The 215,043-nt window shown below is 32.8% G+C and overlaps 11 protein-coding genes and 1 long non-coding RNA gene across 14 annotated transcripts in view; 5 read left to right on the forward strand and 7 right to left on the reverse strand.

Moving 5' to 3' along the window:
* Window positions 1-14,942, reverse strand: part of LOC144848293 (uncharacterized) — a 23,834-nt gene extending 8,892 nt beyond the window's left edge. The window contains exons 1-2 of the mRNA XM_078705008.1: window positions 14,279-14,942; window positions 4,063-4,110 (exon numbers count right to left, since the gene is read on the reverse strand). Of these exons, the coding sequence (XP_078561134.1) occupies window positions 4,063-4,110; window positions 14,279-14,942 (712 nt within the window). The remainder of the gene's footprint in view (window positions 1-4,062; window positions 4,111-14,278) is intronic.
* Window positions 14,943-18,673: 3,731 nt separating this feature from the next.
* On the reverse strand, window positions 18,674-23,939 carry LOC144848785 (uncharacterized). Its single transcript, XM_078705718.1, has 2 exons — window positions 23,419-23,939; window positions 18,674-19,662 (listed from the first exon to the last, which is right to left on the reverse strand). The coding sequence occupies exons 1-2, from the start codon at window positions 23,860-23,862 to the stop codon at window positions 18,838-18,840; spliced, it is 1,269 nt and encodes a 422-aa protein (XP_078561844.1). The 5' UTR covers window positions 23,863-23,939; the 3' UTR covers window positions 18,674-18,837.
* A 3,162-nt stretch (window positions 23,940-27,101) lies between these two features.
* Window positions 27,102-29,719, reverse strand: LOC144848294 (uncharacterized). Its single transcript, XM_078705010.1, has 2 exons — window positions 27,486-29,719; window positions 27,102-27,407 (listed from the first exon to the last, which is right to left on the reverse strand). Exon 1 carries the CDS (start codon window positions 29,717-29,719, stop codon window positions 27,674-27,676), a length of 2,046 nt encoding a protein of 681 aa, XP_078561136.1. The 3' UTR covers window positions 27,102-27,407; window positions 27,486-27,673.
* A 27,743-nt stretch (window positions 29,720-57,462) lies between these two features.
* On the forward strand, window positions 57,463-62,001 carry LOC144848295 (snake venom 5'-nucleotidase-like). Its single transcript, XM_078705011.1, has 8 exons — window positions 57,463-57,798; window positions 58,447-58,660; window positions 59,139-59,324; window positions 59,598-59,804; window positions 60,020-60,265; window positions 60,907-61,062; window positions 61,452-61,655; window positions 61,778-62,001. Exons 1-8 carry the CDS (start codon window positions 57,463-57,465, stop codon window positions 61,972-61,974), a joined length of 1,746 nt encoding a protein of 581 aa, XP_078561137.1. The 3' UTR covers window positions 61,975-62,001.
* A 1,122-nt stretch (window positions 62,002-63,123) lies between these two features.
* LOC144847813 (uncharacterized) lies at window positions 63,124-69,909 on the reverse strand. 2 transcript variants are annotated; one of them, XR_013613795.1, is made up of 8 exons: window positions 69,723-69,909; window positions 69,408-69,419; window positions 68,780-68,820; window positions 67,647-67,730; window positions 67,135-67,207; window positions 66,517-66,535; window positions 64,006-65,705; window positions 63,124-63,684 (listed from the first exon to the last, which is right to left on the reverse strand). XR_013613795.1 is itself a non-coding variant. In XM_078704338.1 (7 exons), exons 1-7 carry the CDS (start codon window positions 69,841-69,843, stop codon window positions 65,396-65,398), a joined length of 660 nt encoding a protein of 219 aa, XP_078560464.1. In that variant the 5' UTR covers window positions 69,844-69,909; the 3' UTR covers window positions 63,994-65,395. The 2 variants fall into 2 exon arrangements, 1 of the variants encoding a protein (XP_078560464.1); XM_078704338.1 differs by lacking the exon at window positions 63,124-63,684 and having other exon boundaries at window positions 63,994-65,705.
* Window positions 69,910-70,007: 98 nt separating this feature from the next.
* On the forward strand, window positions 70,008-179,318 carry LOC144848741 (bridge-like lipid transfer protein family member 3B). 2 transcript variants are annotated; one of them, XR_013613910.1, is made up of 21 exons: window positions 70,008-70,181; window positions 70,901-71,063; window positions 75,639-75,677; window positions 76,784-76,872; window positions 77,440-77,548; window positions 77,857-78,063; window positions 78,265-78,459; window positions 78,822-78,999; window positions 82,793-82,879; window positions 86,130-86,720; window positions 87,345-87,451; window positions 87,867-87,947; window positions 88,629-90,489; window positions 90,621-90,749; window positions 91,078-91,163; window positions 91,549-91,699; window positions 92,318-92,469; window positions 93,376-93,504; window positions 94,071-94,179; window positions 94,654-95,504; window positions 179,105-179,318. XR_013613910.1 is itself a non-coding variant. In XM_078705607.1 (20 exons), the coding sequence occupies exons 1-20, from the start codon at window positions 70,138-70,140 to the stop codon at window positions 94,935-94,937; spliced, it is 4,791 nt and encodes a 1,596-aa protein (XP_078561733.1). In that variant the 5' UTR covers window positions 70,008-70,137; the 3' UTR covers window positions 94,938-99,157. The 2 variants fall into 2 exon arrangements, 1 of the variants encoding a protein (XP_078561733.1); XM_078705607.1 differs by lacking the exon at window positions 179,105-179,318 and having other exon boundaries at window positions 94,654-99,157.
* On the forward strand, window positions 103,848-114,173 carry LOC144847689 (solute carrier organic anion transporter family member 2A1-like). The gene is made up of 11 exons (XM_078704175.1): window positions 103,848-104,065; window positions 106,760-106,991; window positions 107,264-107,428; window positions 107,624-107,899; window positions 108,137-108,301; window positions 109,584-109,785; window positions 110,248-110,380; window positions 110,754-110,911; window positions 111,115-111,179; window positions 111,456-113,103; window positions 113,251-114,173. The coding sequence occupies exons 1-10, from the start codon at window positions 103,862-103,864 to the stop codon at window positions 113,006-113,008; spliced, it is 3,153 nt and encodes a 1,050-aa protein (XP_078560301.1). The 5' UTR covers window positions 103,848-103,861; the 3' UTR covers window positions 113,009-113,103; window positions 113,251-114,173.
* On the reverse strand, window positions 135,477-137,139 carry LOC144848296 (uncharacterized). The gene has a single exon (XM_078705012.1). The coding sequence runs from the start codon at window positions 136,938-136,940 to the stop codon at window positions 135,477-135,479; it is 1,464 nt and encodes a 487-aa protein (XP_078561138.1). The 5' UTR covers window positions 136,941-137,139.
* Window positions 158,813-168,151, forward strand: LOC144848793 (G-protein coupled receptor GRL101-like). Its single transcript, XM_078705725.1, has 9 exons — window positions 158,813-158,839; window positions 160,522-160,599; window positions 160,812-160,883; window positions 163,656-163,727; window positions 164,621-164,692; window positions 165,092-165,163; window positions 165,438-165,512; window positions 166,172-166,243; window positions 166,561-168,151. Exon 9 carries the CDS (start codon window positions 166,676-166,678, stop codon window positions 167,579-167,581), a length of 906 nt encoding a protein of 301 aa, XP_078561851.1. The 5' UTR covers window positions 158,813-158,839; window positions 160,522-160,599; window positions 160,812-160,883; window positions 163,656-163,727; window positions 164,621-164,692; window positions 165,092-165,163; window positions 165,438-165,512; window positions 166,172-166,243; window positions 166,561-166,675; the 3' UTR covers window positions 167,582-168,151.
* LOC144848822 (thialysine N-epsilon-acetyltransferase-like) lies at window positions 168,719-170,058 on the reverse strand. Its single transcript, XM_078705758.1, has 3 exons — window positions 169,464-170,058; window positions 169,134-169,174; window positions 168,719-169,034 (listed from the first exon to the last, which is right to left on the reverse strand). Exons 1-3 carry the CDS (start codon window positions 169,495-169,497, stop codon window positions 168,864-168,866), a joined length of 246 nt encoding a protein of 81 aa, XP_078561884.1. The 5' UTR covers window positions 169,498-170,058; the 3' UTR covers window positions 168,719-168,863.
* Window positions 179,319-188,415: 9,097 nt separating the features above from the next.
* Window positions 188,416-207,796, forward strand: LOC144848297 (G-protein coupled receptor GRL101-like). The gene is made up of 13 exons (XM_078705013.1): window positions 188,416-188,435; window positions 188,697-188,768; window positions 191,158-191,229; window positions 192,227-192,298; window positions 193,112-193,183; window positions 194,185-194,256; window positions 196,225-196,296; window positions 196,520-196,591; window positions 204,355-204,426; window positions 204,854-204,925; window positions 205,378-205,452; window positions 206,061-206,132; window positions 206,651-207,796. Exons 1-13 carry the CDS (start codon window positions 188,416-188,418, stop codon window positions 207,672-207,674), a joined length of 1,839 nt encoding a protein of 612 aa, XP_078561139.1. The 3' UTR covers window positions 207,675-207,796.
* Window positions 207,797-208,805: 1,009 nt separating this feature from the next.
* LOC144848834 (uncharacterized) lies at window positions 208,806-214,224 on the reverse strand. Its single transcript, XR_013613938.1, has 3 exons — window positions 214,087-214,224; window positions 209,493-209,672; window positions 208,806-209,315 (listed from the first exon to the last, which is right to left on the reverse strand). It is a non-coding gene; the product is annotated as an uncharacterized LOC144848834 (long non-coding RNA).
* Window positions 214,225-215,043: the final 819 nt, after the last annotated feature.

Genomic DNA, 215,043 nt, shown 5'->3' on the forward strand with positions numbered 1-215,043 from the left:
TACTAAATAACTTCGTATACGGTTAGATCCTGTATTCGTAGTCAAACATTTAACGTTGGCACTTGTGTCTTTATTTTGTTGTTATATAAGTTGGAATGATCTACTTCAGCACTAGTGATATACTTGATTTCTGCAGAAATGAAATACCAGGAAATAGCGCCACTGAATATTCAACATTAATGATGTAATACTTTAAAAATACTTTCCTAATACATTGTCAGTTTTTTCCTCCAGAGGGCGTGATATACGTTTATCAGTCGAAGACGTATGGTGAGTGAGAGTTTAATTGTAAATGCTGAGTAGTTCGTAACTGTGATTGGTTAAAACACTCTACATAACTATATCTTTCCTTTCGTATAACATTTTAAATAAAGATGTTTTTTGATTTGGTTTTTACTATTCTTACATTTCGAGATACTTTAGTTGTTGTACTCTTTTTAAGGTGGGGGGGGGGGGGGTAATGTAGAGGAAAAACTTGGTTTACGGTTATTCTGCACTGATAGGGAATGTGATAAAATAGGCCTCAATGGATATTTTTACTGTAACATATAGTGTATTCTTTTACAGTTTTGTGTACTCAACAATTTGTGTAGATAAATATTGACCGATTAGTTTTTTTTTTCTTTTTAAAAGTTTTATCCATTTGATTTTCTGATTTCCATGCTGACTTTCTAAATTGGTTTTCGTCGGTTTCTTCAAGTTAAATCGATATAAATGTCTCATGACATCGTATAAAGGAGGCCACCTAAGTTTATAAAGAAATCTGTAAAATAAATACATGACCGGACCGTAACATTTGGAACAGTGGCATTAATGTGTTAAAATCGTACTAATAAGCAAAACTTTATTTCTTCCATCTTTGTTGTTACTCTTTTTTGAAATAATTTAGTTGTAAACCTATAGCTTCTTAAATATTAACAGTACTTTCTAATATTCATTAGTTAGAAACCTCTAATGCACAGAAGCATGTATCTCTTTCAGATAAATGATTTAAAAACAAGAAAAACAAAAACTTCCATTTAAAACATTGACACACCTGATGTGTTCGTGACAACTATTCGGTGATGTTTTCTTAAATTATTACCAGTAAGTTTCAGTTTCAACATTTTTGTTTGTGAAACAATTCATTTGATAATGTACAAAGTGAGTGTATCAAATAAACGTTTATTTTAGTTCTATGCTATGAGTACTCTACCTAAATAGAATGTTGTGGCACTATGTTTAGGACCAAAAACTAAAATTGGTACATTACCGAAAGCCGAAGACATCCCTTTAATTCCAACTTTAATTCATAGCTTAGACATTTCCAAAAAATGAACCAGAATATGGTTAAGCCTCGTGATTGGCTGATGACCCGAATTTGCAAACTAATTAACTACCTGATTCTCAGTGATGTGTCTCTACATACGACATGATGTATAATAGGAACATTCTGAATTAAACAGCATCTCATGTGTACCACCACAGTGGTGTCTATATTGTAGGTTATGGTCTATGATATAGTAGGAGATACATGTGATTCACATGTGATGCTGTATTACGGAATATTCAATTGAAGTAAACATTTGTAATTTTAGATCCCAATGTTTAGGTTATATTCACACGAAGTTCAAAACTGCGCTGTTCTGTTGAATAATGGAAATCTTGTAAAGGGTTGAACAGCTCCGTCTTCCGTGTGAACGAAGCAATATACTGATCATTGAACCGAAAGGCAAGTCAAAACTAAAGTAAAATAAATTAATTGTTTCACTTTTAATGTTTTTCCTTCATGTTGAAGGTTGTTTTTATAATCAATTATATTTGAATATGTAAGTTTAAATGGATGTTAAGTAAAGATTCTGCAAAATGTGCATCAACATTTGACTTTTTCATAGATTTTGATAATATTATAATTTATATAAATTAAATCGCGGTATAATATGAAGAATCATCATGGAAACCCTAATTTGACAGTCGATGTTATCATTTTGTGAATTTTTATTTTTGTTGTTTATTGTATGCAAAAATAGGATCTGTTGCAGATATTTTAATTCTTACTAATCATTGTTAATAAATCCTACCTTATCTTATAATTGTCATATCATATTATATATTTCGCCAAACAAAAACATGGAAAGAACAAAATGTAAAGCAATGTTATTTTTGAAATGTCTTCACAATGAAACACGTACACATATTAGAAAGAAAAATATAAAAATATGCATTCAGAAGTTTCTCTAATGTTCATCTCTATAATTTTTTTAATTCAATTTATTTCCAACAAAAAATTGATTACTGTATATTATTTCTGCCATGGATTAAGGATGTTTCTGCTAAGCCTAAACTTATTTAAGATAAAGATACTCATATTGATTATGAGCCACCCGTGATGGGAACAGGTAGTCTGCAAATGGTTAACAACAATGATTTCACTTTAAAATGGAGTTTATATGGAGTTTTAATGGAGTTTTCTATCCAGTTATTGGTCAAAGTGAATTATAATTTTTGACATTAAAATGGCATATTAAACCGATCTCTAAGTTTGCTCAAAATAAAGAGAGGGTGTCATGATCAACGTTTCGACCTTGTCTGGACTATGATCCATAAAAGATCAAAACCTTTAATCAACTTCTCTCTCATTTTTAAAGTAAATGCTATACTATATTATTAAAGTTATTATAGTAAACAGTGCATCTATTTATGTCTCTTATGATGTAGAATTTATTGATGCAGTTTTCAATGTTTTGTTTTTGTTGTATAAAGACTCTGTAGACTTACGTTTTGTTCTGTTTTGCTTCTTTTATTTCTTAACACACTTCACTACTTTTGTGCGTACCGATGCATTTTCATACACGTCGTTTACTTCAACTGTACTCGCATGTACCTTGCTGACGTCATCCTCGCGGTTATCTGAAATGGTTATTCCACCTCTTCTTGATCTCTGTAATAATTTAACACTTTCGGACTTGGTCTTTGAGTTGTCAGAAGTCGAGATACCTTTGGGACGATGTAATTTACTGTTTTCGTACTCAGCCTCATTATCATTTGTTCTAGTATTTATGGAAATATAAGTTTGTGACATTGAAGCATCATTGTACTCGCCAGCTGTAGGCCTAGTATTTTCTGTTTTTAGTGAATCTTTACTGTTATCGTCATCAGCGCTGTCATCAACAAGTTCAATGTATTCTGCAGAGCTTTTTTTTTCTGTGGCGACTATGCCTGATGTTTCCACATAATCATACTCATTTTCCCTGTCTGTTTCATCGTTTTGATCGTCTGCTGATGTTACATCTTCATATTCATTTTCTGTGCTGTGGATGTCTGCTGATACCACATAATCATAGTTATTTTTAATGTATGATTTTGTTGTCATCTCGGCACTGTGGGTGTCTGTTGTTGCCGCATAGTCATACTCGTTTTTTCTTTCTCTTTCAACTGTCATTTCTTCTGATGCAACATAATCATATTTATCTTTTTCTGTTAATTGGTCATGTGTCGGCACGTCAGGATCTTCGTAAACAATCTCCAAGTTTCCATGTGTGTCTGACATTGCAGGTTCATCATATACAGCCAAATCTGTTATTAACGTTTCGTGCAGAGGGCCATCTATGCGCGTTTTAATAATAATTTCTTGATCAGTGTTACTATACATTGGTTCTTTCAATTGTACATTTTTAGGTTTTGTTTTTTTGCCATCCTGCTGTTTCTTACGCCTTTTATGCAAAATGCAAATTACAATTGCTGTTACCAAAATCCCAATAACTGTTGCAACTACGCCAATGACAATAATCAATGTTTGAGGCTCGTTGTCTGTGACATTGTTTGCTGATAGTAGGTCTGTAACAGTAGACCTACCTTGTGTTGTGCGTGAACGTGCAGTTGTACTTTGCGTATTTTCTGCAACATTTATTCTATAACTCGCTGTACTGCTGTCACGACCATCACGACTAATAGTACAAGTAACTATTTTGCCATTGTATCCGCTTGATACACTTTTCACAGTAAGCACACTAGCTTTTGCAAATCTGTTTTCTACTGGTTTGCCATTCCACGTCCATTTATACCTATAATAATCAGGATTACCTTTCCCTGAACAGGTAAGATTAAAGCTATCACCAACCTGAAGTGGACCTAGTGGTGATTGTTCAATCTCTGTATATATAGTTAATACTAGCGGCGTAATTTCACAAGTTCCTATCACTTGAATTTGAGATACCAGTGTGGCTTTACAAGAAAATACAGCGCCATCGTCGTCGGCAGTCAAAGCTCTTGATTCTAAAACGTGTTTGTCTTGTGTATCTGATGTTACTATATTTCCGTCAATATAATCAGGAACAACAAGCAATGATGATGAGCCATTATAAACACTGCGACTTGGTAGTTTCTAGTTGAGCATCAGGAACAACAAGCAATGATGATGAGCCATTATAAACACTGTGACTTGGTAGTTTCTAGTTGAGTATCAGGCACAGCAAGCAATGATGATGAGCCATTATAAACACTGCGGCTTGGTAGTTTCTAGTTCAGCTTCCAATATTACTTTAGTTCAGTTTAAATCAATTTCCAAACTAGACATTTATGATGAAACAAAAACGTACACAAATAGACGTAGGTCAATTCTGATGATTAAACAATAATGTTTATAATATAAGCCTTATTGTTAGTCGATACTCGCGTTGTTATGAAATCGTACTCAGTTTAAACACTCACTCGATCTGATTCCTGTACTGTATCTAGTCACTGTATTGATACATCAAACCTGGTCATATGCTATATACAGAAATAACTGCGCACTCACTATTGCAAATCGTCTTTCATTTGGTGACGATCCTACTGGTTTGTCATTCCACGTCCATGTATAATTCCCTAAGCAGATAAGGTTAAAGCTAAAATTTGATATTTCAGACAATCTTCAGAACTATAATGTTTCTAATGAATCAAAATTACAGCAACCCATGGTAGTAAATATTATGAAATTTGTTTTTGTTTTAATGGATATCAACAAATTCCTTCATGGTCGTTGTTGAGATGCGTATGACGTATAACATTACGATATAAATTCGTTGGACTGTTATTTGTTAGGCCTATAATACACATTGCATTAAAATAGCTTTGTATATACAGTAAAAGCAATATTGAACGATGCGGTTACGTCACATGTCAAAAGTTGATTTGTAATGATAAATGTAAGGTACTGGTAAAAGTAACAGTTACGGGAGATATTTACTTCATAATCTGCACAGTTGCGTAATCAAGTCCGTAGTCCTGTGGTTCGGGGGTTGGAAACGTACCGCTTTTAAACTCTATATCTGCGTACGTTAGGCCTTCTACGTTTTTCTTAGTAGGGTCTTCACGGGTAATCTCTGGTGTTCTTGCAGTCTGTTTGTTGGGCTTAGCATACAGATCATCAATACTTTCTGTACTGCGAGACTTGTTCGGTTTCGCATACATTGCATCTATACTTTCTCTGCTTTTTGTTTTTCTTGGCTTAGCATCACTCGCTTCATCAGTATTCGCTGTATCGATATTTTCAAGACTTATAGCGTTCCGTGGCGTGTCATACCTAGCATTGTGACCAGTTACTAACCTATCAGGTTCGGCATACATAGTCTCCAACTGAGTATTTGAATTTGAAATTGTAGGCTCATCATATACTGTAAAATCTGTTGTCAACTTTTCACTCCGAGGGCCATTTTGTACGCGTGATTTTTCAGAACTGTTAATATTTTGATCAGTGTCGTACATTGGTTCTTTCAATGGTACATTTTCAGGTTTTGTCTTTTTGCTATCCTGTTTCTTACGCCTTTTATGTAAAATGTAAATTACAATTGCTTTTATCAAGATCACAATAACTGTTGCAACTACGCCAATGACAATAATCAATGTTTGTGGCTCATCTGTGACATTGTTTGCTGATAGTAGGTCTGTTACAGTAGACCTACCTTGTGGTGTGCGTGAACGTGCAGTTGTACTTTGCGTATTTTCTGCAACATTTATTGTATGACTCGCTGTACTGCTGTCACGACCATCACGACTAATAGTACAAGTAACTATTTTGCCAGTGTCACTGCTTGATACACTATTCACAGTAAGCACACTCTCTATTGCAAATCGCCTTCCATTTGGTGACGATCCTACAGATTTGCCATTCCACGTCCATTCATATTCATAATAATCAGGATTACCTTTCCCTGAGCAGGTAAGATTAAAGCTATCTCCAACCTGAAATGTACCTGGCGATGATTGTTTAATGTCTGCATCTATGTTCAATACTAGAGGAGTAGTTTCACAAGTTCCTATCACTTGATTGTTTGATCTGATGGTGGCTTTACAAGTAAACACAGCTCCATCGTCTTCAGCAGTCAAAGCTCTTGATTTTAAAACGTGTTTGTCTTGTGTGTCTGATATTACTATATTTCCGTTTTTATACCATCGTAAATCAATACGATTTGATGGATAAGAACATGTCATCGTTGTTCCTATTTTACCATTATCATATTCTGGATTGCACCTTATTTCTCCTATCACTACCGAAGCCTGATTAGAATTACTGTTTTCAATTATTCCTCTGATATCACACCTGTAGTTTCCCGCGTCTTCAGAATCAACATTGAAAATAAAAAGATTCGAAGATGTTGCGTTATTTATTAAATTGTATTTTGAATTTGACATTTTAATTGATTCAGACAGACCACCATCCTGAGGGAATAATACCCATTCAAAGTTATGCAGTTCATACAATTCTGGTTTCCAAACACACGATAGCGTTGCTGTTTGTCCTTCTGCAACGAGAACCGATTGTGGATCTTCTGTGAACAAATAGGTTTGTCCAAAACAGCAGTGAAATATACTATACAATATAATCAGGCACAGCAAGAAATGATGATGAGCCATTATAAACACTGCGACTTGGTAGTTTCTAGTTCAGCTTCCAATACTACTTTAGTCCAATTTAAATCAATTTCCCAACTAGAGATTTTGTGATGAAACAAAAACATACACAAATAGACGTAGGTAAATTCTGATGATTAAACAATAATAATGTTTATAATGTAAGCCTTATTGTTAGTCGATACTCGCGTTGTTATGAAATCGTACTCAGTTTAAGCACTCACTCGATCTTATTCCTGTACTGTATCTAGTCACTGTACTGATACATCAAACCTGGTCACATGCTATATACAGAAATAACTGCGCATCCGCTCTAAAGTTGTGTAAACATATAATATTCCATTATTGTACATGAGGTAAAACTCCTGTTGTATACCGCCCCCTAGAGTGAATATTTTGACTAAAACGCTGAGGAGGTATTTATGTGTTTTAAATGTAGGCATATTGTTGTAATCTACTTTTACACAATGTTGTAAACGATTTTTATAGAACAAAATCCACATTCTATTGTCGCATGTTCGTTTATATTTTTTCACTTTGTATTTCTTGTTCTATATGAATAGATAAGGATAAGCCTATATAGTTGTTGAATAATTGTCCGCGATTTTTTTTTTTAAATTGTAAAATAAAAAAAGAGGGCTCCCAAATCTCCTTCCTCTAGAGGTCGTAGTTATTATATATTAAATTATTATAATAACCCCGAATTTGTCTTCACTTAGCACACTATAACCAAAATATTAGATTTGAAAAACAAATGTTAAATTTCTTAGATACACCATTTTTTCCCCAATATTTGGAATTTTTTTTATATGAATCATTAAGATGTGTCTTTTAATTTAGCCAATCTATGTTTAGTTAGTCTTTTATTTGTTTTTTCTTTCTGTTAATTAGATTATTATTCATGTTATATGTTTTATAAATTCGTTCTTATTGTTTTATTTTTAGTCTATTTGCATTTAGATATTGTTGTCCATATTAAATCTATGTGGGGTTACTGATCAATAACACTCAGTTCCTAATAAATGATGTCAACAACTACTAAAGTTGGCCTAGACACCAGGCCTAGGTTCAGAACGCTTCTGATCTTCAAATGCCTGCTAATTTTCGGTAGATTCGCAATTCCCGTGCATAGAGTGTAATTACTATAGATAGTTATCATTCATTTCTATATGAAAAAAAACTTCCTAATGAGAAATGTAAAGTATAATCAAGAGAGCCTAACTGCATAACAACTGGTCTGTTACTCTAGTGTAGATACCTTTTAAACAAGTTCCATTTAGGAATAGTTATTTTGGAAATGTTCTAAATGTATCAAGAACTATATACAGTGCAATGTTTACAAGGATGTCTTAATGAAACGTTTCCCTGTTGTGTTTGGACTTATTTCGTAAAAGAAAATGCATTTTGTGTTTGAAAGAACCAAGCTATGACCTTTGAAATTTATATTTCTCGCTTTGCATAAATTCTCAAACTCTTCCTAGTCACTATTCTGTTACAACTTATTCTCGTTCACGTTGATCTCAACTGCTGCCCTTTCCATTCATTTGTTCCTTAATCAACAAACAAGTACAATAGCATTTGAAAAATGTTTAATGTGATTGTTCTCTTATAATAATAATAATAATCAATTAAAACAATAATAATTACATATGAAATATATTTTTGTTATCCATTATGATATAAGATGATATATTTACATTACGGTGCGTTACCATTTTTAACGTATTCCTTCACACATTTGTGATATCTGATAATATTTATTTATTTATTCTGGTAAGAAAAACATAAGTCTGAACTAGTCTAAACTTATTGTAATAAAAAATGCCTTAAAGCAAAAATATAAATAGAAATATTTATATAAATGATACGAAATATATTAAATACATATTCACAAAATTACTAATTTGCAACGTGTAAATATTGATCAATACGTTCTTGCTTAAGGTTTAATATTTAACTTATATTTATATAGAAATCTAATGACGTATACAATCGTAGTTTTATATAGAAACATCATGGAAAAACCATTTTGACGATCACGTGTACTGGCATATATTGATATTTTATTGTTGTTGGTTATTTCATGCCAAATAAGGATGTGTTATCGATGAACTTTATTCTGTTTTTCTTTCCTCGTTTCTGTACTTTTTCAATTCTTGCTAATCATCTGTTAATACTTCCTACCCTTCCCTTTTCTGGTTAATGTTCATCTCAGTTGACTTCTAATTATAATTTATTTTAATTTACTTCCTTAAACATATTTAAAATATTTTAAACTGCTATAATAATTCCACATAATCATACTCATTTTCACTGTCTGTTTTAACTGCCACTTCAGTTATATTGGTAACGTTTGATTCTTTCAGTGGTATACTTTCATGTACATGTCAAAGGTTGATTCGTAATGATAAATGTAAGGTTCTGGTAAAAGTAACAGTTACGGGAGATATTTACTTTTTAGTCTGTACAGTTGCGTAATCAAGTCCGTAGTCCTGTGGTTTAGGGGCTGGGAACGTACCACCTCTTGTAAACTCTATTTCTGCGTACGTTAAGCCTTCTACGTTTTTCTTAGTAGGGTCTTCACGCGTAATCTCTTGCGTTCTTGTAGTTGGTTTGTTGGGCTTAGAATATATATCATCAATACTTTCTTTACTGCGGGAATTGATCGGTTTTGCATACATTGCATCAATACTTTCTCTGCTTTTTGTTTGTCTTGCATCACTCGTATTCGCTGAATCTATATTATCAAGGCTTGCGTTCCGTGGCGTGACATTGTGACCAGTTACTAACCTATCAGGTTCTGCGTACATAGTATCCAACTGATCATTTGAACTTGAAATCGTAGGCTTATAATGTACTGTAAAATCTGTTGTCAACTTTTCACTCCGAGGGTCATTTTGTACGCGCATTTTTTCAGAGCTGTTAATATTTTGGTCAATGTTGTCGTACATTGGTTCTTTCAATAGTACACCTACGGGTTTTTTCTTTTTTTCATAACTGTGCCTTTTATGTAAAAAGTAAATTATGATCGCTGTTGTGAAAATCAAAAGAATTGTTGCCACTACGACAGTGACAATGATTAGTGTTTGTGACTCATCGTCCGGGACACTGGTTACTGATAGTTGATCTTGCGTTGTGTGTAAACGTGTAGTTGTACTGGGCATACTCACGTGTATTGTATAGCTCGCTGTACTGCTGTTGCGACCACTACGACTAATAGTACAAGTAACTATTTTGCCATTGGCATTGATGGATACATTCTTCACAGTAAGCAAATTACCTTTCGCAATTTTTTTTTTACCTGTGGGCGATCCTACTGGGTTGCCATTCCACGTCCATTCATACTTATAATAATCGGGGTTACCTTTCCCCAAGCAGGTAAGATTAAAGCTATCACGAACCTGAAGTATACCTGGTGGTGATTGTTCAATCTCTGCATCTATTATCAATACTAGCGGAGTAGTCTCACAAGTTCCAATCAGATGAGATGCGGTGATGGCTTTACAAATAAATACAGTTCCATCGTCGCCAACTGTCAAAGCCCTTGATTCTAAAAAATGTTTATTCTGTTCTTCTGTTTTAATTAAATATTTGTCTTTATACCAATATAAATCAATATCATTTGCAGTATAAGAAAAAGGATAAGAACAGTTCATCTTTGTTCCTATCTCACCATTATCATATTCTGGATTGCACGTTATTTCTACTAACACTACAGAAGCCTCGTTAGAAACAATGTCTGTATCGCCGTGTCTGATATCACACCTGTAATTTCCTACATCATTAGAAGTTACATTGAAAATGGAAAGATGTGAAAATGTTGCATTATTTGTTAGATTGTATTTTGGATTTGACCTCTCAATATATTTACCAACATCACTATCCTGAGGGAATAATGCCCATCCAAAGTCATGGTTTTCATCCAATTCTGGTCTCCATGCACAGGATAATCTTGCTGGTTTTCCATTTGCAATGAGAACCGATTTTGGATTTTCTGTGAAATTATATATTTGAGCAAAACTGTCGTAAAATATACTATGAAATATAACCAGGCACTTGTAAAACGTCAATGTACAATGTTGATGACGAGCCATTGTAAACTGTGTAGATTCTTGCAACGGTTGAGTTCCGAATGTTGTTTTAGATCGGTTTAAATTAATTTCCAAAATAGAGATTGTACGAAACAAAAAAGAACTTTATCATGTAAGACGTCGTAATTGTTGGTCGATGTTGATGATACGGGTTGTTTATGATAGAAATCGTACTCCGGTTTGAACACTCACTCGATCTGATTTCTGTTGTACTGTACTGAAACATCAAACCTGGTAACATGCTATATACAGAAATAACTACACATCCGCTCTAAAGGTTATGTAAACATCTTATTCCATTATTGTATATGTAAAAAAGCTGAAACTACTGTGCTATAAATGTATACCGCCCCCTTCAGTGAAAGTTGGACTAAAACGTAAGCTGTTGTGATCTACTTGTACACAATGTTGTAAGGTATTTTTTTAGAAAAATATCCAATTACTATCGTCGCATTTTCGTTTATACTTTTTCACATTTTTATTTCGGTTCTATATGAATAGATCAGCAGAGGCCTAATTATTTAATACATGTCCACGACCATATTTTATTTTTAATTTTTTTATTGAGGAAAGTTTTTAAATAAACATTTTAGAATTGTCAAATTGAAGGGCTTCAAACGCCCGTTTGCTTTCTCAAGAGGGCGTGCTTCAAACTCTCGTTTGCTTCCTCAAGAGGGCGTGCTTCAAACTCTGTATTTGCTTCCTCAAGAGGGCGTGCTTCAAACTCTGTATTTGCTTCCTCAAGAGGGCGTGCGTATTATTTATTTATTAAGTATTGGTCTTCACTTATCAAAATAAAAACAATACAAACAAAACATAACATAATTTAAAAAATATAAATAATAAAGCGTATATAGGGTGAATTAACTAAACACAATACTATACTGACATGATAATAGCAAGTTCCAATTCTAATATTCTTCACCGTAAAATGTGTGCAATGTTTTGGATTGCAAGTTTTTTCAGGACCAAACTAGTAGTGGCACCACAAAGTATATACCTGGTTCTATGTTTTGAAATGCTTTTTTTTACTATTGAAACAATTGGAAATGAATATGAGCAAAAGCAACAAAATAATCTATCTAAATGAGATCTCATGTTGCAAGCGAAGACTGTTATTTTGAGAGCTTAATTTAAGTTATGTAAATATAAAGCTGAAAACAAAAATAAATAAACAATAACCATTATTGTTTAATTTTCAATGTTTTACGTTTCATTTTGAAAGTCGTTTTATATTCAAATGTAAATTCATACAAACAACAAATAGGTACAACAACATTTGGAAAAAATCATTTTATTAAGTTAAATTTGTTTGCTCTCTTATAATAATTAATAATTACATAACCCAAAACCAATTACATATTCAATGAATGAACGTATAGAATGAAAGTAGAATATAATAGTCTTAAAGCAAAAATATAAAATAGAAATATGTATTATAGTACTTACACATTCAACAAAATTACTAATTTGCAACCAATTTTCTTTTAGTTCTTAATGTTTAATATCTATATTATATTTATATAAAATCTAATAACGTATAAAATCGTGGTTTTAATATAGAAATTTCGAGGAAAAAACATTTTGACGATCACGTATACTTGCATATGTTGATATTTTATTGTTGCTTATTTCATGACAAATTATGACGATGTTGCCGATGAACTTTATTCTGTTTTTTTTTTATTTTTGCTAATCATTTGATAATACTTCCTACCTTTCCCTTTTCTGGTTAATGTTCATCTCAGAGTTGATTATTTCTAATATAATATTTTTGTGATTTACTTCCTTAAACAACAAACAAGTATATATTTTTTAAACTGCTCTAATAATTTCGAAAATTTCAACGTAATATTTAGCATACTTATCTATTGCTCATATCATTGAAATATGGTCCATACTCGACTCTTGCGATACTTTAAGAATAAGTTATACCCCTGTATGTGTTGGGTTTAGTAGTTTGCAAATTTTGAAAGATAACGATTTCATCTAATAAAAGCCTTAATACATCAAACATTTACAAAACAAGTCTCTATGATAAAATGTGTTTGTGCAGTTCCCATTGTTTGCTTGAAGAATATGTAGGTTGGTTCTGTTTTGCTTCTTTTATTTCTTAGCACACTTCACAGCTTTTGTGCGTACCGATGCATTTTCGTACACCTCGTTTGTATCAGGTACTTCAACTGTACTCGCATGCACCAGGGTGACGTCATCCTCGCGATTACCTGAAATGGTTTTTCCATCTCTTCTTAATCTCGATGATAATTTAACATTTTCGTACTTGGTCTTTGAGTTATCAGAAGTCGAGATACCTTTGAGACGATGTAATTTACTGTTTTCGTACTCAGCCTCTTTATCATTGGTTCTAGTATTTATGGAAATATAAGTTTGTGACATTGAAGCATCATTGTACTCGCCAGCTGTAGGCCTATTATTTTCTGTTTTTAGTGAATCTCTTCTGGGATCGTCGTCAGCGTTGTCATCGACAACCTGAATGTATTCTGCAGAGCCGTTATTCTCTGTGGCCCCTATATCTGGTGTCTTCACATAATCATACTCATATTCACTGTCTGTTTCAGATGTCATTCCATCGTTGTGAATGTCTACTAATGCCGAATCATGGCATTCATTGTTGCTGTTTACTGTAATGTCAGTGCTTTGATTGTCTGCTGATGCCACGCAATCATAATCAACGTTGTCTTGTAAATGGTCACGTGCTGCCAGTGTACGTTTATCACATGATATTGTGGTTAAATTGTCTTCTGCGTTTGACTCTTTTGAAATCCCAGTCAAAACTGTCACCAAGTTTTCATGAACGTCAGAATCTGTAGTCTTTTGTTCAATGTCATTCATTGATTTTAATTGCATGCTTATTCGTTTAATCTTTTTGCGCCTTTTTCTTAACAAGTAAATTATATTTCCTGTCGTTGAAATCAGAAACGCTATTGAAACGGCTCCAATGACAATCTTTAGTTTTGTAGTTTCTGATAGTTGATATATACTTGACTTTTGTGTATGCGTACCTGGTGTCGTGTGTGAATGTGTCGTTGTAGACGTCACATTTACGAAAACTGTATTAATTGTATAGGTCGTTGTACTGCTGTTGCGACCATCACGACTAATAGTACAAGTAGCGTTTATGCCATTCACATTGTTTGTTGCACCCAAAACAGTAAGCACGTGGCCTATTGAAAACATATTTTTACATTTCGACGATCCTACTGGTCTGTCATTCCACGTCCATGCATACCTATAATAATCAGGATTACCTTTCCCTGTGCAGGTAAGATTAAAGCTATCTCCAACCTGAAGTGTACCTGGTGGTGATTGTTCGATCTCTGCATCTATAGTCAATACTAGCGGAGTAGTTTCACAAGTTCCTATGACTTGATTTGAGAAGAAAGCTTTACAAGTAAACACAGCTCCATCGTCTTCAGCAGTCAAATCCATTGATTTTAAAACGTGTTTGTCTTGTGTGTCTGATATTACTATATTTCCGTCTTTATACCATCGTAAATCAATATCATTTGAAGGATAAGAAGAAGTATAAGAACATTTCAGCTTTGTTCCTATTTCACCTTTATCATATTCTGGATTGCACGTTATTTCTTCTAGCACTACAGAAGCCTGTTTAGAAAGACTATATTCATTTATTCTGCTGATATCACACCTGTATATTCCCGCGTCATCAGAATCAACATTGGAAATGGAAAGATTCGAAGATGTCGCGTCATTTGTTAGATTGTATTTTGAATTTGACGTTATAATCGATTTATAATCACCATCCTGAGGGAATAATGACCATAGAAAGTTATACTGTTCATCCAGTTCTGGTGTCCATGCACAGGATAGCCTTACTGTGTTTCCTTTAGCAATAAGAACCGATTTCGGGTCTTCTGTGAAAATATAAGTTCCAGCAAAACAGTCGTAGAATATACTATAAAATACAATCAGGCACAGCAAGCAATGATGATGAGCCATTATAAACACTGAGACTTGGTAGTTTCTAGTTCAGCTTCCAATACTACTTTAGTCCAATTTAAATCAATTTCCAAAATAGAGATTTTGTGATGAAACAAAAACGTACACAAATAAACGTAGGTAAATTCTGATGATCAAACAATAATGTTTATAATGTAAACCTTATTGTTAGTTGATACTCGCCTTGTTATGAAATCGTACTCAGTTTAGACACTCACAGGATATCTGATTCCTGTACTGTATCTAGTCACTGTATCGATACATCAAACCTGGTCACATGCTATATACAAAAATAACTGCGCATCCGCTCTAAAGTTTTGTAAACATATCTTATTCCATTATTGTAAAATAGGTAAAACTACTGTAGTATAACTGTATACCGCCCCCTAGAGTGATGATTTTGAGTAAAACGCAACGCTGAAGTATCCCTGTGTTGTAATGTATTGTGGAGATCTACTTCTACATAATGTTGAAAACGATTTTTGTTATTGTCGCATCTTCGTTTATACCTTTTCACATTTGTATTTCTGGTTCTGTATGAATAAAGAGAAGCCTATTATAGTTATTGAATAAATGTTCGCGATTATTTCATTTAGAAAAGTTTTTAAATAAACATTGTAAAATTAAAATAGAGGGCTCCCAACCCTTCTTTGCTTCCTCTAGAGGTCGTAATTATTATATAATAATGACCACTACTTGAATTGAAATGAATTGGTCTTTACTTAGCACACTATATAACTAAAATATTATATTTGAAAAATACATTTTAATTTGATTTTTTTTAAATACATATGATTTTTCCCATTAAAATATTTCGGGGCTTTTTATGTTAATCATTACGGATGTCTTTTCATTTATTTTTCATCCATATGTTTAGTTTTGTTTTCATCATTATGTTTTATAAATTCGTTCTTAAGGTTTTAATTTTAGTCTATTTGCATTAAGATATTGTTGTCCACGAGTTATAAAACTTCTTATATAATGCATATTACTGTATATGTGGGGTTATTGATCAATAAATAAGAAAAATAATTAATTTATTATTCGTTCCTTTACTCTATATATCTTTTAAACAAAGTCCATTTTAAGAGAGTTATTTTGCCAATTTTCTAAATGTAGGCCTACAGTGTAAAAAGTATTAAGAACTTTCTTTTATCGTAATAATAAAACCCATATTGTGTTCCTTAGTTCCCAAAATCGTTATCATTTTTTGTCATTATTATTACTCTCAGTTACTTTAATAAATAAATATTTTAATTTGTCAAAAAACATTTGAAAAAATCCACTTTATTAAATTTGTTTCCTCTCCCATAATAACAATCAGTTACATAATCTAAACAAACAATTATATATTAAATGAAATCTTTTTTGTTATTCATTATGGAATAAGGTAGGCCTACTATAATTACATTACCGTAAAATAAAATGTACGCCTAACTTGTTCCGTTTCCCGGAGTTTAAGTTTTTGTTAAATAATGGATACATTCTATAAAGAATTGAACGGAGCTGTCTTCCGTGTGAATGCAGCATTAATCTGAGCATTGAACCGAAAGGCAAGTCAAATCTAGAGTTAAAATAAATTAATGGTTTCACTTTTAATGTTTTTCCTTCATTAACTTTATTAAGTTAAAGTTGTTCTCTATCTTTTAATAAAAATTAAGTGTAAGATAGCTTTCTTTCCAACGTGTGTAATATCTGATTATATTTATTTATTAAATGCATATTCACAAAATTACAAACTTGTAACGTGTAAATAACTGAATGATCTCTCTAATTTATTTCAATTTACTTTCTTAAACAACAGACCAATTAATTACTGTACATTTCAACGTATAATTATTATTGATTTTGTTTGTATCTGAAAATATGTCAGACTCATCCACGGGATAGGAACAGTATTTTGGAAATAGTGAAAGATAAAGATTTCACTTAACAAAAGCCTTAATAGATCATACCTGGAAAACTGAAATGGCAGATATTTATATTTTTAAATAGGTGTTTAATGTAATGTATTGTTTGGTGCAGTTTTCATTGTTGTTTTTGATCTTACGTTTGGTTCTGTTTTGCTTCTTCTATTTCCTTGCAGACTTCAGTGGTTTTCTGCGTACAGATGCGTTTTCGTATACGTCGAAGTCCAGATACCTTTAAGACGATGTAATTTACTGTTTTCGTACTCAGCCTCTTTATCATTTTTCTAGTATTTATTGAAATTAGTTTAGTGGTATTGAAGCATCATTGTACTCAGCCACAGTAGGCCTATTAGTTTCTGTTTTAGTAGGGCAGTCATGGAATCAGCATCAGTGTTGTCATCGACAACCTCAATGTATTCTACAGAGCCGTTATTCTCTGTGGCCCCTATATCTGATGTCTCCACATAATCATACTCATTTTCACTGTCTGTTTCAGTGGTCATTTTATCGTTTTGATTGTCTGCTGATTTTACACAGTCATATTCATTTTTTTTGTTACAACTTTCTTTCTTATTCTCGTTCACGTTGATCTCAACTGATGCCCTTTCCATTCATTTGTTCCTTAATCAACAAACAAGTACAATAACATTTGGGAAAAAATTAACTTTAAATTAAGTTTAATTTGTCTGCTCTCTTATAATAATCAATTACAGAAACAATTAATTACATATTCAATTACATATATATTTACATGAGCGTACTGTAAGTAGTACACTCAAGCTGAGAGAATAAAATAATATGTTTAATGTATTTCTTCACACATTTGTGATATCTGATACTATTTATTTATTTATTCTGTAAAAAAGAAAGACAAAGAAGTCTGAACTAGTCTAAAATTATTGTAGTAAAAAATGGTAGCTTTAAAGCAAAAATATAAAATTATATAAAAAAAAAATTTATATAAATGATACGAAATATATTAAATATATATTCACAAAATTACTAATTTGCCACGTGTAAATATCGATCAATAATAAGTTGTTGCTTACAGTTTAATATTTAAATTATATTTATATAGAAATTTAATGATGTATAAAATCGTAGTTTTATATAGAAACATGGAAAATCCATTTGGACAATCACGTGTACTTGCATATATTGATATTGTATTGTTGCTTATTTCATGCCAAATAATGATATGTTATCAATGCACTTTATTCTGTTTTTCTTTCCTCGTTTCTGTACGATTTTAATTCTTGCTAATTTATTAGTCGCGTGCAACGGGAATTTACAGCTCACTATGTCGGTCGGTTGCTCGGTCGGTAAACACTAACTTGAGCACGTGACTGCAGCCATGTATATGGCATTGTTTTCTAATACTTCCTTCCTTCCCTTTCCTGGTTAATGTTAATCTCAGAGTTGATTATTTCTAATATAATAATTTTTGATTTACTTCCTTAAACAAAATTACAATATTTTAATACTCTGCTATAATAATTCAACGTATATATTTAGCCTACTTTTCTATTTCTCTTACCATGGAAGTATCATGGCCCATACTAGTCTTACAATACTTTTAGGTCACACCCTTGTACGTGTTAGGGACAGTAGTTTGCAAAAAGTTAACAATTTCACTAATAAAAACCTTAAAACTAAATAGATCATACCTACCATAAACCTCTAATTTAGGGATTAAACATTCTTAAACAAGTCTCTATGATAATATGCGTTAGTGCAGTTTTCATTGTTTTTGTATCTGTACGTTTGGTACACTTCGCTGATTTTGTGCGTACCGATGCATTTTCGTACATTTTTTTTTTTTTACTCGCATGCACCTCGGTGACGTCATCTTCGCGATTATCTAAAATGTTGATTCTAACTCTTCTTAATCTCGATGATAATTTAACATTTTCGTACACTTTTGTATCATTATTAGCTCATGCACAACTAGGTGACGTCATCGTAGTTATCTCGTCTCATCTTCTCTAACGCGTAGATGTTTTAATATTTTCGTAATTACTTGTCACCTTGTCAGAAGTTGCTATGCCTTTGATACGCAATTTACCATTTTCGTACATGGCCTCTTTGCTGAAAATATCCGTTGGTTGTAAGGAAACATCATCGTTCTCGACTGGGGTCATATTTTGTTCTGGTTTTTGTGGGCCCTCATGTGAACTGTCTTCTACTTCAATGTATTCAGCACTAATGTTCTCTACGATGCGTGTACACGGATATATGGCATAATCATACGTGTGTGTGCCAGTGCCTGTCGTGGTGATCTGTGTGTCTGAAGACGCAACATAATCGTAATTGTGTTGAATATTATTCGATGGTCGATTTAAAGGAATTATGTTGTCCCTAGATACGTTTCTTTTTTGCAAATACGTGTATATTATTAATATTACAGAAACTACGAGTAAAATTGCAAGTACACTAATAACAACCATTAGTGTTGGGGGCTCGTCAGCCGAAGAGATATTAGTTTCTGATAGTTGGTTTGTAACGACTCGTTTCGTACGTCTACCTGGTGTTGTTTGCAATTGTGTAGTTGTAGGCCTACTCGAAAAATTCTCTAGCACGTTTATTGTATAGCTCACTGTGCTAGTGCCACGACCACTACGACTAATGGTACAAGTAACTATTTTGTCATTGTCACTGCCTAATACATCCTTCACAATAAGCACACTCTCTATTGCAAATCGTCTTTCATTTGGTGACGATCCTACTGGTTTGTCATTCCACGTCCATTCATAATTATAATAATCAGGATTACCTTTCCCTGAGCAGGTAAGGGTAAAGCTATCACCAACCTGAAGTGTACCTGGCGGTGATTGTTCAATCTCTGCATTTATGTTCAATACTAGAGGAGTAGTTTCACAAGTTCCTATTTCAAAATTGTCATGTGTAGCGAGTCTGGCTGTACAAGTAAATACAGCTCCATCGTCTTCACTAGTCAAAGTCCTTGATTCTTTGATATTATTTTGCTGTGCTGCTGAAGTTATTTCATTCCCGTCTTTATACCATAGTAAATCAATAGAATATGCAGTAAAAGATGAAGTATAAGAACATGTCATCGTTGTTCCTATGTCACCATTATCATATTCTGGACTGCACGTTAACTCTCCTATCACTACATAAGTAAATTCAGAAAAACTGTATACAACATCACCTTTGGAGATAAGACACCGGTAGTGTCCTACATCATTAGGATCAACATTCAAAATGGAAAGATTTGAAAATGTTGTACTTTTTCTGAAAATGTATTTTGACGTTGAACGTTCAATTATTTGACCCATTCTTGTACTAAAAGGATAGTATCTCCATGCAACATGATGGGTTTCATTCAGTTTAGGTGTCCATTCACACGATATCTTTGCTGTTTGTCCTTCTGCAACAAGAACCGATTGTGGATGTTCTGTAAAAGTATAGGATTGTGCACAACAGCAGTGAAATATACTATACAATATAACCAGGTACTTGTACAACAGCAATGTACAACATTGATGATGAGCCATTATAAACACTGCGACGGTTAAGTTCCGGGATCGATTCACTTACTTATCAAATTCAAGATTATACGAATAAAAAATATCCAGAATCGGAAACCAAATTTAACGATACTGTATTCCTTTATACTGTATAATTGCTGTACATGTTGGTACAAGTAATACTCTGTAACACTCAATCGTTCTGATTACTGTGTACTGCTAAAGTGATATTAGCATCAACTACGTAACCTGTATAAAGTTATTTTAACATATTCCATTCTATATAGGTAAAACTAGTAATGCATACCGCCCCCTATAGAGTAACTTGGAACTAGAACGGTGGATCATTCCTGTTTCTTTTAAGTTGCTATCTACTGCCACACACGACAGGAATACCTGATAAATGCTGACAAGAATAAGAATTACACAATTCTGAACATTAACACTGCATTGTCAAATACAGTAATTTCAACATACTATTGATTTAAAAATATGTACTCATGATATTTTTCTTTTTATGAGAAGATACACTTACTGATTAAGTGCCGTCTTCTCTTGATTTTCTAAACTAAGGAACAAGATTTAGCTGCAGAACTAGACCTCTAGGTGTAATGACAGTAAATGTGTAACCATCTTTGTTTTGTAAGCATTGAACACTTAGTTTGACTAGATTAACGTAAGGCTACAATTAGATGGAAACATATACATAGATTTATGTTTACTTTGTTTCTGAATTTATAAATAGTTTACCACTCCATCTATAATACCAGGCATATATTCAGTACATCGTTTGCATAAAATTCTGATCACGATAACGTTGATGTTTGTCTTTTCGCAACGATAACCGATATCGGTTGTTTTTAACAAGTGTATAATAATTAATTGTAATCAAGCATAATTTTTGTAAAACAACATAGTCCAATGTTGAGGGTGAACTATTAAACTTTGTAGACAATGTAAGTTTGTATACATTATATCATTTAGGGTAATTGTATTATAATTCGTTTCCAATATGTTGATATATAATTTACTGGCATTATTTTATTCGTTCATTGTACACTTAGAAACATCATGAAAGTGAAAACAAAGCACGATACCGGACAACTTGATAAATCAATTCATTTTAAAATAGTTTCGTAAAACTTCCTGCCTTCCTAATTCCTGTGTTATTCTTAGTCATATTGCTCGTTAATAATCTAGTGTTATTGTTTCCTTAAATAATAAGGAGAGGCAAACCACGGTTCAACGTTTCAATCTTTATTTGATCATCGATTCCTGATAATGATCAAATAGATATCAACGTTGAAGCATGGCTTTCCCCTCGTTACATGGAGTCATTTTATACTATGTTATTTAACCATAATCTGTTCATCTATATTGCTTCCTTAAATAATATATAATTTTTGTACTACTATTGCGTACATTTTCCCCTAATGGTTCCTACTAGAGACGCAACACAAGGACGTAAAGCAACGTAAGCGATTTGATCAATCATAAGCAATGTATTATTCGAACTGTCGCTTGTCATTGGTCAACTCGCTTTAGTTGCGTCTATACAAGCTTACAATGTTTTGCTATAACGGCCTACAGTTTAATCTTTTTTTAAATGCATATAACTGTACACTTATTTATTTAGATTTATATTAGACCATGGTGGTGGTAGTAGTTTATATACAATAAATGTTATAATATTATATAACAATTTATTTAAAAGCATATCCTTTTAAAAACTTAGATCCATGGTGCAGTCCATTATAATGAGAATTACAATTTACTTGTTTATCTTCGCAGATATGTCTTGTTATATGTTAACTATCTATCACTATCCCCACCTCTGTGGGGATAGTGGTTTCTATACAATGATTGATTGATTTGATTAAGTTTCATACTGTATGCTTCTAACGTTTGCTTTAGATATAAATCAGACAATTTTCGTACAGGATTGACTCGTTCATCAGCAGACAACGCCATGTACGTACCAATGTGACGTCATCGTAGTTCCACTACATGCGTAGAAAATCGATAGTTGCGTACCTTATTTTGTTATGTCTCTCTGATACCTTTAACACGCAGCATACCGTTTTCGTATTTGTACTCTTGGTTATTAGTATCTGTTTGTTCCAATGCAGCATCATCGTAATCAGCCGCTGTATTACTTTCTGGTTTTGGTGCGCCATCTTGGAAACCATCGTCTAATTCAAGGTACTCGGGAGTGGATTCCTCCGTTTTGCGTGTGAACGGGTGTATGACATAATCATACTTAGTGTCACTGGCGGTCGTGGTCACGTGTGCGCTCGATGATGTAATGTATTCGTAAACGTGCTCAAGATTATTTGACAGTCGATCTGATGGAGTTGTGTTTTTCTTTTTTCTTTTTTGCATATAAACACACAGACTTATTATTATTATCAAAGAAACGACGAGTAAAATTGCAACTACGATAATTACAACCGTTAGGATTTCTGTAATAGAACGCGTTACAGTAACGGGTGTTGTGTGTAAACGTGTATTCATTAGGTCTATTGTTGCGGAAACGTTTTCCGAGACTTTATGTGTTGTAAGTTGATGTGTAATTGGTTTTTGCGTACGTGTACCTGGTGTCGACTCTAAACGTGTAGTCATTACTGTTGTTGAAATGTCATCCCGAACATTAGGTGTTGTGAGTCTGACCGTAATTGGTTTTTGCGTACGTGTATCTAGTGTCGACTGTAAACGTGTAGTCATTACTGTTGTTGAAATGTCATCCGGGACATCAGGTGTTGATAGTCCGATCGTAACTGGTTTTTGTGTACGTTTATGCCTCTCTGGTGTCGACGGTAAACGTGTAGTTGTACTCGACATATGATCCAAAATATTTATTGTATAGCTCGCTATACTGCTGTAACCACTACTACTAATAGTACAAGTAACCATCTTGCCATTGTCACTGCCTGATGCACTATTCACAATAACCACACTGCCAATTGCAAATCGACTATCGGTCATAGATTCTACTGGGTTGTTATTCCAAGTCCATTCGTAATTATAATTTTCAGGATTACCTTTCCCTGAGCAGGTAAGGTTAAAGCTATCACCAACCTGAAGTGGACCTGGTGGTGATTGTTCAATCTCTGCATCTATTGGAAATACTAGTGGAGTAGTTTCACAAGTTCCTGTCGCTTGACTTTGAAATCCGATGGTGGCCTTACAAGTAAATACACCTCCCTCGTCTTCGGCAGTCAGAGCCGTTGATTCTAAATCATTGTTTTGTTGTTGTCCCGAAGTTATTTGTTTTCCGTTGTTATACCATAGTAAATTAATAATATATGAATTATCAGAAGAGGTGAATGAGCATATCAGCGTTGTTCCTATATCAACAATATTCTCTGGATTGCATGTCAATTCTCCTAATACTAGAGAAGCAAATGTAGAAGATGAGACACTGTTGTATGAATCACATTCAAAGATCTCACAAATGTAGTTGCCTACGTCACCAGAGCCAACATTAGAAATGGAAAGACTTGAAGAAGTTGCTTCGTTCATTAATGCGTATTTTGTATCTGAAATTTCAATTCGTTTAGGACTATTAACACGATCGTATGTCCATGTTACGAGATGGTTGTTATTCAATGATGGTGTCCATTCACACGATATCGTTGTAGTTTGTCCGTCTGCAACGAGAACCGATTGTGGATGTTCTGTAAAATTATAGTACTGTGCAGAACAGCAGTGAAATATATGAAATATAATCAGAAACTTGAAAAACAGCAATGTCCAATATTGAGAATGAGCCATTCTTGTGAAAGCTCCAAATATTGCGTCTGATCGGTTTAAATTAACTTCCTTATCAAAATTCAGATTTTATAGGACTATTGTAGATTCCAATCATTTATGGTAATGACTACAATGTAAGAATAGTTGATGTTTTAACGAATTCCTTTGATAGACATTATTACTAAAACCTGACACAATATGATTCATTTGTACCAAATAATATCCAATCATACAGAAATAATTGAAATAATAAGTGTTATTATTATATTGCGTGGTATGTTATCCAGTAATAATACAATGATGCCCCATATAGTGTTTATTTACTTCATTACCTCCGGATTAGGAATTTAGAAATATTTTAGCAAAACAATCGAAATGAAAATACTTTGGTTTACCATGACACTGTTGTATACTTCACACGCACAGCTCTCATCAGAAGAAAGACTAACTGAAATAAATTGTTATTATCTCATTTTTATTTTATTCCGATTGGTTTAGTAAAAATTCATTTACTGCTATCAAAACAATGGTAATCATACAATTACATTTTATAATACTGATTGAACATAGATAGAAATACTGTAACAATATACATTACGACCTAGCCTGGGAAGTGTACATAATAATATGTTTACCCTCCAAGTGAAAACCAGACATAGAGAACACTTTAGAAGCAAGCCTTTATGTTCCGATGTTTCCATTTCCGATCTCTGTTTGATCCAAACCAGCATTAAGCTCTGTCTATACTATCAAACTAGTTTGACAAAAGAAGTGTGATGTGCTCAAATATGGTAGTGATATGACATAATATATGATTTTGTATCCGTTTTTGTCGACAGGACCACAATGCAAAACAAGTATATTTCTACTTGATTGTGTATAATCCTGTATAAATATGTTGTTAAATAAGTAAATAAATAAAAATAAATAATGTCCATATTATATGGGCACATCACATTTTGTTGTCACATAAAGTTTGATAGTGTAGACACAGAGCTTTATATGCTCTTGTTTCCTTATTATTATTATTATTATTATTATTATTATTATTATTATTATTATTATTATTATTATTTCCGTACAATGTTCTTTGTATTTTTGAAAAATCAAACTTTTTTGTTTTGAATAGTTTTTTGCTATGAATAGGCCTAGAGGAACAGAAGTGTCCGTGCGACCATTTAGTGTCATAGAAAACGAATTAAGTAAAATATGTCGCCCTTTAACTTCCATTGCCGTTGCTTCCTCGAAGGCGTTAGTTTTAGTCTTTAAATTAGAGTTTACTATCACTATGGAGAACGAGAATTTGGTTTGGGTTTAACTGTTACCTGCAGCAGTACCGGTACAATATTGATGAACCACGAAGGAAAATCTAGAGCAAAAACAACATATTTTGACCTTTTGCGTTACTTTGTGTGTTTTTATCTTTGGAATTTAAATCGAAAGCGTTATAAATTATAGTTTTACTTCAGTATCGAGAAAGAGAAGTTGGTTTGGTTTTAACTTGTTACCATTGCAGGAGGCCTACCGGTATATTACCGCAGTGCAATCTTATAAATATTCAAGGTAAAATATTGATGAACCACAAGCTAAGAAAAACCTAAAGCAAAAACAAGTATAATAATAAGTATTTTAATTAATATACAATTGGTTATTATTATTTTTGTAAATAGAGGATTTAACAAAACAAAAAGTGTTAACAAGTAAATACTTTGTATTAATGGTATGATACTAAAGGTTAAAATCATGATATCAATGAGGAAAAACAGAAAATAATGAAAAAAGGTAGAAAATGTTTAGGAATTATGTAATGAAACATTGAATGAATAAAGGTGGCGGTGAACCACCAAAGATTTAAAAAAATCTTTGAAATTTAAATTGTATATGGATTTAAAATAAAATGAGAAAAGTGGGTCATTTTTTTTAAAACACTAAAGCTCTGTCTGCGCTATTAAACTTTATGTGACAAAAAAATGCGATGTGCCCATATGGACATGATATACCACTACCATTTTTGGGAATATCACTACCATATTTGGGCACATCACACCTTTTTTGTCAAACTAGTTTGATAGTGTAGACAGAGCTTAAGATTTGAACGAAATACCACAGGAAAGTAACCATCAATCAATCAATAACAATCAACTTTTTCAATTATTTCATTTTTCTTGTTGGTTTGATCATGTAGGAATTACTGTCATATTGAATTACTTTTTTCCGAAAGTCCGTGTGGACTTGTTGAACACTCGGGGAGAATTGTACAAAGTACCATCGACAGAAAGGGAATTAATGTAACCACCGATCTAACCTCGTACATTCATATTAGTGTTTATATAACTCATAACTCTTACTAATTGTTTCCTGTACTTCCTTGATCTCGTCAGTGTTGTTTCAATCTCCTCATTTCCAAAATAATTAGTCCAGTTTGCTTCCTCATACAAGAACAAAAAATAACTCACACATTTGGCTTTCATTTGAAAACCCAATTACAATCAATATCAAATACATAATCAATAACTTTAATTTCATAATCAATAATATTAAGCTATCTAATCAATATAAATCAATTATGATAATGGTAATAAAAATGAAAATCTATTTTGGTGTGGTTTGCTCTTGAAAAAAAAAACAATAACAATCACTATCAAATACATAATCAATATCTTCTAATATTAGGCTATCTAATCAATATAAATCAATTATAATAATAATAATTATAATAATAATAATAATAATAATAATAATAATAATGATGATAATGATGATGATGATGACGACGACGACGACGACGACGACGACGACGACGACGACGACAATAATAATAATAATAATAATAATAATAATAACAATAATAATAACAATAATAATAATAATAATAATAATAATAATAATAATAACTGAAAGTCTATGTTTGCTAGTATTCATTAAAATACAACGGTTACATCAGTTTCTTTAAAATAGAAATATTAAGTAACTTATTTATGACAAGGTTAATTACAAAACACATAGATTATTATAATTTAACTACCAAAATAAATAAGCAGCCGAATTCAACTATAATACGTTTATTATGAAGTAAACGGATTTAAAGCTATGATATCTAAGAGTTATTGGACTTTACATCTAATATTTACAATTACCAACAATTGTTCTTTTATTTAAAAGCGTGTGTATATATAATGGCTATGCATCCTATTTATGTATAGAATAGTATTGTAGGCCTACTTTATATCAATTATATGAACAACTGTATACAAAGTTACAGAAACAACTCACAGCAATCCGCGTTAACGTAGATAATGCAGGGAGTTGTACAACTCCCTGGATAATGTGATAGTCTGTTAATTTAAATCTATATCCTTCATGGAGGTCGCTGGCGATGTATGTCATATTACCTTCTGTGTTAATCTTGGGCCTACATACACATTGCATAAAACTGTCATAAACGATGTGACCAAACGATTACGTAACATATCGAAAGTTGAATAATATTGATTTCTACAACATGTGATAAACGTATTAAACATTGTTACAGCGTAAACGGTAAGTACTGTACACGTAAGGATTACGTAACAATATTACGTTACTTTTTAATCTGTACAGTTGCATAATCAAGCCCGTAGTCCTGTGGTCCAGGGGCTGGGAACGTTCCACCTTTTGTAAACTCTATATCTGCGTACGTTAAGCCTTCTACGTTTTTCTTAGTAGGATCTTCGTGCGTTATTTCTGATATTCTTGTCGTTGGTTTGTTAGGCTTAGAATACAGATCTTCAAGACTTTCTTTAACATGTTGGGCCTTAGTCGGTCTGCTTGCAGTCGGTTTATTAGGCCTAGTATACAGATCTTCAATATTCTCTTTGCTGTGGGCCTCGATCGGCGTTTTCGCATTCCGTTTGTTAGGCTTAGAATACAGATCTTCAAGACTTTCTTCAGCGTTGTGGGCCTTGGTTGGTCTGCTTGCAATCGGTTTATTAGGCCTAGTATACAAATCTTCAATATTCTCTTTACTGTGGGCCTCGATCGGCGTTTTCGCATTCCGTTTGTTAGGCTTAGAATACAGATCTTCAATAATTTCTTTACTGCGGGCCTTGATCGGTTTTACTTGTATTGCATGTGTACTTTCGGCGCTTGTCGCTTTTCTCGGCTTAGCATCACTTGATTCATTAGGTTTCATTGACTTACCTAAATAATCATCAGTTTTATCAATGTTTACTGCATTCTGTGGCGTGTCATATTTAACATGGCAACCATTTGCTGACAGGTCAGGTTCTGCGTACATTGTTTCCAAATGTTCACACAGAAGGTGATTATCTATTTCAGAACTGTTAATATTTTGATCAGTGTTACCGTACACTGGTTTTTCCAATGGTACACTTTCGGGTTTTGTCTCTTCTTTTTCGTACTGTTTCTTCTGCCTTTTCTTTAAAAAGTAAATTATAAATGCTGTTATCAAACTCACAAGAGCTATCGCAACTACGCCAATGATGACAATGATTACTATTGTAGAATCATTATCCTGGATATTAGTTTCTGATAGGTCAGTAATTGACTTGTACGTACGTGTACCTAGTGTCGAGTATAAATGTGTAGTCATTACTGGTGAAACGTCATGCGCGACATTAGTTTCTGATAGTCTGACCGTAATTGAGTTGCGCGTACGCGTACCAGATGTCGACTGCAAACGTGTACTCATTTGTTCTATAACGTTTACTGTATATGTTGCTATACTTGTGTTACGCCCACTACGACTAATAGTACAGGTAACTGTGTTGCCATTGTATCTGCTTGATACACTCGTCACAGTAACCACATTGCCAATTGCAAATCGCCTTCCATTTGGTGACGATCCTACTGGTTCGCCATTCCACGTCCATTCATAATTATCATAATTACCTTTCCCTAAGCAGGTAAGGTTGAAGCTATCTCCAACCTGAAGTGTACCTGGTGGTGATTGTACAATCTCTGCATCTATACTTAATATAATAGGAGTAGTTTCACAAGTTCCTATCACTTGATTTTGAGATCTAATTCTTGCTTTACAAGTAAATACAGCTCCATCGTCTTCAACAGTCAAAGCTCTTGATTTTATAACTTTATTTTGTTTTACTTTTGATGTAATTTGTTTCCTGTTTTTATACCATAGTAAATCAATATCACGTGAATAATAAGAAGTAAAATAAGAACATGTCAGCGTTGTTCCAATCTCACCATTACCATTCTCTGGATCGCACACTATTTCTCCTAGAACTACAGAAGCAAATTCAGAAAGACTAAATGGACCACCACCTTCCGAGATATCACACCTGTAGTTTCCTACATCATTGTAATCAACATTAAAAATAGAAAGATATGCAGATGTTGCTTTATTTGTTAAATTGTACTTTAAAGTTGACCTATCGATTGCTTGCGACCCACCAACATGAGGGTATGCTGACCAGAAAACGACATGGTTTTCATTCAATGCTTGTCTCCATTCACACGATAACGTTGCTGTGTTTCCTTGTCCAACAAGCACAGATTTTGGTTGTTTTGTAAAAGTATAGGATTGTGCACAACAACAGTGACATATACTATACAATATAACTAGGCACTTGAAAAACAGCAATGTACAATGTTGATGATGAGCCATTATAATTTGTAGTCGATTTAAGATATCATAAGACACAATGTTCGATAGATGTTCCTATGCGTTGGTATAATAGGAATAGTACAGTACTGACTAAGGCACCTCGATTGACGTCCGAATATTGGAACTTCCTTACCAAATTGAGATTTACGCAAATATTCCTATAAATTATATTCCTTATTCCGACGATTCAGCGATACCAGTAATCATTTTTTAGAAATTAAATAATGTTTGCTTGTTCACACGTATGCTACAAATGGTACTCAATTTATAAACACTTCAATCAAACATTATATCCAGTATTAAATAACTTCGTATACTTTTAGATCCAGTATTTGTAGTCAAACATTAAACGTTTGCACTTGTGTCTTTATTTTGTTATTATATAAGTTGAAATGATCTACTTCAGCACTAGTGGTACACTTGATTACTGTAGAAATAAAATACCAGGAAATAGCGCCACTGAATATTCAATATTAATGATGTAATACTTTAAAAATACCTTCCTAATACATTGCCATTTTTTCCTCCAGAGGGCGTGATATACGTCTATCAGTCGGAGGCGTATGGTGAGTGAGAGTTTTAGTTGTAAATGCTGAGTAGTTCGTGACTGTGATTGGTTTAAACACTCTACATAACTTTATCTTTCCTGTCGTAGCAAACGTCTTGTTAACGGTTAAATTAAGATGTTTTTGATACCGTTTTTACTAGTCTTACATTCTGTCATAATACTTTGTTGTTTGTCCCCTTTTCTTTCGGGTGGATAGAAACTTGTTTTACAATAATTCTACGCACTGGTAATGAATGTGATAAAATAGACCCGAATGGATATGTTTACTATACTGTCAGTACATCTATTGTATCCTTTTTGTACTCAACTTCACAATTTGTGTGGATAAATATTCAACAATTATTATTTGTTTTTCTTTTATTTAGATTTGTGTCCATTTTCTGATTGTCAAACTGAAATTCTGAATTGGTTTTTGTCGGTTTTCTTCAAGTTAAATTGATAAGACTATGTCTCATGACACATTAAAAAATGATATATAAGCCTACTGTGATATTGGAGTTATTATAATTATGGTTAACTTGACGAAACATTATGAATGTCATAGCGCATGCGCACATGTTTAAGATAACGCAACACCTTCAAAATACCTATAACAATAATCATCGTCGAAAATAATATAAAAATCAATAAAGCAGTAGCATTTCTATTGACTCATTGAACTCGCTCAAGTTTAGGGAGTGTTCGTTGAAACCCGGATTGTATAAAACTGAACACGTGACTGGACCGGCACTTAATCATGAACCAATCACATGCCCTGTTTGGCCTAATCCTTTCGTAACAATTTTTTCCTTATTACCTCCGCCAAGGAGGTTATGTTTTCACCCCTGTATGTTTGTGTGTGAGTTTGTGTGTGTGTGTGTGTGTTTGTGTGTGTGTCTGTGAACAGCCTGGAGGCCACAGTTTTTATCCGATTCTCACCAAATTTGGCAACAATGATCTATGCCCCAAAAGCTCGGACGAGTTCGAATTTGAGGGGAAAAGGTCATAGGTCAAGGTCACAACTAACAAAAAACTATTTTACTGCCTAGAGACCACAGTTTTTATCCGATTCTCACCAAACTTAGCCACAATGATCAATGACACATCATATAATTGTGGTTAAATTTTGAAGGGTCAGGGTCAAAGATCAAGGTCCACAAAAAACTATAAAAAAAAAACTAAAAAGAAAAAAACCTCAGTGGGACTTGAACCAGCGATCTCAACTGTGAGAGGCTGGATACATAACCATTACGCCACACTGTCATCCACAACTTTTTAGTGTGCAGTTAACATATTTACACTTAGAACTAATAAAAAAAAATGTAAAATGTACTGTCGGAGTACCCTCTAGTTGTTTTTTGTGTTGCTCTTTCAAATTAAATTTAGATCCTGAAGAAATCTCACTTTTCCCTCATTTAGATTCACAATTGCTTCCTATAAACTATATACTATAGTATATCTGCGGAACGTTGTTTAGAGACAAATATTAAAAAGAAAGCTTCCAATCTAGTTTTGAAAAATGATTTTATTTTTAGATTAGATAATTATATAATAACAATAATATAAACAACATTTATTCTTCTAACGTAAATAATTTTAATATAAACCAGACCCTCATGAGGCAGCAAATATTATTATTTTTAAGTGCAAATGTAACAGAATAACAGCAAATTTTACTTATTTACAGTGTTTTCTCTACATTCATTATTAAATGATTGAAGAAAACCATACACTTTCCTTTTTATACAAACATTCAGTGTGTTTTTATATCTTAGTGTTCCAAGTGTTCTTGTTTCATTTAGATAACAGAGTTTACTGGTTTAATCCTACTAATCCATTTAGCTAACAGAGTTTACTGGTTTAATAGTACTAATTCATTTAGATGACACAGTTTACTGGTTTAATAGTACTAATCCATTTAGCTAACAGAGTTTACTGGTTTAATAGTACTAATTCATTTAGATGACACAGTTTACTGGTTTAATAGTACTAATTCATTTAGATGACACAGTTTACTGGTTTAATAGTACTAATTCATTTAGATGACACAGTTTACTGGTTTAATAGTACTAATTCATTTAGATGACACAGTTTACTGGTTTAATAGTACTAATTCATTTAGATGACACAGTTTACTGGTTTAATAGTACTAATTCATTTAGATGACACAGTTTACTGGTTTAATAGTACTAATTCATTTAGATGACACAGTTTACTGGTTTAATAGTACTAATTCATTTAGATGACACAGTTTACTGGTTTAATAGTACTAATTCATTTAGATGACACAGTTTACTGGTTTAATAGTACTAATTCATTTAGATGACACAGTTTACTGGTTTAATAGTACTAATTCATTTAGATGACACAGTTTACTGGTTTATTCGTACTAATCCATTTAGCTAACAGAGTTTACTGGTTTAATCGTACTAATCCATTTAGCTAACAGAGTTTACTGGTTTAATCGTAGTAATCTATTTAGCTATCAGAGTTCACTGGTTTAATCGTACTAATTCATTTAGATGACACAGTTTACTGGTTTATTCGTACTAATCCATTTAGCTAACAGAGTTTACTGGTTTAATCGTACTAATCCATTTAGCTAACAGAGTTTACTGGTTTAATCGTAGTAATCTATTTAGCTATCAGAGTTCACTGGTTTAATCGTACTAATTCATTTAGATAACAGAGTTTACTGGTTTAATCGTACTAATCAATTTAGCTAACAGAGTTTACTGGTTTAATCGTACTAATCCATTTAGCTAACAGAGTTTACTGGTTTAATCGTACTAATCCATTTAGCTAACAGAGTTTACTGATTTAATCGTAGTAATCTATTTAGCTAACAGAGTTCACTGGTTTAATCGTACTAATTCATTTAGATAACAGAGTTTACTGGTTTAATCGTACTAATCAACTTAGCTAACAGAGTTTACTGGTTTAATCGTAGTAATCCATTTAGTTAACAGAGTTCACTGGTTTAATTGTATTAATCCATTTAGATAACAGATGTTAATGGTTTAATCGTACTAATCCATTTAGGTAACAGAGTTTACTGGTTTAATCGTACTAATCCATTTAGATAACAGAGTTTACTGGTTTAATCGTACTAATCCATTTAGATAACAGAGTTTACTGGTTTAATCGTACTAATCCATTTTAGTACACGTTTCCGTCGTCAGTATGCGCTTTTGTGGTCCTTAATATGACGTCATTTATCCTCACTGATGGCCAGCGCGTAAATAATGTAATATTTTCGTACTTGGTTTTCACATTGTCAGACGTTGTCACGCTTGTAGCGTTTAACACGTAGTTTATTATTATCTGTTGGTTGCAATGCAACGTTATCGTACTTAGCCGCAATATTACTTTCTGGTTTTGGTGGGCCATCTTGGAAAAAGTTGACTACCTCAATATATTTAGCAGTGACGCTTTTCTCATTTCGTGTGCATGAATATACGGCATAATCGTATTTATTATCTATGTCATTGACTGCCGTGGTCACGTGTGTGTCTGATGACGTAATGTAATCGTAATTGTGCCCAATGTTAGTCGACGTTCGTTTTGAAGGAATTGTGTTGTCCCTAGCTAAGTTCCTCTTTTGTAAATGCATGTATATTATTAATATTAAAGAAACTACGAGTGATATTGCAAGTACACTAATGACAACCATTAGTGTTGGGGGCTCGCCAATCGATATATTAGTTGCTGAAAGTTGGTCTGTAACGAGTCGTTGCGTACGTGTCGACTGCAAACGTGCAATGTGTAAGCGTGTAGTTGGTAGCAGTTTGTCTGTAACGACTTGTTGCCTTGGTGTTGTTTGCAAATGTGTAGTTGTAGGCCTACTCCAAATGTTCTCTAGCACGTTTATTGTATATCTCGCTGTACTGCTGTTGCGACCACTACGCCTAATAGTACAAGTTGCGTCTTTGCCCTTAGCACTGATTGGTACACTCATCACAGTAAGCACATTAACTATTGCAAATCGACTTTTACTTGGCGACGATCCTACAAGCTTGTCATTCCACGTCCATTCATATTCATAATAATCAGGATTACCTTTCGCTGAGCATGTAAGATTAAAGCTATCACCAACCTGAAGTGTACCTGGCGGTGATTGTTCAATCTGGGCATCTATAGACTGCGGAGTAGTTTCACAAGTTCCTATCTCTTGATTGTCTGATCCAATGGTGGCTTTACAAGTAAATACAGCTCCATAGTCTTCAGCAGTCAAAGCTCTTGATTCTATAACATTATTTTGTTTTATTTCTGATGTAATTTGTTTCATGTCTTTATACCATAGTAAATCAATATCACGTGAATAATAAGAAGGAAAATAAGAACATGTCAGCGTTGTTCCAATCTCACCATTGCCATTCTCTGGATTGCACGTTATCTCTCCTACCGCTACAGAAGCAGTTTCAGACCGACTAAATAAACCACCTTCCGAGGAGATATCACACCTGTAACCTCCTGCATCACCAGAATCAACATTGAGAATGGAAAGATATGAAAACGTTGCTCCATTTCTTAAATTGTATTTTGAATTCGAACTTGCAATTGCTTCAGACTTACCACGATTGGGAAATACTGCCCATGCAAAGTTATGGTTTACATTTATCAGTGCTGGTGTCCATTCACACGACAACGTTGCTGTTTGTCCTTCAGCAATGAGAACCGATTGTGGATGTTTTGTAAAAGTATAGGATTGTGCAGAACAGCAGTGATAAATACTAAACAATATAATCAAGCACTTGTAAAACAACAATGTACAATATTGATGTTGAGCCATTGTAAGCTTTGTATCCAATGTAGCTAATTATCAAAATTTCTAATGCTGATGTTGCGTTATTATATGCCTAGAATACTGTAGTACTGACTCGGGCACTTTGACTGACTTCCAAACATTGCTTTAAGTTAACTTCCTTAACAAAATGTAGATTGTACGCATATATTTATAAATACTTCAATCAAAAATTCTCTCCAGTACTAAATAACTTCGTGTACGGTCATATCCTGTATTAGTAATCAAACATTTAACGTTGACACTACAAGTATCTTTATTTTGTTGTTATATAAGTTGGAATGATCTACTTCAGCACTAGTGGTACACTTGATTAACTGCAGAAATAAAATACCAGGAAACAGTTTCACTGAATATTCAACATTAATGTTGTAATAGGCCTACTGTAAAAATACTTTCATAATACATTTCCATTTTTTCCTTCAGAGGGCATGAAGTACGTCTATCAATTGGAACCGTTATTGTCATTGAAAGTTTAAGTTGTAAATGCTGAGTTGTTCGTGACTGTGATTGGTTGAAACATAACTTTCTCTTTCCTGTCGTGTTAACGGTTAAAGTAAGATGTTTTTTATACCGTTTTTACTAGTCTTACATTTTGTCTTAATACTTTGGTTTTCGTCCTCTTTTCTTTTGGGCGTGAAGAAACTTGTTTTACAATAATTCTGCGCACTGATATTGAATGTGATAAACATCAAGTAATATTTCACTATACTGTATTAACATCTATTGTATTCTTTTCGTACTCAACTTAACGATTTGTGTGGATAAATATTCAACGATTATTATTTGTTTTTCTTTTCTTTTTTAGCTTTTTATCATGCCATTTGTTTTTCTGATTTCCTTGCTGAATTTCTATAATGGTTTTCGTCGGTTTCTTTAAGTTAAATCGATATAAGACTTTCTATGTCTCATGAAACATTCGATGTAATGTGATATTACGTATAGACTTATGATTAACGTAATGAAACATAATATTATAAATATTTCAGCGCATGCGCACAAAACATGTTCAAATATCATCGTCGAAAGCAACTCGGTAGTAAAGTTTAACCAAAGTCAACATCCTTTCTAATGACTGATTGAACTCACTCGATTTTTTCTTTGGGGTGTGCTCGTCGGAACCCGGATTGTATAAAACATTCTTTGAAAGTGAATGTAAAACTGAACACGTGACCGGACCGGCACTTGATCATGAACCAATCATAGTACTGTACCTGCTTTGAAACCTTGAGATAATCTTTTAGTAAATCTCTTTTCCTTCCTTATTGTTTTGTGTTGCTCGTTTAAATATAATTTAGATCAGAAAAGAATCTCACTCTTCCTTGATTTTGATTCGGTACTTTCTTGAATATATTTTCTACGTTTAACATTAGTTAGAGACCAATATTAAAAATAAACTTTGGTCTCTGGTTTGGGGAAAAAATATTTCTATATTTAATTAATTAAATCGTTTTAAGTTTTTAATAGTCTGCTGTGGCGTTAACGTTGTCATGCTTGTAGCGTTTAAGACGTAGTTTATTATTTTCGTACGTTGGCTCTTCGCTGCAAATATCTGTTGGTTGCAATGCAACGTTATCGTACTCAGCCGCGATATTACTTTCTGGTTTTGGTGGGTCATCTTGAGAAAAATTGACTACCTCAATATATTCAGCAGTGACGCTTTTCTTATTTCGTGTGCATGGATATACGGCATAATCGTATTTATTATCTATGTCATTGACTGCCGTGGTCACGTGTGTGTCTGATGACGTAATGTAATCATAATTGTGTCCAATGTTAGTCGTCGGTCGTTTTGAAGGAATTGTGTTGTCCCTAGCTAGGTTCCTCTTTTGTAAATACATGTATATTATTAATATTACAGAAACTACGAGTGATATTGCAAGTACACTAATAACAACCATTAGTGTTGGGGGCTCGTCAACCGATATATTAGTTGCTGAAAGTTGGTCTGTAATAAGTTGCTGCGTACGTCTAGCTGGTGTTGTTTGCAATTGTGTGGTTGTAGGCCTACTCGAAATATTTTCTAAAACATTTATTGTATAGCTCGCTGTACTGCTGTTACGACCCTTACGACTAATAGTACAAGTAACTATTTTACCATTGGTATTGCTTGATACACTCGTCACAGTAACCACATTGCCTATTGCAAATCGTTTTTCACTTGCCCACGATGTTACCGGTTTGTTATTCCACGTCCATTCATACCTATAATACTCAGGATTACCTTTCCCTGAACAGGTAAGATTAATGCTATCTCCAACCTGAAGTGGACCTTGCGGTGATTGTTCAATCTCAGCATCTATGGGAACTACTATCGGAGTAGTTTCACAAGTTCCTACCAGTTGATGTTGGGTTCCAGTGGTGGCGTTACAGGTGAACACAGCTCCATCGCCTTCAGACATCAAAACCCTAGATTCTAAAATATTATTTTGTTGTACATCTGATATAATTTGTATTCCGCTCTTGTACCATAGTAAATCAATATCATTTGAAGGAAAAGAATAATAATAAGAACATGTCAACGTTGTCCGCATATCATCACCATTATCATTTTCTGAACTGCACGTAATTTCTCCTACAGAAGCAAGTTCAGAACTTCTGTATGTATGACCGTCATAGATATCACACCTGTAATTTCCTACATCATTGTAATCAACATTGAAAATAGAAAGATGTGAAAATGTTGCTCCATTTGTTAAATTATATTTTGTATTTGAACTTCTAATTGCGTCATACCCGACTCTGCCAATATAGTATGCCCATATTAAGACATGGTTTTCATTCAATGCTGGTGTCCATTCACACGACAACGTTGCTGTTTGTCCTTCTTCGACGAGAACCGGTTGTGGATGTTCAGTGAAACTATAGGATCGCGATGGTGCACAACAGCAGTAAAATCTACTATAAAGTATAATCAGGCACTTGTAAAACCGCAACGTCCACTGTTGATGATACGCCATTATAAACTTGATAGTTTCTTGATATGGTTGCTATTACTTTCCAAATACTAAGTATAATGCTTTAAAGTGTTGTGATAGAAATGGTTCTTGTTTAAACAAATTCCTGTGCACTGTGTCCATTCCTGGTAAAAATAAGACATTAGGGAAATGCATGCGTATCCGATATGTAACATATCATATTCCATTATTGCTGTAGGGGAATAATATCGCTAAAACTGTATAACGGCTGTATATACATTTTCTATAGGTAAGGTTATACTAAAACGTATTGCAATTTCTGTTTTTATTTGTGACAGGTTTCCGATTATTGCATAAAATATTTTTTTAAAGAGTATCATGATTGTATAGAAGTTTAAGATAGGACTATTGCTATTGATTTAGAAAATCGGTATTTTTATCTTTCTTTTATTTTGAATAGATTTTATTATTGACTACAATGCCCGCGAATAACCAAACAAGAAAAACAAAATCCTTTTTAATTTGTTAAAATTTCCAAATTCTTGTTTCTGCCTCTAGAGGGCGTGGTTGATTTGAATTAGACAAGTAAAATAATAGAGTATTTAAACCACCAACCCATTCCCTTTTCTATACGTGCATCATTAGGGCCTGTTCAGACTACGGAGGTATGCCTTCGTATTGTACGCGGGGTACAACTCTATAGGTCTGAACCGGGAAAAGATTAGTGGAAGCCACCTCTTAAGTAGGCGCGTCAGTGATGATCGTGCGCACCAATGTGACGTCATCGTGCTTTAGTTATCCTCACTAGCTTTGACTCCACATTTGTTAGTACGTATAGGCTAGATGAAATATTATACAAATGAATGTTTGCAATGGTACAACAAATGCCATGAGGTGAAAGATGAAAGGTTATTTTTTTGAGAGACAAAGCCGAGTAAAAACAGGATCCTAATTCTGGACCAATTTTAATGTTTTGAATTCTTTTGATTAATCTTAGAATTTCATCAAAATCATGCGCAAGTTTCGCTGCATTGTTCTGGCGTTGCACAACTTCGGATGTACTGTACGTTTATATACTGACAAACTTACAAGATTACTGTAACATGAAATTAAACAGAAATTATCGTATCGTATCCGGTCGCAAGTTCTCAAAATACAGTATTGTCATTTCAATACTGTAATGTAAATATCTGTTTTTATGTAACTTGCTATGATAGACTTTAGCAAAGAATAGGATAAAAAGATACTGAACGTTAGGACTGCATACATTACTAAAATACTTTGATGAAAGTATTTTAGTAAGCTCTACATTGTCTTCCAATCTCAATGTCCATGGTTCACTCCTAGTGCCAGGGCCTACTCATGATTCGTTCAACTCTACTCTCTAAGCCTCAAATTAGACTTAGTTTATAAGCATGATTTTATACTTTATCCAGGGAAGAGAAATTAATAATAATTTCACTATTCCCTGGTTGATCCATCCTGTAATTAGCGTCTTTCTTGATGTTGTCGTCTATTTCGTACCGTAAATATTTATGTTCTTCAATGATTTTAGTTATTGATTAAATGTCTGCGGTAATCAAAAGGAAATATGGCGAAAGTGAACTGAATTTGCTGACGTCACTGGCCTTATCCTTGAAGAAAACTCCCTCTCTTTCTAGAGGAGAATTCTAAGAAGAATTCTAATAAAGAATATACATTATGCCTTTAAATAATTATATTTAATATTTACAATATTTCATTACGGCTTTCACTTGTTATAGATTTGTTATCTTGCATCGGAGATGTTTTCTATATTAAACGTTTAATAATTTCAATTAAGAAAAATTAATTATACAACAACAGATTATAAAGTGATTTCGACTTTGCTGTAATGGAAAATATTAATATTATAACAAATCACAATTTACAATTTGTACTAGTAAAACAGGGGTACGACTTGTTATTATCGACAAACAAGCAAGTATGTAGTGAATAAAATATGAAGCCATCTTAGTTCATCTCGTATCGTTTTACTTTATCGAACTCTACCTCCGTGTAACGAGCACGTCTCTATCTATGACCTGAAATAATTACACTTATTTAAGTATATGTGTATATACATTAGTATTATCATAAAACGATTAATGATATAAAAAGCTAAAAAATAATTGTTAAAAATATTAATCCCAGTATGGTTATATACAATTACATCAGCAAATTATGCACATAAGCCTACTATTTCAAAAGACAAAATTATCTGAGTTTTAATAATGTTGAGTTTTTTTTTCTTTTCTTGTTCCCTGTAAGACTTCAATAACTGTATTCTGCTTAATGTTATTGGATCTATTTATCCTTTTACGCACGAATACAATAATATTGTTGATATTGTAACCATTACAATCAGTATTCTTGTATATCATACGCAAACTTTTCACTTTTAATGAGGTAGATTCAGTCTTCATTGTGTAGCTTGCTTGAGTTTGCTTTTTACTGCAAATAGGCTCTGAAATGTTGCTTGTAAAGGTCGTGCTATAACTGTTTTTGCGGACCACAACGACTAGTAGAGGCAAACGGTAATTTTCCATTGATATGTATCCTTTAAATTACCTATTGCAAATTGATCTGTTACACTTGCCAAAGAGTTGTTATCCAATTCCTATTCAAAATAGTAATCGTGATTAAGTTTCCCTGAGCTTGGTGGGGGTTAAAGCCTGAGTTCTATGTTTAAAGATATCTGCAACCTGACGTTTACCTGGCGCGCTGTGATTGTTCAATATCTGCATTTGTGAGTCGACATAAACGAAGTAGTTTGACAAGTTCCTACAACTTCATGATGGTATAATCGAAGCCTGGCTTTACAAGTAAACACAGCTCTATTGTCTTCAACAGTCAACGGTCTTGATTCTAAAATATTATTTGATTGTATTTTTGAATTAATCCTTTGTCCGTCTTTATACCACTCTAAATATATGTCATTTGAAAAAGAAGATGAAGAACATTTCAGCGTTGTTCCCATTTCACTATCATCACTGCAAGTTAGTTCTCCTCCTACATAAGCCTCTCGAGAAACACTGTATGAATCACCTTGCCCTTCCCAGATATCACACCTGTATGTTCCTATATCATCAGAATCAACATTGAACATGGAAAGATATGAGCAGGTTGATTTACTAGTTAGATTGTATTTTAATGTTGATCTTTCAATTCTTTTAGGCCTACCATGAGCAGGGAATACTGACCAGAAAACGGCATGTTTTCATCCAATGCTGGTGTCCATTCACATGACAGCGTTGTTGTTTCTCCTTTCGCAACGGAAACCGATTTTGGATGTTTTGTAAAAATATAGGATTTTGCAAAACAACAGTAGTACGTTATGCTGTACAATATAACAAGGCGCTTATAAAACAGTAATGTCCAATATTTATGATGAGCCATTATTTATTTCGATGGTTGATTAACTTTCCAAATCGTAGTAAAGCTGTAGTAGATTCTTGTGATAGAGATGTTTCTTGGTTTAAACAATCACTTGATCCGATTAATGTGCACTCTATGCAGGCTTGATTACAATCTATATGTACGTATCCACTAAAACACGCGTCGTTTATATTCTGCATTTATTGTGTAGCTAAAATTGGTAAAATTGTATACCGCCTCCTAGAGAAAAATGTAAGCGCTATGTCATTATATTTATTTTGTAAGTTGCTGTGACAAAGAAAAACCTCGATTACTGCAGAAAAGATTGAAAATAGTTGTTTTAAATGATCACCATCGCTGTATAGGGAAATATTGTAAAATACTTCACGGAGTACTTATTGATTTAGAAAGTCACTTTTGTGTAATTACGAATATTATTATTAAGGTTCCTATCTGAATAGCTAATTATTGATTGAAATGTTCGCAATCATCAAACAGGAAAGCTATTATTTCAAAATGTTTACAACATTATTTTAAATATGTTTAAACTTCCATTTCTTGTTTGCCATCCACATGTTTTTAGTCGGTCAGTTGGTCGTTCGGTCGGTCGGTTGGTCGGTAAACACTAACTTGAGCACGCGACTGACAAAGTTTTTTCATATGTAAAGAATCAAACAATAACATATTGCGTAGAAAAGCAGACACGTTTACTGTTTATTTATTCAGTAGAAAATAATTTCATTCATTGTCATTTGCATATGAAATATAAATATAAATTATGTTTGCTCTGAGATATATAAAAACATTAAGTTTAAGATTAACATTATTAGCAATAATTTGCCAATTTGTCTTATTTAAGCAACAAACAACAGCGCATGAAGTCCATATTTTCGATAAACTTTTTATTTATGTTTTTAGTGTAGGGAATCAAGATAATGAATACAATTGTAGATTTACTGTATCATAATATGAAGTTACTGTATCAAACATAATTGCAGTTCTATTGCCTTTTTAAGTATGATTTTTCTGACAAATATCCAGTTGTCTCACGTGTAAAATGAATCGGAGAAAAATATGATGATAAAAGCTATATTGCAAAGGGATTATCGTAAATCTTCTAATTGTAACCCTGGGTTATTATTCTTTAATTGTTTTTTAGGGTGGGTTACTATTAGAAGTGGGTTACTATTAGAGTAGTGAGTTACTATTAGGCCCACTAATCTTAAATTAGGCACCTGAAAATATTAACTCACCCCCAACTTTTCCGGTCAGCAACTCAAAGCAAAATAATAAAACAGTACGAATAACCAAATTTGGTTGGTCTCTAGCTTTATTTTATAAACTCAAAAACACTCAATCCTCCCCCACTCCCGAGATCAACAAGCATTATCTCCTTATTTTCAAAATACGGCTGCATCATAAGTTTTTGTGACTCTAATAGTAACCCCCATGGGTTACTATTAGAAGGGAGGGATTACTATTAGAGTTTGGGTTACTATTAGGCCTAGAAGATTTTCGGTAACTGAAAAAGTATAGTCAGTTTTTGGATAGTTTAAATCTTGAGCTTATGTAAAACTTTTTCCAAAAAGCATGTCATTATAAAGCTTGGATCCCACTAACTAATTTGTTTATTTCTTCTCCTAATTGTTTCTTAATGTACAGTATTGTATTTGGTTTTACATTCGAGTGAGTTAAATAAAATAGTGGTATTTACAATAGTAAAATAAACAAGAAACAAACCCGAGATACGTCACACATGTCAATAAAATAAACTTAAATAACTTGATAAATATTGCGCTGTAGTGATTACAGCATACACAGTTTACATGTTTTTACTAAACTTAATTATTCTAAAGTTTAAAACCAGACACGGAAGTGGTTCATATACAATGATTGAAAAAAGATAGCCACACTAACGTAGATAAACTGTTGATATATAAACCAGACCCCTTAAATATTAATTTTGATATTCTATTGTTATTCTTTATTCTCGCAATCAACAGTGCAGAGCACCAATGGTAGGTTGATATTAAAATATAAACTTAAAACACAAATGCAAAATTTATATAATAATATCATTCAAAATACATTTAAAATGCTACATCTAAATAATTATTTGATAAACGATAGGAATTATACAACAACGACGAAAGTCTACAGAAAACACCATTTTTACAAACATTAACACGAGAAAATTTAACATAAAGAAGGGGTTTACAAGGATTACGCACAGGGACATTGAAGTAAAACAGTAAAACATCGGTTGTTTTTAAATATTATTGTACAAATTGTTTTGTTCATTTAGGTAGTATAGAGTTTACTGGTTGAGTATAGAGTATACTTGTTGAGTAGAGTTTACTGGGTGAGTAGAGTTTACTGGTTGAGTAGAGTTCACTGGTTTAGTAGAATTTACTTATAGGTTTAGCTTCTGATTCATTTTCCTTCATGAATCATCAGTAGACATCCAGTGGGTCCCATGCACACCAAGATGAAGTCATCGTAGTTATTTAGACTGACTTCGACTCCACTTTTCTGATCATACGGATAATATAATAATTATTCATTTTCGCATTCCTGTGACCTTTATCCCGCACGCAATTTACCGTTTTCGTGCTTGGCTTTTTTGCTGGAAATGTTTGTTTGTGGTAATGCAACATCCGTTATATTACTTTCTGGTTTTGTTTGCCCATGTTACGAACAATCGACCATTTCAATAATATTCAAGCAGTGACGTGCTTAGTGGTGGGGAGGTGCGGATATATGGTATAATCATACTCATGTGTGTTATTGTCTGATTGTGTAATATACTCGTAATTGTTTCCAATATTGTTCAGTGGTCGATTTGATGAAATTGCGTTGTCCCTAGATACGTTTCTTTTTTTAAAACACATGTATATTGTTATCATTACAGAAACGGCGATTAAAGTTATTAATAAACTGATCACAATCATTAGTGTTGTATTCTCGCCTTCCAAGATATTACTAGATTTTAAAATGATTATTGTATGACTCGCTGTACTGCTGTTGCGACCACTACGATTAATAGTACAAGTAACTTGTTTGTTATTGGCATTAATAATGGATATGTTATTTACGGTAAGTACATTTGTAAATATTTTAGTTGTTGAAGATGCTACTGCGTTGTCATTCCACGTCCATTCATACCTATAATAATCAGGAATACCTTTCCCTGAGCACGTAAGATTAAAGCTATCACCAACCTGAAGTGGACCTGGTGGTGATTGTTCAATCTTTGCATCTATAGGAACTACTAGCGGAGTAGTCTCACAAGTTCCTACCACTTGATGTTGTATGACAGCTTTACAAGTAAATACAGCTCCATCGTCTTGGACAGTCAGAGCTCTTGATTCTAAAACCTTGTGGTGTGCTTTTGATAAAATGAAATTTCCGTCTTTATACCAACGTAAATCAATATTTTCATCTGAAAAATAAGAACATTTCAGCCTTTTTCCTATTTCACCATTATCGCTGCATGTTATTTCTCCTAGCATTACAGAAGCAAGTTCAGAAAGAATGTATGAAACACCTTCCTTGATATCACACCTGTATCTTGCTAAGTCATCATAATCAACATTAAAAATGGAAAGATATGATGAGGTTGTTTTACTTGTTACATTGTATTTTGATTTTGAACTATCAATTAGATGAGACGTACCAACACGAGGAAATGCTGACCATACAATATTATGTTTTTCATTCAATGCTGGTGTCCATTCACACGACAACGTTGCTGTTTGTCCCTCTGCAACGAGAACCGATTGTGGATCTTCTGTAAACGTATAGGATTGTGCACAACAACAGTGATATATACTATAAGATATAATCAGCAATAGCCAATTTTGAAGATGAGCCATTGTAGATTCTTGCGACGGTTCAGTTCCAAACAAATATATCTTTAGATCAGTTTAAATTATTTTTTCTATCAAGAATGTACGAAACAAAAAAAATTGTACAAAATAACGACAATCAGCTAAATTCATTTGTACTTTACAACATCGCTGGCTTGTTACAATAGGATGGCGTATACCACCGTACCGACAATGAACACCGAGTACAAATCGTCCTCCGTATTTATGCAGTTTATACATTACGTCATTCTATTAGTTAATCAGCCACATCGGAATGTAGCTAGTCCCACCACAGTTATATTAGGTCATCGATACAAAATAATCTTATTTAATGTTTCCGTCGGATTTTCCATATTTCATCAATAGTTCATTCACCTTTCTATCAGTTGTGATGTGGTTTCCCGAAAGATCGTAAAATCAAAACAGTACTGGGTATGACCAACTAGCGTTCTTGTCACCAACTAGTCATCCATTCATAGAAGTACTGATGTAGTAGCCTATCTTTACGGTGACCATATAATGTGACCCGAGACATGACTAACTACGACTTTTAGTTGATAGAAGATTGAAAAAAAATGTGTTAAGAAGAGTTGTACTGTATGTGGATGTTTAATGAAATTATGTCAAAATGTTTACACACTAGGCATATATATAGTAATGTTTCGCCTAAAATCTATAATTTCAAACTACGATACTTAGTATTGTATATTCAGGAATAGCCGCTCCATAGTCTCTTTGCTTTTCTTCCTTATATCTTATTCTTATTAACTCAAAATTATTTATACTAACAAACATTACTTCTATGAATGGATGACTAGTTGGTGACAAGAACGCTAGTTAGTCATACCCAGTACCGCTTGATTACGATCTTTCGGGAAACCATCTCACGAAGTTCCGTTTTGATTTTACGATCATTCGGGAAACCACATACCGACATATTTGGGCACATTACACTGTTTTTGTCAAACTAGTTTGATCATGGAGGAAATATATAATATATATATATTTCCTCCAGGGTTTGATAGTGTAGAAAGAGCTTTAGAAACAAAGATACTGAACGTTAGGACTGCATACATTACTAATATACGAAAGTATTTTCAATTAAATTCAGTTTATTCAAAAAGCCTAAAAAAATGGAGAGAACACATTGAAATACAAAGCAAATACAAGATACAAAACGGAAACAATTCAATACTAAGAGCGCCCTCAGGGAAAGTTTAAGATAATAATTAATTATGGTCGATTATGTGTGTTTCTCATGTTAAATACTATTTCGTACCGTATATATATTTATTTAATACAATTCTTGAATAAGTTTTATTATTGTCTAAAATAATATCTACGATAACCAAACAGAAAATAATGGTCATAGCCTTGCTGACGACACTGTATCTTTTCCATTTTGGAGAAACTGTAACTCAGCTACAGTAAATGGAGTATTATACGTAATGGATTGAAATAATTATTAAATTTACAATATTTCATTGCATATTACGGCGTTCACTAATTTTAGATTTCTTATCTTGCATTGAAGATGTTTTCTATATTAAACGTTTAATAATTTCAATTAAGAAAAATTAAGATTATAAACAGATTATAAAGTAATTTCAACTTTGCTGTAATTGAAGATATTAATATTGTATGCATAATAATTGACAAATTGTACTAGTAAAATACCGTACATACATTGTACATCTCGTATCGTTTATTTTATCGAACTATCTACCTCCGTGTTTAAGTACGTCTCTATTTATGAGATAAAATAATTACACTTATTTCATTATATTTATGTGTATATACATTAGTATTAACTTAATACGATTAATGATACGAATTGATGATTTAACAGAAAATAATGTTAATGAAGTATATTAGTACGTGTAAACGGATGTAATGGTAGATGTTCGTAATAATGATTTAAAAAGGCCATATACATGGGTGCAGTCGCGTGCTCAAGTTAGTGTTTACCGACCGACATAGTGAGCTGTAGAATCGCATTGCACGCGACTAAAAAGGAATATTATTTTAAAATTATGTTAAAAACAACTTAATAACCTTATGATATAATAGTATGTAAGTTTACAGATGTAAAATATGAGTTTAATAACATCTATAAAATAATTTTAAGAAAAGATTAATCCCAGTATGGTTATATATACAATTTCACCGGCAATCTATAAAGACCTTGATTAAACAAATTTTTTTTTTGTAGTAAATATTCTTTTAAACATGAACAATAAATGCTATAGAGAGTGTCAAGTTCAGTTGTTAACGTTGTAATTATACCTTTGCTCGTAACTTTGTACACGATATCGTGTGTGTAATGAATTGAAAACTCCGGTCTATTCGACAATGAACTATTAGGTTTAATCCTGAACTTAACATTACGTAACATTGTTCAATTTCTGCATTGGTGAATCGACAATAACGGAGTAGTTTTACAAGTTCCTACAAGTTTATATTGGAATCGATCTATGGCATAACAAGTAAATACAGCTCTGTTGTCTTCAGCAGTCAACGGTCTTGATTCTAAAGTAGTATTATTTGGATGTATTTTTGAATTAATCCGTTGTTCGCCTTTATACCACATTAAATATATGTCATTTGAAGAAGAAGCAGAAGAACATTTCAGTGTTGTTCCTATTTCACTATTATTAAAATCACTGCATGTTATTTCTTGCCATACATAAGCCTCTCGAGAAAGACTGTAAGAGTCACCTTCCACGATATCACATCTGTAACTTCCTAAATCATCAGAATCAACATTAAAAATGGAAAGATATGATGAGGTTGCTTTACTTGTTAGATTGTATTTTAATGTTGAACTATCAATGTTATGATAAGTACCACCAATAAGGAATGCTGACCATTCAACATTATGCGTTCCATTCAATGCTGGTGACCATTCACACGACAGCGTCGCTGTTTGTCCCTTCTCAACGGTAACAGATTGCGGATCTTCTGTAAACGTATAGGATTGTGCACAACAGCAATGAAATATGCTATACAATATAACTAGGCACTTAAAAAACAGCAATTTCCAATGTTGGTGACGAGTCATTATACACTTTGTTGTTTTCTTGTGATGTTGATTACTTTCCAAATCGGCTTTAATTGTTGTGATAGAACTGGTTCTTGGTTTAAACACTCACTCGATCTGATAAATGTGCACTGTAGGCCTATCCAGCTCCAGGCCTAATAATATGCTAGACATATACGTATCCGCTGAAACACATAATTAATTTAGGCTGCATTATATCCAGGGTAGATAAAATCGGTACAATTGTATACCGCCTCCTAGAGACAAAATTCTGTCTTGTCTGTTTGTTTGTGTTTGTTGCTCATTCATCAAACATAATATTACAAATACATACCATGGAGTCTTATTTTACAACTCCCTGTACATACAAATGACAGGATAAGAGCAAGAGAATAATATTATAAGCTCTAGAGGTGTTTACATAGGGGTCCTCGACATAAAAAAAACATGAAACGAAAATCTTAATGAAAAGCAAATCGTAATTATATCATAAGTTAAATTCAGAAGATGATTTTTAGGTGTATATTTGAATTGATTATTGTTTCCAATGTTCTTAAACTATTATGTAACTGTCGGTGATAAGGTACCATCATTTTCATCGGCCGTTGTTATATTTTGTTCTGTTTTTTTCGGGACCTCATAGGAATTATCGATCATTTCAATATATTCATCAGTGACGTTTTCCGGGGTGCTTGTGCACGGGTATATTGCATAATCATATTTAACCGCGTCATTTCCGGTCGTAGTGTTAAGGCGTGTGTCTGATGACGTAATATAATCGTAACAGTGTCCAATGTTATTCGACGGTCGTTTTGAATGATTTGTGTTGTTCCTAGTTACGTCTCTTTTTTGCAAACACGTGTACATTATTATTAATACAGAAACAATGAGTAAAATTGTAAGTACACCAATCACAACCATTAGTGTTACTGTTCGAGGCTCGTCATTCGAGATGTTAAAGTTACGTGTTCCTGGTGTCGTTTGCAATTGTGTAGTTGTAGGATTAGGCCTACTTGAAATTATCTCTTTATTTTTAACGTTTATTGTATAACTCGCCGTACTGCTGTTAGTGTTACGACCACTACGACTAATAGTACAAGTAACTATTTTGCCATTGGCATTGCTTGATACATTCTTCACAATAAACACGTTACCTATTGCAAATCGCCTTTCATTTGGTGACGATCCTACAGGTTTGCCATTCCACATCCATTCATATTCATAATAATCAGGATTACCTTTTCCTGAACAGGTAAGGTTAAAGCTATCACCAACATGAAGTGGACCTGGCGGTGATTGTTCAATCTCTGCATCTATAGTCAATATTATCGGAGGAGTTTCACAAGTTCCTATCACTTTGTTTTCGAGTATAGCTTTACAAGTGAACACAGCTCCATCGTCTTTGGTATCCAAAGTCCTTGATTGTAAAACATTAGTTCGTTGTGGTTTTGATTCAATTACACTTTTGCCTCTATACCACTGTAAATCTATATTATTAGGCGTAGGATATGAAAGATAAGAACATATCAGTACTGTTCCAGTATCACTATTATCATTCTCTATACGGCACTTTATATTACCTACAAAAGCATAATTAGAATAAAGGTCTGTATCACCAACAACTCCATTGATCTTACATCTGAACGTTCCTACTTCAAAAGAATCAACATTCAAAATGGAAATAGATGAAGATGTTGAATTTTCACTTATTTGTATTGTCGCATTCCGTCGGGTCTTGATGCCCCATGTATTTTTGTGGTTGTCCTTTAATTCAGGTGTCCATTCACAAGATAGCGTTGCTGTTTTTCCTTCTGCAACGAGAACCGGTTGAGGATGTTTTGTAAAATACATACTGTATTTATATATTTTTATCAAATTTTGTAAAATACTACTTTTCAGCCTTTTGGCTGCCGTTGTATTTTGATGTTTTTTTTTTTTTTTTTTTTTTTTTTTTTTATGAATAAAATATACCTAAATATATAAAAGTATAGGATTGTGCAGAACAGCAATGAAATACACTATACAATATAACCAGACACTTGTACAACAGCAATGTCCAATGTTGATGATAAGCCATTATATAAGTTCTGAATAATTGCTTCAGATTAAAAATAAAAACAATTTCCTACAAAATAGTTTAGAAATTCTGACGAAACAACGATTTCGATCTGATTCATGTAGACCTAACTGTATCTAATGATAACATCAAACCAATACGTCATGTATATTATACATAAATAACTGCGTATCTTAAATTTAATGTAACATTCCATTATTTTATACCGTAAAAGGTAAAACCGGGGAAATATCTACCGCGGTAGTACAATAGCATCGTACGTAATAGGCCACGCCTTTTTTAATGTGGTTTTCGTGGTAGGCATTTTTCTTGGTAACAATCTACCACTTGAATAACGTTCACAGCGGATGCGTGTGCTCTGATAAATCACATACATTCGTCATTATATATTTCGTTCACCCGATTTGTTAATGATTTCCTTCTCACTGAATTGGAAATATTCGTCGGTTATACAGTACACTAATTTGCTCTCTGTCGAATTAGTTAATGTTGGATCTTTGACAAAGTTTATAAATTTAACAATCAATTAAATTTAGAATTTCCTCATTCCTGGTAATCATTGTTCATACTTCCAACCCTTCCTTATTTTCGTTAATGGTAAATTTAATTGATTTTAAAAATAACTTAAGTCAATTGATTGAAAACCTGTATCGTATTTTTTTTTGGAATTGTACATTTGCAATTCATATGACGCGTTTTTCTTCTATATGACGCGTTTTTTCTTCTATATGACACGTTTTTTCTTCTAGATGGCGTACTTTTGTTCTAGTACGGTACGCGTATTTGTAATTAATTGATTGTACATTGAAAGCACAAAATCAATTAATAGAATGTTTTTGTTTATTGCATTTTTCTAGGCCTCTTTTGTCGTTCTTTTATGCAAAGACCTATTTACAAGAACATTGTGAATCGTGTTATTTCTCCGATGTCCTAGATTTAAAATAGCCCTGTGCCTCCTCGGTTGGTGTTCGCTTAATTTCGCACCAAGCTGAAATTCTAATTTATAGCTAGCTCTGTAGTCTATATAATCTTGTCATCTTTCTTCCTTCTTCAACCAATAAACAAAAAATACAAAACTGCAGTATTTTGAAAAACCCTTACAAGATTAACTTAAAATATGATCAATGCCAATTAATACATAATCAATAACAACCAATTGAATAATGATTAAGAATTTATCTTTGGGTTGCTGTTTTTATCAACATCGACGGAGGTTTGAGGCTCACTCGCTCCATGGTTCTAGTGGTAGAACGAGTCTTCTCGGATAAGGACTATAAACTGTAGTTCCAGTGTACACATCTAGCTCATATGCACTTGAATAAAGAACCTATAGTAAGTACATCTTTCGAGACGACTGGATGGGGGAGGGGGGGGGGGGGTGGGGATTCACCCCGGTTCACCCCGGTGTACTAGTACATCACATCCACTGATCATAACTGGGCCCTCTGAGAGACCAGTATAAATACAATATTTCAATTCAATTTCAATTCAATTATAATACTGTACTATGTATTCATTCACTATAAATAAATTATAAACCTACTCAAATTGTGAAAAGGAATGTAATAATAATTATTTAGGACCATATTAAAAAACAGAAATTTTGTGATCTTTTCTTTTCTGAATTATGTTATCCTGCCTAAATATGTTTTAATAAATAAATACATTATTATAGAATATAGTATAGAATCGATTTTAGAACGTCATTATTTAAGTACTATTTTGATAATCAAAATGTACCTCATATTTTGTTTTTGTAGTAGTGAGCGATTTTTCTTTCCTTGTTCCTGGTACGACTTTAATATCTTTAAGTATTTCCTATTATTCATATGCCACTACCACTACTTATTCTCGTTAAGGTTAATAGTACGTAGTAGTAATAATCTATTTCAATTTTCTTCCTTAAACAACAAACAATTATAGTTGTTACATCATCATGTATGTAATGATACGAAGACAATATATAATATTTAAGTTATTTATTTTATTTATAGGTAAATGTTCAATCTTTCAACGTAACAAAAAAAACATAATAAGTATAAAAAGGGAGTAGTGGAAAAGCAAAAGTAATAAACTGTTGTGATGTGCTTGACCAGCCCCTGTCAACTTGGACAATACAATAAAACCGAGATTATAAAAAAATATATAGAAAACATACATAGAAAAATATGCTATAATAAAATGTTAATAAAAGTGTTCTAAAAATATAATTACTATCTGAACATTCTGATTGTATAAAAGTTAAAAAGTTAAAAATTCTGATTGTAAAAAGTTACAAATTCAGAGTAGGTACAATCTAAAAAATCATGTACATTTGCATAACTTAAGGTTTATAAAATAGGAAAAGTTAAACTTTTTTATGAACTTATTATTCCTGTAACTTGATAAGATTTAAACAAGATTTACTTGGAGACAATGGTTCATAATAATAATAATAATAATAATAATATTTATTTGAAACAACACTTTTTTAACAGTGGCACACATGCGTAGATGGTGCGTCCATACCAATTACAAAATTCAATACAAAAACAATGAAAAATAAAAACTGAAACGAAAATAAAACATATTTGAGATAATGACATAAAATCTGACTCGACGCTATTACAAAACTTATTTACAAACTAAAACTACACTAATACAACTACTAATTTTGCAACAGCAATGGAAAAGAAAACACTTTTTTTTAAAATAAAACAGTTCAAAGTTGTAATACAATTGCATTTCTTAATTTCCAAGCACGGCTTGTATTTTTATGGAATAACGTGCTTCCTAGGACATATTGAACCTTAATAGATAGGTCACCCGAAATAAAATTTACCCAAGTATCTACACAATTTATTGCAATAAGTTTACGTTGCAGTGTTTGTAAATCTTCCATTCTAATACAATGTAACTTATTACAAATAAACAGGAAATGTTTAACATATGAAGTAGATACTAAAGACAATGTCCTAATTCTAAGTCACAAAAAGCGTAAAAGATGTAGAGTTAAACAACACTGTATGTGTACTGTAAGCTATGCTAAAGCCCTGTCTACACTATCAGACTGTGACAAAAAATGTATTTATTTTTTTTTTTTTATTTATAAACATATTTCTACTGGATGACAATATCAACGTTGTCCCACAAAGGGGACATTGTTGTTAAAAATGTTATATACCCATGGACATGATGATGTCATATCACTAACCATATTTGGGTATATCACTAACCATATTTGGGCAAATCACACTTCTTTTTTGTTTACACTAGGTTAAACAGATATTAAGATAAGATTTAATATTTAATCATTATTCCTCTAAAATTATGTGAAAGATTTAAAAAAGATCCCCAAGGGGACAGTGGTGTTTGTGTAGACTTGTTTATATATTATAACATCTTAACTCACAGTAGCCATAGTAGACATTTGTTAACATATGCAGTCATTTACAGTAGAGGATCTTTGCTTCTTAGTTCAAAGTAAACTTTACTGTTTTTTGCCTACTAGTACATTTTCGTACACGTTGGTATCGGGTAGTTCAATTCTGCCTGCGACATCTTCTGCACGGTTAACTGTGATGGTCATTTCATCCCTCACGCATGGAAAACGTTTGATATTTTCATATTTGACAATCTTGTTATCAGAAGCTGCCATTCTCATGATGTATTGTGCATTGACGTTCACATTGGTGCCTATTAATGATGTTTCGACATAGTCATATTCATTATCGCTGTCTGATGTAGATAGTTCACCGTGATGAATATCTGCTGATTCCACATTATACCCATCAGTGTATTCTATTCGGTCTTGTCTTGACAGTGCGTGTTCATCCCCCATAGTCTTCGAAGTATCCTGTGCTTTTGAATTTGACGTTCCGGGCTTAACATAAGCATTTACATCTGTGTTCAAGCTTTCTTTTATAGGCCTACTGTTTGTCGTGCTTCGTTCAATGTCATACTCTTGTTTTACTGGTAAGCTCACGATGTTTCTCTTGTCCTTGTGTTGATTTCTATTTCTCATTTTGCATACGAATATAATGACAGTTGTCAACAGCACAAGAGCTGATATTGTAACTACGCCAATTACAATCAGCACTCTTGTAAACTTGTCTAGCGTAACCTGTTCACTCTGATCTCTGATGTTAATAAGATCGGTTTAGTCGTCATGGTGTGTCCTGTGTTTGAATTTGGTTTTGATATATGTTTTGAAATGGTAATTGTATAGTTCACTACACTGCTGTTGCGACCACTACGACTAATAGTACAAGTAACTTGTTTGTTATTAGCATTCCTGTATACACCTTTTACTACCAGCACATTACCAATTGCAAATCGTTCTTTTTTATTTGTTTTTACCGGTTTGTCATTCCAGGTCCATTCATATTCATAATAATCAGGATTACCTTTCCCTGAGCAGGTAAGATTAAAGCTATCACCAACCTGAAGTGGACCTGGTGGTGATTGTTCAATTTCTGCATCTATAGTCAGTATTAGAGGAGTAGTTTCACAAGTTCCTATCACTTGATGTTTGATGAAAGCTTTACAAGTAAATACAGCTCCATCGTCTTCGGTAGTCAAAGATCTTGATTCAATTAAATTTCCCTCTTTGTACCATACTAAATCGATATCACGTGAATAATAAGAAGGAAGATAAGAACATGTCAGCGTTGTTCCAATCTCACCATTATCATTTTCCGGATAGCACGTAATTTCTCCTAGAAACACAGAAGCAAGTTCAGAAGAACTGTGTAAATCTTCATCGAAGATATCACACCTGTAGTTTCCTACATCATTGTAACCAACATTGAAAATGGAAAGATGTGAAGATGTCGCTTTAGTTGTTACATTGTACTTTAAAGTTGACCCTTTGGGCCCACCAGAGAGAGGGAATGCTGACCAGGAAACGGCATGTTTTTCATTTAATGCTGGTGTCCATTCACACGACAACGTTGCTGTTTGTCCTTCCGCAATGAGAACCGATTGTGGATGTTTTGTAAAAGTATAGTATTGTGCAGAACAGCAGTAGAAAATACTATACAATATAACCAGGCCAAGCAGGCGAGGTTTAGCCATTATCTGCAGCTTCTTGCGATGGTTGAGTTCCAACTGTAGATCAGTTTAATTTTGTTTCCTTATTAAAATCAACATTTTACGTAACAAGCACGAGCATTGTACGTCGGATATATTGATTGGGCATCGTTAGTTCCAAGTAGACGTCACTCGATCACTTGATCTTATTCAAGCGTGTACTTATTCACACTTATTGTAACTATATATCCTGTCTGAAGTCATTGAAACAGGGAAAATCATCATTGAATTTTGTAATATTATATTTCCTCAGAAACTGGCTGAGATTTACCCAATTAAATATACCATTTTCTTGTTTTATTGTTTTATTTGACCACTTTATTCTTTGCCTTGTAGTAGGGAATACACAAGAAAAAAGGAACTTATATCCACCATCAGGCCATGGATTAAAGAATAGAAGGATATGCATCGACGTGAGATCAAGGGTTCCTTGACTCTCGCCGACAGACCGCGGACCGCCCACAATGTTACAGTTGAATTAACCGCATGTTAACAACGAAACGGTCGCGTGCCTAATGTATTGTTTACTGCACATGTGCAACGACATTTAACCTTGTTGGCTACGCTTATTTCGCGCGTTCTTTGGTGGCATGATGTTTTAGCGCTAGCAACAATGGTGACGAACACTTTATACGACGACGAATTTAGTTATAACCTTTCTGATACCAAATAAAAACAATACTATAGGCCCTATATATATATATATATATATATATATATTGGCTTAGAATTGTAGATGCTATAATTGTAATTAGTATAGGTTTCTGCCGCGATTGATCTACGCTAATGTTTTTATGACATTAAAGTAGCATTTTATGACCTGTAGTAGCCCTACATCTGAGACAATAACTATTTGTTGTCTCAGCCTACATGTAAAATTACAAAATCAGCAAGGATACTACGCCTAGGCCTTCTAGGCTTACTAGTAAACCATATGATTTGCCGACATTGATACTGCCTAGCTAGGTAGGCCTAGGCTAGTAGATACAACGTGTAATCATGATCTATATACTTACCGTTGTCTTACTTCTTGTGTGAATATTAATAGGTACTTCATTTGTTCGTGATTAAGTTTGCCCTGCGTGTACTTTTCAAAACGACCGCTAGGTAACGTTTCGCAACTATACATAGCCAGCCAATCCCGGATCAAGGATCGCTGTTTTCATTCAATTAGGTCCGGTGATTGGATGTGATGTGGATGACATAACCACTAGCCAATCACCAGGCACTATAATTTAAATATAATCACATCGATAATTAAGGAGGTTCATGAAGAAACCACTGCTTAGCCATATATTAAAAACACGATTGTTGTATGTGTGAACACCGGCCACGCTAACAACATACATGGTCAAATGCATAATTTAATATTCTATAGATTAACGCAATTTTTAATGACAGAAGATGGCAGGCAAATAATGATAATTCAAATATAAAAATTGCATATTTTATTAATATTACCAACTACTTAAAATTACCAGTCGTAAGAAAGTGAACTTTTCGTAGTCCGATTGTGATGAAACTAAAACAGAATTGTTCAGCAATATATTTTTGTTGTCAATTAATCATGGAGGCAGACGTGTCAATAGAACATTCAGACTGCGCATACGATTTCTACATGGTTACGTTTTGGTCTCAAAAAATGTAACAGTTGGTTCGCAGCGTTCTACAGAGGGCCGCGGTTAGAGACACGGAGTTCAATGAGCGTGTTTGTTTGATTGGCAGCAGTGCTTTAGTATAGGCAAGCGCGTTGTAAAATCGTTTGATGTCACCGTCGATGCATATCCTTCTATTCTTTAATCCATGATCAGGCAAAGTAAATCAACCAATTTATCTATAGAAAACAATATGATAACACCGTCTCACTTGAGTTAGGCCTGTGTAAACATTGTAATCTGGTAGGGTACAGAATGTACTGTCATTAATAGTGTATTATCTTGAATAAAGTGAGAAATTAGTTCTGCTAACTTGAAATACGTTTGGTTGACTTCTGGACTGATCCTTTCCAAAACTTTAGTCAACATGGATATACCACAATATTGTGTTATTATTTTACTTTTTACCTGTAATTTGTTAGCTACTGCTGTTAATATCACGTTCCTGCATACGAACGACGTTCACACAAGAATTGAACAAGCAAGTTTGACTGGTTCAACGTGTACTTCTGAAATGGCAGCAGACGATATGTGTTTCGGCGGCATTGCTCGGCGCGCCACTGTGGTTTCCAAGATACGTGAGAAGGAAACTAACGTGCTACTGCTAGACGCCGGAGACGAGTTTCAAGGAACTATGTGGTATTACGTATATAGAGGATTGGCTACGTCACATTTCATGAACATGTTACAGTACGACGCCATGGTATGTGTAATGTTTCATAAGGCAGGGAAACTAAAGCATTTTTTTTAAATTACGAAATTGTTTAACCATATTAGGCGTCTCATCATCTTGGTAAGGTAGAACCAATGGGTTAATCTGTTTGCGCGTGTTTCATTTGTATGCCTTTCTTTCGTGTCGTACTGTGTATCCGGGCTGTCCCGAGTGCAGCACTGTTTTGAGTAAACATATAAACGCTACTGTATACAATATAGCTATCAAAGAAGTAGACCTGTTTATAGCCTTTAGTTGTTTAGTCTATTTAAACACTAAATATAAACATTATAGTCTTCGCAATCCAGCCTTTGTGTGTCCTACCATCCCCCTTATCCTAAACAATGTCACATTTTGAATGTCACAGGACGGTGCCTAATTCTGTTTTTTGCAAACTGGAACTGTCTAAATGTATTGTTAAACCTAGTTAGTAGGTAATTGTTAGTTAGTTAGTTGTTAATCTGGTTATGCCGATAACTTATCGTTAAACCTGTTGTTATTCGTTTCGTAGAGTTTGGGTAATCATGAGTTTGATGATGGTAACAACGGTTTGTTACCCTTCCTAGTTAGTACGATAACTGTTGTTAATCTGGTTATGCCGATAATTTATCATTTAACCTGTTGTTATTCATTTCGTAGAGTTTGGGTAATCATGAGTTTGATGATGGTATCAGCGGATTGTTACCATTCCTTGAAAACGTCACATTCCCTATTCTCAGTTCGAACATAAACGCCGATGACGAAGTCAAATTTCAACAGAAGATCAGCAAAAGTGTTATTCTGTTTGTGGAAGGCACTAAAGTGGGGATAATTGGATACACCTTGTCTACCACACCCGACTTCAGTAAAACAGGTAATATATTGGTTATGTGTACATATTGTATTGCTATGAGTAATTTGCATAATGTATTGTTCCAAAACGCTTCATTTTTAAAGGCTTCGAAGGCTCGCCATAGACTTTATACTGAAGAAATTCTTGTAGGCCTACATTATTTTGGCGGGAAAATAGTCTGCCTATAAATAGAACTGCATTACTTATCATGATGAAAGGTTATGATAATAATACATACTATAATATTTGTTTTTAAACGAACTTTAGAAACAAAAATACTTTAATGATTATATTTTCTGTTTGTTCATAAATCTTTAATTTGTTCGAGCAGAATGTTCGAGATAGATTGAACAAAGTTTTTTTTTTGTATTTTGCAAACTTAAAAAGTAAACATTCTTTATTTGTAGGCCTATTGCCAAACATAACCTTGCAGAAAATGAAACAAATATTAGAAACTCTAATAATAATATACTATCTCTTTAATAACTACAATTTTAAGGAAAACTAACCTTTGAGGATGAAGTTGACGCAGTTCAAAGTGAAGTTAATCGTCTGCTGGCCAGTAACGTGACCATAATAGTGGCAGTAGGGCACTCGGGAATTGAAGTAGATCTGGATATAGCTAATCGAGTTATAGGACTTGATGTCGTCATCGGTGGACACACCAATACGTTTCTCTACACAGGTTAGTAAACGACCAGGTCTGATACGGGGCGCCATACGCAGCAAAATATCATGCTTAAATACATGTGTAAATTTTAAATAGACGTCTAATTTCTTCAAACATACAGTATAATTGATTGTTATTTTATTCAATTCAAATGTTACACTTGTATTTTAGTATAGCATCTTTGCTGCGTATGGCGCCTCATATCATAATATCAAGATGAGCTTTGAAGTAACCATTCCTATCAAACCCATACACGGGATCTTCTGGTTGTCAGTCATTCTTTTACAGGTTCACCACCACCATCTTCCGAAACACCATTTGATGTCTATCCAATAACCGTGCGCCCTGATTACGATACCACCAGGACGGTTCTAGTCGTCTCTGCGTACGCTTACGGAAAATATCTTGGTCGACTGGATGTGACGTTTTCAGAAGAAGGCGACGTAAAAGCGTACACGGGCAATCCTATTTTACTAGATCACACTGTTGAACCTGGTAAGTTCTTAAACGTTTTGTGAAGCAGAAGTTGTTGTTTTATTTTTAGCTATTAGTATTAAAAATGAAAGAATATCAATTGCACGTTCAGTATACAATATATCATGAAAATTAATAAACTCCACATGAATGAAGGTCGTACCAAATTTGACTCATTTTGTGGCGTAGAAACATTAGGAAGGTACTTGTTTACATTGACGCATGTTTCATCACAGATCCCACAATTGCGTCAGAAGTCAGTATCTGGGCGAAGAAGGTAACTGAATTCAACGAAGACGTCATTGGTCAAAGTTTTGTAACGCTTGAAGCGGACGCATGTAAAGTAAGAGAATGCAGTTATGGAAACTTAATAACAGACGCTATGGTAGCAGATTTCTTAAAAACTCCCAACCAAGAAACATGGAGTAACGCTAGCATAGCAATGACGACTGCTGGAAGTATTCAGAGCTCAATTAAACCTGGTTAGTATTACACTTATCATTAAAACCGGCCAGAACGATAATAATCGTTAAACCTGGTTAGTATGATAACTGGTACTAAACCTGGTTAGTATTACACTTATCATTAAAACCGGCTAGAACGATAATACTCGTTAAACCTGGTTAGTATGATAACTAGTATTAAACCTGGTTACGGCGATAACTATCATCAAACCTGGTTAGTAGTACAATTACTTTTCCATGAATGAAACTGTTAGATAACTACAGTATCCTTAAAACTGGTTAGAAAGGTAAGAATCGTTAAATCTGGTTAGTACTGTTAATTGTGATTAAACCTGGTTACGGCATTAACAATAATTAAACCCGGTTACCATTACAATTACTATTCTATGAATCAAACTGTTCGTTAACTACAGTATCCTTAAAACGGGTTAGAAAGGTAAGAATTGTTAAACCTGGTTATAGTAGTGCGATTCTGATTAAAACCTGTTACAATAGTACGATAACAATTTTTAAATCTGCATAGTAAGATGTCTGTCATTATTATTAAACTTGGTTAGTAACAACTGTTACTAAAACTGGTTAGCACGATATCGCTAGAGTAGGCTATACCATCAGATTGATGTTGATCGTTTCTTGTACTTCAATTTCGCATTCATCAGGTCAAGTCACAGTTGCAAATATACGTTCAACGTTCCCATACGGCAATACCATTGATGTTATAGAGTTAAAAGGAAAGCATCTACTGCAGACGTTGGAACATTCTGTTATGGAACATAATAACCAGACAGGGAGTGGTGACTTTCTACAAGTTTCAGGTACAGTTCCTAAAAATGACTCTGACGTCATCCGTACTGTAGTTACGTTACGTTAAATATCACGTCGAGAAGGCTTGAAGGAAGTGTGAGGATAAGAACATCCAGTAGCAACACTTTTTTTTTAAACCAATTCCTGAGTCACAATATTGATGGTCACTCGGTAATGTTAACTGACCATTGACAGTCACCTAGATGACAGACAGTTGACTGTCAATAGTCAGTTAAGATTTACCTAGAAACAGCTGCAGAATCTGGTTGTTCTTCGTAATATTTTATTTCCTTTTTTTAAATATTCTCATTTAGTAAAGTACAGCATAGAAAATACTTCCCAAAAATGTGTTACTTTACACAAGCTCACATATTTATTATTTTGACTATTTCTATAAAAGGTATACGTGTAGCGTATGACGTCACTAAAAGTCCCGGTGAGCGCATTACTGACGTGCAAGTGCGCTGTTCACGGTGTACAGAACCAGCTTATGTTCAGTTGGATACAGAAGGGGTGTACAGTATAGTTACAAACAGTTACATAGCAGGTGGCGGTGGTGGTGGTTATGACGTCATTAAAGAAAATAAGCTGAGCCAAACAAAAGGTTTGAATAATTCTTTGTTTTGAAGACGGAAGAGAATATAGATCACATTGATAGTCAAAGAAATCAAAGTTACGTGTGTGATGTGGTTACCACCATTGTATACATTTATTTTTACATTTAAGGTCGACTTGATATGGACATCATGATCGATTATATTGGCAATAAATCACCGATTACGACTGGACTAGAGTCTAGGATAACTATTACGTATGAGAGAACCAGCTCACCACATGAATGCAACAGTGCTATGACGTCATCATGCATTACTACCTGGACAGTGCTCATCTGTGTAGGCCTGTACAGTTTCCTTTTATTATAAGGAGATGTGGATTCATTGGACACTAGAGATAAGTTATAACGGGTTGACAATATCCACCACACGGTCTTCCAATTAACCACACTTAACTTGTGATGGGTTTAGGCCTATGTTTCTCTGCACTGTGAAACATAACTACTATTATTTTCGTCGTTATTATTTTCCTTTCTATTTATGTTTCTGTTTTCTTGATTAATATAACTACGTAGGGAATTACTGATGGAGCTCTAATATTATAACATTCCACTGATACGAAACGCAATGACGTAAGCAGTTTAACGTTGATGTTTGCAGCACTGTTGTACCGTCGGTTTCCACTTGTGATTACGCAATACAGCGCTTCGCTGCGTTAAGTTGCGTTGCGTTTTAGTGGGAACCACGCTTTACCAACCAATTACGACGCAATGTATCATCCATCGCTTCGGGATTAGTTGATTTACTTGGTTCCAATTAGGACGCGCAACGCAAGTAATTTGACAAATCACAAGTGATGGATTATTCGAACTGTCGCTTGTCATTGATCAACTTGCTTGCGTTGCGCTTTAGATCATTACGTTGCGCTTAGGTCATTGCGTTGCGCTTAGGTCATTGTGTTGCGTACCAGTAGGAACAAAACTTAACAATGTGTAATGTGATTAACACAATAATTCATTAAATAATTAACTTACCATCGTATTGTTTTGTGTCTTTATATTTGGTGCACATTTAAGCTTGGTTCCCAGTAGTGACGCAACGTAACGCAACCGACGCAACGTAACAAAATGCCCTTCCAATAATTGTGTTTACCCCCGCCTGCATGAAATCAAACCTGCGATTTTTGCAGCACTGTTGCGTCGTCAGTTCCCACTTGTGATTACGCAATACATCACTTTGCTTCAATACGTCACTGCGTTGCGTTCTAGTGGGAACCGCGCTTAACACGTAATAGTCGAGTGCATCCCTGAACAAATAGAGCCGTTGTCTAATGACATGCGCACAAGTATGTTGTACACACACCTTTAAATACATTGTCAAATGGTTGCGCTTACATTTTTGGGTTGCGTCGTAGTGGGAACCATGCATAAGGGACACTTGTAGTTATCTTCTGAAAACAGGTGATCCCTCTTAATAGGGTTCTATAACACAAGAATAAAAAACTACTAAATATTTTGACCAAGTTTGACTTGACTTTTATTTTGTTGAAAACGATACAATCTGTGTATTATTACCATTAAATATACAATGTTTATATAGATTTGTTTTAAAGTCTAACATCGACTAAAAGCTATTAACACTTGGTGGGCGTATATTGCGTAATGCGATAAATATTAAGATGCGCATTGTTTTGTAAAGCTGTCTGGGTCAACATAATAATAATAATAATTGCACTCAAAATTGAAATTGTTTATTGATGTGTCGCACTCATTCTTTCCACTTCACGCAACTTAAAATTGATGTTATTTTTTTAGTTTAAAGTAGACACCCAGCAGTTTTCAAACGTTTGCTAGTATGACAAACTTCGGTAAACTGTAGAAAACATGTTTGAAGATTTCTACACTAGCAAACTTTAGTTTCAAAACTCAGCAAACTTCTCCGAGTTGGCAAACTTTTGTTTGTCAAGAAATGTTTTCCAAAGTTTGTTAATGTAGACCAGTTGAAATATTTAGGAAAACTACAGAAAACAAGTTTGCAGAAGTCTATACTACCAAACTTTAGTTTGAAAACTCGAGCAAACTTCTCCGAATTGGCAAGCTTTTGTTTGCAAACTTCTCCGAGTTTGTCAATAAAAGTTTTCCAAAGTTTGATAGTAGCCAGTTGAAAATTTCGGCAAACTGTAGAAAACAAGTTTGCAGAAGTCTATACTACCAAACTTTAGTTTGAAAACTCAAGCAAACTTCTCCGAATTGGCAAGCTTTTGTTTGCAAACTTCTCCGAGTTTGTCAATAAAAGTTTTCCAAAGTTTGATAGTAGCCAGTTGAAAATTTCGGCAAACTGTAGAAAACAAGTTTGCAGAAGTCTATACTACCAAACTTTAGTTTGAAAATTCAAGCAAACTTCTCCGAATTGGCAAACTTTTGTTTGCAAACTCCAAATTTGTCAAGAAATGTTTTCCAAACTTCGGCAAAGTCAAAGAAAACAAGTTTGCACAAGTCTACTCTAGCAAACTTGAAGCCTACTCTAGCAAACTTGAAGCCTAGTCTGCATTTTTGTTTGGTAATGTACAAACAGTATACAATTAAAAATGCTGTGCCTATTGTTAATAATCAACAACTAAGTAATGAACGTTTGTCTTAATCACTGCTATCGGCTATAGTCTGGAGTAAAGTAAGTTGTTTATGTACTAACTAAAATACTTTAAATTAGCAAAACTTATATCCATCAATCACCTATTTGGTATTATACAATTGTTATAATACAGTACATTAAATAATACTTTCGTTTATACAGAGTAATGCACAATTCCCCAAACAGCTGAAGAAATTGAAACAAGAACATTCATAGATTGTTGATGCACTACTGTACTCTAAATATGATAATGGCATATTCTGTTTTATCCAGGTAAGTAGGCAATAGAAATTATGTAACATAATACTGATAGTATAAACTATACCATAACTTACAAAATGGAGGCATTGGAATATTATGTTTTTGATTACAATTTAGGAATGTATACAACACTAGATCATGAGGACTCATTAGGGGATAGAGGGCATGACACATTTTATCCAAGTAAGTTGGCACTACTGCATTTTTACCATACTATTATGGCCACCTCTAGGTTGATGCAAAATGATATATGTATACAAATGTAAAATAAAGTAGGTTTTTTTTATTATTATTATTTTAGTGGAATGGTACAATTAAATTTAAATACTGTTATCATATTTACATAATAATAATTTAAGCTTAAGATTATCTTTAGCTGGTTAATAATATACATATATACTTGTGATGCTATTCGGTAATCTGCATAATTGCTGTTAAGCTATGAATAAACATAAGTAAATAATATGAACTTTGACCTCACCTGATAAAGTTGTACCATTAGAGGCAAACGTATACAGAGGCCTAATCAAAATACCAAAAATAAAAATATCAATCCTCACAATGGACAGGACTTAATTCTTAATGAAATGTATTTATCACTATATCTATATTTAGGCTAGATAACCTTTGACCTCATACAACAAACACTACAACTTGGGGTATTGATATTTCTCATGTCATTCATTGTAATGTATAAACTAACTAAAACTTTATCAAACTATGTACAGTATACATTACATAGATTAAATCCTTAAAATTCTAATTAAAAATTATGTTTTTAAAATCTATAAAACTACAACAAAAACACAATGCTTTTAGCTATTGATATGAAAATGCAAAACAAAACTCATAATAATTTGATCGAACACAGATTTTAATAATTTGTAAAAATACGACTCTATTCACTGTCACTTTGACTGTCGTTACTGTACCTTCTTTTACTGTCGCGTTGCGAGCTGCTGCTTTGACTTCCGCTCCGGCTTTCGTTACGTGACCGGCTGGTAGAATGAGAACGACTACGACTTTTTCTTCGGCTAGATACAGGGCTTCTACTTCTGGATTTACTCAGACTATGTTTATGTCTACGCTCTCTGTGATCTACGTTTCTACGGCGGCTGCGACTACGGCTACGATGTCGACGACGTTCGTAACTTCTGCTCCGGCTTCTGTAGGATCTTCTTCTGTTTCGTTCATAACCATAACCATCTCTGTGAATTTTGTTGATGATTATTGAGAAATTGGCAGTTTTAAACAATTTGAGTTCAAATACAAGCTTCCGAAAACTGAAATTTGTCAGACTGGCTATATAATATTAATTTTAATTGAATTTTCATGAAAGAATTTTAAGACCTTTCAACTACTACTGTACAATGTTAATAATATTAAACAATATAATTTGTAAAATAATGAATATAATAATAATATATATAATTATTAATTATTATTAAATTTATGGGCATAGAAGAAATTTTAAACCGGCTGGTGAAAATTTATTTATTTATATATCTCTAATTATACACTTAAGGTGAAATTCTCTTAAACACTGTGTAGTAATGTCAATGTGTCTTTTCACTGAACCTAACCCTTTGTCTGTCCTCCTTTAAGCTCTGTCTACACTATCAAACTTTATGGATACTATATATATATATGGGAATATCACTACCATACTAGTTTGATAGTGTAGACAGAGCTTAAGGGAGGACAGACAAAGGGTTAGATTCAGTGAAAAGACACATTGACATTACTACACAGTGTTTAAGAGAATTTCACCTTAAGTGTATAATTAGAGATATATAAATAAATAAATTTTCACCAGCCGGTTTAAAATTTCTTCTATGCCCATAAATTTAATAATAATTAATAATTATATATATTATTATTATATTCATTATTTTACAAATTATATTGTTACTACTACTGTTACTACAGTGTTAAAGGGAATTTCACCTTAAGATACAGCAGATACAGTAGGTATATCATAATTTGCATAAAATTTGCATAAAAAACACAAATTCTTACCTTGACCTATCACGTTGATCTGAAAAATAATCATTCTTTTGTTATTCCAAAATCATAAAAACAGTTTTATGGAAATTACAATTGCTTATGATAAATGTCATCAGTTGTATGTATTCTGTATATAATGCGGATTTAACTATTAAATTATATTATTATTTTATTACTGTTAATAATAATATATTTTCAGTGCAAATATGGATGAGTAATATATATAATAATAATAATATTTATTCGGTCATCAATGTAAAAATAACCATGAATGAGAATAGGCTAAAGCCCAAACAGATTCTGCACTCACTCCATACAATACAAACAGTTAAGATAAAACCATATACAAGAAAAATACAAATAAACTATACATAACATGAAATATAGTGTTTTGTTAGAGCAGCCTTAAATATTGAAATTGTTTGTGAATCTTTTATGTCATTTGGTATTTGCTCCCATAGTCTAGGAAAGGAAACAAATACAGAATTATGATAAGTATTGCCTTTCAAATATGTAAAGATATATAATTGAAACTTTTGTATTTATATTTAAGGCATCCTGTAATTGGCGATATCGCTGTTGGATGCATGTGAAATAAAATAAATATCATAAAATAAATATCATAATTACCACGGGATCTTGGGTCACGGCAGTCTCTGGCAAAATGACCGAAACGACCGCATTTGTAGCACTCATCGTCTGCCTATAGTGTACAAGACAAAGACGCATTTAGTTTAAGCTCTGTCTACACTATCAAACTTTATGTGACCAAATATAGATGTGATGATGTCATACCACTACCACATTTGGGCATATCACCACCATATCTGAGCACATCACAATCTTTTTGTCAATGGACCCCATTAGAAATAAATTGACATGTCGATTTTATGGGTCGTCCTTGCATCCATTCACTTTGGTTTTATTCAATTTTAATATTCCGATTGTTTGTATTTTTTCTTTGTTATGTAAATTTATTGTTGAATGGATGCTAAATGAATAAATGAAATGAAACTAGTTAGATAGTGTACGATATAGAGCTTAAGGTTTAAAAAGTGTGAATTTAATACTTCTCAAACAATGCCAGAACATTTTAAAATTGCGAAAATATTTAATTTAACTATAAAAACACATCAACTAACATAACCACGCTTCGGTCCATATGCAAATTCAACCACAATTCGTTGTCCTCCAATTTCACGGCCATTTTCATGTCTCAGAGCATCCTTAAAAAGAAAATATACATGTTTGTTATATTTAATAATTAAATTCAACTTACAATTTAATTAGTTATTAGTTTAATTGTAATGGAAAATGTGGAAGCATCATCATTTTGACAATCTTGAACAGTTGTATCTATCGATTCTTGTTTTATTTTAAAATACCTCCACAAAAAAAGATTACCAAATTGTTATAGAAAATTAATTAAATGAAAGTATAGTTTGTTTTGGATGCATTATTTTTATAAACCTCCCTGTGCACATCCTGCGGCCGTCATATACATTATGGTATAATTTCAATTCTGTCTAGGTAGAAGAAGAAACTGCACGTCATTTCATTGCAGTAGGTTATTCTGTCGTTGAGGGCGGTAGTGAAAGGGGCGAACGCACTTCACTGCACGTCATTTTGGTTGTAAGGGTTTCATTGCAGTAGCCTACGATATGCGGTGTGTCGTTGAGGGCGGTAGATAAAGGGACTCAATACTTCGATTTCTTTGGGAAAACATATTCTCTCTCTTTCACGTCTTTTGTTCTTTCTGCACAAATTAAAACCATTTATAAATTAAAAATATGTTATTAAAGCTACTAGTGTACTTACTAAACTGATTCACAAAATGGCTAATAATATATTTAATTGAATTTTGACTACTAATACAGTTCTGAGACGTATTACTTACATAAGAATAGGTCCACTTTTTACAACACCACACCACATCAATTACACTGTGAGCCAAACAGTGTACAAATGTTTTGTTAAGCTTTCTCTACACTATCAAACCAGTTTGACAAAAAAAAATGTGATGTGCCCAAATATGGTATTGATATGCTCAAATATGGTAGTGATGCTCAAATATGGTAGTGATATGACATCATCATGTCCATATATGGGCACATCACATTTTTTTGTAAGTTTGATAGTGTAGACAGAGCTTTAGAGGGTAATGACAAGAAATATTTTTCATTTACAATTACCTTTTCAACTGAGTTATGCTTTTAGATTAATGAAACATTCATTGTGATATTCTTTATATTATAATAAAAAGCAGCCTACTAACCTCGGCATCACGGCGGTCCTCGTAATCAATAAATGCATACGCTGTTTAAAAGATAAAATTTTTATACATTAAAAATCATAAATTTGATAATAACTTATTTTGAGATACAGTACTAAGATATTTTACTCCAAGGTACAGAAAAATTACCCAATTGATCCTTGATGTCCTGGGCTTCCCAATGTATGGGGAATCCTGCAGGATCCCAATTTACAGGGTTTTCCAATGTATGGGGGATTCCAAATTTCCTGGGTTTCCAAACGTGTGGGGAATCCTGCAAGATCCCAGTGTACAGAGTTTTCAAATGTATGGGGGATTCCCAATTTTCTGGATTTCCAATTGTATGGGGAATCCTGCAGGATTTCAATGCACAGGGTTTTCCAGTGTATGGGGAATTCCAAAATGTCTAGGTTTCCCAAGGTATGGGAATTCCCAATGTACAAGATGTCTTAATTCCCAATATAAATAATGGAGATTTCATGAGGTACACAGTATTGGGTTTCCTAATGTATGGGGAATTCCCAAATGGAAATAATTTAACAATAACTTTCAGCCCAGGCCTAGATTCTTTAAACTCAGGTTGGGAAGTAATTAGAGAATCAAATACAAATAATGAATAAAAAATACTTACCCATGGCAGTGCCTTGTCCCAAGAATACATAAAACAAAACAAAAATTGCAAAAAATGTGTAAATTTAATAATGAATATGATTATGATTTTCATAATCAAATTTTCCTAATTTATTTCACATACACAAGAACACTATATTATCATGCACAGTGTATATTATTGGCCCATAAATAGGCTTGCTAGCATAAACTTTAGTAACTAACAATGCACTAGACTAAAAAAGAGGCAGCAGCTAGCTAGCTAGGGGAACTACTAACTGTATTACATAATAATAAATATCATAACCGAATGCCTGGAAAACAGTCGGACTCTTACCGTATTTAATATCACAACGCATCATTCTTCCATAAGATCCAAAAACCTCTTCGACATCCCTGTATCTTGTAGATTTACCCAAACGACCTACAAAGAGTTGAGCTGGTCCATCCCTGGACATTTTGATATAATTTTTAAGGGTAAATAAAAACCTTTCCTGTTATGAAAACAATATTTTTACTACTCAGTCAGTCAGTTGTTGTCAATGAAAATTCCGCCCTCATTAGTTTAAGAGAAACTTAGACTCAAAGTAAACGTCAATTTAGTAGAAATCAGTACACCAAAACAATGTCACTCCTCTGTGGTTGTTAGAAGAGATTGGATTGAAAAGATGTATTTTAAACAGATTTATAAACATTCTAATGTGTATATAAACTTAAAAATCAATTGATAAAGAAGCCGGTACCAACACAAGATGACAGCCATAATCAAGGGACAGATAATAAAGCATTTATCGAAGTAAGTTCATTCATCACACTCGTGAATCCAGGCCCAGCCAGGAGGAGGTGGACGACAATCAGGATAGTACAGTGCTTGTTGTTGTGCACAGCTTGCAGCAGTCATTTCATAGTCTAGGGGCTAGGCCATGTAGCTACTCAAGACAGACCATGATACATACTGTACTACAGTATACAGTCTGCCTACATATCTAGGCCTATGTGTGTCTACTTTAGCCTATTCATTTTCAGACAACCAACATAGACTATCACCCCTAATTAATAAAAATCAAAAAGTGTAATTTATTAATATTTAATAATAAATAAAAATAATAATATTGTTGAGACAAAGTTGTGAACAACCCTTTGCCACCGGCCCTACCACCCAAAACACCTTCTCGCATGCAAGCAACAAGAGCCTAAAAATTGGTCCACATCCTTGATACGTAAAAAAAAGAAAGTTTTCTGAAATCCATAGAGTACAACTGTCTTCATTGAACTTTTTTGTGGACAGACTAACATAATAATAATATTAATAATAATAGAGTTTGTTTCAGCTTAGTGATGACTGCATGTTTACTTACGAGGCAAATTCAAAGTGTTTTCAAGTTACAGCGCCCCATCTGTGGATGCGGTTGGTTTACAGTATCCAGGTCCCAGCAAAACTACTGTAAACAGGTGCGTTTTCTTGAAACTGTACAATTCCTGAAGTTGTTTTCAAATGTCTTTTTTTCATAACAGGTTTGCCAAAAACTTATCAGGGGATCGTATACGCTTAAGCACCCTGAAAGGCGAAGGCAACTTAACTAACTTGGAGCTAGATGAAGAAGCCCTTATGGACTTGCTTGAGCTCCCCTCATGGATGGTGCTAACTAAGGCCTTCTGCAATAAAGTTTCTGTCAAAGTAGGTTCACAGTATTTTTTAAATTGTTTGTTAATTTTCCAAAAACGGTTTGTTATTACTGTAAATTGTGAGCGTATTTCATAGAATCGCTTAATCCAAACCCCATCCTTCTGTTCCTTAAAATTAAAATAAATTTATGTATGGGTATGTATTTAATTTAAACTTGTATCAAGATGAAAGAATAGTGCATTTGGTTGAAATTAAGCGAGAAGCTAGCGTTGATACCAGGATAATATTTGTTTTGTTTATATATTTAGGCAAATTGCTAAGGATTTCCATAAGCGAATTCATTCACTATCCTTCTTAAAAGGTGGCAATCCTGTTCACAAGACAAACATATACACAAAATGCTCTACATAAACAAAGTCTTATTACAAGTCTTTGGGAGTACATTTGTAATTTGTCATTAGAAAAATCCTGCCATGACTGGACTTGAACCCAGGACCCTTGTATTTGTAGCCAGGCATCATAACCACCAAACCACAATTCCAGTTCGTATCCTATTAGCATGGTTGACTGTGCGCCTCACTTCTCTTGTCTGCCACTGCACTAGATGCTAGACCCACATTCACACTGTAATTCAGAACAGTGTGGTTTTTCCCATAATCAGTTAGTCTACACATAAATGGTGTAACTTCTTACTTATTATCAGGTTTTCAATTGCGTTTATTCACTGATAATATTATGACAAACTTTGTTTACACATAATTTGTGTACCTACTCATCCGTACTAATATCTGATATGCTCTGACCTCTTTCTTTCATTATTTGTTATTTATTAACAAACTGCTTTTCAGAGTGCACTTGTACACAGAGGAACTGAAAACTATTCACTTTTAATTTAAGGGTACAAGTTCCCTATGTGTTAATAATTTGGTTAATTTTCTAACCTTTGACCTGCCTGTTCAATTTTGTACCCAGTGATGCAATTAATCATGACAATGTAGTATAATTGTATGAATACTGTAATTAACAAATAGGAATTTTTTGACAAGTCTGATTTATCTGGTGTGAGATGCTTTTTCAACCAAACCTTAAGTTCTCATGCCACACACCTAAAACGCTTAATTCACCAATCTCAATTTTATTAAACCAATACATTGTACTACAATCACCGATCCTAAGCCCAAACAAGCAAAGCGACATAAAAATCAACTCGGGAAGTATATAATGAATTAGGGTTTTTGCCTAGAGATCCAGTTGACCCCCACTATGGGGATAGAGGAAGGGGGTTTATGGCAGAAATGGGGGTGGGGGACAGGGTCACAATTGGTAAATCTAAAGGTAGCAGCAACCTCAAACTTAACATACAGTTATACAGTAGGCCTACTAACTGTAGTACTGAACATTTTTTTTAGATTTGCCTGTTCTAGGTAAGATTGAACAAAAACTACAGTGTAGTTGCTATTGTATTCACTTGATTGCCTCTATTCGGGATCACAGAAAAAATGGGGTTTGCTCAAACGCTACAAGCCCCTGGCTTCAGACTTGGATCCTGATTTCCATGTTAAACCGCTATGCCTGTAAGTGTAAGTAACATGGACAATCCCCAGTTGCTACGTATGCTTTATGGATCAGAGAAGAGAGACAGACAAAGAACATAAAAAGAAATATTTGTTTTGTTAACAGTAACTGTACTAACACTGAAAGGGACTTTAAAGCTAACATTATTGTTAATGGGAAAATGTTTAGGCTATAATTAACAAGGGAATTCTTTATTAATCATTTAGTATGCTTGGCTGTAAATGTCACATACTCACTGGCCATTATTAATAATACTATTCTTCATGACAGCCATAAAAGTTACATTAAGTTTATGATTTCAAATAATAATTGTAATGTTTAATGTCAATTTCGCTGTAGAATTTAATTCTAAAAACAAGAATGAAGAAAGTGACTTTATAGGTATTTAAAGTTAAACAAAATAATTAAATTCTTTCTGTGCATCATGAAGTATGTTTTACAGAAGCACTGCTTTATTGTTTTATACGGTGATACTTGGATTCAATATTGAATTATAGATTATTACGTGTGTGCGTTTGGTTTGCTTTTAAAGCATTATTAAATTTATTTTCATCTACTGTATAGAGTTATAATTTCTACAGTAGTTTTATATCTGATTTTTCCTGCAATTTTTTTTTTGGTCAAATATTTATCATAACATTTGAGATTCTAAAAAAATGACTTATCAGTAGATCAAAAGGACAAGTTTTAAATAGTGTTCTATCTCTTTTCATTTTAAGTTTATTTTATGTTATTTGAAGTTATTTTAAATGGATTATTATTATTGGAATATTTTACATTGCTGTTGAGTTAACATAACATGCTCAGTTGATACTAAAACCACTGCATCCCTTTAACTACTTGATGTTCTTAAGATGCATCTGTAATAGTAATCTCATCCTTCAGAGAGGTCATTTAGTTGTTGGTTTAATTTGTGTAATTCCTCTTGTGTTGTGCGAGGAAAATATTTTCTTATTTGCATCAGGATGTTTTTAAACAGTAAAACATTTTAACAATGATGATGTTTATCATACTGTAGAACCCCTCCTATTCAGAAGACACCTCTATTCAGAGGACACCCCTATTAGGAGAAATATTTGTTTTAACATTACAATACACCCACTCCTATTCAGACGACACCCTAATTAAAGTAAAGAGATGTGGGTTTCCTAATCCCTCTTATTTATTTTATAATTATGTTTTTACTGCAGAAATACTGTGAAAATACCTTTGTTTAAGAAACTAATTAATAGGACAATGTTCTTTAAAACAAGACTGGTTTAATGATAATTAAATACTTTTTCTTTATCCATCCTGTGTCACATGACACCCCCCCCCCCCCCTTATTCCATTTCTTTTACACTATATTGACTTTATAGTAATTCCATCAAAATTCACAGCCTAACATTAAAAACCCTTATCACTTGCTAGGTTGGACTGGCAATATGTGATTTCCTTTGAATAGGTTTAACACGTTTCGTCAGGCTCGGATCAATAGAAACCTAGGCACGAAATCAATGAAGCATATTATTTCAATCCATTTCTTTACCGCTTGTTAATAGTTTAGTCATTATCATCACCAATAATTTTAATCTCAACTTATCTGTGTAATTATTATGCCGCCACCAGGCTAATTCATATGAATGCCAAGTGAGTGGGTGTTTAAATTTCATTTGCTTTGTTTTATATTTGACTGCATAATATATGAATCGTCATTAAATTTATATGAATGAATTTTAACATATCAGTAGACAATAGCAGCATTGAATAATATGACATTTGTTTATAATTTCATTTCTATGGCACTTTAAAAACAAACGCATCACAATGACAAGAAAATTAAAACAAAATTTAAAAACAAGGCCTGTCATGAACACATCACTGACATCATCAGACAATCACTTGCTCATTTCACCATTTTACAGTGTGCTGTAGTTTTTTCCATTCAAGAACAATCATTTTGCAATTGTGCACCAGACAGAGTATTTTTAACAATCTTTTAGAAAAGGTCAATTTACACAGACGAGCAGTAACAGTAATAAAAATATATAATCTATGTTATTCCTTATGACCATTTACACACAACGCGGAGCGGATGGGTGGTTTTCGTTCAGGATAGATACAGATTCTACGTGGGACAAGCTCTGCGGTTTTTCGCTTACCGTTACCGCTCGTCTGTGTGAATTGGCCTTAACACAGTTAATTGTGCTATTTGGCAACACTGATCAATTTTCATTTTCATTGATGAGAAGTATCCAGGGCCTTAGCCAGCATTAAGCAGACGAGGTACTCGCCTCGTCTTAAATTTTCACCACCCACCCCAATTCCTCGGCACAGATCGTCATATTTTTATATTAATAATTATATTTAAAGCATCTTTGCCTCGTCTGTTTTTAACCTCTCGCTATGTCCTTCAGTAATTAAGCATCTATTCAGACTGATGTGAAGTTTTAACTGTATCTCTACAGTGAATAGATATTTCAACTTAAATAAGCGGCATGCATTTTACAGCATGCATATTCTACACCGTGCATTACTTACACAGATGCTAAAATGAACTACAGTACTGTATTTGGCTTGATGCAGTATAAGTTTATTGAACTGTCACCAGTACCAGCATTTAGAAAGCAATACTTACTTTTTTAAGTCATACATGAAAGTAGAATATACACATAGCGTTTCTAAATTCATTCGTTTTAAATATGAAAATTATAGTATATTTTAATACACTGTTAATAATAATAATATCCTGGATTTATATAGCTCCTAATGTTGTGAAACCTCTAAGCGCTGAACATTATTACCCCAGTCATTTTTTCAAACACATATGGAAATATACTCCCATAATGCAGCTAGTATAATCAGCGCAAAGTTGTGTCTTGATCTAAAACCGGGTACCCATTTATACACCTGGGTGGAAAGAGGCAAACGTAAGTAAAGTATCTTGCCTAAGGATACAAGCAATGTGGCAGAGTTGGATTCGAACTGCGATCTCATGATTAGTAGTCCAACGTCCAACACACTGCGCCACACACCCTTTATTTACCTTGAATTTTTTTTTTTCATTTACAGATTCCATGGACAAAATTAAAAACTCACCCAATATGTATAGTAAGTACTACTTGTTCCTTTTTTAAAGAATATCAAAACATGTCTGATAAAAATGTTTTATTCATTTTATAGCTGTTTTTATTTATCATGTGTTGCCTGTATGATGATAATGTACTTAAATCGACGTAGAACTTCAAAAACATTCATAATTTTCTACCATTTCTATAACATCTCTTAAAATATTGGTTTTGTGAGATTCCTATTATGATTTTGAAATTTATTATTGATTAAAAACATTAAGAAATCCATCAAATTATATTTTTAGGTGGGATTTGGCTTTTAATTATTATGAAATGAGAGGAGGCTGGTGATTTTGAAGCCTTGTCTCTTCTTTTTAATGTGTATTGATTATCTGTGACGAAATTCTAACAATCGCTTAATTATTATTCATTGCTGTTAATATTCTTAATTAATATTTATGTATTGATGATTGTAGATTATTCAAACTTAATTTATTACTGAGTCATAAAAGAAAAATTGGCATTGGATTTAGATCAAATAAATTATGGAAAATAAACTAGGAAAAATAGACTATAGTTTACTAATAGTACTTGTAACTCCTATTAAGGGGGTAAGGCACCTTTGCAACCAAACAGAATGTCTTGCTAATACATGTAATATTTTCCCTCATTCGTGTCATAGGAAAGTGTCCATTTAATGGGGTGTCCCCTGAATAGAGGTGTCCAAAAAAGCGGTTTTACTGTACTGTCTATTAATTACAGGGAAATTCCAATGACATGGTCACTTTCTAGATATTTTCCTAAACGAATTGTAAAATCAAAATGGTACTGGGTTTTTTCAATATTCCTGCTCTTAACTAGTCATCCATTCATAGGAGTACAGTTCTGAATTAGTTAATTAAAAGACACTGTACTGTACAATCATATAAATTACTTATTGTATAGTCCCCCTGAAAAAATAATTGTTTTGTTGAATTTAACCATTTATTTTGTCATTTTGTAACTGAAAACATTTTTTATGACTTTTTTTATACGGAAGTGATTATAAATATACTACAAAATTCAAAATCTGATTTTATTATTCTTCATTTTTCATGTTTTTTTTCTTTGATAATTGATTAACTGTAATTAACTGTATTGTTACAGTATTTAGATCAAGTAGAAGTGGAGTTGCGGACATGTGAGGAACCAAGGACGTCCACGCCAACTACACCTGATGCCAAGCAAACACCTGCGTAAGAATTAATTTATTCAATTTGGTCTTTAATATTATCAAATTTTCATAAATTCTGAATTTAAAAAATTAGATATTATTATTATTATCATTGTATATTATAAAAGAAAAATAGGCATTTAAAAACTAATAAATGAATATTAAAAAATAAATAAAAATTATAGTATTACTACTACTTGTCTGATCTTAAAGTTAAGATTTTAAAAGATTTAAGTATTGTTTATTTTTATTTGATACAATTATTAGTACTGGTAGTTATTTTGTTCTGGTGAAACCAGACTTAAAGCTCTATAGGCCTACTGAGCTTATTTGATCTTTTCCAGTTTTTGCAAACATTCAATTTATGTTGAGTGAGTAAGAAAGATGAATTAGTGCGAAACTTGCAAGAAATTACTTTCTGGACGGCCCTAAGAAAAACGATGATAATGATTGCGATATTCTTTGCTCTTATAGTGTGACCGCAAATATTTGTTTAAGATCAGATTTTAAATACGTGTCCTTCCCTGTCACGTGCAATTAAAATTTGTTGATACCTTTATTATGCTTTAAAATTTCTTTATTACTCCAGAGCGACGAGTAAATATGGATTCGTAGAAAAGACAGTAGATGGCGTTTTCGTGTCAATCAATGCAATCAACGGCCAGTTTGTATCAAATACATTCAAAGCTGATATACAGGTAAAAGAGTTTCAACTTTATACAAAGTACAGTATTCTTTGTATGTAAGAACTTGCATTCTTTTACTTTCTGTCTCTGTCCAATTTTATTTACTTTCATTATTTGTTTTGAAACTATACTATGTGAAACTGAAATTTACTATATTAGTATTAATTAACAACATTGTTAATTATCTTTTTCTTTTTATAGATCTGACAGTTTGTTTTGAAATTAAAATCTATAGTAGTAGTAATAATATTAAACACTGTTTTACAATAGTTTTGAAACTAAATTCTGATAATAACCAGGTTGTTACAATCTTTTTATAGATTTCCCGGTTTGTCGTTCAAAGTGTTTCTCCCTCAACTTGGCAGCCTACCGATTTAAGAATGACGCGGATTAAAGATCAGACGCGCGGGGAAACATTACTGTTTAAAATGGTTGAGTGGTCGACAATTCGTTTAACAATTGATGCGTTAGATCATGAAGGAGGTAGACCTAACACACCAATTAGAATTATCACCAATCAGGGACAGGTAAGATAGCCTGGTAACTAATTTTGCCAGAATTAGTATTATGTTTTTATTGGGTTGAAAAATGAAAAACTTTATCTTGTTTAAAAGTTTGGATGGCAAATAAACTATAGTACAGTTTGCAGTATACCATGTGAAGTGAAATTAAGTCCCTCATCTTAGGTTGAAGTTTTTTTAAAAATTAATTTCTTTTTAACTTTTCAGATTCATATAACGATGAAAAAAAAGTTAAGCGACTGTGATATTTTGGCTTCCAAATTAAGTGTGCTGTTGGACGATATTCTATGGGTGCTGACCGATTCACAGATCAAAGCTGTCATTATGCATTTCAGAAGTCTGAACCCAGTCATTCAAAAATCAACACAACAGAGCAAAGCAATGGCAAACCAGAAACAACAGGTTTTAATAATTCACATATTTGCATAATTTAAATAAATATAATTTACATAATTTAAATAAATATAATTTACATGCATAATTTTAAAAAAATGTAGTATTAGTAAAGTAATTTTTTTTTCTTTTGATCCAAAAAATGAATAAGGAAAAAAAAGGTACTTCTACAGTTTGCAAACACTCTTTGTTGAAATTAAATACAGGTCTGACATCACCATGTGGGTGAGGGCGCTGTGTTTTGCTGCGTTGTTAATGATCTTGTGTTTTTTCTGTAGCATTGTTATAAGGTGTTAGATCCATGAGCATAGACAATTATGCTTAAGTCTTTAATGTCGATCTTGATGTTACTTCTTTCTTTTCCTTGATAGACCACATCAGTTGTAAAGCAAGAAGTTGATGCAAAGCGCCCTCACAACATCAAGAATGCAAAAGAACTTGCCCAGTTACAGTACTTTGAACAATATGATCTTCACGAAACTTCTTACCACTTCTGTACCCAAAGAATCGATCTTCATTTATGTGACGAGATGAACAGGCCGGAAAAAGGTGAGCCAATGATAACCGTAATTGAAATTTTAAATTTAGAAGCACAGAAAGTAAATCTAGCATTCAGAAATCATAGAGAATACTTTGAAAAATATAGAGGGCGCTATTCAATATTGTGTAGTTTTCGTGACGTCAATATATACATTTTTTTTTGGAAAATCAATAAGCATGGTTTGTTAGTATAGTTGAAAAAGAAAGTTTAATACGATAACTTTTGAATTATAGAAAACATTGTGCAAACAAACAAGCAAAATAAAGCTCTGTCCACACTATCAAACTTTATGTGACCAAAAATATGTGATGTGCCCATATATGGACATGATGATGTCATAAATGACTACCATATTTGGGCATATCACTACTATTATTTGGGCACATCACCTTTTTTTTCAAACTAGTTTGATAGTGTAGACAGAGCTTAAGAAACGTACAAAACCTGCAGTTATTATCCACCTACTGTAATTTGTTTTTTTAGCAACTTAAAATAGTTTAGATTGTAATTAACATTTTCACTTCTTTTGTAATGCCACAAATCAGAGACTGTCTTTAAAGTGTGGGGAATAAGAAACAGTGGTTTGTATTTTGTATAAATTTGCATAAATTAGCATTAATTAGCATAGTGTAATGTTACGGTCCAGCATGAATGTCTAACTTGCATTTTATCCTAATTCTCACTACTAATTTGTCGTCAGAACATCTATTGTTGATACCATTAATTGTAAACAGATAAAGTGCCATCAGTTTATTCTACTAACCAATCATACTAAAGTTTGAGATGACATCACTGCAGGGTGTCCAATCTAACATGCCAACACTTCAAACCTTTTTGCTGTTATATGTAATGATTATCACCCCCTCTGCTTGTGTTTCAACCGTTTGGTTTGGAACACTTGATAATGTTGCACTCTTTAGATGAGACATTTAGCTGTTGGTTCTACAGTACATGCAACATGACTCTGTTGTACACAAGAAAAAATGATAACATATATATTACAATACATAAAACAAACACAGAAGATTTTCTTGCAGTTTTAAACCAATTCCCAGACTCCATTTTATTGACACACCTATTGAAGTCTCTTTCAAATATTCTCCATTCTTAAACTGCTTGATAACTATTTTTGTTTATGTACTTCTTGTAGCTAATAGAAGATCTCTATCTCTTTTTTTCTTTCAACTAGCTGTTGTATTTATAGGGATTATATCGGAATCATTGTATTACATAAAGTAATATTAACAATGTGTCTACTCTTATTTTTACTGCTTGGTTTTGTATATGCTTACATCTACTATTTTTGGTTTGTTTTTTATTTATATTTCTTTGCAGGAAAGGTTTTCAGTTATAACATTTCTTTCTAACTATTTGGCCGATATTTTTTAATTTTGTATATTTTTACAAACTTATATAACACTGTAAGGTTTGGGTCATAAATCTCCTTTAAAAACAAGTACTGTACAGTAATTATGCATTTGTACTGTATGCCGACAAGTCTTGCATGTAGACATGCAATAGAATGAATTTTCACTTATTCTATACAATACAGACTCGAATGTTGAGAACGATATTTAGGGCCACTCCCAAACAGGCTAAATCATAAACCACTTATGTGGTAAAAATATTCCCGATATTTATTGCCCAATCTTAGACTGGTTTAACTTGCATTGTCATCATCAATTTCATTTACGTTTCTGTAAATTGAATATTTTAGTTTTGACTGTTTAGTTTATCTATTGTATGTACTGTAATTAATAAATTATGTTGTTGTTGATATAGTAATCAAATACTACTTTACATACAGTACCTAGCTAGCAATCAAATTGATTGGCCAATTAAATTCTTGATTCATTTATCATTTAACTAATTCTTTCCTTAATTGATTCATTCATTCTATTATTGAATAAAATGATTAATTAAATAATCAAGCTAATAATTAATTACGTAGATCAATCAATAATTTTTTGTTTTTAATTTATCAATATAGGAACTAGTACAGTTGACCTACTCCAGGGGGACTCCCAATTTATTAAGGAGACAATGTATTGTATTGGTCCTGACGTTGTCCCCTTAATAGAGGCTCTACTACTACTAAAGCTTTGTTAAACTTTATGTGATGTACAGTACCCATATATGGATGTATGATGATGTCATATCACTACCATATGTGGGCATATCACTACCATATGTGGGCATATCACTACCATATGTGGGCATATCACTACCATATGTGGGCATATCACTATGTGGGCATATCATCACTACCATATTTGAGTACATCACACTTTTTTTGTCAAATATTTTGATAGTGTAGACATAGCTTTACTATAATTAAACTTCTGCGTATGATTCTACATTTAATTTTTTTTTTTTTATCTGTTTGATTTATTTATACCGTGTGGAATCAAGATCCCAATGAAGGTATTGGTATACAGTAGTTGAATGTTTTAGTACGTCCCTCCCTTTGATTGGTTCCCACAAGGACGCAGTAAACGGACATACACGCAACGCAAGTAAATTGACCAATCACATGCCAGAGTTCAGATAATCCATCACGAATTGTCAAATTACTTGCATTGTGTGTTGCGTCTTTGCGTGTTTTTTTTTCCTTGTGAGAACTAAGTATGTTCTGTATATAAGTTGTTGCTATGTATATACTGTACAATAACCTAGCTTTATTAATCAATAAAAACGTATGTTTTCCAATATTTATTCAATTATTATCAATCAATAAAATATATATATGCATATAATTATTATAATTAACTTTGTATACTGATACTATATATATCTAACATATTATATAAAAAATAACTTGTTTTTCTTATATTTGATTTTATATTCTTATAAAAATTAATATCTTTATCTTTATTGTTTTCTTTATCTATATAAACTTTTTTATTTATATAATTTTATTGGTTTATTAACCAATTTTATGTTTGTTTTAAGGTATAGTTTTTTTACTATGATGACAACATTACATTTTTCAACATTTTTTTCTGTAGAAACACAAATATATGGAAATGTTTTATTATTAAAAATATTTTAATATAAGTCTACATATACTATATAAAACTATATTAGTATTACCAGTAGACCACCCTAACATAGGTTATACCCCCTTCCAGCCAACATCTGTCACGCATTTTTTCTGTAGCATGATAAAATATTAACAGATGTTTATTAATACTTTGCATGTATGCATGTGTAAGAGTTACTCTTGGTGGATATATAATAAATTAACAATTGATTTTACAAATTTTTTTTGCCGTTTAATTTTTAACTTAACTTTTATTTATTATTTTGATAGAAAATTAATTTTTTTATTTTTTACTAAGTTTTTTGTTAAGTAATATGCATTGTTTTTTGTTTTGTATTACTATTATACTATCATTTTGGCCATTAATCCAATTAAAATGACTTCCTTCTTGATGATATGGGCAAGTAATTTACAACTACTAGCCCAGCCATCTATTTGGCATAAAACCTTACAAGACATGATACAATTGTTATATAACTGGTGGTTATGTCATCAGAAAAATATGAAAAAACTCTGTAAAGCTCTGTCTACACTACCAAACTTTGTGACAAAAAAATGTGATGTGCCCATATATGGACATAATGATGTCATCTCACTACCATATTTGGGCATAATTGCTACCTTATTTCGGCATCACACTTTTTGTCAAACTAGTTTGATAGTGTGGACAGAGCTTAAGAGCAATATTATGTTGTGTTCCTTTCACACAGAATGTTTCCAATCCATGCTGAATGTGTTCAATTTCTTATCGTTCTTAGAATCATTCAAGCGGCGTGTTGATGGTGGAGCTATGCAGCTAACTCTACATAAGCTTTTTGTTGACTACTATCCATTCCATACAGCTAGTGAGTAGAGTATATACTGTTTATTTTAGAAAAAACTTTAAAATACTTTAAATGGTACAGTCCTCAGAATTGTAGTCTATTTTGAAAGATGAATACCATACTTATATCTATAATGGTAAAGCCCATAATCATCTTTTAACATTGTTAAATTTCTATGTTGTGATTATTACTGGGATATTCCTACTTTCTTATTTGGACAATAGTGAGCTTTCGAAGTGGCGACGCGGGGAGGGGAGACGCGGAAGTCAGTCAACCATGAATACCGTTGCATGGCTTTCGCGTCACGAATTATAAGCTGTTTCGATTTATGAGAACGCGGTCTGTGTAATCGCATTTCCCTACTAGGGCCTTATAGGTCTAGGCCTAATTTCACACAGAAGTTCTTAAATATCTTTCTAAATAAAATACAATCAGTACAGATTGTATCTGTACTCTTATATAGACATGGTATTGTTCGAACTCGATTGGATAACGACTCTTTAACATTCTCGGCGTGGTACGGCGGAACAGCACTAGTCCTCAGTTGTACGCACGCGCAACAGAGATCAAATTGATACGCCCTCATCTTTCAGTATTTTTATTCACGAGGCGGGATCTCCGAAGAGATACTTTATATATATAAACACAAGAGGCAAAGAACATTAATTCTAAACCGCCCGGTGATATACTGAAATTTAATTAATTAATTTGAAACGATAAAGATGAGGAAATCTGTGAGAATGAGAAAAAGTCGCCCCAACCGAGACTCAAACTCGGACCGCCTGCTTGATATGCAGATGTCCTAACCATTAGACCACTGGGGCTTTCATGGTATTGTTCGAACTCGATTGGATAACGACTCTTTAACATTCTCGGCGTGGTACGGCGGAACAGCACTAGTCCTCAGTTGTACGCACGCGCAACAGAGATCAAATTGATACGCCCTCATCTTTCAGTATTTTTATTCACGAGGCGGGATCTCCGAAGAGATACTTTATATATATAAACACAAGAGGCAAAGAACATTAATTCTAAACCGCCCGGTGATATACTGAAATTTAATTAATTAATTTGAAACGATAAAGATGAGGAAATCTGTGAGAATGAGAAAAAGTCGCCCCAACCGAGACTCGAACTCGGACCGCCTGCTTGATATGCAGATGTCCTAACCATTAGACCACTGGGGCTTTCATGGTATTGTTCGAACTCGATTGGATAACGACTCTTTAACATTCTCGGCGTGGTACGGCGGAACAGCACTAGTCCTCAGTTGTACGCACGCGCAACAGAGATCAAATTGATACGCCCTCATCTTTCAGTATTTTTATTCACGAGGCGGGATCTCCGAAGAGATACTTTATATATATAAACACAAGAGGCAAAGAACATTAATTCTAAACCGCCCGGTGATATACTGAAATTTAATTAATTTGAAACGATAAAGATGAGGAAATCTGTGAGAATGAGAAAAAGTCGCCCCAACCGAGACTCGAACTCGGACCGCCTGCTTGATATGCAGATGTCCTAACCATTAGACCACTGGGGCTTTCATGGTATTGTTCGAACTCGATTGGATAACGACTCTTTAACATTCTCGGCGTGGTACGGCGGAACAGCACTAGTCCTCAGTTGTACGCACGCGCAACAGAGATCAAATTGATACGCCCTCATCTTTCAGTATTTTTATTCACGAGGCGGGATCTCCGAAGAGATACTTTATATATATAAACACAAGAGGCAAAGAACATTAATTCTAAACCGCCCGGTGATATACTGAAATTTAATTAATTAATTTGAAACGATAAAGATGAGGAAATCTGTGAGAATGAGAAAAAGTCGCCCCAACCAAGACTCGAACTCGGACCGCCTGCTTGATATGCAGATGTCCTAACCATTAGACCACTGGGGCTTTCATGGTATTGTTCGAACTTGATTGGATAACGACTCTTTAACATTCTCGGCGTGGTACGGCGGAACAGCACTAGTCCTCAGTTGTACGCACGCGCAACAGAGATCAAATTGATACGCCCTCATCTTTCAGTATTTTTATTCACGAGGCGGGATCTCCGAAGAGATACTTTATATATATAAACACAAGAGGCAAAGAACATTAATTCTAAACCGCCCGGTGATATACTGAAATTTAATTAATTAATTTGAAACGATAAAGATGAGGAAATCTGTGAGAATGAGAAAAAGTCGCCCCAACCGAGACTCGAACTCGGACCGCCTGCTTGATATGCAGATGTCCTAACCATTAGACCACTGGGGCTTTCATGGTATTGTTCGAACTCGATTGGATAACGACTCTTTAACATTCTCGGCGTGGTACGGCGGAACAGCACTAGTCCTCAGTTGTACGCACGCGTAACAGAGATCAAATTGATACGCCCTCATCTTTCAGTATTTTTATTCACGAGGCGGGATCTCCGAAGAGATACTTTATATATATAAACACAAGAGGCAAAGAACATTAATTCTAAACCGCCCGGTGATATACTGAAATTTAATTAATTAATTTGAAACGATAAAGATGAGGAAATCTGTGAGAATGAGAAAAAGTCGCCCCAACCGAGACTCGAACTCGGACCGCCTGCTTGATATGCAGATGTCCTAACCATTAGACCACTGGGGCTTTCATGGTATTGTTCGAACTCGATTGGATAACGACTCTTTAACATTCTCGGCGTGGTACGGCGGAACAGCACTAGTCCTCAGTGGTACGCACGCGCAACAGAGATCAAATTGATACGCCCTCATCTTTCAGTATTTTTATTCACGAGGCGGGATCTCCGAAGAGATACTTTATATATATAAACACAAGAGGCAAAGAACATTAATTCTAAACCGCCCGGTGATATACTGAAATTTAATTAATTAATTTGAAACGATAAAGATGAGGAAATCTGTGAGAATTATATAGATATATAAACTGTAAAAACACTCATAGAAGGTCCATAACAAATCGCGTCTTCCAGGCAACACCAAATCAGCCGAATCCCGTCTCACCATGAGCAGGCCGAACAAATTGCGCAGTAGGATTTCACGGTCTGTTGCATCTCGATAATCGCCGCGTCATGTGTTTCGAAAGCTGCCTATTATCTTTTAGATAATTAAACTTTGACCCTTGGTTTGTGTTATATAATTAGTTAGTTCTTCATTAGACTTCATAAATAATAACCCCCATGATAGAGTTCACTAACCACCCCAAACCCTTTCCTTCCATGGAAACGTTCCTGCATTGTTACAAATTTCTGATTTTTTTTTAAAGGTGCAAGTCGAGAGCATTGGGAACGATACGATGAAGCAATGAAGGCAGCTGATAAATGGGTTCAAGCAATTCTTGGACATTTCAAACGGCAATATACACACGCTAGGCAACATATAGCCAAAGCTCAGGAACAGGCAAAAGCCGCTGCTAGAAAAACTGAACAGAGAGAAACTGCTAATACCAACATTGAACAAAATGGACCTGATAGCAGAAATGGAACAACACTATTGAATGAGAGTGTGAGAGCAAACACAACAACAGACACTAAAAACACAAACATTCAGGTTAAATTTGATAACACTAGGAAGTCAAGTATTAGTTTATCCGATGAGGTTAAAGGTCAACCGAAGCCACCACCAGTACCGCGAACTTCTCCTGCAACAAAGTCCATTAAACTGTTGGCGCATTGTGCTATTATACGCATCAGTGACTTTGAAATTTATAATTTATCGACCTCCGATAGGGCGTCGAAAGGATCGCAATCTCGACTTTTCTCATCCGACAAAAAAGCTTTATTCCTCCCACCGGAAATGTCGTCTGTACATATTGAGTATACTTCCTATTATTTTCCTGATGGATTAGATTTTCCAGGTATGTTTTTGTTTTTCAAAAAAAAAGAAAATTAAACTTGCAGAGTACGAACTATGCAACAGCAAACTTATGCAAACAATTTCAATTTCATGGTAAAAGTCATAAGATCTGTCTACACTATCAAACTAGTTTGACAAAAAAAGTGTGATGTGCCCAAATATGGTAGTGATATGCCTAAATAGTGATATGACATCACTATATCCATATATGGGCAAATCACATTTTTTTCATATAAAGTTTGATAGTTTAGACAGAGCTTTACGCATTGTTTAAGAATATACTTTGATACGTTCAATACTCTGCAACTCGGGTATAGTCTGCTTGACTTCAAACTGATGTATCTGATAGGCTGATGTAGTGCAGTGGTCCCTCACTTCAGTGAAATGCTCTTTGAACTGTAACTACATTGGTTTGTTTTTCCACATCAATGTTCAGATGACAGTTGAGTCCCTCTGTTAAATTCTTTTCTATTTCATCAAAACTTACATACAGTACATAGTATTCTTCTTATTTAAGTAGGCTTTGTGGGCTCATACTGAAGTTCCATAATAATCAATAGGTTGATTGTGAAACTTACGACGATATGAAAATGACCTGTTTTTAAAACTTGTGTTGCTCTTTCAGTTCCAGCACCGAATGTCTTTGTACAACTGAACCCCTTTCAGTTCACTCTGGATTACACCACCATCTTGTGGATCAATCAATTTGTCTTCAACATTAAGCAGTCACTGGTAAATATATACTAAACTAAAAAACAATACTGAATATTTAAAGATATTTGTATTTGTTATTAAATGATAAGAATAAAAGAAATGTCCCTGTCGTCTAGGTAAGTAGAGATCCATTGCCACCTGGGCATAACTCACTTTTACTCCCTTTCTTCTGATTGTATTCACTATATTTGTGTTGGAATCTCTTTCATTAGATTCAAGGACGTAATGTAACACAAAGTGATTTGACCAATCTCAAGCTATGGATTATTCAAGCATTTGATTGGTCAACTCACTTGCATTGCGTCTACGTCATTGCGTTACGTCCTGGTGTGAACCAAGTTTAGTTTGATTTAATTTTATTGTCATTATTAATTATTTTGCCATTTCTCAGTTAATTAAGATTTCATTATGAGAATGTTTGTGTTATTTTTAGCCTGAAGACTTGCAGGCTGATCCTAGTCCAACAATTGGTATGGATCATATTGACATTAGAGTTGATGCTTTGATGCCCAAGGTATGCTAACCTTTTTTAATGTAAATACATAGTTTGTTATATATTATATGCACATATGCAAAAGCACAACAGTGGTTATGATAATATTGGTGATGACATTAATAATTATTGTACACAGAGATCTTTGTTTTGAAATGGATCCTCTTATGTTAACACCACCTAGAACCAACCTAAAATCCGTGCCTAATGGCTTCTTTTCCCAGGCACCAGAGACTTGGAACCAACTTCCTCGTTCCATCCGTTACACTCCATCCCCTTTTCAATTCAAATCTCTCCTGAAAACTCACCTATTTCAATAGTTATTCTTTTCATGTTGCGCTGTGAGACTGTGGTAAAGAGCACTTTATAAATGTTCGATATTATTTATTATTATTGTAAGATGTAAGTGATAATTATAATATTGATGATAATGATGATATTAATAATTATTGTAAGATGAAATAGATAATGATGAACTTGATATTGTTAGTTAGTAATAATGATATTTATTAGCATCCATTTATTAGAATCAAAGACAAAGGGGTTTGGGTTAGGATAAAGGGAAAGAGTTTGCGTAATGGAAGTAAAAGCGGCGTGAATGCGAATTTTGACAACAAAAATTATCCCTATGAATTAGTTATAGTAAGTAAGCTTTAAAATACCATTATTTTTTATGTTTATTTCTTTGTCTAATATATTTAGATAATTATTCCTACCACATCAACGGTTCCAGAACATCCAGACCGACCGGAATCACTGTTGATACAATTATCTCAACTAACGGCGTCAAATTGTCGGATCGGTACCAACTCCACTCGCTCAGAACTGTCCACTAAGCTGCAACAACTGTACAAGTCAAGACTGTTCACAAACAACCTCTACTTTCCAAACCATGTTGGCGACTTCACAAGTCTACCGCAGCTGCTCTGGGATCATGCTTTTCAGCCGAATTTCTTTCTTCCCGGAACACATAATGAAAATGAAAATCAACAAGAAAAATCCGAAAGAACTGAATCTGATTCCACTTTGGAATCAAAGCAGGAATCAGACGAGAAAAAAGTGAATCCAGACTTGAAGCATATGAAGTTATCTACTTACACATTTAGAGAAGATTCTAGAAAAGATGTCTGGTGTGTGAAGATTGACCAGATATGGGCAGACTTTGTCAAGCCTGTAGAGTTCAAAGACAGACAAATTCCCTTTATAGATGCCGTTCCATTGACAATTTGGGTCAGTTTTCCTATGCAATTGAATGACGATAAAAAAGAAACATCTGAATCTCAAGAAACACCACAGAAATCAAGAAATATGACGTTTTCACCAGATGAAAAGAAATGCCAGATGGAGATTGATCAGTTAAGAACCAGCTTGTTAGAGAACGGCTCTGAACAAGCTTCTAACGGAGTTGGTTTACCAGAAAGGAAACAAGATCAGAATACTATCTTGAATAACAAAACCGATGTCAAAGATGTCGACCAGATGGAGTTGAGTAAACCTAAGCATGGAGATATGCATCTGGTTGTACACACTAGCGAGGTTGTCCGTCTTGTAATCCAACACTATCAAGTTTTGTTTCTACTCCGTCTTCAAACATCTGTGCAGAGACTTCTTCAAGAAATGGAAGAGGATCAATTAATGCTTAGTGCCCAGAAGGAAATACCATCATCGAGCAAAATAGTCGCCTTTCGTTGTCCAGATATCGAAGCCACATTACTCATGGCTCCAGCTCCGTCTGAAGATACTCCAAGTGAGGATATATCTGTTGGTAATAGTGCTGGAGGATTAGAAGATAAAGACTTAACAGGTTTAGTTAGTGGAGAGAGTGTAGAAGATGTAAATGCTGCCAAGCCAGTTATTAGTCCGACTGGATCGTGCCCTGGGGAGGCATCGGTTTCTAGCAGTTTACCAAGTAGTCCCAGTATAGACACTTTATCAGATTCAATCCCCGTAAACATCACTACGACATCACAAAACCTTTTCATAGAAGAAAAGAAAAATGGAGAAGTTCTAAGTGTAAAAACCTTGACAACAAAACAAACGATTGATATTCCAACAGAGTTTCGAGAAAGAGCGGCGACTCAACCGTCTACAAGAAATTATTCTCAAATCCTTCCAAAAGTTTCCACTGACAGCCCAGAAGTCATAATTGATTCCACTAATCAGCAACATTTAAATACCAAACCGACACACAGTAGAACTTTGTCAAATACCGACATATCAAATAGAGATTTTCCAGATGGGCGTGTCTTGTACACAAGTTCTTCAAATCGTTCGACAAGTCCTATCATGATAAACTCTAGTTTAAACGTCTCCTACATGATGACTAATCAGCCGCCTCGAAGTGCTTCACACTCGGACCTGGCTAAGATATCTGCATCCAGCCTTTCTGCATCATTTACCCAGAAGCAGCAGATGTTGATGGGGTCTGCGCTCTCTCTTGATGAAGTCTCTTCCTTAGGAGGGTTTGAGACTGAAACTCTCTCAATCCAGAGCGACTCGAGCGATAGCAGTTTCACTTTCGTCAATCGGCAAAATTTAGAAATGGATTCAGAAAGTGGACTAGGTAATTATATTTTTAATTATTTTAATTTGCAGCTAAAAGTAATACTATTTTTTCTTTTGTATCGATAATAAATTTATTTGGCCATCCGGGAAAGATAAAATTACACTGTTTGTAAATTTGTTCAATGATAGGTAGTGAACTATCCCAATCTTTACCAGTATTAAATGGTCGGTCACCTGACATAAGTAGCCAATCACCTGACATCATTGAGCAATCAACTGCTGTAGTCGAACAGTCACATGATGAAAAACTAGAAAATGGTAAGTGGGCAAAAAAATAGCAGATTTTGGTTTAAAAAGTTTTGTCTGATATCACCATACGTGCCAAACATCAGCTTTTAAATCCAATGGTCGTGACGTCATCTACAGCAAAGAAATAGGTTGAGGGAGTACATGAACACATTTTATTCTTTAAAAAGGTGAAAAAAGGTTAAAAAGGTACAACATTATACACTTGCAATTTTTGCTTTAAAAAAGTGTTTTTAAATAAACTACAACAAAATTATAGGAGGGGAAGGAATAGGTCTGTATGTCATCTTGGAATATAGAGAAACTGCACTTACAATTGTTATTGTTATTACCATCACAGAATCTGCAGATGGCGCTGAGCAGTCTAAACCGGCACAACTTACTACGGAGGAAATGTATAGCAACAGCAAGCATAAACTAAATACGGTAAGTTTATTTTATTTGGGTCGGTAGGGGTTGTGTGGGGGGGGGTGGTGGCAGTGGGTCAGGATCAATTCGTTTAATTTTATCAATTTCGTTTGATATCTTAATGAAGAGAATTGAATTGAACAAGAAGTTCATTTAAAAGCCGTCTCCTTTGAACATACAGTATGCACTTTAATAATATGTTAAATTACCTAATTTGTTTACAGGTGTCTGTTTTAAAAGTAAGTTTAGATGGTGTGAATGTTGCTGTAGACTTGGACAACAATAATAATGTTAATTACCTAATTTGTTTACAGGTGTCTGTTTTAAAAGTAAGTTTAAATGGTGTAATGTTGCTATAGACTTTGACAACAATAATAATGTTAATTACCTAATTTGTTTACAGGTGTCTGTTTTAAAAGTAAGTTTAAATGGTGTGAATGTTGCCGTGGACTTGGACAACAACGACATGGCTGCTAGGATTGAGGTTGGCGCATTTGAACGTGAAGAGCAAGGCAACATGAACTACGAACAGTATATGTCTAAAAGACAAACAGGTAAATTGATTGCAATTGGTAGATTAGTGGTAAAGACGCTCTGCTACCAGTCCAGGGTTCTTGGTTCAAATCCACTCCCAAATACTTTGTTTATGTAGAGCATCATCTTTTGTGTGCATGTTTGTCTTGTAAACAGGATTGCCAACTTTGAAAAGGATTGTGAATGAATGCTCATGGTTATACTTGGCAATTTGGCCTAATATAAATAAAGGAACACAAAACAAATGTGTCTGTAATCTTAAAAGGCTTTTAAGTTGAAGTGATGTTTATGAAATCAAATTTATTACAATTTAATAATATCAAAGTATCAAAAATATACCCTTTCTAAGTAAAGCCCTGTCTACACTATCGAACTTTATGTGACAAAATTATGTGATGTGCCCATATATGGACATGATGATGTCATATCACAACTATATTTGGTAATATCACTACCATATTTGGGCACATCACATCACTTTTTTGTCAAACTATTTTGATAGTAGAAAACGAGCTTAAAGAAAACTAATTTTAAAAATTCTGGGCCTATTCCCAATTTAATTTTGCTAATGCTATTTAAAGGAAATAAAAATTTGTTTCACACAAACTAACTTTTGTTTTTATAATTTTATTTTACAGAGTTGAGTAGAAAAACGAGTGATGCAAGTGAACGAGAAATGTTACTACAAGCTACATTACAATCTCCAGTAGCTAAGATCAGGTTTATTAGCGGGCCAGGAGCTGAGAAATTCTGTGAGACTGCTGCAGACAGAGGGTATGCAGTATTACAGGTAAGGAGAAAATGGGTTATCTAATGCAGTTACTGCTGTAACTAACCTAACATAATACAGGTAGTACATATGTGACTCTGTAATGAGAATGTGTCTATGATACTGGACAAATTTATGCCATATGTGGAGATACAGTACTGAGAATCGATTTAAGCTAAATTTCTTGGCTATTGGACAATGCTCATCCCCTAGTTCAATTACATAATAAAATTAAGGTTTATGTCTTAAGCGATAAATATTTCTTCAATGAATCAAAATATTTATATTATTTGGCTCATAAACATTTATTATTTGTTTATCATCGCAGGACAAGGCCTCTATTTACGTCAACCTATTTACTAAATTGACAAAATTATTGTATAACTATTGCTATGGCCACCTGGGAGAGGTCATAATATTTGAACTATATAATCACTGCATTGGTATATTTCTGACTTGCATTCTTTATAAAATTAATCTGTCTGCATACCTTATGTAAAGTAGCTAATTACAAAAGGACAACAAGGAATACCCTATATACATGCCATCAAGGTTATAGCTTGAACACACTAGCAGGGGACTCATGTATTTTTAATAGGTATAAACTACATGGGTTTAAGGAGGGTGTTACAAGGTCGCAAATTAAAATTGGAGTATGGGTGTTAAGTGAGGTATCAAAATATTTATTGATTGTACTTTAAGGATAGATACAAATCTCATTTCTTTTCATAAAAACTGTATTATATTTAATTAAGTTTCTCTTTTGTATATTTTGATTAAGACAGGACCACAATGTAAAACAGATACACTGTTATCTGATTGTTTTATCCTGTATAAATATATTATTTATTATTATTATTATTATTATTTACTTGTATTTTTCGTTTGTAAATGAAATGTGTGAAAGCAATTATTATTACTTTTTAGGTGGATGGATTTATTTCTGAATTTCAAAAGTCAACCATCTCGAACTTGACCGGGTTTGTTGAAGACGAGATTGTTGGAGAAGCAATGCCGATGAAGATTGAATTGAAAAACACAAAAATACAACTACAGGTATTTTATTAGGTGTTCAATATACTGAGAGAAAATCAATAGAAGAACAAAAACACCTCAGTCTATGATGGACAAAATCCCTTTTAAAGTCTGTCTACACTATTAAACTAGTTTGACAAAAAATGTGTGATGTGCTCAAATATGGTAGTGATATGACATCTCTATATATGTATGGGCACATCACATTTTTTTTTCACATGAAGTTTGATAATGTAGACAAAGCTGAAGTCATTACAACTGTTCATACACCCTTCTTTCTCCCAGCCATCAAATAGCGGCATTACCATAGAGGCACTATATCCAACTAGAGAGTCTACTCCAATCCAATAACAGCTCTATAAGCAAGCCATCAAGAGGGACCATCAAGTACATCTGCATTCTCAATCGGGCAGTCATGAGAGCGCCCTCTTCTCAGTCACGCACCACTATGCCTGCATTAACCGCAGCGACACATTGACCGTATCAACGTAGTGTATATAAACGATCCTTGTATAGGAAACAATTTTGATTTGTTTTCTTTATTTGCAATATTAAATTAGTTTATCATATTTTGTCATAATTTTTAGGACGATATGCCATTAGTCTACATTACAAGCCCTCCTCCGATTCCACTTGATGTAAATATAACACGAATGACGATAGAAAGGTCTCCTGATGGAGTATTTCATATACGAGGTAGGTGGCTCTATTAAATTAAATATTTATTTATGTATTTAATAATGATATTAATATTTTACGTTTGGAAACATGCTGAATGCTTTAGCAATTTTTTAAGTAGTTCAGCTGCTGCTTTTACGGATTTTTTGAAGAGTTTTTCCAACTTTCGTAAGTCGGACACCGACGTGTTTAAGGTGATGTCATGAATAATGTTGCCGAACTTCTGACAGCATAATAAAATAAAAATAAATTTGAGTTTGATCCAAAAAATGTTGCAAACATTAGAAAAAAAAACAAACAACTAATAAATGTCAATTTATTCCTTTCTTTAAACGACAATGTATTATAGTCCTGCGGTACGTACATTTGAAATCGCCAGTGTTTTTACTGTAATTACTGTGTATTCAAGAACCATCCGTGGGCACGACCTAGATGGTACTTGAGCGAAGTATATAATATTAATAATAATAATAATAATTGTTTGTGTTTTAGACGAGGTTCATGATCGTACCAGCGACCGATGTGACGGACCACTTGTCTTCATTGATCAGGAGTTCATGAGGAACCACAACCAGCTTGAGATGGAGAACCTGCAGTTGAAGGAACAAGCACAGCTGATGAGTTCAGGTATAAGTACCCTAGAACAGGAGAGGGCGTCCTTACTAGCAACACTAGAACACTTACAAGAAGAACTCCTCGCTGCGGATCGGCAGAAGGAGGCCCTCCAGGGTAAGGTCACTGAATTATTACGACGGTTAATGGCAACGAAGAAATAATCAATACACCTATACGCATAATATTTTTCCACTATATTCTTAACAAAATACATATATATTCTAAATATTAATTTTATTCTCAAATTTAGTTATTCTATTTTGAATTTTTTTATATAATTTTAGCAAATTATAATTTTTTTTATCTCCAATAGTACTTAATTCTCTCTGGTGCTTTTTTATGGAAATTTCTTAGGAATGGTGCACAAAAATTGTGTTTTAAAATTCCCTTTTTTTAAATAACTTATTTAAAATTGTTCAAATATTTTACAATAGAGAGCATAATCTCCTTGATATAATTTTTATAGATAAATATTAAAATTGATCTTAGTAATAATATGATAAATGAAATTATTATTATAAGTAGGATACTGGTAGCTAAACATTGAACAGTCAATTCAGTCTTCCTAGTCTAGATACTGTTTGATGTGCCCAAATATGGTAGTGATATGCCCAAATATGGTATTGATATGCCCAAGTATGGTAGTGATATGACATCATCATGTCCATATATGGGCACATCACATTCTTTGTCACATAAAGTTTGATAGTGTAGACAGAGCTTAAAAGGTTATGTACAGTAGAAGGGATTTGGCAGTACAATAATTGTACACGAAACACATACAAAAAAGGTATCACATGTGACGCCTATATTATGGTAAGTTTAGGCTAGGCTATGGTTTATGATTGGTACAGGCGACACATGTGACACTGTATTACAGAATTTGCCTATGATACTGGACAATTTACACATACAGTACAGATAGTTAGCAATTTATTATTGTATAAGGTTACGTTTTGGTGTGTGCTGTATTTGTGCTAACAGAAATGAATAATAGCTATACTATTAACGAAAGGTTATTGTAGATATAGAAGAAATTTAAATGCCCGCCCACCCACCCACCAGGCTATTAGAAAAAATATGCTTGAACAAAATTAAAACAGACCTTTTTTGTTACGGCGGATTAACAGCCGACGAATCGAATCGTCCGTCGAAAAAGATCGCACGCGTCAACAGCTGACGCTTTCAAATTGTGGAAACGCAATCGAATCTGTTGCGAACGCATGGTAAACTTATTGTACGTTTACGTTTAGTATCCGACGCAGATGTACGCATTCGCAAAACGTTTAAATATTAATACAAGCAACCATTTAATATTATGGGATATATGTTGTACGTCATCGGGTTGAATTTTTTCGATGCTCTTAAAAACACGTTTGTTTGATTTTATGCTATATTTTTTGTTCGACGACGAAAGATAATTGCAGGCGGATCCGATGGGATATAAATCCATTGACATTTATTGTGTTACAGGTGCCAAAAAAAAGCGTTTTAAAATTTCCATCATTCTTGTCGGATTGTTTACTAGATAAATACGTAATCTTTCTTTACACCATGGTAACGAATCGCTTTGTGGTGGTTCCGACATATACTGTGCGTTTGTACTAACTTATCCCGTTATGATACCTTGTTTGTTGAAAGTAATCTCAACATTAAGCAGAACGAATTTCATAATTATTTGTATTTAATAACTGTGTTCATACTAACAAAATGAAAGTGACACGCAGGACTATTATGATCCTTACTTTATTGTTCTGTTTTTATCGGTAAAACAATTTACCCTTTTATTTATTCAACATTTGTTTTTAGGTACAAAAACATTTTTTTTTTCGGTATTGGTAAATGAGAGAGCCATTTTTAATTACCCTTTCTACTGTTTGTAACCTCATCCGCCGGAAAGAAACTAGGCCCGGTATCTAATTTTTCATAGGCCGTGTTATCAACATATATCAGCGTTTGGTTAATAAACTACAACTGTACTTATAGTTACTGATACATACATAAATCAAACATTTTGTTAATGTTTGCTACTATAACAACAACTATAGCAGCTATCAAAATTATGAAGCGTGTCAAATTCAAAGACATTTAATAGTTGTTCTTTCCATCGTAAAATTACAAAGCGTGTTTAAATATGATTTTATTACCGATTAGGATATTTTTAAAATAGTTCTAGTTGCGAAAAGGAAAGACAGTATTGTAAAAACGGTAAATGGAACAATAATTGTACAATGTCTGACGTTATGAACATCTAGGTCATATTTCCCATGCAAGTCTGGCTATTTTGTAGAGAGACAAAAAGAAAAAAAGTATAGGGCTGTAACAAATTGTACAGACAGTTAATCGCCGTATTGGTATTGTTAATGTGTTTTCCTGGTTCAATAGTTTACTCGTTAAAATCCAATGTAAAACAATTTTTTTAAAGGTTTGACGCAATTCATTTTTTTTCGTAAAATTCATTGTATTTTTGTCACGAATATGTTCTTAAGCGTGGTTCCCACTAGAACGCAATGCAATGACGTATCGACGCAAAGTTCTGTATTGCGTAATCACAAGTGGGAATCTACGACGCAATAGTGCTGCAAAAATCGCAGGTTTGATTTCACGGAGGCGGGGGCAAACACAATTATTGGAAGGGCATTTTTTTTACGTTGCGTCGTTTGCGTTACGTTCGTTGCTAGTGAACCACGCTTTAGAACGTGTTTATGCTGGGTGCAGCTCGGCACGTTATGTTAAACTTCCAATCTTGGTGCCCTGGGTGTACTACTTCTAAGTGGTACATTATTGTTTACGTTTAATACAGTATAAAGCTCTGTCTACACTATCAAACTAGTAACAAAAAACGTGTGCTGTGCCCAAATATGGTAGTGATATACCCAAATATGGTAGTGATATAACATCATCATGTCCATATATGGACACATCACTTTTTTTTTTGTCAAACTAGTTTGATAGTGTAGACAGAGCTTTAGAGATTCCTATCGTATTGCATTTAATATTCCACTGCCTATTACGTCAAGATATACGCACGCGCCCCCACCGGTTTTAGATCTTAGTAGAGATTTCATGTAACTTATACGACGCGAGGATGTTTTCTATATTAATGTGTGCGTGCATAGAAGCGGACGTAAGATATCAATAAATAATTATTTCAATAAAAACAAATTAATTATACAAACAGCAGCATGCTTTAATGTCATTTCAACTTTGCTGTAATCAGAATTATATATATTGTATAGGCCTACAAAATATAATTGACATATATATATTATTTATCTCGGTATATGCCTTCGCAATATTGTATATGTCGTACAGACAGGTGATACACTATGGTGGTACACAGGCATAATAAGGTTTTTCATTATCGTATTCAAACGGGATGACATCGGTATAATGCGCAAACAATTGGACCATTTTGTCCATAATCCTAATAGATGGAACCGTATTAGTAGGCTTACAGACCCTTGCTTTTGGACACTACTAAAGTCACAAAAGATACTCATTTTTAGAGAACCTCGTCATAATACGGTGACTCTCCTATATTAAGAAGCACAGTGTGTATGGGTTGGAAATACCGTATTTATTCGAATAACACACCCCCCCCCCCCCCTCCCATTTGGAATAACAATCTCCCCCCCCCCCCCCCCAACCCTCGAATAAACGGGGAATTTATTTAATTTCTCAAATAATACCACCCCGCCACATGCACAGTATACACATTTCTATTTGTAGTAGAATTCATTGATTGACATGATACAATCTACCAAGCATTATACAATTTCTACTGTATTTTATCACTTCTTGATATTATTTGTGTTGTGTTTTTCATATTTAGTGCGTATTTATTTGATTATACTTGTTGCCATGTTACACCTAAAAAATAAACGCCTTTCTTGAATAAACTCTACATCCCCCCCCCCCCCCCCCCCCCTTCCTGAAGAATAAACACCCCTGGGAATTCATTCGAATAAATGCGGTACGTCGTGAAGTGAGGAGTTGTCGTTTGTGGAGTGGATACGTCAAATACAGCAATAAGATCATAATATAAAATATAATATAATATACATATATTGTCATAATTGTGTTGTGTCGTATATATGATGTAAATGATGATGTTTATAATTGTCTTGTAGATGGTAAAAACAAATATATTAGATTTAACGTTGATAATGTAGTGTTTAAGTAGGACTATTTTATTTAGAAAATGTTTATAAAAATCGAATGAAATCGGTAGGTGAAGGGTTCACGCAATTTTGTTTTCAAATTATTAGAAGTAAATCACATAAAAGTGCAATAAAATAAAGTAAAATCGAGTGAATACTTTGTAATTGTCAATTAAAATTGAAAACAGTTTTTAATTAAGAGAATAAACGACGTAGAATAGCTTGTTTGTGTTATTTAAAACGTACTGTGCCAGCAATGCCCGGTATTCGCCGGAACTGGATTATACGGTAACTAGTCTGAGTTCCAGACTTAATATTAGTAAAAAGATAAATATGTTGGCACATGTGGCGTTTCATACGTATACTAGTTGAGCTAGAAACGTCAAGTGGTGGACTAACATAAAAAAGATACAACAAAATAAATACAGACTTGGGGCTGTTACATTGTAATATAATACAGTTATGTTTAAAGCCAAATGAAGATTATTCTACTAATTAATATAATGATATTTTTGTTTTACTTTGTGGAGGTAGCCCCGGGAGAGTTGATTCACAAACTGCTCAAGACTCAGATGAAATCTTATGGACATTTTTGTGCTATTTACATTGTTTTGACGTACGACTCTCAAAATTTGACATTTTATTATGATATTTTTATTATGATATTTGTTATGGTACTCAGGTTTACCCTATAAACACCAACGTCATTGCTGCACCCCTAATAATACAATTATGTAGTATTTAGTTGTCATAGTGATACGCTCGCGTCCTTATTAACCATCGCAGAGGAGGTGGTAGATTCCTAAATTACTTTTTTCTTTCTAGATTAGTAGGTCTTTCGAATTATGATTAACCTAATTTGATATAAAATATATTATTTTATGTAACAGGGCACAGTAAGTTAGTCCTAATTAAGTTGTATATACTTTTACTGGTCATAAAGCATTGGTGATTTGACCCCCCTGATTTGGTCCTTGTGGGGTGATCAAGAGGGCGCCCCGGGACTTGTGATTTACACGCTAGTCAGGTACAAACTGTTATTCTTGGAAAAAGTTTGTTTAAACTTTTATCAATACATTAGTTACATTGATCTGTAAATCGGTCACCAGTCACCATATAACTTTCAATGATGCATATTCATTGTCTTTGTATTAATGATATATTCATCTTCATCATTTCAGTAATTGTCTCTATGTCATCTTCATTGTCATTATGATATATTATATCGTATTATTATCATCATTGTGCTTATCATTTATATAATCGCCGTTGTCATTAGTTTTTTCATAATTGTTATTTTCATCATCGTCTCGTTGTCGTCATTAGCCAGTTTTCTTTTCGGGACGATAGCCGAAGAAAACGGTAATTTAACGTAACCTGAATGCTCGTGTAACGTGGAAGAACACGTTCCGTTCGTCACGATCTGTTAAATTGCCGTCTACTGCCGCGGAACAGAAGCTCTGATAATCATTATGTAAACCATCGTCGACATCTATCATACGTCGTTACCATCTTCATTATTGCCTTCGAAGTATCATTTATATCTTATATCATTTCGTCATCATCATCGTCTTATCATTTCCATTGTCATCATCGTCATCATTTCCATCGTTGTTGACGTCACTATCATCTCGTCTTTGTCGTCGCCGCCGCCAGCTATTATTAAGGACTTTAAGAAACGCGAGAGTAGTCGTGGGGTGGGTGGGGGGGGGGGGGGGTGGGTAAGCCACGCCCATTTATGTAAATTGCCCACGTTCGTCCTGGAAAAAAAAATTACGCGGACGGGAAGCCACATGATATTTGTCGTCCTCCCCTCACCGTCCTGTTTCGTAAAGTCCCTATTCATCACCGTCGTTAGCAATCTCTATTATTATTATTATGTGTGTATCGTCACGTCATCGTTCTATCGCCGTCTAATGTCAACATGCTCATCGTTATATAGATTGTCATTATCATTAATGAGTGAAATTACACCCTTCCCTGCATAATCTACGGGTATCCTCAGAAACACATTGTATATATTAATTCAAATGAAACTTAGCAGAAGAATTATTCAAAATTATGATTTCGTTCTGTTAACACAATATTCAAACTTTATTTTATGCTCATTTTGTCCGGTTGAGAAGAAGATTACAAGAGAAAAATATTTTAAAAAGAAAAAAAAAATAGAAAAATAAACATATTATAATTTGACAAGTATTTATGTTTTAAATAATAAAAATGTGTTTACGTGCTTTCGATATTTGTAATATTGAACCGTCCTAGTTTTAACGACAATTGTTATACATTAGACCATGAAACAATCTATATCCGTTATTTCAAGAGATATATAACAAAATGTTAAACACAAAACCGGTAGCGACTTCTTTTGTAGTCGTCTAATACAAGTGTCAAATCCTGGATTGTAATATGTATCGCCAACGAAAACCTCAAAACCAATGAACGCTATCTGAACTTACACGCAGCATTATTGTCTAATGTATTTTACGTTTGTTATTAATTATGATCCATTTTCTTAAGGAATCAGCTAAAAGTAGATCAGCTTGAAGGTTGCTTAGAGTTTAGTAACAAAATGATTGAATGGAGGCTTTCAACTGAGTATGTCTCGCCTATGTGACAATAAACTATGGATTACAACCAAATTACGGGAAGTTTCAAACAGACTAGTTTTGCCTGAGGGAATAAACTATACTCAACATTACAGGTTACGACCAAATAGGCCTAGTATATTTCTTTTCTTTCTTTCTTCCTTTTTTTCATTTCAACCACATTCAACAGCGAAAAATCGCCAATTACAGGATGCCTTAAAACTCTTTAGATATAAATATAGAATTAAAATACAAAACATGAAACATACAAAAAGGCAAACTTAAATCGATTTAAGAACTTTAGACTTAAATTTGGACAAAGCGTCAAAGAAAATATCGATAGTCTTATCTTTATATTTGATAAACTAGAAACGTTATTCTCAAATAGCTTGTATAATTGTTACAAAAGCCTTCCCAGATTTAACCTTTAGCTTGAAATACATACTCCACAGTAGGTACAAACAATTACAATCAGTTTTAAATACATGTTATAATGACTATAGATAATTTTGATTCCTATTCACCGGTAACGTATCATGAAACGGAAGACGACCGCCGTTTAGTTAAATAATGAAACTAAAGCTCTGTCCCCATTAGGATACAAAACAGAGACGTATATACACACAAAGTCTCTTTTAAACTGTCATTAGTCGAAATCACGTGTTGTGGGAACTGTCCTGCGTCCTAATGACAACCAAGTGTTAGTGTTTTAAAAAGTAGTATTTACTTCATTCATTTCAGTTGAATCAGGAAAAAGTGAAGTTCTGCCCTGATTCAATCTATTTCTGAAACAATGCTTCTTGCAAGCCGCTACCAGTACTATGAAACACCCTATAGAGATTCATAAAGTTCGTATTCCGCCGATAATATAGCAAGTTCAAGTTCGAGTATTATCCAAAACAAAAGAACTGGCAACTGTGTAAATCTATCGCTACTTTATGTATTGTTTGTGTAAAATAATTGACGTTTAATACACAAAAGGGTGTTCTTATAAAGTGAATTGTATGAGAATGGTAAACGGATGGATAGAATTATAGAAGTTATGTATAATTATGATTAAAAGATGCAATGATAACTGGATTACGGTGGACGATGAGTCAAAAAGAAACAATTTTGTTTGTCATTGTTTTTTATTATCTATTCTTCAATTATGATTTTCTGAAACTCTGTGTAAACCAATGGTTAATATCCCCTGTTGGTGATTGTGATTCCTACGAATTCTTTGAACGTATTCTTCTCTACATTCGCAGTAAATCTCCTTCAAAAGCACAAGAGGAAAGAAATGTTAGCTTGCCACTAGGAAGCAACTAAAAAGGACGTACACGCACCGCAAGTGACCAATTATTGTATCCATTCTTCTTTCGCTTGTGATTGGTCAACTCTTTCTTGCGATGCGCTTACGTCCTTGCATTGCGTCCTAGTTGGGACCAAACTTTAGGAATTGTTTTGTTTAATTTTAAATTATTCCTATTATAGTAAATGATTGTTATATCTATTGTATTTTGTGTCTATATTAAGCTCTGTCTACACTATCAAACTAGTTTGACAAAAATATTCCCAAATATGGTAGATATCACATTTGTTGTCACATAAAGTTTGATAGTGTAGACAGAGCTTCAGTGGAAAAACGTTTAACAGTGATATTTGTCGTTTTCTTTGAAACATTATCGTAGTTTGTTTACCACACAATACTAGTGAATTGCCAGTTCAACAACCACAGTCGTGGTGTGTCGAAAGGTATATTTTAAGTTAGTTAACTCCATTCATTTACTTGTATGGGTTGAGTTTATTGTATATCAAATTTCCTCTATTAAATGGACCAATGAATATGATTGGCATATTTTGAATAACTATGAGCAGGAGGCGTTGTACCAGACAAGAAGTAAAATGAAAGATTTTTATGATATCAAAAGTGTATTTAACCGGCGCATGTGTTCCCTGGACTGAAGCTCGTAAAACTACTAAACACCAAAAATATACAATTACCTACTCAAATACAACGCGATTTGTCCTTCACCAAACTTGGCCCTTTTTGAAAGTGTAAATCTTTCGCTTCACTGGACCATACAATCCATTGGTTCGAACTTGAGGTATCATTGCATCGTAAATTCTAATGTCTATATATTGTTAGAGCGTCAGTGCACTATCAGTGCCCCATACTGACAGACGTTAGATCTATAGCCAGCTATGAAACCTGTATGCTACGGGACATTTGCATGTAAATTTATTTGCATAACTTCTTAATTGTATACGTTGATAAAAGTCTACCGATATACAGTAGTGCATACTATCAAGTTCTTAGGGTTGAAACTAATTGACGCGATACCATTTGAAATGACGGACAAGAAGGATTCTTCTAGTGGAGTTTATTGTGGTTGGGTGGAGCAGTGTCCAAAGCGATGGCCTAAGTGTCTAAACAGCATCAGGTCATTCGTCTTCTGTATGTGTGCCGTCAGTTTTGCTGACGCGTTCTTCGTTGGATCCATATCTAGTAGTGTTACCACGCTGGAAACGCGTTACAATCTTTCCTTATCCAAGGTAAGTTTTCTATTTGTATCTTCAAAATAATGTTATCGCTAAATGCAAATGTCATTACGTAATATCCCATCATCATCATCCTCTCTTTTTGTTCTCCTCTTTTCTTTCTCCTCTTTTCTTTCTCCACTTTTCTTTCTCATCTTTTCTTTCTCCTCTTTTATTTCTCCTCTTTTCTTTCTCCACTTTTCTTTCTACTCTTTTTGTTCTCCTCTTTACTTTCTCCTCTTTTCGTTCTCCTCTTTTCTTTCTCCTTTTTTCGTTCTCCTCTTTTCGTTCTCCACTTTTCTTTCTCCACTTTTTGTTCTCCTCTTTTCTTTCTCCTCTTTTCTTTCCCCTCTTTTCGTTCTCCTCTTTTCTTTCTTTTCTTTGCCATCTCAGTTACAACCCTCATAATTATCTAAATCGTTTATATTATTATTATATATCATCTTCATCGTAATCATTATCTTAGCCATCATTAATAAACAAAAGCAAAGAAGTCCATCTGATGATGTCATCACCAGCATCTCTCATTCGTATGACCTTTTCCCCTGGTCAATTCAAATGTACTTTAAAACCTTCCCAGTACAATACTAATTTTGATACCGCACTACAAAACATGAATGAAAACAAAATGTACTCTAATATACTTTTTTTTTGTATTTCGTTAAAGATGTATTGTGCCCCTAAAAAATAATTAAGTTAAATTTTTGTTGTTGAACATGGCATTTTAATGTCACATAGGCCTAATAGTTATTCACTTTAACCAAATATTGGATATAAACCAAATTTATTTATCTGAAAAACTTGGCTGTCAGTCAACGGATTTGTTGTCATTTATTATGTTATTTTATAAGTAAAAACATTTTTTTTATTTTTGTTTTTTTTCTATGGAAGTGATTAATTTTATTAAAACTACAAAATAACCTATTCAAAGTCTGATTTAATTAATCTTCATTTTTCATGTTTTTGGGGGACAATGCATCTTTAAACATTTTTACCTCTTCGTATCCTCTCTGTTTAAACTCACATTATTATTAGCACCACTCCAACTTTACGTAGTTATGTTGAGAATGTTCCCCGTGGGATGTAATAATAATGTTCAGCTTCATATCAACTATGTTCATAATGTGCTAAATGTCCTCTGTATTATTTAATATTTCTGCAACATGTTAACAAAGTTTTCTGTACTTTAACTAATTTCTAATACATAATTATATTCATATGTCTAATTGCATGTTACATTCAACCAATCCATGTTGTTTAAATGACAATAAATACTATCGTATTGTACAAAACATCCTTGTACAGTAGGCCTACAGTACTTGACCATAAACAAGGAATTTCGAGATGTTGCAACAAAGAATTTTTAAAATATGAAGGATCAGTATTACAAATAATAACAAATTTACCAATATACACGTTTAAATAAATGGTTTATCTGTGTTTGTTTGTTGTCCTGTCTGGTCGCTAGCGTAACACAAAATAGTTTATTACAACAAATAATGAAAAATAAAGGTTTACAATAACATATAGTTTTCTTTTAAATTGCTTGCTTATAAAAAAGTTACAATTACGATAAGTTATAACTATAGTAAATCTTCATATCCTGTAGTGACATGTATTCTAAAGCTCTGTCTACACTATGAAATATGACTAAAATAAGTGTAATGTGCCCAAATATGTGTAGTGAAATGCTTAAATATGGTAGTGGTATGACATCATCATGTCCATATATGGGCACATCACATTCTTTGTCACATAAAGTTTGATAGTGTAGACAGAGCCTACAAATTTGTCTATGATAATACATGAATTATAAATGTTGCCTAGATACAGTATCGTATAGTTAATTACACACGTAACCCTTCCAAAATAGTTTCATATCGGCGGCGTAATCCGGCTTTATTTTTGTCGGCTACCTAATAAAAGATACTAGATTTATGGAGGAGGAAACGGTTCACTGCAAATCTACTATTATAGCTTTCAAGGTTTAAAAGGCTAATAACACAGACGAGCGGTAACGGTAAGCGGAAAACCGCGTAGCTTGTCCCACGTAGAATCTGTATCTATCCTGAGCGGAAACCGTCCGTCCGCTCCGCGTTGTGTTTAAATCGTCATAAGGAATAACATAGAATCCATATTTTTTATTACCGTTACCGCTCGTCTGTGTAAAGGCAAATACAATGGGTTTTTTTATTTAACAATAATTTGAATGAAATAATAACAGTATAATTGATTTGTCTAAACCAGGACCATCCTTTCCAGTAATTGAACATCGTGCATTGTTCATTTCTTTAGATAAGAAGAAATTAATATAATATATTTAACAACAGGTAAATGCTTTAAAATTCAAAACTGTATAGAAAATTCATAATTATCTTTTTTTACAGTACTTTTCAAACCTTGTTTGTAGTCGAATCTCTTTTTGCATCTATTTATTTCTTTAAATAAGGGGAAATTTATATAATTTTTTTAACATGTAAATGCTTAAAAAAACCGTGAATGGACCCAACTACTCTAGGCCAAAATATTCATAATTATCTCTTTTTTTCGTTGTTTATTTTCAAACTTCATTTTTTCGTTGTTTTTTTTTTCAAACCTTGTTTGTAGTCTTTTTGCATCTATTTATTTGTATTGTTGTTATTTGTATTGTTTATATGGACTTTGAAATAAAATTGAATTGAATAAATATTTTGTTGTGTTCTTTTCCAGGTTGCATTGATAGGTACCGTATACAACTTAGGTGCTCTGGCCGTTCAGTTATTCGTAGTTTATTTTGGCGGTAAACGTTCAAGAAACCGACCACAGTGGATTGGTATCGGCCTCCTTTTTATAACTATTGGAACGATCATAATCTTTCTACCTCAATTTATTTACGGAGAGTATGCTTTATATACGCACCCGACTGAAAACCGCTGCCGTTTGAATAGGAGTGATTATGAAGGTAGGCCGCATGACTTTAATACTAATTATTTTAACGTTAATTTTTTTAAATGTTGTACACATCGAATTGTTTAGATATATTGAGGATGTTTTATTTTAAAATATTTAGGAGTTTTTTATTTTTTTTCGTTTAGTTTAACTAAGTTAATTAATTCAAAGACAGATACTAAATTTATTCTGTAACGTTATTACATTTTCGGTGTATTACAATTTACAATTTCCTTTATTTCGGAAAATATAGTTATTATAATAACTCATGCACTTTATCTTTAGATTGTTCGTCAGATGAACAAGATCAAAATGATGATAATTCGAAAGCCTACATTTTGCTTGCTGTTGGCGCAGCTATAGCAGGAGCGGCATGGACGCCTGTTAAGCCCCTGGGCTTCTCCTACATTGACGATAACACAAATAGTGGCAACTCAGCATTCTATATTGGTGTGTACATTTTACCAAAGTTTCATTTAAAATTTAACAGAAAACGCTTGCTATAAAAACAAGAATGTACTGTAAACTCTACCGTAGAATTATTCATTGTTAGTTTTGCAGTTTTGTAGATTAGAAATAAAAATACTGTGGTTTCAATCTTTTTAAAAATAGTACCAAATAAGACAGCATTGTTTCTCTTTTAAGGCATCATCAACAGTATGTACGGCGTAGGCTCAATCTTGTCGTTCGTAGCCTCGTCTTTTTTTATCAAGCTATGGATTGACTTCTACCGTGTTGACACCGACACCATTCCACTGACGTCAGACGATGAAGACTGGGCAGGAGCATGGTGGATTGGAATCATTATCACTGGTTTTATCATCTTTGTTTCTGCGTTGCCTTTTTTTAGTTTTCCAAAACAGCTGCTAGAGAGACCACCAAAAACGGTTAATGAAAAACGCAAGATCTCTACGAGTTGTGGTAAGTTGATTAAATCTGCATCTTGATGTCTGCACACGTGTTTAAAATTGTGATCTAGTAGGCCTTCATTTAAAGCTATGTCCACACTATCAAACTTTTTGCGATGTGATGATATATGGACATGATGACGTCATATCTGTACCATATCTTGGCACATCACACATTTGTTTGTCAAACTAGTTTGATAGTGTAAACAGAGCTTTAAACTATTGTTTCCATAAATCATTATCACTCTAGGTTTACCACGTTCAACTTGGCGGCTGTTAAGGAATTTAACATTTATGACAGTAAACATTGGCTTTGTAACAACAGTGGCAATTGTTTTTGGAATAACAAGTTTTATTCCGAAGTATTTTGAAACACAATTCGGACTGTCGACAGCAACTGCTAACCTTCTTACTGGTAAGTTGTACACAATAAAATATATTACGTAAATCAAAATTTGGGAACATAATGTTGTCTTCGAATCAATCTGCACAAGTTAATTAGATATGAAAGTGAATCTCTTGTTTTTCTGCTTTTAATGTTTAATTTCATTGACGTTTTCTAATGTATTGCTTTTTCATATGTATTGCTTTTTCATGTCTTTTTCTAGTATATATTATTTTTAAATTTTATTTTTGACAAAATAACTAAATGCTGTTTGATATAGCGCATTAATGTATCAATCCGCATCAAAGTAGTCACCATTTTTTTTAAAAATAACATCTATCTGGAAATCGCCTCTCTCCTTTTTCAATTCAAGTATATTTTTTATAGAAAGTGTATGGATCATACCAAGAAAATGGCCTTTTTTTGTAGTTGTAAGAACCTTTACAAAGAAAACGACAAAAGTACAAGGTGACACAATATAAAGAAATACAAATCAGCAATGTGGATTTCCTTTAGGCCCCATGAAAACGGGACGAGGAGTTGGAAGGATACGCCTTTCTCCCTAAACGCTTAACTCTGTGCTTCACTCGTTGTTTCCGTGGCTAAATACCGTGTACATTGATTCAACTGTCATCATATAGTATCAATGTACTTCTTTCAAGTTCAAGTTAAAATTTATTGTCAAATACAAAGTAAATGAAATTTGCCTTCCAAGGTTCAAATTACAATAAAAATAACAACAGTTAAAAACATACAATACTATACAATTCCGTATCAGTACTTCTTTTTCTGATCCCTGAAACAGTTCTTATTTATTGTTACCATTTAAGTTATTGTAAATGTATACTTCTTTTATTTCTTGGAACAACTGTTTCTAAATAAATGTTGAATGAATTGATGTGTGGTACAGTAGTAAAATATTTGAGGTCATAAGAAATTATTCGATAGTAAACAGATAATAACGTTAGTATTCGGTTACAATATATGTAACAAGTAGTTGTCATCGACGTTTATTTGCTAGTTTCCGTTTATTTTTATAGTCCCTTTACTCTAATAAATTTGAATTATTTGAAATTCCCAACAGGTTTTCACAGTTATATAACTGTATATTGTCGTCATGACATTAATGTAATTACTCCATATTAACCCAATTTCCATTGACCTTGACCGCCATAATGTATTACCTGTACAAAAACTCTAAGGAATAATACAGTTGAATTTACTAGTAATGTAATGTTCCAGTGCCACCATTCGGACTTGGCCAGCTTGTAAATGAATTTACTAAGAATATAATTGTTTCTTTTTAATTAAGGTTTAGTACCTGTGCCAGCATTCGGACTTGGCCAGCTTGTCGGTGGCTACTTGATAAAGAAGATAAGAGCTGGAATCACAGAATCTGCAAAAGTGTTATTTATTACAAGTCTAATCACGTTAACGGGTCTGTTAATTATGCTGGGGCTAGGGTGCAGTAGCGGACCAATAGCTGGAATATCATCTGCGTACGATCAGAATAGGTGAGTGAGGACATTGTTTTCACTAGAACTCAACGCAAGGATGACGTAAGCGCAGCACAAAGTGATTTGACCAATTACAGTTTAGATAAACGGTTGTTGTTGATTTGCTGCCCTATCCCTGACCATTTCTCAATTACGTGAATTATTATTCAAAAAGTACACTAGACTACCACACGCAACACATTCGCTACAAAGATTATTTCATAGCCTAGAAAACTGCATTGATTTTGCCACAGTGTGGAGAAGTTTGAAGGTGCATGGCCTAACTTCTGCAAACAAGTTTTCTACCCTAGAAAATCTTTCTTACTAAACCTTTGCTCGAGTTTTGCAAACAAAGTTTTTCAGTGTAAACTGTTTGTGGCCTGACGTCATTTGGTTGTGAAGGGGGCAGATAATCCTACAAGTTTTTGTTTACAGATTATATTGTGGATTTACTATTTGTTTCCCTTGTTTCTGTTATAGTGATAGCGTCACGCTTGCTGCTGAATGCAATGCAAATTGTAGTTGTCCTGAAGTGTATGATCCAGTTTGTGGCGATGACGGTGTGACGTATTTCTCACCATGTCACGCTGGTTGTACCGACGAAGCAGAACAGGTAAGAGGACACTTTGTCGACAATTTTGTTGTCATTTTAAATTGAATGTCTTTCACTGTAAATGTTTCCTCCTCGAGTCCAGCCATTTGGTTAATGAGGCTTGGAGACTTCACTAACAATTCATTTTGAGAGAACTGAGAATTGTCTTGTATAAGCTGCTATTGCTTATCTTTCTTTAAGATGAATTCTCTTTTACGATGTTTTTCCTAACTTGGTGGTCTTTTGACCTTTAGGCGTTGTGTTGATGGGATTGACATGGCATGCACAATTGTCGAGCTTTTTGAACATGAGTCCTACATTAATTTTGGCCCACATTAATTTTGGCCCAAATTGCTGCCCTAAACCAATAGTATTTTCTATTTTGTCGCCATAGTCATTGCAGTCGTGTTCTTGCATTGAATCAGGAGGTTTGGTTGATTCATCTCAGTGCAGCAAGACGTGTAATGCACTAGCACCATTTGTTGTGCTGTTATTTGTCATAGCCTGTACAAACAGTATGGAAGAGGTGCCGCAAACTATGGTAACTTTAAGGTAAGCCTATACAAATGTTTTATCCAATTTCACAAAGAAGAGTCACTTCAAACAAGGCCATATACATGGCTGCAGTCGCGTGCTCAAGTTAGTGTTTACCGACCGACCGACCGACCGACCGACCGACATAGTGAGCATATGACTGGTGTATATAATAATTTGAAAATAAACGCCTGTAACAATTATGGTGTGTTGACTTTCAGATCTGTAGATGAAGATGACAAGGCACTGGCAATTGGTATGCGAGAAATCTTTATGCGATTATTCGGTAAGTTTCAGATTGAGGTTATGCTTTCTAGGCAAAGCTATGATGTACAGTACACGCTATGCCAGAAATTAGACCAATCATAGTTCATCAGAAAAGTTAGATAAATTATATGTCTTCGTGCATACGGCGTCCTTGCGTGGGAACCAAAGAACAGTGTGGATGGTGGTGATATAACGATGCATTCCTGTCGTCCTCATTTCAATTTAAAGAAATAGAAATACTTTTTACAATTGGGACACACTCATTCAGGTTGCATCTTTGATTGTTTTCTTATAGGTATGATTCCAGCGCCTCTTATATTCGGAGCTGCAATCGACTCTAGTTGTATTTTCTGGGAGGAAACGTGCGGCGAGAAAGGTTCGTGTTCAATTTACAACTTGGATGATTTTAAGCTAGCATTCTTCGGAGTCACTGTAGCTCTAAAAACAGTCAGTGTATTATGCAACTTAATATGTTGGCGAACGCTTGTAGCCGCACAGCCAAACTGGCAAAACGACGATGAGAAGAAATTAGAAATCAAGAATGATCTAACCAAAAAGAAACGAGTAACATGGGATAGGAATTCATTGGCCCAGATTAATTACGGTTTTGATGATGCTTCATCGGCAAATGGTGATGTGGTGAAGCCTTCATCTAAGGTTGTCAATAACGTTAGCCAGTCAACAAATGGAATAAACCCAGAAGAGTCTAAAACGGTTATTCCTATTTTCATTGATAATGTTCACATTGTGACAACATTACCTAAACCAGACGACGTCAAAGTGATTAGTAAATTTAAACCAACAGTACCTGTTATTGAAAATGAGGTAGACGCTGTAAAAGTAGTTAGTACTGCGCCTCCAACAAATACTAGTAAATTGAAGTGGTTAATGCCTGTGCAAGGTAGCACCACAAGCCTTCATGAAATCGGTAGTGAAAGTGATGAACGGCCATCAACGTCTGCAGATTCCATTGATCAACATGGCGTTGACAAAAAGGCGCCGGCTAAGCTAAAATGGACAGTACCTGATGATGACAAACCTATACGCACGATAAGTCGTTCAGTGTCTGAGCCTGCTTTGGGTGGTGCTACCGACTCCATAAAACCTATCCCTGCCCCAAGATTAGTTAACAGAACAAACATAAATAAGCACCTCACAGCTATATCTGAACACCCTGATGATGGAAAAGTTTTACATGTTGAACGGAGTAGTATGGGAAGTGATGACATCAGAAAGCAGGGCAATGTGTATGATATCAGAGAACACGACAATACCAATGGATGGGCCGTAAGAGAAGGATTTGACACAACACCAGATGACATAATCGATTTAGTTAATATACCTACTCAGATGACAACACCAGTTTATGCAACCGTAAAAAGAACAAATCCAGCTAAATCGTCACTTTACCGTAGATCACAATCTCAGCCTGATAGATCCACAACGGAAATTGATTCATATCGTATGCAGCCATACACCAGAGAAGACGTGTACTCGACAATCGATGACATCAAGTCTAAAAGCAAACCAATGAGCATGCGCCCATACACAAGCCAGCAAATGCTTCCCGACCCGGAAGTTTTTAATGAGCAAAAGCTTCCCAACCCGGAAGTTTTTTCTGACAACTATTTTGGAAAACAACAATTAGGTAAGCGTAGACCAATGACATTCACAGAAATCAATTCTAACCGGCGTCTGTCATTACCAGTAACCGCATTACCCGAAAGTACAGCAGTGTTTAACAAAAGAGCGAATGAAGAAATATTAGAACAAAATGGATTCAAGAGACGATCAAGTGCGCATGCGTCTCCCCAAAGAGACGAGTGTCCAGCAGCTATTTATATATAATAGAGAGTGTTTTATGCATCATTCAAAAGCGTATCGGTCAGTCAGTTTGTCAGTTAGACGATGGATCATCCGAACTGTCGCGTTCTCGTGTGATTGTAGACTTGTCCTAAGTCTGTAGTTATTTCAAGGCTTTTCGACGTTTGTCTGAAATGCAAGCTCAAATAGTATACGTATGAAAAGCCATATGTGCCAAAATATTTATCTTTTACTAATATTAAGTCAAAATTCCGTTTGGAACCCAGACTGGTGGTTGGTCAAGTTATCTGTCATACGTACATTCTTGCTTAAGTAAGTCAAGTGGGGACTTAAGTGTAAATCGATATGTTACTTAACTTTACAATATTAAGCTGCGCTTCTGATGCACCCGATATTTCGGAATTATTCCACAATTTTTTCCCCTGTTATGAGGGTGTGTGGCGCAGTGGACTACTGATCGTGAGAGCATGGTTCGAATCCAACTCTGCCGCATTGCGTGTATCCTTAGGCAAGTCACTTTACTTACGTTTGCCTCTCTACTCAGGTGTATAAATGGGTGCCCGGTTAGATCAAGACAAAACTTTGCGCTGGTAACTAGCTGCATTATGGTAGTATGTTTCCATACCTAATTAATGCAAAAATGACCGGGGTAATAATTTTCAGCGCGTAGAGGTTTTCCAACATTAGGCGCTATATAAATCCAGGATAGTATTATTATTATGTAGACAGCAGTTTACATTTAAAATAAGTGGAATAATTGCATTAAAAAAAATTGCATTGTTGCATTTGAATGTCCATTTTATCTCCACAATCATGTAAAAATAACGCAATTTTCTATCAGAAACACAAAATTCCAGTACAGCGTATTGTTTGCAGCAGAAACACAGCCTAACTGTTGAGAGTTATTCTATAAATCGTCCGGTAATACGCAATGTATAATGAATATTTAACCATTCATGTTATATTCTTTCTTTCTTATTATGTGTAACAACACCAACAAACATAAATAACATAATAATAGTAGAAAAGATCTAAATTAGTAAAAATAACAATCGATGATTGGTTGGCCATGTATTTTAAAAACTGAAATGTAAATAAAATATAATATAAAGAAAATAGTTTATATTATGAACAAAGTAAAATGAGGCTTTAACAAGAAAAATAAATGGTAGAAATGTTGCCATTTTCTGAAAAAATCGCTGTACTATAGTACAGGAATTTTTTCGAAAAATGCCCAAAATATCGACTTTTTAAAATTCAATATTTATGCGATAATATCGCTATTTGTGCGCATATATTGCTTTGCAACAACTTATAGAGCCATATTACACAGTTTTGTCGAAAAATAAAAAGGTCGAAATTTTGCAATTTTCTGGAAAAAATCCCTGTACTAATAGTACAGAGATTTTTTCGGAAAAAGGCCCAAAATATCGACCTTTTAAAATTCAATTATTATGCGATAATATTACTATATGTGCGCATATATTGATTTGCAACAACTTATAGAGCCATATTACACAGTTTTGTCGAAAAATAAAAAGGTCGAAATTTTGCCTATTTTTGAAAAAATCCCTTACTATAGTACAGGGATTTTTTCTAAAAATGCCCAAAATATCGACTTTTTGAAATTCAATATTTATGCAATAATATCGCTATTTGTGCGCATATATTGCTTTGCAACAACTTATAGAGCCATTACACAGTTTTGTCGAAAAATAAAAAGGTCGAAATTTTGCCATTTTTGTAAAAAATCCCTTACTATAGTACAGGGATTTTTTCGAAAAATGCCCAAAATATCGACTTTTTAAAATTCAATAATTATGCGATCATATCGCTATATGTGCGCATATATTGCTTTGCAACAACTTATAGAGCCATATTACACAGTTTTGTCGAAAAATAAAAAGGTCGAAATTTTGCCATTTTTGTAAAAAATCCCTTACTATAGTACAGGGATTTTTTCGAAAAATGCCCAAAATATCGAATTTTTGAAATTCAATATTTATGCGATAATATCGCTATATGTGCGCATATATTGCTTTGCAACAACTTATAGAGCCATATTACACAGTTTTGTCGAAAAATAAAAAGGTCGAAATTTTGCCATTTTTGTAAAAAATCCCTTACTATAGTACAGGGATTTTTTCTAAAAATGCCCAAAATATCGACTTTTTGAAATTCAATATTTATGCAATAATATCGCTATTTGTGCGCATATATTGCTTTGCAACAACTTATAGAGCCATTACACAGTTTTGTCGAAAAATAAAAAGGTCGAAATTTTGCCATTTTTGTAAAAAATCCCTTACTATAGTACAGGGATTTTTTCGAAAAATGCCCAAAATATCGACTTTTTAAAATTCAATAATTATGCGATCATATCGCTATATGTGCGCATATATTGCTTTGCAACAACTTATAGAGCCATATTACAAAGTTTGATCGAAAAATAAAATGGTCGAAATGTTGCCATTTTTTTTTTAAATCCCTTACAGGGATTTTTTTCGAAAATGCCCAAAATATCGACTTTTTAAAATTCAATAACTATGCGATCATATCGCTATATGTGCGCATATATTGCTTTGCAACAACTTATAAAGCCATATTACACAGTTTTGTCGAAAAATAAAAGGGTCGAAATTTTGCCATTTTCTGAAAAAAAATCCCTGTATAGGGATTTTTTTTCGAAAAATGCCCAAATTTTCGACCATTTTTATTTTTTGACATATCTAGTTACTATGATGATGATGATAACGCAATATATGTGCATATATGGCATAATAATTGAATTTTAAAAGGTTGGTATTTTGGCCATTTAAAAAAAAATCCCTTTTTTTCGAAAAATTACCAAATTTCGACCCTTTTATTGTTTGACATAACTAGTTACTATGACTCTATAAGATGATGATAACGCAATATATATTAAATTATTACTTTTTTACATTACACTGAACAACAACTGTGGTTTTCATTATGAATGAGATGACTCCGAATCAGGCTTTTTTTTGTGTCTGGTTATTATAGGCTAATGATAATAATATGACAATATTTAAGTAAAGGTGTGTACAATTTATTGTCTGGCATAAGATCTTTGTAAATAGTAAGTGTGTAACTAGACTTGCCCCAAGTCTGTCTTTTTTAAGTTAGTCCACAAGTTGGCTCTTTCGATGTTTGTCTGAAATAGTTTCAAGTCAATACGTATGAAACGCCTTATGTGCCAAAATATCTACATCAGTGATGTTATCTATTTGGAGTTATTGTATTTTGGGCTGGGCTGGGAATATCGGTAAAGGTGATAACGACCGAATTAAAAAGGTGCTGGGTAGAGCGGGGAAAGTAATTGGTTCGTCTGTGCAAACGCTTGACTCTTTCTACAGCGAACGTCTTGCCGATGTGTTCCATGCTATATTGGAAGACACCAACCATCCTCTTCATAACGACATTATCGGCTCCGTTATCGTTAGAAGTGGTAGGATGAGGACGGTGAATGCGCAGACGGACCGTTACAAGTACTCGTTCTACTCAGCTGGGATAAGGCATTATAACAAAACATTTATTAGATATTCCCCCCTTATATATTTATTTATTTTAGGCAAGTCAAGATAATTAATAATTGATAATTTATAATTTATGAGCACTGTAATTTCCATTTTTGGACAATAAATGAATCTGTATCCTTATCTGTATCTTTTTATTAATATTCAGTATAACCCCGTCTGGAACCTAGACTAGTGCGTAACATTCATCAACTTGTTTCCCATTAATTAAGTATGAAACTAAATTAAATATTTTTCTCTCTCTTTGGTTTGACTTCATATACATAATATGCGTATGTATATATATGTATATACATATATATACATATATTATATGCATAAAATACATAAGTAAATAAGGGTTAGTACACTACCAGTGTCTAACTATTACTCCTGTTATATTCCCATTATATTCATTTTCTCATTTAGAATGTTTAATTCTTGCAAACATTCTTAAACAATTACGTTACCTTCAATTGCATTTATCTTTCGTTCTAAAAAACCTTTCTATACTTTCTTGGATAATAATCAATAGTAAAAATAGTCAATTCACTGTTTATCTTATCTATATATGTAATTACTTATTCGAACAAAACAATTAAATATTAATATCAACCATTAGCAAAGTAATACACCTGGTGAACTGATTTATCTAAATTATTTAAAACTCTTTTGCAACAACACTAAAAGAAACAATATTATGTCAAACGTTGAGATGACTTTGGGAGATAAAGTTTACTACGCACACCACGGTACTGAATTGCGTAAGAAGATGTTTGTCTTTAAAGTGGTAATAATATTGATGGAGTTATCGTTTTCTAGTTGTGCTGATGTTGGTTCAAATTCCGGTATGATTACTTCTCTTAATATTTATCATTTGTAATAGATTTTATAATATAGTAGGACATTATAATAATTCATGACCTTTTCAGAATTTGAGGCTAGGTCTAACCATCCTTATTTTACAACATTTATTATTCTATAATGTTTTATTGAAATGAAATGAAAATATTTTTTCGAACTATACATTTTAGCTTTATTATATACGGTACTGTGATAAAATTCTTTAGTTAATGTTGTTAATAGTTTACCTAGTAAAATTTGAATTGCAAGAGTTTTTCGACTTTTTAAAATTCAATATTTTTGCGATAATATCGCAATTTGTGCGCATATATTGCTTTGCAACAACTTATAGAGCCATATTACACAGTTTTGTCGAAAAATAAAAGGGTCGAAATTTTGCCATTTTTTGACAAAAAATCCCTTACTATATAGTACAGGGATTTTTTCGAAAAATGCCCAAAATATCGACTTTTTAAAATTCAATAATTATGCGATCATATCGCTATATGTGCGCATATATTGCTTTGCAACAATTTATAGAGCCATATTACACAGTTTTGTCGAAAAATAAAAAGGTCGAAATGTTGCCATTTTTGTAAAAAATCCCTTACTATAGTACAGGGATTTTTTCTAAAAATGCCCAAAATATCGACTTTTTGAAATTCAATATTTATGCAATAATATCGCTATTTGTGCGCATATATTGCTTTGCAACAACTTATAGAGCCATTACACAGTTTTGTCGAAAAATAAAAAGGTCGAAATTTTGCCATTTTTGTAAAAAATCCCTTACTATAGTACAGGGATTTTTTCGAAAAATGCCCAAAATATCGACTTTTTAAAATTCAATAATTATGCGATCATATCGCTATATGTGCGCATATATTGCTTTGCAACAACTTATAGAGCCATATTACAAAGTTTGATCGAAAAATAAAATGGTCGAAATGTTGCCATTTTTTCTTTAAATCCCTTACAGGGATTTTTTTCGAAAATGCCCAAAATATCGACTTTTTAAAATTCAATAACTATGCGATCATATCGCTATATGTGCGCATATATTGCTTTGCAACAACTTATAAAGCCATATTACACAGTTTTGTCGAAAAATAAAAGGGTCGAAATTTTGCCATTTTCTGAAAAAAAATCCCTGTATAGGGATTTTTTTTCGAAAAATGCCCAAATTTCGACCATTTTTATTTTTTGACATATCTAGTTACTATGATGATGATGATAACGCAATATATGTGCATATATGGCATAATAATTGAATTTTAAAAGGTTGGTATTTTGGCCATTTAAAAAAAAATCCCTTTTTTTCGAAAAATTACCAAATTTCGACCCTTTTATTGTTTGACATAACTAGTTACTATGACTCTATAAGATGATGATAACGCAATATATATTAAATTATTACTTTTTTACATTACACTGAACAACAACTGTGGTTTTCATTATGAATGAGATGACTCCGAATCAGGCTTTTTTTTGTGTCTGGTTATTATAGGCTAATGATAATAATATGACAATATTTAAGTAAAGGTGTGTACAATTTATTGTCTGGCATAAGATCTTTGTAAATAGTAAGTGTGTAACTAGACTTGCCCCAAGTCTGTCTTTTTTAAGTTAGTCCACAAGTTGGCTCTTTCGATGTTTGTCTGAAATAGTTTCAAGTCAATACGTATGAAACGCCTTATGTGCCAAAATATCTACATCAGTGATGTTATCTATTTGGAGTTATTGTATTTTGGGCTGGGCTGGGAATATCGGTAAAGGTGATAACGACCGAATTAAAAAGGTGCTGGGTAGAGCGGGGAAAGTAATTGGTTCGTCTGTGCAAACGCTTGACTCTTTCTACAGCGAACGTCTTGCCGATGTGTTCCATGCTATATTGGAAGACACCAACCATCCTCTTCATAACGACATTATCGGCTCCGTTATCGTTAGAAGTGGTAGGATGAGGACGGTGAATGCGCAGACGGACCGTTACAAGTACTCGTTCTACTCAGCTGGGATAAGGCATTATAACAAAACATTTATTAGATATTCCCCCCTTATATATTTATTTATTTTAGGCAAGTCAAGATAATTAATAATTGATAATTTATAATTTATGAGCACTGTAATTTCCATTTTTGGACAATAAATGAATCTGTATCCTTATCTGTATCTTTTTATTAATATTCAGTATAACCCCGTCTGGAACCTAGACTAGTGCGTAACATTCATCAACTTGTTTCCCATTAATTAAGTATGAAACTAAATTAAATATTTTTCTCTCTCCTTGGTTTGACTTCATATACATAATATGCGTATGTATATATATGTATATACATATATATACATATATTATATGCATAAAATACATAAGTAAATAAGGGTTAGTACACTACCAGTGTCTAACTATTACTCCTGTTATATTCCCATTATATTCATTTTCTCATTTAGAATGTTTAATTCTTGCAAACATTCTTAAACAATTACGTTACCTTCAATTGCATTTATCTTTCGTTCTAAAAAACCTTTCTATACTTTCTTGGATAATAATCAATAGTAAAAATAGTCAATTCACTGTTTATCTTATCTATATATGTAATTACTTATTCGAACAAAACAATTAAATATTAATATCAACCATTAGCAAAGTAATACACCTGGTGAACTGATTTATCTAAATTATTTAAAACTCTTTTGCAACAACACTAAAAGAAACAATATTATGTCAAACGTTGAGATGACTTTGGGAGATAAAGTTTACTACGCACACCACGGTACTGAATTGCGTAAGAAGATGTTTGTCTTTAAAGTGGTAATAATATTGATGGAGTTATCGTTTTCTAGTTGTGCTGATGTTGGTTCAAATTCCGGTATGATTACTTCTCTTAATATTTATCATTTGTAATAGATTTTATAATATAGTAGGACATTATAATAATTCATGACCTTTTCAGAATTTGAGGCTAGGTCTAACCATCCTTATTTTACAACATTTATTATTCTATAATGTTTTATTGAAATGAAATGAAAATATTTTTTCGAACTATACATTTTAGCTTTATTATATACGGTACTGTGATAAAATTCTTTAGTTAATGTTGTTAATAGTTTACCTAGTAAAATTTGAATTGCAAGAGTTTTTCGACTTTTTAAAATTCAATATTTTTGCGATAATATCGCAATTTGTGCGCATATATTGCTTTGCAACAACTTATAGAGCCATATTACACAGTTTTGTCGAAAAATAAAAGGGTCGAAATTTTGCCATTTTTTGACAAAAAATCCCTTACTATATAGTACAGGGATTTTTTCGAAAAATGCCCAAAATATCGACTTTTTAAAATTCAATAATTATGCGATCATATCGCTATATGTGCGCATATATTGCTTTGCAACAATTTATAGAGCCATATTACACAGTTTTGTCGAAAAATAAAAAGGTCGAAATGTTGCCATTTTTGTAAAAAATCCCTTACTATAGTACAGGGATTTTTTCTAAAAATGCCCAAAATATCGACTTTTTGAAATTCAATATTTATGCAATAATATCGCTATTTGTGCGCATATATTGCTTTGCAACAACTTATAGAGCCATTACACAGTTTTGTCGAAAAATAAAAAGGTCGAAATTTTGCCATTTTTGTAAAAAATCCCTTACTATAGTACAGGGATTTTTTCGAAAAATGCCCAAAATATCGACTTTTTAAAATTCAATAATTATGCGATCATATCGCTATATGTGCGCATATATTGCTTTGCAACAACTTATAGAGCCATATTACAAAGTTTGATCGAAAAATAAAATGGTCGAAATGTTGCCATTTTTTCTTTAAATCCCTTACAGGGATTTTTTTCGAAAATGCCCAAAATATCGACTTTTTAAAATTCAATAACTATGCGATCATATCGCTATATGTGCGCATATATTGCTTTGCAACAACTTATAAAGCCATATTACACAGTTTTGTCGAAAAATAAAAGGGTCGAAATTTTGCCATTTTCTGAAAAAAAATCCCTGTATAGGGATTTTTTTTCGAAAAATGCCCAAATTTCGACCATTTTTATTTTTTGACATATCTAGTTACTATGATGATGATGATAACGCAATATATGTGCATATATGGCATAATAATTGAATTTTAAAAGGTTGGTATTTTGGCCATTTAAAAAAAAATCCCTTTTTTTCGAAAAATTACCAAATTTCGACCCTTTTATTGTTTGACATAACTAGTTACTATGACTCTATAAGATGATGATAACGCAATATATATTAAATTATTACTTTTTTACATTACACTGAACAACAACTGTGGTTTTCATTATGAATGAGATGACTCCGAATCAGGCTTTTTTTTGTGTCTGGTTATTATAGGCTAATGATAATAATATGACAATATTTAAGTAAAGGTGTGTACAATTTATTGTCTGGCATAAGATCTTTGTAAATAGTAAGTGTGTAACTAGACTTGCCCCAAGTCTGTCTTTTTTAAGTTAGTCCACAAGTTGGCTCTTTCGATGTTTGTCTGAAATAGTTTCAAGTCAATACGTATGAAACGCCTTATGTGCCAAAATATCTACATCAGTGATGTTATCTATTTGGAGTTATTGTATTTTGGGCTGGGCTGGGAATATCGGTAAAGGTGATAACGACCGAATTAAAAAGGTGCTGGGTAGAGCGGGGAAAGTAATTGGTTCGTCTGTGCAAACGCTTGACTCTTTCTACAGCGAACGTCTTGCCGATGTGTTCCATGCTATATTGGAAGACACCAACCATCCTCTTCATAACGACATTATCGGCTCCGTTATCGTTAGAAGTGGTAGGATGAGGACGGTGAATGCGCAGACGGACCGTTACAAGTACTCGTTCTACTCAGCTGGGATAAGGCATTATAACAAAACATTTATTAGATATTCCCCCCTTATATATTTATTTATTTTAGGCAAGTCAAGATAATTAATAATTGATAATTTATAATTTATGAGCACTGTAATTTCCATTTTTGGACAATAAATGAATCTGTATCCTTATCTGTATCTTTTTATTAATATTCAGTATAACCCCGTCTGGAACCTAGACTAGTGCGTAACATTCATCAACTTGTTTCCCATTAATTAAGTATGAAACTAAATTAAATATTTTTCTCTCTCCTTGGTTTGACTTCATATACATAATATGCGTATGTATATATATGTATATACATATATATACATATATTATATGCATGAAATACATAAGTAAATAAGGGTTAGTACACTACCAGTGTCTAACTATTACTCCTGTTATATTCCCATTATATTCATTTTCTCATTTAGAATGTTTAATTCTTGCAAACATTCTTAAACAATTACGTTACCTTCAATTGCATTTATCTTTCGTTCTAAAAAACCTTTCTATACTTTCTTGGATAATAATCAATAGTAAAAATAGTCAATTCACTGTTTATCTTATCTATATATGTAATTACTTATTCGAACAAAACAATTAAATATTAATATCAACCATTAGCAAAGTAATACACCTGGTGAACTGATTTATCTAAATTATTTAAAACTCTTTTGCAACAACACTAAAAGAAACAATATTATGTCAAACGTTGAGATGACTTTGGGAGATAAAGTTTACTACGCACACCACGGTACTGAATTGCGTAAGAAGATGTTTGTCTTTAAAGTGGTAATAATATTGATGGAGTTATCGTTTTCTAGTTGTGCTGATGTTGGTTCAAATTCCGGTATGATTACTTCTCTTAATATTTATCATTTGTAATAGATTTTATAATATAGTAGGACATTATAATAATTCATGACCTTTTCAGAATTTGAGGCTAGGTCTAACCATCCTTATTTTACAACATTTATTATTCTATAATGTTTTATTGAAATGAAATGAAAATATTTTTTCGAACTATACATTTTAGCTTTATTATATACGGTACTGTGATAAAATTCTTTAGTTAATGTTGTTAATAGTTTACCTAGTAAAATTTGAATTGCAAGAGTTTTTCGACTTTTTAAAATTCAATATTTTTGCGATAATATCGCAATTTGTGCGCATATATTGCTTTGCAACAACTTATAGAGCCATATTACACAGTTTTTTCGAAAAATAAAAGGGTCGAAATTTTGCCATTTTTTGACAAAAAATCCCTTACTATATAGTACAGGGATTTTTTCGAAAAATGCCCAAAATATCGACTTTTTAAAATTCAATAATTATGCGATCATATCGCTATATGTGCGCATATATTGCTTTGCAACAATTTATAGAGCCATATTACACAGTTTTGTCGAAAAATAAAAAGGTCGAAATTTTGCCATTTTTGTAAAAAATCCCTTACTATAGTACAGGGATTTTTTCTAAAAATGCCCAAAATATCGACTTTTTGAAATTCAATATTTATGCAATAATATCGCTATTTGTGCGCATATATTGCTTTGCAACAACTTATAGAGCCATTACACAGTTTTGTCGAAAAATAAAAAGGTCGAAATTTTGCCATTTTTGTAAAAAATCCCTTACTATAGTACAGGGATTTTTTTCGAAAAATGCCCAAAATATCGACTTTTTAAAATTCAATAATTATGCGATCATATCGCTATATGTGCGCATATATTGCTTTGCAACAACTTATAGAGCCATATTACAAAGTTTGATCGAAAAATAAAATGGTCGAAATGTTGCCATTTTTTCTTTAAATCCCTTAGGCCTACAGGGATTTTTTTCGAAAATGCCCAAAATATCGACTTTTTAAAATTCAATAACTATGCGATCATATCGCTATATGTGCGCATATATTGCTTTGCAACAACTTATAAAGCCATATTACACAGTTTTGTCGAAAAATAAAAGGGTCGAAATTTTGCCATTTTCTGAAAAAAAATCCCTGTATAGGTAAGTACTCGTTCTACTCAGCTGGGATAAGGCATTATAACAAAACATTTATTAGATATTATTTGTTCATAAACTAATATTTTGCACTATTTTGTTTACCTTTGGGCACTTTACACGCGCGTCAAGTGTCAAACCGAAACGACTCGCGATTAAGCTTGAAAAAGTTGCCCATGTTGGGGAGCAACAACTGAAAACGGCAGCACCAAAGTTCTCTGCGAGCTGTACAGTTTTAAGATCATTTCGTTTTCCATAAGTTTGTCAAAAGACATTAAAGTATTATTGTAGTTCCCAGAATATATAACATTTTATCATTATTGTTACTGTTGCAGAATATTTCCCATCTAACTCATTATATGCTAAATTAAATCTTGCTTAAGTGTATTTAGGATTTTCATAAAGAGGGGACCGATATGGAAAAATAATCGTTTTTAATAACATTTTTGTCTAAACTTTATAAGTTTTGACTGGTTTTAATCGCCGGACATCACTTCAATTCTGTATGTGTATTATCACATACGATTGCTACGTCACACTTTATAACATTCGGCAGGTTTTGATTACCGGACATCGCTTCCATTTTGTATGCGTATTATCACATACGATTGCTACGTCACACTTTATAAGATTTGACTGGTTTTAATCGCCGGACATCGCTTCCCATTCTGTATGCGTATTATCACATACGATTTCTACGTCACACTTTATAAGATTTGACTGGTTCTAATCGCCGGACATCACTTCTATTCTGTATGCGTATTATCACATACGATTGCTACGTCACACTTTATAAGATTTGACTGGTTTTAATCGCCGGACATCACTTCTATTCTGTATGCGTATTATCACATACGATTGCTACGTCACACTTTATAAGATTTTACTGGTTTTAATCGCCGGACATCGCTTCCATTCTGTATGCGTATTATTACATACGATTGCTACGTCACACTTTATAAGATTTGACTGGTTTTAACCGCCGGACATCGCTTCCATTCTGTATGCGTATTATCACATACGATTGCTACGTCACACTTTATAAGATTTGACTAGTTTTGATCTCCGGACATCGCTTCCATTTTGTATGCCTATTATCACATACGATTTCTATTTGTCGCACTTGATAATTTAAAAATAATAGCAGTAATTAATAAAATTAATTAATAATTTCATTTTTTTTTTTTTTTTTCATTTCATTTATTTCACTATCATCATCGCAGCCTTAGCTGAATTACAAAGATATTTACATTTTCTCAATATTAAAATTTGAATAAAAGTATAAAACCAATGATAATTATATATAAAAAAGGAGGCAATTTACACAAGAAATACAATACAGGAACATTCAACAAGTTTAGCATTAAAATATTAAAATAGAAAAAAAAACACCAAAAAGGACCAATAAGAATTGCATAGCTGTACTGGGTGATATATAATGATTATTCATTTAGAAGCGAGATAAGGTATGGTATTGCACTTTTTCTATATCTTTCAACTCTGCATTTGGGTTGTTGATACTTTACACGTCTTAGTTTCATGTTACTTACATTCTTCACTGGAAACCATTTTCCAAAATAATTTCATTTTGTGGCTTTAGTAAACATTTTCCGCAAACTATTTATTTACTTATTTGTAAGGCAGAATATTATTACCCCTCACTCCAAGAATACCGTGTAGTACTACTACTACTGCTACTGCCGCTGCCCTGATAATATACTGCCGCTGCTACTAACACTCAACTAAGATTAATAGCAGTATGCATGTAAATAAAGAAATGTTTTAAACTTGTATTGTAATTGTTTAAAATGTAATGGAATGAGGGTACACGATTGTGGACACGATGAGGATGCTAGTGTTATTTGTCAATGTAAGGACAATTTCACACTTAATACAAACTTCAGTACTAACAGGCGATATTACAATACACTATTGACGAAGATGGAGTGTTTTGTTTTATAAATTATATAAAAATAAGTTCTATTTTTAAGAGTTTACCCAGCGAGAGAAAAAAGAGATTAAAGCTACTTTTGGCGTCGTTTATTCTCCTTTTATAATATTCCATTGTTTAGTACACGACGAAATAAACAATACCATTAAACTAAACAGTGTAATATTGAAACTTAAATATAATATGATTTTATTTCACCTGTATCGAATTAAAAGAATTTATGTTCATCTTTAAATGATCATTGTTATCACCATCATTATTCATTGTCATCGTAGTGTTCTTTTATTTACTGCTTGTGTTTTTTTTACAAAATCATTAGGTATAGTCGGATGCCCAACATATTGCACATGTTATGTCCAGAAGTGTTACTCAGCACGTTGTTATAATAGAACTAGATGTACTCGATGGAATACAAATATACATACAGAGCTTGTTAAGTACAATGTGTATGATCCAATAACAACATTGTAAGTAGAACATCTTTTGTCGATATTTTGAAATTTAACTAAATTTATGTGATACTGTGAACAAAATTTATATTTCTTTGATAATAGGTCCATGCTATTTATACAGTAGGATCATGATAATATTGAACAAATGGGGAGTGGGTGGATTTTGTTAATGTGGAACTACTGGTCTTGTGGCGGTCTACAGTATATTTAGGTCGTTTCAATCAGTTTACGGGCTCATCAGTAATCTGGTCAATTTCAGTATACGTCATTTTACGTATGAATGTGATAGTAGACTTAAATAACATTAATTATTTTAGCATAGCATATTGTGACATCACTAAAGTACATACAATAGAGACATGCAGTAAAAATACTGTATATTAGGTACACTTGAATATTGTAATTTATTTATACTGTGCATGCTCCCAATCAGTCAATCATCTATTTGGAATATATATAAATAAGGTAGTTAAAATAAGTAATGTGACGTGTACATCCTGAATGAGAGTAGAGTGCTCTGTATTATTTTTAATGTTTTAATTTTTCAAATTTGGTAGTTTATACTATATTGTTTATATTTTGCGATTTTTATATTTTTATCATCGAACAGTCTCCTTTTGACCAGCTTTTTGTGATTCTTTTGTGTGTGGAACAAAGGCAACTTTACATGTTTGATTATTTTATTATTTTTTGTTTTTAATTTATAAATACATTTACACATTATTTTACATTGATAATGGATTAATATTATTATATAATTTTATTATATTTATTCTTATAAAAATAACTCTAAAACAATTCATTTTCTTATTCATGAGTGAACTTTTTTTTTGGAGGATATAATAATTCGAAATCCTTTATTGTATAATTTCATAATAATGATAAATATCATAATCATTGTTACTAAATAACTAGTATTTGTTTATGTAGTAATTTTGTCTTGAGAGAATAAAAATTGATAATTATATTCAAATTCAACAAATGTCACCGACTTCAATATATAAACATTTATCAAACCGATCAGTATAACCAAGTCTTTATTTGTTTGAGTGGTAAAAAAAGGGCAGTGGCATCAAATAATTATAAGAACAAAGGCATCACCCTAAATAAAACCCAAATTAAGATATAAGGTGCAGAGTAACATAATTAAACCTATAGTGAACAATATCATGTAGAACTATACATTCATACGTTTTGAGATGAATATTTACTTTTATTTATTTTTATATTTTGACATCAATAAAATGTTGATACAATACAATGCATCTGGGGCGGATCCAGAGGGGGGGTCCACGGGGTCCGGACCCCCCCTAAATTTTAAGGGTGCCCTCTTTTTAGAGGTTCAATATTTTATTTGTGTGACATATTTGTGTGTATATTAGTATGCACAGAGTAGGCTACACTAACCCCAAAAATAAAAACAGAAATTTATCACAATGAGCGCGATGTTAAGTTACGGCGGCCGATCAAAGAGCATCGTGAGAGGTGGTGACGCGTGATGATCTCTACTTAAACTTCTAAAAATAGATCGTTTCACATACTACAGAGGGCGCATGTAAACTTTTTACGATTCAACTCCGCGTACGTTACCATGCGCGCTATGTCATTGACTCGATTATTTGTCCATTGGTAAACACATTTTTATGTATTATTATTCTGAAAATAATTGAACTGTAAACATAATTCTTTGGGTATTTGTTTATTTACATATCATTCCATCAGATCAACTATTTTTTATTTCCATTACATCCAACCAAACATGTAAAAAATGTAGTTAAAATATCGTACTATCTAGCGCGTACGACCATACGCGGTAGATTGTTTACTCAAAAATCATCGAAATTACACTATTCAACCTTGTTTTTGTAGTTGAGCCTCTCATGACCTGGGATTTGTTTGTCTTCCTATGCCAAGATAATATAGTTCTACAAGTTGAAGCCATGTGCTTTTTTCTCTGAGAAATATTTATTATAAGTGCCAAAAAAATTGTTTTTTTCTCGATATGAAGCCTTTATTATTCAAATATTTTAAAGAAAAATCACACATACCATAAAGAAGGTTCATTTATTTCATTTTTGAAACAATATTTGTGAAAATTACGTGAGGCTCAACTACAAAACCACCATTTTGTGATATGATGTCATCGTAAGCCAATCAAAGCTGAGCTTTCCCGCGATCGGCAGAGCTCACGGTTGAATGATTTTGGATTCTGGCTATTTGATTGGTGGACGCGAATCACCCACAGCGGAACGTTTTCTCTCGCGTGTACCAAGAAGTCACGTGATCTCTCTGTACTGAACGCGACGGTACTACACAAATTTAGACTCCAATGAATTTGTACGAATTCCGTTAAATAAACAACTCTATATATTTTATAAACATTTAATAACATATTTTATTGATATTTCCAATGTTGATATATAAAAGAAATTACTATAAAACGTAATTATATGTAATTATTTTAGCGAAAAATGGCGCAATTTGTTTACAACGTTCGTGGCTAAAAACGATCATTTTCGGCAATGTTTTAGACCCTATATTTCGAAAACTACAAGTCAGATTTTCGTAATTCTTTCTTTATTGGAATATTGAAACAAAATACCAACAGATAATGTTTAAATTGGTTGAAAAATAACTTTTAATTTTGCATCGTTATACCCTGCTAATAAGTGTCATTTCCGGCGAACTAGAAAGGTGCCATTTATCATGGATTTTGCGTGCGAGAGTGCCATTTCCGGCCATCTAAGTGTGTCCTGTAACAAAATTCGCTTCGCCACAGCCCCCACCATGGGGGGGGGGGGGGGGGGGGGCTGTGGCTCAAATACTCAATATCTGATGTGCCCTTTTTATCGGCGGACCCCCCCTCTCAAAAATGTCTGGATCCGCCCCAGTGCATGCCTTGTATGATCAATTGTAATAATGGACTAATATGTACTTTATGATTTCATGATTATTTACAGTAAAACTAATTTTAAAATCAACATTTAGTCTTTAGTTCATCCACCATGAAAGAACTTTATTTTTTCTGCTTTGCTTATGTATTAATTTTGTCTTATGAGAATAAAAATTATTAAAATATAATATATAATTATTTTATATTTTGACATTAAAATGTTTATGCAATAGAGTGCATGTATTGTAGGTTCAATTGTAATAATGGACTAATATGTACATTATGATTCCATAATTTAATTATTTATATAGATTCATGCTAATTTAAAGGTCCATGATAATAGTGACCAGAGGGTTGTTAATGTTGAACTACAGCTGATAGTTTAGAGTAATTTTATGTTGTTTCAATCAGTTTATTTATTTGGTTTCAATTTAGAAATAAAATTAAACATTATTTTACATTAATAAAAGAATATATTCTATCATTTCATTATTATTTACAGTACAAACATTTTTAAAGCAACAATTTTTAAATTTATCCACCATGATTGTACTACAGTATTTATTTTTTTGTAAGATATAACAATTGAAAACAATTTGACTTTGTTGTAGACATTTTGTTTAAAATATATATCTACCACATTTTTATTTTAACATAGTATATTTTGAAATAACTAAAGTACATACAATAGAGTACATGCAGTATATGTAGACATTTCAACAAAATAATGTAAACATAGCTTGGATATATAGCAATTTACTTATACTGTGCTTATTTACTTATTCTTTTTACTTTTAAGGGATTTGAGCTGGAACCAAATAAGTACATTACCAGCCAATGCATTTGATGGTTTGACAGCATTGGAAACACTGTAAGTGTATTGCTTATATTTGCTTTTTTTTTATCAATTTGGTTTTAATTTAGAAATTAAATTACAAATTATTTTACATTGTTGGTTAAACAATGATAATGGATTATTATTACATAATTTCACACATTTGAATAAAAAATAATTTTTTTAAAATACTAGATTTTTGCTCATCCACCATGAATGAACTTTTTCTTTTCTGTGATATATAATAATTCAAAATTGATTTTTATTGTAAATATTCACAATATAAATATCATTATAACAAATGTTATTAAATAATTAGTATTTGGTTATGTATTAATTTTGTCTTACGAGAATAACAATTATTAAAATATAAATATATAATTATTTTATATTTTGACATTAAAATGTTTATGCAATAGAGTGCATGCATTGTAGGTTCAATTGTAATAATAGACTAACATGTACATTATGATTCCATAATTTAATTATTTACAGTAAAAAGAATTTTAAAATAAACATTCTTTTTAAATGTATCTACCATGATTGAATTATTTATTGTTGTAAAATATAACAATTGAAAGTGAACCTGTATAACATTTGGTGTAGAATTAGAAATAATAATTTAAAATATGGTTACCACATATTTTTGTATATTGTGGCATAACTAAAGTAATGTAATAATTTAGCAGCTTGGATATTGTGATTTACTTATACTGTACTGTGCATTCTTTTTACTTTTAAGGTATTTGTGGGATAGCCAAATAAGGACATTACAAGCCAATGCATTTGCTGGTTTGACAGCATTGAAATACCTGTAAGTGTATTGCTTATGTTTGCTTACAGTTACCAATTTGGTTTTAATTTAGAAATTAAATTACAAATTATTTGTTTAATTAATTGTTGGTTATGCAATAATAATGGATTAATATTATTACATAATTTCACAACTTGTGATCTTATAAAAAATAATTTTAATAAATAACTAGTTTTTTGCTCATCCACCATGAATGAACTTTATTTTTTAAAATAATAATATTTCAAAATAAATTTTTATTGTAAATATCACAATATAAATATTATTATAACAAATGTTACTAAATAATTAGTATTTGTTTATGTATTAATTTTGTCTTATGAGAAAAAAACTATTAAAATATAAATATATATTTTATATTTGTATGTATAGCAAAAAAGAATTATTTTAAAATCAACATTTTTAAAATGTATCCATCATGATTGAATTATTTATTTTTGTAAGATAATAATTGAAATTGAATCGGTTTAACATAAGTTGATTGATACAACAAATATTCTGCAACCAAAGAAAGAAAGAATTTATATAGGTTTATGCTAATTTAAAGGTCCATGATAATAGTTATCAGAGGGTTGTTAATGTTGAACTACAGCTGATAGTTTAGAGTAATTTTATGTTGTTTCAATCAGTTTATTTATTTGGTTTTAATTTAGAAATACAATTAAACATTATTTTACATTAATAATAGAATATATTCTATCATTTCATTATTATTTACAGTACAAACATTTTTAAAGCAACAATTTTTTAATTTATCCACCATGATTGTACTACAGTATTTAATTTTTTGTAAGACATAACAATTGAAAACAATTTGACTTTGTTGTAGACATTTTTTACCACATTTTTATTTTAACATATATTTTGAAATAACTAAAGTACATACAATAGAGTACATGCAGTATATGTAGACATTTCAACAAAATAATGTAAAAACAGCTTGGATATATAGCAATTTACTTATACTGTGCATTCTTTTTACTTTTAAGGTATTTGGACATAAACCAAATAAGTACACTACAAGCCAATGCATTTGCTGGTTTGACAGCATTGAAAACACTGTAAGTGTATTGCTTATGTTTGCTTTCTTTTACAAATTTGGTTTTAATTTAGAAATTAAATTAAAAATTATTTTACTTTGTTGTTTAAGCAATGACAATGAATTAATATTATTATATAATTTCACAATTTGTGATCTTATAAAAAATATCTTTAAAAATCACTAGTCATCCACCATGAAAGAACTTTATTTTTTCTGTAATATATAATAATTCAAAATTTATTTTTATTGTAAATATTCACAATATAAATATCATTATAACAAACGTTATTAAATGATTAGTATTTGCTTATGTATTAATTTTGTCTTATAAAAATAAAAATTATTAAATATAAATACATAATTAGTTTGACATTAAAATGTTTATGCAATACAGTGCATGTTGTAATGTTACTTGTTTAATAAATAACACAGGTAGTAGTCGTGACTTGATTAGTGTTTCATTTATTACATCTCAACCATCTTGGTTCTCCTACATCAAGTGATGCCATGAGGCATTGCTCACTCAACTGTACACTAACTATAGAGGGCTCACTCTATACTTACAATATCATAGCCTTAACTATATGCTATCATTACATCTCCCTTTTTTTTAAAATTAAAAAGTTAATTACTGTTCATCTAAATCTACTAACTAACAACACTCTAACAATATCTTTTCCTTTGTTCACAAAACAAAACTATTACATCTTTCTTCTCTTACATATAAATCCTAACAATCTTTATTTACAAAACCTCAACAGGCAAAAGCTCTTTCCTAACATACATACAGTACATTACATATAATGCTGTTTATGTTGTGCTCAGAGGTAGACTATTCTGGCACACAATTTAGGGGTTATTCTGCCCTTAGTTCACAAATCTAGTTTTATCAATTGTTTTCTGTTGCGTTTAGGGTAGCGACGTGTTTCTTGTGTGGTGTTTGGTTCTATTATATGTGATGTCTGTGAATCCTGCGAACTTGTTACTTTAATGATATCTCTGCGATTGCGTCTATAATATTTTCCATCGCTTTCAACTGTGTATGATCGTGGACTTTCTTGTTTCTCAACGATTGTTGCTGGTTTCCACTGACAATCTTTTCGCACATAAATTCTATCTCCAACTTTAAGTGTCTTTAGCGGTTTTGTTCCTCTGTCGTAATAGTTCTTTTGTTTTGCTTTGTTTTGTTTTAATTGTCTCATGTTGTTTGTTACTTTTGGTTTCAGCAGTTTCGTAGACGTTGGTAAATGTGTTTTTGTTCTACGGCCCATTAGCATTTGTACTGGTGATGGTAATCCATCTCTAGGTGTATTGCGGTAACTTAATAGGGCTAAATATGGATCTTGTTTATCTTCTTTCGCTTTTTTGAGTATCATTTTTGCGGTTTGAACTGCTTTTTCGGCTCTTCCATTTGCTTGCGGATAAAATGGGGATGCTGTTGTATGTTTAAAATCATACGCTTTGCCAAAATTTTGAAATTCCATTGACGCAAATTGTGGTCCATTATCAGAAATTACTTCTTCTGGTATCCCATGTCTAGCAAATTGTTGCTTGCAAAATTTTATAACTGAGCTAGATTTCGTGCTTTTTAACATGTTTATTTCGAAATACCCTGAATAATAGTCTACGATTATTAGGTATTCCTCAGCTTCTAGTGTGAATAGGTCCATGCCCACTTTCTGCCATGGTCTTGATGGTATTTGATGGGCTACCATTGGTTCTTTTTGGTTTTTCATTCGGTGTTTTAGGCATATTTCACATTTTCCTACTGTGTCTGTCACTTGGGCATTTATTCCTGGCCAGAAGATTAAATCTCGTGCAAGTTTCTTTGTTTTTTCAATACCTTGGTGACTAGCATGCAATTTACTCAACATCAGTTTACGTTGTGTCGCTGGTATGATTAATCTGTTATTTTTGAATAGCATATCTCCTTCTACTAAGATTTCATCTCTATAATCCCAATATGGTTTAACGTCTGGTTCTAGGATAGCTTTGTTCTCTGGCCATCCATTTATTACTACGTCCTTTAATTTACTTAAAGCTGTATCCTTTACTGTTTCATTCTTTATTTCTACTAGTCTTTCTTTTGTCATTTGTAGGTTGTTAATCATGTACAGCGGAATGCTAAACTGTTCTGTTTCTATATCTGGTAGATGATTTCTACTCAATGCATCTGCTATATACAACTCTTTGCCTCTCTTATAAACTAGTTCCAGCTTGTATTTCTGTAGCTTTAATAACATTTTCTGTAGTCTTGGTGGCGTTAGTGCTAGTGCTTTTTTCATTATCGATTCTAAGGGTTTATGGTCGCTTTCTACGATAAATTCTTTGCCATACAAATATTGATGGAAACGCTCACATCCAAAAACTACAGCTGCTAATTCTTTCTCTATCTGTGCATATCTTGTTTGAGGCTCTGTAAACGCTTTTGATGCAAACGCTATCGGATGTTCATCTTGCAATAATACTGCGCCTATACCTGTGCTTGATGCGTCAACACTTACTGTCACCGGTTTCTCTACATCATAATATTGTAAAACTGGCGCCTCTGTTACTAAGCGCTGCAACTGTCCAAAACTAATATCATGTTCTGCTTGCCATTGCCACATAGTATTTTTCTCTAACAGTTGTCTTAATGGTTTAGTTACATTACTTAAATTTGGTATAAATTTACCAAGATAATTTATCATTCCAAGAAACTGTTGTAACTCTTTCTTATTATTAGGTTTGTGCATTTCTTGTACTGCTTTAACTTTTCTCTCATCTGTTTTTAAACCTTCAGATGTTAATGTGTGACCAATGTATTTTACTTCATCTAAGCCAAATTTACATTTTTCTGGGTTTAATTTTAAATTTCTTTCTTTTGCTCGATTGAGAACTTTCTCAAGTCGTTCGTCATGTTGTTTCTTATCTATACCCCATACTAAAATATCATCCATTATGACTTCTGTACCTTCCAAATCTTCAAACATTTGGGTCATTACTCTTTGAAAAATCTCAGGGGCTGACTTAATACCAAAAGGTAATCTAGTGTATCTATACCTTCCATTAGGACTATTAAACGTACACAACCTTGAACTATCCTCATCTAACTGTATTTGCCAATACCCACTACTGGCATCTAAAGTGCTGAACACTTTTGCATTAGGTAGCTTAGTTATTACTTCTTCTATCGTTTTCATTGGGTAATGCTGTCTTTCAAGAGCGTCGTTCAAATTTTTTGGATCTATACATATACGTACACTATCTATATGACACTACCATACTGCTCACCCATTGGGTAGGGTCATTTTGTTTCACTATTACCCCTTTACTTTCCATATTATTCAACTCCTTTAATACTTTCTTTCTTATTGGAATAGGTACTGATCTTGGCGGATGAATTACCGGTTTTGCATCTTTTTTTACATGCAACTTTTGTACACCCCCAATACAACCTAAACCTTTAAATACATCGTATTTAGATTTCAAATCATTGTAGTCACTATTAGTTTCTATTCTTTCTACTCTCTTCACCAAGTTTAGTCTTTCACAAGCCTGCAGTCCCAATACAGGATGAACTGCTTTATTCATGACTTGGAACTCTAATTCATAGTATTTATGTTTGTTTTCACAGAGTAGTGTTACTTTACCAACTGGTCTTATCTTTTCACCAGAATATGTTATAAGCCTTGCATTTGTTTTATTTACTGGAATCTTTAATTCTTGTACTATACTTTCTGTTATCACATTACACTGAGCTCCAGTATCAATTTTCAACTTTACTACCTTATGTTTGCTATCACGGTTATAGATCTTTAAATTTACAGACCATTCTTTGGTGTTATCTTTATTCTCTAATGTATCCATTAGGAACTCTTCATCACTATTTGTACTATCACTATCTATTTCTTCTATTACTTCTATTTTATTTTTCTTAAACCTATATGGCTTTCTTTTATCTTTACTCCTACATTTTATAGCAAAATGATTATTTCTTCCACATGCTTTACATTGTTTGCCATATGCTGGACAATTCTTATACTCATGAGTTTTACCACATTGCCTACAATTGTATGAACTACTGGCAGCACTACTACTAGCTTTTTTGTACTTATATTCTGTTTTAAGCTTATTTATTTCACTCTCTTCTATCACTTCACTGTTGCCCGTTTTTGATGCATCTTTCATTACACATCTTTGTTTGCGGCTAATCTCTGCAGCTTGGCATATTTCTACTGCTTTCTGTAGCGTTAAATCATTTTCACGAAGTAACCTTTCTCTTACAGTATCACTTCGAATTCCTACTACTATTCTGTCCTTTATTAAGCTATCATGTAAATTATCAAATTCACACGTTCTTGCTTTACTTCTTAAATCAGTTATGAATTGATCAAACCCTTCACCTTCCTTTTGTATTCTTGTATTGAACTTATGCCTTTCATACGTTATGTTCCTTTGGGGCTCAAAATGTGCTTTAAATTTCTGAAGAATTACCTCTACATCTTCAGCATCTTCGTCAGCTGTAAATACAAATGTGTTGAATATGTCTAGCGCCTCCTCGCCTATTACATGCAATAGTGTACTACACTTTACCTTTGCTGGCTTCCTATCTAGGCCACTAGCTGTAATGTACAACCCAAAACGTTGACTCCATTTTCTCCATTCTTCTGCCATATTATTACTGACACTTACTTTCAAAGATTCTGGAGGTTTTAATCCATTCATTCTGACACCATGTAATGTTACTTGTTTTATAAATAACACAGGTAGTAGTCGTGACTTGATTAGTGTTTCATTTATTACATCTCAACCATCTTGGTTCTCCTACATCAAGTGATGCCATGAGGCATTGCTCACTCAACTGTACACTAACTATAGAGGGCTCACTCTATACTTACAATATCATAGCCTTAACTATATGCTATCATTACACATGTATTTTAGGTTCAATTGTAATAATGGACTAATAATATGTACCTTATGATTCCATAATTAAATATTTACAGTAAAAAGAATTTTAAAATCAACATTTTTTTTAAATGTATCCACCATGATTGAATTATTTATTTTTGTAAAATATAACAATTGAAAGTGAATCTGTATAACATTTGGTGTAGAAATAATAATTTAAAATATGTTTAACACATATTTTTGTATATTGTGGCACAACTAAAGTAATGTAATAATTTAAAAACAGCTTGGATATTGTGATTTACTTATACTGTGCATTCTTTTTACTTTTAAGGAATTTGCACAGTAACCAAATAAGTACATTACCAGCCAATGCATTTGCTAGTTTGACAGCATTGGAAAGACTGTAAGTGTATTGCTTATGTTTGCTTACAGTTACCAATGTAGTTTTGATTTAGAAATTAAATTAAAAATTATTTTACATTGTTGGTTAAGCAATGATAATGAATTAATATTATATAATTTCACAATTTTTGATCTTATAAAAAATAACTTTTATATAAATTTTGCTCATCCACCATGAATGAATTTTATTTTTTTTAATAATAATATTTCAAAATAAATTTTTATTGTAAATGTCACAATATAAATATTATTATAACAAATGTTACTAAATAATTAGTATTTGTTTATGTATTGTTTTGTCTTGTATAAATATATATTTTATATTTGTATGTATAGCAAAAAGAATTATTTTAAAATCAACATTTTTAAAATGTATCCACCATGATTGAATTATTATTAATTTTTGTAAGATATAACAATTGAAACTGAATCTGTATTACATATTAGATAAAACATTTATTATATTGTTGCTAACAAACAATTTTTAATTTTTGTAGAAAGTTTATTTTAACAAAATAAGTTATTAAAATATATCACATTTTTATTTTAACATAGTATATTTGGCCATCACTAAAGTACATACAATAGAGTACATGCAGTATAACTACTGTATAATGTACAGGAATGTAGACATTTCAACATTTGTGAGGTGACAGAAAAACTAAATAATTTTAAAACAGCTTGGATATTGTGATTTACTTACACTGTGCTTACTTTTACAAATTTGGTTTTACTTTAGAAATTAAATTAAAAATTATTTTACATTGTTGGTTAAGCAATGATAATGGATTAATATTATTATATAATTTCACAATATTGTGATCTTATAAAAAATAACTTTAGAAATCACTATTTTTTTTTCATCCACTATAACTTTATTAATTTTTATGATATATACTATTTCAAAATAAATTTTTATTGTAACTGTCACAATATTAAAATATCTTTATAACAAATGTTACTAAATAATTAGTATTTGTTTATGTATTAATTTTATCTTTATGAGAACAAAAATTATTAAAATATAAATATATATTTTTGTTTTAAGAAAATAAGTTATTAAATTATATTTACCAAATATTTTTTATTACATATAGTGTATATTTTGACATCACTAAAGTACATACAATAGAGTACATGCAGTATAACTACTGTATTATGTACAGGAATGTAGTAGACATTAATTGTATCCACCATGATTGAATTATTTATTTTTGTAAAATATAACAATTGAAAGTGAATCTGTATAACATTTGGTGTAGAAATAATAATTTAAAATATGTTTAACACATATTTTTGTATATTGTGGCACAACTAAAGTAATGTAATAATCTAAAAACAGCTTGGATATTGTGATTTACTTATACTGTGCATTCTTTTTACTTTTAAGGTATTTGAGCAATAACCAAATAAGGACATTACCAGCCAATGTATTTGCTAATTTGACAGCATTGAAAACACTGTAAGTGTATTGCTTATGTTTGCTTACTTTTAACAATTTGGTTTTAATTTAGAAATTAAATTATAAATTATTTTACATTGTTGGTTAAGCAATGATAATGGATTAATATTATTATATAATTTCACAATTTGTTATCTTATAAACATATCTTTAAAAATCACTAGTCTTTAGTTCATCCACCATGAAAGAACTTTATTTTTTCTGTAATATATAATAATTCAAACGTAATCTTTAATTGTAAATATTCACAATATAAATATCATTATAATGAATGTTACTAAATAATTAATATTTATGTATTAATTTTGTCTTATGAGAATAAAAATTATTAAAATTTACATATATATTGTATATTTTTACATTAAAATGTTGATACAATACAATTCATTGTAGGATCAATTGTAATAATGGACTAATATGTAACTTATGATTTCATGATTATTTACAGTAAACAAATTTAAAAAGCAACAATTCTTAAATTTATCCACCATGATTGAACTATTTATTTTGTAAGATAACAATTTAAAATGAATCTGTATAACATATTAGATACTACATTTATTATATGGTTGCTAACAAACAATTTGAAATTGGTGTAGAAATGTTCTTTTAGAAAAATAAGTTTTAAAATTTATTTACCACCTTGTTATTTTAACATCACTAAAGTACATACAATAGAGTACATGCAGTATAACTACTGTATAATGTACAGGAATGTAGACATTTCAACATTTGAGGTGACAGAAAAACTAAAATAATTTTAAAACAGCTTGGATATTGTGATTTACTTATACTGTGCATTCTTTTTACTTTAAAGGTCTTTGAACAATAACCAAATAAGGACATTACCAGCCAATGTATTTGCTAATTTGACAGCATTGAAAATACTGTAAGTGTATTGCTTATGTTTGCTTACTTTTAACAATTTGGTTTAATTTAGAATTAAATTACAAATTATTTTACTTTGTTGGTTAAACAATGATAATGGATTAAAATGATTACATAATTTCACAATTTGTGATCTTATAAAAAATATCTTAAAAATCAGTAGTTTTTTGCTCATCCACCATGAACAAATTTTATTTTTTTTAAATAATTCAAAATAAAATTTTATTGTAAATGTCACAATATAAATATTACTAAATAATTAGTATTTGTTTATGTATTAATTTTGTTTTATGAGAATAACAATTATTAAAATATAAATATATATTTTATATTTTGACATTAAAATGTTTATACAATGGAGGTTCATTCATTGTAGGTTCAATTGTAATAATGGACTAATATGTACATTACGACTATTTACAGAAAAGAAATTTTAAAATCAACATTTTTAAATTTATCAAATTATTTGAAATGATTTTAAAATCAACATTTTTAAAATGTATACACCATGATTGAACTATTTATTTTTGTAAGATATAACAATTGAAACTGAATCAGTACAACATATTAGATAATACATTTATTATATGGTTGCAATCAAACAATTTGAATTTGTTGTAGAAATTTTATTTTTATAAAATAAGTTATTAAAATATATCACATTTTTATTTTATTTTAACATAGTATATTTTGACATAACAAAAGTACATACAATATAAATATCATTATAATGAATGTTACTAAATAATAATATTTGTTTATGTATTAATTTTGTCTTATGAGAATAAAAATTATTAAAATTTACATATATATTGTATATTTTTACATTAAAATGTTGATACAATACAATGCATTGTGGGATCAATTGTAATAATGGACTAATATGTACCTGATTTCATGATTATTTACAGAAAAACCAATTTAAAAAGCAACAATTTTTTAATTTATGCACCATGATTCAACTATTTATTTTTGTAAGATATAACAATAGAAATTGAATCTGTATAACTTAGTATATTTTGTATCAAAAGATGGATTACATGCCGTATAATGTATTTAACCATACTACAATTTAGTTTTAATTAAAAAGTTAAATTAAAAATATTATATTTTACATTGTAGGACAACTATAACAAAATATTTAATATATAATTTCATTATTATTATTATAAGAAAGAACTTTATTTTTTCTGTAATATATAATAATTCAAACGTAATCTTTAATTGTAAATATTCACAATATAAATATCATTATAATGAATGTTACTAAATAATTAATATTTATGTATTAATTTTGTCTTATGAGAATAAAAATTATTAAAATTTACATATATATTGTATATTTTTACATTAAAATGTTGATACAATACAATGCATTGTAGGATCAATTGTAATAATGGACTAATATGTACCTTATGATTTCATGATTATTTACAGTAAAACAAATTTAAAAAGCAACAATTCTTAAATTTATCCATCATGATTGAACTATTTATTTTGTAAGATATAACAATAGAAATTGAATCTGTTTAACATATTAGATAATACATTTATTATATGGTTGAACAAACAATTGATTTGTAAAAAGAAATTGTTAAAATAATTATATTTACCATATTTATTTTAACATAACATATTTTGACATCACTAATAGAGTAATAATGTACCAGAATGTAGACATTTCAACATTTGAGGTGACAGAAAAACTAAAATAATTCAAAAACAGCTTGGATATTGTGATTTACTTATACTGTGCATTCTTTTTACTTTTAAGGTCTTTGCACAGTAACCAAATAAGTACATTACCAACCACTGCATTTGCTGGTTTGACAACATTGGAAACACTGTAAGTGTATTGCTTATGTTTGCTTACTTTTACCAATTTGGTTTAATTTAGAATTAAATTACAAATTATTTTACTTTGTTGGTTAAACAATGATAATGGATTAAAATGATTACATAATTTCACAATTTGTGATCTTATAAAAAATATCTTAAAAATCAGTAGTTTTTTGCTCATCCACCATGAACAAATTTTATTTTTTTTAAATAATTCAAAATAAAATTTTATTGTAAATGTCACAATATAAATATTATTATAACAAATGTTACTAAATAATTAGTATTTGTTTATGTATTAATTTTGTTTTATGAGAATAACAATTATTAAAATATAAATATATATTTTATATTTTGACATTAAAATGTTTATACAATGGAGGTTCATTCATTGTAGGTTCAATTGTAATAATGGACTAATATGTACATTACGACTATTTACAGAAAAGAAATTTTAAAATCAACATTTTTAAATTTATCAAATTATTTGAAATAATTTTAAAATCAACATTTTTAAAATGTATACACCATGATTGAACTATTTATTTTTGTAAGATATAACAATTGAAACTGAATCAGTACAACATATTAGATAATACATTTATTATATGGTTGCAATCAAACAATTTGAATTTGTTGTAGAAATTTTATTTTTATAAAATAAGTTATTAAAATATATCACATTTTTATTTTATTTTAACATAGTATATTTTGACATAACTAAAGTACATACAATATAAATATCATTATAATGAATGTTACTAAATAATAATATTTGTTTATGTATTAATTTTGTCTTATGAGAATAAAAATTATTAAAATTTACATATATATTGTATATTTTTACATTAAAATGTTGATACAATACAATGCATTGTGGGATCAATTGTAATAATGGACTAATATGTACCTGATTTCATGATTATTTACAGAAAAACCAATTTAAAAAGCAAACATTTTTTAATTTATGCACCATGATTCAACTATTTATTTTTGTAAGATATAACAATAGAAATTGAATCTGTATAACTTAGTATATTTTGTATCAAAAGATGGATTACATGCCGTATAATGTATTTAACCATACTACAATTTAGTTTTAATTAAAAAGTTAAATTAAAAATATTATATTTTACATTGTAGGACAACTATAACAAAATATTTAATATATAATTTCATTATTATTATTGTAAGAAAGAACTTTATTTTTTCTGTAATATATAATAATTCAAACGTAATCTTTAATTGTAAATATTCACAATATAAATATCATTATAATGAATGTTACTAAATAATTAATATTTATGTATTAATTTTGTCTTATGAGAATAAAAATTATTAAAATTTACATATATATTGTATATTTTTACATTAAAATGTTGATACAATACAATGCATTGTAGGATCAATTGTAATAATGGACTAATATGTACCTTATGATTTCATGATTATTTACAGTAAAACAAATTTAAAAAGCAACAATTCTTAAATTTATCCATCATGATTGAACTATTTATTTTGTAAGATATAACAATAGAAATTGAATCTGTTTAACATATTAGATAATACATTTATTATATGGTTGAACAAACAATTGATTTGTAAAAAGAAATTGTTAAAATAATTATATTTACCATATTTATTTTAACATAACATATTTTGACATCACTAATAGAGTAATAATGTACCAGAATGTAGACATTTCAACATTTGAGGTGACAGAAAAACTAAAATAATTCAAAAACAGCTTGGATATTGTGATTTACTTATACTGTGCATTCTTTTTACTTTTAAGGTCTTTGCACAGTAACCAAATAAGTACATTACCAACCACTGCATTTGCTGGTTTGACAACATTGGAAACACTGTAAATGTATTGCTTATGTTTGCTTACTTTTACCAATTTGGTTTAATTTAGAATTAAATTACAAATTATTTTACTTTGTTGGTTAAACAATGATAATGGATTAAAATGATTACATAATTTCACAATTTGTGATCTTATAAAAAATATCTTAAAAATCAGTAGTTTTTTGCTCATCCACCATGAACAAATTTTATTTTTTTTAAATAATTCAAAATAAAATTTTATTGTAAATGTCACAATATAAATATTATTATAACAAATGTTACTAAATAATTAGTATTTGTTTATGTATTAATTTTGTTTTATGAGAATAACAATTATTAAAATATAAATATATATTTTATATTTTGACATTAAAATGTTTATACAATGGAGGTTCATTCATTGTAGGTTCAATTGTAATAATGGACTAATATGTACATTACGACTATTTACAGAAAAGAAATTTTAAAATCAACATTTTTAAATTTATCAAATTATTTGAAATAATTTTAAAATCAACATTTTTAAAATGTATACACCATGATTGAACTATTTATTTTTGTAAGATATAACAATTGAAACTGAATCAGTACAACATATTAGATAATACATTTATTATATGGTTGCAATCAAACAATTTGAATTTGTTGTAGAAATTTTATTTTTATAAAATAAGTTATTAAAATATATCACATTTTTATTTTATTTTAACATAGTATATTTTGACATAACTAAAGTACATACAATATAAATATCATTATAATGAATGTTACTAAATAATAATATTTGTTTATGTATTAATTTTGTCTTATGAGAATAAAAATTATTAAAATTTACATATATATTGTATATTTTTACATTAAAATGTTGATACAATACAATGCATTGTGGGATCAATTGTAATAATGAACTAATATGTACCTGATTTCATGATTATTTACAGAAAAACCAATTTAAAAAGCAACAATTTTTTAATTTATGCACCATGATTCAACTATTTATTTTTGTAAGATATAACAATAGAAATTGAATCTGTATAACTTAGTATATTTTGTATCAAAAGATGGATTACATGCCGTATAATGTATTTAACCATACTACAATTTAGTTTTAATTAAAAAGTTAAATTAAAAATATTATATTTTACATTGTAGGACAACTATAACAAAATATTTAATATATAATTTCATTATTATTATTATAAGTTTAAACCCCTAAGCCACCCCAACCCCGCACCCCGCCAAAAAAAAGAAACAACTTTCTTTTTAATGAATTCACCATGAATTGTTTTTATTTTTTTTCGTAAGATACGGTAATAATTGTAATAAATCAAAATAAATGTAGTTTACTAAGGCAGAAAAAAATGAAAACTCGGACTGGGCATAGGCAAACCCCAAAATTATATAAGATGTAGAACTCAATAGATAATTTGCAATTAACTCACCTGCTCAAGCCTAAATAGATAGGAAAATCATTCAGGCCTTAATACCAGTGTCTTAATGGGATGTGTCTGGGAGTTTCATACCATACTGTATTACCATATTAGGAAAAAAAATCAACCTTCTTGATTATTGTAATTGTATTATACTGTTCATTCTTTTTCCTTTGTAGGGGGTTGTACGGTAACCAAATCAGTACATTGCCAGCCAGCGCATTTAATGGTTTGTCAGCTTTGACAGACCTGTGAGTTTTTTCATACTATTTGCTACGTTTACTAATTTTTATTATTTCACTAAATTAAATCATGCATGTAGAATTAAAAATTACAGATTACCATAAAACCTTAAAAAGAAGGTAATTGCTGTTTCTTTTTTTAGGATTCTTAGGTGGGCTTCTTTTCGAGATATGCTAAATTTTGAGATGGGCTTCTTTTTGTGCCGCTCCTTTAGAAGCAGCACAAAACAAGCAAGCATTAGGAAACAGTTACCATTCGGAAGGTTATAGTTTGCTAGGACTGAAATATGGGTATTTGGAAACTCAGACTGGGAATGGGGGCAAACCCCAAAATTATATAAGATGTAGAACTCAATAAATAATTTGCAATTAACTTACCTGCTCAAGACTATTATTATATTGTACATTATATTTATCATTTAAGGCGGTTGGAAGGTAACCAAATACACACATTGGAAGCCTATGCATTTTCTGGTTTGGAATCATTGACAGAACTGTGAGTATTTTTTCAATACTTCATTTTACAAACATCCTAATTTCAAAAGAAACTTGATGTATTGTTGTTTTAGAACTTTTCTAATTATTGCAGTTGTCCTTACTATGATTTATCTTTCTGTATCAAACAACTATGATATAATAGTTTTACTTTACCTTGAAATATTTTATTTTGAAGGCGTTTGAATGGTCACAAAATCAGTACATTGCCAGCTAATGCATTTAATGGTTCGACAGCATTGACAACACTGTAAGTGTTTTCTCTTGTTTATATACTTTTATATTTTAAATTACAGTAGAACCCCTATAATAATGGGACACCTTCGAAACTTAACAAAATTGTCCCCATAATAGGGATTTTTGTTGAAAAAAAAACAATATACCGATATGAACACTGATTGGTCTGGACTTAAGAATTAAAACTTTTAGCAGCAAATGTATCACCAATGAAAACTGTCAAGCCTGAGAAAGTATCAGAATTATTACGATATTCATTTTTGTATTAATAATAATGATATAAATGAATATTATTCTGTCTTTTTTGTTGTTTTTGTGATGGGAGTATCCTCCATTTATGGGGTGTCCATTTACAAGCGGACACAATTTTTTCGATATTGCAATTTTTTTTATACTGTGTTTTTTTTTTGTAGGAGGTTAAATAATAACAAAATAAGTACTTAGCCAGAAAATGTATTTAATGGTTTGACAGCGTTAAAAGAACTGTGTGTCTTAACAAATTTATCCCAAATCACTACATTGTACAATATGCATATGTAGTTTATCATTTCATAAGTCAAAGCACAAAGGAAAACATTCAAAGGTAGATGGAGTGGCAAGTAAAGTTTAAGACTACTAAGCGCAGTGGTTCTGAAAAGAAGAATGTATAAACTTTAACTAGAAAATAATTAGAATTAAAGGGGGTAAACACAGTGTTTATATAAGGAAATTAATAGATAATTTGCAATTTACTTGCCTGCTCAAGCTTAAGCTATAAAGACTATTATACTGTGCATTATTCATCATTTAAGGCGGTTGGAAGGTAACCAAATACGCACATTGGAAGCCTATGCATTTTCTGGTTTGGAATCATTGACAGAACTGTGAGTATTTTTTCAATACTTCACTTTTAAAAATTATATTCACTGTCAAAAAGTATTTAGGTAATCGGTTACGGGATTATAAATACATGAAAAAAAAACCTTATTGTCAAAAATTGTCTGAGCCTATGGGAGGTGTGTGTGTGTTTGGATGTGCTGCTAAATAGAAAAATCATTCAGGCCTTAATACTCGTGTCTTAATGGGATGTGTCTGGGAGTTTCAACTATAGTACCATTACATACTGTATTACCACATTAGGAAAAAAAATCAATCTTATTGAATATTGTAATTTTATTATACTGTTCATTCTTTTTCCTTTGTAGGTGGTTGGATGGTAACCAAATCGGTACATTGCCAGCCAGTGCATTTAATGGTTTGTCAGCTTTGACAGACCTGTGAGTTTTTTCATACTATTTGCTACGTTTACTAATTTATATTATTTCACTAAATTAAATCATGCATGTAGAATTAACAATTATAGATTACCATAAAACCTTGAAAAGAATGAAATTGCTGTTTCTTTTTTTGGGATTCTTAGGTGGGCTTCTTTTCGAGATATGCTCAATTTTGAGATGGGCTTCTCTTTGTGTCGCTCCTTTAGGAGCAGCACAAAACAAGCAAGCATTAGGAAACAGTTACCATTCGGAAGGTTATAGTTTGCTAGGGCTGAAAAAATGGGTATTTGAAAACTTCGACTGGGAATGGGGGAAAACCCCAAAATTATATAAGATGTAGAACTCAATAAATAATTTGCAATTAACTTACCTGCTCAAGCCTAAGCTAGCAAGAATATTACACTGTGCATTATTCATCATTTAAGGCGGTTGGAAGGTAACCAAATATACACATTGGAAGGCTATGCATTTTCTGGTTTGGAATCATTGACAGAACTGTGAGTATTTTTTCAATACTTCATTTTACAAACTTCCTAATTTCAAAAGAAACTATATTTGTTGTTGTTTTAGAACTATTCTAATTATTCAAATTGATACTGTATGTCATGGACTGCCCTAACATTGCTGTAACACCGGTGCCAATCAATAGAATAGAGTAACAACATGAATTATATTATTGTTTATATACATGATTATTTGATTCAAAGATCTCTTTTGTCATTAATTTTTTTTTCAATCAAAATTTACAATCATACTGTATCAAACAACTTGAATACATATGATTTTACTTACTATGAATCATTTTATTTTGAAGGCGTTTGAATGGTCACAAAATCAGTACATTGCCAGCTAATGCATTTGATGGTTTGACAGCATTGACAACACTGTAAGTGTTTTATCTAGTTCATAATACTTTTATAGTTTTCTTTTTTAATTATAAATTTTTAAATAAAATTTATTGAGAAAAAAGATAGATGCTGTTAATTTTACTCATTTGTTCTTTAGAATGGTTCCGAAACGTTGATCTTTTTTGTCATTAATTTTTATTTTAAAGTATACGTAGTAAACATCTCTTAATTTGTAATTATGAATTCCTTTTTATATTAAAGTTAAATGTAAATTCAATTCTTGTACCAGAATAAAATTATGTATTACATGCAATTTTCTAACAGTATGCAAATTTTAATGTAATGATCATATAGAGTAATTGTTTTAACTTCATTTAATAATTACTATTTGATTACATTTAAAACTCCCAACAATGGGTCTTGATGTCCCCTTAGGGAGGCCTTGCAGGAGGTCCAGTAATATAATTTTCAGTATTTCTATCAAAATTATATTCACTGTCAAAAAGTATTTAGGTAACCGGTTACGGGATTATAAATACATGAAAAAAACCCTTATTGTCAAAAATTGTCTGTGCCTGAGAGGTGTGTTTGTATTTGGATGTGCTGCTAAATAGGAAAATTATTCAGGCCTTAAAAGTGTCTTAATGGGATGTGTCTTGGGGTTTCAACTGTAGTACCATACTGTATTACCATATTAGGAAAAAAAATCAACCTTCTTGAATATTGTAATTTTATTATACTGTTCATTCTTTTTCCTTTGTAGGAGGTTGGAGGGTAACCAAATCAGTACATTGCCAGCCAGTGCATTTAATGGTTTGTCAGCATTGACAGACCTGTGAGTTTTTTCATACTATTTGCTACATTTACTAATTTATATTATTTCACTAAATTAAATCATGCATGTAGAATTAAAAATTACAGATTACCATAAAACCTTAAAAAGAAGGTAATTGCTGTTTCTTTTTTTAGGATTCTTAGGTGGGCTTCTTTTCGAGATATGCTAAATTTTGAGATGGGCTTCTTTTTGTGCCGCTCCTTTCGAAGCAGCACAAAACAAGCAAGCATTAGGAAACAGTTACCATTCGGAAGGTTATAGTTTGCTAGGACTGAAAAATGGGTATTTGGAAACTCGGACTGGGAATGGGGGCAAACACCAAAATTATATAAGATGTAGAACTCAATAGATAATTTGCAAGTTACTTGCCTGCTCAAGCTTAAGCTATCAAGACTATTATACTGTGCATTATTTATCATTTAAGGCGGTTGGAAGGTAACCAAATACGCACATTGGAAGCCTATGCATTTTCTGGTTTGGAATCATTAACAGAACTGTGAGTATTTTTTCAATACTTCACTTTTAAAAACTTCCTAATTTCAAAAGAAACTTTATTTATTGTTGTTTGAGAACTATTCTAATTATTCCATTTGATACTGTATGTCATAGACTGCCCTAACATTTCTGTAACACCGGTGCCAATCAATATATTTACAACTAACAACCTGTGTTATATTATTGTTTATATACATGACTATTTGATTCAAAGATCTCCTTTGTCACTACATTTTTTATTAATGAAAATTTACAATTATACAGTATCAAACAACTTGGATAAATTGGATATATATAATATTACTTACTATGAATCATTTTATTTTGAAGACGTTTGAATGGTCACAAAATCAGTACATTGCCAGCTAATGCATTTAATGGTTTGACAGCATTGACAACACTGTAAGTGTTTTATCTAGTTCATAATACTTTTATAATTTTCTTTTTTAATTATAAATTTTAAAATAAAACTTAGTGAGAAAAAAGATAAACGCTGTTAATTTTACTCATTTGTTCTTGAGAATGGTTCCATGATGGTTCCGAAACGTGGTTCCGGGTGGGTAAAGGCAGTGAAGATGGGTGCCGCCCAATAAAGGTAGTTTTCAAGGAGGAATGCACCAAAAGAGATGCCTTTGAAATTGCGATACAAAAAAAGTGCGCAGTAAGTAATGATAGAACAATAAAGGAACGGGATGAGTATAATAAACTTAGGGACATATTGAGGGATAGGCAAAGCAAAGGGGAAAAAGACTTGGTAATTAGAAGGGGGAAAATAACTCGGTTTCGTTCCCAAAGCACTACCCAATCGGAAGAGAACACTGCCTAACAATGTAAGTTCCACGCAGTCAGAAGATGTTAATGATTTTTTTAATGTGTTTTATACAAATTGTGATTCCCTTCTAAATAAGAAGAATGAGCTTTTGTTGCGTTTATCTTCAGAGAAAGCTGATATCATTGCTTTGACTGAGATTCTACCAAAGAAGTACTTTTTTGAATTGTCTATAGAAGAGTTTCATATCCCTGGATATCAGATGTTTTTGCCAAATGAAAAGCTTTCATCTGGTAGAGGAGTTGTTATTTATGTTCGAAATGGGATGTCTGCCACTCCTGTTTTGTTTAAAGATATTTTGTTTGAGGAATCCATGTTTGTTGAGATTAGAGTCAAAGATCGCACCTTTTTAATTGGATGTGTGTATAGAAGTGACTCCGGATCTAATGTCAATAATTCTGCCTTGTGTTCTCTGTTTAGAAAAGTGGCATCCTTTTCTTGTTCCGATTTTATTATAGTTGGAGATTTTAATTATAGGAGTATTAATTGGGAGCTAGGATATGTGACTGGTGAAGATGGTAAAAATAGTCATAATTTTTTCGACACCATTAATGACTTATTTTTAGCTCAGCATGTACGAGACCCAACCCGTTATAGAATAGGAGAACAGCCCAATGTTCTGGACCTGGTATTTACATCAAATGAGGATTCTATTAGTGAGGTCCTTCAAGCTCCACCCTTAGGTAAGAGTGATCATATGGTACTTCGATTTAAAATTCCTGTTAACTTAATCAAAGATGAGGTGGTAGAGGTCAGAAATTATTTCCATGCTGATTATGATAAGTTTCGTGGTTTTCTTGATAGTGTCGATTGGGACACTGAGTTATTGGATAAGGACGGGTTACACTCGCACGGTTCTTTTGATGAGATTTTATCTAGAGGTATGGAACAGTTTGTTCCAAAGTGTAAGAAACACTTGTCTGGAAATTTTAAGAGACCTTTGTGGTTTACTAAGGAGGTTGATAAGTCTATTAAACAGAAGAATAAATGCTGGAAACAGTATATCAAAGCAAAGCGTAAAGGGCATGAAAGTGCTAGTGTCAAATGGAACACGTTTATTAGAGTAAGGAATGATACTGTCAACTTGATTAAGAGTTCTAAAAGCATCCTTGAAAATAAGATTGCAAATGAGGTTAAAGTCAATGAAAAGTCTTTCTGGCGCTATGTAAATTCTCAGTTAAAAACCAGATCTGGTATTCCAACTCTTAGAAATTTTGAGGGTAAACTTGTTGTAGATGACCAAGAGAAAGCCGAGTCTTTTAATTCTTTTTTTAGCAGTGTCTTTTGTAAGGAGAACTTATCGAATGTTCCAAATCTGGATAAAAAGATTGAGGCTTCTTTGTCAGATATTGAGTTTAGTGTAGAAGATATTCACAAGCTGTTGTCTAACTTAGTTATAGATAAGTCAGCTGGCCCTGATGGATTTCACCCACGGGTTTTGATTGAATTAAAGGATCAAATTGCTTACCCTCTCAGTCTAATATTCACTAGATTATTCAATGATCAGAAGGTCCCTCTATCGTGGAAGGAGGCAATTGTAATACCTATATTCAAAAAAGGCAAAAAGGAGGACCCGGCTAACTATAGACCGGTTAGTTTAACGTCGGTCATAGGGAAAATGATGGAAAGAATTATTAGGGATAAACTTGTAATGTATCTTGAGAGTAATGGTCTTTTGTGCAACGAACAATTTGGATTCAGACAAGGTAGATCATGTGCATTACAACTACTTGATGTCCTGGAGAGTTGGACTACTAACCTGGATAACCATGATAGCTTTGATTGTGTCTATTTAGACTATAAAAAGGCTTTTGATAGTGTGCCACACCAAAGGCTTCTAGTCAAATTGAAAGGTTTTAGTCAGGCAGCATTTGTCACTATATTAACTTTACTTCATATATTTAGCCAAGTTTGATTTTTCACTTTTAAGTGATCAAGGACATCACAAGAAACAACTTCCAACTTGTTGTCCAAATTCTAAACGCGTTTTTCATTCGCTGGGGGCGCTTTTTCAAAATGGCCGCCTATGCTATCAAGTACTTATATCTCGGCAACCACTAATCGTAGAGACTTGGTTTTAGTCTTAAAATGTTCGTAAGGTACATAATTCTATTCACTATAATGGAACATTTTGCCCTAAAATTACCGGAAATACTATTTCTGACCATTTGACCTTTGACCTGATCTTATCATATCTCAATAACTATTGGTCAGAAAGAGTTGATATTTATCCCAAATTGTTCAGAAAATACATGTTTCTATTTGCTTTAATGCAAAGGTTTGTTTCAAAATGGCCGGAAAAACCATATCTGACCTTTGACCATAACCTGTGTGATATCCACAACATGTTGGTTATAGATAACATTTTTCGACAGATTTCTCAGAACATCCATATTTGTAACACATTATTGATTTTTCAATTATTGATGCTTTAAAACATTCACTTAAGCTTGGAAATTAAAGTTTTAAAATAAATAAAAGCCACTCATTATCTCCATACATAATCCTAGCCTGTAATTGGCTGAAAGTTCAAGCAGATTAGATTTCATGAGTTTAAATGGTAAGTGTTTTGTGGTAACATCCGATGATTTCAGTCAAACGAATGAAAAGCGAGACCAATTAGGAAAAGAAGCATTGGATAAATTTCATGAAAATTTTGGGACCCTCAAAAGAAAAACAACTTCTCGTATTTCAAGGATGTAGGAGCAGTGGTGAAAACCAAAATTAAAGGTCAACTAGCAAGAGAGAAAGCTGCTGTCTAGATTGTTAGTTGTGGCGAAGAGCAGGCCAGAGTTTGCTCTAAAGGATGTCATAGGCAACTATGAGTTCAATAGCACTCCACCATCAAATTTCCATCCAGATGGAAGAATGATAATGCTTTCTGGAAAATCCAAGGTATTGCAGTCAATAACAGAACTCCCTCTACCAGATAATGTCAGCAGGCCTGTACAGAAAGATGATACAAAAGCAGCATCAATCCTAATTATTGATGGAATGTGTGTCGTCAATATGGTAAAGAAGGTGTCCGATAAGTTCAATGCTTCTGACTTTGCATCTGAATTTGTTAACCTGATTGTTGGTATGAGCAAACCATATGATGAAGTTCGTCTTTTATTTGATCAATATCTATCAGGATCTTTAAAAGAATCTACACGAGATAAGAGAACACAGAAAACAACTACCATTCACTACCATGTCAATGACAACACTGAGATTAAGAACATTAAGACATTTTTATCGCACATAGAGACCAAAGCTAAACTTACAAAATACCTGTCAGAGAAGATACTTAATCACTTCAAGAACAACACGAAGAAGGTCCTAGTAACACATCACACGTCCATGATGGCAAACTGCAATCTCTCAGAAATTATCATGATGCCAGAGATGACACATGGACAACACACATTGGAAGAAGGGGACCAACTGGTCTTATTGAATGCCTTTGATTGTATGAACAAAGACCCAAGTGCCAATGTTGACATATTTTCTGTAGATACTGGTGTCTTTATCCTTTTAACAGGAAGCTATCCTCTACTTCCTCCAATGACCACATTTTGTAGGAAAAGAGGGGAAAAAATACCTATATGGGAATGCTATTACCGACAAATATCAGCAGCACTGATTGGATGGTACGCATTTAAAGGTACAGATAACACAGGTACATTTGCTGGAAAAGGAGTGTCCGCCCATTTCAAAGCACTTATGAAATGTGACGATGAAATACTAGATGCATTTGCTGTATATGGACTGACCTCTGAAATACCAAATTGGATTTTCAGGCAAATGGAAAGATATGTTTGCATATTATCAGTACTTCTAAGATCAAGGCAGATTTATGTCACAGACTTGAGATGGATGTTATTTGCACAGAAAGGCAAGGAAGGACAACAATTACCTCCAACCATGGGAACTCTTAGACCACACGTGGAAAGAGCATACTACATGTCTATTGTATGGAATTCATCATGCAAGCCAACTCTATCTATTCCACCAGCAACTGACTACTCCTGGCAACGAGAAGATGGTCACTTGAAGCCGGTATTTTGCAACAATCCACCAGCACCAGAAGCTCTTCTAGAAATTCGTCGATGTACCTGCAATGGTTCATGCTCAACAAATCGCTGCAGTTGTAAGAAAAACAACTTGCTCTGTACTGATGCATGTGAGTGTGGTGATGGATGTGAGAATACAAAGGACACGAATGTAGAGCTGAACTTTATTTACTGGAGAGGGTAATCTGACTATTATCAATATTTATGGTATGTATTTATTCATTATAACAGTTCCATTGGTGATTTGAAATATTGATTTTGGAACAAGGGATATCATCAACAAAACCACAAGTACCGGTACAAGTTATAAACAATACTAGACAAATCTATAGTCTCTCAGTTGTGGATATTACATGCATTAGGGCAAGAGGTCAGATATGGCATTTCTGTTTGCTTTAAAACAAAACATTTAATTACAGTAAATATAAAAAGGCATACTGCAAACAATTTGAAACAAATTTCAAGTCTGTGTGACCATTAGTTACCGAGATATGATGATAGAAGGTCAAAGGTCAAATGGTCAGAAATGGCATTTCCAGTCATTTCTGGTCAAAATGTTCCATTAGAGTAAATAGAAATATCTACCTTACGAACATTTAAAGATTAAAACCAAGTCTCTACGATTATTGGTTGCCGAGATATAAGTACTTGATAACATAAGCGGCCATTTTGAAAAAGCGCCCCCAGCGAATGAAAAACGCGTTTAGAATTTGGACAACAAGTTGGAAGTTGTTCGTTGTGATGTCCTTGATTACTTAAAAGTGAAAAATCAAACTTGGCTAAATATATGAAGTAAAATACAAATGCTGCCTGACTATTTTGGTATTACGGGAAATCTACTAGGTTGGTTCTCTAATTATTTGTCAAATAGAACGCAACGAGTTAGTGTCAATGGTCAATTATCATCACAGGCTCCAGTATTAAGTGGAATTCCACAGGGTAGCGTTGTGGGCCCAATCTTATTTTCAATCTTCATTAACGATTTACCTGATGTTGTCGAATCTAGTATACGTTTATTTGCAGACGACACTAAGTTGTATAGAGTGGTCAATAACATTGATGATGCGGATTTATTTCAGAGAGACATTGATAGTGCTTCCCATTGGTCTAATGTTTGGCAATTGCCATTTAATGACACTAAGTGTAAGGTATTTCATTATGGTCGTGATAATCTTAAGTTCTTGTATTCAATGGCTGGTAATTTACTACATGAGGTAAAGCAGGAGAAAGATCTGGGTGTTACCTTTGATCCTAGTTTAATCTTTAATTTGCATGTAGCGGATATCTGTAAAAGGGCTAATAAGAAACTAGGAATGATTTATAGATCTTTTAAATTCTTGAATAAAGATGGATTTTTGAAGCTGTATAAGTCTATTGTCAGGCCAACGCTTGAATATTGTAACACTGTTTATAATCCTATTAGAAAACGAGATCAGGATGAAATAGAGAAGGTCCAGCAAAGAGCAACAAGATTGATTCCTAGGTACCGAAATATCCCTTATGAACAACGTTTGAGAATTCTTGGTCTTCCTACTATGAGATATCGAAGGCAGAGAGCGGATATTATCCAAGTTTTTAGGATTGTTAAGGGTTTCGATCGTATCTCGATCAACACATTTTTTGAATTTGATCTAGAATCTCGGACCCGTGGACACACATATAAACTCAAGTTTAAAAGCTCTCGTCTTAATATTAGGAGGGACACCTTCTCCAGGAGAGTTATTCTCTTATGGAATGCTCTGCCTACGGATGTAGTTTCATGTGCTACGGTGAACTCGTTCAAAGCAAAACTTAACGTCGCATGGTCTAACCACCCGCTGAAGTTTTCACCCTATATTGAATATGATTTTATTGCTAAGAGGGGCTTTTAAGCACTGAGTGCTTCGCCTCGATCCCGTAGACGAAAGTGTACGGGAAACAAGTAAACAAGTAAACAAGTTGATCTTTTTTGTCATTAAATTTTATTTTAAAGTTATGTAGTAAACTTAATTTGTAATTATGAATTCCTTATTATATTATAGTTAAATGTAAATTTAATTCTTGTACCAGAATAAAATAATGTATTACATGCAATTTTCTAACAGTATGCAAAATTTAAGGTAATGATCCTATGGAGTAATTGTTTTAACTTCATTTAATAATTACTATTTTATTACATTTAAAACTCCCAACAATGGGTTTTAATGTCCCCTTAGGGAGGCCTTTCGGGGGGTCCAGTTTGCCTTAATATCATTTTCAGTATTTCTATCAAATTATATTCACTGTCATCAAGTATTTAGGTAACCGGTTACAGGATTATAAATACATGAAAAAACCCCTTATTGTCACAAATTGTCTGTGCCTATGAGATGTGTGTTTGTGTTTGGATGTGCTGAAAAGAAGGCCTTGAAACGAAGGCAATTGCTGCCTCTTTTTTTAGGATTCTTGGGTGGGCTTCTATTTGAGATATGCTAAATTTTGAGATGGGCTTTTTTTGTGCCGCTCCTTTAGAAGCAGCACAAAACAAGCAAGCATTAGGAAACAAGCAAGCATTAGGAAACAGTTACCATTCGGAAGGTTATAGTTTGCTAGGGTTGAAAAAATGGGTATTTGGAAACTCCGGACTGGGAATGGGGGAAAACCCCAAAATTTTATCAGATGTAGAACTCAATAGATAATTTGCAATTAACTTACCTGGACTATTATACTGTGCATTATTTATTATTTAAGGCGGTTGGAAGGTAACTAAATACATACATTGGAAGCCTATGCATTTGCCAGTTTGGAATCATTTGGAGTTTCTTTTCAATACTCCCTAATTGTGGTTATTATAATTATTCCAGTTAATATGATGTATGATAATCAGTCCTAAGTCACGGAGGATTCAATTGAAACCTATTATTACCATTAATGGCAAAAGCTTAGAATATGTTGACTCAACCACATATCTTGGTCATGTTATCTCCTTGGATTTATATGATAATTTCGATATAAAGCGGCAATACAGATCTTTGTGTATCCGAGCCAACTCATTGGTCAGAAAATTTAGCATGTGTTCTGTCGTTTATTTATAACATATTGTGTAAAATGTATTGTGCTACATAATGGTGCAACTAATCAGGGTACCTTGCGATCTCTCCAGGTATGCTACAATAATAGGTTAAGAATGTTGTTGCAAAGGCCTCGACATTGCAGTCCCAGCCTTATGTTTACGGAATGTAGAATTCCTTCTTTCTATGAATTGTTAAGAAAATCAATATATGGCCTGATGGGTAGACTAAATGCATGCGAAAATGTTTTAGTCTCAACGATTATAAGCAATGTCTTAGTTAAGTCGAAGATGGAATGTCATCCTGAGATGAGTAGTAGTAATTAGTCTTGTTTATTTTATTTCATTTATATGTACTTTTTACTTTCTATGGACCAGAGATTCCGAAATAAAAGATTGAATGAATGAATGAATACTGAATGTCATATAGACTGCCCAAACAAACATTGAGTAAACATTCGAATGAACAACATTAATTATAATTGATTAATTGATTCAAAGATATTTTTTTTCAATAAAAAAGAATGAAATTTTATCCTAATACTGAATCAAACAAATTATATGATTTTAATTACTATAAATTATTTTATTTTTGGTCTATGGTGTAGTCAGCTCCAGATAGACTTTTCTTTCATCATTTCCTCTACTGTATATTAACTACTGTAGTTTCAAGCAGGAATGCTTGTTACTCTCAGTATAACATTTTAAATCGTAATCTAGTCTTAAAGATACATTGTCCGCATATTTAAAAAAAAAATTCACAAAAGTCACATAAATATTTAAATTCACTTTGACCAAAAATGTGATTATTTTCAGTAAAAAGAATTTTAGAATCAACATTTTTAAATTTATCAAATTATTTCAAATAATTTTAACATCAACATTTTTAAAATGTATACACCTTGACTGAACTATTTATTTTTGTAAAATATATATTGAAACTGAATAACATATTAGATAATACATTTATTATATGGTTGCTAACAAACAATTTGAATTTGTTGTAGAATTTTTTTTTAAGATAATAAGTTATTAACGTTATTTACCAAATTTTTATTTTAACATATTATATTTTGACATACTAAAGTATACAATAGATGGATTACATGCAGTATAATGTATTTACTGTACTACAATTTTAGTTTTAATTAAAAAGTTAAATTAAAAATTGTATTTTACGTTGTAGAACAACTATAACAAAATATTTAATATATAATTTCATTATTATTATTATGTGATTATAAGTTTAAACTCACGCCCCCCCCCCCCACCCCAAAAAAAAAAAAACTGGTTTTTAATGAATTTACCATGACTTTTTTAAATTTTTCGTATAATAATATAATAAATCAAAATAAAATATAATTTAAGTGAGATTTAATACATTTAGTATTTGTTTATGTATGTAGAGATTTTGTTTGAGTTATCAAAAATATAAATAATATTTTTAATATTAACAATTACTTTGTATTTTTTCTTACTTTGAAGGATATTGCACATCGGGCAATTCAATGATTACAGGTATTTTTTTCATAGTTACTCTTATGAATTTCTTTTGATTAATAATTCATTAGTTCAATATATGTACTGCAAAAAAGAATGCAAAAATGCCATGCAATTTTGATAACACACATGTATAATCTTTGCCATTTAATTATTATCACTAGATGGTACGCTCCACTTTCAGCGTTAAAAAACTGGCGATTTTAAATGTACGTACCGCAGGACAATAATACATGTCGTTTACAGGAACGAATAAATAGACACGGTGATTTATGTACTCAACTAAAATTAGCACCCTGGGAATTACTTCGGAAAGAGAAACTTGTCACAAAATGAGACCAATTGTTTAAGTCAATTTTAAACAAACTTAATTTGTGTTTTGTATGTAACATTAGGGTTGAGGGATGGGGAAGAGGATGGGTGCAAAGAGGAACAATTTTTTAAATATATTCTTTATCCATTTAGTAACAAAATATTAATTGTTTTCATGTTTTACAAATAATATACCACTAAACACAGTAAAACATTGCGATGTAATACTTTGCTGAAACTATCCCCGTCCTAGTCGATTGAAATAGTACAGTACGTGTAACGATACATCACTACGACGTGTATATGTTTATATAATGTAAAACAATTTGTGAAAACCACCTCTATTCGGGGCAAATCATAAATTCGATTTAATCGTCAATAAATATTAAATTAACTAACTCAACTTAATTAGTAGGCCTAATTGTTTTCAATTGTTTCTTAGAGCTAATTCATACTTAAGTTGGTTCCTACCCTACCCACCAAAGTTGTTCTGCGTTTAGGGCATGTGATGCACCGTAGCCCTATCCTCTACTGGCTTTAAAATGCTACTCATGCCAGTGAGGGAAGGGTGATGATGTGGGTGGTTTAACTGCAATAATAAAGATTTGTACATAATATACGGCGACTGAATTTAATACAAATAAAATATAATTATATTTTTATTTACTGTTACAACATACGGTTGAGATATAATAAACTGTTATATTTTATTTTGTAACATAATTTAGCTTAAACAGTGGGCTATGAGAACAAAATTTCTATTTTTGTACTTATGATATTGAATATGAATGAATAAATGAAGGTTAACAAAACAAGGCTATCAAATTAAAGTTAATTGATAAACATATCATATTTCTTGTCTTGCTGCATAAACCTATTCTTTAAAAATCAAAACTTACCTAAACATTATTTACATATTTATTGAAATTGCTTCGTTTATTTCTACTTTTTTAATTCATTTGTTATGATTATTTTATTTTATGTGGTTTTCATAAAATGAAGCATCATTCAGTACCATTTCAGTACCTGTTTCATTTATTGAGTTGCAGGCTACACTGCAGCAGTGGAATCAGGATAAAAAAAAGTGGGGGGGGGGGGGGGGGGGGTATGTGGGTTTACAAAAATAACTGAATTTTGATGTATAATGTTGTCCACCTATATCACTACAGTGTAATCCCGTGGTAAACAAAGAAAAGTAACATTTCACAACCAGAAAAAACACAATATTTAATTCAATTTTGTGATAATTGCCCAGTCGGAGAATTAGAATTCTTAGATCTAATCTTTAATGGTAACTAATGGTTTTAAATTATAGTTGAAAAAATATAGTTTATAGTAGGCCTAGTAGTACAAATAGTTTTGAATTTACTGAACTTTCCTTTTTTTAGGCCTAACCTGGTGGAATCTAATCAAATACGTACACTAGAAGCCAATGCATTTAATGGGTTGACATCACTGCCAGAACTGTGAGTATTTTTTGGGTAGGAATTTCTACAAAATTTTTAAAATTTTCAAATAAAACTAAATTTTAGAAACTTTTTTTTCCAAACTAAAACCAACAGAAAAATATGGCACAAAATGGTATATGATATAATAACAATTATGTAATACATATCGCAAAACATGAAATGTATTTAATTGTCTGCTACTTGGTTTACTACATTGTTTTTCCTTGAAGGTGGTTGAGAGATTTCAATATAAGTACATTGCCAGCAAATGCATTTTTTGGTTTAACTGCATTGACATTGCTGTGAGTATTTTTTCATGCTATATACTTAATAATTATGATTGAATTGCTTCATAACATTTTAATTTATGTTATAAGTAAATTTAATCTAGTGCTGTAACAAATAATGTATAGCATCTAATTCCCCGATATAAAGACTATTTTAAAGTAACATAGATTTCTGTATTTTAAAAATTGTATTTATACAAACGTTTTCCTGTCCTCTTATGGAAATGTTTGAGATGATTTGAGATGGTACCAGGGAAAGTAATTTCATTCTTCCCTAATGGTACGTACCAATGCACTATATTGAATAAAAAGGACACACAGACTTTTATGTGAGTATCCGTTATGAGGTGTCCAATTACAAGTGGTGTCCACAGGAAGTTTCAACTGTATTATGGACCATAGCTGAATAAAGTCATAGGAAAATTTTAAAGCTCAGGTACAGGCTTGAATTTTAAATATAATATTTAGTTAATTGTAAATAAATCAAATATTTGTAACAGAAATCAAGACGACAAAACATGAATTTCCCATAATATGGTCAAATACAAAATTTGGCAAAATTCTTCCATAAAACCAGAAAGACCTTTTTTCAGTTGTTAGGTAGTTAACCTAATGTAATAACATATCTGGTGACTCCCTAGAAGGTGAAAAAGATGGTGGATATACGGTGGATAATTTTTGCTATAGCATGAAAATAAAAATCTGAAGTTGAATAAAAATACCAGAAATGTAATATTCAAGTTATATTACCTATATTTAGTCATCTGATAACATTTTTTACCACACCGTTTATTTTTCATAGCTTTTTAAAATGCCTCTCTATTTACAAAATTTGTGTACAAAAGAATAGAGATTTTACTGTGTAATTTGAACTATCCCCCCACTGATAAGAAAGTGCTTATTTTCAACAAGCTCCTGTAACACAAATAAAATCCTAAAAAATATGAAACATAGGGCAAACTCGTATCCGGACAACTACCCCCTGGACAATTACCACCCGGACAGCTACCACCCGGAAAATGACCCCCCTAGGACAACTACCATCCCGACAATTACCCTCTAGGACAACTACCCTCTAGGACAACTACCCCCTTAGGACAACTCCCACCCGGACAACTACCCCTTAGGACAACTACCCCCTAGGACAACTACCCTCTAGGACAACTACCCTCCTAGGACAACTACCCTCTAGTCCAACTGCTATGCCCTAGGACAACAACACCCTCTGAACAACCACACCTATATCAGACACCTACACCTTAGGTTATAATTACGATCTTGTAAAACTTACTGAACTTCAAAACATAGGAAGAGAGATTGATCTTAAAAGAAAGCTTTTGAATTTTTTAATATGCGTATCGTCAGCAGTTAATTTACATTAAACAAGAATCGATCAAATTATTAAAACGTATTCCAATCTTGAAAAATAAAGGGGTGGCTTATTTTATTCTTGTGTGACATGAGATGCCGTATATAAATCTAGGAACATACAGTTTACCTAGCTGCACCAGTCAATCAAACAGTCTTTCATTTAGTTTTGAAGTTCAGTGAAGTTTTACAAGATCGTAATTATAACCTAAGGTGTAGGTGTGGTTGTTCAGAGAGACGTGTTGTTGTTCTAGAGGGGTAGTTGTGCTAGGGCATAGCATTTGGACTAGAGGGTAGTTGTAAGATAGTGGGACTGGAGCATTTCGTTCTCTCTTTTCTTTTTCAAAACAAATGTTTTACCGTAAGAGCTTATGTCATGATGTTTAATGACATACATTATACGTTTACTACTACAAGTCCAGTAATAATGGAATATTGGTTTGGCTGTTACCACTTCATAGAAGAATTGATTTGTTTTTTACATTTTCTCTCCACTCCTGAGAAAATAGGACAATAAACGTTTTTAGAACCTAAAGAATAATTATATCCATGATGTGTTTATGACTTAAACATTTCTACTTATTTTTATTTTATTCCAATTCGTATTCTACAGCAAAGAACCTCCTAATTTTACTTTAGATTAAAAAAAACCCTACACTATTAATCAATTGATTACATTAAACGATTTGAAAATAAATCTCTCTCTCCCCCTTTGACAGGTTCATACATTTCATAGTTTTCCTATTATGAAAACATACCTAACTGCGCCAACTGAGGAAATCGTTTTTCATAGTTTGTTCTAGAAGTTTAAAAAAAATAAATATCGCTACAGTTTTTACAAAATACGCTACAAATCTTAGGTACATACGTCGATATTTTAATAATTTCACGTCAAATAATATTGGTAAATATATAGTGTGGTACAACGCCCTCGTTATAGTCCTCTCTTCACACACAATTTGATTTTACAATACAATTGGCACCAAAAGAAGCAGCTTGTTAATTTGGTTACCAATCGTAGTTGTCCAAAGCTGTAGTTGTTCCTAGTGGGTAGCTAGAGCGTAGTTTTCCTAGGGGGTAATTGTCCTAGGGGGTAATTGTCCTACAGGGTAGTTGTCCTAGGGGGTGGTTGTCCTAGGGGGTGGTTGTCCTAGAGGGTAGTTGTCCCAGGGGGTAGTTGTCCTAAGAGGGTAGTTGTCCTAGGAGGGTGATTGTCCTAAGAGGGTAGTTGTCCTAGGAGGGTAGTTGTCCGGGTGGTAGTTGTCTAGGGGGTAGTTGTCCTAGACCCAGGGGAAACTATAGATCGATAATTGTTGGAATGTATGATCAATAGAATTTTTTGGCCCGCACCTAGCCTTTAAAGCAAACACAATTTCTTGGATATTTTAATTTCTTTTCACTGTGTATTCTTTATTGTAGGAGGTTGGACAATAACCAATTAAAGAAATTGCCAGCAAATGCATTTAATGGTTTGACAGCATTGACAGAACTGTGAGTATAATATCTTAAAGATGTATTGTCTCTTGAAACACAAAAAATGAAGGTCAAAATATTCTAAATTTAAATTGGCGATATCAAAGTAATAATAAAGCTTTAAGTCGAAAATTCGAGCCAAAAACAAGTTTACGTAATTAACAGGTAAATTAATTTGATTACATTTCGTCTGGAAAAAAAAATTAAACAAAGATTTCAAACCACGAGTATGCATTATGCATAATGCTAATTAGGATTGTTTACAACTCGTCACGGTTGAGGTGTTCTCACACAGATCTAGAGGAAGTTTTATGATTATGCATACAGAGTAGCCAAACAAGCATGTTGCATTATGAGATATGTTTTGATCGAAAACTTTGACTGAAAGTCAAAGTTATTTTTTGAACAAAACAACGTCTGTATTTCAGTTAAATAATTTTTTTTTGGATTAATTTTTGGTGAAAGTTAATAACTATTGTGATACTTAAAAATGACCCATTTTTTTCGAAATTTTTATTTTTTTATAAATCAATACATTGTACGATAAACAGATATGCATGTAGTTTTTCATTTTATAATGTGTAATTGAATTTTAATGAGAGATGATGAACTTGGAGCCACTGGTCGACTTGCCTGAAATAACACTTTTGTACTATAAAAGGGTTACTATTCTCTAGCATAAAGGAAAATATTTACAGGGTGGGCAAGTAAAGCTTAAAACTAATTAGCACAGTGGTTTACAAAGCTGTAAATGGAAGAATAACTAATAAAAACTTTAACATGAAAACAAATAAAAATAAAAGGGGTAAATGCAGTGTTTATATTAAATAATTAGATAATTTGCAACTAACTTAATTACCTGCTCAAGCCCAAACTAGCAATACCATACTGTGCATTATTTATCATTTAAGGCAGTTGGACGGTAACCAAATAAGTACATTGGAAGCCTATGCATTTTCTGGTTTGGAATCCTTGACAGAACTGTGAGTATTTTTTCAATACTTTTACAAACTTCCTAATTTCTAAAGAAACTTTATTTATTACTTATTACTTTATTACTATTCTAATTATTCCAGTTGATACTGTATGTCATGGACTGCCCTAACATTGCTGTAACACAGGTGCCAATCAACAATAGATTTACAAATAACAATATGAATTATATTATTGTTTATATTATGAAATTTTGATTCAAAGATCTCTTTTGTCACAATTTTTTTTTTAATGAAAATAATTACCATAATACTGTATCAAACAACTTGGATACTGTATATGATTTTTCTTACTATAAATTATTTTCTTTTAAGTTGTTTTTTAACATACTGTATCAAACAACTATGATATAATAGTTTTACTTTACCTTGAAATATTTTATTTTGAAGGCGTTTGAATGGTCATAAAATCAGTACATTGCCAGCTAATGCATTTAATGGTTTGACAGCAATAACAACACTGTAAGTGTTTTCTCTTGTTCATATACTTTTATATTTTAAATTACAGTAAAAACCACAAAACATTCAAAACCCAACAACGTTTTTATTGTTTTTGTTATGGGAAAAAATATTGTCCCCTTAGGGGTTGGCCATAGTGTTATAACATATATTGCCCCTCGTTTGCGGAAAGTGTCTTCTGAGTAGAGCTGTCCTACTGTAAATCTTACTCATTATAGTATATTAATTGGTTAAGCTAATTATATAATTAAGGGTCCGTTGATTTATCTTTTAACAGGAACTTAGATAACAACGCTATAACTACCATAGATCCTGAGGCATTTTCTTTTGTTGTTTCATCACTTTCGATTTTGTAAGTTAACACTGTGCAATTTGTATTTTTTTAACTTCTCGCGTGTCCACAACCTAAATTGATTTGATTTATATCAGGATCAAGAGAGAGCTAGAACATCCACCTTTGATTGCCTCAATTAAATCATCCTTATCACTTTGGCCTATTTTTAATAAACAGTAATTATGTTTATGCACATGTGATTTACCACTAAAATATATTAACTTACTCTTCAATTTCAGAAATCATAGATCCAAATACTTGATAATTGCTCGACTCTATTACATGGTTATATGTTGCAGAAATTGATTTATTTTTTCAAAATTGAAGAAATTTAGTGTTAGTTACTTAATACTATCTACTAACAAGTAAAACCACCTTTAAAAATACCAAACTACAATAACTAAACACTCGAATCTAAACATATTATTAGTTCTGTACAATATTATATTATATTATTATTCATTTATATTATAATAAGAAATGTTCTGTATACAACATAGATATATTAAGTTAGTAATGAATGAAAGAAGAGAAAGTGTGAAACATACAGAGTTCTAGACAAAAAAAAGTTGATACACAGAAAACCACCTCAGAAATAATAATTTTGGCAACTCTGGTAACTCTTCTTGTACATTCTTAACAATGTTTAATTTAGTGTTTGAATTTGTTATTTTTAGAAAGTTAAGAGGCAACAAGTTAAAGGTTTACAGAGATAGAACTTTTCAGCAATTTACAAGCTTAAAAGAATTGTAAGTATTGATAGATCTACATACACGACTTCAACTTATTATTCATAAAAAGAGAAATATTTGGCACATATGGCATTTCATACATATACTATTTGAGCTTAAAACACCAAGTGGTTGGATAACGTAAACAAGACAATAAATACAGACTTAGGGCAAACTTAAAAATATTGCAAAAGATATGCAGATAACATGCAGTTCAAAATTTTGAAATGTTGGTCTTGAACTATTTAAAACATCCCAAAATTTAATGAAATTCCTTTAAGATACAACAAATAATAACTTAGCACTTATTATGTTGCTATATTTGATTCTTTTAGGTACTCGGAATACTCTAGTCTCTGTTGCCTTGTTGGCGCCATCGATGTCTGCGAGCCTTCAGATGCATTTGCATCGTGTGAAGACTTGCTAAAAAATGAACTTCTCCGAGTGTTGATGATGATTATCGGGTTATCTTCGGTCATTGGGAATGTTGTTGTTATCGTTTCACGAAAGTTTAAAAAAGATAATGATATTAACAATGTTAAAGTCCAAACCACACTTATTACCAACCTCGCCGTGTCTGACCTGCTGATGGCAGTCTACCTGATCATCATTGCGAGTGCGGATGTACACTATCGTGGACGGTATGCCAGAGCTGCAAGGGATTGGAAGAGCAGTTTTCTTTGCAGCTTTGCCGGGGCAATTTCTACACTCTCTGGGCAATGCTCAGTGTTTACACTGATGCTGCTGAGTGTGGATCGAGCTATTAACATTGTTAATCCATTTAGTACGAAACGCCTCAATCGTACAAAATGTCGAATCATTGTCAGCTTCGGATGGCTATTCTGGATTGTGCTGAGTTTTCTTCCAGTGACAGCCAATGAATTAAACTTATCGTATTTTGGTGACAATTATTATGGAAAGGAAAGTGTGTGCCTTGCACTACCTTTAACCAGAAGTCGGTGGCCAGGTTGGGAGTATGCTGTTGCTATTTTTGTTGCCTTTAATGGCGTCGGCTTTTTTGTAATTGTACTTAGTTATCTGACAATTTTCTTGTCAGTGAAAAGATCGGGGGCCACTGTCAATAGAAGACAGAGGAGGAAAGAACAGTTAAAAATGGCGAGAAAACTAGGCTTAATAGTTTTCACTGATTTCTGTTGCTGGGCCCCGATTATAGTAATGGCAATTGGTTCCGAGACGGGTTGGATGACGATTCCTGATGACATATATGTTTGGGCAGCGACATTCATCATACCCATCAACTCCTCAGTCAATCCGTATCTTTACACAATTGCTTATATGTTTAAGTGCAAAGTGCGTCAACCGGCACCTGTACAGATTCCACTTAATACATTGTAATTTGGCTATTTATTGCATTCAATCTTTGATCAGAGAGTTGCAATTAAGAACTCTCTGCTTTGATCTTGTTTTAATCACATTTTTATCACTGTACCTGTAAACTTTTTACTAATATCATTTAAAAGCATTTTCTTGTACAATTCATATTTTTGTTTGTACTAAAATGATTTAAGAATTTGTTTATGTCAAGATTGTAGAATATTTAATAAATTCATAAATGTAGTTTGCTAATTTTAATTTTCAAGATTTCAGTATATTTATATGCCCATTTAAATTATTCATCAATGTATTTTGGTAATGTTGTTTTATAATTGTCAAGATTTTAGTATATATAATTTATTCAATTTATTTTAAGTTTTGTCACGATTTTAAAGAAATTCATCTATTCCTAATTAGTAATTTCATTATTGATATGTGGATGTTTCATAGATTCAAACTACTTTATTCATTAATAGTTGTAAATTATTGTTAATTGGTAACTAGTTTGGTGAATAACGCGAGTTTTATCTAAACCATCTATGGTAATTTGGTTTTTATAAATATATTTTGTCTGAAAAACTTTCAGTATCTTCTAAATACTTGATAAGTCAATCTAGTCAAGTTTTAGTTTAAAATTAAATAATATTTGTTGAATCTAAGTATTTCATTTTTGTTTTGGAATTTATAAATGTGACAGCTAATTCGTAAACTCCCATTGGTGACAATAGGACCAACTTTTACTTTCAAAACTTTACAATATTAATACTGAAAATGAATGTTTCATGAGGACTGCTTCTAAAAGCAAAATGTATACGTGACTACGACCTATGACAGACAATTTTGAAAGACTTGATTTGGTGTTTTATACAGGCTAAGAAAAATGGCAGCCATTTTGAAGTATATTTTAACCATCTTGGATTTTTAAAAGTGATTTTCTTGCCAAAATCGGATGCTTTAATACTTGGGTAAAATTGAGAGAGAAAACGGCCATTTTTTGTTTTTAGTTTTTTTTCTTCCTTTTCTCTATTTTTGATATGTTGTTCAGATGGGTCTTAGGAAGTACAACAAAAATAAATTCTGTTCTAATTTTGTCTAGGTCAAACCATAGTTTGACCGGACTAATGAATGGTCTTTCACACAGCAAATTAAACATTTCATGACGAAAACGCGATATACGCGTAGCATCATTTATCGTGTAAACGAATCATGCATGGAAAGCAGCCAGCAGATGTTGAAAAGGCATTACAATATTACATTATTATACTAACATTTCTAAAATGAAAATTGTGTTTAAATAGAAAAATTAAGAATTAGTCACAAATGTTAACAATTGAGGCTTAAACATTGTATACATATGCCAGTCCTCAGTTACTGTTAAATCTATTGAGTTGATTGTTTTATACATATTAATTGCTGGTTTATTCCAACCTAGCACTGCCCACTGCATTCTCTGGCAACCTTTCTCTAAACCAATCTGAAAAAATTATAATGTTGTTATATGGGTAAAAAATTATTTATATTATTTATATATTCATTAATTATTCATGTTTTTCAGTTATTTTTTGACACTTACCTCAGCAACCCTTCTCATCATAATTCGTCCGTAACCTCTTCCTATAAAATTTAAGTAAAGAATAACATTGATATTTTCTTTTTTTGTGACATGCTAATTGACTTTTTATTGAAGCATTTTTTAAAATAGTAAAACCATTTTTTTGGTTTTGGTTGGATTTCAACTATTAAAGAATTTTCAGTTTCCGCAGAGAAAAATAATAATAACATAGTTAGAAATACACATCACTTTAATTTTAACTGATTGCAACCAATCAAAATCTTTGGATGCATTCACATACATTAAAGGTCAGTTAGTAGTAGGTCATAGGTCAGTTAGTAGGTCATTTACCTCTGAACTCTTTCATGATATACAGGTCCTCCATATAAACCACCTTTCCCTTCCAAGTACTGTATGTATAGAAGAAGATACTGTAACCAATTACTTCAAATGTCTATACTTCTGGTCTTTTATATTCCGCTACTATGCAAGACACAATGCTTCCTGGATCAAATATATCCTTCTGTAGACCTGAAAAAAAACAAGAGTTTTTAACAAGTTCAATAAACATCTCACAGGAAAGCTACATTTCAGAAGACAAGTTTGCGAGTGCGTGTTTTAATTATGTACACTTTTTTGCACAAACCTTATAGTATTAAACACCGGCGCAGTTTAAATTGTTGAAATGAAATAGACAGTAAGACTTCTATGACATGCATGACGTATCGTATGTAATTTCAGAAAATTCAGTATCTATTAAGAATAGATTTTGAGTGAATATAACCAGAGGCGCCTCAGGACTAGTGCCTAAAAAGTGTGTACCCAAAATAATATTCTTCCGGGCGGAATTTTTATGTGATCACAAAATCGATTAAAACGATCTATAAATTATTCAAAGAGCCAGCTTCTGGGGGCCTTTGGCGGTCCCCAGCCTAATGGTGCTCGCTTTGCTCACAAAGTATTTCATTTTTATACGTCCCCCAACACCCCCCCCCCCCCACACCCCCTCCACCCACTATTAAAAACGGATCTGCGCTGTTGATATTAAATTGGATCTTCCTAATGTTTACATTACAGCAGGGTCATACTAGAAGTTGGTTAACCAGTCCGTGCGTAAGACCCAGCAGTCATATAATGGCAGTTCATCCAGTGATCAAATTATCGTCCATGGGTTAGTTCCAGCGGTCAAATCACTGTGCATGTAAAGTGAATAAAGTACAGTAAATCTCAGTAGAATATTGTTTTTTATGGTTTTCTTCATGAAAAAAATAATATTAAAAACTATTGGTTGTTAAATCGTTTAGGGTTGCTACTGGCTTGAGATTTCCTAAATATGGTCAAAATGCCCATGGCCAAAATGGTCCTGGGATGAAATGTTTCTAATTCATTAACATACTACTGTACTCCCCAAAGATTTTTACGTTGTTGTGGCTGATCTGTGATTCGTTCTAGACATGCAGTTCGGTAAAAGCCTCACTAATCCGTACTGGACATGTATGGGTAATTTGTGCTTTATTTTAGTAATAGTGTACCCTATTTTATACCTATGCTACACTACTCCTTAATTTTATTTTTAATGTAATGTGCAGTATACCTTCAGTAGTGTTTTCTACTTGATCTTCAGAATGTTCAAACACTGCTAATTCCACAATCATCTTCATTATCGCAGCGCAATCCTCCGGTCTTGCATCGTGTACAGAAGTTGCCATCTTCCATTTTGCTGCTACTGTACTACTTCCTTTTTTTAACTTGGAAAACTAGTTTATATATAGCTGGATATCAGAATTTTTATAAAAGTTAATGCATGACAGCATTAGACATTGAATATCATTATGTTATTTCCATAAACTCTTTAATACCTTACTTTATACTGTACTGGCTCTATTCTCGTATAAAGATAACCTGAAACAATATTTATTTCGCTACCTGCTAACTAACAAACTCCTGATTTTACAGAATAATGCAAAATATTTAATAACTAGGTGAATGAATGGGTTTAATTTGATGGATCTTTTATCTAATATAAAAGAAAAATAATAAAAATCTGGCCTAGCTACCTTAACCAGCCAGACATAGGTAAAAATCAGGAGGTGATAGAGAAATACTTACATAACATTTTTACTAATTAGCAGTCTTGTCCAAATAATGGTGCATAACGATGACGTTCAGTCCATACACCAAATTCATCATAAGTGTGCCGCTGATGAAATATTTATTTTCCTCATTTTGACTATGCGGTATGGAAGAACATGATACCAAAACCGCATATGGTAGTCAACTCACGTAATATTTGACATTTGTCTTCTTTTTGCAACACAATAATATTGGGTGGTACTGTTCGCACCTCAATCTCAACCCAAAACATTTACCCTCTCGCCATTTGCGCGGCGGTTATCTTTATTTGCAGCAGCGATTTCAAGTTAGGTGCAAAAGTACAGCAGTATTGCCGAACTTATGTATTGAATTTGAATCTCCGGCCCACAAATCATATAATTATTGAACTGTATTTTTGAGTCAGTCTAATTACCGAAAAAATGAAGAAAAAAAACCTGAAAACAACCATAAACAAAAAAATCTAAATACCAAAAACAAATTTGTATATTTTTATTTTAATGTCACCCTATACTGATGTGTGTTTCTAAAGCTAAGACCATGAGAAGACCGCGAACACAAAGCCAAGGAAGACCTTACGAAATGGTATTGTGCACAAAATACAACTAAAAATCGTGCAAATTAAATGATAACACCGTACCGTACATTTACTTACAAATTTCTATAAACAAAATTCGTTTTTAGTCTTTCGATTTTGATCCAGAAACCAGAAAACTGTAAAGTAAAAATGTTATATGTTAAGAATTGCAAGATAACTTGCCTATACCTTAAATATGTTTTAACTTGCATTTAAACCCTCTAAATAAAGAACAAACAAATCGTATAATCACGCTATGTACTTTACACTGCGCAACAAGGACGGGACCGAAAACATTATTACGACATCTTCAGATAGAGGTCAATCTTCTGATAAAGTTATACAATGTTATGTTTAGAAGATTTAGAGATACACGAGCAACAAAATTCGTGAAAAGAAAGCAGAAAAAGAATAAGATAGAAAAAATCCTGACAATAACCGCCAAGTGCGGATAACCAATAAAAAAAATCTAAATACCTGAAAACAAATTTGTATAATTTTTTTTTAATGTCGCCCTCTATTGATGGGTTTCTAAAGCTAAGACAATGCAGAGAATAAAAGACCGCGCGCAAAAGCCAAGGAAGACCCTACGAAAAACAACTGCCGAAGCCGGTTTCCAAGAAAACCGTTCTTTTTTTATTTTTCAATAGAAACAGGCCCTTAAGGTAGTAGCCGTTTTACTGAAATACAATGCAAATAGGGCCTACACAAAACAAATAAGATATACAATTTGACGCTTTTATCTTTACTGTTTTCATGTAATTAGGAAGCTTATGGAAGAACTATAAATTACTCCATCATGGGCTATACATTAACACTTATTTAACTGTAGGACTTTCATTACAAAAGTGTACTTGGATTGGATAGACAAAAATTGAAAACAACATAAGCTACAGTATATGGGGACACAATGTTAATAGGCCTCTATCATGTTAAGGCCGCGTAACGTTTTATAGCAATTACGTTACTATACTGATCAATAAACTTAGAAATTATCAGACTCAGGTTGGTGTAACGTTGACAATCCCGAATACGATGATACAATGGGAATTGTAGGTACAGTATCCCTCATGATACAATGGGAATTGTAGGTACAGTATCCTTCATGATACAATGGGAATTGTAGGTACAGTATCCCTCATGATACAATGGGAATTGTAGGTACAGTATCCCTCATGATATAATGGGAATTGTAGGTACAGTATCCCTCATGATACAATGGGAATTGTAGGTACAGTATCCCTCATGATACAATGGGAATTGTAGGTACAGTATCCCTCATGATACAATGGGAATTGTAGGTACAGTATCCTTCATGATACAATGGGAATTGTAGGTACAGTATCCCTCATGATACAATGGGAATTGTAGGTACAGTATCCTTCATGATACAATGGGAATTGTAGGTACAGTATCCTTCATGATACAATGGGAATTGTAGGTACAGTATCCTTCATGATACAATGGGAATTGTAGGTACAGTATCCCTCATGATACAATGGGAATTGTAGGTACAGTATCCCTCATGTAAACTGATGTTAACACTGCAAATTAAAATGCATACTTTTTGAATACAAATTAGAAAATCCAGAGTAAACAATGAGAGGCGTCAAAGGGTAGCCGTAATTATAATTAAGATTCTGTATAAGCTGGTAATTATTCTGCGGATTAGTAGAATAATGAAGAATACTACGTTCAAACCTCAGGTATAACATGGGATTGTTTAGGGACGGACAGGGCTAGAGCATGGAGGTAAAAAATAATTTATTTTTTACCTCCATGGGACTATACACAGCCAATATGTATACTGTCCACTCCAGAAAATTGTTGAAGGTAAGGTATCGAAATTTCTGGTTCCAAAGTTGTATTAACTTACCTCCATGGCTAGAGTACGCCTAGAATAACAACAACGTAGCATAAGGTAATAGTAATGATTCGCATTTCCATTGTTACAATACAGGTGGCATAGCCGATGTACGTTTGCACGCAAGAAAAATGAATAAACGTAGAGCCTACACTTCAATTTCTAGAAAGATATAACAATACAGTTATAATTAGCCTACATAAATCATCATATAATATAAATGTTATTACAAATGGAAGTGAACTGAAGTAATCCACGACCACATGGCTTGTCTTGTACTTAACCCTATCCTATCGACTCACCTCTCTGAATGGTAATAATGCTAGAGTATACCTAGAATAAAAACGTAGCATAAGGTTATAGTCGCCTAAACGAATAATTCGCATTCCCATTGTTAAAATACAGGTGGCATTGCCGATACGCCGATTTTGTACACACTTAAGAATGAAAAAAAAAAGCAGGAATGAACATAGGGCCTACACTTCAAATTTTAGAAAGATATATTATAACAATGTAGCAAAGAACTTAAAAGTGTTATAAGTTCTTCAATGTAGTTATAAAACCTATGTAACGGGCGTTACGCTAAATGAATTTTGTTAACAATTATTGGGACAATTTCGGGCAAAGGAGAGAGGTTAAAGCGTGGTTCCCACTAGGACGCAACGCAAGGGCGAGTTGACCAATCACAAGCCACTGTTCGAATAATCCATCGCTTGTGATTGGTCAAAATCACTTTTGTTGCGTTACGTCCTTGCGTTGCGTTGCTAGTGGGAACCAAGCTTAAGCGGTGACTCAGTTGTTATTGCGAGGATGTTTGCAGATTACGAAGTGAAGAAATCTGGTAGTATTTGTTATGTTTAATGAAGTTTATTGATTATAATTGTAAGTAATATGTTTTAGTTATACTACTGATTTGATTGATATAGTTAATTTAAATTAAAGTCCGAGCTATTCGTAAAATAAGATGTTGATCATCGTGACAACATTGGCATAACGTGCAGCAGTAGTGCACGCGCGCCGTCCTTGTTGTGGGTAAACAGGGCCAGCATGTTCATGTTTTCATTAATCGTATGTAATCAAGTTTACGTGAGGAATTAGATCATCCGATGCATTTATGTAAGTCAAAGTATGTGTAAGATAAGATCGCTATGATGTATTGATAGTTGGACTACACTTCGTTCTTGATAGTTATTTAAACATTAATGTTAAGTTGATCGTTTTTCCATAAAGTTTAATGCAAGTAGCTTGATTTGGCGAGGAACGTCATTGCATTTCTGTGAAGTTGGTTACTAGTAGTTCCTAGGGCCTAGTTCCTTATTCAATTAAAGGAACAGTCACAAATATTTAAATAAAAAAACAGATTTCTCTACGGCGAATAAGTAACTGGCTTTACGAACGTTATAACAGTTGACCTACTTATATTTTTCACAATTTTTTGGTATGAATCGATAACCCTTGACCTACTTTACCATTTTCCACCGTAGTTCCGTGAACATTTTTGCATCTACGCCCTCTACGGCGAATAAGTAACTGACTTTTACGAACATTATAACACTTGACCTACTTATATTTTTCAAAATTGTTTGGTATGTATCGATCACCCTTGACCTACTTTACCATATGCCACCTTAGTTCCGCGAATTTTTTTGTATCTAGGCCCTCTACAGCGAATAAGTACCTGACTTTTACGAACTTGTACCATTTTGTGTCAATAAGCATGTTACATTTGAAATCAACGTGTTAATAAACATATTATCATTTTTACATCACAAAAAAAAACCAGAAATACTGTAGAATTATTTTGTTCAGTGAAATTCTGAGTAGGATTTAATTATCAACATTATTACCATATTTGGCTAATTACAAATACTAATATTATCATTTTTGGATAACCCGTATTGCCGTAATTGTCTATTTATAAACACACTAGTATACCATTTGGATAAACTTATTTCCATATTTGGCTATTAGTATCCCTCAAGGCCCCACCACAGAAAGCTGAAAACATTATTGGATGCAACTAATTACAGTAGTCAAATACAATGATTGTCAAAAAAATGATATATTATTTCTTAATTTGTAGCAACATACTAGAAATAACTATTAGTATTATGTACAACTTGCACCATTTATTTGCATTTATTTATTTTTATTTGAATTCAAATTATCACACAGGCACATAAATAGAAACATAAAAAAAACCATGACATTAAACGTAGCACTTAGCAACAAATTATATTCTTAAAGGAGGGAATCCAGTCTCAGCCACCCAAGCCGGTAAGTAGACACTCCTATCTCATAAAGGGTAACATACTGAACTCCTATCTCATAAAGGGTAACATACTGAACTCCTATCTCATAATAAGGGTAACATACTGAACTCCTATCTCATAATAAGGGTAACATACTGAACTCCTATCTCATAAAGGGTAACATACTGAACTCCTATCTCATAATAAGGGTAACATACTGAACTCCTATCTCATAGAGGGTAACATACTGAACTCTTATCTCATAATAAGGGTAACATACTGAACTCCTATCTCATAAAGGGTAACATACTGAATTCCTATCTCATAAAGGGTAACATACTGAACTCCTATCTCATAAAGGGTAACATACTGAACTCCTATCTCATAAAGGGTAACATACTGAACTCCTATCTCATAATAAGGGTAACATACTGAACTCCTATCTCATAAAGGGTAACATACTGAACTCCTATCTCATAATAAGGGTAACATACTGAACTCCTATCTCATAAAGGGTAACATACTGAACTCCTATCTCATAAAGGGTACCATTAACGGCTTAAAATTTGTAACACCCCCTATTTAGGGGATAATTTCCCATTAAAATGAACTAGGAGCGATATGTGTGCTAACATGACGGGTAAGGGTAAACTTCTGTTTGGTCCTGGAGTTGTTGGAGTGTACTGTATGAACATTTAATATACAGTATATAACAGTTTGATCAATGATTATTAATAACATTAACATGTTTCATAATGGTGTTGAATATGAATTTACAAAAAGCATATTCATAACATTAGGTTTAGTTATATTAAAATATATTCTAATATCATTTACGGTATACAAAATACATAATTATTTTAGCTTATAATTATTTTAATATGTTTCATTTGTAATATGCTACCATTGAGATCAGTGCTACTAAATCAACAGACATTTAATATATTTTCTGTATGTATGTGACCCCTTCATTTACAGATGATGTCATGGTGTCGTGTGACCTCTGCCCCCGCCCCAAAAAAAAACCCTCTATTACTGAATAGTTTTCTATTCTCTATAGTTTAATGTATTGGCTTACATATCAAATTGATAGCAGAAAATATTTTAAACCTTCATTACATTTACTAACTATATATTTCTTCCCGTCGTCTTGTGCGGTTAAGGACTGTAAACTGTAGGTCCAATGTACACAAAATGCTTGTGTGCACTTTCGAGACGAGTAGGGGGTTACCCCAGTGTACTAGTTCACACTCGGCCACTGTGAGTAGGCTACTGTGCCTTCTGGGAGAACAGTCCTTGATTGAAGAGTTCACACAGTATAAAGAAGAAACAAAAACTGGTTTTACTAACAAAATGTTAAAAATCAAACAATATATCTGTATACCATATCTATACAACTGTTTGTGGTTCTAGTTTTGTATTTCCAGTATTTTGTTGAGGTTTCTATTAAAGACACTAGACCTGCAATTTTTCAATTCAATTCAATTCAATTCATTTATTTTCCAGAAGACATATAAAACATATAATACAATAATAAAATACAAACACAAGAAAACTAACACCAGTCTGGCGGATTGTAGAAAAGTGACAAGTCACTATGCGAGTACTCTCCTTCTGGTGCAGACAAAAACAAGTTAACAGCAAAATACATTAAATAAGGCAGGGAAAAACTTAGAGGAACCAAAAAGGCACAAATCAGTCACTTCAATAGGGAGGGTATCCCACAACCTCGGAAAGGAAATAAAAACAGAGTGGTAAAATGCATTGGTACGAGAACCCATATGCCTAAAAACTAATTTATAATTTCTACGAGAAACTGGTGTGGGCAACAATGCTGCCACCACCAACCAGAAAATCTACGTAGAGACACTTAATAACAAATTTTTGACTTTTTGTAAAAATAATGCAACTATATAACTTTAAAAAACATTCAACCAGGTCATTTCTTGTCTTAAATGTGCATTCTACAGGTAATTATGATAAAAAGAGAAAACAATGTACTACCTAAGTAGCTCGCTTAGTTAGGCTTAGTTTTGTAGGCCTAGCTGGTAAAGAGCAGTAGGCCTAACGTACGAACATCGTTCGCTAGCTAATAGGCCTAGCCTGACATCTCGTTACTAAATTAATTGTCTTTCCTTTTTTGGCAGAATCTGTAAAAATAAATTGGAGAAGACCTGGTATTTTCGCTGAAAAGTTATGGTTCTTTTATTTGGTTACCCTTTCATTCGATCGGTCGAAGTGGGTGCATTACATAAAAATATGGAAATATCAATCTGTGCGCGATATATATTTGGATTTATAACGGACCGCTAAAATTATTAGAATCGACTTATTTTTCACATTTTTAACCGTTTAAAGACGAAGAAATATCGCAATAGGTCCATATAATATTTGTGTATAGTGTGTAACCTTAAATTAGGTCAAAGAAACGTAGGCATAGTGTCTTTAATTACAGTCTGGAGAATCTAATTTTCAAATTTACATTGTTTTATTTTGATCAAATAAACTACTAGACTTTGTTGGAAATGTAAAGTTCAGATCTTGATGTGGCTTGCTTTGATTGCTATTACAGCAACGGATGTGTATCATATCGCTAAAAGCAACTATAAATAATTTATGCAGCTACCAGGAAAGTGTTTGTTAATTCATATTAATCAAAGTACTGCAATGAAGATACTGTTAGGATAATAATTATGAATTATGATATGTTAAGGTAAACAATGGACTAATTATAATAATTCAAAAGCCTTCGTTCGTTATTGAATAAACTCTGTTGAGAATTAACGATTAAGAAAGGTCTGTCAATAACAATAACAAAATGAAATTAAACAATATTTATATTATTAAAATTCTTATTTTTACTTGTGTAAATGTAAAATGCAATTTAAGCTACAACTTTTTTTACTGTATTTAAAGATGTGTTGTCCCTGAAAATCAAGAAAAAAAGATTTATAAAATTAGACTTTTATTAGGCCATTTTAGTTTTTACAGTTTTTACATATTTTTAAAGATGTCATATAAGTTTTTGTTCAATCAAATCTTCCAAACATGATTAAAACAAATTTTAAAGTTTATTTACAAATGATAACGTGTCATAAATCTGGTAGTTAGTTTGGAATGTAATGTAAAAAAAGCCTAAATAATAATCATAACGTATAGGTTTAGGCCTAAAAGCTGGTTCCACTAGGATGTAACGCAAGAATGTGAGAACAACGCAAGTGAGTTGACCAATCACAAGCTACAGTTTGGATGATCCATTGCATCATGATTGGTCAAATTACATATGTTGTGCTCACGTACTTGCGTTGCATCCAAGTAGGAACCAAGTGTATGATATTAATATTAATAATAATTCAAAATTATTGTTCAATTTTGCATTAAGGGTTTTATTTTTAGGATTTTAGCATTTAGCACTTTTAAACCTTTTTGTATTTGCAACAATTTCTATTTTCTCATTGTGTTTTTTTACTTCTAGTATATTGTATGGTATATTGTATCAACTGCACATATATTAAATTGTGTGTTTATTTTTGTGCTATAATTATGATTTTTTTTATATATAATTTATTTTTCTTTTTTTTTAAATTTCTTTTCTAATGGTCTTAAATGTTTATAAAGTTGTTAGTTGTCAAATATTTAAATTTCTTTGATGTGAGGTGGGTGAAAACATTCTTCTAAAATAGTATTATTTGTGTGCCTCTCTTGTTGAGAAGTGGACTCTTTTCAACTGTGCAAACTACTAGTTAATATTACCTGTATATAGTGCATGGAAGGGATGGACCTATTCTCATTCCTCAGCAGTATCTGCACATATTGTGTATAAAGAGTTATTTTAATCATTTTTTTTTTCAGTTATTGCGTGTGATCATATTAATTTTATATCGAATATAATAATTTGTTTACCCTTGAAAATAATCCTTTTTTTTACTGTACTTTTAATCTTTCCTTGTAATATGCAATATAAATAAATTGATGTTAATATTAGTTCAAAGAAGTGATAACTATGATTTTAGTGAAATATTTGAGCATATTCTATTACTTTTTTTTAACATTTTGTATGTAGATGAAAATCCAGTACTGAATAAGAAAAGGCAATATGATATAATGATAATGTTGCTAAAAAATATTTTTAAATTAATATTTTAATGTTTACTAAACCATTTAACATCATGTAAAATAAATTACAAGTCATCTACAGTACCACAAAAACTACTTTATATTCTACTAGTGCTTCTATTGTTAAAATTACTTTCAGTTTGTTTTTTAATCAAAATGAGTTTACTAGTATTTGGTATGTTCCATTGTTGTTGCAGGGAGGTCAGCCAGCTGATTGGAGATCAGGAGCTTTTTCTGGATAGTTTGTGGCACCTAATCAACAAATGGTATGTCTCATTTCCTACATATTTTCTGAATTCACAGTTTTGTAGATATAACAAATAATAATAATTAATATATAGCTTATTTCCTATGATCCTTTTGTCATGTAAATGTATTTGTACAATAAAGTTACAATGATTCAAAAGCCTTCGTTCATTATTGAAAAAAGTTTGTCAATACCAATCAATTCAATATAACAAAATAGATAAATTTATACAAAGAATGTTCATGATTTTATAAAGTAAAGCTATGTTGACACGAATATTGGTCCTGCACTGCCCCGCATTGAATGCATTACAATGTGGGAATAATCATGTGTGCCCTTTTGCGGAAAGTTGCACGTGCATGAAATGCATGCACAAATTTGCGTCTGCGTCCACATTCCTGAATGGTGCAATGATGCACACCATGGCCGCAGCCGTGTAGTTTATTGCGGGAAATGACACACATTTTATGACTAGGGTATGGTGCGTAAACTATGGCACAACATTGAATGTGAAACAGTGTGGGCAAAAATGTGTGCTAGTGTAAACGGGACATAACTAATCATTATAATAAGTGTTGATTACTTCTTTATTTTAGGGAATGAGAACAGGTATGGCATACAATGCAGTAGGAGCACAGCAAATACATAGACCACCAACACAGCAAAATACAGATCCATTTGTAAGTAGTCATCCAGTAAGCGCCACAGTCTAGTAAGCGCCACAGTCCAGAAAGCGCTGCAGTCCAGTAAGCTCTACAGTTCAGTAAGCGCCATAGTCCAGTAAGCACCGCAGTCTAGTAAGCGCCACAGTCCAGAAAGCGCAACAGTCCAAAAAGCGCCACAGTCCAGTAAGCGCCACAGTCCAGTAAGCGCCACAGTCCACAAAGTGCCACAGTCCAGTAAGCGCCGCAGTCCAATAAGTGCCACAGTCCACAAAGTGCCACAGTCCAGTAAGCGCCACAGTCTAGTAAGCGCCACAGTCTAGTAAGCGCCGCAGTCCAGTAAGCTCTGCAGTCTAGTAAACTCCACAGTAGTCCAGTAAGGTGCCACAAATTCAAAGTTTATTATTAAAATTGACAATTTTATTTTTTTTAAAGCAATTATTTACCAATTATTATATGCAGTAGATGCCTTTATTTTGATAATATAAATGCATTTATTTAATTAATTTGTATTTCATATTAAAATGAAATTAAAATTAAAGAGATACATACATTTGATAAATTTGTATTTCATAACAAAGGAAATAGTTACAATATTAAAGGGACAACCTTAGGACCCTAGAAAGTGTCCCTTTAATTGGGGGTGTCCCGTAAATAGGGGTGTCCCAAAGGAGGGGGTTCAACTTTATGTATATACATTAAATCAAATTAAGAATAGTCAACGTCTCTTTTTTTTGTTATGGTCATAGTATAAACACATTTTAGTAAGTAATTCCGAAAATCTTTATTTTATTTATTTCTGATTCTTCATTTGTCTTGTATTTTAATTGCTGCCATTGTTTTTAAAACATGAACCAAATACTTTTCCACCTGCAATACTGACCACATGTGCTCAATATGACCCCCAAGTGACCCCATATTAATTAATTAATAAATTCAGTAACTGATTCATAATGGTAGATTAATTAACAATACTGTACTAAGACTATAAACATGTTTAGTATAATAGTATTGCATGCTATGTTGAACTCTATCCGTGTTTATATACAAGTATGTGTACAACTTATACAATAGACTATATGTTCAAACATGGTTGTTACGCCTTCATTTTTTGTAGACATATGGCTACTGATTTATCTGAATAAGACAATTGAGCAGAGGTGTTTTTATAGACCAGGTTTACGCTAGAAATTGTTATGAATTCATGGTTCACACTAGAGAGTTGTTATCGGGAGCTAACCAATCGTGTCAGTCTGTGTAAGAAATTATCGATCTGATAGGGCGATCTCAATCTTCATGCTTGGTTCCCACTCGAGACGCAACACAAGGACGTAACGCAACATAAGTGATTTGACCAATCACAAGCGTTGGATAACTGTCGCTTGTCATTGGTTATTATCATTGGAAACCGATTTTGATCAGCCCTAGTATGTATTGCAAATCAGGGTTACCGGTAAAATGACGTCAGTAATTTTGTGCGTGTGAACTGGGAATTTATGCCTGTGATTGGTGACCGTGTGTAAACAGAGCCTTGGCAGTGGCATACTCATTGGGCATACAAGTATGTTTAGCATAAATTTACATTAACGTGCGCAATATGTATTGCGACAACTGTATTATTCACTCACTCTTTTCTCAATCAGAGTTAAATATAATCTTACAGATTGACTTGTAATTATATCGGATATTGCCCTGAGACCTTTAGTTATATCGGAGTTATAATCGGATAACCCGTAAGCGGTCACCTCCCGTACGTAACGAATATTACATTTTGTTTGACCTTTTGTAGGCCTCTTTGGAAGGAAAAAAACGATAATATAATAGTACAATATGCACATAATATTAAGTTATCATTGTCTTATGGAGTCATATTAAGCAATTATGTCAACAAACAAAAAGGTTAAAATTAAAACATTAAATTATGCCATAATATTGTTGTAGTATGCGCCTTATATATTATATTATATTATTTAAAAAAATTCTATCTACTATTAGTATGTGAAAAATGTCGACCCTTGTTGACATTGACATGCGCAGAATCGCGTACATTTTCGACCTTTTTCTGTTTTGAGAAAAAGTATGGAAAGTATGGAAATATACATGCATATATAGAAATATTAGAGCATATTAAATGCATTTTAAAAAGGTCTTAATTTGGGTGATTTTGTGACATAACTGGTTACTTAATGACTCTATAAGATAATGATAACGCAACATATGTACATATATGGCAATATTATTGCATAATAATTAAATTTTAAAAGGTCGATATTTTGGCAATTTTAAAAAAAATCCCTGTACAGGGAAATTTTCGAAAAATGACCAAATTTCGACCCTTTTATTGTTTGACATAACTACAGTTACTATGACTCTATAAGGTGATGATAACGCAATATATGTACATATATGGCAATATTATTGCATAAGAACTGAATTTTAGAAAGTGGATATTTTGGCCATTTTCGAAAAATGACCAAATTTCGAACCTTTTATTTTTTGACATAACTAGTTACCATGACTCTATAAGATGATGATAACACAATATATTTGAATTATTACCTTTTTACATTACACTGAACAACAACTGAGGTTTGAATGAGATGACTTCGAATCAGGCTTTTTTTCGTGTCTTGTTATTATAGATAGGCTAATGAAAGTTACGATGTCAAAAATAATATTTAAGTAAAAGTGTGTACAATTTATTGTCTGGCATAAGATCTTTGTCAATAGTGTGTGTAACTAGACTTGTCCCAAGTCTGTCGTTTTTATGTTAGTCCACAAGTTGGCTCTTTCGATGTTTGTCAGAAATAGTTTCAAGTCAAGTAGTATACGTATGAAACGCCATATGTGCCAAAATATCTATCTTTTTATTAATATTCAGTAAAAGCTCCATCTAGAACCTAGACATTACATTCATCAACTTGTTTCCCATTAATTAAGTATGAAACTAAATCAAATAATTTTTCCTCTCTTGGGTTTGGTGTGTGCCTCTCTTCATATACATATACATATTATACATTATATGCATAAAATACATAAGTAAATAAGGGTTAGTACACTACCAGTATCTAACTAATACTCCTGTTATATTCCCATTATATTCATTTTCTCATTTAGAATGTTCAATTCTTGCAAACATTCTTAAACAATTATGTTACCTTCAAATTCATTTATCCTTCGTTCTAAAAAACCTTTCGATACACTTTCTTAGAAAATAATCAATAGTACATAGTCAATTCACATTCATTACTGTTTATCTTATCTATATATGTAATTACTTATTCGAACAAAACAATTAAATATTAATATCAACCATTACCAAAGTAATACACCTGGTGAACTGATTTATCTAAATTATTTAAAACTCTTTTGCAACAACACTAAAAGAAACAATGTTATGTCAAACGTTGACTTTGGGAGATAAAGTTTACTACGCACATCACGGTACTGAATTGCGTAAGAAGATGTTTGTCTTTAAAGTGGTAATAATATTGATGGGGTTATCGTTTTCTAGTTGTAATGAGTTTGGTTCAGGTTCGGGTTCCAGTATAATTGGTATGATTACTTCTCTTAATATTTATTATTTGTAATAGATTTTATAATATAGTAGGGCATTATAATAATTCATGACCTTTTCAGAATTTGAGGCTAGGTCTAACCATCCTTATTTTACAACATTTATTATTCTATAATGTTTTATTGAAATGAAATGAAAATATTTTTTCGAACTATACATTTTAGCTTTATTATATACGGTACAGTACTGTGATAAAATTCTTTAGTTAATGTTGTCAATAGTTTACCTAGTAAAATTTGAATTGCAAGAGTTTTTCCCATTTGTTCATAAACTAATATTTTGCACTATTTTGTTTACCTTTGGGCACTTTACACTCGCTTCAAGTGTCAAACCGAAACGACTCGCGATTAAGCTTTAAAAAGTTGCCCATGTTGGGGAGCAACAACTGAAAACGGCAGCACCAAAGCTCTCAGCGAGCTGTACAGTTTTAAGATCATTTCGTTTTCCATAAGTTTGTCAAAACACATTAAAGTATTATTGTAGTTCCCAGAATATATAACATTTTATCATTATTGTTACTGGTGTAGAATATTTCCCAAACATCTAACTCATTATATGCTAAATAAAATCTTGCTTAAGTGTTTTTATGATTTTCATTAAGAGGGGGCCGACATGGAAAAATACTCGTTTTTTAATAAAAAAAAATTCTGAACGCCCGGAATTAGCATCTGAGGCGTTTTGGCCAGTCGATTTTTGTAATATAATTATCTGAATGTAGTGGGTTTTATAGACCATATTTAACAATACATACAAAACGGGTTTTTTTTGCGCCAATAGCCTATACTATAAAGCCTGTTTTCCCGTCGACGAAACATTACGACTAATTGCGTTGAATTTTCAAATCCTTAAAGTTGAAAATAAATAACGATAACAATGATCGAGCCTGACCGCGAATATTTACACATTTTTACGCGATGGTAATAATGGTTTCTTGATTCTTTCGAGCGTTGCTGGGACACATGGACGTGAAGTTATGCAAAGCCAAGGCCGGTCACGCGCAGCCGGGCCCGCGTGAAAATTGAAAAAGTTACGGGTTTTGATGCATTAAACCCAGCATAGGACATTTTCGCTGATATCTTAATCTAGGCTTTACACTATAACGACAAACATTAAATTAAATTGTTTTTATATTACAATTTAGTTTTACTTACATTTGTTATTTTGAAATATCAGACTTTAAAAGGGTACAAAAAAGGTGAAAAACATCGTCGCGTTGTAAAAATTCAAGAATTGTCAGCGCGTACGTATTTTTTCACAAACTATTATGACATAATTTATGAATCGCTTGATTGGTCAATCAGTTTTAACGAGCGTAACATTGAACAACAAAAAATTGAAGATTTTAACGATTTTTAATGTTGATTTGTAGGGTGTCTAGAAAACTCAGATCTCCGATCTCTGACTTTTCTAGATCTAGACACCCCCTTTTCATGTAAATTTGTTGTTAAAATCGTATGTATTAACTTGGTGCATAATATATATATATATTACAAAAGGGAAAACTGGGGCCGGAGCGGGAACGTCCCAATTTCCCCGCATGCGTACAATGAAAAAGATGACATGATTTCTCTCTATACCGCAAAGACAATACTTTTTTAATAATTATTCTGTGTATTTTTCTTTAGTGTCAAATTAAATTACAAATTTCTACATTAATAAATCATATCACAGTAAAACACCTTCTACTTAAAATAGATTACGTCGCCAATAACGATTGTTACGTCACACTTTATAAGATTTGACTGGTTTTAATCGCCGGACATCACTTCCATTCTGTATGCGTATTATCACATACGATTGTTACGTCACACTTTTTAAGATTTGACTGGTTTTAATCGCCGGACATCACTTCCATTTTGTATGCGTATTATCACATACGATTGTTACGTCACACTTTATAAGATTTGACTGGTTTTAATCGCCGGACATCACTTCCATTTTGTATGCGTATTATCACATACGATTGTTACGTCACACTTTATAAGATTTGACTGGTTTTAATCGCCGGACATCACTACCATTTTGTATGCGTATTATCACATACGATTGTTACGTCACACTTTATAAGATCTGACTGGTTTTAATCGCCGGACATCGCTTCCATTTTGTATGCGTATTATCAGATACGATTGTTACGTCACACTTTATAAGATTTTACTGGTTCTAATCGCCGGACATCACTTCCATTTTGTATGCGTATTATCACATACGATTGTTACGTCACACTTTATAAGATTTGACTGGTTTTAATCGCCGGACATCACTTCCATTCTGTATGCGTATTATCACATACGATTGTTACGTCACACTTTATAAGATTTCACTGGTTTTAATCGCCGGACATCGCTTCCATTTTGTATGCGTATTATCACATACGATTGTCACGTCACACTTTATAAGATTTGACTGGTTTTGATCGCTGGACATCACTTCCATTCTGTATGCGTATTATCACATACGATTGTTACGTCAAACTTTATAAGATTTGAATGGTTCTGATCGCCGGACATCGCTTCCATTTTGTATGCGTATTATCACGTACGATTGTTACGTCACACTTTATAAGATTTGACTGGTTTTGATCGCCGGACATCACTTCCATTGTATGCGTATTATCACATACGATTGTCACGTCACACTTTATAAGATTTGACTGGTTTTAATCGCCTGACATCGCTTCCATTCTGTATGCGTATTATCACATACGATTGTCACGTCACACTTTATAAGATTTGACTGGTTTTAATCGCCGGACATCGCTTCCATTCTGTATGTGTATTATCACATACAATTGTTATGTCGCACTTGATAATTTAAAGAAAATAGCACTAATTAATTAATAATAATTTATTAATATTTTAAAAAGACGGCACCTTGTGAATTTAGAGCTTAAATCAGAAAATCTAACGAAATAAACAATGCCATTAAATTTAACAGTGTAATATTGAAGCTTAAATATAATATGATTTTATAAGAATTTATGTTCATCTATAAAATACTCATTGTTATCACACCACCATTATTCATCGTCATCATAGTGTTCTACTATGTAAGATAGAAACAAAGTACTTTTATTTACTTTTTTGTTTGTTTTACAAAACCATTGTAGTCGGATGCCCAACATATTGCACATGTAATGTCAGGACGTGTGACTATAGAGGTTGTTTTAATAACACTAGATGTACTCAATGGAATGAAAATATACATACAGAGCTCGTTAAGTACAATGTGTATGATCCAATAACAAGTTTGTAAGTAGAACATTTTTTGTCGATATTTTGAAATTTAACTAAATTTATGTGATACTATGATCAAAATCTACAATTTATATTTTTTTGATAATAGGTCCATGCTATTTATATTTTACATTGATAATAATGGATTAATATTATTATATAATGTTATTATATTTATACTTATAAAAATAACTCTAAAAGCAATTCACTTTCTTGTTCATGAGTGAACTTTTTTTTTGGAGGATATAATAATTCAAAATCCTTTATTGTGAGAATAAAAATTGATAATTATATTCAAATGTTAAAAAAATAAACATTTATCAAACCAATCAGTATAACCAAGTCTTTATTTGTTTGAATGGTAAAAAAGGGCAGTGGCATCAAATAAATATAAGCACAAAGGAATCACCCTAAATAAAACCAAAATTAAGATATAAGATATACAGTATAATGAACAATATCATGTAGAACTATACATTCATACGTTTTGAGATGAATATTTTCTTCTATTTATTTTTATATTTTGACATCAATACAATATTGATACAATACAATGCATTGTAGTATCAATTGTAATAATGGACTAATATGTACCTTATGATTTCATGATTATTTACAGTAAAAAGAATTTTAAAACAACAATTCTTAAATTTATCCACCATGATTGAACTATTTATTTTGTAAGATAACAATTTAAATATATTAGATAATACATTTATTATATGGTTGAACAAACAATTGATTTGTAAAAATAAATTGTTAAAATAATTATATTTACCACATATTTATTTTAACATAACATATTTTGACATCACTAATAGAGTAATAATGTACAAGAATGTAGACATTTCAACATTTGAGGTGACAGAAAAACTAAAATAATTTAAAAACAGCTTGGATATTGTAGTTTACTTATACTGTGCATTCTTTTTACTTTTAAGGGATTTGAGCTCTAACCAAATAAGTACATTACCAGCCAATGCATTTGCTGGTTTGACAGCATTGGAAACACTGTAAGTGTATTGCTTATGTTTGCTTACTTTTACCAATTTGGTTTTAATTTAGAAATTAAATTACAAATTATTTGTTTAATTAATTGTTGGTTATGCAATGATAATAGATTAATATTATTACATAATTTCACAACTTGTGATCTTATAAAAAATAATTTTAATAAATAACTAGTTTTTTGCTCATCCACCATGAATGAACTTTATTTTTTTAAATAATAATATTTCAAAATAAATTTTTATTGTAAATATCACAATATAAATATTATTATAACAAATGTTACTAAATAATTAGTATTTGTTTATGTATTAATTTTGTCTTATAAATATATATTTTATATTTGTATGTATAGCAAAAAGAATTATTTTAAAATCAACATTTTTAAAATGTATCCACCATGATTGAATTATTTATTTTTATAAGATAATAATTGAAATTGAATCGGTTTAACATAAGTTCATTGATACAACAAATATTCTGCAACCAAAGAAAGAAAGAATTTATATAGGTTCATGCTAATTTAAAGGTCCATGATAATAGTGACCAGAGGGTTGTTAATGTTGAACTACAGCTGATGGTTTAGAGTAATTTTATGTTGTTTCAATCAGTTTATTTATTTGGTTTTAATTTAGAAATTATATTATACTTGTATGATCAATTGTAATAATGGACTAATATGTACTTTATGATTTCATGATTATTTACAGTAAAACTAATTTTAAAATCAACATTTAGTCTTTAGTTCATCCACCATGAAAGAACTTTATTTTTTCTGCTTTGCTTGTATTAATTTTGTCTTATGAGAATAAAAATTATTAAAATATAATATATAATTATTTTCTATTTTGACATTAAACTGTTTATGCAATAGAGTGCATGCATTGTAGGTTCAATTGTAATAATGGACTAATATGTACATTATGATTCCATAATTTAATTATTTACAGTAAAAAGAATTTTAAAATCAACATTTTTTTTAATGTATCTACCATGATTTAATTATTTATTTTTGTAAGATATAACAATAGAAATTGAATCTGTATACATATTAGATAATACATTTATTATATGGTTGCTAACAAACAATTTGAAATTCGTGTAGAAATTTTCTTTTAAGAAAATAAGTTTTAAAATTTATTTACCACCTTTTTATTTTAACTTAGTATAATGTTGACATATAAGAGTACATGCTGTATAACTACTGTATTGTATAATTTACAGGAATGTAGACATTTCAAAATTTCAGGTGACAGAAAAACTAAAATAATTTAGCAGCTTGGATATTGTGATTTACTTATACTGTGCATTCTTTTTACTTTTAAGGTATTTGTACAGTAACCAAATAAGTACATTAGGAGCCAATGCATTTGCTGGTTTGACAGCATTGAAAAAACTGTAAGTGTATTGCTTATGTTTGCTTACTTTTACCAATTTGGTTTTAATTTAGAAATTAAATTATAATTTTTTTTACATTGTTGGTTAAACAATGATAATGGATTAATATCATATATAATTTCACAATTTGTGATCTTGTAAAAAATAACTTTAAAAATAGTTTTTTTCTCATCCACCATGAATGAACTTTATTTTTTTAATAATACATAATAATTTAAAATCAATATTTATTGTAAAATATCACAATATAAATATCATTATAACAAATGTTACTAAATAATTAGTATTTGTTTATGTATTAATTTTGTCTTATGACAAAAAAATTATTAAAATATAAATATATATTTTTATTTGTATGTATAGCAAAAAGAATTATTTTAAGATCAACATTTTTAAAATGTATCCACCATGATTGAATTTTTTTTTTTTATAAGATAATAATTGAAATTGAATCGGTTTAACATAAGTTGATTGATACAACAAATATTCTGCAACCAAAGAAAGAAAGAATTTATATAGGTTCATGGTAATTTAAAGGTCCATGATATAGTGACCAGAGGGTTGTTAATGTTGAACTACAGCTGATGGTTTAGAGTAATTTTATGTTGTTTCAATCAGTTTATTTATTTGGTTTTAATTTAGAAATACAATTAAACATCATTTTACATTAATAATAGAATATATTCTATAATTTCATTATTATTTACAGTACAAACATTTTTAAAGCAACAATTTTTAAATTTATTCACCATGATTGTACTACAGTATTTATTTTTTTGTAAGATATAACAATTGAAAACAATTTGACTTTGTTGTAGACATTTTGTTTAATATATATATCTACCACATTTTTATTTTAACATAGTATATTTTGAAATAACTAAAGTACATACAAAAGAGTACATGCAGTATATGTAGACATTTCAACAAAATAATGTAAAAACAGCTTGGATATATAGCAATTTACTTATACTGTGCATTCTTTTTACTTTTAAGGTCTTTGAGCGGTAACCAAATAAGTACATTACCAGCCAATGTATTTGCTAATTTGACAGCATTGGAAACACTGTAAGTGTTTTGCTTATGTTTGCTTACTTTTACCAATTTGGTTTAATTTAGAATTAAATTACAAATTATTTTACATTGTTGGTAAAGCAATGATAATAGATTAATATTATTATATAATTTCACAATTTGTGATCTTGTAAAAAATAACTTTAAAAATCAATAGTTTTTTTCTCATCCACCATGAATGAACTTTATTTTTTCAATAATACATTATAATTTAAAATAAATATTTTGTAAAATATCACAATATAAATATCATTATAACAAATGTTACTAAATAATTAGTATTAGTTTATGTATTAATTTTGTCTTATGAGAAAAAAATTATTAAAATATAAATATATATTTTTATTTGTATGTATAGCAAAAAGAATTATTTTAAGATCAACATTTTTAAAATGTATCCACCATGATTGAATTTTTTTTTTTTATAAGATAATAATTGAAATTGAATCGGTTTAACATAAGTTGATTGATACAACAAATATTCTGCAACCAAAGAAAGAAAGAATTTATATAGGTTCATGGTAATTTAAAGGTCCATGATATAGTGACCAGAGGGTTGTTAATGTTGAACTACAGCTGATGGTTTAGAGTAATTTTATGTTGTTTCAATCAGTTTATTTATTTGGTTTTAATTTAGAAATACAATTAAACATCATTTTACATTAATAATAGAATATATTCTATAATTTCATTATTATTTACAGTACAAACATTTTTAAAGCAACAATTTTTAAATTTATTCACCATGATTGTACTACAGTATTTATTTTTTTGTAAGATATAACAATTGAAAACAATTTGACTTTGTTGTAGACATTTTGTTTAAAATATATATCTACCACATTTTTATTTTAACATAGTATATTTTGAAATAACTAAAGTACATACAATAGAGTACATGCAGTATATGTAGACATTTCAACAAAATAATGTAAAAATAGCTTGGATATATAGCAATTTACTTATACTGTGCATTCTTTTTACTTTTAAGGTATTTGAGCAATAACCAAATAAGGACATTACCAGCCAATGTATTTGCTAATTTGACAGCATTGGAAACACTGTAAGTGTATTGCTTATGTTTGCTTACTTTTAACAATTTGGTTTTAATTTAGAAATTAAATTATAAATTATTTTACATTGTTGGTTAAGCAATGATAATGGATTAATATTATTATATAATTTCACAATTTGTTATCTTATAAACATATCTTTAAAAATCACTAGTCTTTAGTTCATCCACCATGAAAGAACTTTATTTTTTCTGTAATATATAATAATTCAAACGTAATCTTTAATTGTAAATATTCACAATATAAATATCATTATAATGAATGTTACTAAATAATTAATATTTATGTATTAATTTTGTCTTATGAGAATAAAAATTATTAAAATTTACATATATATTGTATATTTTTACATTAAAATGTTGATACAATACAATTCATTGTAGGATCAATTGTAATAATGGACTAATATGTAACTTATGATTTCATGATTATTTACAGTAAACAAATTTAAAAAGCAACAATTCTTAAATTTATCCACCATGATTGAACTATTTATTTTGTAAGATAACAATTTAAATTGAATCTGTATAACATATTAGATACTACATTTATTATATGGTTGCTAACAAACAATTTGAAATTGGTGTAGAAAGTTTTAAAATTTATTTACCACCTTGTTATTTTAACTTAGTATATTTTGACATCACTAAAGTACATACAATAGAGTACATGCAGTATAACTACTGTATAATATACAGAAATGTAGACATTTCAACATTTGAGGTGACAGAAAAACTAAAATAATTTAAAAACAGCTTGGATATTGTGATTTACTTATACTGTGCATTCTTTTTACTTTTAAGGACTTTGAGCTGGAACCAAATAAGTACATTAGAAGCCAATGCATTTGCTGGTTTGACAGCATTGACAGAACTGTAAGTGTATTGCTTATGTTTGCTTACTTTTACCAATTTGGTTTTAATTTAGAAATTAAATTATAATTTTTTTTACATTGTTGGTTAAACAATGATAATGGATTAATATCATATATAATTTCACAATTTGTGATCTTGTAAAAAATAACTTTAAAAATCAATAGTTTTTCTCTCATCCACCATGAATGAACTTTTTTTTTTAATAATACATAATAATTTAAAATCAATATTTATTGTAAAATATCACAATATAAATATCATTATAACAAATGTTACTAAATAATTAGTATTTGTTTATGTATTAATTTTTTCTTATGACAAAAAATTTATTAAAATATAAATATATATTTTTATTTGTATGTATAGCAAAAAGAATTATTTTAAGATCAACATTTTTAAAATGTATCCACCATGATTGAATTATTTTTTTTTTATAAGATAATAATTAAAATTGAATCGGTTTAACATAAGTTGATTGATACAACAAATATTCTGCAACCAAAGAAAGAAAGAATTTATATAGATTCATGGTAATTTAAAGGTCCATGATAATAGTGACCAGAGGGTTGTTAATGTTGAACTACAGCTGATAGTTTAGAGTAATTTTATGTTGTTTCAATCAGTTTATTTATTTGGTTTTAATTTAGAAATAAAATTAAACATTATTTTACATTAATAAAAGAATATATTCTATCATTTCATTATTAATTACAGTACAAACATTTTTAAAGCAACAATTTTTAAATTTATCCACCATGATTGTACTACAGTATTTATTTTTTTGTAAGATATAACAATTGAAAACAATTTGACTTTGTTGTAGACATTTTGTTTAAAATATATATCTACCACATTTTTATTTTAACATAGTATATTTTGAAATAACTAAAGTACATACAATAGAGTACATGCAGTATATATAGACATTTCAACAAAATAATGTAAAAACAGCTTGGATATATAGCAATTTACTTATACTGTGCATTCTTTTTACTTTTAAGGTATTTCTACGTTAACCAAATAAGTACATTACAAGCCAATGCATTTGCTGGTTTGACAGCATTGAAAACACTGTAAGTGTATTGCTTATGTTTGCTTACTTTTACAAATTTGGTTTTAATTTAGAAATTAAACTAAAAATTATTTCACATTGTTGGTTATGCAATGATAATGGATTAAAATTATTATATAATTTCACAATTTGTTATCTTATAAAAAATATATTTAAAAATCAATAGTTTTTGCTCATCCAACATGAACGAATTTTATTTTTTTGAATAATATTATAATTCAAAATAAATTTTTATTGTAAATGTCACAATATAAATCTCATTATAACAAATGTTACTAAATAATTAGTATTTGTTTATGTATTAATTTTGTTTTATGAGAATAAAAATTATTAAAATATAAATATATATTTTATATTTTGACATTAAAATGTTTATACAATAGAGTGCATTCATTGTAGGTTCAATTGTAATAATGGACTAATATGTACATTACGACTATTTACAGAAAAGGAATTTTAAAATCAACATTTTTAAATTTATCAAATTATTTCAAATAATTTTAAAATCAACATTTTTAAAATGTATACACCATGATTGAATTATTTATTTTTGTAAGATATAACAATTGAAAGTGAATCTGTATTACATATTAGATAATACATTTATCATATGGTTGCTAACAATTTGAATTTGGTGTAAAAATGTTGTTTTAAGATAATAAGTTATTAAAGTTATTTACCAAATTGTTATTTTAACATAGTATATTTTGACATACTAAAGTTTACATTACATGCAGTATAATGTATTTACTGTACTACAATTTAGTTTTAATTAAAAAGTTAAATTAAAAATATTGTATTTTACATTGTAGGACAACTATAACAAAATATTTAATATATAATTTCATTATTATTATATTATAAGTTTAAACCCCTCTTTAAATATCAACAATTACTTTGTATTTCTCTTACTTTGAAGGATATTGCACATCGGGCATTTCAATGATTACAGGTATTTTTTTCATAGTTACTCTTATGAATTTCTTTAGTTCAATATATGTACTGCAAAAATGAATGCATAAATGCCATGCAATTTTGATAACACACATGTATAATCTTTGCAATTTAATTATTGTTCATTCCGTTCAGGATTTAGTGACACTAGGCCTACTATCACTACAGTTTGTTTTTTTAAAAAAAAGAAGAGATTTTGCCATGGCTACAACAAACATAATTTACCCTTTTAAAAGATCCATTCGGTTGGTAATACAAATACAATATAACATTTAATTATATTTTCATTTACTGTTACAACCTACGGTTGAGATATATTAAATTGTTATATTTTATTTTAAACATAATTTAGTTAAACGGTGGGCTATGAGAACAAAATTTATATTTTTTTACTTATGATATTGAATATGAATGAATAAATGAATGTGAACAAAACAAGACTATCAAATTAAAGTTAGTCGACAAACATATCATATTTCTTGTCTTGCTGCTTAAACCTAGCCTACAGTATTCTTTAAAAATAAAAACTTACCTAAACATTATTTACATATTTATTCAAATTGCTTCGTTTATTTCTACTTTTTTAATTCATTTCTTATACCAATGTCTAATTTTGTTTCAATAATCATGATTATTTTATTTTATGTGGTTTTTATAAAATGAAGCATCATTCAGTACCATTTCAGTACCTGTTTCATTTATTGAGTTGCAGGCTACACTGCAGCAGTGGAATCAGGATAAAAAAAAAAGTGGGGGGTATGTGGGTTTACAAAAATAACTGAATTTTTATGTATCTGTGTTGTCCACCTATATCACTACAGTGTAATCCCGTGGAAAACAATGAAAAGTAACATTCAGACAAAACACAATATTGAATTAAATTTTGCCAATTGCCCAGTCAGAGAATTAGAATTGTTAGATCTCATCTTTAATGGTAACTAAGGATTTTAAATTATAGTTGAAAAAATATAGTTTACCTCTACTGTACTGCAATTATTTCATACTTTTCTTTAAGTTTTTTAGAACCTAATCAAATAAGTACACTGGAAGCCTATGCATTTAATGGGTTGACATCACTGCCAGAACTGTGAGTATTTTTTTACTACAAATTCCTAAAACTTTTTAGAATTTTCAAATAAAACTAAATTTTAGAAAGTTTTTGTAATACTTTTTGTTCCAAACCAAAACCAACAGAAAAACATGGCCACTTACAAGATGGTATATGATATAATAATTATGTAATACATATCGCAAAACATGAAATGCTTAATGGTCTGCTACTTGGTTTACTACATTGTTTTACCTTGAAGGTGGTTGAGAGATTTCAAAATAAGTACATTGCCAGCAAATGCATTTTTGGGTTTGACATCATTGACATTGCTGTGAGTATTTTTTCATGCTATATACTTTATAATAATGATTGAATTACTTCATAAAAAATGAGTTCATGTTTAAATTATGTTATGCAGTAAGTCAAAAGTAAATTTAATCGTGTACTGTAACAAATAATGTATAGCATCTAATTCTCCGACATAAAGGCTAGTCTATTACGTGACTAGCTTACCTGGATGAACCGACATAGGCCTTTTCCCCTTCAAGGGGAGAACATAACCGAAAAGTAACATTTTATTCATGAACTCCCCTCCAAGACAGTGGTATCGCCCATGCGCCACGCCCTCAGGTGGGCGGCAACGCCCATGCATACCCCACCATTTCTTTTCGAGACGTCGAAACGTTAACACGTTCCGACAACAGAGGAGAACAATAGAACCTATTGTGTTTGGACTACTTATAGTATTGTGCGATACTGAGCCTAGCTCTGCCGTTGGAGTGGATTATACACGAAAGATCTGTTTTGTTGTGTGAGCAGCTACTGCTAGAAGCTAAAGCAACGCTACTCACGTTAAACATATCTGCCAACGAAGCTAAGTATCATTGTAACGGCAGTATGTGTAGACTAGCAAACAATTACGTAATTGTTGTATCTGGGTTAATTTGCATAAATGCCAGACCAGGCGACGTATAAAAGAATCTCACTGGCTAGTGTGGCTAGTTGAGATGATGCCAGCGTATAGACCGGAGGTCTTAGTTATTAGTATAAAGAAGTTACACTATATGAAGTACACAATAAAATATTTCGATTGTTGCATGATACAGCCTTCCGTGTTCTTTATTACGTATTATTCTCAACTCAAAGAAGTGGCCAGTGAGGCCGCAGTTACAGTCTATACGTGACCATCGATAATAAAGCTTTGTCAGCCATTTTGTGTTGGTTGAACGATAATACGATGACGACCAGTAAGGTTAGTGCTGAGCAGGTATATAAGGCCAGTGAGGCCGAAGCGTATTATTTGATAGAAGAAATAAATACATGCGTGTCACTTAAGACCCTTCAAGAAAATATAAATCGGCTGAGGTCTTATGAGCAGAGATTATTTCGAAGTCATGCTAATTTATTGTCGTTTATTTTGGATTCACCTCGAATGATTGATCATGGCAGGGATTACGACAGTTTATGCAATAGGATTGAGACTTGTCTTATTAAAGCTGAGAACAGGCTATTGGAAACGGCGTCTCTACGGTCAGATCCGAGTGTCGGATTTGCTGCTAGTGTTGCAGTTAGTACTACTAGTTCTATAATGGATAGGAAAATAAAGCTGGCTGAAAGTAAAGCTTCCCTGAAGGTAGACTTAGAGTTTAGTGCTGAGGAGAATCGTCTAACTAGCGAGCTCATTCGACTTCGCATTGCAAAGAAATTAGCAAAGAGTGAGGCTCAACTTGAATCATTTAGAGACTTAAATAACGATTTCGTTACGATTGATAAAACAGGATACACTTCTGATATTACAACTCCTAAAGATACTAGTTATGGAGACAGAATAACACAACTTGAGAGATTTCTGGATAAGAAAGTAAAGAATCATGTGGATAAGGTTGATGTTCAAGTACATAATTCTACTCCAAAATATGATCAAGGTACGTTCCAGAATACAGATGTGTATTGTCGTCAACGATGGCGAAGAGTGCAGTATGTTGCGGAGCAGTTCTGGCAACGCTGGAAAAAGGAGTACATTACAACTCTTCAGACTCGTCAGAAATGGACTTACCAAAAACGTAATATGGAAATTGGAGATGTTGTTTTGATAAAGGACGATAATGCTGCTAGAAACCAGTGGAAACTTGGAATAATAAAAAATGTGTATGCCAGTGAAGATGGACTTGTGCGGAAAGTACAACTCAAAATTGGAAAAGACAAGACACTTGATCGACCTGTACACAAATTAATTTTATTGGTTGCAACGGATAAAATGGAACTCTAAATCATACAAACTGTATTGAATGTTCATTCCCCGTCAGGGAGCCAAGCATAATATTTAGATAGGCGTATAAAAAGTATATATAAAATAAATGATAAAAATTGTAATCTAATATGCAAAGATTGTGAAAACTTTGCAGGGAGCCATGTAACGGCAGTATGTGTAGACTAGCAAACAATTACGTAATTGTTGTATCTGGGTTAATTTGCATAAATGCCAGACCAGGCGACGTATAAAAGAATCTCACTGGCTAGTGTGGCTAGTTGAGATGATGCCAGCGTATAGACCGGAGGTCTTAGTTATTAGTATAAAGAAGTTACACTATATGAAGTACACAATAAAATATTTCGATTGTTGCATGATACAGCCTTCCGTGTTCTTTATTACGTATTATTCTCAACTCAAAGAAGTGGCCAGTGAGGCCGCAGTTACAATCATAGTTTCGGCCGTTATCCGTGGGATTTCGGTCTGGTTTTAGTGTGCTAACTGAACATCGCTAGCCAAGACCCGGTGCCGGGTTTCCTTGGCCGATTGTTGTGGGCTATACGTGTGCTAGTCACCATGCCCAAGATGGCTTGTGTTGCGTGCGGGGGGCCTCGTGCCACGATAAAGTGGGATAAACATACGAAATGTTTATCCTGTAGGGATTGCAGCCAAGCCGATCCGTGTGAAGTGTGTGTCAGGTGGCCTCCGGCGCGATTCGCCGCTCTTCCAACACGCGCTGAGAAGACCTCGCCTATACCTGAGTCTTCCGCGGAGGCTCCGCCGTTGCCCCCGGTCCCGGTAATTCCGCCGCCGATCCCGGTAATTCCACCGCCAATCCCGGTAATTCCGCCGCCAATACCGACTGTTACACCGCCGTATGTTGGTCAAAATACGTCAAGTCAAGCTCCTGCGGAGCAACAATTCGACTTGTCTCCCGCCTTTCTACAGGCGGTCGCGGCGGCCGTACGGGCGCTGCCCAAGGATGGCCCTCCGCCGGTGCCATACATGCAGCCACCTCCGACTGTCCTTCTTCCCACGCCGGAACCTGAGGACGTTGACATGGAGGACGATGAGACACTTGTGTCTTTCTCTGATTGCGACGACAGTGCGGGGGCACCCGGGCTCCAAACGTTGGTAAACCGTGTAGTACCGGCTGTGCTATCTTACCTCGGGGTAGATTACGCGTACAAGGAGGCTACGCCGCTTCCGGAGTACAAGCGCTTCACGACGTTCGGGGTACGCGCTCCGGTGCGTCACGCGCGAACGAGCCCAATCGTTCCACTCGAGCCTGAACTGCTAGAACGATTGGAGAGCGTGGCCCGGGAACCGCCGCGACGGCCCGCGCCGGCCGAGTTTGCTACGGTATTCCCGGTCCCGCCGGCGCACTTTGAAGAAGTTCTTCGCTCCCCACCTATCCCGGATGCCGCGAAGGGGAGAGCGCGGGAGGACCAGGGTCTGGAATCGACTAGAACTGTTTTCCTTGACCCCACGGCTGCTAAAACCGAGGAGGCCCTCACTGCTTGTGATAAGGCAGCGCGTGAAACACTCCGCGTGCTCTCGATGGCGGGATACCTGCTCTCATTCTTGGCAGACCCGGAGCGGCCAAAAGAACTTGATCCGGGCGTGATCACGCTACTGCAGCAGATCACGGGACTTGCAGCCGACCAGCAAGCGTCAGTCGCATTAACAGCCAATGCCGCACGCCGAGTTAATTTGCTGCAAGCGACGGATATCGCGCCCGGCCATCATAAACGCTTTACTACCGTTGAGTCGTTTCGGTCTACGGACCTATTCTTTGGCACGTTCTCCCAGCGGGAGGATAAATGGGCGCGCGAACGAGAGGTTCGTAGGGAAACGCGCGCGCGCTTCCCTCAGAAGCGTGTTGCTTCTCAATCACGATCTCAAAGGGGCCCCCCGCGGGGGCCACCTCCGCCACCTCTCCAGCCGGCTCCGGCGCGTCCCACGCATCAACATGTACCACCTCAACCTGCTGCGCAGGCCACAGGTGCGTCTTCTTCACAGCCCTTTCGCGCTAACCCCACCCGCGGTGGGGCATCGAGGGGCCGTCGTCGCGATCGACGACGATACGCGCGGCATCGATGATGCAAGGGGACGGTCCACTCCCAGCGGGGGGAGTGGACGGTCCACTCCCAGCGGGGGGAGTGGACGGTCCACTCCCAGCGGGGGGAGTGGACGAGTGGGGGGTCGCCTCCGCGAGTTCGGAGGGGCGTGGGACTCACTCCTACAAGCGGACAGTTGGGTCTGCGCGACCGTACAGGAGGGCTACCGTATCGAATTTACAGCAACCCCGGTGCCGGGGACGATAAGCCACACTCGGATCCCGAGCGATCCAGAGATGCGCGGCGCCCTCCTGGACGGCGTTTCCGACCTTATACGCAAGGGCGCGGTCGTTCCGGTCGACGCTCGACACGCCCCACCAGGACACGAGTCTACGATGTTCCTGGCTCGCAAATCCTCCGGCGGATGGCGACCGATACTAAATCTCAAGAGTCTCAACAAGCGCTACATCCGACCAGCCAAATTCAGAATGGAGACGCTCTCCACGATTCTGCTTGGCCTGCGACGAGGAGACTGGGCAGCCTCAATAGATCTCAAGGATGCGTACTTCCATGTACCCATCTTCGAGGCCGATCAGCGGTGGCTGCGCTTCCGCATAAGCAACCAAATTTACCAATTCGTAGCTCTCCCGTTCGGGCTGTCGACAGCCCCACGGGTCTTTACGCGTGTCGTTCGGGCGCTGGCAGCGTTCCTGCATCGACACGGTATCCGTATACACATGTACTTAGACGATTGGTTGGTTGTGGCCCAGTCACGAGATCAGTTGCTGCGCAACATAGATTTCGTCCTCGACGCCACGGAACGAGTAGGTTTCTTAATCAATCGGGACAAGTCGTGCCTGCTCCCGACTCAGTACCCGCAATACCTTGGAGCCCGGATCAATCTGAACACATGCGTGGCTCACCCGACCGCAGCGCGAGTGGTCTCGGCGCAGGCAGCTCTGGCCGGTCTGCTCGCGAGTTCGGCTCCAACGGTATTCGACTGGCTCAGGACTCTGGGCTTCCTCGCCAGCTTCGTCGACCTACTCCCATTCTGCCGTCTCAGAATGAGACCGTTGCAGATCCATCTGCTAGCGTTTTATCGACCCGCGTCAGACTCTATCGACAAAGTGGTGCCGGTGTCCCCATTCGTGGCGACACACATTCGTTGGTGGCTAAACACAAAAACTCTCACTGCCGGCCGGTCGTTCGTCAGGTCCACGCCAGACATACGAATTACTACCGATGCCTCCGAAACCGGATGGGGAGGACACTCGGAGACGCAGCACGCTTCCGGCCTCTGGTCTCACAGCGAGGCCCGTCGCCACATCAACATTCTGGAGCTATGGGCGGTGCAGCGCACGCTAAAAGCTCTCAAAGCGTCAGTGCAGGGCCGTCATGTGCTCATTCGGTCCGACAGTACCACCGTCGTGGCCTACATAAACAGAGAGGGCGGCACGCGCTCGCCAACACTCTGCTGCCATACGTGGACATTAATTCATTGGTGCATCGCGCACAAAATAACATTAACAGCAGCCCATATAGCGGGGCGGCTAAACACAGTAGCGGACGCGCTATCAAGGCCTCTGCTTTGCCCGACGGAATGGCAACTCTCGCCGCGTATAGCCACCCTCATCTTCCACCACTTCGGGCGGCCGCTCGTAGACCTTTTTGCGACAGCGCGGAACACTCAGCTTCCGACCTACTGCAGCCGGTTCCAAGAAGCCCAAGCGTGGCAGATGGACGCCCTGTCCATCTCGTGGGACGGTCTCTGGGCGTATGCGTTCCCACCGATCTCTCTCCTCCCGCTCGTGTTGTCGCATGTTCATCGCCATCACTGCCGGGTGCTCCTAGTGGCTCCATACTGGACGCGCCAGTCATGGTTCCCACTCCTCTACAGCTTACTGTACGACCACCCCCTGCAACTACCGGTCCGTGCGGACCTTCTATCGCAGGGCAGAGCACATCTCTCACTAACAAACATCCGATCCCTGCGCCTGACTGCCTGGCCATTGTCAGGGATCGCCTCCGAGAGTCTGGCATACCAGATGGCCCGGCCGCCCTGGCGGCCAAGTCCCGACGAGAATCGACGCTAACAGTGTACAATAGCCGTCTGAAGCACTTCTTCCGGTGGTGCGCCGAGAAGAACACGGACCCCAGGACTGCGTCTCTGGGTCTTATCTGTGACTTTCTTTTTTACCTGTTCAATTCAGGGTTGCAACCCCGCACGATTGCAGGTTACCGGTCGGCCATCGCGGCCATATTGCCGGCGCTTCCCGACGGTTCGACGATCTCTAACTCTTCTGTCATCACGCACCTCTTGCGAGGCATGCATCATGAGCGTCCTCCTTCGTCGGTTCTCCTCCCGCGCTGGGACATCAACGTCGTACTCTCTGCACTCACCCGCGCCCCCTTCGAACCATTACATAATGCCTCTCTTTATAATCTCACCCTCAAAACGGCGTTCCTAGTTGCAGCGTCATCCTGTCGACGCCGGGGTGAGTTGCATGCTCTATTGCTAGAGCCCGGCCATATTAGGTTCGAACGCGGTGGCGTGCGGCTAACTTTTCGCAGGGGGTTTCTGGCAAAATCGCAGACGTTGCATCACTCGCCGCCCGCGATCTTCATCCCCACCATAGCTGCCTCTTCTTCTGTCCGCGAGGACAAACTCTGGTGCCCGGTGCGGGCCTTAAAGTTTTACGTCCATCGGACCAAGGACGTACGAGAAAAGCTCTCTCACCTCTTCTGCGTCACAGTCCCGCCATTCGGTCCGGCATCAAAGGCCACCATAGCTAGGTGGATCATCGCCGCGATCCAGGCAGGCTACTCGGCGTCTCAAACACCTCCACCTGCACACATGCATCAGGTACGGGGTATGGCTGCGTCATGGGCCCTGTTCTCGGGTGTTCCTCTAGCAGACGTACTACAAGCAGCATGGTGGCGATCGCATACAACGTTCACAGCTTTCTACCTCCAAGACCTCGCTCAAAACATGGCACCAGTAGCACACGCTGTGCTGAAGCCACAGTAAACAGGTATGTTGATCAAATTACCTCTTCTTGTCAGCCCACCACCGACTAGATGCCTAGTCCGGTGCTATTCTGGCCTATGTCGGTTCATCCAGGTAAGCTAGTCACGTAATAGACTACACAAACCAAGAGTGGTGTTGGTAGTCTATGAGTGATAGCTTACCTGGATGAACAACCCTCCCTCCTCCCCACTTGACAAGCGTCTCGTGGAATGGTGAGGTATGCATGGGCGTTGCCGCCCACCTGAGGGCGTGGCGCATGGGCGATACCACTGTCTTGGAGGGGAGTTCATGAATAAAATGTTACTTTTCGGTTATGTTCTCCCCTTGAAGGGGAAAAGGCCTATGTCGGTTCATCCAGGTAAGCTATCACTCATAGACTACCAACACCACTCTTGGTTTGTGTATTTTAAAGTAAACTAACATAGATTTCAGTATTTAAAAATTGTTTTTAGAAGTTATCTATACAAATAAAATGTTTTTCCTGTCCTCTTATGGAAATGTTTGAGATGATTTAAGATGGTACCAGGGAAAATAAGTTCAGTCTTCCCTAATGGTACGTACCAATGCACTATATTGAATGAAACTGACACACAGACTTTTACGTGAGTATCCGTTATGAGGTGTCCATTTACAAGTGGTGTCCACAGGAAGTTTCAACTGTATTATGGACCATATCTGTCATATTATGAAAAGTAAAGCTGACACAATTTCTTGGATATTTTAATTTCTTTTTTACTGTGCATTCTTTATTGTAGGAGGTTGGACAATAACCAAATAAGGAAATTGCCAGCAAATGCATTTAATGGTTTGACAGCATTGACAGAACTGTGAGTATAATATCCCACAAATTTATCCCAAATCACTATCATTGTACACTAAACTAAATATGCATGTAGTTTATCATTTTATAATGTGTAATTAAATTTTAATGAGAGATGATGAACCTGGAGCCACTGGTCAACTTGCCGGAAATAACACTTTTTTAACTATAACAGGGTTACTATTATCTAGCATAAAGGAAAACATTTACAGGGTGGGCAAGTAAAGCTAAAGACTAATTAGCGCAGTGGTTTTGGTTGCCAACAAAGCTGTAAATGGAAGAATAACTTATAAAAACTTTAACCTGAAAACAAACAAAAATAAAAGGGGTAAATGCAGTGTTTATATTAAATCAATAGATAATTTGCAACTAACTTAATTAACTGCTCAAGCCCAAACTAGCAAGACCATAATGTGTATGATTTATCATGTAAGGTCGTTGGACGGTAACCAAATAAGTACATTGGAAGCCTATGCATTTTCTGGTTTGGAATCATTGACAAAACTGTGAGTATTTTTTCAATTATAATACTGTATCAAACAACTTGGATACTGTATATAATTTTCCTTACTATGAATTATTTTTCTGTATCAAACAACTATTTTATTTTGAAGACGTTTGAATGGTCACAAAATCAGTACATTGTCAGCTAATGCATTTAATGGTTTGAGAGCATTGACAACACGAAGTGTTTTTTCTTGTTCATATACTTTTATATTTTAATTAATTTTTAAATTACAGTAGAAGCCATATTATGGGGATACCTTCAAACCCAACAACGTTTTTATTGTTTTTGTAATGGGAAAAAATATTGTCCTCTTAGGGGTTGGCCATAGTATTAAAATATATATTGCCCCTCGTTTTGGGGAAAATGTCTCCTGTAAATCTTACTCATTATAGTATATTAATTGGAGCTAATTATATGTTTAATTTTTTTTATTTATTTATCTTTAAACAGGAACTTAGATAACAACGCTATAACTACCATAGATCCTGAGGCATTCTCTTCTTTTGCTTCATCACTTTTAATTTTGTAAGTTAACATTATGTAATATATAATTTGCATGTGGTTGCCTTCCTGAATGTCCATAACACATAATTATGATGACCTGAATTGATTTGGTTTGTATCTGGATCAGGGGGACATTCCCATTTGACTGCCTCAATTGAATTATTCTTAACAATATTAGTGTGTGTGATTTACCACTAAATTCAATAATGTTCCCCATTCCAGATATCATGGATCCACACCTGAGAACACATGACTCCATTACATGCTTATATAATCAGTGCAATGTGTAACTATTAAGCAATAGTGTTAGTTACCTTTACATGGTCATGTGACAAAACACCTTTTTGTCTACACTATCAAACTAGTTCAAGGACAAAATGTGTGATGTGCCCAAATATGGTAGTAATATGACATCATCGTGTCCATATGGGCACATCAAATTGTTTTCACATAAAGTTTGATAGTGTAGCTTTAACCTATTTTGTGTTGTTCACACACACAAATCTAAACTTATTATTCGTTCTGAACAGTATTAAAATATTAATATGTACAGCATATATATTAAGTAATGAAGTGTGAAAAAAAAAAAAAAAAAAAAATTATTGAGTTTGAATTTTTTTTTTTTCTAGAAACTTAAGAGGCAACAAGTTACAGGTTTACAGGGACAGGACCTTTCAACAATTGATAAGCTTAAACAAATTGTAAGTAATGATTTATCAAAATTTGGGCAACCCAAGTAACTCCCGTTTAAAAATTAATTAATTGTTGAAAAAAAAAAAATCCATAAAAAAAAAATAAAAATAGAAGAATTATTTTACTAATCCCAAAACTATCTGTCACCACACTGACTAGTTATACAATCAACATGATGATTGTGGAAACTTACGACGATAAAGATCTCTCTTGTTTTTCAAAATTTAATTTTGCATGTTTTTGAAATTCACAAATGCGCCACTAAATTTGTGCTTAAGTCACAAGAGCATTCTGTTAATCTAGTCCTAGTGTGGATAAAAGGGAGATACATAAACTTGAATTAGTTGCGGGTGGGTATTTCAAGAATGCAGGTGGGTGACTAAAAAATGTGCACAAATTTCAAAATTTAAGAATGTTGGTTCTTGAGTATTTTTAAAAATTTCCCAAAATATAATAATATTTTCTTTTAAGATACAACAAAATAATAACTTGGCACTTATTATGTTGCTATATTTGATTCTTTTAGGTACTCGGAATACTCTAGTCTCTGTTGCCTTGTTGGCGCCATCGATGTCTGCGAGCCTTCAGATGCATTTGCATCGTGTGAAGACTTGCTAAAAAATGAACTTCTCCGTGTGTTGATGATGATTATCGGGTTATCTTCGGTCATTGGGAATGTTGTTGTTATCGTTTCACGAAAGTTTAAAAAAGATAATGATATTAACAATGTTAACAAAGTCCAAACCACACTAATTACCAACCTTGCCGTGTCTGACCTGCTGATGGCAGTCTACCTGATCATCATTGCCAGTGTGGATATACATTACAGAGGAAGATACGGAAAGGTTTCCAGAGTTTGGAGAAATAGTGTTCTTTGCAGTTTTGCAGGGGCTATTTCTACACTCTCTGGGCAATGCTCGGTGTTTACACTGATGCTGCTGAGTGTCGATCGAGCTATTAACATTGTTAATCCATTTAGTACGAAACGCCTCAACCGTACAAAATGTCGAATCATTATCAGCTTCGGATGGCTATTCTGGATTGTGCTGAGTTTTCTTCCAGTGACAGCCAATGAATTAAACTTATCGTATTTTGGTGACAATTATTATGGAAAGGAAAGTGTGTGCCTTGCACTACCTTTAACCAGAAGTCGGTGGCCAGGTTGGGAGTATGCTGTTGCCATTTTTGTTGCCTTTAATGGCGTCGGCTTTTTTGTAATTGTACTTAGTTATCTGACAATTTTCTTGTCAGTGAAGAGATCGGGGGCCACTGTCAATAGAAGACAGCAGAGAAAAGAACAGTTAAAAATGGCGAGAAAACTAGGCCTGATAGTTTTCACTGATTTCTGTTGTTGGGCCCCGATTATAGTAATGGCAATTGGTTCCGAGACGGGTTGGATGATGATTCCTGATGAAATATATGTTTGGGCAGCGACATTCATCATACCCATCAACTCCTCAGTCAATCCGTATCTTTACACAATTGCTTATATGTTTAAGTGCAAAGTGCGTCAACCGGCACCTGTACAGATTCCACTTAATACATTGTGATTTGGTTATTTATTGAATTCAATCTTTGATCAGAGAGAGTTTCAATTAATAACTCTCTGCTTTGATCTTGTTTTAATCACATTTTTATCTACTGTAGACCTGTAAACGTTTTACTAATATCATTTAAAGCATTTTATTTGATAACAATTATCTTAATTCTTGTACAATTCATATTTTTGTTTGTGCTAAAAAAGATTTAAGAATGTATATGTCAAGATTGTAGAATATATAATTCATTCAATTTATTTTTAAGTTTTGTCATGATTAATTATTATTATATTATATATTATTTGTAATTTCATTATTGATATGTGGTTGTTTCATAGATTCAAACTATATACTACTATTATTCATTAATAGTTGTAAATTATTGTTAATAACGCGAGTTTTATCTAAACCATCTATGGTAATTTGGTTTTTATAAATATTTTTTGTCTGAAAAACTTTCAGTATCTTCTAAATACATAAGTCAATCTAGTCAAGTTTTAGTTTAAACAATGTTTTGAGTTAAGTACTCCATTAAACATGGTTAAAGTTGTCTAACATTGTTTGAAACATGAAAAGAAATCTGATTTTATCAATAAAGTAAAATTAAATAATATTTGTTGAATCCAAGTATTTCATTTTTGTTTTAACATTTAAAATCAAGTTCATTTATAAATGCGACAGCTAATTCGTAAACTCCCATTGGTGACAATAGGACCAACTTTTACTTTAAATTTACAATTTTAATACTGGAAATGAATGTTTCATGAGGACTGCTTCTAAAAGCAAAATTTATACGTGATTTCGACCTATGACAGACAATTTTGAAAGACTTGATTTGGTGTTTTATACAGGATAAGAAATATGGCAGCCATTTTGAAGTATATTTCAAGTTCAAGTTAAATAAAAATAACAACAACATACAATACTATACAAACCATCTTGGATTTTTAAAAGTTGATTTTCTTGCAAAATATATGTTTGCCAAAATCGGATGCTTTAATACTGATATTTGGGTAAAATTGGGAGAAAACGGCCATTTTAGTTATCTGCAAATTAGCAATTTGTCTTCCTTTTCTCCATTTATGTTGTTCAGATGGGTCTTACTGTTAGGAAGTACAACAAAAATGAATTCTGTTCTAATTTGACCGGACTAATTAATGGTCTTTCACACATGCTCCAGTCTGATACGGCAAATTAAACTGTGTCTCAATGTTTCATTTTCATGACGAAAACGCGATCAGTGCGTAGCCACATGGAAAGCAGCCAGCAAAACATGTTGAAAAGGCATTACAATATTACATTATTATACTAACATTTTTAAATTGAAAATTGTGTTTAAATAGAATAATTAAGAATTAGCCACAAATGTTAACAATTGAGGCTTAAACATTGTGTACATATGCCAGTCCTCAGTTGCTGTTAAATCTATTGAGTTGATTGTTTTATACATATTAATTGCTGGTTTATTCCAACCTAGCACTGCCCACTGCATTCTCTGGCAACCTTTCTCTAAACCAATGTGAAAAAAATTAGAATGCTGTTATATGAGTTAGAAATTATTTATATATTCATTAATTATTCATGTTTTTCAGTTATTTTTTTACATAATTACCTCAGCAACCCTTCTCATCATAATTCGTCCGTAACCTCTTCCTATAAAATTTAAGTAAAGAATAACATTGATATTTTCTTTTTTGGTGACATGCTAATTGACTTTTTATTGAAATTTGGTTTATATTACCAGAAAGCATTTTTAAAATATTTGGATGCATTCACATACATTAAAGGTCAGTCAGTAGTAGGTCATAGGTCAGTTAGTAGGTCATTTACCTCTGAACTCTTTCATGATATACAGGTCTTCCATATAAGCCACCTTTCTCTTCCAAGTATTGTATGTAAAGAAGAAAACTCTGTAACCAATTACTTCAAATGTCTCTACTTCTGGTCTTTTATATTCCGCTACTAGGCAAGACACAATGCTTCCTGGCTCAAATATATCCTTCTGTAGACCTGAAGAGTTTTAACAAGTTCAATAAACATATCACAGGAAAGCTACATTTCAGAAGACAAGTTTGCGAGTGCGTGATTTAATTATGTACACTTTTTTGCACAAACCTTTATAATAATAAACACCGGCGCACATTAAATTGTTGAAATGAAATAGACAGTAGACTTCAATGACATGCATGACGTATGGTACCATATGTAATTTCAGAAAAGACAGTATAGAAGAATAGATTTTGCGAGTGACGCATCAGGAACAGTGCCTAAAAAGTGTTTTCCCAAAATAATGGTATTCTTCTAGGCGGAATTTGTATGTGCTCAAAAATTGATTGAAACGATCTATATATTATTCAAAGAGCCAGGCTTCCGGGGCCCTTGGCGGTCCCCAGCCTAATGGTGCTCGCTTTGCTCACAAAGTATTTCATTTTTATACGTCCGAATGTTTGTAAAAGTTAACAATGCATGACAGCATTAGACATTGAATTTCATTATGTTATTTCCATAAACTCTTTAACACCTTACTTTATACTGTACAGCATGGATCTATTCTCGTTCAGGAAGATAAACTGAAACATTTTGTATTGCGCTTACCTGCTAACTAACAAACTTCTGATTTTACAGAATAATGCAAAATATTTAATACCTAGGTGAATGAATGGATTTAATTTGATGGATCTTTTATCTAATATAAAAGAAAAATAATACAAATCTGGCCTAGCTGCCTTAACCAGCCAGACATAGGTAAAAATCAGGAGGTGATAGAGAAATACTTACATAACATTTTTACTAATTAGCAGTCTTGTCCAAATAATGGTGCAACAAGTGTGCCGCTGATGAAATATTTATTTTCGCTCATTTTGACTATGCGGTATGGAAGAACATGATACCAAAACCGCATATGGTAGTCAACTCACGTAATATTTGACATTTGTCTTCTTTTTGCAACACAATAATATTGGGTGGTACTGTTCGCACCTCAATCTCAACCCAAAACATTTACCCTCTCGCCATTTGCGCGGCGGTTATCTTTATTTGCAGCAGCGATTTCAAGTTAGGTGCAAAAGTACAGCAGTATTGCCGAACTTATGTATTGAATTTGAATCTCCGGCCCACAAATCATATAATTATTGAACTGTATTTTTGGGTCAGTCTATTTACCAACAAAAACTGAAAAAAAACCCCTGAAAACAACCATAAACAAAAAAATCTAAATACCAAAAACAAATTTGTATATTTTGTTTTTTAAATTTCGCCCTATACTGATGGGTGTTTCTAAAGCTAAGACCATGCAGAAAGAAGACCGCGAACACAAAGCCAAGGAAGACCTTACGAAATGGTATTGTGCACAAAATACAACTAAAAATCGTGCAAATTAAATGATAACACCATACATTTACTTACAAAATCTATAAACACATTTCGTTTTTAGTCTTTCGATTTTGATCTAGAAACCAGAAACTGTAAAGTAAACATTTTATGTGTTAAGAATTGCAAAATAACTTGCCTATACCTTAAATATTTTTTTAATTTGCATTTAAGCCCTCTAATAAAAAAACGTATGTTACTCTGCGCAACACGGACGAGACCGAAAACCTTATTACGACATCTTCAGAAGAGGCCAATCTTCTGATAAAGTTATACAATGGTATGTTGAGAAGATTTAGAGATACAGGCGCAATTCGTGGAAAGACGGGAGAATAAGAACTAGATTTGAACTCGTCACTTTGACGAGTTCGGGTTATCCGCGGACACGCAACATGCAAATACGTTAAACAATATGAAGGCCGACAATTATTATGCCATCCTAAGACATGAGTTCCATATGTTTACAGTGCTGAATTTAGTCTGGGTTCCAGACGGAGTTTTGTCTTAATATTAGTAAAAAGATATGGCACATATGGCGTTTCATACGTATACTACTTGATTTTGGATATTTTTTTCAGACAAAAATCGAAATAAAAACAAATAAATAAAAAAAGACTTGGGGCAAGTCTATGCTGAATTGTACCTATATCATTGCGGTATTATAACAGTATTTACAAGATACATTATATGTTATACAGTGTAGCATAGATGAAATTACGAGACCATCTTTTAATTCAATTTTTAACATGATGACGTCATCAAAATGAAACACGTAGATAGCAATTTTGGAAGGAAATTATCTGAGCAACAACATATCAACGTGTTGAAGAAATTAGGATACGTAGAATATGAGAGCGCGTTCTTTTAAATGTCATATGACGCAAAATATGAAATTACGACTTATATAATTGAACTAGCAATATGATGACGTCACAACATCCGATGCGCATAATTCATTGTACATGAATTCTATCTACAATTCAACAGCTTCCAGAAAACGTTTTAATCACTTTTCATTCTGAGGAGCTATAACAAATTAAAATTTATTGGAATGATGAAAATAAGTGACCAAAGTTATTCACGTTTTTGCGTATGATGGCGTAATAAAACATTTTAAAATGGTAAATCATGCGAAAGATAATTGATTGATCTATCAAATATCAAAATATGGGAGAAAGTGCGGATAACCAAAAAAAAAAAGATCCTGACAATAACAAGGGGTTATCATCCGCCAAGTGCGGATAATCAAAAAAGATCCTGACAATAACAAGGGGTTATCCGCCAAGTGCGGATAACCAATAAAAAAATCTAAATACCTGAAAACAAATTTTGTATAATTTTTTTTTGATGTCGCCCTCTATTGATGGGTTTCTAAAGCTAAGACCATGCAGAGAAAAGAACGCGCGCGCAAAAGCCAAGGAAGACCCTACGAAAACAACTGCCGGTTTCTAATGTAATGTAATGATATACTTTTATAATTTAGAAATCAACCTTTGTATTAGAATTCAAATAAGTTCACAAACTTGACCCAGAAAGTCCAGAGGAGAGTTTGTCCAGATGTTTTAAAAGTCCATTTAGTTTATAATAGAATCCCTAAAGAAAACACTTAGCTTAACTTTGTGACTTTTCCCATCGTTAAACCAGGAGAGATTGACACTATTTAAGTACAGATTTGACAGTGTCATCCATCATTGAAATACCTTATTATACCGTTAATCACTCCCACCTAAACACCCCTGGATCAACTTAGGACCAATCGTTACCCTCACAGACGACGTATTAACATATGCAAATGAACCGAAGCCAATATACTCCCAAGTTTCACCTTACAGCCACCTCACGGAAGACACACCTCACAGCCACTTCTCCAGAAGCAGACCTACACACCTCACCGACAGCATCCTTATCCTTATATTATACTGAAGTATTATTGTATCAAGTATTACACTGAATAAACAATATATGTGTTACGACAGCAAAGTGAGTAAAGAGTCTTCCTTACAAGTCAGAAACCTCATAACAACATTATATTACACTAAGAAAACCGTTCTTTTTTAATAGAAACAGGCCCTTAAGGTAGTAGCCGTTTATTACTGAAATACAATGGAAATTGGAAGAACTATAAATTACTCCATCATGGGCTAATACAATAATTAATAGGACTAATAGGACTTTCATTAAAAAAGAGTGTACTTGGATTGGATAGACAAAAATTGAAAACAACATAAGCTACATTATATGGGGACACAATGTGAAGGCGTATACGTTTTATAACAATTACGTTACTATACTGATCAATAAACTGGAAATTAGCAGACTCAGGTTGGTGTAACGTTGACAATCTCGAATACGATGATACAATGGGAATTGTAGGTACAGTATCCCTCATGATACAATGGGAATTGTAGGTACAGTATCCTTCATGATACAATGGGAATTGTAGGTACAGTATCCCTCATGATACAATGGGAATTGTAGGTACAGTATCCTTCATGATACAATGGGAATTGTAGGTACAGTATCCCTCATGATATAATGGGAATTGTAGGTACTGTATCCCTCATGATATAATGGGAATTGTAGGTACAGTATCCTTCATGATACAATGGGAATTGTAGGTACAGTATCCCTCATGATACAATGGGAATTGTAGGTACAGTATCCTTCATGATACAATGGGAATTGTAGGTACAGTATCCTTCATGTAAACTGATGTAAACACTGCAAATTAAAATGAACATACTTTTTGAATACAAATTAGGAAATCCAGAGTAAACAGTGAGAGTCGTCAAAGGGTCGCCGTAATTATAATTAAGATTCTGTATAAGCTGGTAATTATTCGGCGGATTAGTAGAATAATGAAGAATACTACGTTCAAACCTCAGGTATAACATGGGATTGTGTAGGGACGGACAGGGCTAGAGCATGGAGGTACAAAATAATTTGTTTTTTACCTCCATGGGACTATACACAGCCAATATGTATACTGTCCACTCCAGAAAATTGTTGAAGGTAAGGTATCGAAATTTCTGGTTCCAAAGTTGTATTAACTTACCTCCATGGCTAGAGTACGCCTAGAATAATAACAACGTAGCATAAGGTTACAGTAATGATTCGCATTCCCATTGTTACAATACAGGTGGCATAGCCGATGTACGATTTTGCACGCAAGAAAAACGAATAAACGTGGAGCCTACACTTCAATTTCTAGAAAGATATAACAATACAGTTATATAGCCTACATAAATCATCATATAATATAAATGTTATTACAAATGGAAGTGAACTGAAGTAATCCATGACCACATGGCTTTTCTTGTACTTAACTCTACCCTATCGACTCACCTCTCTGAATGGTAATAATGCTAGAGTATACCTAGAATTAAAACGTGGCATAAGGTTGCACTATAATATCTCATACAGTTTTGATTAAAAGTCACCTAAACGAATAATTTGCATTCCCATTGTTAAAATACAGGTGTCATAGCCGATACGCCGATTTTGTACAAACTAAGAATAAAAAGAAAAAGCAGGAATGAACATAGGGCCTACACTTCAAATTTTAGTACTTTGCAATGTATAAAGCCTATGTAACGGGCGTTACGCTAAATGAATTTTGTTAACAATTATTGGGACAATTTCGGGCAAAGGAGAGAGGTTAAAGCGTGGTTCCCACTAGGACGCAACGCAAGGGCGAGTTGACCAATCACAAGCCACTGTTCGAATAATCCATCGCTTGTGATTGGTCAAAATCACTTTTGTTGCGTTACGTCCTTGCGTTGCGTCGCTAGTGGGAACCAAGCTTAAAGCGTGGTTCCCACTAGCGACGCAACGCAAGGACGTAACGCAAGTGAATTGACCAATCACAAGCGATGGCTTATTCGCTTGTGATTGCTAACTGTCTATAACTTCGCTTGTCATTGGTTAAAACGCTTGCGTTGCGTTTACGTCCTTGCGTTACGTTCTAGTGGGAACCAAGCTTTAGTTGTTATTGCGAGGATGTTTGCAGATT

This window comes from Antedon bifida, chromosome 7, assembly GCF_963402885.1.
Source record: "Antedon bifida chromosome 7, ecAntBifi1.1, whole genome shotgun sequence".
In the NCBI taxonomy this organism is placed as follows: domain Eukaryota; kingdom Metazoa; phylum Echinodermata; class Crinoidea; order Comatulida; family Antedonidae; genus Antedon; species Antedon bifida.

Bases quoted from the DNA above. Each gene is read 5' to 3' on its own strand.
- LOC144848296 (XM_078705012.1), bottom strand. From the start codon at position 136,940: ATGAATGGATTAAAACCTCCAGAATCTTTGAAAGTAAGTGTCAGTAAT.
- LOC144847689 (XM_078704175.1), top strand. From the start codon at position 103,862: ATGACGGACAAGAAGGATTCTTCTAGTGGAGTTTATTGTGGTTGGGTG. The intron at 107,429-107,623 runs GTGTGTACATTT...TTCTCTTTTAAG, and splicing joins CAACTCAGCATTCTATATTG to GCATCATCAACAGTATGTAC. The intron at 111,180-111,455 runs GTAAGTTTCAGA...GTTTTCTTATAG, and splicing joins AATCTTTATGCGATTATTCG to GTATGATTCCAGCGCCTCTT.
- LOC144848294 (XM_078705010.1), bottom strand. From the start codon at position 29,719: ATGGCTCATCATCAACATTGTACATTGCTGTTTTTCAAGTGCCTAGTT.
- LOC144848297 (XM_078705013.1), top strand. From the start codon at position 188,416: ATGATTGAACTATTTATTTT. The intron at 188,769-191,157 runs GTAAGTGTATTG...TTTACTTTTAAG, and splicing joins TTGACAGCATTGGAAACACT to GTCTTTGAGCGGTAACCAAA. The intron at 204,926-205,377 runs GTGAGTATTTTT...ATCTTTAAACAG, and splicing joins TTGGAATCATTGACAAAACT to GAACTTAGATAACAACGCTA.
- LOC144848793 (XM_078705725.1), top strand. From the start codon at position 166,676: ATGATGATTATCGGGTTATCTTCGGTCATTGGGAATGTTGTTGTTATC.
- LOC144848785 (XM_078705718.1), bottom strand. From the start codon at position 23,862: ATGAACGAAGCAACTTCTTCAAGTCTTTCCATTTCTAATGTTGGCTCT. The intron at 19,663-23,418 runs GTTGGTGATAGC...GGTACACTTCAG, and splicing joins CACCACCAGGTCCACTTCAG to GTTGGTGATAGCTTTACCCT.
- LOC144847813 (XM_078704338.1), bottom strand. From the start codon at position 69,843: ATGTCCAGGGATGGACCAGCTCAACTCTTTGTAGGTCGTTTGGGTAAA. The intron at 67,731-68,779 runs GTTAGTAGGCTG...TTTCTTTTTAAG, and splicing joins AGGACCGCCGTGATGCCGAG to GATGCTCTGAGACATGAAAA. The intron at 67,208-67,646 runs GTTAGTTGATGT...TGTACACTATAG, and splicing joins ATGGACCGAAGCGTGGTTAT to GCAGACGATGAGTGCTACAA.
- LOC144848741 (XM_078705607.1), top strand. From the start codon at position 70,138: ATGACAGCCATAATCAAGGGACAGATAATAAAGCATTTATCGAA. The intron at 86,721-87,344 runs GTATGTTTTTGT...TTGCTCTTTCAG, and splicing joins TGATGGATTAGATTTTCCAG to TTCCAGCACCGAATGTCTTT. The intron at 93,505-94,070 runs GTATTTTATTAG...CATAATTTTTAG, and splicing joins ACACAAAAATACAACTACAG to GACGATATGCCATTAGTCTA.
- LOC144848295 (XM_078705011.1), top strand. From the start codon at position 57,463: ATGGATATACCACAATATTGTGTTATTATTTTACTTTTTACCTGTAAT. The intron at 58,661-59,138 runs GTAATATATTGG...TACAATTTTAAG, and splicing joins ACCCGACTTCAGTAAAACAG to GAAAACTAACCTTTGAGGAT. The intron at 59,805-60,019 runs GTAAGTTCTTAA...GTTTCATCACAG, and splicing joins AGATCACACTGTTGAACCTG to ATCCCACAATTGCGTCAGAA.
- LOC144848822 (XM_078705758.1), bottom strand. From the start codon at position 169,497: ATGGAGGACCTGTATATCATGAAAGAGTTCAGAG. The intron at 169,175-169,463 runs GTAAATGACCTA...TAAATTTTATAG, and splicing joins TATCATGAAAGAGTTCAGAG to GAAGAGGTTACGGACGAATT. The intron at 169,035-169,133 runs GTAAGTGTCAAA...TAATTTTTTCAG, and splicing joins TGATGAGAAGGGTTGCTGAG to ATTGGTTTAGAGAAAGGTTG.